A 240,869-nucleotide genomic window follows, 5' to 3' on the forward strand; every position below is an offset into this window, starting at 1 on the left:
AGCGCCAAATGATGTCTAAATTATCCCTCTTTGAAAAACAGTTAAATTTATATCAAAGGATATTTGATGTATTAAATTAATATTTTTAATGGTATCATTAATTTATAGTTTTTTGACACGTAATACCATTGTAATACTTAGGTTAGAGCGACCAAACTATGATATACAATTTTGATATTATATAATTTGTCTAGCATAACATTATTAGCGTATCAAACGTTAATTTTATTATTATAAATTAATCAATACATATAATAAATGTCACTCTAGACGACATTATAATAATGTATAAAGTACCTAAAAATAATAAATATTTAGGTAAGTAACGTTGTTATTAAAATTAAATGATGTTTCTTAATTAATTGATTTTATTTATGTTTCCAGTATATAAGTGTATATTTACCTTTGTTAAAAGTATAAAATGTCACAGTATGAACCTTATTTGAATTTAATAAAATGTATAAAATATGTCATGTGATATATACTATAGAAATTAAAATGTTTTAAAATTAAAAAACGTAATTATACCATAGTGTTGAAGAATCGAACGTGTTTTGAATTTATTTATATTATGTCGATAACCATCTCTTAGGTTAATATATGTTATTATTTTTTTTTTTTAATGTTTTAAACGTCAGGTTATCATATTAGTTTTAGGCAGGTTTAGATAAGTAATATGTTTCTGAATATTATGATTTATGTTTTAATGCTCAATCTTTAATATTGTGAATTCTAAAGAATACATACGAAGTATTTGGCTTAAACAATTGACACGGAAACGTTTGGAACACACTCAAAAACATTTAAAACTAATTTTACTAAATGCTCGACCTTTTATTATATGACGCAGAATTACTAATGTGAACAAATTATTCTTGTATGGCAGTAAGGTCTTTGGTTGAGACTGGGGTAAGGGCTTACCCGAGGGACGTTTCCAAAGAGCTGGTGAAACAAAAATACTATTGTATTAAAATGTCGACACAAACAATAGTCACGTAATATCGCGGTAAACGATTGAAACCATTTCAAATGTCTGCCTCTATGAGAAGATTTATTTCGTAATATTATTTCTACAATAACATAAAATACATGTCTTTTTATTCATTTCCATTTCTAATTGAATCGTTATACTTTTAATTCTTCGTTCGCTCATACTGTCGATTGGCTTAAGTTCGGAGCGCCCTGTTTTATTATGTTCTAAAGCGTTTTATCATCATAAAGCGCCTTTTAAAATTTAATTTAAAGTTTTTAAGTAAACGGATAGAGACATATTGTATTATAACAATATAACGTATGGTTCAGCGTGTAATTTTCTAAGAGAACATAATGTTTCCCAAAATGAGATTCCAAACGTGGGTTGACGTATATAGATAATATATCATAATATATGTGAATGTGAGAATAGTCATCGATCATATTATAATCAATAAAGTTCTAAAATGATTCTGTAGAATTGTTCATTTGTCGTTTCACAAAATAATGCATGTCTGTAACTGATTTAACGTGAATTGTTAACAATTTGTAATTTAAAAAAAAAAACTAAATTAAGTGTTTAGGAAAGAGGTGAAAATAAAAATAAGAAATAATAATATTATGTTAATAAGTGTACTTAATAACTATTTGCCTACCTAGGTTTATAGTATTAGATAACGCTTCTGATTTTTTGGACAAATTTGCGATCCACTTTAGGTAGTTTCCGGCTATAGATATTTTTCACATGTCAATTATTTGTTATACTTATAGTTGTTATAATAAAACGATGAATTGGAAAAAATATTATGATAGACAATAATGATTCAAATACATTAGCTAAACACATTATACATTATTATTTTTATTATGTATACATTATACATTAGCTAAATACTTACCATATACTGAAATTTAATTTGTCGTATGATTGATTTCTAAATAAATCCGGTAAAATGGTAGGGCAGGGGAGGCAGAGCTCTGGGGACCGAGCCTCAGAGGGGTCATCGTCCTGGCCGTTCATTACAATTTGTTAATAATCATCAACAAATTTTGCCATTCTAAAATAAAACAATATTATGACAATTCTCAAATAACACGAAAAACAAAAATTATTGGTGGTTAGCTTTTTGTAGGGATTGCAAAAATATCAGTGAATCATCTAATGGGAATTTCTTAAGTATCTTAGAACTGCTTGATAATAAATTATCAGTTTTGAATAAACATTTAAATACAATTTTCCATTTTCAAGACGAAGAAGAAAAAATTGCATGTGTGTGATCTCCCCATGATATTAAAAATTAATTCATTAGCCTGTGTGCTCCTGAAGTGACAAAATAATTTTAGAAAGAAAGAGAAAAAGCAAAGTGCTACTGTGTAACCGTTAACACTACACCTGATTCTGCTCATATAGAGCAGACTGTACTGTATTGTATTATTAAGATATGTTTATTCGACAGAATAAGTAGAAAATCAACCATAATAATTGGAAAAATGATTACTATGCTTTGTAGACTTTTAAAGTGAAAAAGCTACAGCAGACCTCATTTTGGGTGAATTGAGAGAGTTAAAAATATCATTAGAAGATTATAAAGAACAATGGTATGACAAATATAGTAATATGAAAGGAATTCAAGCAATTATACTTGAAGTCAATGGTAAGGCTATTTACTGAGCTTGTACTTATCACTCCTTAACTGTATGCAAGGAGCTGTCCAGTAGCAGTTACTTTTTTTTGGAACTCTCCAAAAATTATATAATATTTTTAGTTCTAGTCTCCAAATGTAGATGATGATAAATAAACTATTTTAAAACGCTAAGTTTTCAATATTATTTTAGATAGTGTTGATAGGATGTAAGATTGGGATTATATGATTGATCGTTAAGTTTGAATTAGCATTTTATCTTTGTGAAAGATTTTTTGTGCTATTGTCGAGTAAAGAAATGACAATAGACCAGATTCAAGAAAAGCTATTGCGCTGATAAAACGATACACAACAATTTAGGACATGTTTTACACACTAACTTTAAAGTTCAAAATTGATATATTCAGCCAATTTTGGCAAAGATACTCTCACCTTGAGATTATTTGAATGCTATCAAAACTTTAAATCTGTGAAATTTATTTCCTAACCTAACCTTTGGATTGGATATTCAGATATTTACTATAGTAATATTTTTTATAGCAGTAAGTGCAGAACGATCTTTCTTAGTACTAAAAATACTCGATACTATTTAACATTAAACCATGTGTCAAGACAGACTATCAAGCTTAAGAGTGTTAGTGGTGGCACAAGAATTAGTCAATTCAACCAATTTGAACAATGTCATCAATGAAGTTTCTGTGGAAAAAGTTAGAACGAGAAACTTCTAACTGAATTTAATTTTTATTTTAAGGGTTGTTAAATTATTCGTAATACATTCTATTAATTTTTTTTTCAATAAATAAAAATAATATTCTAAACCAAATACTAACTATGTTTTTGTTATAAACATAGATATTATCATCAAACTTGAATACTTAGTCAATTAAGTGTAAGTAAAATGGCCTGGAATCGATCAGCCTCTGGGGCCCGGAAAAATTCTCACCAACCCCTGTCTCTAAAAGTTGTTATATTGCGTACTTCAAAAGTAGACTTACAAAACTGTCATGTAGTTTGAGTAAATTTGAAATTATTTGAACAAAAAATATACCTCTCCCGTTCAGTTGTCCAGAGGAAATGTCATTATACATGTCTTGCGTGTTATGTAAATTCTCTGATCCCACTTTTTGCACCACTGAATAATTATTACAACCCGTAATTTTGTTATGTAGAATAATTCATGTGCATAAAAAAATGTGGTATTTAATATAGAGAATATATATTGTATAATATGTGATAGGTGTCTTAAATTTATATTAAACCACTATAATATAAGTCTGGTCGGACATAATATTATTAAGCTGTTGTATAGAATCACACGGTTAGACAAATCTATTGTTTGTATTACATTGTGCACAACGGTCAACCTACACAATTAAATGTCCAAAATTTCAAAATTTAAGTAAAGTCACGTAATTTTGTTGTAGTATATCCAATGAGATGTTTCAATTATAAAAAAAATAAATATAGATACCTACCTACCAACAATAAAAATTTAAATGTGAAGTATAAGTGAAACATTCTATATAAACAATGTTATTTTTAATAGGTACGTCTTTATTTATAACATTTTATATCTAATATATTATGTGTAATCATTTTCATTAAAATTATGGATCGTATATTTATTTAAATTGGTATATTTATTTTGGAAATGTACATTTATTGTAATGTAACAACTTTTGTATATTAACCATGCAATGTAATTTTAAATGTAATAATATAGACAATACAATATTATATTATATTTTATTGGTATCAACTGGCAACTAAACTACATATCATGTTATATAATTATGACAAATAATATATTTAATAATGAACTATAAATAATAAATATAACAATTAAATATTTAAAAATAGTGTTTATAATATCAATATACTTATTATGGTAATATAATAATATCAAATACTTTTTACTATTATAAGTAGTTAAAATTATCATAGTACTACAAGGGCGTATTTAGTAAAATTCTTATTGTGTTAAGTATGATATTATTACGATTTACGATCTTTATCGAACGGACAATTTTTTAAATAAATTAATAATTAATGTATTATATAGAAAAAAAAATACGAGTAATGGGGGGGGGGCGAATGCCCCCTTCGCCCTTCTCAAATATGCCCTTGTAATACTAGGTATACTTAAATATTGAACTTGTTTAGATATTTCCTCAACTCGAAATTTTTATGATAGAATATATTTTGTTACTAAATATAATGTTTTTATATTTAATACGTGTATAAGTGTACATATTTGTTTAAGCCCATTTCGTTAAAAAAGTTGTTAGTTACCATTTCAAACGACTAAAAACGTTTTAAATATAATACCCATTCATTTATAGAAAATCAATTAATATATGATTGATATTTGTTATGTACATTTATTTTACACAATTATTCAAACATACATATCATATTTTACATTAAAAAAAAAGTATTTATAGTATGGACGTAAAGTTAAATGTAGTATGTAAGTATGTTTTTTTTTATACTAAAATTGATTTTTTACTTCTAAAAATGTGTGTTTAACTTACAGCGATGAAATTCGAATTAAAATTGTTTAGCTTAAAAAATCTTTTAGAAATGAATTTATGATCAAGAAATGGTCTAAGTTAAAATAAAATATTTTTTATGTTGTATTACAAAAAGTTGAAGATATGTTCTTATATACTGTAATAAAGACAGTTCTTTGGTTCTAACATTTTTCAGACAAATACAACTTCGATAAAAGCTAAAATAATAATAAAAAAATATGATTTTAAGTTTAGAAGAAAATTTTTAAAAAATATAACATAATTCAACTAGCTTAAATTACATAGGAGTAGAGATTCACATACATTTTTTTTTCAAAACTTATTTTAATTTAGTTAATTTTTAAAACATTCCATTTGTTATTTACATTTATTTGTATTGTATTAAATAAAAATGATCGAAAGTACATATTTGTTTTAATGTGAATAACATTAAAATATTTAGATATATATTTACTATTTAAACCTCATTTTATCATTTCAAAATGTTTGTTAAGTATACAATTATTTAACGTGTTTACGTGTCTATAGATAATTTATAATTTTAAAAAACATGAATATAAAGTTAATATCGATTAATCTAATGCAAATTATATTTTACAAGTAAAATAAGTATTATATTTAGTTTGAAACAACAAAGCTATATTATTTATATATATATAATGATTAATTTATTGTTTGTTAGTTTAGTTTTCGATTTTATATCATTGATATTATTTTTAAATAAATATTTCTACACATTTCTATATGTAATTAATGTTATTATGTTTAAAATGAGTATTTTACTATAATGTAATTAAATATTTCAATATTTCATTGATTGAGTATGCAAATATATTGTAATTTATACCCTTTTGGTCTCACAATTGAATGAGCTAATTGAGAAGTAATCTAATACGTTATATTTTTTACACTGTTATTGTTTATGAGATAAAAAATATTCCTTTATACATGACCTGAAAAAATACCAGTATTTGAGTAGGCATTTATAGTATTTAGGAACAAATACTTATGTATATTTTAGTATAATTAGTATAATGTTTGTTATTAAGCTTGTATATAGTTATATTATTTTATTTTTATTATTTTTGTTATGGTTAAAAATTGTAGATGGTCTAAGTACAATAAGTACCCAATAACATTAGTTATAAGATAGTTTGTCGTATTTATTGATCAGTGAATTTTTTTGATTAAACGGTACATTTATATATACAAATCACAAATAATTAAATCAGAAGTAATTGAAAAATTGTATAGGTACTTAATCAAAATATTCTATAAAACCAGGATTGATTATTTTTTAAGATAATGTTAAACTGCACAATAATAGGTCGAATCAAAGATGAATATAATATTATTATCCTTATTATCCTAAACACCATTATAAGAAATACGATTTTTTTCAAGTCAACAATAAGTACAATTTGTCCACAGATATGTGGAAATTATAACTATAAAAAATGATAACACATTTGTGCATAGTAATTTGTGCAATGATTGAGTTAGATATTTGATAATACTATGACCATAGCCATTATAATATAAAGTATTTACCATTCCCATTTTTACATTAATCCCAGGGGCGTCATTTCACATTTTTTCATAGGATGCAAAACCAATATTGAAAATCTAAAGTAATACCAGTCAATCGCATGGTCGAGTCATTTCATGAATTTTTTTCAACACATTTTTTGTGTAAATGTAGATCATTTTATAAAAATTATAGTATAAAACAAAATAAATAACAATAATTTTGTTCATGGGATGCATTTGCACACCTTTGCATCCCACAAATGACGCCACTGATTAATCCTTTTCACCTAATAAATAAAAATCTTTGATTTTTTTTTAAATCAAATATTACGCTCTCTTAGGAATTTTATTAATAATTTATTGTTTGATCGTGTTGCTGAAAGATCAAAATGGTATTAATTCTTTGATTGCTGAACATTTTTTTGAAATAAATAGCATATATTAAAGAAAATTTGAATTGAATTTGTACAATATATTTTGTAGTTTTTGATTAACTTTAACATTATAAAATCAAACGATTGTATTTGATTTAAAACGGTTAAAAAATGTTTTTCAATAAACATATTGTGAGATAGGTACCTACGTAATATACCTAGAAATCTATATGTACTAACAAAAAAAAAAAAAAAAAAAAAGAAGTAATAATAAATAAATAATGTTGTTTGACATAAATTGATTGCTTTAAGGAAAATTAATTGCACGTAATAATCCCTTCATCTGTTCTCGCTTCGAACAACAACAAAAATAAAAAAAAAATAATACAAAATCGAATGACAAATAACTTACATTGTGCCAATTGTTAATATCCCATAAAGATAATTAAAAAAAAAAAAAACATTTTATATGAAAAGGGTCTGTACAGCAATTTATCTTACTAGAAAAAAATAATAATCAACGATTTTTTACGGTGTTTGATTATTTTTAATTTACTTAATATTGTGATATTATAAAATTACATTTAACACACTGCTATTGTAATAAAACGAAAAAAAAACAAAATAAACGTAATCATTGCATTATCGGTAGCTTGAAAAATAAATTGATTACATAAGTACTCGTTTAAAGAATCAATGAATTGATTCAAATTTAAAATTAATTTATTATTAAAACGTATTTTTATAGGTGCAGTTTTCGAAGCGATTAACTGAGTTTAGGACAAAACTCTTGGACCAAATGAATTAATACACAATTAAAAAGATCAAAATAATATTGCACGCACATCGTATGGTGCACTGGTAGTTCAAGCGATATCAGGTGCGGATCTAGATTATATTTACGGGGGAGGGGGAGCAATACTATGTACGTATCGTATTTTATCGACTGCCAAAAACAGACATATTAGACTTTACCTGTGTGGCAGAGTCTACGGGGGGAGGGGGGCATGACCCCTTCGCCCCCTCGGATCTGCGCCTGAGCGATATCGACATTTCATTTCTACGTATACTGTTGGAAATGGAACTTTTTTGTACGTTCAAAAATTCTGATTATAAGGTTTGTGCGTATCAACCATTTGATTTCGAAAACTTTCATTACTATATATGTCGTATACTGTGTAGTAGGTACGAACTGTGCTGTAATGCTGCAGGAATTACCTTCTCTTATATGCCCTCCCAAATTCATTCCGCACTAATGGTATAATAGGTAATATTATTGTGTATAATATATTAATATTATGTGTACAACGACTGTAAGTGGGTATTTGGTTTTTTTGGGGGTTTTTTTTTTTGTATGGATACCTATATTTTGACCGGTTATCGTTATTATGTATACGATTAGGGTATTAATATAATAATTGTCCGACGAGTGGTTTTTAAATTGGCTTGTGCGCGTGCGCACACGATAACATCAGATTATATTATTATAATAATATGCGTTCGCAATGAATTTACAAAAGCGATTCGTTGGTACACGTCCTGGGTCCGTTGACCAACGAGTAACGGGAGCTGCCGCCGGCCCCGTGTTTACGGTTTATCTGCACCGAGCCTCTGATGAACAGCTCTTTGAACGTTTCCCGGAACTGCCTGGACATGCCGCAATAGATAGCGAAGTTGATCGGGTAGCTGACGATTATGAAGAAATTGGTGAACAACACCAATAGGTTGGCCACCGAATAGTCGAGTATTTCTTTGATGCTGCTCGATATTATGTGCAGCACCTATAATATACGGAGAACACAAAATCAAACGATAATATCGTATTATATATTGTAAAGTACTGCGTATAATATTACGTACGGTATCGCCGCATATATTATACGTATAATGTTATTTTAATATTGATTTTAACGGCGGTACAGGTACACGTACTGGAGATTTTGACAGATCGCGAAAACCCATTTTCACTTTTCACCGCCCGTGAAAACGCTATGATTTATTGTACACGGCAAATCAGTGGGGTAGACATAATTTCTAAAAGGGTGGGGGGGTATCGAAAAAAAAATTTAAATGGGAGGAGGAAATTGAAAAATCCCCCGCCCTCCCAAAACTTTTTACTTTAATAGTGTAAAATATAAGAACAAATGATGAACAATGAAATTTGAATGAATATAATTTGAATTAATTCAAAATTCACATTAAACACAATATGGTAGATTATTCACTCCAATACTCCATGAAGTCAACATTTCTGTATTATAAAATGCTACATCATTAAATCATTAAATGTATAAATAAAATAAATAATAATTAAATTAACAAATCTAGTTTTCTATTTTTTTTTTTTTTTTTGTTTGTTAGTCTAAAAGTTCCGCTGTAATTAAATATTTAGCCGTTCCTGTAATAAATACATTTTCACACATTTTCAACAATCCCGTGAGTGTCTTTTTTTAGATTTCAGATAAATAAATGGTAGGTACGTAGTACGTACTATGTACTAGTGTACTACGTATACGCGGTGAACTAAACCCATAGCGATAATGATCTCATTAGCTATTTCTCATAATGTAATAACAACGATAATATCTGATAGCATTTTAAATACAGGCCCACAGTGGAAGCATAGCCCTTTTAGTCGAGCATACATACATATTATTGTATATAAAGTATTGTCTTTATAAATAATAAGATATGTTATAATAAAGTATAAACATAGTCGTTATTGAACATTTTGACTAAATAAATATTACTTTGCTACAAATAAAATTATAATGGTATTTAGTATTGAGAACATTTTCATAATTCAACAGCACGATAGATTATAATATCATAAAATATTGCATTTTAGTGCATACTGCATAATGTAAGCAAAAACAAAAAAAATAATAAAAATCCAATGGGGGGGATCTGACCCCCACGCCCCCCTTGTATACGCCCCTGCGGCAAATAATATTATTATCAAGACTTGTTACATCTGATCGCACGAACTTATACAATTTATTATACCGACTCTACCGGTGCAAAATTAGTTAGATTGTGGTTTTAGTTAAACGCCATATTTAGAACACATATTATACATAGACTATTTTTGAATTTATAGGATTTTGGTCGGTTATAATATATTGTAAGAAACAAGTGGTCTTACATAATTAACATATTATTTTAATAATAAAAAAATCCTCACAAGCACCAATCACTGTTATCAGTAGGTACCGGAATAAAACTTTGTTGTATATATTCTATCAAATAAAAAGTGATATTAATAAATAAAAATAAGAACCGTGATCAAGTTCCCAGTAAGTATGTAACTTTAAAAAGTACGGTTCGTAAAAAATCAAAGGATGGAATATTGATTTACCTTGGTAAAAAGTACTTATCAGACACGTGTTGATACTTGCAAGTAGTAGGTAGACTAGAATTATTAAGAATGGAAAATTAATGTAAATTTGTATTGAAATAATAAAATTAGAGTAACAAGACTTTTTTAAAAATTGTATTTAGCAAATTTATAAGGCATACTATTTACCATTGTTCATTGTTTTATTTTGTTTAAGGTATTGAGAATAGTATGGTTGCAAGTGTAATTGTACCGTTATTAACTCTTAAGTTTATGGATTCGATGATAAATGTTAAGTATTACCTATAGAGAATTGCATCATTGTTTTATTGATTTTAAGTATATAGTTTTATATTATTTATTACACATATGACAACCACTAAAAATGTATCACGCCGACTTCCGAGACGAGTAAAACGAAATGCCAAACACGCTCGATTTTCATCACATCCGGTTGTTATTATTATTATAATTTTTAGTTCAGAAACTATTTTCTAGTTTGAATAAATTCTTTTGAAAAGACTCTTGGGTTAAATTTAAAAAGTTTTAATATAATAAACTGAACTTAACATTTTTGATATTATTATGTTTTTAGAAAGATAGGATATGCATATATAAACATTCAATATTATAAATTTATAAATGACGTTTACCGGAAGAAGGTAATTTTTTCAATAGTGCTAATAACAAACCGGAAAGTATTCGATTACAAAAACGAAAAATGCTTTGAAACATTGTAATATGTTTAGCTTTATTTTATTTTCACTCAATACATTTTTATAGATTGAACAACAATTTGATTTACATAATGATTATGACGGGAAATGTTTACAGTAAAAGTTAAATGATAGTATAATATTTTTTTCTAGTAACTTCAGTAAGCTTAATTGTTTACTGATAATACAGTCTAATTTATATTTATTGAATTGTAATAGTTACTTATCTCGAATAAACAATCTTATTCCCCTAGTAATTTTCAATTTAAACCCAAGCAATATGTAATCTCATAAAAATCTCAAATACACCGCATATAATTATACATTGTAGATATATTATACTTGATAATCAATTGTTTAGGAAGTCTTCAATATTTATTTTGACTATTCCACCTTGATTTCCGTTCTATAATTTTTGTTCTTATTTAATACATGACACGAGTATTTATCAATAAAAATATCATACATAAAGCGTGGTCTACAGCAATACCTAATCTAGTACGTATATAACGTAAAGATAAAAAATATCCAATATTCTATATAGATACAAATGAAAATACATTTTAAAGAAACAAATAAAATCAAAAAAGTATATTTGTACCTATGTAGTCGTTACATACATTTTGTTCTTTAAATTCTTTAAATTCAAGTAAATAAAACGTTTAAAAATATTAAAATAACAATATAAAAATAAAATAAATATAATCAGTAAAGATTTAAATATATTTTAATAAAATGTATTAATTGAACTAACGTTATTCAGTTTGCAGCTAATAATATATAAATTGAATTCATGTGCTCTATCTTCTATACATTTATAATTTACGAATAATGTAATAAAAATATCGGTCTTTTAACTAGAGTTTAGTATGAAATTGTATTGACAAAAGATTAAGATCATTAAAAAAATAAGTTTTTACATGCATGGAATATTATTAAATAAAAACACTAACTATTTTAAAAGTTTAAAATTTTTGTCTGTAGAAATATTAAGTTAGATATTTTCTAAAAGTTGATAATAATTTTAGCCTGATATATAGATATTTACTACAGTGTGTGACTTTTTCCCCTTTCTATACTTTTATTGATTGTATTATTGTATTGGGACGTCTCAAATGTGCCCAAGTACATAATTTCTAAGAGAACATACCCAGCTGGGTAGGAGAACAATATTAATTTAAAGTGATACAATAATATTATATAAGGGTAGTATTATTTTTTATTACACGTATCTTTATTAAGTATCATACAAATATTTATTTTATAGCCAATTTGCTTTGGTAAAATACCTGCAGATACCTAAAACTTGTTTTGGGTTGGTTTATTGATTATAAAAATTACAAAATATGTTTAAACACATTTGATTATACCTTTAAAAATAAATAACAAATGAAAAACTAACAATTTTGGTCTATTAATACGTTTATAGGGTTATTGTTACACAATGAATTGTTTTTAAAATTTAAATCTTGACGACTACAATATAATATGTGTTATCGTTATTATATTAAACATCCATATTACTTATTTTCTTACGATGATGTGATTTAAATTTGCTACTAAAATGGTTAGCTTATAAATTATAATGTACGTAAAATTCATAGCAGGGACTTTATAATCTTTTTTTTTAATAAATCGTTATCACCATTGTGATAAATGAACGACTGTTCTAGAGGCGTGGGGACATTGTATCGAATCATCGAGTTATGAAATAAAGTGACGTATTGTAAGTCATTGAAACCAGATTGAACTGAATAAATTGACTATGGTACCTATACTTTATGAATGAACTAATCATTGATGGTTATCCAAAGTGAAATAAAAATATATTGCGTAAAAGCGAAGGCAGTAGGTATTTACATAGATATTTGATACCTATTTGATACTTGATACCCATATCATTATAAAATAGTAAATTGATATTTATAGTTGATACACTGTCTATTTTCTTGTATCAAGGACGATATGATGCATTAGTACATAAATATGAGATTTTGTAATTATTAAATTATCTTTTGAATGTAAATAATATAAAATTTATTTTTAAAATTAATAAACTATATTGTTTTTTAAGCCTTTAAGATAATCGAATTGTGTCGTATGGATTGACATGTTTAGATTAAAAATCTGATATAAACGATAACATATTATATGATAGTAGTTTATATAAATAATAAAATCGTCAAAAAAACGTAAAACCAAATTTTTTCGATGCTTTTATATTTTATAGGTCGTATTCCTCTTATACATTACAATAAAATAATTTAATTGTGGTAAGTTCTTTTTTTAGTATCTGTGTTTAGTTAAAATCAGCGAAACAAAGTAATTTAAGTGAGTAAGGATAATTCTTTTAAGGCGAAATAAGTATTTTTTAAGTATATTAAATCATATTCTTCAATTTTATTTGAATAAAAAAAAAAATCAATTGTCTATAATATATTACTTCGTTGTGGATAATAAAGTACCTAATTAGTTATTAAATTATATAATCGCTGATTTATTTATTTTGATTTAATTTTTAAGAACTCATTTGTTTTTTCCAAGATAAAAAATAATTTTGAATATCAATCGGTTAATAAAAAAACGATTGACCAATGATACTTAGATAGTAATATTATTAAGTTAATATATAGAATAAAATACATGAAAATATGTCAAAATTAATATAGTTTTTTATGTAAAATTTTGTAATCATTAAGGTAACCTATTCAACTAATGGATTATTTATGTATTTCAGTGATGATTAAACTAAATTTGTAATTTCCAAAAATGAATATATGTAGGTAGATAGGTTTTATATTACCAACGAGCCAATGAAAAGAAAGATCAATACATTTTTATATTACAATTTTTATTACTTGTAAATGGAAAATAATAGTGAAAATTTTAATTGTGTTTTCTGTACAAAAGTAAAAATTTCCCGTTAATACCATTAATATAAATGTTTGCATAATTAATTTCGTTATGCGTAGCATATAAAAATAAAATAAAAATTTAGCATATGTATTATATTAGTAGTTATTTAGTAACTACGTATCAATGGATAAAATAATTAAAACTAGGGTTATTGTATATACAATGAAAAATAGTAAAATATACATTTTATTTTTAAAAATATTCAAAAATATGCAAATAAAAAATATTCTAAGTTGTAAATTATTAAATAGTTTTTATTTAAAAAATTGATCACAGATAATATTATAATAAAGTATTTTTGTTTTATCAGCTATGGTAACTTCATTAGAAAATTATTCAACAATTTGTCTGTCCAATTAAGTTTTTTTTGAACTTTGAATATTCTTCAAAAGAAGTCATTTATATTAAAATTAATATTACTAAGATTCCATACATACAGTTTCATAAATAGGTAAACGCCAAATACGTGTCATGTAAAACCTTAAATTTTCTTTGTATAACCGACTATAAATTATATTATTATTAAATTCGATAAATACTATTTTATGCTTATTTCTTTAAATAAATTCTAAAAAACCCCAATTATACAATTATATGCATTTTGATTAAAATATGTGAGAAAAAAATTGTTTCATTAGATAATATTTAAACTAAATCGTGCGGACATGACTAACAAATATATTTATATTTAGATTTAGACCAGAAAAAAATATACTAATTAATAGAAATCTTAGCCGTAGATATGATATAAATACATATTATAATGTATAACTTATATTTTTATAGTATCTCATTACCTACCGATTTATTTAAATGTTTAAACATATTTTTCTCAATCAAAATACTTTTTTTGTAAACTTTCCGCAATAGTTTTGATAGATATAATGTTATAACGGTCTATCATTTTGGATATACAAATTTTAACTAACATATTTTAGATAGGAATATTTTGAGGAAATAAAAAAAATAAATACACGTTGGTTGCAGCTAAATAATCGGAGCAAATACAAATGATACACTGCCGGGCGTTCGTATCGTTTCGTTCATCGTGACCCAAGGCAGTGTTATATTACTGTTATACATTTAGAACCGATATGAAGTTCAAAATTTATTGTATAAACGTGTGTGTGGCAAAATAAATAAAAAAAAAAAAACCACTCTGTTGTAAAGGGGGTTTCGAGTGAACCTCGTTATTGAGTAGGTAACTATAATGGATGTGTTAAATTTGAATTCAATGATATACTCGTATTATTGCATACGGATAACGATTGTAAATGGAGATGACGTGTCAGCTTCTATTTCCAAGTATATTTTATATTTTATGATTTATGTCTACCACCATTTGTGATTTAATTGTCTATATTCTATTACTAGTTCGATCGGTTGAACTATTTTTTTTCAAAAAAAAATATATTCTATATTATAATAATATTATATTACAATATTTTATCATATTTGATTGTTGACTCAAGTGAATATCGACTTACTATTATAACATGGTGTACATATGTAAGTTCGTGATATAAATAACTTAATATTATTAGTTTAAATATTTTGGAAATATATGTCTATAAAAAATAGTAATTATTCGTAGGTAATGGTAAAAATGTACAAGTCTTTATATGATTAATATTTATGACAAAATAGATTCATTCGATAAATGGAAAATATTTATTTCTCATTTAAATATCCAATTTTGTCAAATTTTGAACTCCGGAGGTCATAAATAAATTATTCATTGTATTGCTGATTGCGATGAACACTTATGACTTAACAGGAGAAACGTTGTTAGTATCTTTTTTTTTAAGATTCATTTTAAAATCAAAAATTTGATCAATTTTTAAATACAAATTTATTTGTAAAATATTTTTACGGCTTTGTAAAAATCGAATTTTAAACGCTTATAAAAACAGTAAAAATCTAGTTTTGAGTATAAATATTCCCGTATTTGTTTGTTTGTTTTTCAATTATTTTGAAATGTATCTACTGTGATTTTTTTCCAAAGTATCGTATTCGTTATCAGAAACAATCATTAAAGTTGAACACGTATGGTTGCATTTTTACTGATATAAAACGCACATACACACATCGATGTAAAACAATACATTCGTCGTTCAGCTCAGAATAAAAAAATGAAACTCACAAATATTAATTAATCTAAACTGATGATATTAGAATGAGTTGTGGTAAAACTAGAACACGATTATAAATAAATTTAATTTATTCATTTTTATTTTTAAATGATTATAACTGTGGTCTTAATACATACTTGTACTGCAAATATGATGATAAAAGCCAAAAGGATTAAGTTTTATAGCTTCTGAATGAATTGAGGTTAGCTTAGTGGTTTTTATAAGATTAATGTGTTTAAATATAATACAATGTTTGGCATTTTATTGACACAGGAATATTACAATTATTAATTCAAATAGTAGTCAACCCTATTCGTTACTATTTTATTCAAAACCTGAATGCGATAAATTTTGGAAAGCATTAGCCTTGAATCTTGATTGCTATTTTTTTGAACACTGAATATATCAAACATTTTTATGATCGTGTAACTAGAGTTTAACCAGTTATAATGGTAAAAATAAAACCAATGTTAGATGTCAAAGTAAAATCACTATAAAATCAAATAAATCTCTTTGATCGATGAATCGTAAAAAAAGATACAGTTTTAAAGAATATTATATTCAGATAAATGACATTTTTTTTTTTTTAATTTCTCGTACAGTTTAAATCAGTTATATTTAAAATTAAAATTATATTTGTATTCAATTATTTCGATACGTCATCTTATATTAAATGCTGTCATTATAATTTATTTTATTCTAACGAAATTATTTCTTTTACGAACCACTAAACCTACATTTATTAATAAAATGTTTGAAGGAAAATATATGTATATGACGATATAATCCAACTATCATACATTTTTACATTTCAAGCGTGAAATCAAAGCAGTAAAACTTTTTTTCTTTTTTTTTTTAAAATGTTGAAATTATTATTTTAATACATTACCATCAACTTTCAATAAAATGTGTCAGACAAATAATTAAAAATGTTTGAACCTTAAAAGTCATTATGTAAATTTACTTACCGTCACTACAGCCAATGGAATTTCAGTCATTAAGAAAACCGTCACAACGACAATGAGCATCAATGTTGTGCAATTAGAATCTCTAAGACGTTTGCATTCGTTCTTCCTGTTCTCTTTGAATAATTTGTCTCTTTTTAATTGTGCATCTCTCATAGCTCTGAAACAGTAATGATAAACAGTATTATTGCGTAATAGATTATTACAGGAGATGTACCTCATCGTATCGGATAAAATAAATCATTTTACTTTGGAATGTTTTAAAATTAAAATACTATAAAAGATGGTTATTTTTCACAAATACATATAACAAGTTTTATAAAAATATGAAAACAGTGTTCTGGAATTTTCGTATACGATAAGGTAAATTAACTGTACTACGTATAACTATATTAATGTGTAAATTTCTATAAAAAACGAATTAATTTTAAATTAATAAATTATTATTCAAAAATTCAAAATACAAAAAATAACGAAAAACTATGTATTTATAGAAACCAAGATAACATTTAAAGCAATACAAGCGATGTTTATTTTTGACGAGTGTTAAATTATAAAATTAATAATTATTGTTTTAAAATATAAAAATTGATTATACGACGTTGTATTCTACTGAGTATGGTGATTTGGTTTTTTAGATGTGTGTTATTACATTAAATTAGAAACATATTATCATAATCGTATTAAAAACAAAATTTTGAGTAAGGCTTATAATTCAGTTGGTATAATGTTTACGTAGTATTTCTGATTTATATTTCCTGTATAACATACTATCTGTAGTTTATATTGACAAATGAAAAATAATATCCATAACTCAAAAATACTATTTATATTGACAGTAATATGATACAACATTACAGTTATATTAAATAATGATAACTATAAATGTCAATTTAAAAAGAAATGTGAGAAATTCGTTATTGATTAACAATGTTTTTATTTAATTTATCATAATTATTTTTTTCTGTAAAATTATTTTTGGATAAAAAAAAGTATTGTTTCATGTACTGTGTTCAAAAATTACAAATTGGACTTGACAACATAAAGATAATTCTTTGATTTTTTCAATAAGTTTTTTCAAATAATAATGAAAAATCACGAATTATCAACATTTTTAATGAAACAAAGACAAGTAATAGTTTTAAAGATATGTTTTTTTAAAGTCAATATTTTTCAAATATTTTAATGAATATTTTTAACTGTATTTTAACTGTATTTTTAACTGTATATTTTATGACCTCAAGGTCAAGATGATTGTAATTATACGAGTTAACTTCTTTTATCTTGGCGTTTAATTTTATATTATAATATTTTCAGTAAAAATATACTTAAGCCTTATTTATTTTTATTTATTCTTCAAGAAGATTTTATGTATTGTATGTCACAATATCCAAAGATAAAAAAAAAATAAAATATGGTAAAACGTATTGTTTTAATAATTATTAATCATAATCATTTTAAATTGATAATATAACAAATCTATTAGATCTATTTTGTTTAATTTTTACTCTTCACTATGAACATTTTTTGTTGGTAGTCACTAGTTTCTAAAAAAATGAATTACGATATGAAATTCGATTTATCATTATCGGACTTTATTTCAACGTAAATATTTACGTGATTTTTACGTAGAGTTATTTGTGTCAGACGTCGGTTGTACTTAGTTAAGTAGGTACTTAATTGATTCTCGTTCTAAAGTTAGTAAGTTCTCATACGTATTAAAATTGTTTTTAATACTTTTCAACAAAATGAATATGGCTTTTAAAAAAATCTTTATTGACTTAACTTCTTTTCTACATAAACTTTAAACCATGTCAAAATCAATCATATTTCACTGACAGTCTTTTTATTCATGTTATAGTGAATAATTTATAATACTTTTGCAACTGTTGATGATCTTAATTCAATAAAAATACAAAAAACAGACTCTCAACACAACGATTACTTATTATTATTTTTGGCGTATTTGAGCGTACATTTACGGAAGAATGATTTTCAGTTTGAATATTTTTTTGATAGGAGGAGGTTGAAATAAAAGTGCTTTACATAAGAAAAAAATCTATAACTAAATATATATAAATATTAAATATATTATACAAATATTATATATATTTAATGTATAAATATTGTGAATAATCTATTGGTAAAAATTTATTTTAAATAACTACCTTCTATTTTATTTTATTTGAAGTTATTTTGGAAAAAAAAATGTAGATATATATATATATATATATATATATATATATATATATATATATATCATAGACTAATAAATAATAAACATACGTAAATATACGTATTACAATAAAAGTTCAAGCATGTGATGATGGTAATGGTTAGTATAATAAATATTTTATTAATGAATAAAATTGTTACAATGTAACCATAATAATTGTTGTAGATTATTGTCTATGAATATTACCCCGGTGAAAATAGAATATTTGGTACTTGGTATATAATTATTAATAAGTATTATACACAATAATATAATTAAAGTCAAAGGAGTGATTGTCCCATCACCTTTTTTAAAATGTTCCATTTGCTATGGGCTGTTATTAATATGCATATATTTAATGCATTATATAATTTATAAATATATGAGATACAATTGGTCCCAATAATATTAATTATATTGTTAGGCAGTGGTTCTCAGTCTTTTTTATTCTCTGTACCCTTGGGTGTTTTATAAATTCCTGAAGAACCTTACATATTGTTTTATGTATGATTCAATTATTTTGTGGCACATTATGGACACATAGGTTGAGATACATTATAGGTACATATTTTTGTATAACGTTATTTTTAAAAAAAAAAAAATACAATAGTTTGATAAAACAACACATGTACCATAAAGTATTTAAATTTTAGACTCTATAACTTTCTGTATTATTTAATTTTAAACTCTTCCAAAACGTCAACAATATAATTCTCAAACAAATCTATATAATGTTGTGTACATAACAATTGCAAAGTCAGAATAAATAGAATAAATAAATAAACTGGTCAAATAATATTAAATATTTAAATACTAAGGTGTTTAGATTTTAAATAAACATAAATTTAAATTTCTCAAATCCCATTCAAACAATTACGAACAATTCTAAAAAATATAAATGTTTACTATATCCGCTGCTCAACTTCATAAGCTTATTTTTCGTACAAACTAAAATGTACCTTTACAAAATAATATATGTATTAAATATATTAGACTACTATTTTCTTTATATGGCTCCAATTGGGGCATTAAATATCTTAAACACTAAAATAAATATAGACAAAGGTATTAAGATTTTTTTTAGAAAGCAACGGGTTCGTCCGATATTTCACAATTCAGAATTCAACAAATATTCTACCTCACTATACGAAGAAATGTCAAAATTACACTTATTTAAAAAAAAAATATATATATATATATATTTATAATATAAAATAACCTAAACTTTTGAAAGCACTAAAAATATTAACCAAAGAACAACTATACATCATCATGATTCATATTTATACCGATTATAATATTACAATCAAATGAATCTAACATACAAACACACCCATCATATTTTACTTTAAACTATCAAGTAGAAGCCTGCAGGCATGGAATAGATTAAAAAAAAATAAAGCAAGGCACGTCACAATTGTTATCGATGTGACAACAACTATTATACTTATCAAACACGGAAGATGTCGAAGAACCGAAGAGAAATAACCGACGTGGATAAGTAGTAAGAGAACCAAGTGTCTCGTCAACTTCGAAATCAACTGACAGATTATCTAAATGAAGTACCTACAAGTACCACTGAGAACGGCACTGACGCACTGTCGTCGAAAAATCTGAGAGTTTTACAACTAGCAAGCGAGTCAATTCTCAGAAAGTATCCAGTAACACGATGGTCGATAGTCCTCTTACTAATATACCATCTGCGACAATTATTTCCGTATAGACCAGTGAACTCACCGTCACGGCTAACGGATACGCGTTCTGCCCAGCGCCATGACACGCGGTTTCGCATTGCTATACCATCTTGACTCACCAATTATATAAAGCCTTTCTCAAGACCAACCGACTGTAAGACGTAGTCTGGACAACCTGCTCCGACCCCCCACTGTGGACGCACAAGACGGTCCTATACTCCTATAATAGTACTAGCCGTTCGATAACACGATAGCCGTCACTTGACTGAGTGCTCACCATCGTGAATCTTCCTTCGCCCCACCTATATACGACACATTCTGTACGGGTTAGTGCACGCCCCACTGGCGTTGCAATCCGGGACCATCGTCCGCACACGACCCGATTGAAAATGTCTCGACGGCCGGGTATAGCGACCTCATTCTTCTCATATATTTAATGACACAATAAACAACGATGATCATAAGTTAGCACATCGGCAATACTTATTTTATACAGGGCATAACCTGCTGTTAAAAAAAAATATATTCAAACCGTTTCGGTAAGTCGATATATTATTTTGTTTTTATAATAAATAGGATGCTTTTATTTTTTTCAAGAAAGAAAGAATGAACTTTAAATTAGAATATTATTACCATAATATATCAGTAAATGAAATAATTTCGTTCTGCAAGGCTAGCAATGGAAATAACAGTGATTTATCGGTTTTTTAAAATATTATAGTTATATTTATCATAATATTCTATATATATGCATATCAATACGAGATACTTGGAAAATCCATAAGAGAATGTTCGTAATTTAAATTAATATGACTAAAATAAAAGTTTAAAAAGTACTTAATCAAATCATTTGATCGTGTTAAATTTTCCTTAGTATTTTATTTACTAGTATTTGAATCAATTTAAGATCATACATAAATTATAAGACTTCAACTCGTTTATATAAGTATGTTAAATATCATTAAAAATGCATTAAGAATGTGTATCAAAAGAATAACTAGTTGCTATTTTATATTTTATGACATGCTAATAATAATAAAAAAAATTGTCCTCACCTACTTTTTTCTTAAAACATTTAGGTACTTGATATTTTTTTCACATATCCAAAAATGTTTTCATGTTTTTATTGAATGTGAAACTGGAGGATATTTTTTATTTTTTGTTTTTAAGCATACATTTTAATTCTTGATAAGTGATAAATTTCGAACTTATCACTTATATATATATATAAATATCATTTTTATCTTAAAATATAGTTTGAGAACTATACATATTTCATATATTGAGCTATAAAACTACAGATTAAATAAACATAATATATTAAATTTATTAAAGATTAAAGGAGCTTTAAATAACTTCCTGTTAAGTGGATATAATATTTATAAATAAATCTACAGATTTAGTTAAAGAAATTAGTTAGTTAATTGTACAAAAGAAAATTACATTAAACTACGCACCTATATAAATTTTAAGTATTAAATCTAATATACGATAATTTTTTAGCAATTTTACAGCTCAATGGTGTCAAAGAGGAATTATTGTCAACGACAGAATTGGAATTAATACGAAGAAAATTATTGAAATTATTATATTGGATTTATAGTGGTTTGTTTTATAAAATTATGTTGAAGGTTTGGCTTATGAAGGAAAAGTAAATAAGTTTTTATTTTAGTAGAATATTGATACTTTTAATTTATTTCAACATTCACTTTACTCAATTTTGTTTTTGTGAATCTGTTATAACTATAACATGTAAACATGAAAATAGAGTTTTAATATTATATAATATCGATTAAGTTGTTATACTTCAACAAATTTTAAATATTTAAATAGACGGAAAAAATACATCAGATAGGTGCTGACTTGAAGAGACTTTTTCTACGATGAATACATATTAAATAGGACAATCTAAATTAAATTCTATTATATGATATAGACGAATGGAATAAAATTAATTCGTAGTGATGTAAAAATATTTAATGAGCTGGGCGATCTATTTGTTAGTTTATAAATTGTATATTTTATTGTTCATTATTATGAATTTACAAAATGGTTTATTTGTAATTTGTATACTGTTTCTATTTAAAAAAAAATGTAATTACCAATTTTTGTACTTAATTATTAGGATAAAACACAGAACTCCGTTTAAATTATTTAAATTTTGTTTAATGTTAAAAGACATTATACCGTTACAGCTATAATAACAAATCTATTAATAAATTAATGCAATTTAATTACCTATTTGGTTTCTGGAATTTTTATTTTTTACACTATCTAAGCTAAATAATTAATATTTAAGATTTTTAGAAAATTAATAATTAAAAGCGAGATCCTCATAATGATTAAAAAATCGTTTCGTTGAAATTTAAAAAAATATATATAGGTTCACGTTTCCGTTTTTACACTAGGTTTTATTACGAGCCAATGCTCTTGGGCAGCAGCTAACGTTAATCGTTCGGTACATATATTACATAAATTGTCTTACTAATTAATATGAGTATATTATAATACAATAATATGGGCTTAGAATAAACCCATTACAAACGCTCGGATTGATTGTTTTATATTAATATATTTTGAATCACTTACCTGAACAGTAAAAGATTTAACACGACGAGAGATATGCATGGGCCGGTGTGCACGAAGATCACACGGAACGCATAGTACAGTGTGAAGTATACGTCTAGTGTGACCCAATGTTCAACCCAATATGCGTGCTTCATCTTAAATTTAAAAAAAACAAACAAAAAAAAACATATTTATATTATTGAGTTTAGCTAATTTTTAATAATATATTCAACGTGACGATGCACAGTGCACACTTTATTCGAAGTACACAAACAATCGTGTACTTGTTGTAAAATATTCGGTTACAGACGCGAACTATATTGTAATAGACAGGAATATTTGCATACCTATATACTGATGGATGGCGAATGGTGATATACTAATGGAATCTATCTAATACATTTACTGCTTATTAACCTCTACATTTAATTAATAGGAATATTAATACGAATTTCGAAATAACCGTTAAAAAAAACAACCTAATATTTCATATTAGTAGGTAAACGTTTAATAAAATGAAATGAAAACTATTAATTTTAGTTTAAAATACCGTCAAAAGTATTTATTTGTAATTAACAATTTTATTTAATTTTACACTTAAAAACGAATAACAATAATAATTATTGCAATAGATATAATTAAAGATTTATATGATATAAAATTAAAACGTTAATTGGTTTATTTACAATTTAAATCAATGAATTCGCATAAAATTATTAATAAAATAATAAACATTTAATTCTTAAAATTACTAGTCTTTAAGTTACTACATGACGAAAATGTGAAAATATTATTTTTCATAAAGTTTTCATAAGAATAAACGTAAAAAAAACAATAACAACTTTTAAATTCTATAAATATAAACTTTAGCTACTATAATACAATTTCCACACTTCAAAGATTGAACGTCTTATTGATAAAATTGAATCAGTTGTCGCGCGCGTCTGTAAGTACAATATTGCGTTTACGGTAAATAGCGGAAACGATGGAATGTATGCGGTTTTTTTTTTAACAAAAAAAAAACAAAACGTTTTTTTTATAGCTAAATCTATTTAACACTTTTTAGAAAATGTTTTTTAAACCTTAAATACGAGGTAAGTACATGATATTATTACTTTTATTAAATCGTTTGTACTCAGTCTGACGTAATGTGATATGAGCTAAGCTTTTGTTTTATAATATTATATATTTGTTAAGCTGTAACTTTTTCCGAACTCGGTGAAGTATCGTCCGACAGATGGTTTATTATTATGATTATTATCGTATGGTAAGGACGGTAAGGTTAAGTTATTTCAGATGTATATTATTATTGTTAATCCCAAATAATACACACGAGTGGCTATAATGCAAAATTAAAATACTTGCATGTATAATACTCACAATCGGAACGTTGAAAAAATGACGCAAGGAATTTCCAAAAAAAATATGGGTAGGTATAGGTACCAACTAAACCCGTTTTGGTTCAAGCGCACCCAAGGGGATGGCAAACGGGCTTTAGCCCCCCCTCCTCCAAATGGTTAGCCCCAAATATTTTGATAAATTGATTAGGTATATTGACTTTGAATTATTATATAAAAAATTATCAATTAACGAAATTGAAACATTATAGGTATAACATAATATTATATATTTATACCTATCATTCCGGACCACGGGAGAGACCTCTGTTTATATTATTATAAATACTATTAATATTTAAAAATGATTTGAATTTAGCAGCCCCTCCCCCCCCCTACACAAAAAAATATCCTTGGTGGGCCCCTGGTTCAATAGCACGAACAGTAAAGATCACCGAAATATAATACTCCTCGTGACGTTGCGGAAAATTTATAAGTCACGTCTGGTTTTTATCGTCACTAGGTCAAAATATTTGATAGGTGTTTTGATGAAGTTATCAAACTATTATGTCCTAAGAATATCTGAGAAATGGTCCGTGAAAAAATGTCTGTTGTATTTGGCAAGTATGAATTATTATTGCGAAGGAGACCTGCAGTGTTCATGTAGTAATGATGGAGTTTCAAGTTAAGATTTTAAACACGAAATAATCATATATTTTATCTAATTAAATATACTATTTGGAGTTGTAGCAAAAATCGCTTTTACCGTTCTTGCCGTATTCTTGAAATATTCTTGTCAATATTAACATACTGGATTGTGTTTGTTTAATATATGTACTCTCGAGTGGTTTAATTGTTTACTGCAGGAATTCACCGTTGTATATTATGTATAAAGCATAAGCACGTTAAACATTTGAGAATCACACATGACTCCGAAAACTCAATAATTACATTGTTTTATGTAAAATATAATATAATAGGCACCTATATAAATACATGTCTGTTTGTTATTTGTGTGCACACGAGAAATGAATTATTTAAATTTTAGAACGTTAAAATATAAACAAGTGTATGATCTATAATATATATATATATATACATATATATAGTTTATTTTAGTAACATTTACTCGTATTTATCAACATAACTTCGTTTTAAAGTTTTTGAATTTTGTTACACAGTTAATAGTTGTTTGTGGGAAATCTTATATCTGTTCACTTAATATTTACACTGTACCTACTCTATTATCCAGTAATAATGGCGTTTTACTTATTATTAATAATGTATTAAACCCAAGAAAAATATACAAAAACCGTGTGTGTTGTTGTAAAAGAAAACATTTTAAGTATTTGAACAGTTTTGACATCGAGTTTATAGTTTATGATAATGTGTTTCAAGTTTATGCACAAGTACTTTCTTCCGAGAGTAGGTCGATGGCAACTGAATTTAATCAAACAAAGTTTACAATAAACTTGATAAACATTCCAAAGTAAAATTGGGGAGGTATTTGCTTTACATGACTACGATATATTATTATAACGCCTCCATAACTCAACCATCGAGTAACTCTCTGCTGAATTAAAATTAATGTAACTTGCCCCCCATCACATACCCACGCACACGCGTGTATATATTCATACACAATTTGCTACAAAAATTAAATATTGCAATAAGCACAACGGCCTTATCGAAAATATTCCTCTATAAATAATTAAGGTTTAAAATATATATTAATAATCAATATTTTGTTGTAAACAATTTTCATAGTGCTATTAGTCTTTTTTAATAAGATTTTTTAACCAAGAATTGACTGTAACAACGATTTTTAATACATTAATAAAAATACTCTTACGAGATATAATTTATCAATATTATATTTTTTCACAACAATAAAAAAAATAATAAAGAAAATAATAGCATTTTAAAATATATAAAATGTTTCTTATATTGTCTGGCAAATATAAGCTACGCGAGTAAGAGTTTCAAAAAATGTTTTTGTTATAATACAATATTTTAGAATCTTTGTACACAGTGACAGTATTTGTAGAATATTTAAGTAAGATTGACATTTAAATAAATTACATCCTATCTAATAAAATGGTACATTTCAGAAGTTACGAGAGGTAAAATAGGTATAATATAATAAATTGCTATAACATAACTTACTCGTATACATTTATTAACAATTTAAAATTTAATTAATAAATGTTCGAACGCTTAAGATATAAAATAAGTTACTGAGATAAGTTAATCAAAAAAAAAATGAATTTATCTAAAAAATATGATTGTGGTGGTTTATTAGTTCGAGTAACATTATTTTATAATATATAGATTCTTGTTAATTTTAAATTTTATAATAAATATAATAAATTATATTTCAACTGTAAACAAATGATATATTTTTTTATACACATTTAATGTCTTCCAAAAAGTCATACGTCACATCACCGAAAAAGGAAAGTTTCTACTATGTTTTTGTGATAAACTATGGTGTCGAAACAAATACGTGAGAAAATGCTGTCGAGAAAACTGAATGATTATAACTTGTGGTTGACTTAAACATACTCAAAACTCTTGCTTGAAAACAAAACTTTTTCGATTACTTTTAAAATAGCTTTCAACGTAGAAGAAATCCCATCAGTGAGTGATTTAAAATATGTTAGATGGCGTTAATTTATTATTATTTATATGCTATTTCGTTATTTGTTTTTAGAAAATCTTGTCTCTAAACGCCTGATAATTATTTACCGCCAATAATAGTTACAAGAGCTAATATACTATATTATTTTCCATTAAATTGTTTTATAAAATAAATATTTTAGCTGATCATAAGTATTTCACGATTATTTCAATTTAAGACAACAGTGAATATGAATTTGTTGGATGCAAACTGAATAGATGCTGATAATCTGTTATTTAAGCACTTTTAAAAACTTGTATCCTTTTGTTAAGCTTATAGCTTTTATTGGATATTTCTTCAAGTTTTACTTAGAATTTAATATAATTTTCTCGAGACTTTATGTACTAAATCCTCGCTAAATAACGGATATTAAAAGTTTCAAAAACTTAGATATTGGGACTTAAAAACCATGGTAAAATATATTTCAAGTCGTCGCCTACCGCACGAGCTGCCCATAAAAATGATTATATAATATTGTTTAATATTTTAGCATAATAATTCCATTTTTAAAACTTTTACACACTCAACGAAAGGATGGTTCCGTTTATATTCTAAAAACTCTGTTTTAATATGATGCCACGCACCTACTGGCAAAAAAAGGTTAGCAAAAAACTGTAATTATTTATAGTAAACATTCAGCTGGGCTCACATACACTCATTTCAATTGATTATTCCATATATATGTTTTTTTCAAACAAAAGTAGAATTTTGAATGCATTAATTGTGGAAAGATTTACACAACGGTCATAAATAAAAGGACAAATTATGCGTAAGGATGTACCTCACAAGCAGACCATTTCAGTATCTGTTCAAACAACGATGAATGCATATAAATAGTATTGTTTTTTCTCCACAAAATCGGAGGGGAATAATAATAATATAATAATAATAATAATAATATATTCTGATTCACGTGTGATATATTGTAAACAATTTTTTGTTTTTAGATTTTCAGGAAAAGAGATTTTGTTTATAAATTAAAAATTATCATGTTACTCAATTGTAATGGGATCGTTTTGTTTTTGAAAAATCCATTGATAGTTGATTAATAATTTAATAGGTACTATAGACAAATTAAAAAATTAAGTATACCTACTATACATGCTATACTATTATATATTAAACTGTTTTATAACTGGGATCTAAAATTAATTTCTTTTTCCAAAATCCGTTTTTATGTGCTTATAAGATAATAATTGAAATAGTTAACTGATCCGATAATTATTTGAAAAATATAATATTATAGATTTTAAATTGTTTTTATAATTTATTTGTTATTCAGTATAATAATATAATGTACCTAGATCCAATGTAAATACCACTCTATTTACAAATAATCGTAAGTATAATTTATCAATTAATTTTATTTTAAAAATTATTTCTGACTATTGAAATAGGAGTTTATGTTAAAAAATAAAACCGATTAAGTTGTTTTGAAAAGTGTTATATTTAGTCACTATAACCTGTTATTATGCTAAACCAACCGAACTGATATGAAAATGTTATTAAAGAATTATGAATTTATATACATTATGATATGAGTTAATATATTATATAGGCATATTTTATGGAAATTTTTAGCCATAATTTAAGCGATTTAAACACAGTTTTTTGATTTTAATTATATCATAAAATATAACAAAGATGCAAACTAACAATTTTTTTTTTTGTTCTTTTTTTTAATAATAAATACTCAAATATTAAAACGTTGAGATTAATAACTTACTGCAAAACTACATTTTTTGACACAAATAGTGTAACTAACTTTTCCTGAGTATTGTTTGTGTTGTACTTATTATTTATACTTTAAAGTTTTGAAAAAGCTTTTTTGACAGAATAATTTGTACTTTGAATAGTTGAAATATATATCTTCAGAGAAATGTGCACTTAAAGAAGAGCACCGATAATAATAAATATATATTTTTTTAAACAGTTTTTGAAACACTAAACTAAGGTTGATTATCAGCTTAAAATAAAAATAGAAAAGAAATAAAAAAAACCCGAACTGAACTATTTCATAACTCAGAGATCTATACAACCATCAACCAACATAATTTTAATTCAAAAGAATAATATTGTGAATATTTAGATTAATGTATGACTTATAGCCCATATTGGCTGTTGCGGCTGTGTCATTGTGTGTGTCCACAGTTATTGAAACGGAGTTTTCAATTAAAAACGTATCGCTATCCATCTACATAAAGTATGATTGTGATTTTTTTTTATGATCAACAACGAATTTATTCTTAGGTTTTCTTATTTATTATACGATCATAGATATCTAGAAGATATAGTTTTATTTCCAAAAGAATCATAATATATAATATAATAAACGTAGATAAAATAATGTAACGCCAAATAGAATATAGTGACCTAGAGTGAAAATGATTCTCATTCCGATCGCATCGCCGTAGAATAGCGATGTGTTGCACAAAATTACATTTTAACACAATAATAAATTATCGTATTCGAAAAACGATTCTGATCAGAGCTGTTTTTTAAAACAAAATGCCTGAAGACATTTCATCAAAAACTGTCAATAGATGTCAGTATAGTTTTTCTTTAAAATCAAAAAAACGACTGTTTTTGTATCGTACCGTCCGATAATACTTCTGTTTTTTTTTACGGAAAACTACATGAAAGTCTTAAAGCTTTTTTTTATTCCTAAAAAATATCAACAAAAAAAAATAACAAATATGATTGTCAAATAAATACGTTCTGATAAGTTTACATAAAATTTGAAATAACTAGAATGAAATAGTAAAGTATTATTACTCCAATGTCCATATCATATAATAACAAAGTATGATAAGTAATATTATATAAAACTACGTCGTAAAAAAAAAATATTTTTGTAGATAAATACAAGACGTATGATATTTATGTATATAAAAAAATTAAGTGTTGAGCCATAAGGTAAAATGTTAAATTTAGATCGACTATTTCCGATGTAATGCATAATAAATAGTCGATTTGAAAATTCATAGTACGATAGTATATAATATTATTTAATATGGTTTTCTATAAAATTGTTAGTGTTATTTTGTCTTGATGTTCATTGTATAGCTATCCATTTATTTTTGCTATATTCGTTGATAAATTGTATTTTAACAAATAATTATTAAGCTAAATAATATCATGTTCATCATTTAATTATCATTGTAAGATTAAATTCCTTTATTAGAGTTTAATCGATTGCCTACAATTTATTTTGCTATTACAATTATTATGTGTGTTATTCGGTACGAACTTGTTTTGTTTTTAACCTTTTTTTTTAAGCCTGACAAGCTTATAAGCTACGGTGATAAATCGTTGTCCTGATGTACCGAACCAAACTTTATCGGTTAGGTAATCACTAATCATCAATTATATAATATTATTGATAAAATAACTATACCTGTGTACCTACTTTCATATTGATCAAAAAGTAGGTATACTAAATTAGAACGTCGTTACATAAATAACATACCTGTGATTGTATCACACGATAAATCGATTATGCATTTTATTATTACTATAAAATATTGATAATTCGATTTCAAAAACATACATATTATTTGATATTAAGGAAAAGTGTACAATAGAAGCATAAACATACAACATTAATATCATTAACTGTTGACATTTTACAAACTAAAATTCAAATTCAAATGTGAATAACTCTTTCAATTATTGACTAACGATAAATTTTAATTCACAAAATTTTCGGTATATTAACTATATTTCAAAAATATAGTTCACTATTTGAAATTTAAATTGACGTCTTAAAATCTACCATTTTTCATTAATTTAAATTTATTCTAGATTATGTTATTAGAAATGACTTTGAAACACTTCAATTGTAATAATTTATCTCAGTTCAATCGTTTTGGAAATTTTAAATAGAATATTTATATTAAAAAAATTAAATAGTTATTTCTGAAAAAATAAATTTAAAAACGATTACAATCTATACCTCTACGTTCAACCTTTATACAATTTTACTGGGTACAATAGTAGTATCACTCTGTTTATATAATCTCTCGATTATATAGAGAAAGTACTTTTAATTTTAATAAGAAGGCGTCCGTAGTATTGTAACTTTTTTTTATTGAGAATAATCGAAGAAACTTTTAGTTGTATAATATTTATATGTGTGTCTCTGTTTCTTTTGAGAAATTATTGTACATAAACTTTTTTTTATCATAGTTTTTGTATTGATTGTAAACTAAAAACATATGATACTTCGTCATTGTCAGAATGACAACGATTTTTATTCTGCTCAGAAAAACTGTGAAAACTGAGGAAAAACAATGTAAGCACATTTGAACATTTTAGTAAGTTGTCCATAACAGTTGCAGAGATTTTTGAGAATTAAAATTTTTTTTATGATGATATTACATTTTTGATGTGTGATATAATATTATTATTGAGTATAGAAAGGAAATACAATTATTAAATTCAGGTTATGTGACAACTATAATATTAAGATTTTAGATTTTTAAAATTAGGGTAATGTGTTTTATTGTAAGGATAAATTAATTAAATATATTTGAATTAAAACTTAAAAGTTATAAATATACGTCTTAAATATGGATTAAGGTATAAAAATTCTTTAACTACTTAGATATTGAGTATTTAAAATATTTTTTATTGCTAGGGTCCTCAAAATAAAAGAAAATTTGCCCTAGGCATCAAAAAGTCTAAATCCAGCGCTGATGATGATACGTCATAAATTCATAAGGGACTGAATATAGTAGACTATATAGTTCGACAGTGTTAGATTTTAGTGTTTCTAATATATTATATATATTATAAATATTATTATTTGTCCTCGTATATTTCGTTACGCCTTAAAATAACGCTCTTTATGTGATTAAAATTTAATTCAATATTGATTATTTAATACTCGTAGTCCGCAGACGACACGTTGTTCCTTTTACACCTTTATGTGCGTATTTACCTTTTATTTTTAATTTTTAATTCGATTGTTAATTAACTTATATAGACTTAGAAATATATTCAAAATCTTCTTCGCTCAAATAACCCGAATTTGTCCAAAAAAAAAAAGAAAAACTAACACAAAATGCTACATCATTGTATCTCAGTTTTAGTTTACCTATCATTTCACGGGTAAATCGTCAATTTATTTATTTTAAAATGGAAGTTAATACAATATTGAAAATTCTTCTAGTTGTATTAAATTCGACTTTGCCATGGAAAAAGTTTTACCATTTTTCGTATTAAATTAAAATTTTATTTTTCTGGACAGAAGGCACCACTGATATATTCCCATTTTATCGCTCAATATTCCGTGAACGAGAATCGGGTTCATAAAACTATGTTTATAACTTGCTCCATAGCGTGCTCTTTCGTTAAAAAAAATTCTCAAGACAATCTATTCAAGTCACTTGGACCAAGTGGTTCCCGAGATTATTCGCATCGAAAATCCACATATGTGTTATTTTTATATTTATATATTATACAGATATTCTATGTACCTATAATGGGAAAATACTTACCCCTTCGAAATCTCCATCTTCCAGAATCTCTTGTCTTACAATTTGAAATAGAATTGTATTATTTAATTTAACATTAAGTTGGTGAAGGGGAGTGGGTAACCTTTGTTTGATTATAATCGCTCACATGAAGATAATACCACCAATCATGATGTACTTATCGATGGTGTTGAATAGTCGAAATTTAAATACTACACTAATCGCGTGCAGCAACCAACACACTGTGCCTAGCGCGTTATACGGATTATCACAATGATATATGTAAAAAATATCTACCCATTATATTATAAAATATCTAGGCTGTTAAAAAAATGAGTAATAAAATATTGAAATATTGAATGTATAACTCTACCTATAGTATACTAAAAACGGACGAAGATGTATAAGTATATTATACCATTATCTATATTTATATTATACCGAATAAAGTTGTAAAAGAACTAAAAATCAACCAAAAAACGACTAACAATTAAATCGATATCTCAATATAAATATGACATGTTTTTTTTTCAAGCCGCCGTTCATCTATAATATTGTCACCTCTAATTGAATGTTTTGCATTGTTGTGGTACACAATTGTTTTGGGAGGTTGATAACAGATAAGGTATCTAACATGATAATATAGAGGTCAACAATTTAAAAGATAAGTCGTGAACGTTTTCTCGTATGGTATATATTATATTATTATGTACCTATATATTCTTACAAATATGTTTTGATTTTCCGTGCCACATAATTACTAGAATGAATTCAGTATTGCTATGTGCTCTGATATCTTATAATAATAATAATACATATGGGTACCATAACCATAGAACACACATAACAAATCTAGTATGCTACTAAACGCTCACACACTCTACAGTATTTCTACTAACTACTTGGATAACATCCCAGAATATAATGAGGGAAAGTAGACTAATTATTAATAATAATCTAACCTAACCCAACAGCACTGTATGTAAGTGAGGGTAGGCCTGGCATGGTTTGGTAATTATGAGATTACATCAGTCCCAGACATAAGAATTATAATGATTTCTCCTGCATAGTATAAAACGCATCTCGCATATAATTATATACGCGTATATAGAAGAAACTACGTAGTAGCTGAACAGATAACATAGCTGCGGTTTGCAGGGATCCAGGAGATTAGGTTCGGGGACGATCATCGCATTTACGCCTGAATCCTGAAATGTGTAATAGCGTGAGAACATAGTGACAATATATGCCAGAAGGGACATGAGAAGTAGGACGGGGGAAACCTACTATATAAGGGGGCTCCGAAGAGGATTCCGACAGACGTGATTTTACCAGAGCTAGCGCGAGCACCTTCACGCCAGTCTACATCAGAATACAATATTGTCATCTGGACTTGGCCTAATTTTCCAATCAAAAAACATTTTGAAATATTTTCGTCATTTCTATTTTTTCGACATGACTGCATCTCCGCTTATTCAATGCTTAGTTGATTGACTCACTACATTATTACATACGTCGGACACACAGCGCAACGCATCAAGGTAAAAATAAATCAACGTACTATATACGAGTATACTTATATAGGTGTATTATGTGTGCTGTACGTATATGTTTTATAGTTTTATACTATGTAAATTTCACAGTGATAGTACATAGAGTACATACTATTATAAATGCTTTTGAGCCTTAAATTGTCGTTTTATTCTCGGTACGATGTCTATAAATTTAAACAAGTGGGAGAGTAGGTAACCGTTTTACTGCTCAGCAAGAGTCGAGTGCACTTCGTCATGGGTAGACACTATTACAGACGAATAAAATTTGAATTTAATGATAAATCATTGTATACGATAAAAATCGTTTCTAAACGAAGGTGGTTACCAAACAGTTATATTAATAATTATTTTAAAATTTTAATAAATTCTCGTATTTATTTTTTAGTTTTTCTTGATTATTATAAATTTTGACTTAATAAATTCACCAATCTTCTACAAACTTCCATAAAAGTTGATCACAAAAACACTTTTTATAATATAAAAAGTGTCTACGGACATACACATAATTGTAAAATCAATACATTCGTCATTACGCTCAAAATCTATTACAATCTTCTGAAAATATAATGTACCTTCAAATTCCACAAATTCCAATGTATTTATTTTAAGTATTTTTTTATTACGTTATGTGTCGATGACACATAAATGTATCTTATACGATATACAATTATATATAGTCAAATAATTATCGCCAATATTCATAAGCAACGAATTACAAATTGTCGTGAAACAAAATTATCGCGACGAAATTATGGTACACCTATATTATTATATATTATTATCTTGTAATCATTAAAATGTATTCATCATTGAAAGTGTAAATTTAAGAATTATTGTAATATTGTTTTTGGATACGAGATAAAATATTTTTTATGAAAAATATAGTTATTTAAAAAGAAAATTAATATTCATATTATAGGGCTGTTCACCATTGCTAATGGCGCGACAACAACCGCGTAATGATGATGAATACTTCTTCGGATGAATAATAATAAATAAGTTTTAAATACACAGGCTCGTCCATAATTAAATAAATTATTAAATAATTATTTAATCGTGGACTAGGCCGAACGATTATTAAATACATTATTAAAATCAAAATATAAACAGTTGTCAATGTATCTAATGTGAAACTGGCGTTGGACGACAAAGATAAGTCTAAAAACGGTAAAAGAAAATTCATTGACAAATCGTCAAAAAACAAACGTACGTGGTTGGAAAATTGTCGACAACTGTCGAAAACGTTCATCTAATGCATGCGAAACCGAAAATGCAACAGAAAGCATTGAGTGCTACTAAAGGGGCCGTTAAAAATCAATTACACAATCAATCGTGAAGAAATCGTTAACTTAAAAAGCGTTGACTTTGGCCTGTAACCACTGAACAAACACCTAATAATCGTTAAAAGGCTCGGCCTATCAAGAAGCGTCAGGTGATGAAAGAACCGAATTCCTTGACTATCGATAAGACCGAGCCGAAGACAACAACGACGACGATCATGATGCCGAAAGTCTCAGCGGCATCGGCACCGACTGGAAGATTTTCATCAGTTTTGAGTGTTTCGACCTCTTCGGTTCGGCCTTATCGATAGTCACAGCCAACGATTTTTGCGCTTTTTCAAAAAAAAATTAAATTTTTTAAGCTTTTTTTATTTATTTGATATTCGAATGATAAAGTACATTTTCAATTTATATTCTGATGTAAAATATTTTTTAGAGTATGTGAAACAAAAAAAATCGAAATTTAGACGAGTGGTTAATGAGTTCTAAAAAAAAGTTTCAAAAATTCTTAAGTACCTATAAAAAAGCTACATAAAATAATATATACAATTTAAATATAGTTTTGCCAGTTTTGAGAAAATATATTATGTAAATACAATAAAAATAATAAATAAAAATAATATATCATCATAATATAAGCTAATATTTAAGCTGTCAATTTGGTTAATAATAACAATAATAAAATGGCATAATATTATAAATACAGATAAACTATTTATATTCACTTTTGTTTAAAAATATGTATATACCTAAACATCTTAATTTAATAGATATTTTTAACATTTTATCATATCTTTAAAATGCTAATATAAGTATACATATGTACAAGTTTCTACGGTTAATTTTTCACGAATGGGTATAAAAGCAAAAAAATAAAAGGTGAGTATCGCTCTGCTGTACAGTAGAGATGGAGAGTAGGTCACTGGTCACTATAGTGGATTTGTTAAATTTGAATGCAATGACAGATATCATTGTATACGAAAAACAATTCTGAACGGAAATGATTTGTCAGTCAATAATAATTAGTAGGAAATATTATATTACTACCTATATTTAAATTATAATACATCGTTATTTTACGCGATTTCGTAAAAAATTAAATTTCATACGCTCATAAAATTTTTTCTATATTGAGGCTGGAATTTTATTTTACAGTTACTTAAAGGAAAACTTATGGATAACCTTGTATTGGGTTTTTAACCTTAGGTATAAATCATAACAATTTTATGAATTTTTAACTTCAAAATTCCTTGCAAATTTTCGCGATTTTGATATATTTCGTAAACATTTGAACTTAAAATGCTTATTATAAACAAAAATTGTGACCAATACTACGATAATTACAACTTATAATAAACCTTGTATTAAATTTTAAATATTTTTTGGATAGTCAATTTTTTTTATAGTAATTTAAAAAAAAAATTTAGAAAAAAATAGTTAATTTACATTTATTTGTGTCTGCGGCCCATTTAGAACTACAGTAGTCTACTGAATAAGCTGTAAATGGTTATTTTTTCAACTTGATAGGCTCTATAATTGTTATTAAATAAGATAATACTGGTTTAAATGTTGTCAGAGTTTTAGTTGCTAATTATCTGTTTTTTTCATTCCATCACACTTCTCGTCTGTTAAATAATGTGTACGTATAAGAAAAATAATAATAATAATAAAAAAATAATTACAATGATTATATTATTATGGAAGGTGTATTTTATATTAATAGTAATTTCTTATGATTAATTCGTAATATTATGTTTTTAACATAGGTAATAAATTAAACTATTTGAAAGCTTGAAGTAATTATACTGTCTAAAAATGCAATGTGATATCTAATTAATAAATTATGAATCGTTGTAATATCAAATACCATTAGGATTCAGTGTTTAAAATGTAAAAAACTAAATTAAAGAATTAATTATGAATAAAACTTGTGTTATATTTTTTCTTAATTTATTCTTCATGTAATAAAACTGATATCCAATAAATTTTAGCATTAAACCGTATAAATAAAGAATTAATTAAAAAACAAGCTCGTATTTATTCTTCTATTGTTGATTTAACAAAAAATACCTTAACGTTGCTGATTTTGTATTTTTAAAATTATATAGAGAATGTATCTTAATTTTTTTCATTATTACTTTATATATTTATTATATTTTAATTAAACATTTCAATATTACGATTTTATAATATTTTTTTTATGATAAGTCGTCCATGATTTTACTTTAATATACCTGATCTAACACTTTCCAAAAATACATTATGGGGGTGTGGTTTTGTAAAATTATAGAATAAAGAAACTTATGACTTTTAATTAAAACATATTCTGATTTTGGTAAAACTGAAACTAAAATAATTATGTACAATACAATTTATATTTTATTGAGACCATAAATTTCAAAACTTTCAAAGTTTTATGTAAATTGGATAAAAAAAGGCTGAAATAAATGTCTGTCTTTTAATATTTAGTAGTTATACTTCTTAAAATTAATAGAATTAAAAAAAAAAAAATACTACAAGTTTATTTTTGAATTAAATTAATAATTTATTTTGATCATTTCGAACTCCTAAACTTTTGAATAATATTTGTTGAATAATTTGTAAATTTCAATTTGAAAACTTAAATCTTATTTTAATTACAAAAATATACAACTATCAAAATATTTTATTTTTTCAGTATTGACCTAACGATACTTATCATTTAATAATAAATCAGTAATGGTTTATTTATATTAAATAAGTCACTTTTATATAAATATTATGTACTATAGGTAAATTTAAACATTTTATAAAAATGCTGTAAATCTGGGAAATTTGCTAAAATATTTTTTTTGTTATAAATACTAAATTATGAAAAAAAAAATAATCTTAAACTTAATAAATGTTTATTTGATACGTATTATTGATTTAGAAAGTTTTAAAAATCCTATAATTATTCATTATTTATTGTTGGATTCATAATATTAATAATATTCTATCACATTTAAACAAGACTTATATGTTTATCAAATTTTTATTATTGAACATATTTTGTTACATGTTTGTATCATGAATAATATAGGTAGAATAATATTTTAAAATAAATAACTCCGTGTGTTTTTAATATCTTTACTATGGGTTATCAATGATTAAATAGTAAAATATATGCACATATGTTGCTATTTTTTTCTATGTATTACGCTGTGTTACAAAATGTATTCTAATAATAAGATTTATTTCATAGTTTATTTGAAAGACAATTAATTTGTTAGTTTTGAAATGCATTTAATAGATCACAGTGTTATAATATAAAGTACTATTTACTTAACATTGCAAGTAAATTATAGACATTGTTATTAGCCTATGTTAAATTATATGAAAATGAGTTGCTACAATACAATCATTAAAATTATCGAGTTTGTATTTAATAAAAAACAATGCTTTTTGGAACGAAAAAATATAAACTCAAAGGTTCCTTATTATCTGTATTTAAACAAAAAATAAAATATATAGAAGTATAATAAATGTTATTCGTTTCGGGTGATTGACAGATAAAGGTATCAAATGTTTCAAGCTGCATTATTAAACTATACATCGAATTGTCAAGAAAAACAGTTTACGTTTCAGTTTGACATTTTTAAACAGATTATTCATATTTAAAATTTATCATACTGCCTGTAGAATTGTGTGTATATATATATATTTATTTTTACATCATACTATTTTTGACATTTTTACTTAAATATGAAAAATTATATGACAGATAACTTTAGGAGAAAATTGTACTCTAATAATAATTAGTTTTTCTAAGTCATTATATTCGCGAATACAATTTAAATACACAATATTTTTAGATGTTTAAGATTAAAAGTTAATTTTTTTCCTTGTTTGAATAAAATATGTATTTTTTTTAAATGTTTTATTATATATCATGTTTAACGAATTTGTACACGAATTATAATTTGTTGTGTAACACCTTTTTTTATTCATTTTAAAATCAGAACTAATTTGTATTTTGTATGGTAATTACACATTCATATTTTGTTTATATTGAAAAATTTATATTATATTATATTCTTGTCAATTAAAATATTCTAGATATTGCAATACAATCATATAAATAACAGAAAAATAATATTTTTCGTCAAATGTGAAGAAATATTAAATTTTGTGATACATCAATTTAAACTTTTAATCCTTTCACAAACAAAGTTGATCTTTGCTGACTAAGATTTACGTATATCTATATTATATTACGTCAAAAGTACTATGTAAAACATTTTTCTTACCTACAAACGAAACCCATTTTTCTTGCCTTACCAATTATAAGTATATATATAATACCTAATATATTATACAGATTGTTGCATAGTTTATCAGTCAAATTTTTACGAAGATTGGGATTCAAATTGGCTTGAAATTATTTTTGCTTTTACTCATATAAGGTTCTTCACCCTAAGACCTAGAGTATTATATAAAACATAAATTAAATTAAAAGGACACTTCACGAGAACACACGCAAGTGTTCTGTTATTTTTTTTTTTAAAAAAAACATACATGTATGCAATTTATGTTTAACTGAATCGACTTTTTGTTATTGATTTATTTGAGAGTGAAGCGATTTAAAGATAAGGTTAGATAACTGTGTTTGTATGTTGGTTTTAAAAAAATTTAAATAATTTTAAAGCTATGATTCTATAAAAATTGAAATATCATGATAAACTGACATACAAACATAGACATAGTCAAGTTCTTACCTTTAAGTTTGAAAATAGTGTAATTTATTTTCATATTAAAGGTAAGAGCGACAAATTGATTATGCTCAACGAAATTTTGCTATTTTTTACTTATAAGTAAGAAAGTAAGTACGCTGGAGAATTATGTTTCAGTACGAGTTATAATTAGATATTATAAATTTCAGAACATCTAAAACGATTTTTATTATAATTTTAATATAGCATTTAGTATTTACATTATTTAATTAAATTATTCACAGTAAAACTACTGATTCTAAAAGTTATAGTGTAGAACTAAAACTAAAAAAAAATAAAATATTAATTCGTGGACATTGTTTTTTTCGTGTATTCAACATTTTTTATTGGTCTTTATTCATCGTAATACCTTTCTTTTTTTTTGGAAAACATACACTTAAGTTCAGAAATGATAAAAAAAACTAATTTCACCATAATATATAACCTAAAAATCGATCTCCAGTTAATTATTCATTATTTCTGCAATGTTATGTATTTATATTAATATATGTGAGTAAATAAATGAATAAAAATCGTAAGGCCAAATAATAATAATCATTGAAGTTTTTATTTTTGACCGATAAAACTGTGTTACGTAGAAATACTGATCAGTTGGAAATAGTTTATTTTCAAAACGGTAAGGATTTAGGTCGACCATATGAATACTGAATATCTATATAGCCCACAGTGTCCGTTTTACGTGCAAGTTGGACGGAGTTACATACACACATATATATATACATATACATAATAGTATATATATATATATATATATATATAAAATATTATATGTATATTTTTTTTCCAAGAAAACGTTCGACAAAAAAAGTTCCCCCTGAAGTGTTGAAGTATTGATCGGACACTTTGCTGAATTGGAATGAACCGAATGCCTATCGTATAATTGTGTACGGGTATGTGCCACTATATTGAGTTAGGGTGTTAACGGGCGTTGTTTTAGTTATACTCGAAAATAACTCTAGAAAAGTCCAGTGTGACCATAGGACTTATCGACACGGACAGTGCAGCGTAGTATGCATAATATTCTTTTCCGTGATGTTTCATTTCATACGGCGAAAAACTTGACTTTGGTTTACGAATACATTGCTCATTGTTTGAGTTATTTGTTCAACTCTGTCCGTTATATTTCATAACTTGGGGGGTGATATGCACAACAATAAATCTTATTTGTTAGATATTTACATAGTACTGTGTTTATATATGAATAACACCCCATGTGAATTAGGTTTAGTGACTTTATTGCTATTCCAGATAGAATGTATTATAAATGATAACTAGAAAAATGAATTGCAGGATTTATCAGATGCGGTACAATGTGTCTTGCGGGAATTCTTCAACGATTTCATCAGTTTTCTAGTATATAATATATAATATGATTAAAAATAAAGTCAAAAAAATTATACTAGTTTGAACATTTTTATAAAATATGATTGCAAGAAATATATATAATTTTATACGTGCATAGAAAATAATATGAATTTAAATAGTGTTGTTTTTACTTAGTTTTGGATTTAAATAATTAAAATACATATTAATTTTAATTTTTACATTGAAAATCGAAACGTTTATTAAGAACCATTAGTTTATAATTATTTCATATTTTAAATTTGTATTTGCGTTAACGATACCTACATAATGTTAATTTCAAAAATGCTATTTATCTCTCGAGGCTGTTTACATCAATAAAAAGTTGCAAAAGCTGTGTAATTGAAAAGAGAATTTGTCAATACAATGTTAAGCAAAAATTGAATTTCTTATTAGAAAATTACATAACATTGATTTATTATACTAACCTATTCATAAAAAAATGTGATATGTCAATTTAAAATTTGTGTATTAATTAGAAATAGAAATTTATTAAAACCATAAATATATTATTAGTTATATTCATGAAACTTGGCATTTTTAGTTTGAAAATAACCCTTAAGTTATAATGTTTATTATTGTATTTCAACTATTTTTTTTTTGTATATGCCATACCAAAATATTGTTTTGTAATAACAAAATATTATATTGTATAGCACACGTATTTTTATAATGTTTTCAGAATTTATTTTTGTTATAATAAACATAGTAGTATGTATTCAAGTATATTATAACTTTTATTTGATTTGGTTGTTAAGTATATAAACATAATTTATCTCAAAAAAAAAAAAAATTAAAAATTAAAAATGCATTCATAATTTTTTTGGTGTAATACAAAAAATATCAAAATTTTAAATTGGTGGATTTCTGGTTTAAAATTGGATATAGTTGATACTTTAAGCCTTTAAGGGCAGTAGCCAGAAACCGCCAGTCCGCCCCAAAATGATAATTACATTCAATATTTTATATTTTTAGCTATTAAATTAAATTTAAATATTTTATATTAATAAATTATAATTTAATGATTTAATTGTATTTTATTTATTGCGTCTCGGTCGTATGTTACATCAAGAGATATACGATTTGTAGGAAAAAAGGGAGAAGACGTTTCTTTGCTTAAAAATTAAGTCTGCATTAACTGGCGTTTTTTATTGATAGGTATATTGGAGTATAAGAATGAACTTAATATAAAACTACAAGGTAAAAATAAACTTATTCCTGATGTGTGGTGTCTTATATAATCTGTTGAAACTCTTGCGGTCTCATCCCGAAAAAAAATGCATCAACACATCTTTTCCTAATTGTAAAAAAATTTTTGAATTGTCAAAATTTTCATTTTCTCCAGTTAAATTTCGATATTTCAATACAAACTTAATAATCGCTTTCAACATTTTAAACGATGCTCACAATACTTTAAATTATTTTCCAATCCATTTAATATTGATGTTGACGATATTCCTGTTGAACTTTAAATGGAAATAATAAATTTTCTATCCCTATGTTCTTAAAAACTCTTTCAAACAATCGCTTTTACTTTGTTATACTGAACTCACTCCATCATTTTCAAAAATTAAAAATATAGCTGCTAAAATATATTATTGGATGTTTGGATCTACATAATATATGTTCAAACAAGTCTTTTCTCATATAAAAAAAATATATAAACTCACACCAATCACGCCTATTAGATGATCATCTCAACCATGTGCTTATAGATAATTATATGCATAAGTAATTTTGATTTGAAAATTAAGTATATTCAAACAGTTTTAATTAATTATTCTCAATTCTTGCAAATCGTTTATATTATCAGTTTCTATATATATATATATATATATTATAGCAAAATTTTAAGATTTATTTATTTTTTTTATAAAGGTCAAAAAAAAATATTTTACTCAATCAAAAAACTTGTAAATTTAATACAACTTTCCTTATAAGTTATTATAGTATTAATGTATATAAAAGAACGGAAATTTTGAACAACTTTGAAGCGGGTAGTTTTTTCATCAGTTTTTCGTGCGTTTAGACCAATAAGCGAAAGAAAAATTCACCCAGTATCAAAAGCCCGATTTTAATTTTAAAAACATATTTATATTACATTATAACATATTTTTATTACTTATTCTCTTTTCTAGCTTATGTAAGAAATGGATTTTCGATTTTTTTTTTTTTTTTTAACACTACTAAGGTGAATTTTGAAAAAAAAACTATGTATAAATATAATTCATTTATTCCTGTATAGTAATTAAACAAAACAAAAAATCGAAAATCCATTTCCTACACAACCTAGAAAAAAGAATAAGGAATTCAAATATGTTTTTTAAAACATACTACTACACTAAAATACATAGTATTTTTGGTACTGAGTGAACTTATCTTTCTCTTTTTGGGATTTTCATATTAAAACTTTTTTTATTGTAAAATTTAGTGACGTGTGACTGTGCGTACGTACGTTACTGATTTCCAAGAATCTTAGCCGTAGTTTATCATTAATTACATAAAGCGTTTGGGGACTCGCGCACACTAATGATCAGTTATAGATAACTCACGATGGATATCGAATATTGCCTAAATACAACCCCTTAAAAATGGTTCGCTTTCAACAGCCTTATATCAATTTCGTCAAAAACGTTAAAAATAGTAATTTTTTTTATAGTTGAAAATTCATAACAATATTTGTTTTAAAATTGAATACAAGGTTCTTTATAAGTTTTTCAATTTTAATTAAAAAAAAATTTCTACCAGAAATTCAATTAAATTATTTATGAGCCTTTGAACTGTTTGAAGTTCAAACTTTTATGACATTACATTTGTTTGAATTCACCTATAAAGTAACTATTTTTCCTCAACAATTTTTGTTATTCTATATCTATTGTTTTTTTAAAAATGAATAAATATAAATACTTGAAACTTTTAACAAATATTTATATTATCTCTTTCTATAAATTGTATAATTATCAAAATATTTTATTTGTTTTAAATATATTTTTAGACAATTTTTTTAGATTTTTTTTTTGAATGTCAATAAAATTATTTTTGCTCAGTCAAAAAGATTAAAAAATGTATGTAATATCTGATATAAGTAGCTTATATTGGAATCAAATAATTCAAACAATATAATATATACACAATTTTTTTAAATAGATATTTGAAGTAAAAATTTGAACAATATATTACATATTAAACAATGAATAATATGTTAATTATTTTTATGTAATTCAAAAACATTATTGATTGGGACTTAAAACTTACACAGTTATACCTTATACTTATACTATGATTTTACTATAAGCAGTGACATTTTCAAAATAAATAGATTAATTTTAAGATATTATCTGACTCAAAAGTTAATAACAATAATATAATATGGTATAAATAGATATTATTATAATAATTAAATACCTACCTACTAACGCCATAATAAATTCAATGTTTTCAGAAAACAATTAAATCAACCTATCGTAATACTAATCGTAAAATAAATAAATTTAATTTTGTTCACCTTATTTTTATTTACTCTAAAATTAATACGATGAGTTATAATTTAATTTCATAGTGCGCAGGTTAAAATTATAAATATTTTTTTTATGTATTTATAAGTTTTTTAAATTTTTTGATTGCTTTTTTTTGTTATTTTTAAGGAAATGTTTATAAAAAGTGTTCTAAATTTACATATTCAATTTAAAAGAACAATATTTATTTTACAATATATGTCTCAATGCGGCTATATTTCACAATATTCAATTTAATATGTTGATTTATCGATATAACCCGGAAAAGAAATTATGTGTGGTTAACTGTATAGTGCATGTTCTATAATATAAGTACTTATTTTGTGGTATCCTGTCAATATTTCGTCTTGTGTTACGTATGCCACTGTCACCAGTATTGGTATTGGTATAAAATAGTGTATTTCAAATTGATGACCACATTTTCTTTTTTTTTAAACGTTTCAGCACTTTAGGTGCTATTACAAGTACAGTACGTTACATTACAATTACAATTACAATTTGAATTTGATATTTGGATTTATATTAGTGATTACAATGGTATAACAATTCTTAATTAAATTTGACATTATTTAGTGGTTTATTCATCATCTTCCGATGAGAGCTCTTCAGTGTCTGATGTGAGAATGTCTTGGGGCAGTCGAGGTTGCAGTCGCCTATTTTGGGTTTTCTTTCCTAATTGGGAATGGCGGGCTCCGTCCGAGTCTTTCAGCTTGGCGCGAAAGTTTTTAAGTTGGGTTTTAATCCAGATACTTATTTGGGATATTCCAGTATCATTGTGTATTTGGCGATTCCTCATATACCAAAGTGCTTTAAGGCAAATTTTAAGGAATTTGTTTTGGAGAGTTTGGATTTTCTTCATTTTAGTGGGCGAGGCTGCTGCTCAAACAGGGCAGGCATAGTCCACATTTTCTGATGATATTGAAAGGAGTTTTTCAATTTTTTTTAAATATTTTACCAAATTACCAAGGAAGATTAATATTCGAAAATATAAAAAAAAAAAATGTTCAATAGAAATGGATATTATAGACGAAAAATACTTATTTTATAAAAATAGTTTGGCGAAAAAAATAACTTAAGTAAAATTTTAGATTATTATTTAGGTTAATATGTCCATGGACTGTTGTCTGCTAATAGCATCACATTTTTACGTATTTTTATATTAAATTATTATTATTTTTGGTATTTTTATGCGATCCGTATAAATAAAATATTTTAATTTATTTTCTGGTATTTTTATAATAGGCACACATTTTATAATTTATAATCTTTAAGCTAACTGTAACCGTTAGTCATAGTAGCTGATTATATAGTATATAATATATACATTAAATTATCTATTTATTTAGAAAATTGAGTTTTTACTCAAAACAATAACGAATTACTACAAGTAAATATGTTTAAGTAACATGTTTTGTATTGTTGAAGTATGTAATTACTTGGAAGCTATAAAAAAAAAAACCTAGGGTCTTCATTGACGAAAACATTTAATAGTATAGTATTTAGACTATTTAGTGGTAGAGAAAGGGTAAAGAAAACGATAAAGAGTATAAATAGTTTCTAAATTGACGGCAGATCGATTAAATTAATAGAAAAAACAAAACTAGTAAGGTGAGGATTCTATTTTTATATTTTCGTATGTTTTTAAAATAAATTTTAGGCGCTTGTCTTAGAGTTTTATTGAGTCATAGAAATCCTAATAATAATCATATTATCCTATAATATTTTTACAAGGAAAAACGGGAACTTCGACATTCTAATAATTTATTTCTTTGTCGTAATATTTATAAATAATTATATAATAATTTTTCTTGTTTGATGTTTTATTAATATGAATCATAAATGTTAGCAATAAAAATATATATTTATAAATATTTATATTTTTCTTATTCAACTATTTTCATAGGATTCGGCTATAGATAGTGAATGCATAATGCATTTTTATTCGTAATTATTAAATTCAACTCGCCAAAATGCAGAATACACATTCATATTATATTTGTAGTTCATGTTTATGTGTATACTTTAAAATAACCGTTCCAATTCGGTTTGAGTTTGTAATTTATTCAATAAAAGATTCTCGTATTATTACGTTTTCTATGAAACATTGATAAGGACAACCGTTATTTCGGTAATATTATGCTTTCGAGTGGGAACGTGTACGAACTACAAGTGTGGCAGGTGAACCGTTTTAGAGTTACTGGGTAAACACGAAATACATGAATTGGTAAATTTGTTTCATACAAACGTACTCAGTACCTATATTAGACTTATTGCTTTTTTCCTCGGCGTGTGTACCACGCGGGAACCCGGCCAGCATTATACACTGTGTGAGTACCTACTACGTTTTAAAGAAACGGCTTATCTATTCGTTTTTATTGCTTTCCATCTATGTATACAAAAAAAAAAAACATATATAATTCGTTGTCATTAACTCACTGATGAATACGGACAAATCAGACTTTTAATATAATAACAATAATATAGACTTATATTATAATGTATTATATTATGGTAAATATATAGTTTTTATACGATCCATCTGTTGCTGAGTAATATTTATAATAGACTACAAGTGAGCGCCACCTAGCTATTTACATTATTCTACAATAGTATAAGTAAAACATGATTTGCCACCAAAATCAGTTCGAAGAATCTTGTCAGGATACGAGTAGGTACTGTCACCTGTCACTTCACTTTGTTCTCTTCGAGTAAAAAACAGTAAAATATATTATTGTAACCATATTATAAATTTTAAGACTAAGATCGACTGTCTTTATCTTTCGACGAGGAAAGTACTGCTAAAATCAAAAAAAATCAAACAACTACCGCATAAAAGCACTGTTTAATGTAACTATACTTTTAATTTTTATATTTTTTTTTAACATCCAAAATACAATTCACTCGAGGATTAAAATTAATTTAAGACCAGTCTCACTTACTTAAGAATCTAAAACCATAATTATTAACAATGAAATCGTATTAAAATAACTGGACCATGCTGTACAAGCATCTCAGTTTGATCTGCGAATATTAACAACGGATACATAATAATAATAATAATAATAATAATAATACAACCATTAACCAAATCGCGGTAGAATCACGTGGGATCAGTGATGATATCCGTGTCGTTGATTGTACTGTGTGTACAATGTGCATATTGATTAACAATCATAACTCAATATTAGTAGGTATCTGTCTGTTAAACGGAATCCATTTACTGAATATTTGACTATTGTACTGTTTTCGACGAGAAGCGTTGACATCCTGCGTGTAATTATTCATACAGAGTTTGAAACTATATCGAATCAATCGAAATATGAAACACAGATGAAATCGTTGCATTCGATAATAATTTTCAGTGTTTTTTTTTTCAAGTGAACTCAACGAATCGTATTTATGTTATTTTAATTATTGTAAAATTTGATTTATTAATATTATGCTGTGCTGAATATTTGCATTTGCCGGTCTCATAACATAACAAGTTCCATTAGTCTAGGTTCGTTTAGCGTACATTTTTTTTTTACAGAAATCAGAGCTTTTATTAAACGAAAGAAAATTCTAGGAAATATTTAAAACGTGTATATTATTCATCTTTTTTAATATTTACCTTTGTTTTTAATCTAAACTGCAATAATGAAAAAAAATTATTGTTTTTATTATTTTGTATTCTGAGAAGTCCTGCGCATTTACAATACTTATGTAATGGTCGAGAGAGAGGTAAATATTTATAAGAACAGAATAATTATTATGTTATTCAATTTAGTTTCAGGTCGTAAGCAACCCACTTCTATTAATTGTTTTTTACCGGTGAGTTTTATAAATATGCGCGTGTATTACCAATTTATGAATTTTAAGCTTTTTTAATGTGAAAATAATTGTAGTAATCAAAATTGTATTATTATTTTAAACTTTTTATTATATAAAAAACGTTTTTAAATCTAAATACATTTTTCTTTTACCACTATATCAGCAATATATTTATTTAAAAATAAAGGTTTTAGATATGAGTCAACAATCTAGTGCTGGTTACAATTTAATTTAATTTTTTGTATTTTAGTAGTTTTAAACTTATATTAGTGATTTTATGTGTTTAATAATCAATTGTTATTAGATCTTTATCCCATAAAAGATATAGGTATATGAGTATATCGCATATCGTTTAAATTATAATTTTTCATCAGTGTCTTAAGAATAAAGGACAAAGGTTGTCTCTGTTCAAATTGTATAGTGAATTGTTGTATAATATTCATGTCTAGCAAAATACTCTTCGACACAATAAGTACCTACCATGTTACATTGTTTTGAATATAGAAAATGAGTATAAGATGATTAAACCAATTCATTAATTACTTGATTAAAATTATATGTTATACTTATGAAAAGTGTCAAAGTTGTAAATTGTAAATTTATACTATAAACCTTATACTAGTTATACTTAATAATACCTTATGTATAAGGTCTATGGTTTATACTCTTATAGTTGTACATACATATATAATATATATTATATAATACGTAATATTAACAAGTATTATTTTAGAAAATTCTAACTGTATTTAAAAATGATTTGTACCGATAATAGATAATTTAATTATAAGCAAAAAGTAAACTCCCCGATAATTAAAATGTTTTAAGTTTGCTGGTTATTTTTCTTGGTTTTGGATAACTGCCGAGACTTAAAATTTGAAAGTATACGTAGATATCTGTGCCATTTTTTATTTAAATATTTAAATACAATTTTAGTTAGTTTCAGTTGCCATTTCGTTATATACACTTAATTAGATTAAATAAACTATACAAACACTGCAATTTATGTTATAATATCTTGAGCTCAATAACCCGATTTACAGAAATACTTTAGTCATGATACCAGTTATCATAACACAATTATTTAACATATTCATAACAACTAGCATGCGAATTTTATTAAATTTTTAATAATTATGTTTATTATTATTTATTTCTAATATAAGCATCGAAGTAAATTAATATTGATAATATACTCGACATATTAGTATTTATTGATATTTTAATTCATATTATTCTTATTTTAACACACACCTATATTTATATTATAGTTCGTGTATAAATCTGTGACGTTAATGTTTTTTGTTAGATATTTTACTGATGCACATGATGAGTACGTGAATCAGGAGTGATACAACAGTATTATACATATAAAAACCTTTAATAATTGTAATTACTTTTACAGATTGAAAACGAGAATGTATATGGAAATTGAAAAGTAAGCAATACATAAAGGTTTTTTTTTCACGAGATTTCATTAAAGATATCTAATATTTACTTAATTTAATAAAAAGATAAATCCAAAATGATCAAATTTAAAACATAAAACGTTGTTTTTTTTTATGTATACAGGAATTATAATAATAGCGTGACGTATATAGAATTTAGGATTACATTGTTAATATCCATTCTAGATTTATGTCTCAAGGATTGAAAACCATATTATATCTATATTGGCTATTTTAGAAAAATAAACTAAAAACGTCTGTACCTCCTCGGGATAGTGAAATGCAAGTCTAGTTCAATAATTTACGGAGTATTGACATAATTCTTATTCTAGTTAGTAACAGAGAATATTGTTTGAATGCAATAAAATTGAAGTTTTAAATGTGAAATACGACCATAATGACATACCGAAGAATAGACTTCGATAAAAGTATTGTCGACGTTTGATTTATCGCAATTTGGTTAGCGAACTTTGTACAACAGGATAAATAAACGTTCAGCAAAACTATTGTCAAAGGTTTGTGATATTTTAGTCAGTATCGTTACTTTGTTCATAGCAAAGTATAAGTCTGTAGTCTGTAATTGAGGTCCAAAATAAACAGCGATAGGTATCCTGTTGGGTACAGTAACTGTATTTGAAACTCTGATATTCGAATGGTATATAATAATTATTTCAAGAACACTTTGAGCGCAAAAAGTGATTTAAATAAGAGATGAACGCAAAAAGGTTTGATAATTTATGTCAGCAGTCATCGCACGATGGTGCTTTTGCTTTGTATCCGAGAAACACCGTCTAATTTGTCGACGGCATTTAATAAATTTGACATAAATGTTCGTTTATAATTTGTTTAGTGAATTTATTATAAGTGCCTACGGATGCGTATCAAATGAGATTACCTATCGCGATGATTTAAAACAAATTCACCAAGATGTGCATAATGAAATATTATGCTTTCGTCGGGTGTCGGTTATTATAGTATTATTAATGCCATAATTTTTTAAGACGTAACGCGATAGTGACAAGCGAATGGAACATAATCAAATGCCGTATTCGTGCGGTTTCGATAAATACTGTTCAACACTTTCCGTGTATAAATATGCATTATTACGATGCGGTATGTAAATTTGTGAAAATTATCTTTTGGTAATATAATAATATATAGCGTTTACGCCGACTACTCGGTTATAGGTTTCGTTCATCCTCCCACTAAAATACGCGTGATATGCGCCGTGCTTCTAAATCATTCCGTAAACAGATTATAATATTGTGTTGTCGGTGGATAAAAACTTTGGACTCGGCGAGAGCTTTTGCATTGAAAGGCGATCACGATAAATTTATAATAGTTGCATACGTTAAATTACTTAAATTTCACTGTGAATTTACACCGTCGGTTTGTCTGTATAATGACAGTCGGCCTGATGCAACTACATCCTGTATGTGATATATTTTCATTATCGCGATTTCCCATATTAACATATGATTCGATTGATTAGACATATTATCTCGAAGGTATTACCCATTTTAGTAGACCGCGTGACATACTCTAAATCTAAATCATATTTTAGATTATAATACATTATAACGTATTAACGAAACACAGTGCCAACGTAAAGCAATGTTCGTTTCCGTTAATTATTTCTTTTTTAACTAATATTTTTAGTACATTTATTTTATTGACATCAGTTTTTATATACAACTTAAATAAACACAAAAAAAAATAAAGTAATAAGGTAAAATAATTTAGATTTAGAAAACGATATTATATAAGTACGAACCCAGTAGATACGTATATATCAAATTTACTATAGATAATCACAGTAATTATAAATATTATCAAAGAACTATTTTATAACTTGTGTTATTAATGAAATCCACTGTCTTCTTAGATAGCCAAACTTTTTTTAAATTAAAATATTTTTTTTTACTTATTGAAAATGTTTTATTGTACCTTTAATCGGGATGAATCATAATAATCAAATAATAATTAGCTTGTAGAATTTAATATAAAAACTTTAAACATTTTCAAACAATGTAACATGTTTTAATTAAAATGTTCCTCTAAGTATGAATATTTTTTTTATTTCAATTTATTATAATTTTACAACAGAATGTGAAACGAATATTATACCTAAGTAGAAACCATCTTTTACGTTGTTAAAATAAATTTATCTAAAAACGATTATTTTAGATTATCTTGAATAGTATGAAAGTATATTGAAGTAGAGCACAAAATGTTTTTCTATAAGTTTATGGTATTATCCCTTAATGTTCATCTGAAATTAAACGAAAACGTTACATTTTTTTTCTGAAGTGAATAATTCTAAAAAAAAAAAAAAAACATAAGCAATCAAATTGAAAAATAATATACATATTTCGAAAACTCGTAATTTTATTATAAATATCTGTTTTACCAAATTGATCCGCTTCAACGCGTATAATTTAATACATTTTTTTTTCGAGGGAATAAATTATTAAGAAGAAAAAAATCAATAATCAATTTAGCAAACATTGACGATGTAAAACAGCCATGTATGTTTTTATCCACAACTAAACGAGATTCATAAATTTTTAATTATTCACGAGTGGTATAGTGTAATATGAAAAATGCAAAACAATATTGAATACGTGAACTACCTACAATATATTTTTGTTATAATTTTCGCGTGGTTTTTGTTCGCATAAAGTGCACGCATTAATGACGACGGTTATTCTGTTTTGTATTAATGTCAGTTAAAGCTGCTGTAGGACGTGTGTAAATTATAATCTATATTGAACAATGCATTTTATCGCTTGTAGGTGCTATAAACCAGTTGTAATTTGATAATAAATTTAGGCACTACGAAAAATAAAAGATTGCAAGCAGACGACGTCGTAATAATAATCGGAGATCAAAAGTTATAATTTCGTAAATATCTAATGATCGCGGTGGTACAATTATAATATACTTTACACGATTCGTCGGTCGGACCATTATTATATTATTATTATTTTCCAACCGACGACGGTGAAAATGCATGCATAGGGGTATTTTCAGCCATTACACTCCTCATTATGTGAGTATAGGTACTATTATTTTAGAGAAGCTCGAAAAACGACAAAAACATGACAAGTGTACAAAAAACAAAAAAAAAAACAACGAAAACCACAACGATTGCGCCAAAATAAAATATAATATATCAATAATACGTGCGCACAATATATGGTTTTCAATTAATACTCTCGTCGAACAACAGCGTACGAGTACTACAAAGAAAACTACTGAGTAAACAGAATCATGCGATGCAATAATAGGTTATTAAATATTTTATGATTATAACGAGACATAATAATATGTTTGCTCAATCGTTACTACACTTTCACTGAGCTAGACGTATTGCAAATTATGGAAATATACAGAGGGACACACCATTCGAAGTCCTTCGACGCACTTGCAAAAAAATACGTTATGTTTTATATAATATTTATATACGCATTATACGAGAGGTGATTGGTCGAATTATTATTAATATTCTGACCGCTAATTCGTGCGTCGTATGTTTTTCAATTTCGCGATGTGTACACACGAGACTTGATAATAATAATATTATAGACCACAGACCCGCCTATTATTTATATTTTTGCGCTCGGCAGTGAATTTATATCGATACGGTCGGGTCCCGCAGCTGACAACGTTTTCTGTTGTCGACATCATTTTTTTTTTAATGTCCTTTGACGCGAAGAGTAATTTTCGCCGCGGTTAATATAATAATATATAATATTTTGTTCGCCACGTCGTTACATTAGTGGTGAATTATCAGTTATCTACCTAACTATACGTTTTCGCGGCTTACGCGGACAAGACGTATTTGCGTGTTTTCGGAAGGTATCGAGAAACGGTACTCACCCTGCACACGACGACCGAGTCTTGTCCTCTCCATGATATCTTGACTGGTTCGTAAGTTCTGTCAACAAATCTGGTCGATTGATGTAATGATGCCATTACTGATATCCAGGCGACGCACTTGAGGACTCGCGGCATTGTACACCATGTCCTCGCCACCGGTGCATGACACACGTATATGTACCTGCGTGCAAAAAAAAAAATTTTCGGTTTCGTTAAATATGTACTTATTTGGTTTTTGCTAACTACAATAATAAAACATAAAATATTGTGCTCGTTTCGTATTGTATTGTACGCGGAATGAATATAGTTTTCGCTATTGGACGAATTGGCTTAATTAATTATAATATTACATTTTGTGTAAACACGTTGGATACAACTCGGTTAATCATTCGGGTGATTCAAAATTGTGCTCGACACTTATCGAATGCATCATTTTTTTATTCATTTTTTTTTTTAGCCGATTGCATATTACGTTACCCGTAACGAAACGAAAAAAAAATATGCATGTAATTTATCTTTCCATTACGAAGTAAATTAATTAAATAACAGTATTTAAAATTGTCGACAAAAAAATAAAATTATTCTAAAAACTTTTTTCAACCATGGTAAATATTTTACACTGAAAAAATTATTTTGAATTATCTAAACGACTCTGTTTACTATAAAACAAGTTGACACACAACTGTATACAATTGAAACAAAATGATGTGCAGCATGTAGATGATACAAAATATTTATTAATCAAGTTACTGAATGATATTTTTAACATTGACTTAGAACTTATTATTCATTGTTTAAATTCATTATTTCAATACTTTTTTTTTAAACTAATATTATTTAAAATATTATTAACAAACAAGGATATCCTTAAGAAATATTTATAAGTAATATTTATTTATACACAAGTAGGGTGAGTAATAGTATTTTCAAAATTTAAATAGCTTCTTCGTTCGTTTATTTGTCGATAGAAAATTATAATATTTAAAAGGTTTATGTTATATATTATTTTTATGAAATTTTTAAATAAACAATAATAGTTTATATACTATAACAGCTATAGTTATAACATGAAAAAAAAATCGAATTTCATAAAACGTGTATAAACGACAAATGTGGATAAAAATGTTGGAATCATAAGCGAGTCACACTAATCGCTTTAGAGTTTAATCACCAAATTACGTGACTTGTAATTTGTGCAAAATGAGGTCAAATTATGGAATCAATTAAGTACACTTGCTTTTGAAATATATCATAATAATCAGATTGAAGAAATAATTGTAGCACTCTGTACTGCAAAGACATAAGAGCCACAACTATTGAATGGTATGTATTAAAAAAAATACAGTACATGATTTGATAAATTAATTTAAAAAACAACACATTTATTGTCAAAAGCACAATATTATGTCGTTTATTTAACCAAAATACTATAGTAATTACTTTAAGAAACTAGCCATGTACAATGACAAAATTAAACACTGATACAATTTAAATATTTATTATTTTTCGTCATTATAATATTTTTTAATTTCTAAGGAACATATTAAGAATTGTTTACTATGTTTTCAAGTACATGTAATTAAATTTTAAAATATCAATTTTCAACGAAAAAAAATTTACAATATGAGTATAAACTTTTATTTAAATTATATAGTAAGAATGTCTTATGAGAAACATTATATATTTTTAATCTCAATATATAAAATAACAATTTTATAAATTTCCATCTACAAAGTAATTTATTTGCAAATGTTCGTAATTTTATCGAAATTCATAAATCAAGATATATATACAATAGTAAATTATATGACATGAATTGTATTTTGATGTTTTTAATAATCGAATAGGTATTTATAAATATTATACTGAAAATTATAATATGTTTATAAATACTTGTGTAAGTATTTATTAAAAAATGTAGCCTAAAAGGTTATTTATTTTTAATAATAAGCTGAAATCGATATTGTTTGAAATACATAAATATTCATATTTTTCTGTGATTTATTTTTTGTTTGCTGACAATAATAAGTGCTAAATATTTTCTACTTTCAAAGTTAAAAATTCTAAAAACGCTAGATACACTTAATAAAATAAAACAATACACAATTCTAAAACCAACACATTAATAACTCTACACAGAATCTAAAAAAATAAAATTGATTATTTGCTTATTTAAAAAAATATAATATTTAATATTCTAAAAATAACTTTATAAAATAATATCATTTATATATAATATGTATAATGTACATAATATAATGAAACAATAAATTGATAAGCTCAACTTGAAGTACCTACTTTCATTCGAAAATGAAATAATTATATTAAACTGATTATTAGTTTTTAACTTAGGTAGGTAGGTAGTTAATTTAAAAACAATTGTTTCAATTTTTTTTTCAAATTTTCTACGCGTACGTACTTTTTGATTAGAGTACTTAATATTACTCTCTAGACTAAATTATTATGTTGAACTAACTTGTATTCTATATACGGTTTATTGTATATTATTTTACATACTAAACTGAAATAAATTATTTTTAGATTATACCTTAACGCGCTCTCCTGCAGGCCAATTCAATATACGAGTATCTACGTTTGAACCTTTTCATTTTAAAATCAAAACGTGAATGTACTATTTGAAAAAATTTTCGTTTGCCTTTAACGTTCAAATACTTTACACAATCATACTAAAAATATGAATTATAGCGTTTTTGTTGCAATATAAAATAAATCAATATTGTGATACTTGTATTATAATTTATAAAATATAAAATAAATCAACAGCTTTTTTGGTAGATTCTTTTTTACATTATTATAAAAATGATATACACATAACAAATGTTGTGTATATTTATGCCCTATTAAAAATACTAAAATTCGATTTTACTTGTAAATTTCTATGATGTGGCTACATTGATCTACATTAACATACTCATTATTACGTTATGTAAAAACTGCGTTTATTGGTTAGTGAATAATTGTTTCCAATATTTATTACCTATTGCATTAAATAGTATATTATTAAAAAACAAATTGTATTTAAGTTTGAGTGTAAAGAGTACTTGAAAGCAACAGATGTAGCTATACAGGCATTATTTTTAAATGTATACTTTTCCAAAATTCTTAAAAAGAAAAATAATGAAATGTTTTGATAAATATTCTATAAAATTACAAGTGTCATCCCTCAATATATAGCACTTTAACTGTAGTATGATCACAAACTTTCAATCGAAAACCCGTTTGACACGAAAAAAGATCCAAAAGGTATTTCAGTCATGTAACTTATGAAATCAAATTTTCATAGTTGTAGTTTTCGATGAGAACTTTATCCACGTTTCGACATTGTTGACTGCTGTTTCCGATATAAACAAATAATATTACAGTAGGTACCAATAAATAATAATAAACGTAGAATAGAGTAAACAAAACAAACATATCCCTAATGCTAGTATAAAATACGAGCAAAACATTCATCAGTCTCAAGTAAAAGTGAAATTTCATATTATTTATTTAGTTTAAATAAACCTATTTGACTGCGAAACGAGGGTTTTAGTATTGCAAACATAAAAACTTCGTTATGCTGACTTCATGACATCTGCTTTAGAATAATAATAATGCTATCAACAATAACTGTAATATATCATGATACAACTGTAACTATATTATTATACTTATTATCAGTTACTTATTGTTAATTCGTTGTTGCACGATTTAAGCGCTATATCAATTCTTATAGTTTTAGGAATAATAATAAATATAATTTACCTCAAGATATTATTAACTAAGATAGCACGATTAGAATGCTATTATGCATTTTATTAAATAAATGTAAATTATATATTATGACTTCAGTTCTATGTAGGTATTTAATACATTATTATTGAAATTCTGATTAATAAATACATTTTTACTTTACCTAATTATTATTATTACAGAGCAACGTGCTATAGTAAATAATAATATACAAAAAATATGTTTAGGATTTCGGTCTATTTTTGATGGATGGATCGAATTAAAATTAAATGGAATTATGTATGATTGGAATACAGCAAAGTTCCCTTTAACTGTAATTTAGATTTGAAAATAACAAAATTATGAACGCGTTTCGTGTCAGCCTATTATGATTGATTTTGAGAATAGTCGTGAGATATTTTAGAGGACTTGTTCGTTTGAGTTAACTTTCTTTGTAATACACTTGCTGTTAAACTGCGATAGAGACTATAATAGACTAAAGTACAATACCACTGAGCCACTGTTGGAATATGAAACAATCGGCTTTATCGCTATTATGAATCGAAAACTAGAAGGTTAAATTAGGTTAAGTACTAATGTATAGCTTATTACACCGTCAAATTTTTCAATTGGAAACATTTTCCAAAGAAAAGTTAATTATTAATGATCGTATTGATTTCTGGAACGAATCGTTACACAAATTACATTTATGTTATTTGTAATTTTTAAATCATAAACTATACTCATGCCTTTTATTATAAAATTCTAATCATAAAATATTTATTATATTTTTATTTTTACAGGCAACTAGTAAGTTCTGAAAATCTTAAAACAACTTAGCTTGAATAATTTAAGAAATTAAATTGTAAACTATTTTACTGTAAACAAATATTCAAAATCATTTTATTATTATTATTATAAAATCGAGTTACCAATATTTTTGTTAATATATGTAGTAGTTGTATACATTCATATAAAAATGAAAACTACAAGCGAATGACCCAGCCACTTATGCTCGTTTTAAAATAAAACTAATCAATAAATTATCCATTATTATTGTAACGGTTCTTCACTTGTATGCGTCCGGTGGTATTTGGCCAGACTGTCTTTTCGAGAGAACGCCATATCACACACGTCGCATGAGTACAGTTTTTCACCTTTATAAGTCTGCTGGTGTCTGATCATATTTTGTCTTACAGAGAACGTCGTATCATATACTTCGCAATGATACGGTTTTACACCCGTATGCGTCCGCCGGTGTACAGGCAGATGGCAGTGAAGAGCAAATTAATTATCGCACACGTATTTTATCAATTGTACTAAATAATTCTTATGTACAATTTAATGTATCAAAAATTAGATTAGTTGTCAACACAATGTTTCAAGCCAGTGTTGTGTTTGTCTTCGTTTAAAGTAATTATATTAAAAACAACATAAGTTTAAACTGATTTTATGAAAGGTGGTTGAACATCATTATATCATACAATTTTATGTCATATAAATAATACATATTATATAATTTATTGTTATTTATTGGCATGAACATATTATTATAATAATATTTGTGTAAAAAACGTTTCACTTAATCAATGGTGTAATTTTTTTTTCTAAGAATCTAATCTCCACTTTAAACAAGGGCTTACTCTTTATTATAAGATATTCAATTATTAACATTTAAGTAGTTTTATATTACAGCATTTGTTTTAAATTTTCAAGAGTTAATTATTAAAATTCAGCATTTTTTAACTACAAAAGTTTCTTGATTTTGAAGAGTTTTGTTAAAATACTTTGAATTTTAAATGCTTATTTTAAAAAAATACATGATTTCACGACTTTAGTTAATTGCTAACATAACAACTTATGTAAGAGTTTAAATTAAATTATAATTATTTTTGTCCAGTCCTACTTATTTACTCATACTCATATAAAAATGAAAACTACGAGCGAATGACTCAACCACCTATGCTCATCTTAAAATAAAATAAATTAATATTTTATTCATTATTATTTTAAATCTGATATCTATTAAATATACATAATACTATACGCTTCAATAATATACTTATATTATTACAAATAAAAAAAAAAAAAATGAAAAAGTGTTTGTGTTTAAATAATTGAAAAGGTTCAAATAAATATAATTATGTATTTTACTAATATTTTCGGTATATACTATAATCGAATGACAGTTTTGACTTTTTAATGTAACCAACTGTTACAAGTCCATCACAATAAAATATATGAGCATAAAGTACTAGTGTTGCTATTGTTTAACTGTTTATAATATAATATAGTTTCATTAGTTTTTACAACTTTACAAAGTTCTAAGCCCTTAGATCATTTTTTTATGTATTCAAGTTCAATTTCAAACATTTTTTTTATGCACTTATATCCTTTAAAACTAAATTTTGTATGTAAATTATTATTTAACTTAAAGACTATTATAACAATATAATGATATCATCGGGACTATGGTCTAAAACACATATATGTGTTATATTATAAACTCTAGTTTATAATTTAAAAATTTGGAAATGTTTACACTTCTTAATATAATATGATTATGGAGTTATGAACCAGTACAGATCTTAACACGATCAAAAAGTGGCTTATTCGGCGAGTAAATGATAATAGTCGTTATGGAACCTCAAAAATCTAAATCCGACACTGCTTACACACGTCATATTGTATACCACGATGTTAAGAAGATAAGGCGATAATACTTTGTGAAAAAAGCGGTACAGTTTTTGATTGCACGAATTCGGTTAACACGAATACATCCAGGCACCGTCATATTACTCTAAGGCCGGTTATATTCATTATTTATACTAACATTCAATATAAACTTGTATAATTATTGTTCAAATTTCATAACCCATATGAAATATGCTTATATTATATTAGCAAATTTAAATAAATAAAAATGTTATATATAGGCACAAATAAAATAAATATAAAGAAGAAGATTCCCAAACTCCAGTCATAACAAACAGTATTTAAATTAATAGAAATCTCCTCCCAATAATGTTCAAAATGTATTATAATTATTGTAAGAAGTATGAATGTCCATTTAAATGTATTTTATTGATTGTATTAACCAATAAATATGCATAGGCATACACAGGTATTTTTCATCTTAAATACAATATTTATTTATTTATTTATTTATTTATTCATTACAATAATATTATAATGCGTAGTAGCTATAATGCTTTTGTCTATTATTTAAACTACAAAATTTTTGTCGAAAAATAAGCCATTCTTTTCTACTGGCCAAGCCGAGTGTTATCACATTATCTTCTCTATATTGTGTTGAATACTACTGAATCTTATAATCAGAAAAAAACTCCTTTAACGTTTCTTGCTCGATGACTATTTATATAAAATATCAATTATCAAAATTTCACATCTAGGAACAACCGTTGTAGGTATGGAAAAGGAGTTGCACGTAGAAGTAATGGAATAATTATTCATTGAAATTTTTCAAATTATTCAGTGTTTTTAATATGAAAATTGTGCTGGGTATGTCGAGAGCTGCAGCTTGCTTCAGGTCTGAAAATTCACGTGTGTCAATGACCCTATACTGGGGTCTCATAAATATACCTTGACACTCCGTGTCTACAACTTGGAGATCCAAGGGAAGACATTTTGAAATTATTCGAATCTGTGTTCTCACAATACTTATGATTTGCGTCATTCTACAAAGTTCAATGACGATTCGTTAAATTTTCATGTAACTTATTTGGCCTAACATCGCTGAATATTCCACACATAAACCATAAAAAACTACTAATATTTACAGATTTGTATTATATTTCTATTACTAAAATGGTATAAAATATTATACGACATATAGTAATTTAAATAGTGCCTACTAAATCTCATTAACGAATATAAAACCTCGTTGCGTGTCACATAATACAATAATATTGACATTACAGGTGCATTTTTTCCGCGTACTATAACTATAGAATTGTACCCTTATCAACATATGATTGCCTCATACATGTTATATCCACGGAACCCACGTTATGGTTCATGAAGTGCAATGAAAACGGTCTCAACATTAAATATGTTTTTTTGTTTTTGATGTACTTTTGTACATTATGTACAATGCTTATTTATTCAAAATACAGAACAGCGACTAAATGATTTTCACAACAAACGTTAATAAACATATAACTATTTATTTTTGATGCACACAAGAAAATGAATACGGGTAAGCAGTTAATAACGAACATCTAGCGTATTATTAGCTATCGCAGACATGATAATCAGCAGTATCATTAATAATTAAAATCATATTGGTATGATCATATTTGTCAAACACGACTAGCAGACGGCGTTGTGAAATTTACTGACATGTCCGAGAAATATGTCGACTTCTGGTTCGTCCATTTATCGTGACTCGTCAGACTGTCACAACGAGTGAATGACTTGAAACTAACATCACTCGTCACACCGGAACGGCTTTTCACCCGTATGCGTCCGCTGGTGTAAGGCCAGATCGCTGTTTCGAGAAAATTCCGTATCACACACGTCGCACGAGTACGGTTTTTCTCCAGTATGCGTCCGCTGGTGTACAGTCAGATTGTTTTTTTGGGAAAACTTCTTATCACATACGTCGCAGTGATACGGTTTTTCACCCGTATGCGTCCGCTGGTGTAGAGTTAGGTTGCTTTTTCGAGAGAACGCCATATCACACACGTCGCAGTGATACGGTTTCTCACCCGTATGAGTCCGCTGGTGTAGAGTTAGGTTGCTTTTTCGAGAGAACGCCATGTCACACACGTCGCAGTGATACGGTTTTTCACCCGTATGAGTCCGCTGGTGTAGAGTTAGATTGTCTTTTCGAGAGAACGCCATACCACACACGTCGCAGGGGTACGGTTTTTCTCCCGTATGCGTCCGCTGGTGTTTGGTCAGACTGTTTTTTTGGGAGAACGCCATATCACACACGTCGCATGCGTACGGTTTTTCACCTGTATGAGTCCGCTGGTGTACAGTCAGATTGTTTTTTCCAGAGAACGCCATATCACACACGTCGCATGAGTACGGTTTTTCACCTTTATAAGTCTGCTGGTGTCTGATCATATTTTGTCTTACAGAGAACGTCGTATCATATACTTCGCAATGATACGGTTTTACACCCGTATGCGTCCGCCGGTGTACAGGCAGATGGCAGTGAAGAGCAAATTAATTATCGCACACGTATTTTATCAATTGTACTAAATAATTCTTATGTACAATTTAATGTATCAAAAATTAGATTAGTTGTCAACACAATGTTTCAAGCCAGTGTTGTGTTTGTCTTCGTTTAAAGTAATTATATTAAAAACAACATAAGTTTAAACTGATTTTATGAAAGGTGGTTGAACATCATTATATCATACAATTTTATGTCATATAAATAATACATATTATATAATTTATTGTTATTTATTGGCATGAACATATTATTATAATAATATTTGTGTAAAAAACGTTTCACTTAATCAATGGTGTAATTTTTTTTTCTAAGAATCTAATCTCTGCTTTAAACAAGGGCATACTCTTTTTTATAAGATATACAAATATTAACATATAGTTAGTTTTATATTATAACATTCGTTTTAAATTTTCATGAGGTAATTATAAAAATTCAGCATTTTTAAACTAAAAAATGATATGTAAATTTTCGTGATTTTGAAGAGTTTGGTTAAAATACTTTGAACTTGAAATTCTTATTTAAAAAATAAACATGATTTCACGACTTTAGTTAATTGTTAACATAACAACTTAAGTAAGGTTTTAAATTAAATTATAAAGGTTTTTTACCAACCCTACACATTTTTATTAGCACTAAAATAAAAAATGTGTATATTCGTATGTCTTTAAATAGCTTAAATTGAGCTTGAGATATTTTAAATATTTCATTGAGTATTTAAATTTAAATTTAAGTAACACTAAAATGTTTCAAATTTCTCGGTCTGTTTTAATTACAATTAAGAAACTAGAATTAAATTGTTTGATAAGAAATCATATTTGTACTCGTTATTATATTATAATTTCGTCATAACTTTAGACGCTCATAAAAATATTTATAGAATAATTATACATTTGTTTTCATTCTATATATATATATTAACTTATGAGGTGCCTAAAGTTAAATTTTCAAATTGTAAACATTTTAATAATTTAGCTTTTAATATCAATAAAAAATAATTTAAATTAATTATTTTTGATATTTTTAATTGAGGTAAGAATTATTTGTTTATATATTTTATATATAAATATATTTATTATATCCTCCCCAGCATTTTAAAAACAAAAACTTAATTATACATTAAACAAAAAGACTAAGAAAACCTTGATAATATTAAATGTCAAATAAGAAAAATAATATATTATTACAAAAATCAATTAGGTACCTACTTGGTTGAACATTAAACACTAAGTAACAAAATTATTATTTAAAACCAATTCATTTCAAACTCAACTCAATCGACAGTCTGCTAGTTTCCCTCCTATCAATATTTTAATTGGGATCCGTATGCATCGATGTAGCATCGATTCCGCCAATTATCAATTTTTATTTTAAATTTGCTGTTGTCAGCAGTTTTTGAATATTGATCATTTATATATTTAAATTAAATTAATAATTGATATAATGAATACAATAAATATTTAGCTATTTAAACTTTTTTTTTCTATCTTTAAAATGTGGATGTATTTAATTTATTTTTAGAATATTAATTTTAAATGTAAAAATTAACATTCCATAAAAAAAACTTAAGTCTTATTTTCAATTTTAGATAATGGTACTTGTTTTTTTTATTAATTGCTGTTGCTATAAATTGTACGCGCGCAACCCATTTTTAACATCAACCTATGAGTTTGCTTGCCTTTAATACATTCAGCTCCCCCTCCCCTATGTCAAAAGTTCAAATTGTGCTCATGATAATAGATTTTCGTATTTTAAAGATATATAGTTAAAAATAATTAACGTATACGTTATAATGCTTTGCCGGATTCCACATTGTTCCAGCCTGCAATCTCACTCAATACGAATAACCGTGAAATGTATTGCTTTATAAAACCATCGCTTGCGTTGAATAACATAGAAATACGATGTAAATGTACAATTCATAGCTTGTGAATTTTGGCGGTACACCATAACTCTTGAATATTATATTACGAACATTCAACAGTATTATTGAGTATACGTTATTCGAATTTGTTGTTTTTCTATCCCCAGTCGGTGATCTATAATGCATCCGTATTTGTGTTGAAAAAATATCACATACAAGTGCTCGACGTCCATCGTAGACGTGTCGATCCATTTACTGCAGATAGCTACCTAGTACCTAACGTGTCTTAAATATAATGTTTCTAAACGCCGCCGCCGCCGTAGTGCACGATATATGTAATAGTTTAGCGAATATCGCCGGTGATAGACCGCATTGTCCAAAACAATATTGTTGTCGAACAAATAACCGTATAAATAAATAAAAATAATCATAATAGTGGTCGGTGCAAGGGGCGTATTTATGGGAAGGGAGTGCTTGGGTTTCCCTCCAGGGATTGATGATTTAGCAAATAAGAACAGAAATTTCATTTCGATTTATAATTTGATTATATTTATCCATATAAATATAAAACGTAATACATTTTTCACCCCCCCCCCTCCCACCCACGAAAAAAAAAAGTAAATACGACACTGGGTCGGTCGGCCATCAGATGCATTCGCGCAGTCCGGCGACACTGCGATCCCGCGCGTTTTCGTAGTGCAGGGTATTAAACGACAGCAGCTCTAGGTAATATTTGATGCGCGTTGTTTACATAATCTCAGTTGGGTATAATAGTGTTTACTGTCACTCAAGTGTTATTATTACTGTTTACAATATTATGCTGGTTCCGCGATCATGTCGTGGTAAAATAGATTTCCCTTCTCGCAGTGTTCTTGTCATTCTGTAGGTTAAGCCCGTGCGACGTGAACAGATTAGGAGGTATAAGAGGTAGGTATAGGCAGTAGGTACCAATCTTGTCGACCGCGCGTATATAGTTGATGTTAAATCGAGTGTTTTATTTAGAGAATTTAGAGGTTTTTCATTCGGTTAATTTATTGTAGTTTTGTTATTGCGATTATCGATTTTTTTTTTTTTTTGCGGAAACGAAAACAATTCGAATAGTATTTGTTTAGGCAACTGAAGCTCTGCTTTAAGCTATAAGTTACAACGTAAATACTAAGCAATAGTATTTCAATGTTTTTTTTTTTTTTACGAAATTGCTGAATGTTTATTTTATCATTTTTATTTCATAAAAGAATTTTTTATTTTATTAGCTTAGAAAATTGTGTTAGTTAATAAATCAATTTTTTATTCTTATTTAGAATAAATCAAATAAAATACACAAACATTATTATGATTATCAAATAAAATTTAAGTATAATATTAACTAACTGTATTTATTTATATTTTTACAATTATCAATAGTAATAATACGTGAAATTGTATTTTATAGCCATTATCTGATATAAATATAATGATCACTATTCCAAATGATTATAACAATAGTAATATTATAATTTATGATTGTTGGTAATAATTTTTCAGAATAAAATGGTTCATATCTACTATGAAATGAAACAAAACCACATAGGTACGCGTTAACGAAACAACTTTACTAAAAATCTACATAGCATCCGTAAGTTAAGATTTTCTACTCAAGAACTGTCTGTTAAATTAATAATAAATAACTGTAGTATTCAAAAATTCGTTAATGACATGAATTATTCATGAAATATAAAAAGCAGATAAAAAACTATGGTATTAAAATCGAGTACAGCGTTTGCAAAGTTTTAATATCATATCGCAGATAATAATAATTGTAAGATCTTAATTTTTTTTCTAACTGAATTAGGATTATGACCTAAAAGTTTTTCTCAATCTTTCAGAACATGGCAGTTGTTTTGAGTACATTTATGCAATCAAAAGTCAACGTAGATGAAAAGTTCTTCCGGAAATCCAGTAACGTCTTCTGTTGAAGTTCCGAGTTCAAAGAATAACAATGTAAAATTCGCATGGCACAAAGTTTTCTACAAACATTCGTGATTTTTAGGTGGCAATGAGTAATGATTTTACTGGATTGCAGCGTAAGTTTAAAATCTCTGTACATATAGTATTATGATCATCTTATTGACTATACAATACCTAACAACATTTTAGATAACTTGTGTCGATAAATCAAAAGCTAGTTAAGTACCTACGACTAACGAAATATTGTTTTAAATCGAATATAATCGATATTGTAATGATAATTTAGTTGTATTTTATGTTGACATAAATCAAGGTGTTTATACAATAAAAAATAAGTATTTCTCTACAATATTATCAGGGAAAACTTCATCTGAGTTTGTACTAGGGCTGTTGTATATTAATAAGTAACTATAAATAAAAGAAACAACTTACTGAAAAAACAAAAATAATCATTTATATTAAAGAGAATTCAATTATTTTATAGGAATTTAAATAATTCGGATTACAATAATATAACAACTATTGATGGACACGTGTACCTACAGTAAAATTGTGTATACGTTGTATTAGATTTAGTGTATTATTCAAATATTTCGTAAGTAATTCGCTAGGTAAGAAATTCATGTTTAAGAAGTTTAATAGTAAAAAAAAAAAAACAAAACATTATGATTTGACTTTTAAAGAACAACCATAATTTTTAATATACCTAGTCCGATGATTTATCGCGCAGACATATAGATAGTAAAATTACTTCCGTATGATTTATTCAACGTCATTAAACGTCAAAGTTTTTATGTGGGATGACTCTCATTTTTTTCTGCTGGACATATATATATATCATATTCGAACTGTCGACAATATACACGTAGGTATTGTGTCCCCGTGAATTATGAACAATTCGTGCTACTGACATTTGCACATCGACAAAAATCGACATTTATAGTCACTCTTGGAATATGGTATAGTTGTATTTTGAAATTGATTTTTTTACTTGACAAATTAGTGGGTTAAAAAATATTTCAAGGACACTAAAATTAAAAAAAATTAAAATAAACCAATAACAGTATGCGTTTTACATGGCGATAAAATACATCTTTTTAGTACCTATCCTAATGGATTAAAATACGCGTACATTTTACGACCATTAATAGATGTAAGCTGTAAAATACCATATTTTAGAAAATCATGGCATACATAAAAAAAAATAATTACAATTTTGGAATTTTAACTTTACTGATTGGTTTCATACTTTTTCTAGATATTAAAAGTAAAAATTAAAAAGCCAAATTCATGAGGCAAGGACATGCTGTAGTTTGAAAATCAGCTCACCGTAGAAGGGTTAATAATTGGTATTGATTTTCACACCACTCTATAGTACAGAAGTATTGATTGTAAGTTAATAACAATTATATATGATATTATAATACTATGAAAAAAAGTTCATTCTGACGTATTAGTATATTACCACATTAGGACGTTGTTTTATAATAATATGTTCAATAGGTAACTCAGATTACACTTAACAGCTAGCTGTCTACTATATTATGGTTATTCAATGAGCTAATTCAAGACACAAATGTATATTTAGAACAAATTAGTGATGTAAAATAAAAATAAAAAATATTTAAAGATCTTGTTCAATTTAAGGTGCTTGTTTAAATATAACAATAATACATTTTTCGTCAAATTATTAACTATTTAGTTGATTATCCACAACTATATTGATTATGTAAATACATAAACGAACAATAAATATTTATTTATTTAGATTTTACATCCGACGAGGAAGGTATTTTTGAAAATAAAAGCTGTGAACTATTACGTTAATATTCGAATTAAGAATTAAAGCATTCTAAAAATATTTTTCGGCAATTAGTTTAATAGAGCAATTTATTGTCTATTAATTGTTACTCTTATTTTGGTTGTTTATTTGACATTATTATTAAATTTACTTAAGCATACATATCCAAATATCCATAAATAAATTGATTTATTTTATTACATTTAGGTCAAATCACTATTAATATTAAATACATTTTAAAAAAACAACGAAAAATCTGGTATAATATTTCAGATATAATTCAGGAATAAGTATTATGTATACAACAATTTAAAAAATAATGTTTGCAAATGTACAAGACCTAAAATATTACCCCAGGCGTCTTTTAAATGTATCTATTTATTTTATTTTCTTGGAAAACTTTTTGTTATTATTATTAATCTCGTTATTAAATGCACCAATCGTGTATCGATGAACTGAAAAGTACTGTGCCCTGAGGGTTGTAATTATGTTCCTTGGAAATAAAATTTGTTTATTTTCTTTCTTATATTTTTCTTTATTTAGTTATGACATCTTTACAATTACTTTTTGTTATCAACAAATTTACATTTAAAAGGACTAAGGAAATAGAGGGGCAAGGTTGATGTTTGAATATATACACTATAAAGATTTCAAATATGCTCTCGAAAATTATTAAAAAAAATTATATTCTTTAAAATCAGGAAATCTGTTTATTTTTCATGAATAATTTTAATATTTAACAACAAATAGTGATTAATTCATATCAAGAATTAAATTAAAAACTAATTTGCATTTTTAAATCTAAATCGCATTGCATTATAATCATTTTTACTATATTTTCAAATATCACAAGTTGATGTTTGTCAGTCAACATTATTTGAAACTGAAATATGCCCGTTCTACATTTACAAAAGTTATATAGATACTCACGAATTTAAAAACTCCAAATAAATAAAGACAAATCTTCGTTGCATTGAATTATATTCGTTCACCACACTTTAAATATTTGATATTTAATTATTCTATTGTAACTTTTATTTTTTTATATTATCTTACATTTTTTTATAGATAAATTTATTATTTCATCTGTGGAATTTTTAAAGACATTATTTCGATTTTTAAAGTTATGACATCTGTCAAAGTCCTAATTTTTCAAGATATTTAATTTATTTATATTGGTAACTATATAGATATGCGTTAAATTCACATTCAAAAGCATGTTAAATAAAACATAATCTTCAGCTATTTATATAGAAATTATATAATCTGGATTTAAATGCTTAAGAATAATATGGATTTGTTTTATATTTTTACAATAATATACAGCTGTGATGAGCCGGCTGTGTTCACTAATAAATGATAATCCGGTTCTGAAGATTAATGTATAACCTAGCGATCAAGATAATTAATTTTCTAGATAATCGATAAAAAAGAGGATAATATAAAAGCCTTTTGACGTTTATTATAAGTTTACCCATACGACAAAATAATGTTCTTAATTTTTCAGCTGTAAGATGTAGTTTGTGTCGTTTGTGGACTAAACAAACAATGTGAAGCGTTTTGAAGCAGAATTCCTTTATTGAAATTTGCTGCTTTAACTATGATGATGCGCGCAGTGCAACATGCCAACATCACTCGATTAAAAGTAATGGCCATAGTATATTTAGTGATTTATCGAGTTATTTTTGAAATATTACTCTAATATTAACTCTTATTTTATAAGTCTGTCTTATCCGGGATATTTGTAGTTACCTGACAAAATTTCATTATTGAGCCAAAATTCTAATGATATATCGTTTTATGTTCGAGCATTTTAAGAAAATACTTATATTTGCACTAAATTGTGAAATATGCAATAAAACTAGTAAAATAAGTTATTAACACATCAAAAGGTCGAAATATGCACTGATATTTTAAACAGTCCAGGGTCTAAATTTATTAGTTATCGCAAGTAACCTTGGATTGTGTTGTAGACTTTCCCTTAAAACTTCGGCTCCCTTGGAAAATTACCATGCATTAATCCATGCCTAGTAGATATGCCAGCGCCGTACCAAGACATTTTGTCGGCAGAATATTATATAGAATGTAGTAAAGCGTGAGAAGAACGACCGGCCCACGCATCGGTGGCAACGCTGGTGGCGATGGCAGTTGCTGTTTCGCTTTCGTCGAACTGTCGCGTCGTAGCTAATTTGTACACAGACGCACAGCCCAGTGGACGTGTCAACTTGGATTTTGCTCATGCCAAGAATAGTTTTTTTTTTTTTTATACATCTTTTGACGGTTTTATACTTTTATATTACAGATCCTGCGCTGTCATGATTATTATTATACCCATCAATAGATCGTTCGGACATTTTATCACGAAAACTGATAATATAAAATCATTGTTGATTTTAAGTTTTATCTCAAACATTATCAAGTACATTATAAAAATCAGAATTAATATCGTAACGAGAAAAATTAAAACTGATATTTCAAACCCTGCAAATACAAATTAAAACATTTCAAACAAATTTTGAAAATCAAAATCGTAACCGAAAAATACGAAAACCGGTTAATAGTGTAATAAAATTTATAAAATTAATATTATGCATGATATTTTATAAATCCATGATTAAAATACAAGTTTAATCTAAAAACGTGTAATGTTGAAGAACCAATAAAAATAAAAACCTACTTTCAATTTAAAATTTCAAAATCCGCAAAAATCAGAATTAATAAATGATATGGAAACTAGAAAAAAATTTAATAATTATTTAAAACTCAAATAGAAACTGTAAAAGTGTACACCAATATTTAAAACAGATAACACTGAATATTCGGAAATTAAAATTGAAACAGTAAATTACTTATATTTTTTTAACCCTTTTATTTAACTACAAACAAACTAAACTATAGTGTACTATAGATAATAGTATCAAACTATTAAATATGTTTTATCAATTTATCATAATATTATATTATAATTATATATTATATATTTATATGTATATATATATATATATAATGTCTGTTTCGCTAATAATCGTTAACAGGTAGTGCTGTAACCAGTAACGTGCTGAATAAATTTCATACCTGAAGCGCACTACCACCTGACCACCCTTTCACAAAAAGCTTTTAATCTACATTGTTTTTTTTTTTTTGCTTGTTAGTTATTATAAATATTATTATTAAAAAAATTTTTATTGCACTAAATCCGTCACCTATCCAGTTCCCACTCAACCATTTTGGTCTTGAGGCAACTGCCTAAAAAGAGCTCACTTCGGCACGTCACTGGCTGTAACCATATTATGTTTACCATAATATGATTCTAATAATATTGATAAGTGATTAAATTTTATGTATTCAATAAAATATGTTTTTTTAAAGTCTAATGTCTTAAAAGTTAAAGTATACCTCATAAATTGTGTATAAAATGTAATTTACCTAACTTTATTTCTACCTACTTCAATAAAGATGTAAAATTGCGAATTTATTCAATGCACGTAAGCTTAAGTCAAAAATGAAATTTATCATTTTATTTTTAAATTATTTAATTTATAATGCAGGTGTCTAATCTCAAAATTTACGTAATCTCGATTTTACGAATTTCTAAGAAAACATGTAATTCGGTGTAATATAGAAACAAAATATGGTTTTAAAAAAATAAAGCTCAAAACAAATGTTTACAACTCTAGCGTAAAGTAAAGAATGTTGATCGATCTTATATTCGCTTCCCTATAAGTATCAGTTTAAAAATATCAAACAGTATATGCATGCGTCGTACACTACAGAGATTAATGATAAGCCAATAACAATTTATTAAAACAATATTGCAAGTGTAAGTAGTGTTCGAGTTGAAATTGATTCACAGCTATCGAAAATTTTGTCAAGTTAAAAAAAAAGAGGTACAGTAAATTTATCAATAAGAAAATGGTTTACCTTCTGGTTATTCAAAAAAATTACTTTTAACCCCGAGATTTATTAAAATAAGTGTTAATAACAATAACAAAAAAAATAACAGTTTTTAGACAATATTTTTTTTTAATATTATTATTTTCAGTTTAGGTCTGTGGAATTGTATAGTCAAATCTTAAATTATTTAATTAGACAGTTTAATTTTATACAATCAATGACAGAGGTGAGTTGATTTATATTGTCCCCATTTCACAGTTGTTATGAACGCGTGGACTTGCATTCAATTAGTAAACTAATTTTTATTTAAATATCTTTTATCATCAAATAATTTTTACTGTTTTTAAATCAGCTCAATAAGTGAAACCAGTATATTCTGTGTATTAGCTAAGTTCAATAGTTTGAGTACTTGAATTTAACAAGTTTCAATATTTTGAAAAGTTATTAAGTATATAATTTAAAAAAAATTTAAATAATGCATTTTCTATAGAAATAATCAATAGAAACAAAATTAATGTTTTCTCTCAATCAAAATGTGATAAATCTACTTCAAAAACTTTAAATTTAATTAAATAATAATATACTAGATCGAACATCAAATTCAATTAAAGGCTAGACTAATAAAATCTCAAGACTAGTTTCTACTCATACGTGATTTTATTTCAGCGATGTAAAATAAGACAAATAGATATAGAAGAATCATTTTCATCGCAACCATAAATCATATTTTTTGAAATTGATTTGGCTAAAATTACTCAATTGTAAAGGCTGTATTGTTGTGCACATTTGTAAACACATCGAGTAGGTGTTTTAAATATTCAAGAGACAAGAGTTCTTAATTGTCGTCTTATTCATTCATTTTTAAAACGTAATATCAATTCATTTAATTAAACTACATAGTTTTGTTTTATTCATATTTTTGTACTTTCGTTGTAATTTATAACGCCCACGGTGTCAGTTTGTTCACCGCCAAAAAGTTTCTACGGACACCTACAATTTTATTTTTGATTTATACAATGATATCGCGAAAAATTTGTTTAGAATTACAACTGCACAACCGCAACGCACAACGAGAGTGTCCAAATAATATAACACTGAAATCATTTAACCAATAGTGATCTACATAATATTGTGTCCTCGATCATGTCGTCGTACAACCGCGCGTCCGTCGCGTAGGAATTAATCCAAATCGGACGAGTAAAAGGAAAATCGATGTACAGTTTCGGTCGGGAACCGGCGGTTAACGATAAAACTTAACTACCTATCTATTGTAGTCCACCGTCGTCGTTGTAGCCGATATTTCTCGTCGTAGGTGTATTATTTTTGCGCTATAATATATTTTAAACGCGCCTCTCCGCGGACAGTTTATTACAACGCATTGGATACATACAACATAGTGTACATCCGACACACGTATTATTTTATTATGTAGACATGTAATGTACCTGCATATAAAATATATATTATTACAATACAGACACACGACGACCGTATAAAACAGACGATAAAACAACATAATAACCGTCGAACAGCGTAATTTATGCCGAAAAAATATTATAATCAGTAGTTTATTGTTTTTCTGTCAAATGTTTTGAACCTCAAATGTCCTCGGCCTGTATATTACACGGATAGTGTTATTATAGGTACATTACAAGGTATTCTTTTACGTAAATATGTATATATAGTATATCGTATATTATTATGTACACGGCCTCGCGAATTTTCGGGAAAACTCATAGCGATCCGATACGGTAACGCGTATATTATATGAAAAACTATAGGCTTACATAATATATTATCTTACGAAAACGCGTTTACTATTTATTTTTATTTTTATTAAAAATAATGTTCTGCGAGAATAACGAACAATTCTTATTCGGTTTTACTGCTAAGAGTATTAGTTCTCATCGCCAGTATTGTATTTGAAATGTACGCTATTATCGTTGTTTAATATTGAAATATTTTTATTTCTGTTTTTATGATCTTAAAATGTTATATATTGACATTTTAAATCGTCACTTTAGGATCTCCGCGAAGGGAGGATGGTATTGGGTTTAAAAAATAAAAAATATATTTACAAAATAATACAACATATTATACGGACAAGAGACAACCAATAACTTAGATGTATTTGAAAAGCTTATACTATAACGCAATGCAATTGATTATCAAATGTTATTTATTCATTTTACTCTAATCGTGTTTCGTACTCCGATTGAAAATACAAATATCTTTGAACACCGTTGAACTCGAGAGAATTTTTTTGAAATGATAAGACAAATAAGATTACTTGTGCAAAAATTATTGTATATTTATATTAAAAAAATATACCGTGTGGATAGAAACTATTGAATAAAGTAGAGACGATTTTTCACGCGAAAAGAAAAAAATTATCTTATATTTTCCTTAGAAAATATAGTGCATCTATTATGATCTTTGCAATCGTTTCAACACCGTAGTCAAATATTGACATAGATATTATATATACAACTCTGTGATCTATGTAATCGTTATTTTTATTTTTGTGGTTTTTTTTTTTTTTTATGAAATAATTTAGCGTTTTTGTAACAAACATATAATGTGTGTGATGTATACTATTAAAATACAAAAGAAAAAATGTATTTATTCAATCAGTGGTTTATTTGTACTCGAAATAGTATACGATGCATATGAGTATGTGACCAATTGTCAACATTTTAATTCAATTGAATAAATAAACATCTAAGTTTATATGTAATTTATTAAGTCATGGATCTGTTATATTAACACAAAAAACAACTTACACACCAGACTGTGCTGCTATTACGCGGGGTACAATGTAAAGTAAAATATTATTTAGTTTATAATAGCCACATAAAAATGGATATAACAATAAATGCCGGTGGACTTAGGTACCCTAGAATTTAGAACAGATGTTGTAGAAATATTTATATGTATATTGTATACATAGGTATATATATATATATAATATGTATTGTGTATTCATGTATAATAGTATTTACTGAAAATTAATATATAAATAATTACATTTCGGAAAAAATTTAATAGAATTTATAAAACTATAATAATGCACATGCAATCGTTGATAATAAATACGAAGATTTAAATTTACATAATAGATGGATATTAATAATAGCAACGTATTTATAATAACTGTGAATGTATACATTGTATTTCATAACCTCAAGCAGTTCTTTAGCGTCTTCTGTTTAACACCAACTACTATATGCAGTCGACAGGTGTTGTAGATGATAATAATATTTACATTTTTAATAAAAATAATTTTATTTAAAGTCTTACCTATAGATAGAAAATAATGAACTTAAAAATTATGAAAAAGTTAAATCATTTTAATTACAGCTATAGTAGTTATTATACGATCTCAAAAATATTAATCCATTATACATAATTCAAATTAAATTTGTCCTTACGGTATACGAGTTTAATATTATTTCATCACAATGATATTTTTATAAAAATATATATTAAATTCAAATTCCTTAACTTATATCAAAATACCATATAATATTTTAGTACCATTAGTTCAATAAAATATAACTATTTATTTTTATTTTTCGATTACCGTTATTTTTTTTTAAGTTTTTTTTTTTGTTTAGAACTGATAGTTTAGTTATTTTTTATTTATTTGAAAATATTACTATTTTTATTTATTATCCTTTTATCGAACAATTTTATTTTCGGTGGTTACTAAATTGCTATGTTTAATTTTAAGATAAATCTATGATTATTGTGAAACTAACTGTCGTGCAATAACATAATTTACTAATAGATAAACACAATACAGTCCATAAGTGTTATCGGTGTACCTATCTGTTGTGTGATAAGTTATTCGGTTGAAAATCGTAGTATTCTGTATACTCTGATCATTGGATATAATTGCATCCTACTCGGAGATTATAAAAATAGTTGTTGTTTTTAAATATTATTACAGTTGAAGTAAGACTGTTCTGTATCTATAAACGTATTATTGTAGTAGATATTATTTTGAAATATTCGACTAAAATTCATGAAATTCATGTTTTTCCGTTACATGCTATTTCAATAGTCGTTTGATTTTATTTCGAGATGCAAAAATCAATTTGAACCACGCTGGACCTAAAGAGCTACAAAAGAAATTCTCAGAACAGATTATATTTAATTAAAAATACTTATGTGGATCAAATTTTGTTGGCGAAAAATGTTTTTGGCCGTAATGAACGTTCGATATCGTTTCTCTCCGGCGATTTATTTGATTTGAAATGTAGCGGCAGTGAAAAGGCTAGAGAACATCCCATTTTGATAATTAAAACTTATCACTAAGCTTATAATAGTGATATCCAACTACCGTTTTTCGATCGATAAACGAATAACTCTCAATATAATTAACTAAGTATAGTATTCCAAACCAAATACACGGGCTACGTCAATATTTTTGCTCTAATGTTGTAAACTTCTGCTAACTCAATCCAAGGATAATTTATGGACTGTTTAATTTTGGTTATAAATAAAACATTTTTTATGGTCAAAAATATATTTTTATAAAAAAAATTTAAGGAACATGCAGTTAGAAATTTATTTTAGAGTTGATTAATTTAAAATCTTACTGACAAAATATTTTTTTGTGTGTTCGTAGTATTATTTATTAAAATTAGAAAACAATAATTTATTTTAATCTAATTTTACTAAGTAAAAATTAACTAAGATTTAATAAAACACATTGCTTTGTATTTTATCTTTAATAAATTAGATTGGGTATTGTTTTTTGCTGCTATACTATAACAGGTATTAACAAAACATCAATATTTTTCTTATGTTATAAAATCGTATTTATTTTAATATTAAAGTATTACAATTTTCATATTTTATTATCGTAAAATTATAATGCTTTATGAGAAATGATATTGTAATTATTATTAGCATTCATAGTAATATTGATTTGATTGAAAATATAATATGCATGTATTTATCAGTGTTGTTAAATGTAAAAAAATAAAAACATTAATAAATACTACAATAACTTAACACAATAATTATTTTATTGCGAATACCTAAAATTAAATATTTTTAATGCGCTATTGAAAGTATGATTTCGTTTTCTAATACAGTGTTTTTTATTTTTAATAAATAGGCAATATGAATAAAAATCAATTTGATGTATTATTGGTAGTTTACAACATAGAAAAAAATTTTAATCCGATATTTGGAAAATCTGTTGTCTTTAAATTTGAATAAAACGATAAATAAAATTATATCTATTTGAAAAACCCATTTTCAACCGAATGTTTGAGATTTTGTATACAATCGTTTTTTTCATAAACTATAATATATTAACTACAATTTTATCGAAAATTACAACAAACCAGTGATATGGAAACTACTAAATATTTCAATTTTATACAATATGTGTATAATGTCCAATCTACTAATGATATACATATTATTTTTTGTTTCAAAAAGCGTTAATATTTAAAAATGTAAAACACAAGGTTACAACTTTAAAGTTGTATAATAATTGTATAAGATTCGCATGTAATATAATATGACATAATATGTGGTTATTAACATCCAAGAAGATTTATTACAACAGATCAACGTAATTTTATTTACTGTATCGTAATAAATATATTTAGTTTTACATCGTATTTGTTATTTAGGCCATATGTTACAGAAACTGAACAATAAGCTTATAAGATAAAATGAAGAATATGAAAATAAAATAATATTGAATAAAAAGGACTCCCAATGGAGGTTCTTCGTCACGAAATAGTAGTTATACTTACAAAATTTACATTATAATGATCTAAATTTATATATTTTATTTTTAGGTAATCAGGTCACGATTTCTTTTTTCCCCTTATTTTGCAGGGCCAGTACTAACCATAAAACGATGACGAAGGGAGTTTGAGGTATACAAGTCATTTATCATTTTTGTATTCAACATATTAGCGCTATTATTTTGTACTGAAATCAGTTCATTTTTTTGTAAATCAAAATCAAAAACCATGTTCTATCATTAGTACCTGTGTAATATGAATAGTATTTTTTATATATTATATCTGTTAATTATTTACGTGCAAGATTAAAATCGTAGAAAGTGTTTAAAATGATGTTCTTAAGTAGATTAAAAAAAAAAAAAAATTGACATTTATTTTTATGATGGTAACTACATATTAGTCGTACGTCGTCGAGCGTTTACTCAATATTATGTTTAATGACTATCCATTACACATAATGTGAACTTAGCAGCCCAATCGAGGTTGACACCCGAGCTTAAAAGATTTTGATTTAATGATCGAACTAAAGGATGAGCAATTTTGGCCAATCAATTAGAGACTGTAATATAAGAATACCTATCAAGTTATTACGAGATGAAATACAATCATCTTTTACTTCTTTAATAGTTTCTTAAAATTGTTGAACATTTTTATGTACGCTTAGTGATTTATTTTCAAAATATAATGACCTAATACTTTTTATGATTTTTTTTTCAAACTAAACTATAGAAAAACGTTACTGTTGTATTCAATATGGTTGTATAAACGGTTTCACAATGGAACATGTTATGAAGATTACGGGTATACCCTATTATACATATAATATATCATATACCTGAAATTGAAATAAAAACAAAAATTGGAATAAAATATTACCTATAACAATGTACATACATTTCCATCACTGATAATTGTACCTATTATATTATTGTCTGTGTGCAATTGTAGGATCGAAATAATACTATTTAAAAACTACCAATAAATTAATACATTGTTGAAACATTTACTGGTATGATATGATAATTTGTATAGCAAACACTTCTACGTTTATACTAAACGAATGCTCAAAAATTATATAACATGGAATTGTGAAATCAAATCATGATTGTACTTTGAAACCTAATGTTTTTATTTTGTCCATAGGCTCTTTGGTTAGGTACTGTTTTAATAATATAAATTAACGATTATTGGCGAAACATGTTCAACCGAAGTTAAACCAATATTTTTGTATGTGATACGTTATCAATGTATTTTGATCCAATAATAGGAATCACAACACGCAAGTTTACCGCGCTTATGTGAATGGAGTGACTAATGAATATATAATTCAGTTCTCTATCTTGCATGTTCATTAATCATACAAATAACTACCTACCTATATTTGTAAATTATACTTAGATATCCTTTAAGTTTTTTTTTATACCTTGAATTATTTTTTAATTATTTAGTAAGTATAATCATCTCACCATTACTTAAACATCTTTAAATAAGTTTAACAATTATTGTAATCATATACTACTAAATTAAAAAATATATTTTATTGTTTTTAAGTTTGATTAATGCACCCCGTTTTTAATTTTTAATTTTCTAATATGACTAACAAATATATTTAGACTACTTGTTTTTGTGACAATCGTTTTTCTTTATAACTTTAAAAGTAAATTCTCACAAATCTACGATTTAAATTTTTAAATGATATTATAGTTCCCATAGGAATAGCGTTATAAATGTTGACGGTATAAAAGTAAGAAAAAAGTTCTAGTTGAAGAAAATAGAAAATATGATTTTATTTTTAGACAATCCAAATAAAAAAAATGTAAGAACACACATTATTTAACAATATGAACAATGCGATAACTTTAATACTATACATTTAAAAAATATTATGCAGCTTAATGTTTTAAATATGATAATATTTTTAAAATATCTAAATCGTTAAAAAATAAATCACACTGTGGATTTTAACCACGTAAATATTAACAGGAAAACTACATAGATTTATACGTGCATCTATTGTATATTATATTGTTATGTGACCTAAACTTATTTATTTTATTATTATTTGCAAATTAAAATCGTCAACTTTTATGAATGACTTAAAAGTTTGAAACATATATATATATATATATATATGTATATATATGTATACTTATGATATTTAATTTAGGAAAGTATTATTATTATATTTATTTAGTGATTTCATTATCTCTGCGATATGTAAATTTGCTATGAAAACCCTAATAGTTACGTGTAAAAAATTTCGTCCGTTACATGAATGGGAAATGTATTTTTTACACTCAATCTAACCATTAAAACGAAACATTTTTTTTATTAGATAAGCATTATTATAGGTATATACTACAATTTATAAGTCTGGCAAAGAGAAATATTTTATGATTTTATGACTATACAACGGTGTATCAGTATACATTATCTTATAAAAAAAAATGCTGCAAAATATTTTCAACTCGAAAATTCCTCATTTTATAATATGTTGGTAACTTTTCTGGAAATATCTAAACAATACACACATTGTTCATTGTGTATAATTTAGTTTGTTATTCGGATTTATTGAAGTGTGATTACACTGATGAACATTTTTGAAATATGAAAAATTATATTCACTAATATGGCTGACTGAGAGCAGTTGGGTACTTTTATTTCATAACAACTACAACTTCATTATGTTTTTCTAGAAACATTTAATTTAGTTCACAATGATGTGACTATATATGGACATTTTGGAGTTATTGTTTCGTAAAAACACGTTCATAAATAAATGAAACAAATGAAAATAAAAAAAAAATCTAATAGGTAGCTGTATCATATATGTATAATAATAAATTCAAAATCTTGGCAAACACTTGATGTTAATGACAATTAAATCCATTTCGAAATGTTGTATTTAAAAAAATACCAATATAATAATTAATGATTAACTCACTACGTATAAAAAACTAATGCATACGGGATGAAGCACTCGATACCCAACCAACGACCAAATGATGTAAATTGTCTTACCTATTTTTTATTTAATTTTTACGGCGATATATAATAAGAATCGTTGTGTTTTCTTTTCTTATACTTAGAGATGATATTTATTACGCACTAGTAAAGCCCCGTGTACTTTGTGGCTCGATAGAAAATTCAGTTTGCTATTGATTCTTTTAAGGAACGCAAAGTTGTATAAAACCTATTCCGAAGAATGTAGCTGAATCATTTGGTAGGAGTCCCATCAAAAACGGTCGAGTAGATTTAATGTGATGGGTGGCCGAACATACAAACTACACACTTTGCCTTTTATAGGTATAGATTATTAAAGTTGAACATTATATATATATATATATATGTATTAAGGTACTCACAAAATGGAGAAATTTTTTCACAGACAGTTAAATCTGGGTGTTTTATAAAAGCTTTATATTTCTCTGAGTATGCAAATTATATTCTATGATGGAAATAATTCTATTTGCACTCACTAAATCGTTTTGTAGTAATTGTTTCTGATGTTTAACCTGTTTCTTAGTCATACCTTGTTGAAAATGTATTAAATTTTAATAATCTCAAGTTTTTTACGTTTAATTTGTTTTATTTATTGCAATATTGTATGTCCCAAATGTATTTGTATAATAAGTATATATTGAATAATTAATAACTTTAGATTTTTTCATTATTTTACACTATAATTATTTGTGTGAGATTTACAATTTAATGATATGTATACAATTTTAGACACAAAATGAAATTGTTAAAACTTCACATCGGACGGTTTCAGACTATAAGTATCACAGGTATCACATAGTATTCATAATTCGATTGTTAGCAACCTTTTCAAAGTGCTACTTTATGATAAATATAAATGAATGTTAGTTTTTGTTAAGCGATGTTCCACTTATTTGCATTGAAACTAAATGTCTAGTGATATAATTAAACAAAAAAAAAAAATCCCGTTTCTTTCGCTATAAGTAATAAGTATTGTGAAATTATTTCGAAAAGTAATCTTTTTCTTTTCCTGCGACGGTTACGTCATGTTGTTCGTAACTCCCATAACCCAGTAAAACGAAATCGATTACCGTTGAAGAATTCTGATGTTCTCGCTATCTTATTTCGAAGAATGGTACAAGAAAAACACATTTGCAGTACATAGACTACGGTTTTTTTTATTTTAAATTGTACAACTTGATATATACATAGAGTGTCTTACGGTGTTTAGATTTTTTCAGGTGAACTGGACGATGGATTATCTTTTACGTTGCATTAGAATACGAAAAAAAAAACTCTGTCCACTGTTAGAACACCATAATAGTATAGGATAACAATACACTCTATTCATATATTTTATTGTAACGAGTATCCTGCGTGAAATCATGTGTATCCAAAATTCACAGTGCGTAAAATACTGACCCTTTAAAGTAATATAACGGCAGAATGAATATTTTTTTAAAGAATTTTTGTTTTAATCAAAATGAGTAGAAAACACATAAATGTATTAAATCAGTTGTCGAGACTCTGCCTTTCAAAAATATAATTTTTTTTTTTGTTATTTTAATGTTTTAAAGATACATTTTTCTGGGAAAAACTCCCGGTAATTCGATATATTTTACATTTTTATATAACCATAAAAATGTCAGTACACACTGGTCACTGACTATAGGGAACCAAAACATATTAGGATGTACTCTGGTTCTCTCAACCCCATCTTAGGCTTCACTATTAAATAAATAATTTATTATCATATTATGGACATTAAATTTAACTAATAATGTTTTAAGTTATAACAAAGCAATGAGCATAATTATTATGGTATAGAACATTAATTTAAACTATTTTAAGTAGTTATATCTGTAAAAACTAATAAAAAACAATACTTATTTCATTTATATAGTTAAAGTTTTTTTATAACTTATGTTATGTACTATCTTGTATCGTATATACTATATAAGGTAAGTAAAAACATATTTTTATTTGTTTAACAGAACTGAACACTGAACATTTTGTGTTATCAGAAATACAAGAAATAGTTATTATATCGTTTTTGATCTTGTTTGTTATAATATTTGTAAGGCAATTTAGAATATAATATACACAATAAATATTAAAGTCGTTATCTATACAAACAATTACGACAATCCACTGAATCATTTTCATTGCTGTTATTTAAGATTATTGTAGTATAAATTCATTAAAATTTTAAAATATTTTAATGTCAGATATAAACTTATTTAATAAAAAAATTAAATTTAAAATCAAGTTTTCATTTTATTTTATAGAATTAATTTTAATGTGATATACTTATAAAATTAAGAAATCATTTTATTTTAATAATACTTATTGTGCAGATTTATTTCATATAGTAGTTTTTCTTTCAAAAAAAGAAAAGTATTTAAAAACTTGAAACACTATTTTCGAAAATGTTTAAGGAAATAAGTACTTTATTCGTACTATTGCAGTACATATGGATCATTATATTTTTATAATATAATTAAAATATTTTTTTTAAGTATAAAAATACACAATTTATTAAGTCATTGAAGGTACTCAGGAAAAGTAACAACTGATCCAATCATAACAGTTATGTATACACTTTTATATAGATATATATCCTTAGGAACTATATTATTCTGTCACTAATTATTATAAATATATTATAAGTGTGACGATATGAATAATATAACATTGAAGTGATTTTTATTTTTTTCGCGATTATATATAAGATAAAATATATGTAGGGTATCGAGTTGTCGATTGTTTTTTTTCAAACCGTAAAAAAGTCTTAAAAGTGTTATCTATTAAACTGATTTAGCACCAGAGTCAGAATAAGTGAAAACGAGTGAAAAATAAATGGCCAATCTCGGTAGATTCCGTGTGTTGTTGAGTGACTGGAATATAGCCGGATTGAAAATCCCGAAACTGCAGCGAGAGCGCGTGGTGCAATATGTATAAAATAAAGTTCACGTCGGTAAAAGTCTCTTGTGGATGGGCATACGGGTGAAGTACGGGGAGACTTGAAAAATGTAACGGCAGTACGCAATAAGACGACGATCTTCATCTGTGACATTTTTTTTTACCGATAAACCATACACCGCCCGCGTACCGTTTTTCCCGACGATTGCGCTCCGCTATCATTCCCCCCAACGGTTTGGTTAAACGTACGGTTTCACTTTAATCCGTCCGCCGTGTTGGAAAAATAAAAACGACAACGGGAGGACGAACGGTGTAGTACATTGTGTGAACTAAACATAAATAATGAACTCGGTCGGCTTTTTAAAGGAAACTTAGTTTTCCGAATCACGGTGCCATATAGTGTTGTTCGCCGTCCCTTCGTAATTTACAGCAGAGTTATCGATTTCGCCGATTCACCCGAACGATTGCGACTCCTCTGTTGTACTAAATCGTAGATAGTCCCGCGACCCCGTGAATTCAAATAAGATCCAGATGAGATGTATATGGAGAACGCTTATAAGAAGAGGTATACTCCATACGATATAATACGGCATAATGTGCTTTAAAAACATTAAAAAAAAAAAAAGTGAGGTTATACCGTGCGATGACAGTGTTGGTTCATCTGATCGGTAATAATTACGAGTTCGTCTGTCTGTAAATGGACTCACGGCGCGTAATGATGTTATTGGCTCGTCTATACAGGCACGGCTATAGTTGAGTTGGATTAGGTGACGCGTTGCTAACGGGAGAAATGTGACACTATTACCTAACAAAGAACGAAGCAAAACAGACGTAGTTATATATGGAACAGAACACCGCGGTGGAACGAAACGAGTATATGTTATTATATAAGTGCGTACAATAAAATAAAATAACCTTCTTAATTTTTAATAGGTTTAGAGGAAATATGTCTTTGACGGACGAGTCTGCTGGGAACCCGCAAACGGGTCGCGTGAGTACGAAGATCAGAATGTTTATGGTCCGTTGGGGGAAAAGAAAAAGGGAAATCTCCGCACCGAGAAATTCGATCTACGCGATCGTGTCTCCATTCGTTGCGTTTCGTCGTTGTTTGCTATAATAAAGGGTTTGCAAAAAAGAAAAGACTCGACGGTTTATAAATAGTAACTGCGATATCGCGGGTCAGGTCTTATTGGGCCTGTTTGGGACTATTTTACGCATTCCTCTCCGCTAATATATTCTCAATCACTCCTTGTTGATATAATAATAAGATTTCGTATTTTTTTTTTATTATTTAACCGAAATAGCTGCATAGGAAAAAATGACATATCTGTGTAATTAACTCGTAAACAATAAAAAATATTCGATCACAATAATTATTATCTTTCACGTCTTAATGCCTTTAATTGGCAAATTAACTTAATAATATCAGTCATGACATAATATAGTTCAGAAAGTAACGGCCTGAACTGTTTACGAATTAAACCATTCCTCGGTCGTATTATTATATAATATGTGTATGTGAGTATGTGACATGTGTTACTTATTTACGCGGTTGTTTTCCATGATTCTACTCAACATTCTATCACGCGCTGTTCGACGATATTATTATGAAACCTTATAAATAACACCTTAAAATGTACCAATTCGTGCAAAACTGATTACACACAGGTCCAATTTATCCATATTTAATTATGTTTTGAAACCATAAAGTAAATAAATACACTTGGCCAGTCAGTAAACATATAACTTTAAGCTTGCGCCACTTTAATGGAGTTATGGTTGAGCATTGATGATGGCTGGTTTACAAATATGAAAATTCAAAATTTAATTTTGTCTTCCTTCCATCTAGAAACTACATATTTAACAACTATGAATTACTGATACTTTATATTTAAGAAAATTAATCCGATTCATTATAACCTGAAGCTGCCTAAGAATGTTAAATACATTTTGATGGCCATTATTCATCTTTGGAAAAGTACTAAAAACTATACTTTTTATATTTTTAATAAAATAAATAATGATCAAATGATTGTGCTCTTTAAGTGAATTATCATAGTTAAACTTGAGAACTTCAGCAGTTTTACTAAGTACGCTAGCTTGTATTCAATATAGTTAATATTTTAACCATATTATTATATTATAAACGTATAATTTATTTAATTTACTAAGCTCCTTAACAAGAGAGTATATTTGAATCAGAACGAAAATAATAAATCACTAACTTGTGAATAATAACACCACATCAAAAACTTTAATTTTGTTATACGTAATTAAAATATATTAAACTTCATTAAATAGATTTTATCAATTTATAACATATCGTTGTATTTATGTTCATCCCATCGGAACAGGCTTTTTCCAAATTATAACAGATTTTTTAAACAAGAATATTTATTGTTAATTTAATAATACGTATTCAATTAAATATTATTTAATTGTATTTTATTTAAAGGTTCAAAATATTTAAGATCGCGTGATGCAAGATAATTCAAATACTACTCATTACCATTGTCTATACTATTCGTTGACATTTTTTTTTTTAATGATTCAGAAAATAAATTATCTTACAAATTAAATATTATATTTAATATAAAATATAACTAATATACTAATATTAACACGTTTTGTTTATGATTTCTCGATAACTACAGTAAGATGGAGAAGTGTATTGGTTTTTAAGATTTCTCGATTATTTTCATGAAGAGCGAGTTGGAACAACGGTAAAGTGTTAATATATATTAACCACACGCATAACTGAGTCTTTAAATTCGTCTGAAATATCTCTTAGGATTGTAAAATGATGATTCTAATAACCTTGCACTTGCATTTTTAGTGTAGCTGAAAGGAGTGAATCTTTGCATCGACATTGCACAATAGTCAATCATTACATTGCGGGTTAGGAGTTAGGATGTTTTTGGGCGGTGAATTCATTAAGAACGACGATGTGGACTTATACGAAAAACTGTTTATGCCCGAAAGTGTTATTAATTTGTATGCAACATTAAGAAATTTGTGACGTTCTTCATAAAAATCACCAGTATTCAAGTGGGTTTTGGGGTGACTTCAATTTAAGGTAGTTGCTTACTATGGAAGTTAGTGCCATAATTTAAAAAAAAATAACGTATATCTAGATCGCTTAATTTTTTATGGTTTTATTTTATATAATTTCTTACATATAGTTTTGCTACCATTAAAATAATCATTCAATGGTGATAAATTCACCAAACCAAATGTTCAAATGTTATCAATAAAAACTAAACAAAGCGTAATAAAGTTTAGTATTTTATTTACAGAATTTAATTCTGGTCGTATAATTTCCCCATCTCGTTCTAAGCATATTCCTTTCCGAGCATTATTATTCAACTCGGAATATAGGAAAGTAACGAGAAACAGGGTTTTTTGTTAACGTTTAAATGCAAATATTCTTAGAAAATCCTATAAGAATAAAATGTAATCTCAGTCTATATTTGAATTTAAACTGATTATTTTAGGGAGGGAAAGAACACCTTAATACAATGAGAGTGGTTATATGAATGTTATTATATTGATTTAATTACCGTCATAAATATTATTTGACATTTATTACGTGTGTTTTTCAAGTTCATGATAAACTACTTACTTATATATTTTAATACTGCGCATAGGTCTCGGAAAATGTACAACAAAAGTAATAAACAATACATGTATAAATAATATGCATACAACGATTCTTATGGAATAATACTTTTCTGCTATGTTTGGCTAATTCTCATTCTTAGTATTTTTATTTTTTTGAACTTTTTTCTGTCATTTACTATGGAGTTTAGAACGCAGTAAATGGTATTTAAGAAACATAAAAACTTGATAGTTTTATGAAGTTCAAACTTTTATTAGTATTATTGAACTTTATAAAAACTTTTCGCTAACGTGGTTACAATAATTGAAAATATTTGGTTAAAAATATCTTATTTGTTTGACGTACAAAAACACAATTTGTTCACATAACTTTTTTCATTTCTTATGTAAAATTATAATTTAACAACAATATTACTTTCTATATAGTATTGGTATTATATATTTAACATTTATATTAGTTTATTGTACTTGCGTTTACTCAAGTTTTAGATTTTTCCATAATACGTACAAAATCAAGTTAAAGCAGTCATATTTGAATACCTATGCTAACTTACATACAATTTTAATAAATGTATTCATTTTTTTTTTTTAGAATTTCCATTCACAAGAAAATTATGTTTGTAAAATATCTCGGTAAAATAATACGACTTACGGTTGACAAACATTAGTATTGTGCTTTAGGAATTCATACATTATAATTGAATTTTGTATTTTAAATGTACAATTTAAACATAATTACACTAACGTCCGTTTACTATATTTTATGTCACATACATATAAAATTTATTAAAGGCTTCAATGTTTTAGCAGAGTTGTATAAAGCAGTTTTATTGGTTTTGAAATAGACGAACGAGAAAAAATTTCTTAACTAAAACGAAATGGTAAAATAAAAAGATGCCAGCGATTTGTCAAAAAATTGAACCCATCGTTCTTGGTTATTTACTATTTACATTTACTTTCATAGTTAGGCAATGATAATATCATAATTTATATTTTGCACTAGTTGAGCTGTTTGTATAATAATATACTCGCGAATAAACGTATTACGTTTTACATGAAGATTATATGAATAAACTTCATACAGTTACACGGGGTAGTCGTTAAAGTCATCATATCGTGCGTCAGAGGTAATATCTACTTATTAAAAGTGATACTCAGTACTTGCATTACTTTTGTCGTTCTAAGAACGAGTACTAACTTTTAATTGGCTTTGGTTAATTAATTATTGATAATACTACGAATTATATCATCATAATAAATACATTTTTATAGTAATTTTTTCAATAAATACATTTTAAAGTAAAAAATATTTCAAATTTAACTATTACCATTGGTTATACAATATATATATATAGTAATTATTGTATTATTATACTATATATAATTAATGCTATATTGCTATCATGTTACATAATAATATTGTATTGTTACTATCGATTTTTACGAATGTCTAAAATATATTTAAAATAATTAAAATTAGTCCATCCAATGATAAAAATAAAAACATAGAATCATATTCCATTTAGAAATGTTGTAAATTGACTCATTCAAGTGTGTAGACCGTAAACTAAGTCTAATTTTAATAAAAAGGTAAAGCTTACTTTGTCTAATAAAAATAACGACTAATTTATGTTTTGCGACATGTTTTATTCCATTTAAGAAAATTAATTCAAATATACATAATTGTATAACACGATAATGTTAAATAAATATGATAATAAGTAAATATACATATTTTCTTACCGAATATATTATTATATTACACTGGTACTTTATTTAAAATTATTTTTTTGACTTGAATCGTCATATGATCGAATTTTTTTATCTTAAATTTCTAAAAAACAATTATAACATTTTTCTAAAGAATATATATATCTATTACTACACGGTCGAATATTGCAGATTTAAATATTTCATTACTTAGTTGGATGTTATAAATTATATTTTAAAATATGCAAGACGATCATGTAATAATAAAAAATAATGGCAAATAAAATGTACATTTAATTTAATTCTTTCCAGTAATTTTGTTGTAGTTGTTTTGAAAAATACAATTATTTATCATAATCTACATTATAGCTCATAAAGTGAATCCTTCAGCTTTTTAAATGGTTTTTTTTTTTTAATGTAAATGATATTGAATGGACTCTAGTAAAGTGTCAATTATTTGTTAACTTCTCAAGCAACTAGTCTTAATATTATATATAATATATAAAGAAAATACAGGTGCCCCATTACCCGGTAACAACATCTTGATTTAATAACAAAAACTTTGATTAATATTCTTTATAATAGTATATAAGTACATTTAATATTACGTTGATCGGTTAAATATAAATTAAAACTGAACAAGATTTGACTATAATAATACCTATAATACCTATAATATACTATGTATGAAATATAATTTAAAAATATATATTCTTATATTTTTGGTGTAAATTTTTCTTCTTAAGAAATCTATATTATGTAAGCATTGTTTTTCGTTGTTTTAATTTTGATAGAAAATCGAATTTAAAAAAAAAGTGTTAAGTACAATAAGCATGCATTATGGATGAAACCTTTTTCGGTAATAAATGATTCCGTTCGTTTTAATTTGAATCACGTATATCCAAAATCGCGTACTTTACAAAGAATGAATAATACAGGATTATTTTTAGACGATATTTCTATAATATTAATAAATATATTAATTATATATTATAGTAAAATGTGGAAATTTGTTAATATTCGTATGTAGTGCAATAATATTATTTCACGGAATGAAAATCTCAAATAATTGTGTTATCGATGTATAGGTATTTAGTATACTTACATTTGTCCAATTGACATATAGTATTGTGAAACTTTTTTTAGCTTCGCATATTCTTTATGTCCTCATGACATACTTATCATATTGAAAGTTTTTTATTGTTTACAACAGTTTTACTAGTAACATTAAACAATACGATTATGATAATTTTGGAGATAAATCTACCTAAATTGTATGAACATATACAGGTGTTCGAGTAAGTTTATATAAATTGTCGCAAAAAAATCTCTACCTGTGTTTATTGATTTATACATATTCAAAACATCCATTTAAATATTAGGTTAACGTTCATTCAACAAATATGTTTAGTTATGTAAGACATATATTTTGTTTCAAGTAATAAGATATTAATATCATTTTAGAGTACCTAATGTATTAGAAAGTAAAAAACTGAAAGAAGATATTAAGTTGAACCAAGCTTATAACTCTATTAAAAAATTATATAAAAATAACTTTATAAAAATGGCTTAATGAGAATGTACAGTTTATTTTTATAACATTTCAGAGAGTTAAACTAATAAAGAATTTTAGATGAATTAAAAGAAAAAAATTTGAGAATACAGTTATATTTATGAAATTTGTATTCTATCGAAAAATTTAGTAGTATAGAAAATATTTGTAATATTAGAAAAGACTGTTTTTAAGAGTCATATTTTTCTAATATTTTAAAACTATGAAAGTATATTTTATAGAACAGTATATTAATATAATTATTTAAGTTGTTTTTTTTTTTAATAAAATTCCATTATAAGACCATGACATTTATTATAATAAGCTTTTAACCGTTTTTTATACCTACTTAAATTTACTCGAGAATGTATTTCATTCCAAACCCAAGAAGTATCATAATGAATTTATATCGTATGATATGAATTTTTCAAGTGCACTTGTGAGGATTTTTTCTGGTGGTAAAGTTGATCTAAAAGTTTCATATAACATCTTAATTAATTAAAAAGTAAATGCCGGATGCAGATAATACAGTATATTAAATATGTTTACTGTAAATCTATTTTGAAAAAATAAATTTTAATTTTACTTAATAAAAATTTTGTTTTATTTATTATTTATTTTTAGCGAAATCCTTTATTCCATAATAAATATTAAATATTTATGATTTAGCAAATTTAAATTCAATGTTGGTCATAATTCACACCAATTGGTTAATATTCAAAATTTGTAACGACAAATGCACTTTACACACAGTTTCGTTATATTAATGTGATTTATCATTATTTATCACTTTTGAATGTACAATAATGTAAATCAAATAATATTACAACGATAGAAACTAGACGAGTGTCAAACCCAATGTTTGTTTCCGTTCCTACTCTTGTAAGTCGTAAAATTATACATTTTTTACTATTCGACTAATTGTTTAACTCGTTTAACAGTAATTTATACCAAAATTTGTTAAAAAAAAAAACAACATATCATGTAACTCATTAAAAATATCATGAAAATTAATTCTAATTTGTTTCATATTTTTTTCCCTAATGTTCTTTTTGTTTGTACACCTCAAATCACTGAGTAAGTCACTGTAATAGATCCTTTGATTTCATTAGTAATCACAGATAAAAATTAAAATATTTTTATCTCAAATATTATTTATTATTTTTAAATTAGTAACACAACGTTTTTTTTTTTTAGTTTTTATGATATATACAATTACACCACTAAGGTTAAAGATACTGCAAGACATTGAACTAAAACACATACTTTCAGAATATCAATAGGTATATTGGTTTTAATTACAAGTTTTAGGTTGTTTTTAAATACCTATTGAAATTTGATATTTTGTATTAATTTTTATATTATGATTTTTAAAGAAGTATAAAATAATAACTATCAGTCAATAATAAATACTTGGAAATATAATTTTATATATTTTAAGCTTTTTTTTCATTTTAATATACTTCAACTATTATTATTTATATTAATTAGAAAATTCTTATTTAAATGTAATTAATTATTTATTTTTTAGCGTGAAGATGAGTGAAATATATTTGAAATAGCTGCGATATTCTCAGAAGTAATGATAAATAATACATTTAAAAAAGGGGGAAAGTAGATAACCGCTCTGTTGTACAGTTGCAAGATTTTAAAGTAGAAAAATGTGATACGTATCGATGCACTCCAGTTTCTTTTTTGAAAATCTTATAGGTGTTGTGTGTATCTCGTAAATGAGTAAATCACTGTAATGTTTGTGATAAATTTTAATTCAATAATAAATCATTGCATATTCACGATAAAACGGTTTTGAGCAGAGAGGGTCTAGATTAGCCTATATTACTAAGTATGTTTTATAATATATTTATATCACTATTACAGTAGGTAATTTATTTAACTAATAGAAGTACGGTAGAATGAAAAGTTTTAATAACGACTTAAGTGAAATCTTTTATTAAATTTTCAACCTTTTTAACATAGACAATTTTTTATTATTTTTTTTTTCAACAATATTTACAGAAAAAAAAAAACAGAAAAATCGACATGTCTGTAAACAGTTCAAGGATAGCCAAAATATAACTCTTGAATTACAATTAAATAAGAAAACCAATTTTTTCAAAAAATAGTAAAAATTCCAATATTTTTTTTTCACTATTATTTTGAAAAGTATTGAACATTTTAAATTTTGATTTCTTAAAATTACCAACCAGATTCACTTTCTTACTAGAATAGATATTAAAGTTAAGAACCAATTTTTTCCATCTATAAATCATTTGCTGACTACACATGAACACACACGTTATTGTAAAATCAATATATTCATGGCTCCGCTCAGAATCTAATATAAATAAATATAAATTGGTTATGAATAAAATTAAATATTTAAATTTTTAATTAACTTATATATTATTTTAAAATGCACATTATTCATTGAGGCATTAAATATTTATAATTGTTGAACTTTAAAAAATGTTTTGACATTTATTATGCAAATTTAACTTTAAACTTAATTACACACCGACTTATGTTGTATACTATGTGGGTTTGAATAAAACTTTAAAAATTTATTGATGACAGATAAAATAAAAAATTGGTCATACTGTTTCTCTGTAAAAAAAAAAAATAAAATAAAATTGAAATACAAAATAAATGGCAAATATTTATAACTTTTTTCTAACGTCAGATAAGTAGGTAATAAAAAAAGATTTAAATAAATATAATAAACACAAGAAGATTAAAAGTTTGACAATATCGATAATGACTTGAAACTTTTAAATTATATATATATATATTGTATAATGTAGTATAGTTTGATATTTTTACTATTGGTATCTACTGCTGGATTAGGATTGAACAATTTCACGTTAAATTTATGAATTTGCGTGAAAGATCAGGAATGAATGGAATGACCAAGAATATCAAGAAATAATGAGAATAAATTACTATTTATTAATTACTATGAAAATTAATGCCATAATTCGATTAAATATTCAGAAATGATTATCAAATGAAATACACATTAAATTCATGTCAAATAAAATACAATAATTATAAGTATAAAAAACTCAAATTAAGTTGTAATTATATTTTAATTGATAATACATTAATATTAAAAATAAAATTATATATAAGTGCATTATGCGTATAATGCTGTTTAACGCAATTATAAACGAATAATGCATCCTGTGTGTAAATATTAAGATGAATAAGTTAAAAAGTGATAAACATTATCGATAGTTGTTGAATACTAACATCGACGTATAGGTTATAGGTATACCTCAGAATAATAGATAAGTACCTGACTATCTAGCCCAGCGGTGGCCAAACTATGACCCGCGAAAGAACTATAATATTTTATATTTCCGTAAAAAAAAGGCCCGCGGTAAACAAAAGTTTGGCCATCACTGATCTAGCCAATAGTTGACACAGTGACGCAGTGTTGCGTAAGACCCAAGGCAGAATACAATTTATGCCTTTTATGTAGAATTTCTTGCCAACCAACTTCGACATCCAATTGATGATTATAAAATAGCTAAATTTTATAACATTTGGACGTTTCACATGACGTATTGACCAATATTTAATTCGGAGTGGTACTCGCAAATAAGAAGAACGTATTGTTAGCAAAAAATCGAAATAAAAATATAATAATAGAGTCTCGTTTTATTATGTTCTGGAATACGCACACGATACCGTTCTCGTAACCCTCAGGGAATATTCGAGAGTGCCAAACCTATACTGAAGGATATAGGATTTACTCTTATTATGAACATTTACGAATCGATGTACTAATAGAATTTTTGAAACATAATATCTTCATAAAATCACGTATGGTCGGTAATTATAAGTAAACGATACGTCATTATTACGTGCCTACTTGTATAATGTGTATCCCCACTAATCACTATGAGTTAATACCATCATGCAAAAGATACACAAATGCTTTAAAGCTTTATGTTGTAAATTATTTTGTCGAATCGAATTCAATCTCTTTGACCACTCTTAAGTAAAGTTTTACGAGTTTGCGATATATAGTATCCCCTTACACGTGTACTCGTTAAACGATATATTTTTATTTATACAACTGCTTTCGAATATTTTTCTTATTTTAAATTAGTGCTATGGTTTAAAATTTGTATGCACGTGGAAAAATAAGCGTTTAAAGTGGTCTCTCTACAATTTGTTTTTCGATACACAATTTCATTTTTACGGTCGAAATAGTTGAAAAAAAATATGCTATTCCTTAACCTATTTGCTATGGCATACTATATAATGAAATATATAATATTTATACTTTAGGTTTTAATAAATAATAGGACGAACATTTCCAATAATATAACCCCATTTGGGCGTGGAAAAATAATGCAATTAAGAAATATTATACGATTATGCAACCAAAATTTCTTCATCACAACCATAAATGGATGTAATTAACTACAATATGAACAAAGATTACGTAATGTAGATCACTAAATACAAAAACCTGTTTCATGTACCGCATACGATGAAATAATGTATAACAATTTATACATCCATACTAAATAAATTGAATAATATACTACAGGGGTGGCGAATCTACGGTACGCGTTTCAAAGGTGGCATGTTGGTCAAATTCAAATGGTACTCGAAAAAATTTAAATTATTAAAAATTATGCTATTTATAAAATGTTGGTCATAAGAAATAAGTCATAATACAAATTTAAAAAATAATAATTACAAAAAATGTGTACCTGCTTAATATAATTAATCTGTACTTTATTTTTATCCTTAGAAAATATTATTTCCTTTTGAGCACGTCAAAAATTTTCAAAACCTTGATTGGAAAAATTTGGCATTTGACCCGAGAAAAGTTCGCGAACTATGGTATATACCATAACATATTTAAACTTGCAAACTTAATAACATATAATATATTCAATATACAAGTCGTGTATATTACACGCACCTTACATAACCAATACACACAAAGCAAATATCATACACAACTATACATGAAACGCGTATAAAACTTAACTTATATATTGTGTTCAACGCTTTAACAACAACAACATCACAGGGAAGAATAACCTAATGAAAACATCGTATAAAAAACACTCTTTTTCATGTAAACTATGTAAAATAAATAATGACGATATTCGGTGACATGCTTATGACGTGCGGCGAAGCAAGGCCTCTGTGAATTAACGAGTCACGAAACGGGTACAAAAGAACGATTCCAAACATCGTGTAACGAAAATATAGTGGGGATAATATTTCCATAACACTGTATAATATAAAGACGACGTGAAAACAACAATAGGTACCCGTAATTCGGATAGCTCATACTCGAACGAATACCGCGCTCGGACACGCATTCAAAGGGCATCGTTGATGTCGAACCCCAATTTATTATTCCAACGAAGCATACTATTCTACTCTATTGTTGCGCTGATCCGAGCACGACCGATTATGGACTTGTATTTGCCACGTTCCCTAAGCTATAAATTGTATCTTATGCATAACACTCATAAACGAAATTTGAGGAGGGGTTGGGGGGCTATGCCCTCTCAAAATCAATCAAAGCCCCCCCCAAGGGTTTGTATACATCACTTTCCACCTTTATATATCTCGGGGAGCATACACACAGTACATATATATGCAAATTATAATAGCCCCTAAATTTAAAACTCAAATTGCACCTATGATAACACTGCCTAAACAGTTACAAACCGATATTTGCCTATTCTGCATACACGATTGCTAAATCTACACGATTAATAACCCTACAATTTGTGTAATATTTGGACTTCCGAAGCACGGTTAGATTACCTATAGTTATAGTGATAACGTTTCTAAATAATGGGCGCTCTTGTTGAGCTTATTAAGGATTCCGTGTTATTGAATTGCATTGATGCATAGATGAGTCACTTTTCGAATCAAAATAGTGATACAATTATCTTTCCTTATCCATTCAATCACATTAAATATTATATTATCGGAGCACAATTATTTTTAAAACCGATAATAATGACCCGTTTTCACTTAATTTAAATTATAAACAAGTATTAAAAAAGTACGGTTAACACTAACAATTTATCACAAATAATCATCATCGTTTTAAATTGTTTTTTTTTTTATTATTATTAAGAAATGAGATTGAAAATTCAGTAAATAGAAAGTTGTGTATGATTTTTTTAAACCGTGGCAGAGAAAGTTTGAAAATTCCGTAAAGACAATATTACTGAAACTAATGATAAGGAAATCAATAATTACACAATGGGTGTTTAACTAACAATAGAAGAAACTCCTTTGGTGACTGTTAGAGGAAGTATAATATACCAACCACAGGTAAAGTATATTGAGTTTGGCAAGGATAAATTGAGAGATACTCGTTCAATATTGATTTTAAGTCAAATTCTTAACGTAAAATATTTTTAAATTTCAAAAACGGAAATGCATTATATTTTAAATACAATATATTATATATGTGGTGTCGAGTGAAAAATAGTAAAAATAGTAATATTTATTTTTATTTTACTTCAGGGAAAATTGTTTAAAAACGTTAAAAAAAACCACGTACCAATATTAAATAGATGATTACTTTGATGCCAAACTGTCAGTCCTACCACCATTGATATTGGTCGGGTAAATCTAACAATGACATTGTTCATAGAATAACGTGGTAAATACAAGATTTATGGATCCCAATTTGATGTTGTCAGCCATAATATTAACATACATATTATTTAAATTGAGGTTTTTTTTGGCAATTACCATACTATAATATTTAGGCAACGTAGAACAGCCGGTGTAATTTTAACAATGGTTTCTAATCGGAAAATATTTTTAAATAGTTTTATTTTTAATATTTAAAAAGTTTTTGTAATAATTTTTAAAAGCGCAAATGAAAAAATAATAACTTTTAATTAATTATAATATTACAAAATATATAATATATTTTGTTTAATACTGTTTTGCCCTTTTAATTGTATATTTACTCATATGTCAAAGTAAGTGAATTGAGATGAGTTCATATTAAAATAACTAATTTAACACTTTTTACGCTAAATAGATACTGTTCAGTGCACAAAGTTAACACCTATTTTCTCAATTAATATTAGGTACATAAATTATTAACACATACTTGATTTGGATTTAATAAAAAAAATTAGTTTTCGGTAAAGTATGACATTTTTATTTTATATTTATATTACAATTTATTTTAGTTAACTAAATGTAAAAAGTAAATATATTTATTTTAGAATACATTTTAGACTTTAAAGAGAGCAAAAGTTCGTTTTTTAACTGTATGCTTTTTTTATTTGAAAAAAAAATCATTTTGAAATAAATAATAATTAATAATTAATTTGAATATAGCAATAACTAAAGTTTATTTATTGTGAAGAATTAATAATAAAAACTTTATTGAAATATATTGAAAGTGTATTGAAAATCCACTGCACAAATTATATATTCATTTTAACCTTATATTACTAAGAAAACCAGAATTTCAATTGATAGTTTTTTTAAAAACTTGATTGAAACTGATTAGTGAACTTATGATTTTCAATAAAATGTCTCTCAAAAACAATTATAGCCTTAATTGCTTTAAGATTAAAAATACATACTGACTTGAATTCTCTGATTACAAGTCTAACAAATATATTTTCTTTTAAAAACTTTATAAATTCAAATTCTATCGAATTATTGTAAATCAAGGACAATGCTGAAATTATTACTTAATGCTCACACATTTCGATGAAATGAAAAATATGAACGTTATTGAAAAAGTCTGACTTAATTCGGAAAACATATTTTCTGCTCAATGTTAAAAATATAAATTTAATTTAAATATCTTAATGTTATATAGTTTGACTGTAAATTAGAATCTTTTGATGAATTTGGTGCAAACTCTTAATACTGACTTCTGAATAACGTTATAAATACAATGTAGATTTTAAATAGGTACCTACCTATTTAATATTTATTCTTCTTAATGACGGATATTTAACTAAATTCGGTCAAAAATACACAATTATATGCATTGTTCGAATTTCAGTATTTCAATGTAGTACATATCATGTTTGAATTCACATATTCAAGGAGAAAACATCGATTAACATTTTATTGTGTTTTTGTAGACTACATATTTCACAATTTATCATGATCCAGTGAATATTCGAAGGTAGTTCCTGTTTATATTATAGAATGGTATAAAAACAGTACAAACTATATGTAACTGAAAAGCTTTATGATAGTTTGACTGTCACAGAATAACATTTCGACAAACCTGATATATGTATATATATTATGCAAGAAACAGGTAAGTACACAATTTACGACACGAGTGTCTCACTGTTTTTAATTATATACATATGAAATATTATGTTATTACAATTACGACATCATCCATGTGCGAATATATAACTACATACATATTAGTCTACATGTAGAATACGATGTTACAACTGACATTATTATTTTTCAGTTGAAAATTTAATTAAATAGATACATTAAGCATTTTTTTTTTAACGATTTTAATCACGTCTAATGCGAATAAGACATAATATTTACTAACTTGTGTTTAATTGAAATATGATAGATTTATCTTAAGCTTTTAGTCCTTTTAGTCTTTATTATATTATACACTTCCTACGCATTTAAGAACTTTTGGACCATTATAAATAATTATTACAGTTATTAATATTTAACTACTTATTACTTAACCTTAATAATTAAAATATACTTTATGAGGACTGTCGTTGATTTGTTCAATTAATTTACAAAAATCGTATCTTTTATTCTTTAACAAAAGAATCAGCACTTACGTATCATCATATTATATATCTACTATTTCTCATTAAACTTAAACGCATTTAACTTATGATTTAATTGTCTGCTATTGATTTCTACAAAGTTATCTTTATTTTTAACTGTTTTTACTGTTTATAATAATGAACTATAACCTCACTTGATTGATCATGCACTGTGCTCTTATAATATAAATTGTAACTATTAGTGTATCACAATAATTGTAGTAATATAAGTTTCGTACCCGGTGGAAAGTATTCCGAACCAACGTCCACTATAATAACACGGCGATGACAGCGACACGAAGGATAAGGATACAGCACTGGACAATAAACTCTGCACGGAAAATTACAATAATCATTGTGTTTGCGAGGGTGGGAAATGATTATCGTTACAACGGCATCCGAGAAGGACTGTGTACTGTGTAACATAAAATTACGACGAAAACAAGAAAAACTATAACGGAAAAGTGGACAGAAAAAGGGGAGCACCAAGTGAGCGATCGCGTGGTAACGTAACACCGAAAAACAATCGTAAATGATAACAAAATGGATGACCCACCTACCACCAATGATTTTGCTGGTCTTATTGCCTTAAATATTTATGGTTATATTTATAAATTAAATCTATAGCTCAAAATAAAGAATACAATGTGGCACTGAATTTAACGGTGGATTGTCTATTCAAGCCCATTATTTTGGTAATATTTTTTTGATAAGATAATAAATTATTATAATAAATAATAAATATTTATTTTTGTGTTTATATTACTGTCGGCGATTGCGTGTTGCAATTTTGTAATTAAACTAATTTCGTTAATATACTATGGTCTAATAAAACTAATATATACTTAATTACATAGTTCGATCGACTATTATAATGTCTATAACTACTAGAAATCTATGAAATAATATTTCAATACGATCTTTGCTAGTTTCATTACAATGCATTACACCAAAGATCTATCCATATAACCCCCTCTCCTTCATAATAAATACTCAACTGCTGTGCTAGACTTTTAAAAAATAAACTTCATGCCGCCTCAATAAAGTATTGATTCCTAAATAACTTGTTGTTAATAGAATATTTTTATTCAGATGAATTAACGCTATCTCACTTCAATTCTTGATAAATTGAAGTAGATGCTTATCAAAGTAACGATTTAGCACCCGATCTTTAAACTATATTTAAAGCTGATAAAGTGATATTTTTCAAACAAATAATGAGATAATCACCACGTTTGCTGATGAGTGATAAGTGATGTCGTACTATCAGGTAAAGATTTAAAGTTAGCTGCGCAATATTTACAATATTACGCAAGCGTTGTAGCAGTTTGATCCAAAAACTAGATGATAAAAATTCACGAAAAGGAGTCAACTCAAGATATCTTTTCCCTCCACTGAACCAAACGCTTTCGATAAAATTTGAAAATATAATCATACCAGTATTTAATAAAATAAAATACCGCTGTACTATATCAGATAAATATCTGACCTGAAGCCTACGCTTTCCATATACTTTTAAAATCTTCACTCATTCTTAAGACAAACTTCTCATTTATTATACCATCATTGGATCCCTCTAATCATACGGCATACACTTCTGGTGGCCAGCTAAGCCTGCAATCATTCTTCTAATTCAATCATTTAAAAATATAACAACGTATTTTTGTTGATGTTGCACCTTGGTATTATGTGATTAATTAAACTTTTCATAAATATTTAAATATTATAACACATTTACTAAACTCTCAAGACTTCATTAATCATTATAAAAGATTCTCGCCAAACTTAACATAAATACTAACCATCTAATTCAAACACATTTCTAACTTTATTTTTGACTAGGTATGGGAATTGGTCCTGATAATGACAGTAAAAAAAATAATTAAAGATGTGTTAGGCATTCATTTTATCACGTGATTTATGTTATATTCATAAATAATTTGTTATCTCAATGACATATTGTGTACATTTATGTACAGGTGGTTTTTATTTGTCTTATTAAAAAAAACAAACAGAAAAAGTATATACATATAATATTATATATAACATACACACACACACATAAATAATATGTGTTTATGCATGGAAATATGTGTAAAGGAAATAAAAGTATGTGATAAACATAGAGTAATTTAATTTTAGAGATGGTCTGCCAAAACCCGGTTTATTATTTCAAAATAAAGTAGAATAAAATATATTATTTTATTCTTTTAAATTTATTTCTAATAAACTAAGACATAGGTTCTAAGAAAATTTTAAATTTTGTAATATAAGTATAATGAATTTTCAGTAGACGGTGAACTATCAACTAGGTACCTATACTATTCCTTTGATTATAAAACGGAAATATATATAACATCTGTTATGTGGACATCATTAAATTGGACTAATACATAATAATGTGCACGGCTTCAAAAGAAGATTTAAAACGAATCCTTAACAAAATTACGAACATAGATTAGTGTATAGTGTCAATGTGTATACAATTATATGATTCCTATAGTAAATTTAGATCTAATATACAATTGAGTTCATGAAATAAAATGTTATAAAATAATTTGCGTTAAAATAAATCAATTTTTGTGTGGATTTCTGTCATATCTCAGTCTTCATCTATATATTCATTAACTGCATCAGTCGCCATAAATTAAATATATTTAAGTATTGTTGTGTTACATTTTTACGTTCTTTTTATTTTGTATCGAAACAAAATATTATGTAGTTATATTTTTATAAAATTATTATAATATATTAATCTTTAAATATATATTAAAAAAAAATGTTTAATGAAAGATTTTATCGTAAAGTTGGGTATTTTACGAGGTATAAGTAAAAATTATAAATCGAAATGCTATGCTATCTAATAATAAAAAATATTATATGTATATTAGTTGTTGCTTAAAATAGTTAAAAACTGACATTAAACCTTATCATTTCAGAATTAAAATATTCAAGTTTTACGAAATATTCTTAATAACTTGATTAGTACTTCAGATACTATACTAATAATATTTTTAAAATCACCAATTTATAAAATTATAAATACACCTTGAATAGTATGTGCAGTTACGATTATGTATTTATGTTTGGAATTATTTTTTAATAATATTTAAAAAGGAAAAACACATAATAACAAGATAATGATTAATATAGTAAAAATATAAATTAATACGATTAAAGCAGTAAATTAATCAATATATATTGTTTAAATCATGCCTTGTACTTATAGACAGTTTACAAGTTTCGAATGCAAAATATTATAACTTATAGTTAAGTACATAATATGAATGATATTATTAATTTAAGCTGTACAGTTGTATTGACGCACAGTAGTAAACCATAAAATTAAGATTAAATCAATCTTAAAAATAAAATAAATTTCAACGACTATTGCTTAGTTATAAAAATAAGAATATTTATCTTATTAATATCCTTTTTAGAATACGATTCAAGCAAAAACAAAAATAATAACTATGAACTTAACACCTAATCGTCGTATCCTGTACGTATAATGTATATAATATTATTACATATTATACAATATGTATATATATAAATTACTGATAAAATATATGTTATTTATTTTATCAATAAGATATAAAAAAGAGTAAATACGTTTTCATCATAAATTCCTGAGATTTTTATGTAATTTTATGAACAACTATTAATTAATTTATACGTATTAATGTGTTGTTTCTAAAAATCGTCATTGTATATTGGATTAAATATATTTTCAAATTATTCATGCGTATATAAATTATTATTATTATTACACAGCAATGTTCTGATTATTAAATCACATTGTAATATTGAAAATAGGTGAGTTTTTAATGTGTATCGCGATATTTGACAATTTTAGTGCATTCAGCATATTATTGAGATTTATGTGAAATCCGCACGGAAACTTTTACATACATTCACGATTCATCCGTATACGCGTATTTATCAAACAGTACAGTAGTATTTATCAGTCCGTACACCACTAAACATTCATTGTATCTTTTTTTTTTCACATATATAACTATAACCAAAAACGCTTATATAAAAAAAAAAAAAACCGACACAGTGATTCAAATGCTGAGTGCTGGTCTCGTTTTTCTCGACTCGCAGCCGGGATTAGTAGCGCCTGCGGGAATTGCGTTTTTGCTGGGTCACTCTGGTGGGATTATTATTGGGACAATTTGAAATCGATTAATCATCACGTTCTAAAACGATTTTGTGTGAAATTCAATATTGTGTTGTGGATTTTATCGTAAATTTAACCATTTGTTATAGTATTTTCAATAACGAAAAAAAAAAAAAAAATTAAACGTCACCACTTTTACACGACCGGAGGCGTACATTTTAATGAAGATACTCGCTTATTTCAATCGATTGGCCATGTATAGTTGTTTGTATATTTTAAGGTCACTAATTGTGATCACTTTAATGGTTTGTATTTGACAAGTTATATCTTACCTATTATAGTTATACACCCAACGTAGTGTATACCTACTAACATGACGATTAAAAATCATCTATCACACTAGATTCTTCAAAACGGTATGGATTCAGCATCAGCTGGTTACGGGTTTGTACGTTATCGTTACATAGATTATTATGTAAAACCGTAACAACAGGTACCTATCGGGTGAGTTTGAAAAAAATCTGATATTAATAATTATTTACTGTCTATATTTTGGATTCTATAATAATATTTCTTAAATTCTTATCCACCGCAACTTGTCTATAATACCACCCTTTTGTGCTTTCGTATTCTAAGAATCGCGTGACTTAAAAATATTTACTACACTTCAATATCGTTCTCAAACTTATACTGTATGTATGCCCTTAGTAATGTTATAAAGTATTATGAATTCAAAAAGTTTTGGTGGACTTTTATTGACAACCAATAGCTTACCTATACACCCGACATGTGATTGGCATCGGCAACTAATGCGGTATTTCAGTATATTTAGCTATTAAGCGTTAAATACATTACAAATACATATATTTTCTTCTATAAACTGACGTCAACATAATTGTATGTCGATGAGTCTACCTATTTATTCTACAATTATCAAAACACTCTTTTTATTAAAATTATATGATATAGGTTTTACTAGTTTTAGAGGCGAATGTCGTTACTTGACATTGAAAAACTATAATGATTTTGTTTTTAATAAATAATAATACATTGTAATATTTTCATTTGTAAGGCGCAATACTGCAAATTACTTATTTCTTCAACTAGCTAATTTAGTTAATATAGAAAAATGCGGGTTAAATTTAAATTAAAAATTCACTTTTCTGCATTATAGGTTTGTTAAAGTTAAAAGTTAAGTTTAAAAATAATAACCAACTAAGTAATTTAGTTTTAAAATTATTTATAAAATAAGTTTTTTTTTTCAAACATTTTAATCCGTGTCATACGTTAATTTTAAAAGTATATAAGCTATAAGCGCATAATATATAGTAAAAAGAATTCATAAAGGAGTGATTAACAGAAAAAATATAGAAAGGGAGACTAAAAAAATATTATAGAACATACTAACAGAAGTTATTAATTATAATAAGGTTAATTTTTGGTAATTTAATTTTTAAGACATCACGGTGCTAACGTATTTTTAAATTCTAAGCTAAGTTATTTGATAGTGTTGAAAGATTAAACGTTAATGTATTTGGACGAGACTATAATTTTCAATTGAAAAGTATACAAAGTGATTCATTAAACATGCTCATCCTCATTTTTTTTTCTTTTAACAATAAATTTATTCAAAATTAGATTTCTGAAATTTTTAAATATACTCAAATACCATATTTAAAAATAAATTGAAAATATTTGTACTTTTTAAAAGGTAATTTATTATAGACAATATTATCTTCCGTTTTTCTCATGAGAACCCCTATTTTTTATTATCTGAATAATATTTTCGAAAATTTGAATATACCCAATTATCGAAATACAAATAAGCAGCTTTTATGTTTTTTTAAAGTGTTTAATCGAGAAAAATAGTCCTTAAAAATAGTTTTACAAAAATATAAAATATATGAAATATTGAAAAAATATTAAAATATGAGATCAATAATTTATTATACTTTTTTATAAATTATATGATCTTGTGATAGATTAAAATTGATTACTTAAATTTTCAAATGACCCTAGCCCAAATTTCCTAAATGATTATCATGGATTTATTATCCTTAGTATACAAAATTAAATAACTCAAAAATTACTCTTTCAAATTTTTATTTTAATATGCTAAAATTTTCAAAAAAAATATCCGCTAAAAAAACTGCAGTATAAATAAGAGTTTTTATTTGAGAAATATAAGTTTTTTCTCCATATTACACCTTGTAATATATACTATATACTGAGATATTTTAACTAAACGTGACTGAAAAATGAATTAACTGATTAGTTACTGCATATCACAAATTTTAACTTATTGAGTTATAAGTTATTTTTAAACAAAAAGTAGTTCTCTGTGGCTAAAATTATTAACTCATTAATGACGAAAGTCTTTGTAAAGTAGATATAAACCAAGTCATATTGATAATATCCAATTTCACCAGCTTCACCTATAAATTGTAGTAACTTTATCGTTTGGTGACATCCATTATCTACGTTTTACTGCAGGAATTATTTAGGTTGTACCATTACGGGACCGTCAAACTTTAAAATTATATTATTATCCTGGAATACGAGCGAATACCATAAATATTATATTCAATTGCATATTATATTATTGTACCTAAGTTGTGATTTATAATCAATGCATGTTCCTTGAAGCCAATTAAAATGTCCTATTGTTAAGTAAGTATATTTTAAACCTTTATAAATATATGGTTATAGTATTTATTTATTCGCCCAGCGTTTCTTGGCAAATTTAATATACTTTGGGTAGGTATTGTACGTGTTCTAGTGATTCATTTGAATAAGTTATTACTATTATTACCTTTTGTTTATACCTGCTATTCGATATTTAGGTTATATTATTAATCCCGATTTCGTTTCAAAAATTAATGTTATAAATATTTTATTGCTAATCTCAAAAATTCGTTTTCAACGATTTTCAAATTACTATAAAAACGAAACAAATAATATTATATTCTGATATTTTTATAGGCATTTACATGGAAACGATCGAATCGAGAGTTCTGTCAGCATGTTATGACTTGACACCTGTTCAACCGATATAAAACCGAACCAGCCAGTTTAAACCGGGAAAGTTTTCGAGTGCGTGTGTGTCTGTGCGCATTTCACGCATTTAGGTGGCAAGGAAATATTAGGTGAACACGAACAATCCATTAAAATAAATATTATTAAAAAAAAAAAAAGAATAATGGATTTTTTTTGGTTAGATATTTGTTGTTGTTGTTGTAGTTTCTGCCATGTTAATATTATATTATACAGGCAGGTATTATACGCAAATATATATAATATAAGTGTTAATATAGTTTTTTCTTTTGGTACTTTCACTTGTTATTTTAGACTACTGCCGTAGGTAATGTTTGCAGTGTACAGCTAGAGCAGATGGTTCGAATAATACTATATGCAGATTATATTTTGTACAGCTTGCATATACTTTACGACCGTTAAGGATACACATGAGGCGCCTTACCTACCCGCAGCGACGAAAAGTCCTTTTTGGTAATAGTATTAATAAAGGGAGTGAATATAGAAGGGTCACTTGGTGCGGAAGAAGATGACGCCGTTGTGCGTTGTCAGAGCTCGAGATAGGTGTACTAAACGAGATTTCCCGCTGGTCTCCTTTTGTGTTCAACCAGCCATTTTAAAAGGTAGATTTGAATTTAATTAATTACATCGTACAGAACCCAAATCGCCTTGACTGTTGTCGGCACCTACATATACGTATGTGTATTTTTCGGAACATATTATATCTACCTCCTATTTTACCTATACTTTATTGTATTATACTATTGTCGCTGTCCAAACAATTTTCATAGATTATATATATATATATATATATATAATGATATACATTTATGATATATTGTATTGAACTTAAAATAATATGTTATTATATAATATTATATAAATATATTTTTTTTTTTTTTTTTAATATAATATAATATAATAAAATATTTAATATTATTAAATTATTGTAGTTGAATGTACAAACACGCAATATTATCAAGGTTTAATTTTAAAACAAGTTACTATCATTGAGTTAGGTAAATGTTTTTGTGTATAAATATATTTGTTTCTTTGGTTATAAACTATAAAAAATATGATTTAAATTTAAACAGGACAAAATAATATCCAAAACCTATGAGTATAACTTACTGCAAAACAAATTAAGCTACAATATGTATAGTAAGTTTCATTATTCGACTAATCATGGAGTCCGTATACCGTTGTACTTTCTCATTCCATATTTTTTTTAAAAATTTTGTGTGCATAACTTTATACATACATTTTTTACCTATTTTATTTATTTTAAATACACAATAATGTGTTTATGAGATAATTTTTAATTTTTTCAAAGATGGAAGAAAAATAATAAAATCACTTTAATTTAGTAAATATAATTTTTTGCAAAATAAAATCGGAAGAAAATTAAATTTGTCTTATCTACCAGCAATACATTATTGAACTAGATAAGTACAATAAATAAGTTTCAAATATTAATTGGATGACAGGTACTTACTATATAAACGAAATAATAAATTTTACTATGAAACTGTTAACCATCACTATTAATTTGATTGGCATTTAAAATATTATCATGGCTTATTATGATACACATGATCGATTTTAATACGTGTTTAATTACTATTTAGTTTAGAATTTCAGTAATTAATCAATATTAATTTATTTTTAATCAAGCAGATAATAATATATTATATTCATAATTATATGCATATAACAAATCATAATATCATTCAAGCTAACAGAGTTAAATCGAAAACAAAACGTTTGATGTATTATTCATAAATATGCCTATTTGATTAATGGCACTACGGTAATGCAATGTATTTTATTGGAAAATTACTTGTTATCATATAAAATTGAATTTCAATCGGATTCAACATAATGTAATGTACAGATAGAGCACAAAAATTATCTCATATTTAATTAATATGAACAATGTTTCAAAAAAAAAATAATCAAAAATTACCTATAGGCAATTTATCTGGTAGATTATTATTCTATTGCAATGTAAAACCATGTGAGATAATTAATTATAATAGGAGCTGTTTTTGTTTTAGGTTATGTATAAACTGAACCAGAAAAAAATATTAAAATTATATTTTAGAAATTTATATTCTTTTTTTTTTTTTTTACATATTTCAAATATTAATAAAAGATTGACAGAAAGGAAAGAAAATTCTCAAATGAATATTTATGTATGTTTATCCATAGATAAATAGCAACAAGGTAATGTATTATGTCTTTTGTTGATGTGAAAAGATCAGTAATTATTCATTTAAGATTATAAAGATTTAAATACCTTAAATACACTACTTAAAAAAAAAACTGAAGCATGAATAAAATATTTTCAGATCTATAACATTCATTTTTTTATGATATTATTATTAACTGTATAGTGAGCTTAATTTATTATTTAAAAAAAAGAATATATAAAAATGTTTTATTTTATTTACATAAAAATATTGAAGCTCTAAAAATGCATGTATTTTATGGTTAATACTTAATACTGATTAACACTATGATATAATATTAAAAAAAAACATCTAAGGAAAAAGATAAGTTTAATTTAAATCCTATGGTTTCCACCTATTCCAACTATATAAGTTTCACTAATACACAATTAATTATTGTTCAAATAAAAATAATAAAATACAGATCTTACTCATACATCAATATTACGATGCTGTTGTATTTTGTACACATCCAATAAATCAATAATATTTAAATATTAATGTAATTAATTACATTAGAATCTAGAAATTTTCATACAATTTGAGTACCTAATAATATATAATATCTACTATGTTCTATAGGAATTATATTTCATATATTACGATTTAATTTATGAAATCATTATATTTCTACATCTAAAATCAAGATTTCTAAGAAATCATATCAAACTTTAATTTAGTATAATGTCAAAATAATGATAATATATGATTATTGATTACATTGCTTCCTTGAAAAATTAATTTACAACAGTAATTGTTCAAATGCGAATAGTGGGTACTCGTGAATTCAATGTAAGATATATGCAATACCTATTTATTCATTTAGTATGCATATTAATATAGTATATTTTACTAAACTACGGTCATTATACTGAAATATAACTAAAAATAGATGGTATTGTGTGCTTCCACCATAGGTATATCGGTACCTACTTAAATAGACTTAAACAATTTTTTATTATAGTTCCAGCTTTCAAAAAAAAAAAAAAAAATCAAGAAATTATGATATAAAATAAATGAAAAATTAATTTTCAAAATATTTGGTTTGACGATAGTGATTCATATCAGTTTATCACTATGATATATTACGAGAAACAAATGTTTGTTTACGTGACTATAATATATCCATAAAATATGGAAACACTTTCTGGTGCTTACAAAATGTATAACGGTTATGGTTTGTAAAAAAAAAAAAACTTTAAAATGAATAATGAAGCAATAAAGTGTTCCAAAAATGTATTGGAAATGGTGATAAAACGTATATATTATGATTGTAGTTTCTAGATGATTTAAATATTTTTTCAATCGTTGTGATGGGTAATATAATCATTATTATGATGTAATATTATAAAACGTTGACTAATGATGTATTATTTCGAAACAAATCAAAAAGTTTGAGAATTAACAGAAATGCATTTCAAAATTGTGTTAAATTAAAATTTATATCAGAGTCTCGCCAAAACAAATAATGTATCTACCTATACATTATTTTGTGACAAAAGTATCTACCCAAAAAATGCATTAATCAGATATCTCAACTAATAGGTAAGTAGTTAAAAGTAGTTATATTAAATTTTATAAATTTTTTCAAAAGTTTTAATATAAGTATCCAAATGCAATAAAAAACTGTAGAAAAGCGCGTTGGAAAAACAAAAACACTTTTACTAGTTATTTTAACCACAATCCGATGATAATCATTCTTCGAAGACGATGGTTTATTGTTGAATTGAATTTGATTTAACCAAATTAACCAATAACTAATTTAGTAGGTAACAATACATTAATTAACGCATACATACATTCACTCAATATACATTATTATAATATATAAAGTTATACACATAATATATAGTTTTCATATAATAGTCTTTAATGATCACGTTTATTTTCAATTCAAGAAAGTTAAATAGACCTCAATTTTCAAATATCACGAGCCTTTTACAAACTAGTTTATATTTTTGAAACGAGCCATAATAAATTGTATGACTAATATTTATATGTAGGTTCCTAATTTCTAGAATGTGGCCTTTAAGTAGTATGTTAATAATTAATGTTAGTCATCATTTGAATAAAATAATAAGAGATTTACTATATCCTAATAAAAAATCAAAACTTGTAATAAAACTGGTGGATTAAATGTATGTATAGTTTGCAATTATTTATCGTGTGTATATTTTATTACAAAAAAACTGACCTAACATCGCTATCGTGCCCAAGTAAAGCGAAGCGAAACGAGTGACCAATATAATATTTTGTCCTTATTTATTGCATTAAATTTTCGTTCCATTTATTTGAAAAATATTACGCATACGTGAGATAAGAATATTATCTGGGGTCCCGCGTAAGGTTTTTATGACATTTTAATTTTGAAGAAAGTTATGGGCATTTTAAAATTGTAAATAATCTGTATATTTTTACATGAACCATGAAAATAAAATAAATATCATTAGATACTGATCATATTATTATATTACTCGTATAATTCTTTACCTTTACGTTTTATCGTATGTTAATTATCTCCAATAATAAAAATTACAGATTAAAATTGGTTATTCGGAATATAATATTTGCTATGTTACGCATTAGTAATAGCTACAGATAATATGTAATTATATTTACCGCTAAAATGTACATACACAATTCGATAAATTATTAACATTTTAAAAATAATTTATTTTCGTGTCATTTTATCCCTATCTAATCTACTCAGACTAAAACACATGTATAACTAACGAAAATGTACCAAGCTTAGGTACATCTCTAAGTAACACCGTGACAACTTATACCTATGAGTATTTCGTTCTCTTTTTCCGTATTATGTTCTTATTTAACGTTTGAATTGAGTATTTTTAAATAAAAATGAGGAAAAAAAAAACATTACCGATAAATAATAATTTGGTAGTTTATACAGAACGGTTATGGTGTAGATGTGTAACCGCAGACCGAACAGGTAGTGAAGCACTCGTACCTAAGTATAAATTTACTGTAATACTATTTTACTATTATACGCGTAGGTATTCAAATTGATGTTACGGCCACCGATTCTCAGTGCCCCCGTGAGCTCTTTTAACGATTATTATCCCACGGGGGTCCGATTTATGATGTGCGTCAATTACAATTTCATATTTTATACATTTTAATTCACGACGATCGTTGTTCTATAATGATAATAACATTTCATCGTAACAAGTGCGGGGCGATGTGCTTGCGCGGCGGCAGCTGTGCCGTGTGTAGACACTGCGGCTCGTAGTGTAGTTTTTATGGGCTTATGTGAGACGTATGAATTATGCACGGTTTTCGCAAACCCGGCGGAAAAGTAATTCGTAAATATGATTTGCGAGCGGTTTCCCGGGCGGAGAATGCCGTCCTCCTTGGCCGCGGTGTACCTATACGCATGTTCGCTGCGCATTTTCTATTGCGTTATTATTATGCATTTCGCCGTTAATTTAATACCCAAGAGTTGGGAAACGGTCATAGACTATATACGGTAGGTATATACGCCGGTATGTAAACATTTATATTTGTTCTTCCTTTTCACACACGTCGTTTGAATAATTTATTTAGACGTTTCCATACGGGGTTACCATCCAACCGGCAAAAGTCAGATGTTCCGTGACTCGAACTGCATTCGTTATTGCGGCGACTCATGGTTTGTTCGCCGCCGCCATCACAAACGCCGCTGGCCCGAACCATAAGAATAAGACTTTTCTCCTATAAACGCATCAATAACAGCTACTTCGACGTAATTGCTGTAATTTTATATCTAAATATGTATATTTTACTATCAATATTTTTTGTTTTGTTGTTAAATTTGGCGATTATAATCATATCCACCTCAATATATTTGAAAAGATACGAACAATCCACAAAAATGTAATTTTTATTTTTCCTACAGTGAGTATACCTAAGAACGTGGACAGTTTTTAGTAATTTTATTTGTTTGAACAACTTATCATAATACGATAGTTAGTTATACACTAATATAAAAAACATCTCATTCTATAAAATATTGATAGGTCATGTACTTCGCAAGAGTGTGATAAGTAATAATAAACTGTATGAAAGCGATTTACTCATTATTATCGTGTATTCAAAGTTATAAATTATTTTAATTGTTCAATAAGCACTTAAGTGATTTTTATTTTATACATATTCAGTGAGAAAATTTAAGTAACTACTTAGGTATAAAGTACCATTAAATTTAATATGATAAAATAAACCCTCAACACAAAGTACAAACAAATAAAGTTGTTCAACTATACAATATAAAAAGTGTCATGAGTAGACGATTTTGTATATTATGAATATTTCAGAAAGCGATATGAATAATTACAATTTTAAGAACATATAACGGGTGGAGTTTAGTTTCATAAACAATATCAATAAAAGTTAAGGTTTTGAAAATTTTAAGTCACAGTCATAATATATTTTTAAATTATATCAAACAGTACGGAAAATTATGCGCAGTCATAAATATTTTATAGTAAATTTAGTATTTTTGTAGTTGAGTGAAAATAAAGAATGTTTTACAATTTCATTGCATCCCGACTACCACTAAAACGAAATCCTTGAATAATGTAATTATATACACTGATGTAGCATTTGAACCACATTTTACTTACTCGATATGAGTTGATTTATATAAAAACACATTGATTAAAAACAAATAAGTAATTTTCTTTCTTTGGTGAAAAACAATATTTTCTATGGCAGATACCACCAATATTTATCTTGACAAGAGTTAAAATAAAATCAATATATGATATGTTTAATTAGTTTAAAAGTATAAAATCAATTTAACTAACGACCTACATATAGTTAAATTAAATATATTTAACTCTTCGAAAAAATTAAAACGTTCTGTTTTGTGTTATGTATAAAACAGATGATACGATTGTAAACAGTCCACTTATATTTCCTAAGTGGGTAACAAAATAATTTTGTTTATTCACTAAAAATATATTTATGGTTCACATGTACATCTATTTTTAGCTATCCACTAAGTAAAATATAAAATAACAGGGACGTCGATAAAATAAGATAAAACATTCGATATTTCGACAGATGAAATTTAGTTTAAACGGAGGGGAGTTGGCAATTGAATAATCGTCTAAAAAAGGTTTCATTCATAAATTATTAACGACTTTTATCGATGTGAATGTGTGTGACGTTTTATGGAATATGGATTCAATGGCCATGTGCCGACGATTATTATATTATAAAATATTAATAATGTAATATTATTTTCGCTTATCGCCGTCGCCTGAACACGAAAACAAAAAAATAAACGATTCACCATTGTTTTACTTGAAATTGTTTTTCTAAATTTGGCGTATCGTCGTTCTTCTCACCGTTATGTCATCGCGTGCGATTGCCGATAATAAGTAATAATAATTATACAAAATGGATCTATAGTAGTCGGGCGATGCTCGAATGACTGTCGAGTGTTTGATATTATTATATTTTTAAAAACTACAATAGGATATTTTTTTACTTGAAATATCACCTCGAATGGAGTCTGATATATATTATATATATATATATATAGGAAAAAAAATACCAGCAGAAAATATGCTATTTCAACGTTTTAATACAGTAATACTCTGTTCGTTTTCCGATACGTTAAAATTTCACATAAAAAATGTATCTACAGTAATACGATAAATTTTTTAAGTATTGTTACAATAACCTGCAACGCTGGCTGGTATGGCACGGTATACAACGAAAAAATACTTTGTACCATCTATACATCACATTTTTCTAGAAAAAACTTTATATTTTTTTCACAATATCCGATTTCAATAATACGGATAAACCAGTATGCCACCGACACGGTTACCGACCCGGAATACAAACATTTCGGTATAATAAAATACTAGTTCACGATATGTTACGCAACATTTATCGTGTTCTTATCATTTTAGTCGGTCGCATCAGATGTTAAAGTATTAATAAACATGAACTTTGTGGAGTTTTCGGGGAGTCTCTTACTTCCGGTTAGTGGTTAAAAAAGTAATAACAAAACACTGCATGCCAGTTATTGTATACACCAGCAGATAGTCCCGTGTATATTGACGTGAACGCGCATTCTTTCGCGTACCACTATTACTATAATAATACACGGATATACGTCATAGATTTATAATAACAAGTTAGCATTATAAGTGCACTGTAATATTTCATAAGCTGTGGCTGTTCCCGTGCACTTAGTTTACCGTAAAAAAAAAATGCATTAAATAGCGAATACGTTTGGTTGTATATAATGCGTAACACCATAAGTGGACAAACAATATTATCGTTTTACACGGATTTTAATCATTCGTCGGATCAATGGCAATTATATATGGCCGTATCGTATCCGTAAATAAATAGTCATTATAGAGATTGAATACCGCTTTCTCGAGATCGATTATTATCGTCCTCGATAAATTCTTCTGTAAGCAGCTCTCGAAGTATAGATGATGCTCTGATCCGGTTAATTTTCCGGCTTGCGTCTTTTCCTTTAGATATCTTATCAGATCTAATGGTTGATAGCTGCCGTGAGCGTCTGGTTAAATGTTTGATTATTATTATTATTATTTTTTTTTTTTTTGGTGGTATTTAAAATAATTTCCATTACTCGATATTTGTCCAAAGACCAACCGCCCAAAGATAGTTTAATTGTATGTGAAATGAATTTTATCTATATATTTCCAACTTATTATGACTTTACATAATACACTCATTAAAAAATAATACTAATTTATGATAATTAATAATTACTAATGTTTTTCATCCACATTATCAACATCACGTAGAAATCAACAAAACAATTTTTGCTTATAAAAAAGATAGATTCGTAGATTGTGAAAAACCTTAAAGCTTAATAACTTTATATTAAATATTAGATATTTTGATAATATTTTTTTATATGTATAAAATCCAAATATCTAAGAAGTAAAACTGAAAAAAAAATCATCGATATCTATCTAGTAGTTTTTGCGTGATGCGCGCACGAGGGCAGAGCTCTATTATTTTATTTATATAGATATTAACCTTATGCTGGATTTTTACTATTTTATATTTTATCACAGATTTTTCTTCTGTTCCGTTTGATCTATTCTTAATATTTCCCAGGATCGACTGTCGAAGAAAATTGAATTGATTAATGATTATTGAAATTAGAAATTAAATAAATAAATTAAAATTAAAAACAGATGTGATTTTGTAAATTAGAAACGTTAATATTTTGTTTTACATACAATAATTTGATTCTTGTTTATTTAAGTATTTTCCTGTAGCTTGTAAAATACTGTAAGTTTACATTTAATAAGTACATAAATCCCACATCGTCGAATTATAATTTATAAATTTGTTTGTAATAATGTCGTTTTGGTGAGTTATCGTTATCCTGTATGGTCCTAAATCATTTATAATTGACTATTATATGCTTAATTTTTATTAAAATTATTACAAATGTATCATTTAAATATATTTCTAGGTTTCAATGGTTGATATAGCTGGGTGGATTTGAATAATTTTGATGGTAATAGTGGTTTTGGCAAGCTTAAGATAAAAAAAAAATTACCCTGAAATAAATCCCAATTCCAGCTTAATATTTTGATAGGTAATATTGTTTTAAATACAAATAATATATCAAAAAAAAAAACTATACATAAATGAGTAAGTAATAAAAAAAAATTGGTTTAAGTTGACGACGTAAAAAGTTTAAAAATATTTTTCATATAATGTATATTATACCTATTTACACAGCTTTATTTTAAATTGAAAAATAAATTAAATGTCATTAATCTTGTAAAATAAGATAAAGATTTTAATGTATTAAATGAACAAATATCTTAAATTGTATTCCAAGCATATTTCATATTTTATAAAAATATATGAAATATAATTTTAATAAATATAATAATATAGTCGGTAGGTAGTCAAATATATATATGTGTAGATATTTGATATGCTATATTTATTTTGTAACCAATCATTTTACAAAAATGTAACGGCTTTTTCAAAATTGAAATTGGAAACATGTAAGTAAATAATTTTTAACCACGGTAACTTTGAACATAATATTTTTTATCTAGATTGAAAAGTAATATTCATATTATATGCATGAATCCCAAACAAAATTTATTTCTTGAAATAATACAAAACATTTTTTAATTAAATTTCTTGACATCATCGTCAAGGTAAAATGAAAGTCAGTGCTATTACATTTACACCAATTATGTAAATTTTGTAATTTAAATATTACTAATAATAATAAATACATTCATACTTGCATAATATAATATAATAAAAGTTTTAACATAAAGTCCATATAGAAGCTGAAAAAATGTTATCTGAAAGAGGACGCTAAAGTAGAGTCAACTGGGAGAGTAAGCAAGAAGATTGACCACTAATTGCAATCACCGTGTATTTTCCACGTTGAAATATATTAATTAAAAAAAAAAAAAAATAATAAAAATGGTAATTTTAATTTACTTTACAATATTTTCTCTAATTTAGTTTTAAAATGTATTGTAAAAACAAATAATAATCTAAAATTTAATGGAATAATATTATTAATGATACAGCTATAAATTCTTCTTTTTTTTTCATATTTTAAAAATAACCCCTAATAGGCACTACTTTAAAAATTACTGTTTAAATAAACATATTTTTCATTTGGGACAAACAGTTTTCACGTATAACTAATGTAACAATGTCACCAGGGATATATTACATATTTTAAATTTAAATAAATTATAACCGTAAATCGATTATTATTATTATTATTTTTTTTTTTTTTGGTAAAAAATGTGTTTAAGTCTCAAAACACAAAAAAAATGACTTACAAACGATAAAATACCAATTTTGTTGTGTGCTTGGCATTTATACGAAATTTTTTAATGTTTCAGTGTCATTTTACATACTTGAAAACATAAAAACATAATAGTGCCGTGACACACGTAGAATACAACAGGTATAATTTTCTTATTTCCCTGGGAGCTATATTTATTTGTGTTATTATTTTTAAGAGTTTTATCCTTTGTTTAATTTTGAAATTTTTTTCTATTATTTTTAAAACTTTTTCTATTAATAAAACCACTGTGGCGGTCCATTGTTGTATGGGTACTCGTATCTATCTTATACTTAATTTTACGTGGACGTTATTATCTTCGGTTTGACATATTCAAGTATTTCTAATGTATATTAGCTTACATCAAAAATCGCACTATATAGTTTTGTAACCTACTAAAATGTTGAATAATACAAATTCTCTAACTGTATTATGAGAATTCTATAGGTCATGTTATATCGAAGGTGATTTGGTTTGTAACGCAATCGTTTCACTGATAAAGATAATATTTTTTACGACAAAAAACTATATACTGTGAGCAGAAACTTTAAAAAACGTTTCGTTGGTACAAAAACAAAATATAAGATTATTGAATCGAACGATTATAATATGCGCAACACATTAACAACTATGAACTAAATATAAAATTTGAAATTCAATTACAAAACTCAATACAAATATACTAAAACAATTAAACTATATTATTATGTTATTGATGAATAAGCTTAATAAGACATACTTTTTTATTCTCTGTATAATAGCATTGAGTATAGACATCGCAGTATAATTCATACTATAGTAGTTTAGGTATGACAATAAATATATTGAATTTAATTTAATTTAAAAGATTACATTAATAAAATAGCTTTTAACAACTGTGTTGTAACTTGAGCAAAACCTATTTGTGTTATAGTAGTTGAAAGTATAGGTGTATCGAAGAATTAATCATTTGTGAAAATAATGGGTGAGAGAGGAGTAGCATTCAGAACTATACTTCGCCGTATACGCTAAAGGCACCTGTTTGTAAAAGGAAAAATTTGCATTGCACAAAATGTTAATGAGTTTCAATATTTAAGGAAATGTGCAAATTCTGAAAATCATTGGTAAAAAATAAAGAAAATCAATAACGTTTTAATTTTATGTGGGACTACTTTTGGCGTCAATACACTACACAATAGAACTTTTTTCTTTTTTTTTTTTGTTATAAAATACAAGTTCACCATAGCAAGTTGGGGTATTACACTATATAGGTAATATATATATATATATTCTTTATGAACATTATCAATAGTAATAAAATGCAAACTTCGAAAAATGTATTCTACTATGGTGTCGTAAAACGTTACCTTTGCTACGCCTTTTCCGTGTATTTTTATACAGGGGAGTAAAATATAATATTCGTAACGCTTATAAGAGTACCTAATACCAAGGTTCTTTTATGGGGGGTGGGGGGGGGGTGTCCGTTAAAGATAGACGTTTGACGGTATCGCGGTAAAATCATTTCAAAAAGATTTACATATTTTTTGAACGGATTTCTGTACCCGTTCACAATATGTTTTACTCATGAATCGAATATTATAATAATACAGCATAAATAAGCGAAAATATGCTAATTTGCAGCCCCAACCCACAGACTTACTCGTTGGGCCCGCAAACCGGACTGGGCGATAATATTTTATCGGGTATTATATTATATAATCTTATACGTGGTCTTGAGTGTTTGACATAGTTTGTGATCTCTGCCGATCGGTGGGGGAAAGGTAGGTATAATAATAGTAATAATTTACTATAGGTACACGATATTGTATTTTAATATACAGAACGGGCCCATTTGTTTTCTTCGGTAGCGTCCATTTTAATAATGGAAAACCACTAGGGCAGTTTGAACAGTATGAACAACACTTTTATACAAACAGGTAAATAATCGTAGAGAATTCGATTCTTATTATTAAGAACTACCATAGTAAAATGTAATGAATACTAATAGACATATTATCAGTGTGCACCAATTAAGTATATCGACTGATTTTTAAATTATATGTGTCCATTTTAGACTTTTCTCGTTCAATCTTAACACAATTAAGAATGTTTTGTTGAATACTTGCGGCCGAAAGTCATTTTTAATGTTTTTTTTAGCTTTTTTAAACAGTTGACAGGACTGACAGTCGATCGATATGTGTTTCTGAAAAAAGATAATCTAAGAACACTAATGGAGTTGACAAAGATAGCGAAATTTATCGATAGTATTTTATTTGGATAACTGATAAGAATCGTTGTAATGATTTTGTACAAAACTTAATTATTAAGAGCTGTGTAAATTGAAAGAAACTACCGCCAAAAACATTAATTATTGATTTATTTATTTTTGTTGTAATATTATGATTTATGAGCATTACAGTTGTACCTACTACATTAATTATAATTTATAATCATGATTTTTCTCATGTTCTGTAAAATTAGATATCATATATAATTATGACACTATTGGATAATCACAATATAACGTTCTTTTCAACTGAAATATGACAAAATAAGCGAATATCCGGTAACTTTCATTGTTTCATTTTTATTCTTTTAATGGTTTTCTGTTGTTTTTTTTTTTTAAAGAGGTTTCCTTAAAATTAGAAAATATCTGTCTTAAATCCTGCCATTGTTTGGTATTTGGTATAAAAAATTGGAGTTCTTTGGCTAATGTTACTGATCGATTTTTTTTTCAACATAACTATGAAAAAAATAATTATTTCAATAAAAATTACGTTTTTTTTTAGAATTTAAAATTAATATTTGTACGAATGCGGAATGATTGGTAATAAGCTAATAATTAATATTGCAACATTAATATTAATTTAAGCGGTTTAACTTGTATAGGTATATGGTGTAAGAAATAATGTACGTTTTGTTACTATACCAAACATTTACGCTTGCATAGTGCAAAATATACCACAAAAAAAGTCTCTAAATAAAAACCATTTCAATTTGAAATGACTTAGTACTTTTAGGTAAAACATTACTTATATTATACGTTTGTAGTTAACGAAAAAATTGACAGAAATACGTTAAAAATGGCTTGATAATATTTTCTTGTGCAATGCTTTCCTGATTTTCAATGTAATATAGTTTTACCTATTTTTAAATTCCAGTAGTTTCTCGTGTAATAAATGTCCGGTTTTTAAATTTATACCCTACGTAGTAAGTACTTAATACTTTTCGTATGTTTATGTTGTAGACCATATGGAAAATTAGTTTATTTGTAAAAAGGTTCTTTGCGATGAGGTGGTCCGTTTACAAACTACTTATTTTTTTTTCCAAAAGACCGGCTGTTATTCAGACTTCGTGCAGATTGACTAACAGCAGTTAAGTCTTTTAAAAACTACAATTATTATTTAATAATTGAATGGTAGAATATAACTTGTTTATATACAAAAAAAGAACAAAATTACTATAATAAGCAGGCGTTTAAGTAGGTAGGTACATATTATATTAATTTAGTAAAGTTGTATAATATTATTGTACAGTTTTTGACAATTATATTACTTATTTTATTTAGTTATTTTCAAAAAATATTGATAATGTCACTAAAAAACTGAAAAAATATACGTATATAAATAAATTTATATTTACACGCTGTTACAATAGTTGCAAGTCGTTTTTTAGTGTCTTAAGCTATACACAGTACATTATTTTTCCAACAAACGCGTCATCTATTTGTTATACTCGACGAAAACATTTTCGATTACCCCGCCCTTCGAATTATGAATGCCTCTTCGCAACTGCTATAAGCCCTGTATATTACATGCAATAAGCCAGCCAGCCGTTTGGACAAATAACAATAATTGGTTTCCAAACGGACTACCCCGTGGCAAACGAGAGCTATACAGTGTTTTTGTGAAAATCCTAATTTTCCATTTATATTATCCCCCCCCCGACCAGTGGCGGATTTAACGGGAAAAAAATGGATATTTGCCGCTTGGGCCCCTACCCGAAAAGGCTCCCGGACCTTGTGTCCCAGTCCTCACTTATATTCATTACAACAAAAGTTTTCAAATATAATTAGTCATTTCTTAAATTTTTGAAGTTATAGATTCTAACACATCAAGTAATAATTGGGATAATAATAAGCTAGAAATTAAAAATAATAATACTGTGTAATATATTCGTACTCGTACGTATTGCCTATGTACAGTTAAATACTCATACCGGCATCATTATAACTATTTTTATTTATACTGTTTCGTGGATATTTAACGGCGTTATCACGGCGTCGTATTACAGCAGTCTTTTTAGATTATTTCTTACACTCCCTGTTAGTACGGCAAGTGCAGAACGAAAAATGAGTTCTTTAAAAATAATCAAAGAATATCGTCGTGCCACTTAAACTGAAGAATCTTGAATGAATACAGTGCAAATTTTATCGAAAGATCAGTGGCTAATAAAATTTATCTAGACACAGCTATTAAGATATTTGCTGAACAGAAAGACAGAAGACAATTTACAATTACTGAATTACATAAGTAATAACTAATAAACAAAAGAGATTGTATACTATTTACTAATATAACTCATACAAGATATCATGTCTTTAACAATATTAATTTTTAGATTCTGAACGGAGTGATTAATGTATTGATTTTACAATGACGTATGTTTTTTGTGTGTGTAATCACGTTTTTGACTAATAATAGTGCTTTGATTTTTGACTTCAGCCCTTCTTTGAAAAGGAAATTGAATCTAGTTGGTACTTTGGGGGGAGTCGGAAGTAAAAAATTTCCAGTAGTTTTCCAAAGCGTCAGTAAAAACTCTGAAACATTAACAGAAATACGGGAATTTTTACGCATAACCATTTTTCGACAAAACCGATTTTTTGATTTTGCTGTTACTCAAAAACGAACCATTGTAAATACTTGCAATTTTCACAACATTTTGATATTAGATTTATTTTTAAACTATTTAATATAAACAATTGACATTTTCGATTTTTCTAAATTTTTTTTCCTGAAATGCCGATAAAAAAAAATTGGCTTTCCAAAAACTCTTTAATATTTGATACAAGGTTTATTTTAAGTTGTTTTTACTGTAGTAAAAAAAATCAAAAATTGTTAGTCTCAATTTTTGTTCATAAGCGTTAAAAGTTCAAATACCTATCAAATATTTACTAAATATGTCAAAATCGCGAATATTTGCGAGAAATCTTGAAGTTGAAAATTCATAAAATTTTTGTAATTTATATCTAATAAGGTTAAAAAAAAAACCCAATACAAGGTTCTCCATAACTTTTTTTTCAAATAACCGTAAAAAAAAAACTCCAGCGTCAATATAGAAAAAATTTTATGAGCGTATGAAATTTAGTTTTTATAAAATCGAGTATACAATAACGATATATTACAATTCAAGTATAAGTAATAATATAAAATATCTTACTAATTATTCTAGACTAACAGATCTAACATCTCCGTTCAGAATCGTTTTTCGTGTACAATGATACCTGTCATTGCGTTCAAATTTAACATATCTATTATACTATGATGATTATAGTGACCCACTCACCATCTCTACTATATATAGAGCAAAGCAATAACCACTTGCCCGCCTTTTTTTGCTTAAATTTAATAATAATTTTGTTTGTATATCTTTTTTTCATAAGGATATTTAGAAATTATATCAAGTTTGGACGATTTAAAGAAATATTTCTTTATATTTTTTTGCTGCCTATCTAATTTAACAGTGTTTTGTGTGGGAAGGGGGAGGGGAGGAAAAGTCCTCCACGAGTTAGTATTCACAATTCAAAATTATTGGGCCCCATTAATCGTATGCCGCCTGGGCTTTTTTCCTTAAACCCGCCACTGCCCTCGACGTTTACATTGCCCGCATAACACGTCTCGTGTATTCCCGGAAAACGTAACGATATTTTCCCACGTAGTGCTCCCGGGAAACCGGAGCGCCTCCGTTGGAAGTGGAGGAGGAAAGCTCATCGCGATGGGCAACGCTTTGCGACGGTTTGTATGCGCGTGCGCGGCACTTACCTCTGAACGGCCAGGGCGAGCGTGAGCCAGATGGAAGCGGTGTGGAACATGGTGGGTATGACCTCGTTCATGGCGTACCACGCGTAGCACGACTCGACCGGCGACAGCGGCTTGTAGTGGTTGCCCAGCGTGTACATGTAGAACAGCCACGGGGCCGGGAACAGCAGCGTGAACATGTCGGACAGGGCCATGGACATGAGCACCACGTTGGTGGGCGTGCGCATGTGCCGCTTGGACAGCACGACCACGATCAGCGTGTTGGCCACGATGGTGACCAGCAACAGGAACGGCATGACGTAACCGTACATGGGCCGGGCGTACCGGACCGGCATCTCGGTGGTCACGTTCAGGTAGCCGCCGACGTCCGTTTCGTTGCCGTCGCCGTCCGCCGTGCCGTTGAAGTCGAACACGCCCGACAGGTACGTGGGCACCACGGCCGTGTAGTTTTCCTCGTCCATCGTCCACGCCATCGCCCGTCACTATGTTACGATGGGCTGCTGCCGGTACCCGCTGCTTCCGGTGTCTTCTCGGCCGCCGCACCACTTCCGCTGGGGGGCGGGCAGGTGTAATATACCGGATATCGCCTCCTCTATTACGACCGGACGTCCGCAGTGACGGCGGCGGTCGTCGTCATCGCGGCGGTGATGCGTATTATCCCAACTGCACCGTGTGCTGCCGGCGCGCGAGTGATGGTGTGCCGATGACGATAATAGCGTGCGACGAGTGAAGCCGCGGCGGCGTTGGCGCGTCGGCCGCAAGCGACGACGGCGTTCGACCTTGCGCGATCTCCTCCGATGGGCGCCGGTCGAAAAACTAACGTCCGGCGTGTCGCGGCGTCCGGCGGCGGCGTTCAAATGCGATTGATCCGGTCGGCCAGACCTGAAAAACAAAATCAACCGACGAGTAAATAAACAGAAGCGGTGTTATTGCTGACGCGGACCACCGCGAATAAATCGCGTTCGTTAACGGGGCAGAGTTATCCGCCTATCAGCGGACGCGTGAACGACGTGCCTCGGCGGAATCTCCGGAATTCGATTTTAACTTCTATTATAACCTGACCTATGACGGGCTACAGCATCCGGCCTTAGGACCGTCGGTGCCGTTGTCACGGCGAGTCATAATCACCCCGACGAGAGACGTAGATGATACTACTATTGTACATATATTCACGGCTGGGCAAGTTAACTAGTTATTTTAACTCGTTCGGTTAAGTCAATAGAGAAAAATGTGAGTTGAGTTTAAAGTTAAAAGTTGCTTTTTTTTATTTATTTAACTCGCTAAAAGTTAATTTGAAAAAAAGTAACTTACCTTGGTTAAAAATAAGTTAGTTTTTTTTTGACGTGTAAAATGAATTACATGAAAGGTCACAGGAAACAATACGAATAAAATGTTATGAACAAATAATTATTGTTGAGGGGCACAACAAATTTATTGCTTCATAGTTAATATATTAAAATCATTCTGGGTTTTCTCGTTAAGTTAGAAGTTACTTATGAAAATAAAAGTAACTCGTTAAGTAACTTAGTTAAAAGTAACTTAACTTTTTAACTCGTTAATTCCCAGCCTTGTGTATATTACACTCTATACCATTGTTGGTAGATGTGGTCAAACCTTTACCGATATGACGGTACGTATGTATTCGTGCACTACACGCGTTTTCTGGATTCTTACTGTAACGCGTCTATATTTAATTTTACTGATTGACCGAAAAATTACTTTTTTAGTTTTTTCCATAAACGTCTACTTATATCATTTTTAACGTATATTTTTTTTTCTATATAACGATTTATATTTAAATACAATAATTAGATTTCACATAGGTATCTGCTATTTATTTATTTTAATTTGACTATCAGACTATATACGGGGATATTGTAAGATACGTTACGCAGTTAAGTCCGTGCCCTCTGTTTAAACTACTTGTTCTAGATAAGCCTGCTGGTATGATTTATATTAATTTGTATACCTGTGAAAACATGTTTACACATGTTAAACATGTTACAGCAAAAAAAAAAAAAAAAATAATAATAATGTATTTACGCGTTCAAAACTGAGCTTAAACTAGATTAAACAATGTTAACTCGGCTGGCCTCACAAAAACGTTGTGTTACAATCGTGTAGCATACAAAACTATGATGTTAGATCCCTAAACATATAACTATATTTAGCGGTGCACGTTGGTTAATGCTTTGGGCACAATACATCACAATATATAGTCGATATTATGTGGAATAGTTTTTCACGTATAATAATATATGCAATTAATATGTTACTATTTTATTCATATTAAATTGTTATTTGTATCCGACGTCAGACGCCACTGAAAAATTCATAAAATATAAAGTGGACGTAAATATTATTATACTTTATACGTCGCTATTAAATTCCATGCGATTAATGAGCCGCACGTGTTTGTTAAAATAAAATTGATTTTCTTTCTGCACGTGGGAATGGGACGAAATAACATCATGCATAATATACTCATCCTCCTCTCCTCGTCTCCCAAACTTCACCACTAATAAAAATAATAATTGAATATGTTATATCTTGTACGGTATCTATTATATATGATTTTGTTTTTGTTTTTAGCATAAATACTAATATGGTATTATATTATATCAGATGCATTTAATTAGTATAATAAACGCAATAGTTTTTCTTTGAATTCAAAAACCCCCAGATACGCGAGTACTCTAAAATAACAAAGAACGTAATGAAAGTTAACACATCGTTATTTTATTTAAATATAAATGCAGAATGGCTCTAGAATCTAAATAACTGATGTGAAATATAAATATGTTTTTGTAAAATAAATATAGAGAATGATAAACATAAAAAATTAAAAAACAATTTGTAACATTATAATATTATAATATAACAAGTGCTTCACGGTTGAAGTTTAAAACACAAACCAGATAGTTTTAATTATGTGTACAAAGAATGTATCGTGTAAGTAGGTACTTACAACATTTATTCAAAAATGAACTATGTGGTATGGTCGTCGTTAAGAGTTATTCGTTTTGAACAAGACACAATATTTCATTGTTTCAGAATAATTACCTTTCGTTTTGATTAGGAAAAAACGAGAAAAATAATTAGTTTTATAGAACACTTAAAATCAATACTTCTTAAAAAAAACATATTAAATATTTTAGCATTTACAAAACAACAAAGAGAATTAGAAAATATTAATTACTTAGTAAAATCGTGGAAAATTCAAAAATTGTTTTTTGTTAGAACACCAAAACGTACAATCCTTAATTAATGTTATTATTTTTATTATATTAGTCGTGTTTTATTAAGAATAGAGTTCAATATTATTCCAATAACTGTTCTGAAATTATAATCACAATTAATTGCATTATTTATAAAGATACAGGTAATTAAGTATAATAGTTCAGATCCCCATCATTCGATCACTATTTTTTAAAAGTATTCGATAAAAATAGATAGTCATTTAGATTAAGACATTTAAATGTAAAAAAAAAAAAAGTGTACATATTATTTTAAATCCATTACCATAAAATATTATTTTAATATCAATTCAATGCGTAAATCTATTAGGCTTCCCTAATGGCAACAATGTAATCACCATTGATGATTCAACGCTGAGTTATTGAATATTTTTTTCTTATTCGTATTTAATAGATTCAGAGTAAACCAATATGTTGTTTTTACTGCTCACGATGTTTTAATAGACATATCATATGACGTGCAAATAAAGTTTTATATTTTTACGAAACAATGTTTGAATAAGTCGTTGAAATATTTTTATTTTACTAGACGTTAGGCACATTTGAAATAAAACACTTTTTATGGCTCTATTAAATCAAATTTTTGATTTGTTATACTTTTAATAAATTATAATATTTAAAAAAGGTTTCAGATAATAGTTTAAAAAATTGTAAGTTTTAATTTAAATTAAAAAACATAAATTAACAATTAACATTTAACACTATTTAACATTTGTTTTTAACCTAGCCTCTTTTCAACAAAGAAATTAAGAAAACACGAACGCAGTATATTTTTTTTTCATATTTTAAAGTAAATTTAAAAATTGCAAATCATTTTTAATAATTTTATTTTGTTTTACTTATAATCTATTTATCTAATTTAAAAGTAAGCCAATAAATATCGTCGATAAAGTCACATTAAAAAATAATAATAATAATCAATTATTCTATTATTTTTATCAACTTGGCATATTTTAATGACATGAACCTACTCATAAGATATTACATCAGTGGTATTGATATTTCATATTGAGTCTTAAGAAGATTTTTTATAATTAAAATTTTAAACCTAAAAAATGTATTAATTTTTTATTTCTATATCCACTTTAATTATGTGTTATTAAATCTAGTTAAGTATTTATTTAATTTTAATTTTGAATTCTGTTTATTTCTGTTTAAAACACTGATAAGACCTTGCCAAAAACACTAACAAAACATAGAACTTAACTTGATATTAATTTTATCCTTTTAATTGTCCCGAAATTAGTAAAAACCATTTATATTTTTCAGCTCAGGTTGTATTTAAATTAGCTATGCCTAAATATAGTATTGAGACTACTGTATACACGATATTATTATTAAAATAAATCATGAAAACCGCTGTTATACGTAATGTTATGTTTGTCAAAGTCACTTATTAAATAATCAAATCAAAATTATTCGGGCAACACTATAGCTGAGTTATTATTAATTCAAAAACAAAAATTTAAATGTATAAAATATAATAGCGCAGTGCATGTTTATAATAAACGAAAATTTAAATTATAACGCGTGTGCATAGTATGTGTAATACTGTACGTCGGGGATGTGCAAATATTGTCTCGGTAATAACAATGCATAAATATTTAAACGTGTTCAAAAACTCTCACCGCTGCGGGTATCAGTCTAAAAATATCACCTGGTGGAACATCGTCACTCGTCACGCCTTATAAGAAGCCCGACATGGCTGTAATAGGAAATTTCGCGTGACAATATTCCGTGCCCGCCAAACCGATAAATTTTTCCGACAACCGACGTCCCCCTATGATATTAATGATATTATGGTTTATTTACTGACGATTATATTATAATATTTTGTATAGTTATTTACCCATTATAAAAAGGATAATATATATAATAACGTGTAATACATTATTATTATTTTTGTTTTAATTTAAAACTCAAAAATATAATATAATAATATGTATTATAAGTGTTAAACGTGTTATATTTAATTAATCATCTGATCATGACATAATTATTACCCGGTATACTTTCTGTTACCATTAATCGGCAGAAATGAAGGATAATAACTCCCCTAGACCCAAACCGCATATACCTAGTTGTCCTAAAATAGATAGATAGAACATTGTTTTAAAAATGTGTAAATAATCATATTATATTATTCAGTGTCCATTTTTTTTTCATATCAAATAATATATTTATTAAAATATGTGTACAAAAATAATAGATACACTTTTCAATATTGTTGAATTAATACGAGTTCGTTTGAAATACATTTGCAAGTGTTTTCATGATGCTTTTGCGGACGAGCAAGCTGTCTTTGGTTCCGTCCTTGTACCTACGCCTTTTATTGAGTGCGGGCTAGAATTTACGCAGTGAATTCTAATTCAATACATCAAACCTTATTCAACGTTCATGCACATGTGCGCATAGTGTGGAATATCTACACCAGTACACCATAATATTATTATATTATATAATATTGTATTCACGCGTCACAGAAGGAGAGGAGAAAATGTCAGCTGGGCAAACACATTTCACCGAAAACGGATGCTGAAGCTTGTTGATGAGCTTGTGCAAGATAATCTAAAGACAAACATACGAAAGGGCTACAGAAAATGCGAACAAAAAATCTTTAACATCAAAGATCACTATATATTGCACGTATATATTACATTTAATAATTGTATGTCTGTGACGTATATTTTTGAATTGCAACGGCTTACGAGCATATTATATTCATTAATAAGTAATGTTTCAATGTTTGTAGATAATATTTTAGATTCACGAAATAGTTTTTAAAAGTTATTTAATGTATAAAAAAAATCGTACATCTGACGTGAATTGGGTAAAATTTGGTATTTTTGGTAACGCCGTTGCGTAACGATAACCTCAGAAACACCTCTTTTGCTCTATACTAACCTCTTTCATAGAAATATAGTTAAGATATTGTTTGTTTTGATTATTTTGTGGCTAAAATACTTAATTATTAGGTACATCATACCACAAATGTAGTGTATTTTTTTTTTTGGTAAATAGAAAACTGTAAATTGATATGCATAATATGAATATTACGTATGCATACATAAATAATTATGTCATATTTTTTTTATGTGAACATAAATATTAAAAATGTAATAATTGTTTTGATTATTTTTAATTTTATAATAATGTATAATATGCATGCGAAATAAAATTCTACATTAATTTAACCGGATAAATCATAACAAATATTATAAACACAAACAATTATAGACTTTATACTCTTTAGAATATAATATGATATACCTAACATAATAGTTAATGTTAAAATTTTATAATAACATAAAGAATATAATTAACAATAAAAATAAATTTTACTCGTCTGGTATTAGGTTTTTTTGTGAGATGTACATTTGTGAAATAATGTATACATTTATGTAAATTTCTCGATATAGCGTGACTTTAATGGACACATATTATTATACTTTGAAATAGGTATCATAATATAGTGTTTTGTGTTAATTAATTGCTATTAGCAAGTTAATGCTGCATTTCAAAAAACAATGACATACATTTTTAAAACTCAAATAAACTTATTTAAGTTAATTCATAAAATAATTAATTAATTATGATATTAGAAAATTTTCTAAAATTGATCGATTGGTTTGATATTTATTTCTAATCATTATAAATAAAATTTAAAATTATAATAATAATTAACAAATTAAATTTACGTGTCAGTGGCTTGTAATTATAGTTGCTACGCGAAAGTCAGTTTGATAGTGAAATGGTTAATTATATAGATATTCATTTTACCTATTGCAGAATATATAACTAAATTTGATATAAAAATCAATAAATATAATATTGACTGTTCTGAAGATAGTTTAAATACACGATTAACATGTATATTGTCTTTAGTTGAAACTTCTCGTTTATATCAATCATTTTGTTGTTATGATAATAATGTTAGCCTCACAAAAACGATTAATTTGAGGGGTCACTTTGTAACTTTTGTGGTAAAAAAATGTAAACATCTACCACATATTTCACATCTCTATATTTTGATAAATTTATAAATGAAAAAATTATAAATGACTAATAATGGACGCCAAAGATCGTTATGTACAGTAATATTATCTTTTAAAACCATTTAAAGATATAAAGTATCTATACTAACAGTTACTTACTATTTACCAATTCGAAAACTCATTATTTTATAAATGTTTAATTTACGGTTTATTATTAGTGTATCAATAAGTACGCTATTTTAACCTTTGGTTGAATTCAATATATATATCATTGTTCATATATTACGTTTGCTGTTCAAACGAACAGTGTTTTGAAAATAAAGAGACATCTCCACACTCAACTGTAAATTTGTTATTATTCTTAAAACCATTTGATTGTATTGGTTCGATCAACCAATGACCATAAAAACAACTTTCTTTTGCTTATCGTGCCCTATACGTTATTCTATAAATGTGACTTTATTTGTCTTATACCTCCTTACCACTAAAATAAGTACATTCCTTATCATTATTCTTGATCTTAATTGTTAATTCGATTTTTAACAGCTAATATAACACTTCCACACTTTTCCAAACATATAGTAAATCTTTAGTTTTTCATATCGTTACTTTGTATCGTTACGTTATTTATGTCCGGAAAACGCTTATTACGTATTCTGTACTATATGAATATTCTAACTTACAGATCAATTTTTATTACTTCTGTGTGATGTGAAATTATAATCATTTGATATATTTTTCTCTCAGCAATATTTACTTTAAATAATATATTATAATCGTTTTTCACATTAAATATTAATCTTTTTTAAACTTTTTACTGTGATGGAATTTTTTATGTGAAAAATAATTATAATTTTTTCAACGAATAAAACACATAAATAAATGCATTATATATAAATTAATTGTGCTGGTAAGTTATACAATTCTTTTAGTTAATGCATACGACATTAAACTTTGTTTTATTTTATGAATAAGTGTTTGTTTTTATTTAAATAACTGCATGATTGACTGAACTTTCATCAGAAATATAAAAAAAAGTCAATTCCATAATATTATAAAATAAATAAATATAAAACATATAGTGAGGTTTGTATTCAATATTTACATTTCAAAACCGATGTAAGTATTATTAATGTTCATTTTGTTTTAAAATCTACGAACAATCAATAGGTAATATAAATTATAATAATATTAGTAATGTTACTGATATTACTGATTGTCATGTTAACACTATATTATATTTTAATCGAATTACACTAAATTACCCTTTATCCGTTTTTCCAATTTATCAATGTTCACGAACTCAAAATGTACGCTAGAAGTCTTGATTATAAGATGAATCAAAAACGCCAATTGCTTAGATCCAAGACCTCGGAATAAACTGGCTTATTGCGTATATTTTGATGGAAATATCATGACCGAGCGCTGGTTGGCGGTGGGCGATTACAGACAATAATGAAACATAGTAATATTCGTTTTATTTATAGTCCATCGATACACAGTAAAATGCAATAATATGCAACAGTATCAACAATTATGGCACTGTTATAACGTACCTATCTCATTGAAATATTGAAAAAAGCAAGTGGACACATTTTTATTTTTTTTTTCAATTCAATTAATTAAAAATCAAATAATTTATTACATTTAGATACTATTTAAATTTAATAGACTATGCTGTTAAATATTGGGATTATTATGATAATGCTTTAACCATATAATAAAACATACGTCACACTAAGTCACACTAGGTAGTACACTTAGTCAAAGCTAAATCAAAATCAAATAATTTATATATCAATATAGAATTAGGGGTGGCGTGAGTTGTATTTGTGACGAAATCAACTATAGAAAAAAAAAATTAAATGAATCATTTTTCTAATAATAAAATAAAACTATACATTTTTTTTAAAAATCAATTTCAATCTTAAAACCTAATAAGTTGCCAATCTTATGGTGTAAAAGTAATAGATAATAAGTTATCATTACTATAATATTACTGATTATTAAGTATCACTGATTTTAAGTTGTGTAAGTATTTTAGATATTAAAAAGTTGGTACATATTGTTCATTGTTATGCTAATTGTTTAGATATTTACATGGATAAAATTACTCATAACCTAAATTTAATTTAATTACATTATTATTGGCATGTTAAACAATTAGATGGCCATGTTTATTGCGGAACGATAAACCAACAAATCGAAAATAATAACAATGAATAAATTCAAAATAAATACTGATTAATTATGAAATGAACAATTAAATAAATGAAACATATTGTTAAAATATTACGTAGTACACGACATACAGATATTTGATGATTACATAAATATTATATTATGCTAAAACTCGGGCTTGAAACCGAAAAAAATTTTCCTATTTTAATTTCAGTTTCATACATTGATTCACTTTTTTCAATTTCGGTTTCGGTTTTGGTTACTCTTATTACGTTGTTTGTACGGTTTTAACCGGAATTCAAAATCGGTATCCAATGTCGATTTCAAGCTCTGGATAAAACTATGATATGGGAAATAATGTTGGCGCCTACCTGCTGTACAAAAAGAAAATTACGACGTTATGTGAAAAAATTCACGCCGTCTCGACAATAATATAAATAATAATAATTTTAGCAATCACAGCGAAACCGATGATAACAAAGAAATTGAACAATATATCGCGAATCGGATGTTCAAGCCGACTGCTCACCATTTATATTGGTGTCACCTACAACGATACGTAGGTATACTCGACGACGTTGACTGTCTTGAAAACTGACGAATAACTAGAAAATTATAACGAATCATTCAACAATCCGCTCACGTCGGGTAGTACTTTTACAAATTATTAAAAATTAATAAAACGACGATCGACGCGCACTATAAACCGTTTTCCCGATACGGTCGTATAATACTTATACGCACTGCCCGCACCTGCGCGCGTTTGATATCGAAAGAAAACACGAGAAAAACGTGTGTGTGTATGTATAAATCACACTACTGCACCCGTGCACGCGGAATAGGACGTGATATTAATATTATTATGTTTTAAACTGCCTCTGTATAATTATTACACTAATCGTTCGTGAGACGCATTTCCGGTCATCGACACGTACGAGAAAAATAACGAGACGTCCACACTGATAATTAGTAATACAAATAAAATTTAAAAGAATAAGGCAACGTCAGGTCGACGATGACTCGTCTCTCGTGATAGTAAGCAACTGGTAAGCGCGATGTAAAGCGCTACTGGGTCTGTCGTCGTCGGTGAGTGGAGGAAGCGGTTCCGGTCTGGAATATTATAGAACCTTATCGATAATCGTACCAAAATAGGCAGGTATCGAAACGAGTACCGAACAGGCCTACTGATAATATATAAAATAGCCGAGCCATGTTTTAAGGTCGATCCCGTCATATTATTATGCCTAAATGGCAATGCTTACATTTTTGTATAATCGAAAACACCTGTTGTTCTTATCGCATTGCGTTATCATATAAAAATGTAAACATTTCCGTTTAAGTACACGGAGACCATGGCTTTATTAATAATAATAAAAACAAAAAAAGCTTTAACCGGCTATCTAGTTGTTACCGCAACTGACGTTTTACCCGCATGTGTTGTTGTCTACGTTTTACTAATCATTACAAATTTGCATTCGGCAGTATTTATTTTTTGCTGTTAGCTTTAATATTAGAATAAATTTACTATCATCAAACTTAAAGGTAAGAATATTAACTAAGGGCTTGGCCTATATACTAGGCTTTTTTGATAATTTAATTATTTAGTAAGTTATACCTATGTAAAGTATTAAAACTTTATAATACTTACATAATAATCTTACCTTTAAGTTTGATAACTTAATGTTTTTAGAATTCCTAGCAGAAAAATGTTTATAATTTTGATTTGCTTTATATACTTATATTAAATTTAATACGAATAATAGAAAAATTTCATTTTTTTCAAGAGCTCTTACGAAGGCTCTAGATTTTTTTATTTTATCTGATCATGTTTTTAAAGCTAAAACTTTGTTATTTTTATTTCAAACGTGAAATATAAAGTATAATTATCTTGTATTGTATTAAAATATTTTTATTTATAATTATAAGTATTAAATTTTAATTTTTTTTTTTAGTTATTTACATTATATCCATTAGTTTCATTGTACTAAAAACTATAATTTCTGTAATGTTTTGTTAAAGGACTTATACATAAATAAATAATAGGTAAATTAACTTTAATATTAAAACTAACAGCTAAATATGAATTCTGCTGAATATAAATGTACTATTATGGATATTGTTAAGGCGGAGACAACACACTCGAGTGAGTCATCTTTTTAAATGTCTATGAAAATAATTATTGCATAATATGTGTATTTTTAGTTGAGATAAGTTATTTTTAATAATTACAATTTATGACATTTTTATTAAAAAAAAAAAAAACGATTTGTTTTTAATCGATAGAAACATAATTTACTCGGTAATAAATAAACAAAATGCTATAGATTTTAAGTTATAACATACTCGTTAAAAGCTATTTACTACCTACGTGTAAGAAGACTATAAATATGCAATAGCGGATCTGGCATACTGGAAGTCTGAGCTGCTGTCATCTCCGCGTTTCTGATAGAAAAGGAATTCGTTGACAGCAACTCTAAATATGAGCTATTGTGCTTTATAAAATGAGTATATGAAAACGTTGTGTCCCGGTGGCATCTCGGCATTCATTCGCCCTTGCCAATCCGAGATAATGCACTTGCAGTACGTAAGACTCATTCTTGATGTGTACATGAATATATATTTTATTCATTTATCATTTTAATATAGTGGTCCACCGAAATATTTTGGAAATGGAAAATGCATTTTGATTTCAAGTACCGAGAATTCGTAGATTTTTACGTACCTAGATCAACAGAAGATTATACCGGAATTTGTGAATTGAAAAATTGTATATATACCTAATACTACTTTACCGCGATCATTATGTAATACGTTTATTTATAAAAAGTCTACGATACATTAGACATTTTATCTAACAAAATGCCATTTGAATTAGATATTTACGAAAAATCTCATTTCAGTATATTATGTATACTGATATATTTGTTTTACATTTGAAATAATATGGTACCGTATTATTTATATAGTTGAAATGCGACGTTTATAGTGAATTTTAGCGAAGTTGATTGTGTATGAATACTGTCAGTTAAGAACTAACTTAAATTATATACGAAAAACATATATGAGTATAGTTTCCAAAAAAAAAAAAAAAAATGTTTTTAGTTGGTATAGCGTTAGAACACATACGTAGCGAGTAGACGAAATGAGAAAGTTGAGATGGATACGACGTCTAACGAGATTAGAAAGAATTAGTGATGGATAAGTAAGAAGTAATATGAGAATGATTTATTTTGTTGAAAACATGAAAGATAACAGGGTCTGGTAGTTTGTCTAATTTATATAATTCGTATACAGCGTGACAAAGCTGTAATCGGCCAAAGGATGCTTAGCGTGATTTGTTCGAAAAAAATTAATAGAACCGTATAATTATATGTTATCAATTTGAGACGAAAAATTATAATACCTAAATCCGAAAACATATACCTATGGTTATATCTAAACAGAATACGGTAAAATACATGAATTTTAAGCGACGTATAATAAAATATTGTCTCATTTTTAAAGTATATTTTTTAATCAATCGATGTTATATATAATTTAAATTTAAACACGATTGATATAAATTATTTAAAAACGCACGCAGTATAATAAATACTTTGGACACTATAGCTGCTACAGCAAAACCATAAAAACGTCCATTATTTTTTAGAGAAGTCTGAGCGAAAAACAACGTGATAAAAAACGGCTTATGCATAATATTAGTGATAGCTAATGTTAAAATATATTGTATCACTACATCACTATTTCACAGTGATTAATTATTATAAATATTATAAATTATTATACTTGTGTTTTTATTTTTTCATTTTGATACTTTTAAAATTATTCTAATTTTTGTTTTGTTTGTTTGTTTTTTTCAGGTGATATACATTTAACAGATTTTCGTTATAACTACAAGCCATAACTTGTTTTCGAAATGCATTATCCACTCTATGCCTAGTAGATATTTTTTCGTACGAGTAGTGTTTCATTGTTTAAAAGTGTAACTCATTTAGTTAAATACATACTCAAGGAACGTAACCTGACCCGTTTTTTCCTCTTGAAAAAAAAAATATATATTAATTTTATGTCGGAGTCAGAGTACATATACTATTTTAGTAGGTAAACATTTAGTGCTTTAAAATGTTGTTTCTGTTGAAATTTAATTAATAAAACTGATTGTCAGTGCGACGCGATCTACATATGGTTACATACACTGCTGACCTCATAATATTGTATAGTATATAAAAATAAAACATAATAGGTACTAAGTATACCTATGCATGAAATTTAATATTTTTTATTCATCGATGATAAACTCTATTCGTACATCATCGCAAACAGGCACATATTATTTTTAAACGCTTAATATGTTTTAATCGCATTAATATTCTTGTAATTATAATTTATCTACTATACGTTGTTAATTACAACGAAAAGAAACTAGTCACTTTCCGGCGCATTATGTTTACTTAATTAATTAAAAACTTTATCTGGGGTTTCTGGTGCCTTTCAAAAGTCGTGCGCGAAATTGTCAGCCGACCATTCACGTTTGACAATACCACATTGCAACGAGCCAAACCTTTAAATTAAGTGTTAGGTGAATAAGTGGTCAAGCCATTAAAACTGTGTTGGTTTTTTTTTTTAATTAATTAAAATACATTTTATTTGTGTACTTAAGTATTTATATCTGTAATGTATTTGTGATATGTGACGTGTGATCAATAAAAACACTAATAACAAAAATCAAAACAATTATTTCATAATCAGAATATGACGTATGTTTGATAAACAATAAACAGAGTATAATAAGAACTTTTTACAATTCGAGTAAAGATATTAATATCTCTGCGCCCTTTAGCCACGACAAATAAGCCGTTTTAAAAAGAAAAATTAAGTTGCTTACATTTTAATTGTCACAAAATTTCGTTAAAAAAAAAAAGGAATGGAAAGGAGTAGACAAAAAAAAAAAAACAGATTAGATAATTTAAAGTTTAAATAAAACTGATTATTAAAATTATTTATGACGACTACTCACAACCACAATGTTGTAATCTATTATTTTTTAGTTTTTAGTAAAAGTTGGACATATTTTAATTTTGTAAAATATATTAATACTTACAATTATGTTACAAAAATTAATATGAATGATATAATATTAGTCTTGAAGACGTAGTGAACTGATAAATATCGCAATAAAAAAAAATATAGATTTAAAAGTGGAATTTAAAATATTATGGGGAAAATATACGGAAAAAATTGTTTCTATTTTAAATTATATTCTGAGCGATGAATATATAATTTTACAAAGACGTGCGTTTTTATCAAATTAATTTATTTTTGTGTTAGTTGAAAAATGCCTAGTATTTTTCATATTATTAATCTGGAAGAATTTAAAACCAATTACGAAAAAATGTGAAATTTCAGAGACAACAGTTGGAAATAATGTTTTAATAATTTTTTTTTAAATTTTTTGGTTTTAATCAAAAAAAAATATATATCCCGTTGATACTTAAAGGTTATACTAAATATTTATAATAATACGCCATTTAGACATAGTGTGATTTACAAATACAAAGGATATTGGTTCTTTTTTTCATTGTTTATGGGCTTTTGAAAATTGTTTTATTTTTTCGTTTTTGTTCAGTGTTGATAAATTCATAGAATATTTTCTTCTAAGTTTTGAAAATGAATAACAAGGTGGGGTTTATCATAATTCATAAGAGTTTCTTGTAAATTCAAATAAAAAACTAAAATAGATAAGTTTAAATATAATACTATCATTCAATTAAGTTGTTCATAATAAAATATTGAAAAGTCATTTGAACACATTTAACATTGAGTTCGTGTTTTGTTGAAATCGAATAAATCGGATATTCAAGCGAAAAATAACGAATTAAGTTACTTATATTTATATAATTAGAAAATAAAAATATATATGCTAAACCTAACTAAACTGTGAGAAATTGAAACTCTTTTTCTAATTGGCCTATTATATATATTATAATTATTCTATATACCTACTACCTATAGGTATATTATAAATATAATTAGAATCCTCATCCAATAAGTATTCCAATGTGAATGAGCGATCAATGAATCTATAAATAAACACATTGTGTAGTTTATTCGTTAATAGTAAACAAAAAATTACGCATTAATTTGTATCAGCATGTTTTTCTATTTTTTAATAGTCTGTTACTTTTCTAAATTAATTGTATTACATAATATACACACGTCATAATAATTGAATTATTACGTTTAATTACACTCTCCAATACATAATATTATGTGACTCTTTCTGTATGGAATACAACTAAATTTTATATTTTGCCGAACAACAAACCTTAAGTATCTTTCGACATATTGTTATTATTTCTCCACGTATTGATATTATTTTAGACCCTGAGCGATGAATGTATTGATTTTACAATAATATGTGTTTTTTATTGTTTTGTTTATTTTTTGTTTGAATCACATTTCGGAGCAGTAAAAATGCCTCGATGTTCAACATTGAGTGTGGCAGTAGTTTCCGTTGAGCAGAAAATTCTCAACAATTTTTAAAATAACCAAGAAAAATCGAAAATACTTGAATATATATAGTACGAAATTTCACATGGGGTGCTACTCTTATTAAATTTGTAAATTATTTTGTAGTAAAAAATTATAAAATGTTGAATTTTTATAGCTCAGTCTTGAAAATGTAATAAGTGTATAGCTTTCACTATAAAGTTCCTCAGGTTCCTCATAAAGTCATAAGTATCTTATACTGAAACATAAAAATGTAAAAATAATGTTTATACGTTTTTTTTTTTTTATAGAAACTTAATATTAAGATTTGAATAAAATGAAATATTTCACAAAAAATAACGATTTTTTGTATTTTGTAGCAATTCAAAAATATTATTTGTGGGGACTTAAAAGTTTTGAGTAGGTACACTATTATAATATTTATATGCACAATGACATTTTCGAATGCAATGTTTTTAGTAAACATCAATTCAACCTAATTGTAAAATAAATTGTTGTGTATAGTAAAAAATATTCAAATATATCATATGATTTACTTAGATATAGGCTGACGACGATCATATTCGATCTAATTGAATTTTATAATATGCGATTATTCATCATTAAATTAAAAACCAACACACCCATTACAATATTTACAGTAATTTAATGAATAATGAAGTACACTCCACACAAAATCTATAGCAGAGCCTCTACCTACTTTCATTCTTTATTTGTTTTGTTTTGTAAATTTCATAATTTTTTATTTTTTTATTTTTGTATTGGTGTATAATTTAAGCTATTTAATTTTGCTTTAAGATTTTTGGTTTTAAAATATTATTATAATATTAAAAGTATACATCTACTTATTTAGTATGTATTTCATATTTATGTATAGTTTATAATTTATATTGGTAATTTATTACATTTTTATAAATGATAATAGTTTTATGGGTTGATATCTATAGTAAAAAGGAAAATGTCGACTCTACAATTTAAATTTCAAACTATAAACTTTTGTTTCTGAAATATCACTAAAAACAAGAGGAGTTGATTCAGCATTGTTTCACTCGAAGTATAAACTAAATGTCAGAAATATTTGACATTATATTTGTGTACGAATCGTATTTTAGTTTGACTTTGGTTTCAATTAATTTTGTACCTACCCCAATGGTTATATGAGATTTAGGTAAAATTATATTGTTTTAAAAAATCATTTATATTTTTATGTTAATTAACCATCTTACCTATAAAAAAAAAATAACTTTTTGATAATTAATTTATTATACTTTCTTTGAGTTTTATTTGAACACCTATAAAGTAATAGTTAAAAATAATGATCATTTAAACTTGTTAATTATTTTTGGAAACATGAACTTTAACGCGATTCTTAACATGACAAATTTTAACGCGAACGAAGTAACTTTCCAAATTAACCTTTCGAATCCTATACATGATATTTGTAGTTGACATATTTGAACAGTTTTGTATATTCATAATTTATAAATATATTATACTTTTTGTTTATTTTACACATACTCGTAATAAATAAAATATAATATACATTGTCGTATGTGTTATACATAATATTTAATTAAATTACACACGGACCTCTATTATATCGATACGGATTAGTGCGTGTATTATTATTATTATTATTTTTGGTTTACGACGTCAGACAAAGTTTTTTGCTCTTTCCTTTTATTTTTTTTTTATTTCTTACTAATATTGTCGTTAATAATCTATTTCGTGACTGAACACTACTGACCAGGACGCCTATTTGTATAAGAATTCTCGAGGGGATCCACGGAAAACATAAAATAATAATAATATTGTCCAGTTAACGCGGAAGACGTGCATTTTATTTTCGCGATATTATAAATACTACGTTGGTCAATATTATGTCGTGTCGTTCTTGCAGTCAGCATTTCTAGACGAAGCGAAAGGCAGTCGTTGTTTTGACACGGGATCATCGGGGGTGGAAGTATTTTTGTGTCCAATAGGTTCCTAATGTAGGTTGTGTATTAATAATGTGTTTGACGTAGGTACCAAAATATATAAGTATACATTATTATTTTTTCTAGTGTAGTTTCAATTATGGGTGTGGCTGAAAATCGGTTATTGTTTTAATTTTGATAAGTTCAATGTTTTGCTTGTAGGTACCTCTACATGTAGTCATGTAACATGTTATAACAAAATATTTGAAAATGTTTATTTATCAATTGTTATTATTATTTTGTGTAGGTAACCGTATGTGAAATGGTTGTTATATTAATGTAATTGCTATTATTTTATTATTTCAGCTTACTGCTGTTAGAGTGTCGTTATTAATAACATCGAGTTCATTATTCAATCCTTAATTAAATAAATTTGAGTATGATGCACGTTTTGTTATATATTTTACTTTTAATTTCAAAATGTATGACTATACTGAATTTTTTGAATTTTAATTAGATACTCGTAAAATAAAAAGTAATATAATGTAATACATACATAAACAAGTTGTGAGCATGTTTTTATAGATGTACTTTACAGTACAAAAATGTTGGTATCAGACATAATATTTAGTACATATTATTCAAATGGTAAGAATCCATGAAAAATAAAATTATGAATTTACGTGATTCCCTTTGTTAGATTATATAGCTAGGTGTTTCTATCGCTTTTATACCATACAATATGAATAAAATATTTATTTAAAGTTTCATATGTAATGCGTATTGTAAATATTTGGCCATTCTAATACAATTTCGACTTATATTTAAACTTTTTTGGTGGTTTTAATAATTTAGTCTTCTTAAATATTTATACGTTTTGTCGAATCTGCAACCTTCATTATATATTTTATTCAATTCTTACACACGAGTACAATATTTGTTGTTTGATTTTTATTTCCTCTATAACAAATGTCTAGCACTTCTGTTGATATCAAAAGAGAATATCATATTACATGTATTGATATAGTCTTCAAAGACCAATAGGTCATACGCTATTCTCCATTCCGATAGAATAAAGAAACATCGAAGCAAACTCAATAATAGCGTTTTAATTTTTTTATTTATAATATGTATGTTATCAGTTAGTATCTAAAACCTTTACTTATATATTTTTATTTGAAAAAAAAAACCAAGGTTTTTAAAGATCGCTATAATGATCATTCCTTCGAATCCTCTTAGTTAAACAACTGTATAATTATTATGATACGTAATGAACTAAATTAATTTGTGATCGCACTGTTTCTTTCGTAATAGGGATCACAAAAAGTCCATTACCAAAAAAAAAAAAACTCAGAAATCACTGGATAATAATTCGTTTAGTATAATATATTATATATTATACTCCGCGGGTGTTATACAGTATTATATATTATGTTAACGTAATTTAATTAGTTTTTATTACCTGTACAGTGTTTTTTTTGTTTTCAAAACGTTCATAGTAGGGTAGTTTATTACTTAAAATTGCTCAACCATCTTCTAAAAAAATAAACTATGTGTAATGAGAATATAAAAAGCACTAAGCGTAATAATATAAGTCATAACAGTATAATATACTCTAACCATGTTTCATCAAGTTTGTTTATAACATTTTCTATTTATTTATTAGCAGATAAATTATACCTGTAAAACTCTGACTAACTATTATTGCATTTAATGATATAATTAAAATTATTTCATATTATTTCACTATAAAATATTACATAATAAGAATTATGTCATGTGAAAGTTGAAAAATAAGTAATCTCAACTATAAAACGAATTAGAGAATATCATTAAGGCTGCGTTCGTATATCTTTATTACACGAAAACAAATTCATTTTATTGGTCACGTGACTAGTTACTGGTCAACGACACTGGTTATGGTTGACATTTAACATAAAACAGCTCAAGTTTCTACAGAATTATATACTCAATACATAATTTTTGTTATTATACGGCATTTTTTGTTTTGTTTTAAGTAGGTTCCTTTATAAAGTTATATTTCTTTTACGTTTTTTCTTTATTTGCATTAAATTTTATTGTTTAAACAATTAACATAAAACAATAATAAAGATAAAGATCTATATTATAATAGTAAATATAGTGTAGTATAGTAATTTATTAATCTAACTTGATATTTCTTTAAAAACCATCATATAGTAACTACTAGATTTTGATACGTATAATGATAATATTCACAATGTTAATGTAAAACTTATAAATTTATTTAAGTCCAGGCCCACTCAAGGTTGCTCTAATGGTTGTTCTAAATTACTGTGTAAGTTAAATCAAATGAAAAGAACCTATTATACACAGTAAGTATAGTTTGATTTTTTTTTATTATGAACGTAAAAACGGTAGTAACCGTATTATAAAAATTCGTGTAACAATGAATACAATCGGTTGACAGTATTTCAAATGGTTTCAGGCTTAAGTTCCGTCAGGTTTTATGCAAGGAGAGTAAAATTATCAACACTGCCGCGGTTGTTAGTCTAATATAGTGGCTAGATAAGGAATAAAGTAAATGTTGCCAAATATAATGGTTAGTTGTCTTATCTTGTTGGTGTTATGCCCAATGGTCTGTTTCTTTGACCATACAACATAATATAGGATTAAACAAAAGTATTAACCTAATGACATAGTATTATTACGGGCCAGTATAGACTACAAGCAATGAATGAATTGTTGTATCTAGTACAGGAAAACAAGGAAGAGGAGTAGGATGAGAGACTATTTTTGTCTATATCATATAGGTATACTTTAATAGTTTATCCTGAGTAAATAATTGGTTATGTAATTATTCATGCGATTTAAACGTCATGACGTTATAACTTCAGAAATAATAACATAAGGTATCCTACTCGTGGCCCTAATGGATTTAATCAAACACGTACAATGCACATAATACCATTAACACCTAAATGTGCAATCGACGAAGGTTTTTTATCTAAAAAAAATTTTAAATCTGCTTATTTAACGTTAAAATAGTATTTATCCGCAGACATTTAATAAAAAATCTAAATATTCTATTGTGCGTCTTTGATTTGGCTTAATATATTATATTGCATGATATGTTTAAGTTATATATAATAATTTTGTCATTAAATTTACGAATAAAATAATATTAACTTAGCTAATTCTATTATAATATTAGAAAAAATGTGGTCCATTTTGTCGTAGCTAATTGATTAATAATGAAAAATTAATTTTTGGTAATATTGTATACATTTTAAGTTACCGTGGTAATGATTTTATTCTAACAACAAGATAATGATATTGTTTAGATAAAAAAATATAAGTGGATTGAAAGAAATATTCTCAATTATTTAAACAAATCTTTTAATAGACACTATAAATTGAACAAGGTTAATTGAATAAAGCCGAAAAACATTGCTGAATATTTGACAATAACTATGAAAAAAATACATTTATAGTATAAACATAGTAATGACTTTGATTAATCATTGAATTTGTCAAAAATATTAATTTTGAGTTACTCAGTAAGTTAACAATCTTAATCTGACCGTACTACTCAATATTACAACTTTTCAGTTTAACTAGTATGCAGTGTATTTAAATAGTACTTTTGGTAAAATAAATATGAATTTACCCCAAGTAATTTCATCTGATGTTATTAAAAAATCATATTTAAAACATGAATGTTCAAAAGACGTCGCTCTCATACTTTCGATGGAACAAGAATTCGACTGGAAAATTATAACAAAATTAAATTTGAGCCTTTTAAATATAGTGCACATTGTTGGATTGAAATTGGTTATAAATCTAAAATGTTTGACTCTATCGCACAACAAAATCAAAAAAATCGAAAACCTTGATAGCCTCAAAAAGCTAGAAGAACTAAACCTCGCATATAATAGAATAACAACAATTGAAAATCTCGACCATTTAACAAAGTTAAATATTTTAAATTTGAGTGGCAACAACATTTCTGAGTTGAAAAATTTGGATAACAGTTTACAATTACAGGCGTTTTATATAAACAATAATGATATAACCGACATTAATCAAATATACTATTTGAAACGTTTCAAGTATTTACAGTGCATGGATTTGTCAAACAATCCGGCTACCAATGATAACAGACAGCTAATTATTAATCAATTTCCAAAGTTAACATATCTCAATAATAAATATATAACGACCGAGGAACGCTCATCGGTTATTGAAATTAACGATGAGCACAGTTTAGCAGGTTCAGAAGTATTAGGAGACTCGGACATTATACACAAAGCTTTTTTAAACGAAACAGATGGTATACAGTTTTTTAATTATTTATATCATGAAGATCTTGATGGTGAATTGTTGTGTAAATGGAACTCGACTGTTCGGGGGGCATTTGCAACGTATAAGAAACAAATTACGGATAGTGCAGTGGAATTATATAATATAAGTCTACAAAAGTACTATATTTTAGTATATAAGATTATAATATTTGAATTTAAATGTTTTTTTTTTCAGACTGATGGTGAGAGATGAGATGTTTTCCACGTTCAAAATGAGTCATAACAGATTTGAAAGAAAATTAACTTATGAGAGCCGTGATATTATAAAAGAATTTGAAGAAATAAGAAGAATAAGGCTGGGCCCTACTGAAGAACAATTAATTGATATTGAAACAAATGAAATGCGCATTAGTCAGGATTCAGCTCAAATTGAAAGAAACATACAAGAATATTTTTCAATTGAATCCTTTGTTTCTGTTTCCGAAGACAATATAATTGCAATGAAAAAGAAATTGCACCAAAAAAACATTTATATGAATAAAACCATCATGGATCTGATAAGCAAATACACAAAGTTTGTAGAAGAAGAGCTAAAATCATTTTTAGAATTGTTAGTTCCAATATTTTTTAACATGCGTGCAGTTATAAGTACCTATACTGAGATATTGAGTGAAAACGTTAGGTTGGCGGTGAATAATCCAATAAAAGTAATACCAAAGGAGTTCATTAATCACTTTGGAAGTAGGTGAGTCCAAATTATTGGAACAATAACCGATTTAATTTAAATATAACATAATATTGTTTAAATATATATATATATATATATATTACCACACAAGTATTATAAAACGGTTATAGTAATTTATATACAAATAAATAAATAAAAATGAGCGAAATGAGAATAATATTACTCGATAAAACAATAAACTTACCTACCTATTTAAAAGATCATATGGCTTTTAGATTTTCAATAAATGATGCTGTAGTCAAAATGTCTGATAAACATTTAGAAATGATATACAAGCGTGAAGAACTACTTAATTCAAATGCAAAAAAATGGGCTGAAAGATCAATTGAAGATTTGAAAATGGCTGAAAAGCAAAGATTTTGGATGGTATTTGAAGAAATAACTAAATATTGTGATAATGTAACTAATTGGCTTAAATCTCTTAAAAATCTATAATCTTCTGAAAAATGTTTAAAATGGATAATTATAGTTATCAACAAAGCAACAAAGTATACGGTACAATAAATATAATTTTATAGTTTGATTAATACATAAAGTTAATGGTTCAAATACCAATCATAAAAAAATTATTTTAGTTTAACAACGTTAATAAATAAAACATTATTATAATTAATTAATTATTGGTAAAACAACTTTCATTCCATCGTTCGTCTAGTAACTAACAAGTTTTTATACAAATATACTATGTAACGTTTATACAACGTTCAATAAGTTAATAAACCACAGTTTACAGCAGTGTTAAATATAACTATTTGCAACCACAGAAAAATGTCGTAGTATACTATTTTATAAACTATAAATATTTTAAGCCATTTTAAACAAATATTTATCTTTAAAAAAATTGTTTAGAAGACAATTAGAAAGAAAAATAAAGCTTAAAGTTTATTTAAATGTATTAGTCGTTTATTTCAATGATATTATATTATGATGTTACTGTTTTTGAGAAAATCGGCTAGTTTAAACAACAATAAACAGCATTAAACGATTAAAAGGGTTGCTAGTTGTTACTGTTTGTTTTGCCCACATTGTAATATGGTTAATGTATTCATGTTTTTCTCATGAGCTAAATACACAATACAAAATGGAAATAATATAATATAAATTATGAATAATGCTAGTGTAAGTGGATATGTCATGCTCACGAATAGATGTAAAAAATAAAAACAATACCTACGACCTTCGACCTTTTAGTGGTGTCACATCTGAAATTAAATTATGGTAGGTAATCAAAAAATATATATAATTTATATATATTTATTTATTAGTCAAATCTCAAATAACTAAAAAAAAAATATTGTTCTACTAAATCATAATTTGATTTTGGTTTTTAAGGTGTTTTCTTATTTTCTTATTTTAATTTATACGAAATAAAAATATATTATAAGGTTAATGGAGTTATTATTTTTTGAATCTATTACGGAGTTGTATAAACATAATGATCTTATTAAAATTTAACGAAATTTTTTTTTCGCCGACTTAAAATTTAGGAACAATATAAATACTTCATAATATTGTATTTGGCGAGTATTGAACTTTTTAAAATATATTTAATTTGTATCAAGTATAAAACAAAAACGTTTTATTTTTGCTTTTGTACAATTCTGCATTTGAATTTTCAACAAAATAGTTTGGTGGTCAAAATACCACGCAAATCTTTTTTTCTTTTTTTCCCCCATTTCCTAGCACTATTTCTAAGCATTGAGTATAAAACGAAATTTCAATCACCTATAGCATTAGGGATGTAAATGAAACCGATATACACAATGCATTCGTCGTTATAATACACTGTCAGCACCCAACACTGTAATAAATCGAAATACCATTACAAGATAAAGCACACCGGAAAACGTATCCGTTAACTTAGATAATGTTGACGAAATAGATTGGATAGCAATCGAATATTTGGAAATGTAAAATAAAGAACACTTTAATCACTTTGGCCTATCACCAAAAACAAAACTGTTCAGTTTGTGTAATATAAAATAAGATAAAGTCAAATGATGGGTTATAACTGCAGTAAATAATATGCAAATAACAAATAGAAAAATACCGTATTTATATGCTAAGTAAATCAGAGTTTGTGTACAGAGATTTTTCTGCGTCATACGATTCTAAAGTGATAACCTATTACTATGGGCTTACTATGTAGCTTTCGACCGCGAACGATTTTTAGTCACTGGTTTAGTCACTAGTTTCTAATATTACCTTAAAATATTTGTTGTTCCTATGAAAACTATACCAAAAAACTTAAAATTTCATCACTTAGAAATTACTATTTTGGTAAAATTTTCAATTTATGATTGTGGTAAATTAGTTGTTTATACATAATATATAATTTATTTTCTTCGAACAAATAATTTAATTTTTATCACGGAAATTTAGAAACAAACATTATCTTTGCTGAAATCAAAAAGTAATGTTTTTCACAAATCAATACACATATATTGTTTAGCCTGTATTTTTTTTTTTATACCTATTATGTTATAGTTATTCAAATAGTGCAATTAAGGTGGTTACCTAACCTACATGATTATTTGATATGATAACATATAGTTAATGATATATCAGAAACATTATTATATTTAATGATTTAATGATATTTATATGTTAATAAATTATAATGTTTATAATCCATTAAACTTCACAATAGTCACCGTAGTTTAGATTGCATGCACTACGAAGAACTAGAACTGTTATGAGATGGATTTGCTGTGACTGATAGCCAACACAGACACATAGTAGAACCGAAATGATTTTGATTTTATATTCGTAGACTTTGCACCAGATGTAAATAAACCAAATATCCAATATCAGTTCAATTTTCTACACCAAATTCAAAACATCTTGCCGATATTGAAATTCGTATAATGTAGAAAATCGTACAATGCTGTAAAATTCGTCCAAAAAAATAAAAATAAATATTTATAATACTTCATGATAGCACTTACTTAAAACGTTAATGGAATGATTGAATTCGTCAAAAACAAAACAACGAAAAATTATATTGAAATATTTTATTCGTCATATTATAATATAAGTTGTACAACAAACATTCAATAATAATAGAGATGTTGGATAGAAAGTACGAACAATTGACGATTGAAACTTTCCCGGTACAATAACACTAATTTGTTTTGATATTCAGTCTTTTTTTCAGCTAAATTATCGTCTCGAGCTTTTTACACAAGACGCCGTTTTGCAATAAAAAAAATATGCATTCGTATTGTACTAATTACAGTTGCGTTAATAGGTTTACTGGTTCGCCCATTTTCCAGTCGAAAAAAAAACTGCATCGATTATTCGCACACGATGCTTCACACATTTACTATACACTGGTTATTATGTTCAAAAAAAAAAAAAAAAACCTACACATTGACAAAACTTGCAGAACGTGTGACCTATAGAAAATTAATGTTGAAGAACTAAAGACTATATATAGTCACTTATAATAACAACAATTAATAATATTATATTCAGTTAGAAATATTTTCAGACAACGAACAGTGCTAATGAGTTCATAATATTATAACATTACGCATTTATTATTTTATGTTTCCCGTAGTTTTCGATCATATAATAGATGCAATTAATATCCAACGCTTAATTGATACTATATTTCAATCATCCAGCTATTTGATCTGCTCATCAACCATATTGATGGATGATGATGGACCGATATTAAGCTCTAGAGCGTCTTTAATGAAATATACAATACCGATACATAATGGCATCATTCACAATGTACGCATTATTAAAATGCCCATTATTTTGTTAAATATTGAATACCAAACGATACGATTGAATCCATCAATCACATTATAATAATTACATAACTATGTTATAAAGAAATGTTTTATTTGTGATTTACAAATTATTATCATCATCATATTCTACTTTTTTTTTTAAAAACTCTTTATAAACTAAAAAAAAAAAATCAGTTGGGTTAAGAATTTTTAATTAAACCACTCGTATTCTACAGTGATATTTTTTTTTTATAAATCATATGCACCTACATTTTAAAATCCTGATGAGATTATGTGTATTTTTCTCGGTGTTTAATTATTAATGTAGTTAATAATAAGTGAAATTAAAATGTTTTTAAAAAAAAATTTATATTTACAATACAAATTTTGGTTCAAAGTGTATTAACGTTCAAAAAGTGTTTAAAAAATATATATATTTTACTAGGTATGTGATTATGACATAATCGGCCATTATCATAAAATAGGATATTGTAAAATAAATGTATACTCTTTATTTTATTATTGTTAAAGTATAATACTTAATATGCATCGTATTTGTCATAAACCATTTTTATACATTGTCTTAAATTATCTGCTCTGAAATCTACAATTGTTGTAAAAACAAGTTAATGTACATTATAATTTATCAATCAGTATTACGGACAATAAATTACATCTTTACAGATCTAACACGTCGCATGTTTTAAAGTCATAGGCGGCGTACGTGCACTCTAATACATTTCTAAATTAAATATACTAATGAAAAAGGGTATGTAAACATTATTTTTTTCACAAAGGAAATACGAAAAAAAATTATTTCAGTTTAATCAATATAATTTTTGTCGGTCGTATTAACGTTACAAATTTGCGTTTTGTATATGTTGTAACTATTATTTATTTTATACTCGTATATAATATGCAGTATACATATTATAATATAAGCGGTCGTTTACTTATTTGTAAAGAATGACATTTTTATAAAATGCCTTCATGTTTCTATACCCGATCTGAATAAAAATGTAAAACTTTTTCGATAATAAACATCGGATAGACCATCTCGTTGTAGACGTTTGATAACTGAAAATAGACCGGAGCGACGTTACGTTTTAGTTTTTGCATAAACACATAGTATAATATATCATGAGATTTTCGTTTGTCATTGTGATATAGCCCTACAGCACAATGCCTTAGTACTTAAAGTCGTGTAGTTAAAGCGATATCATCTCACACACGAGTCGAGTGTATATCGTAGGTTAATATGTACTGCGACGCCGGTATAATGTTTGTTGGAATTTGTTTTATTTCCTCTGAGATTTGTATCGCTGAAATACTAAATTAAACTTTTTGCCTGGACACGGAAGAAAATAACATGCGTTATTAGTGTTATTACACACGCACACACACACACACACATACACACGCTCAAGCGTCACCTGGCTCCATATTGTGCAGGTTTGATCGCAGCCAAATGCGTCTGGGGATATCGATATAATAATAATAATAATAATAATAATACGTAACGTTCGCACACACGCGTATAAAACAAGACAATAGTAATATGTCAACAAAGTCGCTCGGGTCCCGATGGTGCCAAATATATTATGTGAGATGCAATAAGGATTTTTTTTCCGGAAATCGACGTTATATTTTGCGGTATAACACTTCGCCGCCCGTTTCCCAGAAGCTGAAAATGGCTCCCAAGACTTCAAAATAAGAGAGAACCTATGCATTTCGGGTACCCGACCGTATTTTGAATAGTTTAATTTACCCGCACAAAATGAACACCGTACGAGTATAATAATTCAACATTCGAAACACGTCAGATAAAATATAATACATAGGTAGGTACATATATTATACACGCGGACTGCGCGTGAATCCAATTATAATTACTAAATAGATACTTTTGCTATTATGTTAAATCATTCCGGCTGTACACGAGTATTATTCATAGCAATTTTCTTATTCGTTACATGAAGTTAAAAGTTCTAATGAAATAATAAATGCGTAATGCCTTACACGATCCGTGTTTTAACAACGCGTTCGGAATTGTGTTTGGGACTTGTATTCACTGCGAACTAAACCCATTTAGAACTGTAAAAGTTATTATAATGTAAAATACAAGTTATGCGTGCTATTAAAAACTATACCTATATAATGATAAAATAGATATTAACAAATATTATATTAAAATCACGAGGAAACGATAATTCGGTTACGTTTTGAAAAATGTGCTATACTATACTATATTATATTTAAATAAAATACAATAAATATTAAACGAACAATTTAAGATATTATGATGTTATAACAGAACGTTTTCAAAAATAGAAGACTGTAATGTCTAACAGTTTAAATGACTCATTGCTGAATGGTAAAAAATACGGAGTACTTAAAAGTAGTTAAAAATTAATACATTTGAATATTTAATAAAGACAATAATTATTGGACAACCTAATGTACCTATTTCAATAAAGTACGTATTTACAGTTGCTTATATTATAATAATATCTAAAGTTAAATGTATTAATTAAGCTTATGTTATCTCAATATACTATAAAACTTGTATTTAATTTGATCGTGAAAAGTATCAAGTTTGTAATTATTCCTAATTCAAACGGCCTTCTTGATCTACCGATTAAAAATATCTGATCGAACATTATTTTTAAAAATATACCTAAAAGCAAAAATTAAAGATATTTTATATTTTTATAACATCTTCTATTTATAAATTGTACATATACATATTATGTGAATTAAATGTAAAGCATTTTAGAGAAAATTGTAAAAAAGTTTTGAAAAATAGTATACTTTTCAATGAATTCTCATTTTTTTAGACATAATTCAGGAGTGTAAAATAGTTCTGAAAATTCGATAAAAATAGTATTTAAATATTTAAATCATGCTTTTTTTTTTTTTAGACAAATGGAGAATTCTCATTATTTCAAAAAGTAATAAACAGCCAATAATTATTGTAATTTTTTCATTAGCCAGTTATCTTTCATACTAACTGTTGAATAAAATATAGAATAATGTAAATAGATTTCTTGTTTATATTTAATCAGTTTATTTATACTAATATAAATATTACTATTTTGAAAAACTAACAAACGCTTTATATTAGTAGTTGGAAGTTATTTATCAAATACATCTTCGTTTGTGAAATTATTGATGATAAAGAAAGTTTGGATTAAATTTAAAAAAATATAAATGTGACATTAAAGAACAATCGTATTCAAAAATGCTATCTCGTGGTTCCATTTATTTTCATTAAATTTAAATTTATTATTTAATATTTAATAAATAAATATTCAATATTCTATATGTATTAAATAATTTGGCTTATCAGAGTTGATTAATCAAAGAAATAAAGAATAACTTTTGTAGGTATTTTTATAACAATATGATTGATTATCATTGTATGAATGATGATCTGATTAATAATTCAAATAAAATGTATAAATAAAATAATGTATATATGTGTATTTAGTAATTTAAATATAATAAAAATAAAATATATATTTTACTTACACTATAGCAAATGAAAATCTGTAGCAGTGAATAACTTAAGCCTATTTTAAATAACTACGAATTTATACCCATAATATATAATATACCTTAATATTAAATCTTAAAATATATGCACAGATTAAAATAAGAAATAACTGAAATAATTTTTATCTCAAAAATGTAAACATTGCATTTGAAATTTTTTTTTTATATATATTTATCTACAATTAGGTGATGTCCATTACAATTTTATTTTTAATCGTGTAGTATTTTAATCGAAAAATAAATTAAAATATTTATATCGAAAATCGAAATGATGAAACTTCAGAACTTAAAATAAAAATCCTCAGCCATATTTTATAAACTGTACAATATTTAAACTACAGAATTAAAAAAATATTTATCATCAAACTCACACCACCGAACGTAGGCCAAATTTAAAAAATAAATTGATTATTTTAGAAGACTAGATCTGAACATAGTACAGTTTCTAAATCACCGAATTAATTATCTATTAAAAAATTATTTTGTATCAATTTATCGTTACATTTTTGGGTAGGGGGCGTACGTATTCAAATTGATGTCACTAATCAATGTTTGAGTTGAAATATTTTACTATATTTTATGTTTATGTGTATTGATCATTTGTAAAAATATGTAATTATACTAATTATATGGATACATTATTATAAAATTATCAATAGTTTTTGTTCATTTTGATCACGACATTTTTTTTTATTGTTTAAAAATTTGTCAGTTCATATATATAGACCACCGACGTAATGCATTTATTTATTAAAATTGTTCAACATAGAGTGGTTATAGTTGTTTTTGGTTTTTCCGAACTGCAGTGAAAGGTGAAAGGACGAAAATGAAATTCAGAAATTTTACCAGATATTATTATATATGTATACTTCAAATATTTCGATTACACTGAGAAGTTACGTGCTTGGCCTAAATTTCTTAGAAGAAAATGTAAAAAAAAAAAAGTATAAAAAGTATTACATTTTTCTGCTTTCGTACAATCACATTTATTAGTACAGCGCGCAAAAAATTGTGTAACAAGAAAATGGACGTATGTTCTTAGAGTTTTCATAGCTATCCTTATGTAGGGTAACTGGAGCATGAATTGAAATCCTGTTTCGCATTGTTCTGCATTTTATTACTTCCATAGCTTCATAGAATCACGACAATTGTATAAAATAACATAATCGAAATTTCGTAAGTATTTATTCGTTATTATTTTCTTGTCGGGTGATTATTTATATTTCTCTATTAACAGTGGGGCGTATATTCATATAGCGCCGTGAAAATCCCATGAAATAATTTCTACGTCTTCTTGGTCAACATCCGTTTTTATTTTCACGGTGTGTAATTGTTTCTTATTTCGGTTACACATATTGTGCACGACGACAAACTAAAACAATACTTCATAAACAATATTTAAGTATATTATGATAACTTCACGTTTAAAAATATTGTTGTATTAATTTATTTTATCATTAACGATTTATAACCATACGGTTTAGTGCTTTAGGTAGTACAAACAATATAATAAATCGTAAAAATAAATAAAACGGAACTTTAAACGTATTATACATTTATTTCACAAGCGTATAGATAATTACGTTATGGATGATTACGATATATATAGGTATACCCCAAAATAATATGTTTTTAGCATTTGTAGCTACAGATTGATTGAGTGTATTATTATTAATTTAAATACATTTGAGTGCTCGTTTTCATGCCATGGCAGTTAACGCGTTATATAGAGTCAACATAAAAATTAACAAGCGTGAAACAATTTTTGTTAGTATACCACAAAACGTAGTTATCCCGTCCGACGTTCCATAGTATTTTTGGATTTATTTAAAAGCAGAAAACCTGGCGATAATAAAATAAAAACACATTATCAAGCGTATTTCCATTTTAGGATCCACTAATAAAATGCCGGTTTTTTCATCGACAAACATATATTTACTATTTCAAGTAGCCATAAACTTGTTCGTAGACAATACTTTCCTTAATAACAATAAAAATTCTACAACATGGGATATATCCTGACGATAAATACGAAGGGGATGTTTGATATCACGTGTTTACATCATTACAACAATAATAATATTATATAGATTGGATGAGCAGATACATTTAAACCTAAACCGGACTTCAGTACCGAAAAAGGTTCGTTCTTTTAAATATTTATAGAGTATTATGGGTACATGATAAAATATTAGATTTTCTTCGTGAATTTGTTATAAGTCATACAAAAAAAAATTCGACACGATTCACAAAGCACAAGACGTTGTATTGTGCATTTTCGATTTCGCGGAAGTGAATCAATACGATATGCGAATTTATTATATACAAACTAAAATTACAACTGATTGTTTTCACTTTTAACTTTTACTGCGTATTGTTGTTTAAAATGCTGATGATTTTTATTTTTTTTTAGAAATACTACAGTTTTATTTTAGTCAAATGCCGGCAAATATTGTATAGAAAACCAACAACGCAACAAAAAGTCAAGTTAAATAAGCATATTTAAATATTATTCTTGAGACTACGTAAATGATGTACTCCATTACTATTATATTATATTTCGAGTTCAATACCTTTTTTTTTTTAAAAAAATAACTCAGGAATATCAATATTATATATACAGTTATATTATATTATATAGGTATTTTGGTACACTCGCGATATAGGGCATATAGAAAAGACATCGTTCGTGTAGAGTTCTTTGATTTATTGATAAGTTTGTTCATTTTCAATAAGCCCTGTCGAACTTCTCACACGAACAATACCAAAGGGCGTTCATTCATCTTGTAATACAGAAAAAACAATAAATTAGTTTTGGCGTGTAATAGGATCGAGTTTATCAAAGAGACATAACATTTTATTTTGACCGGTAAAATAGTCGGTCCCTGGTATTGGTCATTTTCAGCTTCTAATATTTTACACTCGATCGTAAACTGTAAAAAAAAAATCTTCATAGCAAACATTTGGCTCACGTAGTTCCGACTAACTATACTCATTCCATCGTTATACAGTAAATACAACTTGTCACTTTGTAATAATACTTGATAATTAATTTTCAAAAATCTAAAATATTTTAATTTAATACAATAATTTGGAAGACGGATAATATTATGCGTACAACGTAATTAGGAACTTAATTAGTATCCGGTTTGTTAATAACGCAGACAATGATAACAAACAATACCAAACATAATATATTGTGTGAAAAAATGCACAATACAAACAAAATTTAAAAAATGGTTTTGATGTTATTTTAATCATATATGTCTTTATCATTATCGCCTTTCATGCAAAGGACTCACTCGAATCACTCAAAGTCCATCATCATAAGAATTAATTCACATAATAATATTATTGTATCTACCTACACAATACGAACAACAATATAATATTTATTTTGAATTAAATTATTATTACCATACAACCGATTAAGTTAAGTACCTACGTGTGGATTACGTAGTCAGTATTTAAGTTTAAGGAAATGGTATACAGGAAAAATGTATTCACTGCATGACATACAAAATACTGTATCCTACTATATACATAATAGGATATTACTGCGCAAAAATGACATAAACACATGGACGACTAAATAATGGTTTCTATATATTGTGATTTTGTCAATTTATTTTAAGCAATTGGGTTTAATAAAAATGGTATCTGCATTATCAAATGCATAGTAAACACATAGTGTCAAAACAATTGGTTTTAAATAATAATGTGATAATTAATTAAAACGTTTACTCGATGAATAATTTTAGTATTATGTACTAAACAAATAGCAAATTGTACAATATTGTAAATAATTTGATATTTTTTGATTTGCGATAGTACATTATTCAATAATAATATAAAATATTGATCAAATATAATTCAGAATTATAAGTCTGTAGATAGTATTCTGAAGGCTTATGATAGAAACATTAATTTTAATTGGACAGTCTTGAATTTTTAACGTCAATTTGTAAAATTGTGAATAATTTTCTTAAAAGGTCTGATTTTTAAGTTTTAAATTCATAGTGACTTTATACCTTAGGCTAATGGGCCTATATAATGAATTTATATAAATAGAATAAATCAAATATATTTATATACTTTACTCAACAGTAGTTTTTAATATAGATACTATATTCATTATTCATATTAAATTCATACGAAATAACTTAATATTTTTTGTGAGTTAATAAGAAAAATATGTTTACATTTTCAGTCTATAGCATTGAAACGAATTCATTTTAAATTCAAAGAAAGTATTATATAATACTATGTGTATCAAAATATGTACTCGTATTATTAAATTAATATAGTTCACCTAAATAAATATCTATTAGACAATATTATTAGAAAAATATTTTAGATTTGACCAATTCTCACATAATATCACATAGTTTCTATAATATTATATTTTGGATTTTGAAAATATAAATAAATATATTAGTTTTACAATTATGCACTTGTTTTTTTGTTTTGTGTATGTTGACTGATCACATCTCTAGGAGCAGTAAGGAAGCTTCAATCTTAAACTTTGAGGAGTTTCTATCAAAGTATATCTTTTTAGTACTTTAATCAATAATAAAAATTGTCTAGAACTTCTAAAACTTTTCAAAATTACAAAAATATATATATGTATACATATATAAAACATGAATATTTACGATAAAATTTTTGTGTACTTTAAAATATATCAGCAGTAAAAACTTGAAACTTTTCTAATTTTTTTCATCGCGTATATTATATTTTATATAAATAATAATCAATGAATTTATCAAAATAATTTCATTTATACTCGCTTTAATTTTGAAGTTATAAATTATGTATTAATCTATGATCATCTATTATTTTCTAACCGAAAATACCGTCACTATTGACTTATAAGTTAATTTAATCTTAATGTATTTTACATAATATAAAAAGATAATATGATAATTTATTATTATATGATAATATAAGCAATGATTTCGTAAAAAATAATTTGACTGACAGTAAAACTAGTATAAAAATGAATTATAAATAGTTATATTAATAAATTATCATACATTTTTATAAATAAAGTATGACACACCAGTTCTTCCCAAAATTGTTTATTCGTATGCAAAAATTTAGCATCAAATTCAAATTTAATACATCCATAAGTAAGACTTACACAATTACTTGAAATCTATTATTACGATTAGCGACAACTCTGCATTTTTTTTTATGAATGAATATATTATTTAAACTAGGAGATTTGAGTATATTTTTCGTAGTAATAATTTTTCATATTATTCTTTTAAATAAAATAATATAATCTTAATAAATGTATTATATTTTCCTGATGGTTTTAAGCATTCTTATTATTAATTTTATAATATATAATTTTTAAACATAATAAGCAATTATATTAATTAAAAAGTACAAATTATAGTTGATATTATATATAGTAGTGATCTTAAAATTAATAATTTTAATATAATTTAACCAGTTAGATAGTTACTAAAATCAATATTAAATAAATGATTTATCACGATTACCTAAAATGTATTATTTAATTAATTTTATATTAAAAAAATAAATAAATAAAATAATTTTACAATTATAAGTTAAGACTAGAAATGTCCTAAAATTATTTCGAAACAAATTTTGAAAATTCAATTTTTCCTTTTTTTTTTGTTTGTATCAGTGGTAGTTTTATAACGATAATTTCTCAGTAAGTGTCTTTTAAAACTTAGTTATTTTATTTTGCATGCATTCCAAAAATGAAATACATCATAATTTCATAACACTATAACCGTGATATATTTATTTACAAAATTTGAATAATAAAATTATGATAACACGGCGCATTGAATATGCAATTTATCAACTTCACTGTCGACTTTAGTCTAATTTTCGATATATTATAAGTGTTATAAGAATATAATATAATACACGTTGTGATATTTTTTTAATATACGTCTAAATAATAAAACTATAATCAGAGTGTTGTTTTTTTTTTTAAATAGGTTTTTTCCAATGCACCAGACTACTCAAACAATATAAATGATTAATTATGTACTATTGTAATACATAATTCATTAAAAGTTAGTAAATATTAAATAGCATTTACAAGTACTTATTATACGTTATTATATTGTTTAAAACGATTGAATGCAATTTTAGCTATTTTAATGCGGAATAACTGGTTTTTACACTTTTCGTGCAAATTATTTTGAATGGTATGAATAAATAATTTGTTATTAAACAATTTCGCGTAAATGTATGCAATAATCGAATCATTTGATTGCACCGAATCGGATAGTCAAGACGTATAATGTTAACGGCCACTACTAACTTTAATTCGAGTACCACCCTTTTCTCGCGTTCCACTTCGTACAACAATCGTCGAGTATTTAGCGAGTCTTCACTGCATATTATGAGTGTCGTTTCGCGCACAACGTTACCGTCGTAAAATATTATAGACGCGATGTCTGCAACGCGGAAACAAACAGGTCGTTTCGTTCGCGGGAATTTGTCAAGATATTTTAAAAGTATTAAAAATTATCGCGAGATGCAAATGACGGCACTGAACCGAAACGGGTCGACCGGAGAGTTAAATTCATAAAACGTCGGTGTGCACGACTTATCGGTACGAGACTTGTACACGCCGCGGCCAGCCATAATGTAGTCGTTCCGACCGATTCTCCCCCAGTCGAACGCATAAACATACAATAATATTATCCGAGACGACGACGAGAACAGCCACACTATCGAAACGAACACACTTAACATGAAAACGAAATAACGCGATAGTGTATACGTACGTACACTATATACCGTACTGTCGTTATCGTTTATGTAGTGGTCGGGAGCCGCATATTATATTATCCGTATACACTGCCGATACCTACCCATAGCGCACCTACACGTATATATATAGTGTACACGATCGTAGCAATTGTCAGTGCGGTGTTGATCAACCCTTCCGCCGCCGAATGCGATGGCGACGGTCCGTTCGTTCTCAGGCTATTAACAACAACGAAAAAATAAATAAATAAATAAAAAACTTTTCCCCGTTCTCGTGTGTCGTTCCGAATGAAATGCGACGTAATATATATATATATATAGGTATCCGGACTCCGAGGAGCGGTCGAGGGTGAATCGCCACGATATATTTTTTAACGTTCGGGATCATCGGCAATCGACGTTTTCGAGGTCCTCGCTATTCACCATCAGACTTTTTTGCTTTCCGTCCCGCGTCGAATTTACAGCGCTAACTCGCGTGTACACGAATTTATGTGTATAGCACATAATTTCATATCGTCTCGAGTCATATAATATTTTGAGCCTATACAACTACGGCGGCCGTTATACGCCCGCGGGCCGAGTTAACTATTAACGGACAGACCGCTATTGTTATTGTGTGCCCCCAGTCCGTCGGTAGTTGTACGATAATATAATAAAATAATAATAATAATAATAATAATAATATACTGTATAGTCTGTGACGCGCATTGTTGGAAATCGGTTCCGGACATAATAACGATAGTATAACATCTATAATATATAATACTACAATATCGAATTAGGCATAATTGTTATTATTATTATTCGATACACAATGTTCACTTAATCTGAAATACAAAAATTCGGACAAAAAATATTTATACCATACACACTTAAATGTACGAATGAATTTTCCGGTTTTGTTTTACATAGTACATTGTATCGTTTTGGTCGTGTTCGAGTATCCGTGTGCTATTCTTACAGAGTATAAAATATTATTTTATTACATAATAATATATTAGAAACAGTATCTCGTGCCGGAGAAAACAAATCGTTATCTACTCACACAAAATATAACATATACACGTTCGATAATTTTAAAATAAAGAATCGTAAACGTTAATACCCTCTTGTTGTGTATTATTATCTTGTTATTCAATATTTTATTTTTATATTGAGAAAATATTTGCTGTAGAAACATGCTGTGTTGACTGTTCATGAAACACTTTTGTCGTAGAGACGTGTACTTGTATATGCAAGTGTATAATATAAAGTAAATCTCCTCTCGTGCATATTTTCTTTTTGAAAATCTATATCTGTTTTGGGTAGATCGTATATGGTACGTATCATAGACATTTTTTAATGGAATTATATAATTTTATCTATTTCAACGTTTGTAAATGAACAAAAATAATATACAATTTATTTATTTATTATTTATTTTACGTCATAATGTAGTGATTTACTTTTTGGCATTATAAAAATTACCTATCTATTACAAATTAAAAATTTAACTAAATATTTAACATTTTTACAAACGTAATACTGGAATTAAAATTGTACAAAATTGTTGTTATCTAAAAAATAAACATAATTTATTCTAAATCATGTAAAATTAAGCTTTGAAGACAAAAATGAATATATTTATTTAGTCAAATTATTTTGATAACAAGTTGAAAACTGCCACTGTCATTAAAATATATCATTATGACAACCAAATTATTTGGTAAAAATTCAAACTCAAAGTAAGATAATAAGCTAAAATTATTAATTATGTACACAATATCTAAAATTTAAATAGCTAAGTATACTTTAAACCTGTTTAATAAAATTAATTTTTATAATTTAATTTCAAAAAAAAATAAATAAAAATAAAATAAATTTCGTACTATTAAATAATTAAATTATGAAGAAAGTTAAAAAAAAATATATAAAAATCAATTCTATAACATTTATTATTGTTATAAAACCATTTTCTAAAAGAAACATTGTTTTTTAGTAGACAAAAAGGTCATGGAAATGTCATGTGGCATATTAATATACATATATTTTAATTTAATCGAAATTGTTTTTTACATTAGGTACATTGAAAGTATAATAGTTGATAAAATATTTATAAATGTTTTTTAAAGAATAAATTGTAAATTACAGCTACTTAGATTGACAAAACGAAATATTATGTGTATGTTGTTTATTCCTCTTGGACACGAAAATTCAGTAATTATGTGTCATAAAAAACATAGGTACTGCATACAACTTAATGATTTTTAAACTTTATTTATAGTAACTGCTTCACTAAAATGTGAAAAACTCAAATTATGAATAAATATAACATATGAACAATTTATTTAACATATTATTGACGTATAATACTCAAAATATTGTGAAATTATTTTTATTTTTTATCTTTTAAAGACTGTTTTTTGAGATTCAAAAACAAACATAAGAATTAATTATTAAATACAATCTATAAATATTAGAAATGGTGACTACATACTTTTCTTCTGGGACTTTGATGATATTTAAAAATGCAATTAAGTTTTAAGGAAAAGCAATGTTAAAATATTTAAGTGAAAGGGGTGTTGTCATGTTGGAAATCGTGAAATAACATTAGTCTAGATTACTAATTCTTCATCAATATTTTCAACTGGTTACCTCTAAAAAAAAATTCAATCTAATGAACTCAGTGTATATTTTTTTTGCCGAATGAAAAATGGTTTAATTTTTTTGAAATATTCACTTAGTGAATGCACACTAAGAAAATCTTACCTAGGATTACATTGTAATTTATTTTTAATAACATCGTAAAAAGATAATTATACATAAAAGACCTGTAGATTTCTACAGGTTTTTTTCCTCATTTACCCGTACTAATTACACTGAAAATATATGGATAAAGTTTTTATTTTTATAATTCTATTTGCATAATTTTCAGTAGTGGCATAATATTTCATTTGGATCTGAAACGGTTTAAATTATAGAAATGATAATAATTAAAAACTAATTCAGATTATTATAGAGTGTAATAAAAAATATTTAATCATATATCTCCCTTGGCTTTCCTTTTTTTCTTTTTACACATGCTAGTATTTTTTAACCATTTTTAGGAACACATACATTTTTAAAACCGATGAGAATATTCATGCTTTTCTTTTCTAATTCGTACTAAGTGCGCCGGTAATTTATATATAAACGAATTAAAAATTGAACTTGACATTAAATACAAATTAAAATAAAAGTTGAATGCTCTCGTTTATTTATTTGGCCTAAAGCCAAAAATCTAATAATTACATTTAATTCCAAAATTAATTTCGTAAAAATATAATATTGTAATATTTTGATATTGGCTTACTGTAAAAATGAGTTCATTTCAATTGAAATTAAAAAGTCGTTATAAAATAAATTTCAGCTATTGAATTTCAAATATGTTATACACTTATATATTCACCAATCGTTTGTTCAAGGTTAAATTATTTTTATTTAAATTTTTTAAGTAATTGAATAAAAATGATTATTGTATTATCTATATGTATGGTAGGTACAGAAAAAATTAATTAGCATACTATGAATTAATATGTTTATGATTTTTACTACGAATTTATATGTAACGGGCTAGTTATTGATTTAATTTTACATTTGTATTTATCCAGCGTTCGGTATTATTTTTACGTATAATTTATATTGAAAACTGTTTAGTTTATAGTATTTTTCTTGTTGAATAAGTGTTGTTTCGTATGCTTTATAAATAATATATATATATAACCTAGAACATACGAATAATACATTTTATTTACCATTGATTGGTGGTGCAATTGGTTAACGGTTAACTGATAGCAAAAATAAATACGATTTAAAGGTAGTTTAATTGTTTTAAATGTTCAATTAAGGCTTTTCTACTCCAACAAAATTAAACTGTGCACGGAAAAAGCTACGAATAATTGCATTCAAAGTGTTGTTAGTAACAAATCAGATCATGGTTGTTTTTCATACATTATATCCATTGAAGAGCATTTGGAAGTATGTGTTAAATTAAAGACTCAGAATTCGCTTAAAAAGTCATAACATTAAGAAATGTTATCATTGACAAATAATTTTGAAGATATGTAGATAGAGCATCTTTATTGAAGAAATCAAAAAAAAAAAAAAATTATAAATACTACTTATACCACTTTAGAATAGTTTTAAGTAAGTAAAGTACCGAACATTTCCTGTAATTCCGTTGAAGGATGCCATAATGATGGATTTGTATCCATTTTGAATACATCCTATTCAATTACATAGAAATATATAGACTTATGAAGAAATCTAGTCTTTTTACGATTGCGAACAAAACATTTAATTGCGCCAAACACAGTGTAATCGTTTAATTCAAATGCAAAGACAATGCAGACAATTTTTTTGAAATAATGTGAGACGATTATGATCATTTTACTAGACAATTTTTTTTCTTTCTTAATAGTCCATAATTTTGAATTTCAACGTTATAACTTTGGTAATATTACCTTATATTTGAACAAAAACTGCAAACGTATTTTTTACTGTTAAAATTATTATAAAAAATTATAAAATAAATACGAACACGGTAAATAGATTTTTATTTTTATGATTTAGTAACTGACAAAAAATGCACTAGAAACAAACTTAAATATGTATACAGATTTTAGAAGTTATCTATAACGTATACTGTCATATTTAATTATTTTGATTTGAATAATGCACAATTTATAAAAATATACAATTAGATAAAACATATGCAATCAGTGTTACTACGATTTAAGTTATAACTGTTTGAGGACCTGACCATCATATTACCTGTGCAGTTAAAAATACACGACTTTCGTTATTATCCATTTCATTTTGTGGTATGTATTAGACTGCTAAATATCTCGCACGTTATACGATCAGTTTATGTAATTTACTGATTTTCCAAGAAACGGAAGCGACCGTCGAAAATATCCAGAAGTTCAGCAAAAATGACACCCACATATTTTACAGTTATCCGCTTTGCGTTCATATCATATTATGGCTGACTGGATGAGTCATTAGTGTCGTGTTATACTGTATTTGTTTTGTTTATCGTATATTATCTCTACTCGAGCACACGTTAAATATAAATATAATCTTCGCGAATTTGCAGGAGAAAAAATGTCACGTGCGGTATTAAAAATAAAGGATGAGTATATAAATATTTTGCGAAATTCTTTATACGTTCGCATTGGAAACAAAATGTCTCACTTTTTATTTGTCAGACAGTAATAATATATTATGTTGCTTTAGTCGTTCGGAGTCACGATCCACAATATCGTGGTACCGCTGCTTGTCCAAACGTATAATATTTCCAGTTTGAATCGTAATTATTATCTATTATGGTTTAAAAGCTGTATAGAACAACACAGCAGCAACAGATAAAAATAAAGTTTGACACGGGAGTTGAATGGTCCACTAACCTGGTTATTTTTAAATTATGTAAAGTCGCGATAAAAAAAAAAAAAAACAATTCTGAGCAGTGAGCAGCGTTGAGAATAGAGTTTGTTTAAAACAAACTGTTCGTTTAACATGTATTGCATATTATTATTATATACGACTCTCCGTAGTTTTTCTCTTTTTTTTGTTCTGCAGTTTTAACGGTTATCTCGAAAACTGCTGGAAAATTCGGACAAATGACATATTATTATTTCAAGTTTAGGCGTGCAACACAACGCGCGAACATTTTCCAATATACATCACACAGGTGCCAAATGAAATTTTTTGAGATTTTTACCGTCCCGAAAAGTGTGAACTGACATAAAAATGCAAACACCTCCGTAAACCCGAAATAGCTCCCTCGTGCCGCACAGTATCTAAAATAGCGAACTACCGATAAGGTTTTTTATGTACATTACACATACGCGTATTCGCTTACAATATACATTATTTATATCGTTACGCGCAATAACATAGGCAGGTACACGAATATTCGCTACAAAATATTGTTTTCAATTTCGAAAAGCCTACAATGTATGAAATTATTATTATTTATTACGATAAATCGTTGACGACGTATCCCGATATCGATCAACACTTTATTTATTTATTTATTTTTTATCACACGTGTGCAGGTAGGTACCCATGTGTTACTGCAGAGCTGTACGCGTACTATATATTCACTGCGCTGCAGTACAACAATAATGTTCGTATAATAATATTATAACGGTCCGCGGTATAGGCGCGTTATAAACAACGCGGTTTAATAATAACCGAATTTGTCAAATATTTCTCGCCGCCGATTTCCACTCGTACAAACAGCCGCCGATACGGAATCCGGTGCAACGCACCAATCAATCATTACGAAATATGCATACTCTAAACAATGGATTTGCCGCACTAAATGGCCCACGTGCAACTGATACAACACAAGCACCGCACGAAACGGAGTCTTAATTTATTTGCGTTGGACATTAACGGCAATTTATGTAAACAAATACATGTAACAATGATCATTATTTCATTTAACGATATTATAGATACGTTTTGTGTTTACATTTCGCAAAATGTGTCCTAAGGAAACAGTGCTGTTGTGCCGGTGGTTTTGAGCTTTTGAAATTGCCCATTACGGCCATGACGACTACACATTATATACTGCCCACGCAATAATTCCGAAGCAACATTGATCACATGTATTATTATTATTATTATTGTATCGTTGTTCAAATAACTTTTTAATAATAATTTATTTCTTTGGACAAATTGTATTTGTTCTTATACGAACGAAAATACTATCACAAAGGACTCTCGCGTGTAAAACAACACGTCCCGTAAAATGCGATCGCGATAAATGTATTGAATACTATTAGTTCGGGAGTACCTATTCAAGAATGTAGTTATTAATATGTATTATTATTATTATTATTTTTTTTTTTTTGTATGATAACTAGTTGTGTGTAATATTATATTTGAAATACTTTAATAAAAGAAACATACTTATAGTGACAATAAAAATGTTTGATATTATTTAAATTAAAATAATTTATACTTCATTTATTATGAATAATATTTGTTGTTATAAAAACATTTTGGAAATTTTAAATGTCAAATTATGTAATATTTGTTCAATGGAATGCAGTTATTGTTGTTAATCTTTGTTTCATGACTTGTCTTATGAATGAACAATTAAAAATCGTTTATTTTATATTAGATACATAAAATTCTAAAAACAAAAGTATGTGGACATAAAATATAATATATTTTTCGGTATAGAATATTTTGGAAATCATTAAAAATACATTCAGTTTATAAATACTTTAATAAAAAATATTACTCATATTATGTGTAAATAACATGTTGGCATTTATGAAGTATATCGTTACATCGAAAATCTGAAGTTTTGTTATTTAAAATATTATACGTTTTTATAACAGCGTATTATGTACTGAATTATTTGAATATTTTTCTTGAACTGAATAATGTTATATTTTATAGCTCATGTGAAATACCTTATATCGTATGACAATAGCGTAAAGATAATGAAATAGTATACATATAATACGTAATATACGTAATTTAAATGGAGATTAAATAGTATGACAAATAAACGCATATGAAAACTCATTAAGGGGATTGGAAGTGGTGATTTTCTGTCTTTGTCTTACATACGTGAACATGGGAAAAATAGCTATACGCGCCTGACAAAAATTTAGGTACTTCTAGTTATTCGATTTAAAATATGTAAAGATTTTGATTGAATTGGTATACAAGTTTACTTTGCATCGGTCAAAGCATATTTTTAATATATTTAATATCAAAAATTTATAAATTTATAAAATTTTAAATATTTATTCCCATCAAAATATTTATTTTAAATAATAAAACTATTGAAAAATTGCTTCGACCGATGCAAAGTAAACTTTTATACCAATTAAAACATCTTTACATATTTTAAATCGAACAACTAGAAGCACCTTAATTTTTGTCAGGCGTATAGCTATGTTCCACGTGTGTTAGACAAAGACAGTAGGTCACCGCTTCTAATTCCCTTAAACAATTTTGAAAATAATATTATTATCCATTACCGATATAATTGAAATATTAAATAATGTCAATGTATTTTGAATCCAAAATCACTATATAATTGTTTAATTTTACGAAAAATAAAATGATTTCAAACATCATGCACAATATTATTTTGAAATATAAATAAACGATCCGAATAATAAACGGTTGACATTTATTTTTCAACATTCAACTGTCAAAGTTTTATTTGTTTTAGAAATCTATAAAAATATACTTAAATATTTGTACAGATACCTCAAAAAGTTTCTACAACCAAACTCTTGATGATATTCGAGTGAGATAAAAGTCTTGAAGCCAATTCTGTAACAACGTTCAATTTAAATTGAAATCACCCATAAACAGTAATACAAGTCAAAAAAGTTTAAGAAAGAAGATTTCAATTTTCGATAATAGTTTTGACGATGATATTAGATTCGTATTTGAAATGTCGTAGAACAATGTTATATAATTCTTTTTTTTTCGTAAATTTTCATCCTCGTAGAATATTTTATTATTGTATATCATGATTCATTTACCAATTTAGTATTAATTATTCTCAAACAGGTAATCTATATTATACTATCTTTGTAAGATGCCATCTCTACTAGGAGTACTAAGTCATCCTGTTGTAGACATTTTAATATAATCTTTTATAAAACTTCAAATCATGAAAAATATGATTATCAAAATATACGAGTAGATTATGTAAGAGTAAGTGAATATTAACATCATACTCATAGTAGGGTCTCAATAGGGATTTATATTGTTATCATCGCATTTATTGCAGTAAGTATAATATTGCGGTATATTATTTATATTTATATTATTCAGTCATAATTAATAATCATATTTGAATATTAAAACATCAATACTTGACTTAATATTCCCTACACATAGAAAGTTATAATAATTTTTGAGGCATTATACTATTATTATTATTATACCTCCATTACTAAAATATTGAAATGGTTACAGATTTTAATTTATTATAGATTTATTTATTGATTTTCTTGCATAGGTAATATTTTATAAAACTGTTATTTTCAAAGTTATTAATAAACCAAGTAGATACTATAGGTACCTAACTAGTTTAAAAAAATAATATGTATTGATCAACATAGTATGATAGCTGTCGCTGATAGCTCTTACTTTTATAAAACCAAATTAGTGGGTGTTATTACAGTTAAGTAATATGTGCAAAAGGTGTCAAGTCAGATATTGTTTGTGTCATTAATGATAAGTCACTTATAAAAGTCTTAAAATGATTTAACATTTAAAGTTAAATGGAAATCTAAAAATTAGTATGTCTATGAGATAGAAATAACTATTTTACAAAATTAATAAGTAATGAATAATAATGTTACATGTTACATATATTGTATTGTGTTGTTATCAATAAACCTTAAAATAAAATAATTAAAATGGTTTTTACCATAATATGATTATAATTCTTAAAAGGCCTAACTACTGTTAGTCTGTATGCAATGAGCCTGAAAAACAGCAGGCTGTCTAGAAAAATAATAAGTAGTTCGCAAACGGGCTACCCCATTGCAAAGAGCCTAGCCTTTTTGCAAAAAAACTAATTTTCCATATGGCCTGCGACATTGTCATTATTATAAAGTCTATAGGTTATTTCGAATTCAGTGTTACGTGATTATTATTATTTCTATTATTATCAATTATAAGATTTGATAGCAGTCGACTAACATCCGATTTTAATCGTTATTCGATAAATTAGAATTCATACAAACACAAAACATGATTATTTTTCAATGATGATAAATATTATATTTTTTTCACCGAAAAATTGTTAACAATTTTAAAATAAAATAATGATGTATACACATTGAAATCGAAACTATTAGTTATATTGAATTACTTAACTTTGTATACTAAATATAATAATAAGTACAGATGATATGAAAATTCACCAAAGCAATTAGTATAAATCTATAAACATTTAATAATTTAATTTCTTTTTAATTACTAGAGAACCTATAATAAATATTAGATGCAATATTAAATATTATCATTATAATTTATAATACTTTTTCAAAAAAATAATTATTTGTAAAGATTATTATCCTTTGTACCTAAATATAATTTAATTAATCAAAAACTGCTTGTTTGATTTTTTTTACATAAATATATCAACGTTTTCCAATAAATTATATGATTAACAATTTGTATTATTAAAAGTTTCTTTTTTTTTTTAAATAAAGTATTATATTGCCGTGGATCTTAAATAATAAAAAAAATATCCAAGTTATTTGAAAAATGATTTCTATGTATACCTAACAATTTAAAGAATTATAATTCAAATAAATTTATTGTTAAAAGCAAACAAATAGCTGTAAGTGTTCTATGTGGATCATGCTGTTTGAAAGTATATAATATTATATTATTTACCTACGTAGGCGTATTTGATATTTACTTGCGGGGCACATTTAAAATCAAAACTACTTAAATACCATCAAAGATGAAAATCTGTTTGATATTAAAATAAAAAATAAAAATATTAATAAAATATCTCATCATTCATCAGTGGATATCAAACCACAAATGTCACAATTTAAACCAGCCTCGTGGGGTGGGAGATTTCCTCTCCCACTTTTCCACTGAAAATAGACAGGTTCTAGCCTGGCCAAAAGATAATTCGACAACATGTCGGTCGTTACTGACACGGGTACTACGAACAGGGTAGATTTAACCGTATTAAATTATTAACGACAGATATGCGAATGCATTGCGTTCGCCAATATATAATAATATAGCAAAAAAAAAAAAAAAAACCAAAACTGATTGTTAATTAAAATGAAAAACAAAAAATAAACGAGTATAACAGTAATTATTATTGTTATGTAGTTTACACATTACACGTCATCGCACTACGGTGAATTTTACTATAACGCATTTTTTTTTTACGTTCTTGTGGGTGTCGTCATAGGAAGGCGCTTGCTTATAGTCTGTTTACCAGCGTGGTACAATATTTCTCAAGACCAAACGTATTATCTATATGGTCGAAGCAGTGATGTGGTTAACTAGTTCCGGCCTGGTTAAATTAATTTTGTGTTACAACGTTATTAGAATAATATCTACTATGTTGTTAACTCGCCAGGTATGTATAAAATAATAATATGTTTTCGATTTGTGCACACACACACACACACACACACACACACACACACACACACACACACACACACACACACACATAGGTACCGTCGTCTTAAATCTTTGCATTCCATTCGTAATACCGAAACGCTATCGTTCTTTCCAGTTAGATCTAATTAAATTAATGTGAATAATAAACAGCGGACGGAAATCATCTCGCGCATAAATATTCTTGTAGGTATACATGCACTTAACCAGCACTAGAGTTGTGTTCGTTCAACTCGTATCCAAATGTCTTCTCCTCGGAATCATCATCGTACAGCTACAACTGCGTTACACTGTCACGGACACGGGCGGGTCGTTATCTTTATAATTGTATTAATAAAAATGCATTTTTATTGTCACAGACAGTTTAGCCGTCGACTAATAACGCCAGACCATGTTTAATTTTCTTTGTTTTGAGCTGATACGGTAGGTAGAACAATAATGCTGTGAAGCACATTAAAATAACATATTATAATATGATTTTATGTTTTCGACTTGTGTATGTGACGGACGAAAAATTTTTTTCTGGAATATTATACCTCCAAAATGTCGAACAATTATAGTATTATATTAGGTAGGTATAATTATAATGTATATCACACAACACTAACGAAAGTGTAATGATAATAATAATGATAAGGTTCTTAATGTTTTCTAAATTTCGGTCAAGTTATTGGTTTTACTATTATGTTGTGTTTTGTTCTATACAAAACACTATGAGAACAGTTTAATCGTTAAAAATTTTAATGTATATAACATATAATTTTACCGAAAATTGGCAGTAAAATGAATTGTAATTTACAAAAGTGGAAACGTTTATTAATTTGCAAAATTTAATGTAAAAGTGTTTAACGATCGTAAATTTATAATTTTCACTGAATGCATTTATTATATTGTTTTATAAATACCTATTCCAAATACATTATAATATATAAAATAATAAATCGTAATTTAGTAATCTGGTATAGTTACGTAGTGTTACTTTAATTCAGTTTATAAAATAATTATTTATCAGTTATGGAAGACTCGACCGTTCATATTATCTTAAAATAACAATTATTGATATCCTTGAAAAAAACATTTTTCAAACAGTATAATTATAATTTATATCGTAAACTCAAATATCTAGACTATTATTTGATGTATTTTTTTCTAGCTTTAAATCAAATTAAGCATTCATATTCTATATTTTGTGACATTCACTTTAGTTAAAAAATATATGCACCTAATTGGGTAATCTCTAACGAGGTTATTTTATACCGAAAGTAGTGTAAATAATAATACGCGTAACGCAATAAATAAATACGAAAAATGTATAGCTAAAACTGTTTCGGACATGTCCATACCTATTCCAATGTTTTACACTGCAACAAATACATGACCGCTTGCGAGTCAACAAACTATTAATGTTTGTTTTTTAAAAAAAGAGACTAAAACACTGAAATGGTTTGAAATCTATTCCGACCCTATATTTCCTTACTCGACGTCTTCCGGTGTTTGGCGGGCAACTTTATATTACGGCGTCATTATTATACGTTCATTGTAGGATGGCGTGATCGGAGATCGTTTCAAACGGATAATCCTATGGTTTCCTGCCAAGGTCAAGTTCACTATTATAATATGCTACCGCTCAAAGGACGATGATCGACTGAGTTGTTCCGGTATATTAGAAGCATCCATAGCTGCCAGCGTTAATTCATCTAGGAAATTAAAGTTTGCTTTAATTACAGCTATTTCCATATTATATTATGCCACGACAGTCCCTTTAGTAGATTTCATAGTTGAGTACAAGGCGTGTCTCGAAACCGACCACCTAACTCAAAGACTAGTGCATTTACTTCAAAGAATATTGCACACCCAAGACTATCTTAATCAGTTTACTTGTACACATAATATAATTGAGTTAAATTATACGCACTCTAATAATACCTGCACTCAGATGTCAGAACTGAGTATAGATTATTCTCTCGCGTTTTGTGTAAAATCATAAATTAGTCGTTGTATGTTGCAAGTTGTAATGTAAGATGTTGTATATAATATGTCTAAACATATAACTCTAAGTGTTAAAAATAAATTACTTAAAAAAAAAAAATTAAAAACATATACAAAAATAATTTGAAACCATATCATATATTTTTTAAATTTATCAAATTAATTGTTTCTATATTTTTTTTTCTTTTTTGATTGTTTTTAGTGTTTTACAACAAAATAATAATATTATTATGTAAACAATTATTTTTTAAAATTATCTAAAATTCAATATAAATTTACCTGTACTAAACTTATTAATTTTTCATGTGGCCTATGACAACAATTTAAATTATATCATCGATTTTAATTTAAACGTCGAATTTAAAGTGTTCATGGTTTTCGACGGAAGTTCTGTAAGACATTAAGATCTCATATCGGACGGGCATTAAATTTGAAAAAAAAAATCGGCTTGTCATCGGTCAGTATACAAAGCACGTCAGGCGTGATGTCGGGCCATCTAGTTCAGTTTCGCAGCGGATATTCATTCCCCGAGTCCATGACGTGCCGGCGAGTTTGCTTATTATTGGAAAGGGTACCCACCCACATAAATACATATTACTGTGAAGGGCTAGTCATAATCTAAAGGTACATAAAATATTTTTACTGACAGGGTTAAAATTGCAAGAGCAACGGGACGACCTCTTTAAACGCTTCTAAAGGTGTTTAGTATAATATAATGTCATTATATATCACGCCGTGTGCTTTTAATAATGCACAGGTAGGTACATTAATAGCCTATAAAATGCGTTTAATAAAGGCGACTCAGTGATGCCATCCGGCAACCCCAAGTGTCTAGTGTGTATACCGCCTTTGTCTGCGAAGATTTACATTATTTTCACGAGCTAAGCCATAACAATGATAATATTATATAGGTACGTATGAAATATTTATATTTGTATATTTTGTTTTCGTGTATACAGGTATAAAAAATATACGAAATTACGATTTCATCTTAAATATCAAAAGCAAAAACACAATGGCTTTTTGATAATTATTTATTACGACTTTATTCGATTCCGAAAACGATTTCAATTTTTTTTTGATCTCGTGTTCACGTTCATATTTTATAACTACAAACAGAATATTTCACAGAGATCATATTTATAATATAAATAATTCAATTTTCTCATTATTATCTAAAATTACAAATGCATAATAATGAGAATAAAAACGAGACAGTTAATTTAATGGATTATTTTTCTCGTTATATTTGATTATAATATGCACTTAGTCGTCGTTTATATTGTCATTGAACTATGGTAGAATAAAAATAAAAATATTCTAATATCACCGAAGAAAATTATAATGTTCGTTTTAATTTAGATTAAATTATTAATCACCCAACTAATTTGGAAAATAAACGTTGAAATTTACAACATTTTTCGTCGGTTAATCTATTTAAAATTAATACTATCGTATGAAATATGTATTAAAAATTGTTTGTTTAAAGTAACGTAATTCTATAAGTTATTATTCAAAGGAAACTAATAAGTTATAGGTATAATGACTAGTAACATACAAAACAAAATTCTTGTTTTTGTATCGTATAACTCATGTTTTTCATGCGAAAACAAATTTCCGTAAAGAATTAACTTCTATGAGTGATGTCCTATATTATTCGTATTAATACCTTAAATACGCATTTACATTTGTACATTATATTATGAATTAATTACGTGATATTCGTAGAATCATGTTGCACATATACGCTTCTGCTTTGATCATTATTAATATTATTTGCTCTTATTTCCTATTTTGATATTATTAATTTCTAACATTATTTAGGTTTGTTGAGTTTGTTCTATTTTGAACATGACGTATTACGTTAATATATAAAAATCATATTTCTTTTTTTTTTTTTAGTGTAGATGCAAACTGCTATGGAAATATTGTAGGTAAACTTGAATATTGAAGGTATACGTTTTAAGTTTCCGACGAATTTCATTATTTAAAATAAATATTTTGACATACAAGAGTGTTGCAATTAAGGGGCGTTGCAACTATCATATATCTTAGTAAAAAACTACTCATTTTGATTGAAAAACATACGTCGCTACGCGTATCGCGTATATTATGAAAAAGTATTCAACGCACCATAACATAATGTGAGTAATGAATGTGTATGAGCCATATTATTTTACTTTTGTTCTTTTGAATTGGAATAAACTCGGTTTAAATATAATTTCATATACTTTGAGCTAATGCCTATATTTAATCGACTAAAAATAATTTTAAAAATGTGCTTCCGCCGTCCGACTGAAGAACTCAAGGATTTTTCAGAATAACAATCAGAGTGAGCATTGGCAACGCACATTCTATTGGAATTATTAGAACCGTCCGTTCGAATGAAAGATAAAATATTTTTTAGTGTTAACAGTATAAATGTCGGAATGTACATGCGCGTGCGTAAAATAGTCCACTGTACTTTTACTGGAAACGTGTACTCACACTTACGATAATTTACGAGTAACCCGACGATAATAATATGACCGCTGGCCGAACGCATAAGAAGTTGCCACTAAAATGTTCCTTAGAGCCAAGTAGTTAGATGCCTAGGCCCTTTTGATACTGTTACGTTCAATAATAATTATGATTGGTTTATTAAATTAAATTTAATGACGATAGTAACAGTATGGTCTTTGTATAACATTTACAATATTTCCCATTCGTTTTATCATTAATAATGTTATTACATCGTCATTATTGATTTTATCGGGTTATTATAATATTTTCATACTCTCTATGGAAAAATATGCCGACGACACTTTTATATCCTATCACATTAATTTAAACTTTAGTTTGTCTTATCGTTTTTAATAACGAGTTTGATTATAATTAATGACGAGTTTTTTTTTTTTTTTTTTAATTCTATTACCAAAGTTTTTATGTCACCCTTATAATATTTATGTTGTACGATACCAAGTTAATTTCGTTTGTAGGTTTATATATTTTATTGAATGAAATTGTTCCAATAAAGTTTGTAAATTATGTTATAACTTTTCAAAATCTATAATTGTTTTTTAATGAGTACATAGCTTCAAAAATGTGGCACATTTATGCACAAAACGTATATTTCAATTCTTAAAAAATAGAAATAATACAATTTAATATATATGATCAGTATTATCACGTCATGTTTTATGCATAAAAATACTGAAGTAGCTTTATTTTTATGAATACGCCTTTTTGATTTGTTAGTTTATTTTTCGGTCATTTTTCAATATTGTTAATTATTATACTACGCTAAACTTATTATAACCGTACGATCGATTGCCTCTATTCATTAAAATAACTACCACGACTATTTTTTTAAACAGTGTGTTACCGCCATCAGGTATATATTATTGTTTATTATTTAGACAAAACAATAATATTGAGCTGACGAGGTGAATAAGAAAACTCGCATTTATCTACAGTCGGATAGGTTATATACGTGTAGTAGGTACCTAAATATACCTATATCATATCGGCTATATATACTTACGAATGGGCGTGTTGTAACCGTCAAACAGGAACGCCTTTATCTAGTGAACACTGAAACATATTATATATATTATACGGAATTCAGTCTCCACACTGAATCTCATAGCGATGTAATAATTTATTGTGATGAAAATATCTCGCAAACACGATGTGTTTAATAATAATATACGTATACCCGTTGAATATAGTTACCCATCTACTAGCTCCACTCTTAAGTGCCCTCCGTACCGCCGCTGCTGCAGCGTCGTGTACATTAATTAAGTATAATTTTTTAAACATCATGCGCGATGATGTATATCACACGATTATGCGAAACAATAATAATAATAATACGATAAGCGCTCACTATACTATTATAGTATTATGTAAGTATAATATAATATGTACGGCGTGATGTGTGCTGCACCATACTTACCCGTGCGCGATGATATAGGTACCTACGCGTCCGATTCAATTTTTTACCGGAAGGGTTTTCCGAGTAGTTATTACGACGTGATGTAGGTACGTCGTAGTCATCGTCGTATTGTTCTGACGGATTAAAATAACGACTGGACCGTGTGTGTCATCGTTCCGGGGAATCCTATTATATACTCGCGCGGGCGTGCGCGTGTGCGTTCACTCTCGACATCGTATACGACGATATGCCGGTGGTAATCCGATGAAGTTTTTCTGCATAATAAGTGTACAACAATAATATTATATACCTGTCAAAAACACATGCCGCCGCCGGACCGTGGAGGTCGACGACGACGACCAATGCGCTCCGAGTAGAAGGAACTTTTTTTTTTAAACATTCCAACGGATTTCTATATTATTATCGTTATAATTATATATTATGGCCGACTCCCCCGAGGCCGGTGGCGCTATCAAACACACTGCGCCGCGCCCCAGTGGCGGATCCAATGGGGGGGGGGCGATCGCCCCGATTGCCCCCCCCCCGTTTTCTCAAAAAAAAAATAGTTTGAAGTCCCTGATTTTAGTTTTTGACGTAATTATACTTCAAGGGTAACAAAATTATAGTAATATATTTTATTATTACTATTATTATAAAAAATATTTTTTTTTTGTTCTGAACGGGTCTATGTAAAGTAACATAATATGTATGTACCTAAATAAATACTTTATCAAAATTAATATATGCCCTTTAAAAATCGTCCCCTCCCTGTTATCTTGGTCTAGATCCGCCCCTGCCGCGTCCGACGTCTCGCGATTATAAGAAGGGTTTATTTTTGAGAAGAAAACGGCGGCTGCGACTTTGGGTTAACACCGACGACCGGCGGTCCGCGCGTGTACGACGTGCTGATTATTCCTATACTATATATAAATATCATCTCGTTTTTGGTGTACCACGGCATCCGGTTAATGGGCTTTGCCTACTCTATATCTGCAGTGCACCGTACAGCCCGCGAACGGTATGTGACGTACCGATTGGCCGAACCTTTTTGTGCTATGAGGTCAAGTTCAAAGTTTGTTTGTTGGTTTTTAGCTCTTTGATTAAAATAAAAATATTTGGCTTTGGTCAACCAACAGCTTTATTAAGAGCTGCATGCCATCCTTCAAGGTGGTTTATGGTCCTTGCTCCATCTGTATTAAAATGATTCCACATATTTCTATTAAATAGGCAAATATCTGGATCCAAGTATGTTTCGGTAAAATAATTTAATAATTTTAGCACACCTAAAATAATAATAGTAAATAAATTAAGTTTTGCTAAGTTCTAACAAATTACGTAAAAAGTTTTATTTACTTTCTGACTGTGGTGCTTCACTATGAATTTCTGTCTAACAATTATCAATTTGTTTAATCGGAACTAAGGCTAATGAACAAAGACGACGAACAACTTTTTTAATATTATCGTCATGTGTATAATCGTAAGCTAATCCCAGACTTTGAACTTTACGCCAAATAGATTTTAAAAAATGATATAAAACTCGTGAATAAAATTGTATAAATTAAAACTAACTCACTTTAAGCTTATTTCGAAAACCACGTTCAGCCAATTGGATTTCACGCGTCGGATGGTTATGCGTTTTTGACATTATAGCATTATTAGAATCTTTTCTGTGTATTGCTCGACCTCCACAATTATTAATACATTTATAATAGTGGTTAGAACCTCTTGTTCTATCAATACGATGTATAAAATTATCCAAAACTAAAAGTTGTCCATCTCGCTCAGAAATTATTATAAACCACGACATTTTAAATTTAATATTATTATATAACAAACTGACAATGCAATGATTACTAACTGTCATCTGACAAATGCCAATAATATCATAGTATAGTTTTATCAACATTTTGATTGTAGATCGTAATATTTTAGATTTCCACATAAAAATTATTTTTATATTTTATGAAACTACGTTTTGTCGGCGAATTGGAACTTTTTAATTATTTTCGAGCACTTTATACGCGCACACGCCGCCGCTGCAGCCGTGTTTGCTCGGTGGTCAGAATTTTTTACTTATTGCCACCATTGAGTATTATAATAATCAGAAGTGTTTCCATTTATTTATTTTTGAGAGCATACTGTCATCAAATACCAATATATAAACATTTAATGCAATACAATAGGTATGCAGTATTCCCATAATATTGTAAAAAAATCTTGAGAATATGTAGTACACCCTATGGGTACACTCCTGATAATAATAATATATATATATATAACAAATACTACGCGATACAACAATAATATATTATATGCGATACAGTGACGTACGCAGGAAGGGTGTCAGGGAGATATGACACCCCCCTTAAAAATAAGTATCTGTTCGAATTATGAAACGATGACTAAAAAAAAGGGGTCAATTCATGCATATAATGGGTAATTATGATTTATGACACCCCCTTAAAAAAAATCCTACGTACGCCACTGATGCGATATATTTTGTGTGTGTCGCGGGTAGGTATAAAAAAAATAATAATAATAATAATAATACAAATCGATACGACTACAACGGACGTTACAATACATAATATTATAATGTTGTTATTATCATATAATGATATTGTTTATACGACTGTACGGCGGCGCGCACTCGTGTGTGTATGCGTGCGTGCCGTGTGTGACACTCTGTGGGTTTACCCGCGTCGGATGAAATTGTCACATTGATTTCGCTCGCGGATAAAACGCAGTGATCAGATATTATGTGCATTTATATTATTAATTTATTATTTTATATATTATTATCACATCGCGCGTACAGTACCCCACCCCCCCCCGGCCGCACACTGTTTTATAGTTTGACAGTTGAGTTTGCCGGCGCTTATAATAATTTATTATCGATCGCGTCATTGGCGTGTGCGTCGGCATTATAATATTGCGCGATACGTTTAGTAAAGTGTATTATTCGTATGGCATTAAAATCGTACGGCATTAAATTAACCATTGTGGTGTGCATTAACGGTGTGTATATTCGACGATATATTCCGTAACCGAAAGAGGAAGTCCTAACCGTTATTATATTAATAATTTACTAACGATATATTATGGCCGCGCGCGCACACACGAATATAATAATATATATAGCTCGTTAGTCATTGCCGTATCTAGCGCATAAGTTTTTGGCGAGGAGGGGTTTTACGACCGCGGAGAAACGTTATGGGTATATTATACCAAAAACACGTATTCGAGGTACTTTTTTTTTTTTTTTAATATAGTTATATTGTTATATAAATATATACATATATACGTCGTCGTCGGACTGATTTAAACACGAACAACTAACTATAAATTGTCAATGTCGTTAGTACTACTTTATGGTTATTTTTATTAATTACAATTCTACATAACCATTGTAAAATGTTATCTTCCAGAGCCTATATATTTCCGTTCCTTTATTTACAAACAATTGGGTTCAGTATTCTTTTTAGTTATTTTTTTTCGATAAAAGTATACATATATAAGTATATGTATATATACACTTATATATATAAACAAAAAATACTTGCAAAACCGACTTAGCGTGAACTAAAAGTTTGTTTAAAACGAAATTTGTTTCTAATTCAATAAAAACTGTGTAATATGTTTACATTCATTTTTGTGTTGGCAGTTTTATGTAAAACTCATAATATCAGCGCGAGGAAACGGAACAATTATTAAAGAAAAAATTGAATTTTTTCATTTTAAATAAAGTGAAAAACTACCGAATCATAATGTTGATAGCAAAATATTTTATAGTTAGATATATATTTTGAGTTAAATAAAAAGTTTCAGTTTGTACTGTCTAAGTATCTTAGAACATTGTTAATTCACGACCACGTGTGGTTTATACAAACTTATATATTATGTTTATTTATTGAATGGTCAATTCAAAGTTTTATTTAAAAAAGAAGCAACGATTTAGAGAACTGATAAGTTTGGATCTCTCCTTGGTGCAAAATTATGATGGAAATTTCATTAGAAGTTTAATAAAACTAAAAAGTTTAGTTTTAGCTTGGTGAAATTGATTATTTCAATTGGAAAAATTAAATAATTACCTCTTAAAAGTTACGCAATACTTATAAGTTTTTCATGAGTTATGCTTCACACGTCAAATTATAAAACAAAACTGTAAAATCAATATATTTTTACATTACTTGGAATCACGAAATACAGTTTAAATTTCATAAGTATAAAAGTATACGTGAAAAATTGAACTTTAGTTTCTAAGTATTAGAAGCATTTCATAAATACAATATTATATTATTATTATTATTTATTTGGTGCTAATTTAACTCAATTTACTCTATACAGATTTAATTATCGTAAAAATAAATTATTTTATATATTTTATGTATATATATTATCATATATTTTAAACTAAGATATTTTTTAAAAAACTCAAAACTGTAACCGGTTATTCATACATATTAGGTCAAAAGGTTTTAACTTATAAAACGTCGTACGGATTTATTACGGATTTAAATGACTTAGAATTCTAGAAAAACAAGTAATAATTAAAGTATTTACTTTTTAACAGCCAAGGCACATATGAAGTTAAGGGATGTGTATTTCGGTTAATTAATATTATTGTTGGTATTATTGGTTAGTGTTTAAACATTAAAATGATCATACTAGTCAAATTTAAGTCTGCTTATCAAAAACAAAAATTCAATTATATTTGGCCATGGACGTGCCAGAAAATTCATTATAACAAGACAATCGATAAGAGCATTAAGAAGCTAAAGAGAAAACATAAATCTAGTTTAGTGTGGACACACAATGTTTCGAACTTAATAACTTTTAACGTGTGGTTACGTGAACTGCGCCCTATTAATATTACAAACATAACGCAAACATCGTGAACAGTTTTTGTAGTAAGCGGTTTTTCGTCAACTGTTGAGCAAACCGAAATCCTCAAACAAAAACCAATAACAGTCTAAAGTTCGATACCATATTAACGCGTACAGTATAGAGTAAAAAAAAAAAAAGGTATACAATAGCAGAAAAAAAAAACTTGTATACGTCTTCAAATAGACTGAAATAGTCATTAGTTTATTGAGGTTTCCACGAAAAATTGTCAATAAGATTACCTCTTCTTCATAATATTATTTAGATTAATAAACTACGAAAATTGCACAATGGTTATATTTTTCAGGCGTTACAACATTTTAATATTCTTATTACGGTTCAAGGAAATTACAAAAATTAGCATAAAAACGCAAAAGTTCAGTCAAATTATTTTAATGCGCATTAATAATAATCGATATTATTTATATTGCGAATATTTTATGGAATTTTAAATTTCAAGGGGAGAAATGAAGTTATTGGTACCTACTATGCTGATGTGCATTTTAAAATACTTTTCCTTGGCCTAAAAATTATTTATTGGTTATTGAATGTATATAAATATTTGTTCGTATAATATCATAATTATTAATCAATTAGAAAACAAATAGGTATCGTTTTTGAATTTTTTGAAAAACCAATACAATTTTAATATTCTCCAAAGGCAATTAAATAATTACTTTAGTATTATTTATGTTTAATTAGTCATCAGATATTCTTAAAATAGTGATTAAATAATATTCAAAATATTCAAAATCATTAATAGGTATTGTATAATGTTTGTATTCAAATACTTAATTATGAATATGCAACAAAAAAATAAATCATTATCTGTATAATTATTTTATAAAAAAAATCTTCCGGAGGAGAGAGTTAAAGCATGTAATATTTACAGTAATATTGTGCGATTTGTGTTTGACAAAAAGCCGAATGGTGAATAATATAATACGTGTGGCCGACATATTATATTAGGTTTATTATACTTATTATTTACAAAGTAATAACAATTGGGACTGTGGTAAAATCGAATATGCATTAATTCTGCGTAACACATATTAAAAGCTTAACAATTTGTGCCAATATATAACACTTGTCTATAAAACTTATGGCCATCATAATTCACATAATAATGTATACCAAAACGCATGATATTATATTATATCCACGTTGTTATATACCTATCTACCTAGGTAGATATCATTTAAAATAAAAAAAATAAATTATCCTCGTTAGAAACTACATTTGGACAATTTCTGTTTGTGGTATGGTCTATTTTGCATAGGTTAAATTCATAAATCATTCAGAGGTCAACTTTCATCTTCCATTCTCTCTCAAATGCACCGCGTTTTAACTCATGGGAATTGTATACCACCTTTTAAATGCCCCCCAGATGAAAACAAAAAGGAAATGCAGCATGATCACTTTTCCTCCGAGCTCATTGAGTTGTAAAAGTGTAAGTAAACACCGTGAAACCAGATACCTGCATCATAACTCAGTGTAATCTGTGGGCGTTACAACATTGTTAGTTGTGTGGACTTCAACTATTCAGACAGTACAATCGTTCGTCGTTTCTTATTTACTTGAAATATATCGCGGTTTAATAATACAAACGTTGATGTAGATAATCAGGCGGAAAATTAATTTGTAGTTTTTCTCGTGACTAGTAGGTATAGATACAGGTGAACTATAGAAAACGCGTTGTTTAACGGTTCTAAATAATTTAACGACTGTAATAAACTCTGTTAGGCGTAGTTGTAAAATCAGCACCGCAACTCATTTACAGAAGTAAAACATAGAAGTGTGTAAATATTATTTTAGTACCGTAGTGTATGTATAAGTATTTTATATGAATTATATATCATATAGAAAATCAATACTGCGGTGTTTTGTATACACTTTAAAATATTATAGTAATCGTGTTAAATCAAATTTAATTCACATGGAACACTAGATACGATGGTATAATGTGATAATATCGTAATTAAGCTAAAAAAAATATAACATTTATCTTCAATATTTATAATCAAAAGCTATTTTGAATATCATAATAGATTACGGGAAAGAAAACTGTTGGTTTTACAGAGATGTTTGTTTTGCTTCTGGCGATAGTTAACGTGGTTTATTAAGTTTTATATTATATCATTTTTATTGACTATAATGTATTAATATGAACCAACATAGATGGCTTGGGGATACTAAGGATAATGTTTTTAATTCTAAAAGAGAGACTTAACAGTGAAAAAAATTAACATTTAACATTTTATAAATTAAATAAAACTTTCAAACGATATCGACCGTTTGTTTGCACTATATATAGATATTTTAACGTTATTTTTACTTTATGACTTTTATTCACTTAATTTATAATAAAATAATGTTCAGTTTTTGGTCATATATATGATGCATTTTTTTTAAGATTGGTCTACTTAACGTCACATAATGTTTTGAAGTATGAAGTATTGTATTTCAAATACATATAAAGTATAATATAATATTCCATTTTGAGCAGGAATATTATGCGTGTATACCAATTGAATAGAAAGTAAAATTGTATAGGGTACAACATGCATTTCTTGCATTTTGATTTAAATTTACTATTACGACTAGATTTATACTTACAGTTCTTAAGTATTCATTAACTTCGCTTAAATCTGAAACAAAATTAATTTGAATTAGACATTTGTCTACAAACAGTGTAAGTAGATACAACTTTTCGTATTCAAATAGTACATACAGTGTTGTTTTTGAATGTATTTTTTACTCGTGTTATACGCTACAATAATACAAGCATGAATCAAATTAATACATTTATATTATATATTTCAACTCAGTTCAGTGCTAAATTATTATGTGAATTTTTTTTTTATCATAACCTATTCTAAAACAGCCTGTTTTTTTCTGATTAAAATAATATGCAAATTTCAACAATATGTTTAAGCAACCATCGAAACGGGATAAAAGTCGTGGTCAAATGAAAATGTCGTTAATTTTTCTAAGTTTTTTTCGATTGAAATATTGTTCTAAGACCAATTGATTAAATTCTGATATAGACCGGCGTGAAGGTGTTCGCTCTACTAATTCTGGTAAATAACGTCTATTAAAGTCCTATCCAAGCTAGGCTCTTTTATATAGCCGATTTACCCCGTCCTACTCCTCTTGTCCTTGCTGGTCAAGCGATACGCATCGCGGTGTTCCTACGGTTTGCGCGTCCTCGGGCCTTTGCGTATACGTGCGATGATCCCATTAGGTTATGGCGTCCGGACGACGTTCTGCCTACGCCCTATAGCTTGTCAACCACAACCGTTGCGCCAGTTTCCCAGAAACGCTATTCTATCGCCATCGCTGATTACACAGGCCTACAATGTATCGCTGTTACAATATTGACATCCGTGGTTGTTAATAATAAATCAATTACGTAGTAGGTATAGTACAACATAGTAATATTGTATCTCATTTCCCAATTAATGAGGTGTGATTTATCCGTTATTGTTTTTCGTTATTTTAAGGCCTGCGAATTTCCGACCCGAGTGTTATGGATACCTATTCCTCCCATTAAGTGTTTTAATATTAAAGCATACATTGCAGTACCTACCCCTATTTATTATGTTGAATATCGGACATCTGAGCACGTAGCACAAATAATATATAAATACAAAATGTATTTCATACAAGTACGTAAATTGAAGATAACAAAGGAATTTTGTTAGCAAAACTAAAATATTTAAAATGTAAGTATGCAAGCTATCCGATAGATGGATAATATCTTATTACGTACTTAGTAGATTAAAAAATATGATATTTCTAAATAAATTCTTCATACGAGGTTTTAAATAATAAAACGAAAACGTATATTGTTTGATAATACATCTATACTGAGTCCATTTGGTTTAATACGTCATGTTAGATATTCATATTTATTTCAAATTCTAAGTATAATCAGAAATGTATTGAATACATAAAAAACTAACGTACCAAGTGTATAGATACATTTCATAAATTTTTTATTTAAAACCCAACTCAGATAACACACTTATAGTGATATTTGAAAAATTGTATTTCTGGGTGACAACTGATTTTACATGATATACCCATCTTCTTTTTTGATTATGAATTTGTAATTATTAAATAGAACCCACAGAAGATCTTTTTTTAAGCGTTGTAAAAATGTTATTTAATAATAAAAAATATAATAATGTGTAAAAAAAATTCCATCAGAGATGTACTGTTGAGTTATGCATTTTAATTTATAAAATCAATTTTAAAATGTTAATTTTATTATTTTGTGAAGTATTAAGAATAGTTATTAAAATAAATTTTCCAATTATTTATTAACTGTCAGTAACACAAACTGCCAACAACAAATTGTGTTTAATTGAACACCCATGATAACAAAACGAACACGTGTACACGAGTAGCTGTAGATTTGATTAACATTATAGTTGATAATTTAAACATGTTAAATATAATTTAATTTAATTTATTATCAGGTTTACTCTGATAATACATTTAGGTAAGTATGAAAACTTAGATACGAATACAAGGTCACCCCAAATATATTTAAACTGTACAGAAAATAGTTTCCTACGGTTTGTTTTATGAACACTTAAAATTTGAAATACGGCATAAACACTTAAATAAACTGAACTGAGCTCAAAAACGTATCTCGAACGTAATGATTTATAGTTGCTTTTGAGTTAAAAATAATAATACAACACTGGGCCAAAGTAAGTGTGACTAGCGATGCGATCACGAAAATGTCCACTAGCTTTTATAGGTTGTCTAATATGATTCCTCTTTTAAATTCCATTCATATTTGTTTAAAGGTACCCACAAAAAGTTGTTTAGAAAGTTTCAATGAATACTTCCTTGTATTTTTTATTAAGTATTTTATATTTATATTTTAAGTTAGAAAATTATTTGAATTTTAGTCATGACAAGTAAAAGCTGTAGAGTATGACTCAGGTCGTAAAAAAAAAAAAAATAGTAGTTAATGATAAAAGACACTAAATATATTAATTCATTATTTGATATTCAATAAATTAAGTTTTTGATACAATAATTCAAAATACAATATTTATATTTAAATTTTAAAAGTTGATATAGTTGTTTCATACAAAATATTATAGAAGTGATTTAAATAACGGATATTAAGAATTGGATTATAACTAAATTGTTTCAAGTTAAAGTTTCAAAATTACTATAGCATTGTCTGTTTAAATAATAATTATGTACTCACGATAATAGTTTAAATTTATGTAGGTAGGTATAAAAAAATCAAAGCATATTATGGCCTTTACATTTGTTAAACGATTGAATTTTATAATATTTAAATACTTTGTTAAACATTTTACAATCAGTCAGTTTTGAACAGTGTACATATTATGCGGTATCATACTAACAGACATCTGTCACTATAACTCGGTGTCATATTGTTTGGGTTAACATTACATATATCTACATAAGATATCTTGAGCGTTATCTGATTTTGGTTTATTTGAAACTATCAATGTCAAGGAAATTTTAGTTGGTAAAAATATCCAATAAGCTCTTCTGTTACGTATGTTTAATACACAAATAACAGGAATTAAATTCTTAAAGTATTAAAATGACGCAAATAATAATAAATAATAATATAATATAACAATTGAAAGTTTATAAAATGAATTATCAACAGGCGTATATTATAATATTCAGTATACCAAATTGTAATTGTTTAAATCATGCGAAACTGTTTATTTAATCTTAAACTTGTCAATAGATATTTTAACGTGTTTAATGAATTAAAAATAACTAATATATGAAACATTTAAGAATTCGTTTGATTTCATTTGAAAAATAAACGTTGTAACTATTATACTTAAATGTATGATTATTTTTTTTTATTAAAAATTGATTCAATATAATTTCTTACGGCGTAGTTCTAAATATAAGATATTTATTGTGATTTTAACTATAACAAAAACATGAAAGTAAAATAAACTTTATTTTGTTCAGAAATAATATTTTCATTTATTTTTTATTAAATTAAACAGTTGCAATCTTTACTTATCATACCATAACAGGTAATTTTTTTTTTATCAAAATTTTAAAATAAAATTATTACAGATACACGAGAGAGGAATTCCTCTCTTAAGCCACCTATATAGTGACCCCTCTAAAAAATATTCATTTTTGTTGACCAAATGATTTATATTATAATTATTTTATTTTATTTTCTTAAGACTTGTTTTAGCTACGTATGTTAGGTATAAACTGAATCGCTATTAGTCGACCATGTTAATTAAAGGCTTATTAAATACTGTAATCAGAAGTGATATAAGACGAGTTATTATATTTTTAAATCTTATATGCAGTTGTTAATCATGCGAATTTTCAGGAATATTAAGTTAGGGATATTAGATATAAGAGATGTATAATATGAATGCCGGGTAGTTTTTGGATATATTTTAGAAATAGGCATTGCTAATAAGTTACCTGAAATAACATAAAGAAATTTATAGCATCTTAGGGCATTTTTGTTAGAATAATGTGTTGTTATTTTCTTCGATTTCATTCATTTTTAAAAATCATAGTACATCCTTGGTTATTGTCTTCGCGGTAATTTCAAATTTGACACAATTGGTTGAGAATTCAAATTTGTTGTACAACATTAAAAACTGTGATATTCATCGAATTTAAAACTATAGAGTAAGTCATGTTATAATATAGCCATTTAAGTGAGAAAATATTTTTGTTATTTTATTGGATATTTAAAAATAAGTAGGTCTTCTGTGAATGTAGATAGTACATTTATAAAATTTTAAAATGAAAATCAAATTTTCCTGTCTAGTTAAATTTTTCATGGATTTTTCAATGATTTATGGAGTTGAGTGTAAGTTTTGAATTAACTCATAATTCAACTCTCTACTAAGGATTTTCTTATTAAATTTGATAAGTGTAGAAATCTATTTTTATTTCTTTTAAAAGTTTAATCATGATTTATGCCTCTACAAAAATTTATCAAGTGTGTATTTCTTTTAAGGTTTTTTGTTGCACTTTTGCAAAAAATTTCGAAATTTAATTCAATAATCAGTTTTATGTTATTAATAAATAAATTTAAATCTCTAATCTTGGTTATACAAATTAGGAGTAAGGAAATATTTGTGGTTTTTCGGTGGTTCGTCTGTAGATGATTTCATTTCATTGTGGTTGTTATCTATTTGAAAAGGAAACGATGTTCTTTTATAAAGTGAAAATTGTTATTACTTTTTGTAGTTTTGTTTTTCGGTAAAATATTTGAGACTGCTAAGTACGTACGTTTATTTATCTCGTCTCGGAGATTTTACGTCAGTTCGTTTAGTATTGTATATTGCGCCAATCGTCGACGTAATTATTTTCGGATTAAGTTTTTGTTTCCAATTGGATTATGTTTAGCCGTTTAATATTTTAATTGGTAATACTCGACTATTACTTATATCATTCATATGTATAGTATAAATCACACCTAATTTTAACCCGACGATGAAAGTCGCAGTTTTAAATAACTAATAAATTTCGATTGTAATTAAAATTAATTTAATTTTTGAATCTTGGGGAACCAATGTTTCTTAGTTGAAATTTAGATTGTATGATATTTTAAACAGCGGAAAAACTTATTGTAACGATACAAAAATAAACTGATTAACTATGTCAACTTTGTTTATATGGAACGGAGAATAAAGTAATTGGTGGTGCACATGGTGAATGTCACGGATGAACTGTGTAATATTTGCTGAGAAAATAATTGCAAACTGTTTTACTGCTGCTTGTATATGAACATAATACACATTTGTAATAATTTTCGTTGACCAAAAGAATATCTCTGGCTTGTCGTTGACATGGTTCTCGAGAATATCCAGGCATGATACGTTATTCGGCGACTAACTTTTAGTGTTAAGCTGGAATTATAAGGGTTTGAGTGTAACATAATGTGACATTTTCATAACCAATAAGTCATCTAAAACTTGTTATAAATAAAAACGATGTTTTTATAAACAGCATCCCGGATATTGTAATTACACCATGCAATTTGAAAGCTTTGGGTGTGACTACGTGCTGTCTGATATGATCGAAACGTGTCTATGGTTGTTGTTACGCTTCAAATCTACTTCCAACGAGATACGCTGTATCCCATAGTGTAATTGCACGCACTTCTCTCGTCTTAAGACCTACGCACCACCACCCTATCACGAATTGAAAATTGTGTTCTGATGTATTTCGTGCCACATTTTGATACACACCCGGCCATAACGAACAAAAGTGTATATGTGGTCATTTGTAGGGCCATGTTTCAAGAAGTGGGTGAATTTAGATAACTCGAAACGATAGTAATTGACTTCAACGAGTGACCAACACAACAATTAACGCTTGATTAGGGACCAAAATGAGGGTGCAATAGCCTGTGGTTCTTGAATGCTATGGATAAAGAGGGTGGTTTCTTAATCACAGAACATTTTACAAATTAACTGGACATCGCATTCACAACAAGACAATCCCTTAGTTTATATAAATATATATATATATATATTTCAATATAATATAATATACAATCCCTTGAGCTATATACCAATGGAATACCATTCATTAAGGATCCTATTATCGAGCGTGCTCACACAAAAGGTATAACTCGTATAAATATGATGGATGATAAAACATGCTTGTCATTGAAATAAGGATATGACAATATTTTGTTCAAAATACTGAAAGATAATATAAAAATATAGTATTTTAGCTGTATTGTAGTAAATTAATAATTATTATAGGTATGTTCATTTTGTTATTTCTTTAGAAGTTGATTCATGAAAATATTTTATAATATTCCATTATATTATGTTTATTTAATAATACAAATACTTATATGTTAAAAGTAGATTTTAAGCTGTTGATGCGGTACTAAAAAGAGGGTTGAAAATATAGCCCGCTGAGATCAAATACTAGTTCAATATAATATTTACATTAATTATACATCTGAACCTGAAGTCCTTTGTGAATGCTTCAATTTGAAATTTAACAGGAATCGTTATTTTAATATTCGTCATGGTTCGAGGTCAATATTTAATTATTTCTAAAACTACGTAAAGTGTCTTACTCTCACATTTAATTGACTTTCTTAAATTATAATAGTATGCTTTGTTAATGGTTATTACAAATGTAATTAATGATAGATTGGGAATTATTATTAATCAAAAGTTGGTGTCATTATTGGATCTGATGTTGTCATTACCCTTTTAGGTATAATTGCATCTTCACACGGAGTCAATTTATTTGAAAAATACTAAAAAGCAATTTCAACGTTAAAAATAGTTGTATCTCCATTGATTAACTATTGAATATAATTAAGATTTTAAACTAATATAATGATTGTATTACTGTTAACTAGGTATGAATATTTGATATGGCAGTTGTGAATTCACTTTTTTTGGAGGCTCTTGAAATGTAAATTATCAACATTTCTTAAAATAAGATTTTTATTATTACTAATATTAAAATGATATATTTTGATTTAATATAATATATTTTATATTGAGTTAAAAAAACTTTGTTTTAAGTTTCAGAAAATATTTCGATTTGACCCGAATTCATATTGTAATGCTTAAAAAAACATATTAATACTTTTCGGTATAGTTTTTATGCATATACTATGATTAACTTGTTATGATATTTTAAGATAATATAAATAAAATAGTGTATTTTTTTTTTATCAATCTATGGTTAATGTATTACACTATTTACAAAATTTTATATTTGACCTAATAATAATTGAATTATTTTGAAATAATATTATACTCCTGTAACCTATATTATATTTAAATGAGTAATTAGTAAAAATTCAGTGTATTTTGACAATAATTATTATTTGTCAATAATTAATTAAAATTAAATACCTTACTTAAATGGATTTCACTAAAATCAACTATACTGTATATTCCAATGTCATACTAATTATGTTTTGAGAAAAGGGAAGTTATAAGCAGTTTAAAACAATTATATTATTTAATACCTACAAACTAATATTTTTGTTTTTTTTTTAAAATTTCAAAATAAATTTTTTCCCTATTTATTTCCATTAATAATTTTAAACAACAAAAAAAGGTATTTTTATTTGGTTCTAAAAATATTTAAATACTTATCACATATTACGGATAAAATCATCAAACTGTTAATATTCCATATTATGTTGAATTATAATATCATTATAACAAAATTGAATACCCCTGGCATCAGTAGGTATAAGAATAAATATTAGATGATTAACTTCAGTGGCTATTCAGTATAGTACACCTGTAACATAATACCTAATTTATACAACTTGAAATCTTTTTATTATTTAAAATGTCTGTATTTATTTAATAGTTCAAAGCTCTTAGCAAATTGTGTATAAAATAAAGTGAACAACGTAGTATTATTAAATCTACGCGTTTATACTATATTATTCTCGCAGTGATGCACAGCAAATACGCATACATCAATATTTTCTAATGCTATCCAAATAAAATAGTATTTTATGTGAGGACGTTCACAGAGTTAAAAAAAAAGTACTGCAAATATGTATTGTTCCACGTGAAGTTATTATTATTATTATGTTCGTTTATATTTAATACTAAAACGAAATATATGATATGGAAGCTTTTTAAAAGTAAATGTCGCATTCAAATTGCATTTATAGTAAAAATATGAATCGTATTGGATTCTTAAAAAACACAAAAGAAGAACAGATTGTAAATATAAAGGTTTAGTACTTATAGTAAAATAGTGAATGAGTAGAAAGTTAATTATTTATTGTTAACAAAATATGGTAGGAATTATTATAATTGCTTTACGTGGACATCTATTAAGTAATTTTTATTGAATATTTCATGAAATAGGTTTACAATTTCACATTATTTTAATTTTTTTTAAAAACCTCGTGGTGCGCATAAAACGATTATTATATTCATTATATTTTAAAATCAACTGTTTAAAATTGATTAAATGTATAATATATGTGCTTTTTCTTTGAACTTATAGATATAAATTTGTAAAATTGTAACACAAACGATAAAATACAAAATATTAGAGTATAAAATATATCATACATAATCAAAATAATATAAAAGGAATATGATTGACATTCAAATATTCAATATTACACATCATATAAACAGCATACTAACTTCAAACATCAATAGTGACTAGATTGTAAATTTCGATTTTAAACTTTACATGGAAATTAGAAGTTAAAACCAGAGTTAAATATTGATAATAAAACCCTTCCGATTATACTATTACATTAATACACGCGTTATTTGTAATATTAAGTCAGATATTATCAGATATGTATTTTATTTACAGAGAAGTTACTAAAGTAGGTTGTTTGTTTAATATTTTCAATCTAAAGCGTTAGAATTTTCAACTATTCGACGTTTTATTTCACCTCTAAACTAATGAAGATAAAAAGAAAAACCATAAAAATCCATAGCTCATGACTTTTAGTCTAAAAATAAATTGTATTAAATAATTATTAATCAAGTGTGTGTAAAAACAATTTTCCCGTTTGACTAGGTTATCGGTTTCTTAGGTAATTTTAAAATATATTATTATAATCGAATAATATTATTTTACTATATTATATATACCAACAACATGATAAATGTGCGGTTACTAATTTATTTGTTTCTGAAAAAAAAAACAACAACAAACGAACAATTGGTTAAGCGATAAAACATATTGATTAACGATTAGCAATATATATATATATATATATATATATATATATATATATATATAAACAATAGATTATTTCACAGAAATTGTTTATATCGTCAATTTTACACATAAACTCTAATTATCTCCCACGGAGTTTACCAATGGTAATAAAAATATCTCACGAATTACAGAAGTTAATGTAAAATAATTAAACAATAATTAGTGTACAGTGGATATTTAATTATTTTCAATTGAGCACATTACCCGAAATGATCACATCGTTGAATAAATAACTTAAATAAATAACTTTATTGTGTTAAATTGTATTGAGTTCAGCTAAGGATAATGCGCTGAGAGATGAAATATTTTCATAACTCTGATTTTTCAAACTTTTTTTTTGTTCATTCAAACATGCATAATATATATTGATAAATTATTATTTAAAAAAAACTATACAGTAATGATAACGTAATATTCTACAAAAATCCACGACTAAAAATAATTAAATGCTTATTTAAGTTTTCACTGTGGTAATAAGTTCACGAATGATACATAATGCACTCTTTTTGTCCACTGTATAGTTTGAGGCTATAATGTATATTTTTAATTTCGTAATCAAAATTGAACAATGTTTTGAAATTAATTTGTAATCGTTGAAATGAATTCTTATAATCTTAAATAACATTTAAAAAAAAAAAAAGTGTACATGCCATATTACGTGTGTTTATATTAACACGTTGACCAAATTAAATAGAAATTATGTATCATAAGGTGATTGCTATTAAATAAAACTACATATTTAATTTCTGAAATACATTTTGTTTTTTGATTATAATATATATTTAGTGTAGGCAGGCTGTTTTAAATTTGTATTGTTTACTGATGCATATTTTGAACATAAAACGTTAGGATATTCACATATTATTTTTTTATGAACGACAATATTACATTTTAACATTTTTTAACACATAATCCATAAATTAAATTTTATTATTTAATTTATATTATTATAGTCGTCATCAACGACGATACTACACCAATCATAGACATTTCTTTAGCACATAGCACAAAATTAACATTTTAATGTTTGTACAGAATTTGAACGATGTAATTAATGACAGCGATTGTATTGGATGAAGTGCCATTTAATGAGACAGGTAATAATTATTATGAGTGTATATTGTTTTAAAAATATGTAATTTAAAATGTATTTGATTGATATATTCAATTTGAATATTCTAGTTCAATGGTGTTGCTACTGAAAGATACCAATTGGTTAAGGTCTTGTGAAGGAGAATACATTATAGTTTTCCTCAAATTTGCATGAAACGATAATTAACGGTAAACAATATAAAACTGTTTTATTAATATTATTCATATTTGAAGCACCTTCGAGTATAGCTTTGTATACATGAATATTATTCGTATCTTTGATAATATTCACTGTTCAATTTTAATAGTTCTGTCAAATCGTTAGGGGTATAATAACACTAAACTGAATAATTTTAGTTTATTTGGCTCGAATAATTGACTTTTATACTGTACAATGTTATTCTAATAAAATAATAATTATTATAAAATGAGTTTGCACACAATTCATATACATGCAAAATATTATTCGTTTATATTATGATAGTATAACGAAATTAACGTTTAAAATTATTAGGTACATACTGCATGTAAAATAAACAATACATATTCAAGAGATTTATCATAGTTAATTATTAAAATTCTCCCAATTGCATATGTTAAGTACCTTCTCGTTTTGTTGATTTTAATATTGCTTGGACTATTCCTTTTGATAGAAAACATGGACGGGTATGTTATGCATTTACATATTCTGATATAATTTGGTCAATCGTATCAGTTCGCTCCTTCAATCGAAAGCATATTTTATTTTAGGGTTTTATTTAACCATGAAAAATAATTCTAATTGAAAAATGATTTCAACTTTTAAGTAAAGATTAATTGGTGTAATAATAATATTGTACGATTATTTTAAAATGTCGAACACTCGCAACATGTATTATATTATTTATATATATATTATAAATTAAATATCGTTTAGAAAAATGTAGAATACAAATTTGAGTCACAAATGAGAAAATTCTTTGAAATAAATTCTTAATAAAAATCACACTGAAAAAACTAAAGCTACATTAAGCTAAGTGAAATGTTCGCACATTTGTATCAAACATAACTGAATATTTTTAAAAACGATAAACAGTTTGTGTTCACTTTTTAATCGATAAGTATGATATGATTTAACTCTTTTAGTATATTTTCTACATTTCATAAGTATTTTATATTATGATTTGGAAAATGAAGAATACCACAACTTTGTATAACAAATAGCTCAAAATCTAAAATTACAAAAATAGTTGACGATTACTAAAACTTGTACTTATTTTTCATCATACTTTAGTAACACCGACATGTATGAGTTGCTTATGAGTTTATGACATCGATTAAATGAATACAATATTATCTAAACACTACCGATTTTTGTTGAACTAAAATTATTCTTTTAATATTATTATTTATTTTACCAGACTCGTAAGAATACCATAAAATATTTCATATTCACAAGCATATAAATAAGTATATTGATTAATGATCAATATTATACTAAAGAGTTGTAGCTTTTATCCAATAATTCTATTTTACTAATGGAAATATCGTAACATACTATGATTATTATTCTAATTTAATGCCACAAAGTGATCTACCGATATTTATTTATTTACTGTAAACCAGTCGATACCCTTAGGGATGTAATAGTATAGTAAACATTTTTCCTTGACAAAATATCAAAAATATAAACTATTAAACTAAAATAAAGAAAAACCTTATTGAGAGTATGAAAACGAAGCGATAACTGATTGTAATTTGTGACATTTGCTAATGAAAATAAAATGCGAACACAGCAACAATAATAATTGTTATTATTAATAAATATGTTTCATAATGAAATATCGAATTATTTTTCAGATAAACTATTTTGATAATATTTATTAGTTGTATGAATACAAATTAAAAACATAAAAAAAAAGACATTTATTAAGTATAAACTCTAATAATGCCTTAAACCCAATTGATATAATATTATGGAATTGAAATAATAACATTAGAATAACCATTGCAGGAAGTCGTTTTTAGAACACGTGGCTCAATATAATTGAAATTATTTCAAAGGAAAATAAGTGCGCTGAAACGAGTGAACAATATTTGTCTTATATATATTATTATATTGTATATAGATAATAATATATTACGAGAAGTGTCCTAGATGTGAACGCGAATACACACTATGCACGTCCTCCAAATATTGTACACAACGCGAGTGTATACTGTAAGAAATATCTATAGTAGTAGCTTAACGTTCACGAGGTGTTACAAAAAAATTACAAGAGTTATTTGAGAAATACACTTTAAGTGTTATTACATACACTCTTATTTAAACCCAAAATTCACATAAAAATGTAGAGAAACACGTTATTTAGTGCTGTGTGTTCCTAAAGGTATCCACACTGAACATTTAAAACTGTTATAAATTTGTTAATGTTTAACAAAAACTTGAAAGGAAAAAAAATAATGTGTATATTATACGAGTGCGAATATTTTGGTGTTAACAGAAACTATTTAAAATGATACTTATTCAAATAAATAAAATTAATTGTGGGGGCCCGAGTTATATACGTGTATGTTAAATTTATTTTGTATATACCCGTATATACGCGTTTAAAAGTTGATACAAATATTGTACATTAACTTTTTGTATAATCAGCCGATTTCAATCATAATATGATATTACTTACAAGTACTTATCATAATAAGTGTAGCTATAATTTTCAATATTTCATATTATTTACGAAAACTATGGTTTTGAAGTATTTAATCAAATAGAATATGTATGTCGTAGTTTTTTAATATAAAAAATGGCATAGATTTATTTTATTTTATAAAATACAAATTAATAACCTAACGGTAAGTTAATATTTGAGTACGAAAAATACTTTGTTTTCGATTGTTTTAATTATATATCATTAAGTATATGATTGAAATTTTACTTATTTATTGGTTGTTAAATCTAACAAATATTTGAATGAGAAAACCAATTCCTAGGTATAAATATAGAATAAGATACGCTGATTGGCGGTTTTGATCAACTGTATGTACAGTATACCTAATGATAATTATAACGCTAATTTTATATTTTTATAACGAATTTAAGAAATACGCGAAACAAAAATATATGATGGTATTAGTATCATTACATTGGCGTCGTCTACGACATTTCACAGAAATTGACTCTATACCGCAAATCAATAACCCGATTTATTCGTCAGATATCACGTAATTATGTAATACAGTATAATCCAAACATACCTATACGTATTGTATGATAAAATTACATTAAAAAATGTTCTCGTTCAAAAATGTTAATATTAAAATACTAAAAATGATCAAACAAATGCTGGTATGCTAACTATTGAAAAAAACAGCAATTATATTATGATACAAAATTTTGGATATACAAAACTCCCTTGATCAGTTATCCCTCTTGGTCTTAAGAACTTTCCCTTAAATTCTACCAAAAGTGAATCAAATATATTATTTAAACTGAAAAAAAACCTTAGCACAAATTTTAAGAAGTAAATCCAATGAAACAGTAACATTAATTTGTTGAAATACTTATATAAGAATACAAATAAATGAAAATTGAACATGAAAAACACACATACACATATTATTAACTAAGCAATGGTATCAAAGGATTAAAATCCTATACTTTTTTAGGTTAGGTTGTAAATTACAGCCCAACCTTGCTGATGAAATATTATTTACTGTTATATACTAAGATAATAAGACCGCTTCTAACTTATGTGCACGGACTGACGCATATCCTAAAAAAATAAAATCTCCAAAATAAACACACTCGAGATTAACAATAAAAAGCTCTTGGTCCTTCGCTCAAGTAAAATAAAAAAAAACATATTAACAAGGAACCACCCTACCTATCAAAACAGATGTTTAATCAAGTTAAAAACGTTCACATTAATATTAATCTAAATAAAATCAAAGAGGCTCTCCATTTCGAAATTGGCGAAGAAACGCTTAACGTTAAAATTACGCCTACCACAAGATATCTTTCTATGGCTATGGTGACTAATCAGACAACGAATTTATTTCTTTTATTATCTAATATATTTTAATATATAATGTATAACTATAATAAGCATGAAACAAAAATATTTAGTAGTGTAACGATGTAATAACACATTTATGATATTGAGACAATTAATAAAATAAAAACATATCTAATTTAAGTGAATAAAATAAATTCCGCGAGAAACAATGATATATTATTTAAATATTTAAAAATAATAATTGATGAAAAAATTTTTTTAGGCATTTTTAGGCATAGGTTTATATTGTATGCTTTACAAGGTGAATAAAATTTACCCAAAAATTTAACTTTTTAAATAATTGCATGTAATTTTAAAACAATATTTTACCAATATTTATACATAAACTAATTAACTTACATTTATATTGCATTATTTGTTAATTCTCATTATATTTAATTACATTAAAAATTATAGTTCAAATAATCAAAATATTACTAACTTTTTTTTTATTTCGTATGGTTAACGATTAATTTAACGTAAAATAAATGTCTTCTCTGAAATAAGTACAGTCAACAGTACGTATTTTACTTTGTTTTATGTGTACGATTTTATAGAAATTAAGTATAAATTATGAGTTTCATGCTTAGTTTTAAAAATGAAGCATATTTTGTTTACGTTATCTTTATAGTCGTAGTAAAAATCGACTTAAGTTAACTTGTAAAACGTTCATAAAAATATACCAGTATTAGTGGTTTAGTTTTATTGAGAAAAGTACTGTATTATAAACTACAACTGGAGTGATTAATACTTGGAGTTTTGACTGTGGTTGTTATTGAGCGAAGCCCAATATTTATGGACCCGTCATATCGCACGCGTGGTTTGGAAAAAAATGTAGGTACCTTGAACATTCCGTTTTTTTGGAAGGTTAGACTGTATTCAACAACGAATATTTTACTGTAATGTTTTTTTTTTTTGTACCTTTAGGACAAAATCGTTAAACAATTAACTATGAACACACAGTGAACAACTTAAATGAATGTTTTTTTTTCAAAATTGTAATATTATTCATCAAATTTGACCTATATTCAGTAGATTTTTTTTTGTTTTTGTTTTTTTGTAATTATTATTATTATTATTATTATTATACATGACTTAAATCATGACTTTAGAACTATTTAAATAATAAAAAGTTAGTTTTGAATAAATTGTTTGAATTATTTAAGTTCAATACGATTTATGAACCATATACGTATTAGAAAATAAATCAAATTGTATCACAAATATTTATTTATTTTTATCATAATAATATATTAGAAACAATATTTATTTTAGACTATTGACATATATGACAAATCATGAAAAAAGAAAATTATTAGTGATAAGTTCATGATTTTGACATAATATAGCGTATAGGTAGATATTATAATAATTGTGCCACATACTTGTATTAAACTTGTATGAATAATAACATATAATAAATACATAGTTATAATAGGTGACATTAAATCAAATGTTACAATAAACGTTTCGTTTTTATGACGTATTTTTTTTTTTTTTTAATCAAATTACTATATAACAATACTTTAGAATACTTCCTATATAGTAGACGTGCATTATACACAATATTAATTACTGATTTTAATTGAAACAAATATTTGTACTGTGCTAAATGTTTTGTATATGCATTATAATGTTTAATCGAATAACCGATTGAACTGAATCGAATGATACATAATATGATACATGCCATGTATAAACAAAAAATACGTTTGCTAAAATATAAATAAATAATGAATTCAAAAAAAAAATTGCAATTAGAATAATTGTGTTTATGATTGATTATTAGTTATTAATTATTATTGGATGGTGAAAAAACAACGATGTGCCTGTGTGTGCAGATGAATTAAAATAATTTCGGTAAAATGCAAATTTAACTCGTATTATAGTTAGAGGTATTATAATACTATGCTGAGCGTTTCAAAAAGCCGATTCGTATATGGGATTTATTGGTATTTCATATAACCATATATCTATAGCATATATAGGTATGCCGTATACGAAATCGTATAGTAAATATTTTCGTCGCCGCGTGATCAATATCAAAGTTAATTGAGCTACGCAATCCAGATACGTATTTAGAGTTTTGACGTCATAGGTAAAGTTTTGATACCACCCGTATTATAACGCCCACGCCTTCAAATCGAGAGTAACTGGCGATTATTTTAACGCACATAGTACACTAGCGATAACTTACAAACATTCGATATCTGATATTAATAATATGTATAAACATCACATTATCAGCAGTTAATTTTCAAAAAGTGGTATCATTTCGTTTTATTCTTTTTTTCCAGTCACTTAAATATCGTTTATTTTTATAAAATTAAAAAAAATATATCAGATTTTATCAACCAAATGTCATAACAATGGTTCAATAAACTATTGACAGGACTGGTGTAGAAAATTGTTCAGTGGATCTCAAATGATGTAGAAGAAACAAGCGATGAGGGAAAGCGTCAGTTGGTAATATAAGAAATTATCGACGCTATCAAACGATAATAGCTTAAATTAAAAAATAAAAAGTAATAAGTAGTTACATTTATGGTTATAGACGATTACATAAATACAAAAATGGGTACATTATAATGGGTAATTGAACGTCATATTCACACATTTACACAGTTATATAAGAAGAGTATTTCCAATCATACGACGAACACAAAGAAATATATTATGATTGAAGGAAAGTGACAAACCATCTTCTCTACTTTCTTCGACATATTTGTACGCCGAAGCCGCTGATGCCAGTCAATATATCTATATTATCTTAGTCTTATGACCATATCAATAATATTTTATCAGTCATGGTAATTAAATTTAAATTTAATTCAACGAATGAAAATATTGATTTTTGTATAGAATAATGATATCATAAAAAATATTCATATCTTTTGACTAACGATATCCGATGCCGCATTGGCGCAATTTCAATAAAAAAAACTGAGGGTGCAAGCTTTACATTTTCCGAGCATAGCTTCAAATATCTACTGATTGTAATATTATAAAAAAAGTATTTGAGGGTGCTAATACCACCTAAGCGCCCCCTATTTGCGTCTATGGCCGATGGTTATCATGTAGAATTATTCCTTAAATCCCCTAAAAAAATCCCACACGGAGAGACTGCACCCACCTTAGTATCTTACCCATAGAAAAATGTGTAGCTACATTTTTCGAGTAAGTATTATAATACTATGTATCTACCAGAGTTTCGATAAATAATAGAATAATATATTTTAACTATTTAAACATACTATAATATTGTATTCAAACAATATTAATTTAACGATTTATACTAAGTATTGTATTATATTATGTTACGTGTATAAGATAGATATAATTATGTCCGATAATATGTAAAATATATTATATATATTATATAATTAGTATAATATATAGTTAATGTATATAATTATAAAATATGTGAAATTCAAGAAAATTTTATAAAATATTTGGATTTCTACGTTTTGATTGTTCGAATATAAGTAGTGTAAGTAAAGAGTTACGCTATTTTTAATTTTTTTTTTAATATATAAAACAACGATCGATGTTGTGATGATGTGGATAAGGTAAAATAATAATGTTATCTACTAATGTATTTCAGCTGTTTCGATTACAATATATACATATCATATTATTTTTAAAGAGCCAAATAACGTTCGTTCGGGAGCGCGAACGACAAATGGATAAAGCAAGTCGATGCCGTACGGTGTCCCCAAATCGAATGCTCTAGAAATAATTACTATTACACGTATTTTTCTAAAAGTTTCTAGTCGGGCGTTTTACCGTAGTAGTTATTATTGTTATCGCTACGTGTATCATCACTATGTGGGCTCTACTATAATACGCCTCTACAGGTGTTTTGGACTCGTCGAGGTTAATGTATGACGAGCGAATGAAATGTCATCCATATAATATAATATTATAATGACGTGCGAATAGCCTATATTATTATTGTGTGTGCCTAGCCACAAGCCGCGATATCTAACATTGTAATACTTGGCCGGGTAAACATTATTATTCGGTTTCGGCGTCCGATTTGCATTAAACGGAATTGAATATTCCGTCAGCAGTAATTTATTTGTGTTTTGAATATATTACACACGATATTAAATAAATATAGCATATATAAATAATAATAATAATATAATATGTGCCTCCGCGTCGGGTAAACCGCACGACATTTTTACCGTTGTCTAAACACAATATTATTGCGATTTCAATTTCGTCGTATATCATAACGTTCGTCGGCTTCGAGTGTCGTTGGTAACGATATTACGTGTCGGTCCGATAGGTGCGGTGTCCTACGGGATTCGCGGTAAAGCAATATTTCGGATTTATGTTATTCCGATGTAACGATTATTATTAAAATAGATTATTCGTGTTTGCGGTATCACTTCGTTGGCCGTCGTCTCGACGTTTCGAAATAAATTACTGCTGCTGTTGCCTTGCAGTTTTGTGACATTGACGACCACCTGCCGCATGATGTTTCTATACGAACATTATATAACATTTTCGAAAATTTTATATTTCGCGCGCGCCTTTTTCTCCGTTAAATTATCGTTAATAGACTGAAAACTGCTCTCCCGCAAACGCGGCGATATACGTTATTTATAATGCGATATATATATATATATATATATATATAATTATCGATATCTGCGGATTCCGGGCTGTTGGAACGATGATTGGTTTCTTTAAATGAGAGTAATGGAAATCTGCCGACTGGCTTGACATTGATTATTTCGTTGAAATAATAATGAATATAAACCGACTTTGCCGGCGATGCTGTAATAAATGCCTGGTGGCCGGACTGGTCTGATGTATATACGGCACGCATGCGATCAATCAAACCGAATCAATTACCCCGGGGCGCGATATAATTCGGGCCGAACGGCACACTCGACTGGCACCGCCGGGGTTGTGTGTGCAGCGCCGTTCGCCGTTGCTGTCGCAAGGGGCGGGTGGCGGTGATGAGAGACGCACGCACAAAAGTCGGGATCCGTATCGGACTGATCTGACTAATACTTTTTGAAATCGGCAGCAGAAAAAATAAATAAACATAAAACCCGAACCTCATCGCCGGCGCACCGGAGCCGAGAGAATTTAGAATTTTCACTCCTCCGTGGCGGTAGCAACGGCATCAGCAGCAGAAACACATCGCGGGATATCGTAAAACGATATCAAAATGTGATTTATACACGCCGCCGCCGAGTCGACGGCCGTATGGGACGTCGTTCGAAACACACGATTCGTGTACGCCCGCGTTCGAAAAACCTATTCGCAAATTATTATAACGTCGTCACGGCCATCGGAAACCGTTCAAATACTATTAATTACGCGTTTGTGGATAAACAATAATATTTTAATTATTTGATAATATTATATCGGTTCCGTGTGGATATCAGAGACGACGAACGGGGGGAATCGAACGATCCGAAGCGGTTCTCTGGACGTAATAAAGTTTTCAATATAATTACATAATCCCAGCCACTTACGAACATATTACGGTATTATATGATGTAATATGTTATGATACGTTATAGGCTTTATTTTGACGTTATATTTTGCTAAACATATTACAGCGGATAAAAAAAAAAATCTATTATTAATGACACACTTCGTGTTATTGCAGCCCTGCGGCGTGTCGTGATATTCTTATAATCCATTTTTTTTATTGAGCCCCCACATCACATATCGATATCACTGCATTTCTATTAAATAAAATGTCTAATAATGGTTATGAATATTTTCTGATTCGTTTGAATTAAATCGTATTGCCGATACATTTTTCTACTCAATTTTAATTTTAATCTATATTGTCGTTTTGATTTAAAACTGTTTATTATATGATATGTCCTCAAATTTAAACGATTTCAGAGTAATTTTAGTAATTGTTAAAGATTGTCTACTGCAGATGTCTTATAATAAAATTGTTAGCATTTTCAAATTCGAAACGAGCAACCCATTGATTCTACAACGATTTGTTTTTTTTATGTTTGTACGTGATCACTTTTTCGGGTAACAAATTTTATATATTATCGCTCTACTTTGACACGGATGGTAGTTTAAAAAGATTATTTCTAGTATTTATCGGTAGTTTTCAAGAAAATTGTGCTAAATCCAATAAAATTTACAACAAATATATTTTAGTATTATTAGTCATGTTCATATCTTAGATTGTATAGAATAATGAAAGCTTATTATTTTTGACTTATAATAATAGAAAATTGTTTCAAAATTCTATTGATTTTTAGATAAGAAATAAATAATGAAAAAAAAAATTGAATTTGTACAGCATATACAAAAATATCAGATTTTTAATTTTTAATTCTTAAATTTGGATAGAAATTTACAATATAAACTACAACGTGTTATTCATAATTTGAAAACAATGAAAATCGCCAGTTATGGTTTGTTTAGAAACATTATTTTGAAATATGACTAAGCAAATTAACTTAAGCTACGCTTATAAACGATTTTTTGAATGTAGTAGTTTATCATCACATTCAAATTAAAAAGTAAAAACTACCTTATACTGAGAAAAGCTAAGTGAATTAACTATACCTCACCCAGTCTTTCTATATTTGGGCCATTTGTCTGCAGTAACGTAACATTATGGAGAAACTGAATTTTCATATTATATATATATATATATATTTGTAATAATATTAATGTTAAAAAATGTATTATTACAATTTAAATTGCGCACTGAAAGTAGGTAGTTTAAATTTATGTTGTTAAATAAATATTTATTTTTAAAAAATAGTTCTGTTGCATAATAGATTTCTAATATATTTTGTCATTAAGTAGATCACTATATAACATTTTTAAATTTGATTAAATTAATAAAAGAGGTGGACAATTGAGTATGTTGTATGGTAGGTGATGACGATGAATAGGTCAGTATAATATTGATGGATGTATTAAATTTGAATTCAATGTCACATCGTTACTTAAGAAAAACAATTCTAAACGTATGTACAGTCTATCGGTTATCAGGTGGATCGCGAATACTATTATTGAGCAACAATAAAATGATGAATATCGTTGTTCATAATAATATTTAAATAAGTAATTTCACCTAAATAATTTAAACTTAGAATATAAACAAAAAATTATGCTTATATATGTTTTAGATTTTTTGGTTGAGAATGAAAAATGTTTAAGGAACTTTATATTAAATATTCAATTTGTTGCTATAAAAATTGCACATTTCATAATTTTTTAAATGTAGAACAGTTTGCTAATTTTTGTATTTTTGATAACTTTTGTTAAAATTCATAATTAAAATGCTCATAAAAATAAATTGTATCTAAGTTTTTTTAATATTTTTAGGTGTCTATAGGAATAGTTATATACCTATGGAATCTTATATTAGATTTTCAAGCTTCCTGACTAAACGAAAAAATTATTATCAACATTTATAGAAATAAAACTAATGAAAATTTCAAATTCCAAATGCCTATAAATAACTCAGAGACAAGGAATATTTTGAGAATTTTATAATGAATATAAAATGATAGTATAAATATTTGGTAAGCATTTCAATAACTACGGTTAATCGTTTTCAAATTATATATAAAAAAAAAATTAATTTTATTCAAACTTGGGTTTGAGTAAAATTTCCTATTTTCCTTCATATGTTATTTGTTTTACCCGGTTATTTTGAAAAATACTATACGTTTTAAACTTATACTTCTCTAATGTAAAACAAAATTCAATTTTCTATTCAAAGTCACCCTCTAAGTGAAAAATTGAAGCATTTTTCGGACAATGTATTGTGTATACATACAATAAAAAAAAAAACATCCTAACATCAAAGTAAAATCAATATATTGATCACTCCGCTTAGTCCACCTCTAAAATCTCGTTGTACCTAATGTACCTACCTATACAAAAAATGATTTTGAGCAAAGAAAATGAATAGATTACCATTTATTTATAGAGATAGTATATTAACCATATTTTATAATAATTTATAAGTAATTTCTCAATTTGGGAGGTTGCATTAATTATTGTTGTAAAAAATACATGACATATTTAAATTTATATCAGCAACCGTCGAATGGTGTGAATAGATTTTTGGTAGAAGTACTCATTTTTGAAATTTTATCGCATTATATATAGTAAATAATAATAAAAGCTATTTTAAGAAATTTAAAGCATTTGTGGCTTATTTATCTATTTATATTAATAATAATAGTCAAGTGACTAGAATACATTGAGAATAACTCATTATTCTCTGTTTAAATAACCAATTTTGATAAAACTTCAAACAATTTTATAAAAAAAAAAAACTGTAGATATAATTTTTGATATTTTTGTGACTGCTGTAAGAAAAATTTAATAAAAATATTTTACTAATTTAAACACAAATTGTAAAAAACTTAAAAATTTAAAATTTGGAAACTTAATGTTTAAAAAATGTCAAATAGATCCAAAATTATTTATCGTGGGGTAAATTAATATTTGTCCTAATGATTATCTAGTTTTTACCAGATTCTCTATTTTTTATTTTCGATTCTCCAAAATAAATGTTCGGTGAAAAAAGCTATCAGAAACCGCTTTAGATGTTGAAGATAAAAAAAAAATAATAAACAATTAATTTATTCTTTTGCCTATCTAAAATTAACAAATTAATCTACTTTGATATTTTAAAATTTTTAATAACACAGAAAATCATTCACCCAATATAAATTAAACTATACTTTGATAATTATTATTTGTATTTTTTTTCCTTGCAGAAGAACAAAACATAAAGTTTACTGTAAAATGAGATAGATTTATGAGATTTTGAATAAAAAAAAAAAATAATAATAACCTACATAATTTGTCTTATCTGCGTTCTTTTTATTATAATTTCAATAACGTATTAATTTTATTTATTGCTTTGAAATCGGGGTTTTCGATGTTTAGTTTGTAAGAACAAGAAATACTGTAAATACCATTGCCACATATTTTTTTGATGATAAAAACGAAAGAATTTATAATCATTATACATTTGGCTTTTATAGTAGCTTAATGTAATATGCCGTGGTACCGTATTAACAGTATTTGACTGTAACCATATAATTGTATTACATGTTTCAACATCAAATAACAAAAAAAAAAAAAAATAAATAAATAAAACTTTACTCCCTTTAAAAAGTTGTATGAGCTCGCTTAGCTGTTTGTAGGTAGCTATTATGTTGTTATATTTTATTGTTATACCCTCTCGCTTTCGAAAATCCCGATTCACACTCCTAATTATACTCGTTAATTATATAGTTGCGTTACATCAATTCACTACTCCGTTATGTATACCGCTATACATACAATACAGTTTTATTCGTAAAAAAGAATAAAAATAATAATATATTTATTGTCGTAACGTTATACTTTGACAGTGGTTAAATGAAAAAGAAACTAGCATTTATGGCAACTAAAGCGTTAACGGTTTGTGTGCTGTTTGGTTAAACTTTAATTAGCCGTTGAGTTAATTGTGTTCCAATTATACTCGGTCGCAATTATTCAGTCGACCAATACACAGGTCGATAATACACAATCAATCATGTCTTAATGCGTCTCATTGTCGCGATAAAAATAAATAAAACAAGAGGGAATATCAATTATTCTGTGGTTTGAACGGTAAATGAATATAAAGAACAGGAAAAAAAAATAAATAACAAAAATGACGGAGAGGAAACAGCGTCACTCGTCTTCACTCATATCCGCGCTAAAAGCAAACAGCGGTATAAATTGTGGTCATACGATAAATTCGAAAACGTACTGGCGATCGAAAATCGATTCTGTCGGTACGGCGTTGGTTCGCAGCTGCTGACATTTGCTGACATTTTATTTTTTGACATTTGTGCGCAGTTCCCTTAACGCACATAGAGACTAACGAGAACGTTTAAAAACGTCAACACGATATCGTTGCGTTAACGTCGTGCGGAATATGCGTTTCGTAATAAAAAAAAAAAAAAAAAAAAGATAATCGATAGCCGTTCGTATAGTTGTCGAATGGACATGTGTATGCGCGATAATCTATGTTATACTCGTCCGACGTTGTATTGTATAGAGACACTGTTATTATTGTTATAACGGATTATGACGACTTAAAATACACAATCTTCCATCTTAATTATTGTATGAAGTAATTATTTGTGTCATCAAGACCGTCTTATAACATCTGATAAACAATCCCGGCCGGGGCCTTTAATTCCATGTTTAGCTATCCATGTGTCCAAGGACATCACAATTCACGAGAAATGGAAATTTCATTACAACCCTACAGTAAAGTACACTCCGGATAATCGGATAACTGATTTATCGAACAAGCCGCAGCCTCAAGGCAATAAATATAGTACTAAAATGTCGAAACAAATAACGTGTAATGCGGTATAATATGCATATACATATATAGTCGTATCGAATTTGTGAATCGCAATTCTATAGATTAATTGCGCATTTAAATTTTCTAAAATTATCAAATAAATATTTGAAAATTAATGTGACTATAGGCTTGTCATTATATTGGGTTGAAATTGTAATCGTTTCAGGGTTTACTATTAATGAATAATATTATAAATTAACATAATATTATTATTAACCGTTATTTTTATATCAAAAGTTCCCAAATTTATAACTATTGTGATTTAATTTTACAACTGATTTATTATATCGAATATAAAATATATATACAAAAAAACACAATGGTCTTCAACCTTATTGGACTTATGACCCATTTCAGTTGTTATTGTTAATTATTTATTATCGAGGAGTGGCAAACCCGTATGTTCGAAAACAAAAAAATAGCTGATTGAATAATTTTGTTTATTTGTGTAAAACCAAACAAATTTTTAATTAATTTAATTTTCTTATTATATTTATATTATTTGCTTTGTATGATTGAATAAAGTATATTTTTACTACACATTTCTTTTTTATTTATTGAAAGTATACTGAGATCGAATTCTAAAGTTCATGACTTAAATCTGATTGAATTTGATAGAACATACCAGTTGTTTTATTAGACATTCAACTAAAAGGTATTTTTATTAAGTACTAAACACTGATACTCTAATTGTACGTTTTTTCGATGTTATTAAATAAAGTGAACTTATTTAAAATATGTCTCATTATAAAAAATGTTGTTTTTAAAGATATCACTTAATATTATTTACATCAGTGTACATTTTTGTACTAAATTTAATATTGAAACTTAAGATTTATATAACTAAATTATTTTTAAAATTCAATATCATTTGAAATGTATAGATTTTTCATGGTTATAATAGTTGAATAACTGCAGTACGTTTCGAAATGAAATATATAAATTAGTATATTATGATACTTTAAATTTTCAGTCTACTACATTTTTAGTTTTTATAACAATATGGTATTTTTTTAACATCTACCTACATTCAGCATGATGCGTCACATTAATATAATTTAAGTAATTTAAAAATTTGACTTCTTTGTAAAGTAATTTCTTTTTCGACGTATCATATCAGTGCTACATTTTCTTTGAAAATCTCTCCCGGATTTTTCGTCCAATGTAGAAGGCAAATGTGTTTTTTAAATCTCAATCCCAACGGGAAGTCACGGACCTCCGACCGTGCGATGTTTTCATTATATTGTCGATTTTTTCAATAGGGGTAATCCCCTCGGAGGAAAATCCTTATCTTGAACTTTTATTTTAGAGGTATTTTTTTTAAATTTTACTCATGTCCATTTGATATCCAATGTTACAAGCGCCTAATCATTTCAAGAATATTTATAAGAACGTTGTCAAAAATAAAAAATGAAATATGGTGGTAATGAAATTTTATATAACTTATATCAATATAGTTAATCATTGACTAAAATAGTATTAGCTACGAATCGAATCGATGATGAATTTTGTTCTGATATCAATTGTTAAAATAAAATAAAATAAAATAATTGTACTTGATGATAAAATACTATAAAATATTCAAAAGCTGCATTTTTTTTCAACGAGTCAATTATGTTATACTTTTATATATACAGCTATTATTGTCAAAATATACTGTAATGTTGTAATCATGTTTTTGGTGTGAAAACGATAAATTTGTAGATTTGAACAAACTGTGCACTTGCCGCCTATTGCAGGTTACTCTATTGCTAAATCCGAACGTTTAACCGAAGAGGGTGTCCGATAGGAATAATATATCGTATTTCTTAAAAATGATAAATATCACGTATGCTTATAAATTCATTTTATTTATTTATCTTCTAATCACTAAGAAGCTAACCGTTTGGCAATAATGTTCGTCACGGTCGGTTCTATACCACAAGAGTCTCAATCAATCATACGGTGCGTCAGTTTTATGTCATAATAATAATATGACAGACATGGAATGACGCTAGACAAAGTCGTCTGAACCAAAGGTTTCGCATTATACTCCAACATAACGGCCGTAACACCGGAGAGGAGGGTCGTTAAGAGAGTTGATGTGCTGTTTCGTGATAAATTACTAATTTACCCTCGTTTCACGAGAGATCTGTCGACAACGATAATGTAATGATGACGCTGATAACATTATGATGCGGACAATAGTTTATCTCGACAAAGGAAACATTCTGCATGACACTGGGACGCGAACTACATAGGGTCAGACAAAAACTGAATTACGCGCAGTGGCAATCCTGGACGCGTGTACCGCGAAAAACTCAACACAAATATTATATATAATACGATATACCTGTATATACATACATACAGGGCATAGGCACATATACACCTCTAAATCATACACATAATATTTTACACCGTCGGGGGATTACTACAATATGCGTCGTAATAATGTAGTAGTGGGTGAACCATTTAGGCGCCAAAAAACACTAACAATGACGGCGACGACGACGATGACGATGGTGATGATGATGATGACGATGATGATGATAATAATAATAATTATTGTTATTATAATAACATAAATTGTATTTTCGGGTGCCTACACCTACCTACTGAGCGTGGAAATTGTGTTTTTCGTTTAAGCCGTATAGGAAGCACACCAGAAATTCGGTAACAATTGTTTTAATAACGCCCGAGTTAAAACGCGTTTATCTACCTACTATGGTAACCGGAAAGTATGCACTGCTGCTACTGCTGCAGTATGTGACTATATGTGCACACGTGTACGAAATTTACTTGTATATTGTTTTTTTTTCTTCAGTCACTCGCAATAAACCAGAGAGGAAACAACGAAAGCAAATTATTTCATTTTAATAAAATACGAAACCCGAACAACACGTTTCTCCTTAGAAATTTTACATAAAAATCACATAGCGTTATTTTTATAAATATTGCTTTAATTCTGATTGATCTGTTTAAAAACAATTTTACTCAATTCTTTCTTCGCGAATCGTTTTTAATAGTTCTGTGTAGTGTATAAAAAAGTGAATCTAAATACAATTTATTCTAGACCTTCTAAAGTCTATTGTTGTTCATTATTTTAACAATTTTAATAACAGAGCACATTTTATTTGTTCAAATATATGATACAACACAAATTGGTTCATAAAAAAATACAGAATAGTACATTTATAAATCTTAAAATCATAAACTTTTTCGAGTAAAAATAGAGTAGTTGTCACTTAGTGTAAAAAGGCAGAACCTTTCATGGTTGCTTTATTGGATTTGTAGAATCAGATTATTTTCCACCCTATGTATATGTATATCCTTTTTATAGTAAAAATAAAGTTTTACACTTAAAATTTAGGTATTGTTAAACTTCTATTTTTTTTATTTTTTTTTTCGCCATTGAGTATCTTACATATCTTTTGAATTGTAATAGTATTTTTAATTAAGCTTATCATATAAATTTATATTTAAGTATATAACTTACGAATAATGATAGTGCTAACGCAGTCATAACATAGATAACAAGGTAATAATACATAATATTATAAATGTTTTAAAATTGTATAGGTTAAAGTGTACCTATCCAATTTAGGTTTTCTTGGAACAAAGGTTATATTTTTTAATTTAAGATTAATGCATTAATATTATTATTAGATTAGGTTATACTATAATATTGTAATATTGTAATATATTGATGCAACTATATTATTATTGTAAAACGAAAAAAAACCAAACTGTATTTCCAAACTTCAGTGCACTAAAGTTTTAAATCAAATTACTAGAGTGCGTACAAATCATCATTCTAATCGTGACTAATGATTGTGCGAACTCAAAAATAGAGCCTCAGCGCCTAAAATGTATCAAATTTTCGTTTGCACTAAAATCACTGTTAATTATTTATGGTGTGTTACAATTAAGATTTATGATAGAAGAATAATTATCGAATATTCGACTGAGTACGTTCCCGTTATTAAAAGCTAGTAGAGAAAATAAATTAAATTAAAAAGGCAATTAAGATTATTTTTGAAAGACAAATCGCTTTGATGAAAAAAAAATATATTGCAATTTGAGATAATTATAACTATATAGTAAAAATAAACAAAATACTTCCAATTAAATTCACTATGTAACAAGCGTCATACTTAAAACATTTTCTTGATTTGTTCAAATGATTAATTGATTATTTTTTTCCCATAATATTACTAATCTAATTTAACAGTAAGTTATAACTAAGCAACTTTTCAAATAAAATATAAACAAATAAACATTAATAAATAAACACGTATCTATTTCAGTGATCTATGAGAGCATAAGTTATATAAACAGTTTCGACAAAAAAAAAAAAAAAACAATAAAAATCTCATTAGGACTTAGTGTTAACAAATTTAAGACAAAAGTACTTCTTGGCAATTTATTTTATATGTGTGGAGGAAATTTTTGAAAACTTGTGTTTTGAATCTTGTCCCGTATTTTCTTGAATTCCTTATTTGTATGTAAATGTTTATACTTGAATTTTGTGACTTTTTATATTAAAATAAATAACGAAACTCTACATGTTCCAAAATGTTGAAAAACGTTAAATCGTTAAAGGTTTGTAATTTAAATAAGATAGACGAGTTGCGCATGTTATATTGCAATACGACTATATTCAACGTTTGTCTAACCAATATTGATTTGACACATCCTTATAGACAACTCAGCATTTTTTTTAAATAAACACATTATGAAGATTGAATACGATGTTATTCGGTGTGGTTATTTAATAGAGAACACATCGCATTCTATTTAATTGAAAAATGTAAAGTAGATACATGTGGTTCTAAAATTGTACATATAATATGTGACTCGTATTTTTCTCATCTTTATAACATTAAATAAAATCACCAATTTTTTAAATACAAATCTATTTTAAAATTTATACGATGAATATTATCGTGTAAAAAATATAAAAAAAGGTAAGCTAACCTACAAAATATTCGGTGCATCAAATTAAAACATTATTATTTGAATCCATAAACTACTTTTTTGATATTTATCTAAATACACAAAAATTGATAAAAATCATAATTAAAAAATAAAAAATAAAATAAGAAGTTACCATTTGAAATTAAAACGTGAATACTGATTTCATCATGCTAAATCTTAATTAGTATTAAGTATGAGGGTAAAAAAATTAGAATTGTACTCAGTGTAAGAGTTACATATTTAGTGCATTTAAAATAATAAGAAGAAAAATAAGAATAATTGAATTTTCTTATATTCTAACAGTACGAATTTCGAAAAATTCTACAGCGATTGCAAAATAATTATCAAAAATATAATATCATACCTCTAGAATCTAAATGTAATTATTTTTTATATAATCATCTATATATTTCATAATTGTTTGTTTCTAAGTAATAATGATTATAGTCTAGTAATAGTATATATTATTATAAAAAATATTAGATTGCTTAAGATTAATTGTAAATTGTAATCACGAATAATATAATGGTAGGTTTATTGTCCAAAGCCTCAGGTTAATATTTCCTTTTTGTTAAAAAAAAATATAGTGTTTATCGTCTAATAGATCATTTTATTATATTATTTATGCGAATAATTACGGTATTCTGTGGATGACATCGTTGATAAAATGTTGAATTGAAAATTTAGATTTAAAATCATGAGATAAGCTTGTGAACTGTTGTTTCTTTTTGAATGTCAGAAGTGATTGACGCTGATGTCGAAACGATTTTATTTTTCTATAACCTTATTAAGTAAAATACATATACAGGCACCTTATATGTGTTGTGTGCTTGTGATTTTCTATTCCTATCCTATAATACTAATGCGTGCAGCTAGTGAAAATTGGAAAATGTCAAAAAAACGAACGAGTTATAATATGCATTGATTGAGTGATTTCTTGTGTAAATGAGAACTACTAAAAAAAAAGTCGAATATTTTATTTATTATGAGATGCCTTTAATGGTTTCCTCGTCCATTGAACTTCTAAAGTTAAAAATAAAAAATAATATTTTGTAAACATTTTATATTAACTTCAAACGCTGGCCTGATCATAATACTGTATTTGTATAATTTGTATTCATTCGTGTTACATAGTCGTGCTTCAAAATATAATAAAAAACAGGTAAGTACATAGAAATTTCCTGTTATACTTATATTATGTTTTAACATTAATCAATTTTCATACAATTTAAAACTTTTGAGTTCAGAATCAATGCAAATATTTAAAATAACTTATTTTGATCTTAGCCACTACAGAATAATTAATGCACAAAGGCATGTTTACAACAATACATATAATGCAAACGAGTAATATTATATATTGCTGATAATTTGATAATATTTATAAACGTTGGATTTAGCTCAACCCATATTCGTTTTTGTGATTTAATTATGATCAGAGATCATTCAAAATAGAGCCATCATAAACTCGTAATATAATAAATTATAATATACATTATACGTGTAATATAATAAATTTAAATTTCGTATCACTTAAAAGTGTCTGATAGCTACGATATTATGCACCTTATTTTGTGTAAACAGTGTACAATTTTCCATCACGTATATGTGTGCAAGTAGTTGGTTCTATTATAAGTTATAGATTAATTATCGGAAATACAATGTATAGGTTTACTTATTTGGCTGTTTAGAATTAACTGGGGCTATATAAATAATACAAGCATACATACAAACAATGAGACTGTTCTAAATAACCGTGCATATCACCTTATACAAATATTGATGTCAAATTCTAATATTTGCTTTTTTTATTTTATTTATTTTTTTTTTTGCTTATATTACCTAACCACTAATATCGTTTTCGATTTATTAAGACAAATAACAAGTCTACACTGTATTGAAAGAGCGTTTCCTGACACGTGAACGATTTGAAGTAAACGATAATAATTATAAATTTATAACACGTTGTATAATAGTGATGCTGCATGATTTGGATGTAGACTGCTTACGGTTATGTTTTCTCTCGGGTGTATGATATGGTGTGCGCACAGAAAACCCAAATAAGTCATACCTATAAATAATATCCGACGACGTAAAATATTCAGAATACAGCAGCTGTAGTGTAGGTATACCAATGAGCACCGATTAGCACAGAGATTGATATCGAAACGGTCGGACGGAGTGGAAATATAAATAAATAACGATATTATTATTATTGGTATACTGATTGTGGTGTGGGCGGTAGACGGACGTACACAAACGAGATCGGTAAGTAGGGGTCGTTAGTACACAACCATCGGTCACGACTTAGAGGTCCAAGCCATCAAGGTAAATATGTTGATAAATATATATAGGTACCTATACATACGTGTGTGTGTGCGGTGTGGCCGTGAGGGTCGTCAGATAGGAAATCGGTCAACGTGAGTAATGTCCGGTCCACGTGCACAATACTCAATGCACTGAGTAAGAAAATATCTGTTATTTCTTTAACAGTGTTCGCTATTTGTGTGCGAAAAAAAATGTGACGATGATGATGACGATGATGATGACGATGATAATAATAATATACGTACAGAAGCCAACGATTATCGTAAAAACACGTCATGTACAGTGGATTTAATCAAAATTTAATTTTACAATCAAACTATTTGATTCATTTTCTATCAAAACGGGTATTTAAATTATGCGAGTACCTATTGCCAATAATAACATTTTTTGCAACCCTCCTCACCGGTATTCGTGCGTATTTTCATCGAATGTCTATCGCACTCAAAACTATAATTGCAATTCGTTTGCGATTCGGTAGTATGTAACTATGCCACCACGTTTGATATTTTTCAATCGTTTTCCGACTCTTTGGTAACCATAATATTAAAATGAACTGAACAACTAAAGTGACTATTCAAATCATACCATCCATGTAATTTGATGTAAATAACAATTTTTATTTATACTAAATATTTATTTTTAACACATGTTTTATATATTTTATCGTGTTTTGTAAATTTTACACTAACAGTTTCATATAAAAATCAAATTATTATGTGTTCGAAAATTTTAATAGAATACTTCGTAATAAAAATCAAACACCAACAATGTTTGAACTTTTTCAGAATATTTTCAACAAAAGTTTTAGAAACTCAATGTACATTTTAATTGTGAATACTTAAACTAATAAGTAATAAACAATGATTGTTTTATTAGTTATTACTTTATAAAATATAATTAACCTAACTGAACAATTAATAATTAAATTTATTCAATGAATAATTATAATAATTTACAATTATGTTCCCTTCAACATTGGCGTAGTGTTTTTTATTTACATTGAACATTTTAATTGTTCTATAATCAAAAATCCATCACAGCCAATCAGTTAATGTAAAAAAATATACTATAACAACAAAAGTGTCAACCTTGATTCTGATTTGAATTTTATTATCTTTCAGAATTAAAAATAAAAAAAATGATTGTTATAACTGTTATTATTGTTTTTTTTTTTGTTCGTGCAATGGGATACGAATTAAGGTATAAATAGCATATAGCGTATATTATAGAGAATATAAAATTGTACACTTCTTCGTTAAAAAACATGAAAGAAATTTTAGTATGTTTGAATTTTTTTGTGAAAATAAAGTGAATCATTATTCGTCGAGGACTATCTAAAACAGTTCAAATTACACCACATCTGCTGATAAAATAGAAATGTAATATTATTTTTCTCTGTAATAGTTTCTTGTTACCAATGTTATTTGTTATTTATTTTCATTTAATCATAAATATATATTTTTCTTTTTATCATTATTATATTGTTGAGAATATTTTATTTTTCATCCAAATTTCCCCATGTCTCTAGTTTCGATATTATTATAACGTTAGAATAATGCCTATATATGTGATCATAAAAAAATATCTTCCCAAAACAAAAAAATGTAATTTTAAAAATTCTCTAGTTTTTCCATGCCGAAAATAATTATTATAGTTAATAAATTTAACAATAATTATTTTACACAATGTTGTATTATGATTCTAGTGCAAGAACGTTTCAATTCATCAAATATATTTATTGTAGTATATCGTGTTAAATTAGGTACACAATATAAGATGCTTCAATATAATTATACTTCAGTTATTTGAGGAAGTGAAAAAGTGCAAAGTTTAATGTATATAATTTTCGCAATTTAATATGTTTTATAATGTAAATATTAAATAAAATGTATTAAAAATATAATAAAATTAGAAATATCAATTGAATTTGATAAAATTACATTTTAATATTATGTATAATGCATAAAAAATTGATTTTGATGAAATGCTTTAAAGCTTGCAACTGCAGATACACATTTTGAAAATAAATAATTAGAACAATTTAATATATTGCTGTCACATTATTAATTATACAACATACAGCATATTTATCTCGTATTTCAATCCTTTACGCATTCAACATCATTTTTTTTTTTTTAGGTTTCACATATTTTCTTATATGTTTCTGTTTATTTTTATCCACTTTTTGATTTCCAAAATTATGTTAGATAATGCTCTACATTACTTGAATATTGTAAATTTTATCGAAAATCGGTTGGTATTTTTTAGTACTCGGTTCTTGGTTGTATAATAGTTGAATAAACTACAAATATTTTTAATTCAGCGTATTGTGTATAATATAGTTACTATAGTTAGGAAATATGTATGTATATTTTTTTTATCAATTAAATTGAATAGCCCGTTTCAACGACTAGTTATATTTATTTATAATGTATAGTTAAAAGTTTTATAATTCATTATTTTTTATAAAAAACAATTTGTGCATTTCTCATTTCATTCGTTACATAAAAATAAGAAATGAGTAAAATATGTTTTGTTTTAATACATTATAATATATCTATAAACTTAACGAGCAATTTTTAGCACTTACATAAAAAAAAAAAACCTCATATAAAACTGAAACTTATCCAAAACTTAACAATGCGATGTAAAATACATAATTTGTCACTAATAGTCACTACCTAACATTATATCAGAGGTATCGTGAACATTTTTGAATAATAATCATCATTAACTGGAATAATAGGAGAAATTAAATTACAACATTATATTATTGGAAAGGACGTATTTTTGTATCATAATATAGGGGCTTAGCTTCAACATTAGTTCCGGTTGTAACACAATTTATTAAATTAATAAACTAATTTAAAAATTATTTAAATATTATAATATAATATACTATTAGATATTACGCAAATACGTAATTGGGTAAACACTCGTGTAAAGTTAAAACTCCAATGAGCCTGTATAAGTTTAACAGTAGACAATTTTATTACAAAGTCTTTGAAATAAAAATAATAAAAATATAGTAAATCGCAAAAGCGATTCGCTTAAGTTTATGAGAGTTATTTGAAAACCGTCTACTGTTGAGTAAATACGAATAATTTTTCATTAAGTGGTCATCCTCGGAAACGTGTATAATTATCGTAGTCATGTATGAGGATTCGTATGTACGAATTCATTGTATTTCGTAGTGTAACCCGTTTGTTTCTACAGTGGAACATAATATATTATTGTTATTGTAATTTCCAGCGAACAATGTCCAGCGTGATGATTTATAGTAGCCGTTTCATCATCTGTATCAAAGGTGCCTAGCTTTATTGTGTGAGTTTCATGCTTTGCTCAATTTATAAACTGTATATGTACAAAAACTGATTTTTTTCTACAACAAATTCTTCATTTACACTGTTAAAATTAAAAATAATGTTATAATTTATTGTATTTATTTGTGAATGATAGTTATTTTAAATAATTTAGTAATGTGTATATAACAAGTATAACAATATTTTTATTTGAATAATAAACAAGATTAATACCTTTAATGATCAACAAGTTTTTATGGTACAACTTTGTTGAAAATATTATTATAGGTTATTATAATTATTTTATAGTATTATTATAACATATTATAAAACGAACTATAATTTTATACGATTGTTATTTTCAATGATATTATTATTTTTTGTTTAGTTCTTAATATAACTGAATGCATGAAATTGATTTTTTGTGTAAACTTTAATTAATATTGAATCTTTTTTAATGTAATTGAATATTCAAACATTAATAAGCTACTCCATTAAATATTTGCCAAGTAAAAATGTTATTACAAATTGTTAAACCCAATAAAAATTATTATTTCCTGGCACTATAAGAAAATAATTTGAAAGTAATCTATTAATTTAATGGTTTTTTAGCATTTTCCCCTAAATCTGTTAAATAAAAATTATTAGTTAATTACGTTAAAAATTTTACTTTTTTTTAATTTTTACTTGATAAGCTTTATTATACTTATATGTGCCAAATAAACCAAACATTACATTAGTTGAAATAAATTTAAAAATATTATTTTTTAATATTTTATTATGAGAGTTAAAAGTAAAAATTCAAGTAACTTTGAATACATCCAGGTAATTATTATGGAATATCACTAATCACTACATAAATAATCATTTAACTTGTACAGTTATATTTCTTCATTGTTTTTAATGTATTATAAACTTAATTGAAAATGTAAAAGTTCATAAATAATGATTATTCTGAAGATTACAACTGGTAAAATCACGAAAAAAATAAACATAATACCTATTCAACATTTATGAAACGCAAATTATTTAAAGGAATCAAATAAATATTTCACTGACTGATATAAGTGTGTGTTTAAGATAGGATTAATAATAAGTGGAACTGTAAAGAAGAAATGGAAATTCCAATTGACGTTTCATTAGGACATACCTATATCAAGGTAATTTAAATTATGAAACATTATGATTACAATTTATACTATTATATTATGCCATTCGAGGGTTAAAAAATCCAAGATAAAGTCAGTACAGCGCTAGAAAAATAATTGTTAACAGTAATAGGCAAAATAAAAAAAAATATTTATTGTAAATAAACATCATAAAAAGATAGATCTGTTTAAGATAAAATGAAAAAGAAAAAATCAGTTAAAATGATATGTATTACTGATTTATTTAAAAAATATTTATTATAGTGCAGTCATTTTTAATTTTAAATATGTTTATAATGATTTTATATAAGTTACTGTAAAATTTTCACGAAATAAAGGCTGCGTTAAATTCCCCCAGTCACGTATTATGTCAAAGCAGAATATAATATTTATATTTTATACGTATATTTTTCATATAAAATTAGATATTTTTTTGAACCGTAATTAAAATTATACAAAAATCATATCCTTGATATATTAGTTTGAGATACCTGTATATTCTCGGACGAGTTTCTAAAACTACGTAATAAAATGAATGATTATAGTTAACTACCGTTTTAATAAAAAAAGTTTTGGTTTTTAATAGGTCGGAAATACAACTGTTTATATTATATTAAAATATATATAGATATACACATTTATAGTATTCCCTAGTTAAATTTAAATTAATCTATCTCAGTTCTCTACCCAACTAGTCGACTGAAAAATGATACAATTTTGGTCTTGATTAAAAAGTTTCGGTCAGGCTTAAGTAAATGTGATGCTGTGTCTTTGTTTAAAATCAATAGCCCGGTTGAGCAAGGGATTTTAGGTTTTATTTTGGAGCTTTGACCTAAACTAAAAACATAAATACGAAACAAGTATTTCTAGATCTAAGCAACGCATAAGATTGTAGTATCCATGACTCAATAATATTACTTTAAAAACATGTTTCAATTGCAATAACTTAACACATCCATAAAATAATATAAAATTCAAAATAAACACGTCACATATTTATGAATACATCAAATTAAGTATTTGCATGAACATAATATTACGCAACATAATATTATATGAAATAAAAAATTTTCTGTGCATTTTTATTCTTGTAGGTAGGTATTTATTAAATTTAATTAGGACGTATATTATCCTTGAGATATTTTATTTCATCCGTTGTAACTTATAATCCTTAAGTACTTAAAATTGTATCCATGCAATGTATACTGTATTCATGTGAATATAATCGTTGATGAGAAAAACTTAGAAAAAGAGTTTACAGCTTTTCATTTTGTAATACATTTTTGCTAGATTAAGTCACAAATTAATACTTATATCTTAAAATAGACTTCTTGCTTAATAGAACGAGTATGTTTGTGCGATTTTAATAAGTACTGACTTTGACACGCTACAGTGGTGTTCGTTAATTGCTCTTTTCGAATGCGCCATGATTAAACGAAATAAACTTTCAGTACTAGTGCACCTATTGAGTACATATTATAATCGATTTGTTTTCCATGCGTTTCTTTTATACAACCAGAATGCATATTTTGCAAAACAGATTCGTAAATATACAGTAGTGGCACACGCACATTGCATATTCAAAGTCCACTTGCTATTTTCGTTGTGTTCATAATATGTTTTAACTGAAAACATTCGTCTCATAGTTTAGCTGTATATCGTAGTAGATAATATATTATAATCCTCTGTTTTTCTTTCTTTTTAAAAAAAAAAAAATATGTTTAAGTCTTGAAAGGTGATGGAAAATATATGAAAATATTACTATGTTATACTGGTAAAACTATACAACTATTGGATACGTGTACACTGTATTATAGTATATTGCTACCAATTTAAATTAACAGTATATGAGAGTGGTATTAATTCTCGTGAAAAAGTTGTACACAATTACACAAACTCTAATTCTAATGATTATTTGTTGAATTGTATTTAGAGTGTTTACCATCACAGTATAATATTATTCACAACTTTATATATATCGAGTGTAACAAATACGGGACTTAGAAACTTTTACTTTAGTGGAAACTTTGTAATTTAATAACAATAATTTTCTTTAATACAGTTCAAGTGTAATTTATAAATTATATAACTAGGATACCTTAAATTAATTATTTATTACAATAGACATTTTAATGTTATTATAATAGAGACCGTTCATTATTGTGTTTACATTAATAGTATTTATTATATATCTGTTCACTTAAAAAAACTTTGGTTGGAAGCCAAATTGAACAAATGTATTTTAGCTATGTGTATATACAAAAAAAAAAAAACAACATCAACAACAACTTGGACTTTTCGAGCAGTGTCTAACAGTTCAACACAATTTAAACATCATTGAGTATACTGGTCTATTGAATGGAAAATCAAAGTACCTACAATATTAAATTAAATCGTTTTACGTAAATATTTATGTTATTTTCAAATAGTGTCCTTTATTCACTGTTTTTTCAATATAAATTTATAAAGCTTTCTAAAAACTAGTTTTTTTTTTCAAATAATACGTGGAAGGTGATTGCCGAATAAAAAGCACTGGAAAAGTTAATGACTAATTACAACTTATTACTTTGTCAATAACCAAGTATAAAGTTGAAAATTTAAAAACAAACGATTTAAAAAAATTATACTATGTTTATTCTTTTTAACAAATACATCAAACCAATTGGTTAAATAAAAAAAATAATATTATTATTTGTTTATTTTTTATTTATACGATTTGTTTGCTTGTCCTTTGCTGGAATGAGCCAAATATCTCAGGGGTGTCAATTGAAATTAGTAAAGTTCTAAAAATAATATTGAAAGAAATTAAATTAAATTAAAACGTATTTTTATGTGAATGTTCTTTTTTATGTTCATAAAATACATAAGATATGAAAAAAAAAACAAAGTTTTATTTTAAATATACATATAAGTACATCATTTTAAAAATGTAAATAAAATGATAAAAATATGTTTTATTATAAACAATAATTAATAAATTAAATTATCATATTAATTATCTGAATAATCTTTATTTACATAAATAATAATATTTTATTAAATAGCTACAGATATTTTGATATTGCCACGGGGGTTTTAATTTTCAGTATTATTAGTTTTTTGAATTGTAATACAAATTAAAAAATGATATTAGTGTAAAGATTATATTATAAGTTTTTAAATTCGACAAATATAATTGTGAACAACTGTAAGAATTATGTTATTATTTCAATTGAAAAAATGACAAGCTAATATTTTTTTTTAGTTGAAAAGGAACTCAAGAAATGTTGAATGCCATTTTAAACTTGAAGAAGATAAAATGTCTAATATACGAAAATAATTGTCTAAAGATTATCGAAATGGTCATAAGTACGATATTTAAGTATTAATGGTATTGTTTTTGATATTTCCTAAGAAGATGATATATCAAGTCAATATTAACAATTTAATTATATTTTCAAATAAAAGACATGTTGGGGGCGATCATTGTGAGAAAGCAGAAGGTTATAAATTTATTAATATAAAGATTTTCCAGAATAATCTATGACATTTTGAGGAATACTTATTAAAAACTTTGAAGCTTAAAAATGTTTTAGTGGCCTTGAATAGTATTTGTTTATCTTGTGCGATTTATGGTATATTGAATGTTCATTAGACAATAGAAGTAGAACAAACAAAATTATTTTTCGAAAAAAAAAAAACAACTATACAATTACAAAGAGAACCTGTATTTGTATATTACATTATATATGAATCGTCTAACTGTAAGTTGAACTCTAACATAATATTATACTGATATATATCTTGTTTGCGTATAGGTTAATATGGAATGTTTGATGTAAATAGTTTAATTTTTGAATAAAAGCTGATAAATTATTCTGGTATAGCCGGTATAGGTACCTATAGGCACTAATAACACGAGTTTCAGATTTAAACATTGTGGCATCTAGTTCTAAAACCAAGTTAAACAATTTTTTAATTAGTTGAACACCCATTCTACAAATTAAACATTTACATCGAATCCATGTTTTCTAATTATATTTCTGGTATTTGTAACTGATCTGTCTATTGTAATTAAAAACGCTTTTACAATTATAGAAAAATAATGTATAATGTATTGTCACGATTAATCGAAATAATGCAAATGGAAACGTCACGAAAATGCATTAAAATTAAAAAGACATAAATAATAATGTACGTATACATCTATATCGTCGAATAATACCCATATTGTATGGCGTTGTTTTAACTTGTTTTAAAAGTAATGTTGGGCACACATACAATTTATAATTCATGGTTGATTTTAAATGTCCCACATTAAACTTCGCCGTGTAAAGCAGTAAAATAATCAATGAAAATAAGATACCACTGTCTGAAAAATCACATAATAAATGTCGTGCAAGTTTAAAACAAATTATAATGATATATTACGTATACGGTATACATATGTGAATTGTGATGAGACTGAAAACAGTGGCTACTTATATAGAGGCTACATGTGATTTAAATAAATACCTCAAAGACTTCAGGCACTGAAAGTGCATTTCAGTTTATTATGTTTAACATTTTAATAAAATATTGTTATAATATGTTAAAAAATGTTGTCCAAATACTAATACATGTATTGTTATTTGCCACGGTCTTTTGGAATGTTTCATATTGAAAAACTGTAAGTATTGTTTCAGTAAACTAAAATAAAAATTATTATGAACGTAATTTTTTAACTATTGTACATGTCAATATATAAGAACAAAAAATTCAATATTATAATATTATTCATAATACTATTGCAGCTTTTGTGTGATGTATTTTTTTTCATTTAGATATTATGTTACTCTCACAAGTGGACAATATCAGGGTAGCAGTTTTGTTTTCGACCGCCCTAGTTTAATTTCAATCGTAAATAGACGAAATTAAATACGAATATAAACATATATACCTTATTAAATTGTATTGCCGTGCCATGTAGAACGAACTTGGAGTAAATAATAAAATGTAAAATACCTACGTTTAAATGTATTACCTACCAATGATCTAAATAAATGTTCACCAAAGTATAGAAACTAATCGTATATTAAATTGGCTAAATAATCATTAAAAAAAAAAAAAAAAACAAACAAACAATAAGAAAAGCCCTTTTTCAAGCATAGTTCGATTAAAATAGAACTAATTTAATTTTCTAAACGTCTTTAACAAATTAACTACTCACAATATTACCTTGAATATAGGAAAAGTTAATATAATTAACAATATGATATTTATACTGTTTACTTATGTCCAGTATTGAGTTAAAATAGCAAAAATAATATCTAGATAAAATATATTAGATTACCAGCTAAATAATAAATGTGATATGATCGATATGAAGATGAGATATTCAATTTTTATCTAGATAAATAATAATATATAGATACAACTTTTTTATCTAAATTTTTATCTCACAATAGTTAATTTTTTTTTGATAAATGACATAACAGGAAGGCGTATTTTGTGTTAAAAATATGTTAAAAAAAAAATACGTATAAAATACACAACTAGATTTATCTAGATATTTATGTAGATTTCCATAATTTTATTTGAATCTTAGATACCAATAAATAAGATACTAATTTTTTTATTTATTTATCTAGATGAGATGCAAGTACTTAATTTATATTTAGATAGATACATTTATCTGTATAACAGTCAACTACACTGCAGTTAATTCAAATCCTAGATCTTAGATTCAATTATACGTATTATACATTTATAATCTTGTTATATTATATATTATATTTTATTTTTACATCAATTACTTTATTTAGATATAGTTATCAAAAGTTATTTTATTTTTATTGTATAACAATAGAAACAATATAATTGAACAAATAAATTACTTATTAATTTGATACTAGCTAACTATTGGTAAATTAACAAATAATCCGTTCGAGTAAATTATTTATTTATTTATTTTTAATAATTTGAGTCAGTATCTAGTATTATAGATATTCAAGTTTAATTGTAACGATTTTTCAATATTTATGATAATTCAAGTACGTATATAAGATATAACCGAGCATGATATACGGCAACTAACGTGAAAAAGTTCATTGGAATTAAAATCACTGTTCTCTTGAAAGTTTTGTTGATGAAAACTGTACAAAAGAAATATGAAACACCAAAATAGATAGAGACAATTCACACGATACAATATAAAAATATAATATGTGCGTATACTATACAGGATATTACGTGAGTCTTAAATATTTTCTACAAGAAATCTCTTAACGTGCTTAACAATAATAATTCATTATATTTTTGGAAATTTTTTTCTTTTACAACTTTAAGGATATATATTTTTATTAAAACAATTGTGTAACAAATTTTAATAAATAAATAAATGATATGTAAATAAAAAAAACTTATTAACAACTGACAAATATTAAAACTCGAAATAATATTATAATCAAATCTGATGTTCTATAAAAAAAAAAAAACAATTATAATATTTAAGTTAAATTATTAAAAAAGTAAATGCATGTACACACTCAACATTTGTATAGCGTAACATATAATATATTATGTATGTACATATTTTTAAAACAGTAAATTATTAATTTAATACTTAACCAATAATAATTGATGAACATTAACGTTATATTTATTTTTGATTCAAAAAAACAATTTAAAAAACAAAAAAATCATTGAACTGTAAATGTGTGTTTGTTCACAAGTCACTAGTAGTATTTCTTTAGGCTTAAAATATTACCACACAAATAGGTCAAGTTTTCTATCTAAAAAGTTGCTATACATATAGAAACTTTTAGGAATTTCTTCTGTACCCAATAAGGTGGTGACAAACACACGAATATTTACCCAAAAAGAAAAACTACATAAATGAAATACCAACACATTCCTATATTGCCTACAATTTTAAATATTACAAACAGTAAATACCATAAATGGTTGTTTGTAATTTTACCGCAGTAAAGTATTGTTTTAAATATCCTATTATTATAATTTTGTAATTTTGATTATCTTCTTATGGTGTAAATAAGTTTAAATTAAAAATAAGAAACTTAATATATAATAGGATTTTAAGTACCTCATATTGTGTATAGTGAATATGTTAAATTTGATAAATCATTGTTTATAAATAAATGATTCTGAGCAAAGAAACGATGGAAATTAGTGGATTAGCTTTTATTTCTAAGAGAATTTATGTGTTATTTTACTATACTTAATTTTCGTAATTTAATGGTTTAACTCATTAATTTATTTTATATTATATTAGTACTAAGTTATGAATAGATGATTTATTTAAACTTATCATTACTACAAATATGTGACATACCGTAAGAAAGGTACAGTAAATTACTTTAAATTAGTCCTAATATTTTTTATTTTGAATTGTGCGTGAAAAATACTAGGTTTTAAAATGAACGTTTTTTAAATTGCAATAAAATAAGTAAAAACCTTTACGGAATATCGTATTTTTTTTTTAATATAAAATTTTTTCAAAATTTGCACATAAAACTCGTAAAAACTATTAAAAACGAAATACTTACTAAAAAAAAATATTAAATGCAAGTAAATAGCATGAAAAGAGCTAACATGTTTTCATAATTATATCTTGCTTAGAAATTACAAAAGTATCTAAATAGCAATGATTCTGATTTAAAATTTAAAAACAAAATAGATTTGGTCCTAAAACCGGTGTCGCGTAAATATTTTGCTTATTTTCGCTTTTACTAAATTAACATGGAATCGATACAAAGTATATTTTTTTTATATTAATGGATCGTTTATTGACCATGAAAAATGAAATGTTAAATATTATTATTACAAATGTTTTAAAAGTAAAAAATTTCCGAAATAATTGTGTGGAAAAAACATAATTTTTCCAAATGTAAAAATTGTACAATCGTTATAATTTACATAATAAACATAACGTAAAATGTATACTATCATTATGTAGATTAAAAAATAATAACATTGAAACTATATGTATTTTCAGCAATGTTTACCATACAAATCTGAAACATTACATTTTATGATTTTTTCCTGCCAACACGATTGCTAAACACGCATTTTATAAATAAATTAAAATCGAACTACTACATTATTATTATAATTAGGTAAGTATTATAACTTACAAGTGCTATAAAGGGCGAGGGATCTATATTGGCTATCCAATTATGTGGACCAACCTATTTTTATTTATTTTTTTTATTTTACTTACACTTTTCGGGCGATTAAAACTAAGAGAAAAAATTAATATACATCACGGCACGTACATAAACACGGCCGAATCTAGTTAAATGAGCATCGTTTTAAAATACTAATTAGAATCTTTTCAAAAAATAAAAGGTAAACGTGAGCCTGTTTTTAATGTCTTGACTGATTTTAGATTAACCGTGTATGGAATCGTTAGTTTTTTAGCTGCGTAAATAATATGTGTTGTTAACCGCGCACACACGTGGCGTGATATTTTTACAACATAATATATACACACAAAACATGATAATTATTAACAGTAACAGGTGATTCGATAGGATAATAATTATAATATGTGTAGTATTCTGATACCTATGTCTAATTAAAATATACGAAATCATACCAATACATTATAATATAGGCACTTACCTCGTGTGGACAGTGGAAGTGGAGTCCTCCGATCTCTGATAATGTGCGGTAGTCCTGTTCGACTGTTTTCGGGGTTTTTGAGGGGGGTGGGCGAAGGCGATGACCGGGAAATAAGCAAGAAACGTACGAGGGACTACGTGAATATTGCGGTGAAATTATTTTTTGACCGCGTACAACTGCAGCTAACCGACGGAAACGGCGTGGGAGTGACCGAAAATCGGACAAGTCGGGATTTTTATCCGGAGAAAATTTGGAAACGGTAGAAAATAAATGAAAATTTTTCTTGGATTTTTATTTTTGTGTTCAGTGGAACGAGAAAAAAAATGTTTTGTTTTTAGGCGTAGGTATTATTTTTTTCTGTCTCTCGTATCGTACGGCGGAGACGCGAGAAGAACCGTTGGTTGCGACTTGTGCAGCGGACGGGCGAGAAGGGATGTCGCCGGCACGGGGCAAGACACTGAGGTTTTGTGATCGCCGTGGCTTTCGGGTTTTCCCGTTTTATACTCTCGCGGCGATTATTTAACGGTCTGTAACGCGAGAGCGCGCGACTCCGACGCGTTGTTGTTGCCGGCAATCAATACACGGCGCATGTGTGTGCCCGCCGCCGCCGCGCCGCCGGCCAATTTACCCACACACGCGAATAATATATATATCGTCTTATCACCATAATAATAATAATAATAATAATAATAAAAACAACAACAACACATGCCTACCTACTTATACCGTGAATGGCTACCGACAGAGGTTACGGTATGTCGGCTAACCGCGGTCGTTCCGCGGTAGGTAGGTATAGGCAGAGATAATGATGATGACGACAATTATTTAATAGATCGAGTGTGTCCGCGGCGCGCAGTGCGTTATTATTATTTTACAAACGAATTTTTTGACGACGCAATACTACGCATATATATCTACCCAACGTAATTCCCATCGAATTTTAACAGCGACTATAGACGATAAATTATTATATTTTTTTTCAACTGACGTTTGTCATAATAATATCGCTATATAGTGTCGTCTAAACGCGTACCTACAGAACCGCGTGGAAATCATATCGTATTTTTAACGATTGCCTATTATCAAAGTTTGTGATGGACACGGTGATATTATTAACGCCTATAATATCTATTGTGATAATAATATTACGTACCTGCCACTGCCACCGTCGTGTCGATTAGAGAAAAATAACGAGAACAAACTAGATGAAGGACTTGACATTTTGGAAGTGGAAATCGTTATATTATTAATATTTTCAAATCGCGTAAATTATATAGGTAACTTAATAATAACATGATACTACATACACGTAACATAAAGTGTGAATCATACACAACGATATACTGTAAGTATATTATCTTGTCAGTGGCGCGGTGAACAAAAATATTGTTGGAGGCAAATATTTTTTTCAATAGCCGTCTCAACTCTCGAATTGCCCACATTTGGGCTTCCTTTGTACCTTTACCTCTCCCTTAAAAAATAATCTTATAAGTGACAACAGTTCCAAGTTCAGAAAGGGAGGATGGAAATTGTCACTAACAGAGAGTTTGTAATCGCCTAATAATTTATTACGATATAAATTAATGTAATACCACGTAATAACATAATTGTATTTTGTGTTATTATTAACGTATTAAATCAGTAGACTCGATACTTTCGCCAAACATTAATTTTGCGTTTTATACGTCATGCGATAAAATTTTCAAAATATTTTGATCATTTTAAGCTATCTATAGACATTCATTTTTCTATAGTGTATTTAAAGTTAAATTGATATTATTTTGTTTTTTTTTTTTTTTTGTTTGTCAAAAGCTTGATTATTTATTATAAGAGTTCCTATTCATGGTTTTTACATCCGTTAAATAATATTAAAATCAAATATTGAAATTATTTTGATGAGCGTGTTTCAAGTTAAAATGCTGAGACAATTCATCAAAATTACGAAAAGTTGCAAATTATTTTATTGTTTATTAGCATGTAATTTTAATACCTGGGCCCTAGGGTATTAACTGAAGGCTGAAGCATGAAATTGATGACCCGGTTTCTCAAAGTTTTCCTTATAACAATTAAAAAATATCAAAAATTCTTAGTTAATATTTGTTTTATAAGCGTTTAAAGTTCAAATTTTCAACAATGTCTGAACAAAAAATAACGATATTTTACGACATTATCTATATTATATTTTAATAGGTAATTTTTTGTTAAAATTTTCATAAAACAGATAATATATTGAATCATCTAAAATAACTATTCGTAATCTTTGCTATGGAATTTAGACCTTACTCTTACACAACTCGAATAAGAAAAGTATAAATTGTATTTTTATCTTTTTCGTGATACTTTTAACAATTGATAACGACATATTAGTTTATAATGAAAGCTTTCTAAGTATGTTCACGGTTTCAGTATGATTGATGTAATTATAGACTTGCGTTATATTTTTTATTTAATTAGAACTGATGATACTTTACCTGTACCACATAATAATGTTCTCGATCTGTAAAACAAAAATATCCTTAAAATTTAACAATGAAAATATAATATAGAAACTGTAAGAAGATAGTTATCTTCTAATGATAATTCTGAAAACAGTTAATAGTAAATTGGATTGCATTTAAAGTAAAAGTAGAAATATTTTTTTATATACATTGAAACTACTTTAATATTAAGCGAATTACACAGTTAAAATAGTATTATATACAATTTAAATTAAACAAAAGTAAAGTAAAATTTTTAAAACTTGTTTTAAAAATTACGTACATTTTAGGTATGTATATTGTATACATAAATAATAATAAAAAAATCATCTTCAGAGTAAATTTTAAGGACTGAGACGAATATGTGTAAGTATAACATTATTGTACGTCGTTGCTTATTTCACTATATACCTACTATTATAGTATTTTGTACAATGATATGTATTAAGAAAATATTCCAGGAAACTTGTATGATTCTGTAGGTACATTACTAAAAGTTATTTGTTGTTCACTTTTTTGAACATGTATAGTTAAAACTACATATTAGCATTCGAACATCGAATTAGAACCCTAGTAACAACAGCCGGCTATATAGGTTAACGTGCACTTTTGTGAAAAATTTCCGGTAAATCTTCAAACGAACAAAGTTTTTAAAGCACACGCACAGTGGTCATATTACACGGCCGTGGAAGCAGTTGTGGCTAGCGATATAATCGTTTGAACGAAATGTTCCAGCGGTATAACGTATATAAAGACGAAATAAAAACATTTCCAGCTCACGCACACACACACACACACACACACAATAATATAGGATCGCATATATAGTCCTCCCACGCGAGTATACCTCAGTCTTACACAGCCACTCCGGTAAACTCTAGACCCGAACGATAGCCACCAACCCCCTATTATACGACGACGTTATATTGCGTATTACGACGTACATCATATACTTATATAGCCACCTTAGGTGTAGAGCGTGGGCCACGTATATATACATATCACGAAATACGCGTACAGTATAACAAAATAATATTCGTTTCAATCGGCCGTTCGGTATATTATATAATATTATTTTATATTTTTCGATGATAACGATTAACGCACGTACGACCACAGCACGATCGCGGATCGTGACGAGTATATTATTATTATCTACTCTGAAATCTGACACTTAAATATTCCAAACTTTGGAATACCGTCGCCGATTTATATCGCATATTATATTTATTTTTTTTGACTTGGTATTAGGTAATATCATATTATTTTTATGACGGATCTATAACTTAGCCGTGCGAATGTATGATTGGCATAGACACATAATATTATGATTTTAGTAATGACGTAGAATTTTTCCCATTTCCGCCGAAACAGATATTGTGCGACGTAGTCATTTTCAGTTATTACCATTACAAAAATACGATTATATCGCGTCAGTGTATGCGTACAGTTTAAATAAACTTTATTAATATTTCAAGATTTGGCGACTGCACTTGTCGACGCCGCCCGAGGTAAGTTCCTCGTTTCATCTCTGACAACCATTGATCTCAAGAAGGGGGGTAGTAATAATCGGCGGACGGATTATGTGCAGTGACACAGTGAGGAGTACATTTCGAAACCCCAAGGGCAACGTGTTCAAATGACGTATACCACATTCGCCCGCCCGTCAAGTGTGCGGTAAATGGAATTTGTCTTTGGTTGAGGAGGAGACAACAACTTTATATTTTTTAAAACTTAAGCCAAAATATTATATAATTGGTGGACCAATTATAATAAATTATAAAATACATTTTTGTACCATATGGAAAAATCGTTTACCACACGCGCCAATGATATAATACTATTAATATTAAGTAATAAGTACCTATTATAAGTACGCTAGTATGTCACTCATGTTTGAATATAGTTATATAATTTACAAAGATTCAATCAATAATTTAACGAAGCAACGTGGCCAACAAACAATGACAATACAATAAAGAAAACGATTCCTCAAAGCATTCTACTGATTCAACAGACCAAAAAACTTATTCTTTTTAATCTTTATTTTACCATTTTTATGTTTTATTTTTAAATTTCTATTATGTTCGTATGAAAACGGTTCTCTAATTACTTGCGAGAATACTATAAAACTTGTTTTTACCTAACCTCAATCACAGTGGAGTATTTTTATCATTTACATTCATTAATCACTATATTATATTGTACAATTTAAAACAAAATATAAATACTTACATATATTTGAACATTTCAAAGAATAGTATTTAAGGATATTATACATTTTAATACCCATGAAATAGTTTTAAAAAACAGCCAATTTTTAAAATATAAATCTAAATAAGATAAGGTAAAATTATACAGTTAAAGCAATATGGTGGTGAATTAAAAGTTAAAGCAAATGCAAGCGGCTAACAATTTCAGCATTTAAAAATTACTATCAAATTAGTTAACTTGTTCATAATTATTTTTGATATTTTTATGAAATAAAAAAAATAACATTTAAAAAGTACAACAATTTTTAATTAATATATTTAATTGTGTTTTTAGTAATCACATAAATAATAACATATAGCTACACTAGTCACTTAATATAAATTAAATTTTTTTTTTTATTGTTATGATATAGGTATCGTACATTTCAAAGTATATTTAATGAATAAGTTAATTTAGTTTTCACAAATCATGAGTATTATGCGAGGTTATTCACCAAATGACATTATCTGTATTATTATTTTCTACACACAATGAAATCTTAACAATATTTAGACAAGTTCCTGTTATAACAAACCTTTTCTTATTGTTCTACCTACGTGGTATATCTGGGTATTGACTTAAAAGTTAATAACTGTAATAATAATAATATTAAACAGTATAAATAATTATATTATATGATTGTTTTGGGGCTGAAATTAGCAGAAAAATAAATCACTAACACAAATAGAAGTAAATTAAATTAATATCCTTAAAAATAGTAGCTGCTAAAAAAATGTTTTTCGTATGCCTTGATTTATCATTGAGCTCATATTTAACACATTTATTACTGCGTCCTACCTACACTACGTAGCATATTTTCCGATTTTTTCTTTTTGAAAGTAGGTACACTCGAAATTATAATAATATATTATGTATTTCTATTACTGTATTAAATACTATTCATTTTATAATGCCACGGGTGCTATTTTACTTTAGTGAAGGATCTATAGAGCCTAACTTCTATTTATGCAAACTTAACACAGTTATGCGTTTTTTAATTTTGATCATATTTAAAAAAAAAAAATATTTAGTCTAATTTCGTCAACAACAAAATCTTATTACACGGTTGGTATAATAATATAATTTCATAGCCATAGGGTTATTTTAATTAAATACAAATGTATAACCAGAAAATGACGTTACCTATACAACACATAATATAAATGTAAATTATCTGAAATACAGCAAGTTGTTGTAGTATCAATTTTTGACAGTTGCTAATAAATAATAAAAGTTACAATAAAATTATAAACAATTAAAACAGAAAAAAAAAGGACAAAAACATTGTTGTTAAATTACGATTTATTAAGATGCCCCTATTGCCCCTGTATAACTTATGTCAGGTAGACTCACCCAAGTAAAAAAAAATGTAATTTTATTCGTGTATAATTACTGTACATTAATTGTAATTTTAAATTTAATAATTTAATAATAATAAAAGTAAATAAATGGTAATTTATGCATTTTTACGAGCCCGCCGTTAGGTTAACAAACGAAATTATTTTTTATGAAAATTGCCGCAGAGCCCTTTTTAGATTTTAATACAAATATAATCTTAGTGAATATTTTGACACATTTTTTCAAAATTAATAAATTCTATCAACAATCCTCGATGTTAATTATTTCCCCTAAATATTAAAGTAATAAATTAAATGAATACATTTAATTAAGCTATAAATATATAATATCATAATATAAAATATTATATTTTGCTCGTATATTATAATATTATATTTATAACGTTTACGTTTACATATAAAATTAAAATCTTATAAACACAATAGTACATATTTACAAAAAAACATTTATTTTAGTCAAAATAATTAGATAAATAACGGTACACAGGTACTTAGATAAATATTTATAGAGGAGAACAATTGGATTATCAGTAACATAAGTATTATATATATATAATAATACAACAACCACATAACTTTAAGTACAATAATCAACTAATTGTTAAATTGTTACTATTAAATAGTACTTAAATACCTATTTCGTAAATGTTTTGAAGCACTTCAATTCATATAACACATAAATAAATGTTTTAGTTATAAAGGCAATTTATATATTTTTGATAATTTTTTAATAAAAATGTATGAACTTAGAAAAAAAAAATCAATTCTTAATGAAGCATCAAGTATAATCACTTTTCAGTGAATGAATTGATAACTGTTTATGGAAAATTTATACACGTATACGTATATTGAACTATTGATAAATGAACATTTGATGCTTTGATTTGACGGGAAAACGTTTTCTAATATAAAAATAAATGACTATATATATGATCATTTAGGCAATACGAAAGGTGCTCAGAATAGTTTAGTAATATCATTCGATATACCTACGATAAATAAATATTCGATGTAATGATTGATAACATTGAAAACGAAATTGGATATTCTTGTTATAATAAAATTATCAATACAGTTTTAATCGTTACTAACATAAATTTAAAAATTATCATAATAACTAATAATAATACCCACGGTATTTAAACCTTAAGTATAATATTATAGTTAGTATTTATCTTTATCAATTTCTAGTATAATATAACGGTGGCCCAAGTAAATGAAGAATTATAATATTTTCAACAGAATAAAATCTTAATTTAATAGAAAATTATACATAATGGTTCATAGACAAAGTTTTAAGACGGTCCCGCCGTTATTTTATTGATTGTTCTCAATACACGTTCTGGTTAAATATTATGATCGTGATTAAACTGTGAACTCTACTGTGTATACGGTGTTGTTAAGTAAAATTCAATCATTTTTCACTTAAAATTAAACCTACATTAAAACTTTTATTAATTTTAAGGGATTTCGAGCAAGATTCTGACAATGTATGCCAGACAATTTTTATATAATCAGAATAGTAAGAACATTTTTAATTTCTCGCTGTGCATTTGAAAATAAAATCTTAAGACAAACCCCCAGAAAAATATTTATACATTGACTTTAGAATATACTTAACACATACGAGTGCTACATTAGCTTATATCCCACTAAAACAAGTTATACACTTTTAAGAAACACTTCTAGATTATGCGATTACTTGTGTCAAACGTAGATAATATTATTTTTAAGTTATTTTAGGGATATGTTTATCGGATACCAGATTGGAAGGTGCAAAAACTAACATTTTTTATTTAAATACGAAACTGTAATTTTTTTACTAGCCAAGGATTTCCAATCACAAACAATTACATCGAAGGTTGATGTAGACACTTTGTAAATCTGATTAGTGAGTACACACAATATTTATATTATTTTTATTTAAAAATGTATTACAAAAATAATTATATTTAATTTAATAAAAAAATAACTAATACAATGGTGAGAAATCATTGAAATTTATTTGTTCTATTATGTGTTTATTAAATATACATCATTCAACACTTTGGGAGTTCGTCGATGGATTGCAAAATACACACAATTTGGTATAACTAAACAAGGACAATATTTGCTTGGTGAGAAGCCACAAAAAATATAGATTGTGCAAAGAGAATTAAAATATTTCTTGAAAATAATTAAGACTCAAATGACAATGTACATTTTCTTAAAGGCAAAGCCCATAACTTAGGTACCGATATTATAAACATGTTTTATTCATTTATTGTATTACCTAACTATATTATAATTGAATACATATTACAATACTAAATATTTAAAATTATTATTATAGTATTAAAAATAATAATTAAAATTATCACTTGTCTATTATATATGTATATGTAAATATAAAAATGATTTAATGTGTATTTGTTATGAAAATTGGATTTTTATTTTTTGTTTTAGATTTTGCTATTAATCCTTCTTCTATTTTAGTTTTCATTCTTTTTATGACCAAGCATAATAATAATGATATGAATGTATTCTATTCTTACTATAATGCAAATAAATATTGTAACATATCATACTTTTACATTAAAATGTAAAATTTTTATAGATCATTATTTTATGTACATTAAACCTTTATTTAATATTTGTAATACATATATATATATATATTATAAATAGAGTTAGGATTAATATGTAATAAAGTATATAAATATATATAATGTAATTAAAATGGCCAAATTATTTGTATACAATTTTAAATCGAACCATACAATATTCAACTAAAATATATTATTTTTTAAATATAATATTATACTAAATACAAATGTTTGGAACTTTAATTAATTACAATTGTTTTTAATATCTATTCTAATAATTGAAAAGTAAAAGAATGGCAAAACATAATTATATTTAAAATTTTCAAAATTTTACGGAGATTTTATTTTAATACTAACACTAATACTAATCGATTATTTTACAAGAAATTCACGTTTTCCAAAGCTGTTATTTTACTAAGCGAACAATTCAGTTCTTGTCTAGGTTTGATTAGGATTTAGGCCGATTTAATATAATAGGTCTATGAATTTTAAATTGATATTCCATGTTTAAAATCTGATACAGATTCAATATTTTGAATTTCTTCGTAATACAAGCAATAACAAATCATGAATTTTAACCATGTCCAATGTCTCACCTTGTTATTATCTGATCTGGAAGTAGTTGGATGTTTGGATGATTATTTTTAAATATTTCAATACTACTTATTGGAGATTTTAAAAATACTTGTTTTGTAGTTGGTATTAATAAATCAATTTTGGGAAATTCACATTTCAGCTACACAGTATAAGGCATGAATCAAACAAGTAAAGTGTATTGTTTTTAGATACAAAACTTGCGAAACATTTTCCGCTATAGCCAATAAATACATGTAGCTGTGCCTGTCTTGAAAAGTAAAACTTGTTCACCTTATACATTACTTGGCCAAATTAAACTAATCGAATCGTTGAACAATTTTGCTACTATTTTATGGTGATATTTTTTTAAATG

The 240,869-nt window shown here is 26.6% G+C and overlaps 2 protein-coding genes and 1 pseudogene across 2 annotated transcripts; 1 reads left to right on the top strand and 2 right to left on the bottom strand.

Moving 5' to 3' along the window:
• Positions 1 to 7,651: 7,651 nt before the first annotated feature.
• LOC113560239 (sex peptide receptor) lies at positions 7,652 to 231,649 on the bottom strand. Its single transcript, XM_026966000.1, has 7 exons — positions 231,248 to 231,649; positions 186,256 to 186,287; positions 124,735 to 125,613; positions 54,692 to 54,872; positions 23,618 to 23,751; positions 17,123 to 17,279; positions 7,652 to 8,834 (listed from the first exon to the last, which is right to left on the bottom strand). Exons 3-7 carry the CDS (start codon positions 125,202 to 125,204, stop codon positions 8,565 to 8,567), a joined length of 1,212 nt encoding a protein of 403 aa, XP_026821801.1. The 5' UTR covers positions 125,205 to 125,613; positions 186,256 to 186,287; positions 231,248 to 231,649; the 3' UTR covers positions 7,652 to 8,564.
• Positions 146,230 to 148,056, top strand: LOC113560025 (dynein regulatory complex subunit 3). The gene is made up of 3 exons (XM_026965806.1): positions 146,230 to 147,050; positions 147,109 to 147,618; positions 147,837 to 148,056. Exons 1-3 carry the CDS (start codon positions 146,230 to 146,232, stop codon positions 148,054 to 148,056), a joined length of 1,551 nt encoding a protein of 516 aa, XP_026821607.1.
• On the bottom strand, positions 150,000 to 180,400 carry LOC113560026 (annotated as a pseudogene).
• Positions 231,650 to 240,869: the final 9,220 nt, after the last annotated feature.

Source organism: Rhopalosiphum maidis, chromosome 3 (genome assembly GCF_003676215.2).
Source record: "Rhopalosiphum maidis isolate BTI-1 chromosome 3, ASM367621v3, whole genome shotgun sequence".
NCBI lineage: Eukaryota > Metazoa > Arthropoda > Insecta > Hemiptera > Aphididae > Rhopalosiphum > Rhopalosiphum maidis.

Bases quoted from the DNA above. Each gene is read 5' to 3' on its own strand.
- LOC113560239 (XM_026966000.1), bottom strand. From the start codon at position 125,204: ATGGCGTGGACGATGGACGAGGAAAACTACACGGCCGTGGTGCCCACG. The intron at 54,873-124,734 runs GTAAGTGCCGCG...TTTTGCACGCAG, and splicing joins CTCGCCCTGGCCGTTCAGAG to GTACATATACGTGTGTCATG. The intron at 23,752-54,691 runs GTGAGTACCGTT...TTTAAATTTAAG, and splicing joins ACTCGGTCGTCGTGTGCAGG to ATGAAGCACGCATATTGGGT.
- LOC113560025 (XM_026965806.1), top strand. From the start codon at position 146,230: ATGAATTTACCCCAAGTAATTTCATCTGATGTTATTAAAAAATCATAT. The intron at 147,051-147,108 runs GTACTATATTTT...TTTTTTTTTCAG, and splicing joins TATAATATAAGTCTACAAAA to ACTGATGGTGAGAGATGAGA. The intron at 147,619-147,836 runs GTGAGTCCAAAT...TATGGCTTTTAG, and splicing joins ATTAATCACTTTGGAAGTAG to ATTTTCAATAAATGATGCTG.